The 234,236-nt window shown below is 50.8% G+C and overlaps 1 protein-coding gene, 4 long non-coding RNA genes and 1 other non-coding gene across 26 annotated transcripts, besides 53 other annotated features; 3 read left to right on the forward strand and 3 right to left on the reverse strand.

The window, feature by feature from the left end:
- Nucleotides 16,790–17,598: an enhancer, noted in NCBI's record as "H3K27ac-H3K4me1 hESC enhancer chr6:41374298-41375106 (GRCh37/hg19 assembly coordinates)". NCBI's record gives its function as "activates a minimal SCP1, AML or CMV promoter by ChIP-STARR-seq in primed H9 embryonic stem cells {active_cell/tissue: H9 hESC(primed)}" and the evidence as "EXISTENCE:reporter gene assay evidence [ECO:0000049][PMID:30033119]".
- Nucleotides 18,406–19,213: an enhancer, noted in NCBI's record as "H3K27ac-H3K4me1 hESC enhancer chr6:41375914-41376721 (GRCh37/hg19 assembly coordinates)". NCBI's record gives its function as "activates a minimal SCP1, AML or CMV promoter by ChIP-STARR-seq in primed H9 embryonic stem cells {active_cell/tissue: H9 hESC(primed)}" and the evidence as "EXISTENCE:reporter gene assay evidence [ECO:0000049][PMID:30033119]".
- Nucleotides 19,214–20,020: an enhancer, noted in NCBI's record as "H3K27ac-H3K4me1 hESC enhancer chr6:41376722-41377528 (GRCh37/hg19 assembly coordinates)". NCBI's record gives its function as "activates a minimal SCP1, AML or CMV promoter by ChIP-STARR-seq in primed H9 embryonic stem cells {active_cell/tissue: H9 hESC(primed)}" and the evidence as "EXISTENCE:reporter gene assay evidence [ECO:0000049][PMID:30033119]".
- Nucleotides 34,585–34,804: an enhancer, noted in NCBI's record as "active region_24506". NCBI's record gives its function as "activates an Ori minimal core promoter by ATAC-STARR-seq in GM12878 lymphoblastoid cells {active_cell/tissue: GM12878}" and the evidence as "EXISTENCE:reporter gene assay evidence [ECO:0000049][PMID:35858748]".
- Nucleotides 36,827–36,906: an enhancer, noted in NCBI's record as "active region_24507". NCBI's record gives its function as "activates an Ori minimal core promoter by ATAC-STARR-seq in GM12878 lymphoblastoid cells {active_cell/tissue: GM12878}" and the evidence as "EXISTENCE:reporter gene assay evidence [ECO:0000049][PMID:35858748]".
- Nucleotides 37,826–38,525: a silencer, noted in NCBI's record as "silent region_17178". NCBI's record gives its function as "represses an Ori minimal core promoter by ATAC-STARR-seq in GM12878 lymphoblastoid cells {active_cell/tissue: GM12878}" and the evidence as "EXISTENCE:reporter gene assay evidence [ECO:0000049][PMID:35858748]".
- Nucleotides 38,556–38,625: a silencer, noted in NCBI's record as "silent region_17179". NCBI's record gives its function as "represses an Ori minimal core promoter by ATAC-STARR-seq in GM12878 lymphoblastoid cells {active_cell/tissue: GM12878}" and the evidence as "EXISTENCE:reporter gene assay evidence [ECO:0000049][PMID:35858748]".
- Nucleotides 39,367–39,866: an enhancer, noted in NCBI's record as "H3K4me1 hESC enhancer chr6:41396875-41397374 (GRCh37/hg19 assembly coordinates)". NCBI's record gives its function as "activates a minimal SCP1, AML or CMV promoter by ChIP-STARR-seq in primed H9 embryonic stem cells {active_cell/tissue: H9 hESC(primed)}" and the evidence as "EXISTENCE:reporter gene assay evidence [ECO:0000049][PMID:30033119]".
- Nucleotides 39,526–39,585: a silencer, noted in NCBI's record as "silent region_17180". NCBI's record gives its function as "represses an Ori minimal core promoter by ATAC-STARR-seq in GM12878 lymphoblastoid cells {active_cell/tissue: GM12878}" and the evidence as "EXISTENCE:reporter gene assay evidence [ECO:0000049][PMID:35858748]".
- Nucleotides 47,856–54,640, reverse strand: LOC107986538 (uncharacterized). Its single transcript, XR_001743878.2, has 3 exons — nt 53,817–54,640; nt 52,992–53,203; nt 47,856–48,339 (listed from the first exon to the last, which is right to left on the reverse strand). It is a non-coding gene; the product is annotated as an uncharacterized LOC107986538 (long non-coding RNA).
- Nucleotides 60,245–63,123: an enhancer, noted in NCBI's record as "VISTA enhancer hs2104". NCBI's record gives its function as "enhancer in: heart[4/8]" and the evidence as "EXISTENCE:transgenic organism evidence [ECO:0001131][PMID:17130149]".
- LOC112267957 (uncharacterized) lies at nt 63,119–115,231 on the reverse strand. 2 transcript variants are annotated; one of them, XR_002956346.2, is made up of 3 exons: nt 114,477–115,231; nt 97,295–97,359; nt 63,119–63,550 (listed from the first exon to the last, which is right to left on the reverse strand). It is a non-coding gene; the product is annotated as an uncharacterized LOC112267957 (long non-coding RNA). The 2 variants fall into 2 exon arrangements; XR_007059573.1 differs by lacking the exon at nt 63,119–63,550 and having other exon boundaries at nt 97,225–97,359; nt 114,477–114,786; nt 114,908–115,231.
- Nucleotides 66,081–66,375: a silencer, noted in NCBI's record as "tiled region #8968; HepG2 Repressive non-DNase unmatched - State 4:PromP". NCBI's record gives its function as "represses a minimal TATA promoter and a strong SV40 promoter by Sharpr-MPRA in HepG2 cells {active_cell/tissue: HepG2}" and the evidence as "EXISTENCE:reporter gene assay evidence [ECO:0000049][PMID:27701403]".
- Nucleotides 66,817–67,604: an enhancer, noted in NCBI's record as "H3K27ac-H3K4me1 hESC enhancer chr6:41424325-41425112 (GRCh37/hg19 assembly coordinates)". NCBI's record gives its function as "activates a minimal SCP1, AML or CMV promoter by ChIP-STARR-seq in primed H9 embryonic stem cells {active_cell/tissue: H9 hESC(primed)}" and the evidence as "EXISTENCE:reporter gene assay evidence [ECO:0000049][PMID:30033119]".
- Nucleotides 80,504–81,155: an enhancer, noted in NCBI's record as "H3K4me1 hESC enhancer chr6:41438012-41438663 (GRCh37/hg19 assembly coordinates)". NCBI's record gives its function as "activates a minimal SCP1, AML or CMV promoter by ChIP-STARR-seq in primed H9 embryonic stem cells {active_cell/tissue: H9 hESC(primed)}" and the evidence as "EXISTENCE:reporter gene assay evidence [ECO:0000049][PMID:30033119]".
- Nucleotides 99,235–99,324: an enhancer, noted in NCBI's record as "active region_24508". NCBI's record gives its function as "activates an Ori minimal core promoter by ATAC-STARR-seq in GM12878 lymphoblastoid cells {active_cell/tissue: GM12878}" and the evidence as "EXISTENCE:reporter gene assay evidence [ECO:0000049][PMID:35858748]".
- Nucleotides 102,136–102,780: an enhancer, noted in NCBI's record as "H3K4me1 hESC enhancer chr6:41459644-41460288 (GRCh37/hg19 assembly coordinates)". NCBI's record gives its function as "activates a minimal SCP1, AML or CMV promoter by ChIP-STARR-seq in primed H9 embryonic stem cells {active_cell/tissue: H9 hESC(primed)}" and the evidence as "EXISTENCE:reporter gene assay evidence [ECO:0000049][PMID:30033119]".
- Nucleotides 104,127–104,343: a transcriptional cis regulatory region, noted in NCBI's record as "silencer region targeted for CRISPR/Cas9 deletion". NCBI's record gives its function as "negatively regulates FOXP4 gene expression in K562 erythroleukemia cells {active_cell/tissue: K562}" and the evidence as "EXISTENCE:knockout evidence [ECO:0001091][PMID:32094911]".
- Nucleotides 104,160–104,320: a silencer, noted in NCBI's record as "fragment chr6:41461668-41461828 (GRCh37/hg19 assembly coordinates)". NCBI's record gives its function as "represses an EF-1alpha promoter that drives an FKBP-Casp9 reporter gene in an ReSE screen in K562 erythroleukemia cells {active_cell/tissue: K562}" and the evidence as "EXISTENCE:reporter gene assay evidence [ECO:0000049][PMID:32094911]".
- On the forward strand, nt 109,309–130,082 carry LINC01276 (long intergenic non-protein coding RNA 1276). 3 transcript variants are annotated; one of them, NR_175974.1, is made up of 6 exons: nt 109,309–109,523; nt 110,122–110,261; nt 112,709–112,841; nt 113,033–113,203; nt 116,455–116,601; nt 118,437–118,957. It is a non-coding gene; the product is annotated as a long intergenic non-protein coding RNA 1276 (long non-coding RNA). The 3 variants fall into 3 exon arrangements; NR_175975.1 differs by lacking the exons at nt 110,122–110,261; nt 116,455–116,601 and having other exon boundaries at nt 112,750–112,841; NR_120347.1 differs by lacking the exons at nt 109,309–109,523; nt 110,122–110,261; nt 116,455–116,601; nt 118,437–118,957 and adding an exon at nt 129,606–130,082 and having other exon boundaries at nt 112,674–112,841.
- Nucleotides 112,879–113,626: an enhancer, noted in NCBI's record as "OCT4-NANOG-H3K27ac-H3K4me1 hESC enhancer chr6:41470387-41471134 (GRCh37/hg19 assembly coordinates)". NCBI's record gives its function as "activates a minimal SCP1, AML or CMV promoter by ChIP-STARR-seq in naive and primed H9 embryonic stem cells {active_cell/tissue: H9 hESC(naive and primed)}" and the evidence as "EXISTENCE:reporter gene assay evidence [ECO:0000049][PMID:30033119]".
- Nucleotides 113,627–114,374: an enhancer, noted in NCBI's record as "OCT4-NANOG-H3K27ac-H3K4me1 hESC enhancer chr6:41471135-41471882 (GRCh37/hg19 assembly coordinates)". NCBI's record gives its function as "activates a minimal SCP1, AML or CMV promoter by ChIP-STARR-seq in naive H9 embryonic stem cells {active_cell/tissue: H9 hESC(naive)}" and the evidence as "EXISTENCE:reporter gene assay evidence [ECO:0000049][PMID:30033119]".
- Nucleotides 115,078–115,177: an enhancer, noted in NCBI's record as "active region_24509". NCBI's record gives its function as "activates an Ori minimal core promoter by ATAC-STARR-seq in GM12878 lymphoblastoid cells {active_cell/tissue: GM12878}" and the evidence as "EXISTENCE:reporter gene assay evidence [ECO:0000049][PMID:35858748]".
- Nucleotides 115,358–115,517: a silencer, noted in NCBI's record as "silent region_17181". NCBI's record gives its function as "represses an Ori minimal core promoter by ATAC-STARR-seq in GM12878 lymphoblastoid cells {active_cell/tissue: GM12878}" and the evidence as "EXISTENCE:reporter gene assay evidence [ECO:0000049][PMID:35858748]".
- Nucleotides 115,548–115,627: a silencer, noted in NCBI's record as "silent region_17182". NCBI's record gives its function as "represses an Ori minimal core promoter by ATAC-STARR-seq in GM12878 lymphoblastoid cells {active_cell/tissue: GM12878}" and the evidence as "EXISTENCE:reporter gene assay evidence [ECO:0000049][PMID:35858748]".
- Nucleotides 115,655–116,154: an enhancer, noted in NCBI's record as "H3K4me1 hESC enhancer chr6:41473163-41473662 (GRCh37/hg19 assembly coordinates)". NCBI's record gives its function as "activates a minimal SCP1, AML or CMV promoter by ChIP-STARR-seq in naive H9 embryonic stem cells {active_cell/tissue: H9 hESC(naive)}" and the evidence as "EXISTENCE:reporter gene assay evidence [ECO:0000049][PMID:30033119]".
- Nucleotides 130,083–134,124: 4,042 nt separating the features above from the next.
- FOXP4-AS1 (FOXP4 antisense RNA 1) lies at nt 134,125–158,851 on the reverse strand. 3 transcript variants are annotated; one of them, NR_126415.1, is made up of 2 exons: nt 158,608–158,851; nt 134,125–134,455 (listed from the first exon to the last, which is right to left on the reverse strand). It is a non-coding gene; the product is annotated as an FOXP4 antisense RNA 1 (long non-coding RNA). The 3 variants fall into 3 exon arrangements; NR_126416.1 differs by lacking the exon at nt 158,608–158,851 and adding an exon at nt 157,691–157,775; NR_126417.1 differs by lacking the exon at nt 158,608–158,851 and adding an exon at nt 156,319–156,473.
- Nucleotides 141,882–142,452: an enhancer, noted in NCBI's record as "H3K4me1 hESC enhancer chr6:41499390-41499960 (GRCh37/hg19 assembly coordinates)". NCBI's record gives its function as "activates a minimal SCP1, AML or CMV promoter by ChIP-STARR-seq in naive H9 embryonic stem cells {active_cell/tissue: H9 hESC(naive)}" and the evidence as "EXISTENCE:reporter gene assay evidence [ECO:0000049][PMID:30033119]".
- Nucleotides 141,882–143,021: a biological region, named in NCBI's record as "H3K4me1 hESC enhancers GRCh37_chr6:41499390-41499960 and GRCh37_chr6:41499961-41500529".
- Nucleotides 142,207–142,566: an enhancer, noted in NCBI's record as "active region_24510". NCBI's record gives its function as "activates an Ori minimal core promoter by ATAC-STARR-seq in GM12878 lymphoblastoid cells {active_cell/tissue: GM12878}" and the evidence as "EXISTENCE:reporter gene assay evidence [ECO:0000049][PMID:35858748]".
- Nucleotides 142,453–143,021: an enhancer, noted in NCBI's record as "H3K4me1 hESC enhancer chr6:41499961-41500529 (GRCh37/hg19 assembly coordinates)". NCBI's record gives its function as "activates a minimal SCP1, AML or CMV promoter by ChIP-STARR-seq in naive H9 embryonic stem cells {active_cell/tissue: H9 hESC(naive)}" and the evidence as "EXISTENCE:reporter gene assay evidence [ECO:0000049][PMID:30033119]".
- Nucleotides 148,881–149,175: an enhancer, noted in NCBI's record as "tiled region #11601; K562 Activating DNase unmatched - State 5:Enh, and HepG2 Activating DNase matched - State 14:Gen5'". NCBI's record gives its function as "activates a minimal TATA promoter and a strong SV40 promoter by Sharpr-MPRA in K562 cells, with weaker activation in HepG2 cells {active_cell/tissue: HepG2 | K562}" and the evidence as "EXISTENCE:reporter gene assay evidence [ECO:0000049][PMID:27701403]".
- Nucleotides 149,188–149,257: an enhancer, noted in NCBI's record as "active region_24511". NCBI's record gives its function as "activates an Ori minimal core promoter by ATAC-STARR-seq in GM12878 lymphoblastoid cells {active_cell/tissue: GM12878}" and the evidence as "EXISTENCE:reporter gene assay evidence [ECO:0000049][PMID:35858748]".
- Nucleotides 154,621–154,915: a silencer, noted in NCBI's record as "tiled region #4049; K562 Repressive DNase matched - State 2:TssF". NCBI's record gives its function as "represses a minimal TATA promoter and a strong SV40 promoter by Sharpr-MPRA in K562 cells {active_cell/tissue: K562}" and the evidence as "EXISTENCE:reporter gene assay evidence [ECO:0000049][PMID:27701403]".
- Nucleotides 155,958–156,227: a silencer, noted in NCBI's record as "silent region_17183". NCBI's record gives its function as "represses an Ori minimal core promoter by ATAC-STARR-seq in GM12878 lymphoblastoid cells {active_cell/tissue: GM12878}" and the evidence as "EXISTENCE:reporter gene assay evidence [ECO:0000049][PMID:35858748]".
- Nucleotides 156,298–156,407: an enhancer, noted in NCBI's record as "active region_24512". NCBI's record gives its function as "activates an Ori minimal core promoter by ATAC-STARR-seq in GM12878 lymphoblastoid cells {active_cell/tissue: GM12878}" and the evidence as "EXISTENCE:reporter gene assay evidence [ECO:0000049][PMID:35858748]".
- Nucleotides 156,558–157,237: a silencer, noted in NCBI's record as "silent region_17184". NCBI's record gives its function as "represses an Ori minimal core promoter by ATAC-STARR-seq in GM12878 lymphoblastoid cells {active_cell/tissue: GM12878}" and the evidence as "EXISTENCE:reporter gene assay evidence [ECO:0000049][PMID:35858748]".
- FOXP4 (forkhead box P4) lies at nt 156,611–212,614 on the forward strand. 16 transcript variants are annotated; one of them, XM_011514289.3, is made up of 17 exons: nt 156,611–157,097; nt 175,975–176,194; nt 188,216–188,311; nt 194,999–195,121; nt 195,661–195,747; nt 197,239–197,386; nt 197,508–197,742; nt 198,023–198,127; nt 198,874–198,961; nt 200,001–200,084; nt 200,193–200,400; nt 200,501–200,577; nt 201,451–201,552; nt 205,100–205,221; nt 207,406–207,472; nt 208,011–208,180; nt 209,019–212,614. In XM_011514289.3, exons 2-17 carry the CDS (start codon nt 175,991–175,993, stop codon nt 209,164–209,166), a joined length of 2,064 nt encoding a protein of 687 aa, XP_011512591.1. In that variant the 5' UTR covers nt 156,611–157,097; nt 175,975–175,990; the 3' UTR covers nt 209,167–212,614. The 16 variants fall into 16 exon arrangements, 14 of the variants coding, with proteins under 14 accessions (XP_011512591.1, XP_011512593.1, NP_001012426.1 ...); XM_011514291.4 differs by having other exon boundaries at nt 200,229–200,400; NM_001012426.2 differs by having other exon boundaries at nt 197,529–197,742.
- Nucleotides 157,308–157,487: a silencer, noted in NCBI's record as "silent region_17185". NCBI's record gives its function as "represses an Ori minimal core promoter by ATAC-STARR-seq in GM12878 lymphoblastoid cells {active_cell/tissue: GM12878}" and the evidence as "EXISTENCE:reporter gene assay evidence [ECO:0000049][PMID:35858748]".
- Nucleotides 157,778–157,927: a silencer, noted in NCBI's record as "silent region_17186". NCBI's record gives its function as "represses an Ori minimal core promoter by ATAC-STARR-seq in GM12878 lymphoblastoid cells {active_cell/tissue: GM12878}" and the evidence as "EXISTENCE:reporter gene assay evidence [ECO:0000049][PMID:35858748]".
- Nucleotides 165,361–166,361: an enhancer, noted in NCBI's record as "OCT4-NANOG-H3K4me1 hESC enhancer chr6:41522869-41523869 (GRCh37/hg19 assembly coordinates)". NCBI's record gives its function as "activates a minimal SCP1, AML or CMV promoter by ChIP-STARR-seq in naive H9 embryonic stem cells {active_cell/tissue: H9 hESC(naive)}" and the evidence as "EXISTENCE:reporter gene assay evidence [ECO:0000049][PMID:30033119]".
- Nucleotides 165,716–166,169: an enhancer, noted in NCBI's record as "VISTA enhancer hs281". NCBI's record gives its function as "enhancer in: midbrain (mesencephalon)[4/11] | forebrain[7/11]" and the evidence as "EXISTENCE:transgenic organism evidence [ECO:0001131][PMID:17130149]".
- Nucleotides 170,251–171,193: an enhancer, noted in NCBI's record as "H3K4me1 hESC enhancer chr6:41527759-41528701 (GRCh37/hg19 assembly coordinates)". NCBI's record gives its function as "activates a minimal SCP1, AML or CMV promoter by ChIP-STARR-seq in naive H9 embryonic stem cells {active_cell/tissue: H9 hESC(naive)}" and the evidence as "EXISTENCE:reporter gene assay evidence [ECO:0000049][PMID:30033119]".
- Nucleotides 170,926–170,975: an enhancer, noted in NCBI's record as "active region_24513". NCBI's record gives its function as "activates an Ori minimal core promoter by ATAC-STARR-seq in GM12878 lymphoblastoid cells {active_cell/tissue: GM12878}" and the evidence as "EXISTENCE:reporter gene assay evidence [ECO:0000049][PMID:35858748]".
- Nucleotides 172,136–173,078: an enhancer, noted in NCBI's record as "NANOG-H3K27ac-H3K4me1 hESC enhancer chr6:41529644-41530586 (GRCh37/hg19 assembly coordinates)". NCBI's record gives its function as "activates a minimal SCP1, AML or CMV promoter by ChIP-STARR-seq in naive H9 embryonic stem cells {active_cell/tissue: H9 hESC(naive)}" and the evidence as "EXISTENCE:reporter gene assay evidence [ECO:0000049][PMID:30033119]".
- Nucleotides 173,079–174,019: an enhancer, noted in NCBI's record as "NANOG-H3K27ac-H3K4me1 hESC enhancer chr6:41530587-41531527 (GRCh37/hg19 assembly coordinates)". NCBI's record gives its function as "activates a minimal SCP1, AML or CMV promoter by ChIP-STARR-seq in primed H9 embryonic stem cells {active_cell/tissue: H9 hESC(primed)}" and the evidence as "EXISTENCE:reporter gene assay evidence [ECO:0000049][PMID:30033119]".
- Nucleotides 179,020–179,920: an enhancer, noted in NCBI's record as "H3K27ac-H3K4me1 hESC enhancer chr6:41536528-41537428 (GRCh37/hg19 assembly coordinates)". NCBI's record gives its function as "activates a minimal SCP1, AML or CMV promoter by ChIP-STARR-seq in naive H9 embryonic stem cells {active_cell/tissue: H9 hESC(naive)}" and the evidence as "EXISTENCE:reporter gene assay evidence [ECO:0000049][PMID:30033119]".
- Nucleotides 179,921–180,819: an enhancer, noted in NCBI's record as "H3K27ac-H3K4me1 hESC enhancer chr6:41537429-41538327 (GRCh37/hg19 assembly coordinates)". NCBI's record gives its function as "activates a minimal SCP1, AML or CMV promoter by ChIP-STARR-seq in naive H9 embryonic stem cells {active_cell/tissue: H9 hESC(naive)}" and the evidence as "EXISTENCE:reporter gene assay evidence [ECO:0000049][PMID:30033119]".
- Nucleotides 188,607–189,230: an enhancer, noted in NCBI's record as "H3K27ac-H3K4me1 hESC enhancer chr6:41546115-41546738 (GRCh37/hg19 assembly coordinates)". NCBI's record gives its function as "activates a minimal SCP1, AML or CMV promoter by ChIP-STARR-seq in primed H9 embryonic stem cells {active_cell/tissue: H9 hESC(primed)}" and the evidence as "EXISTENCE:reporter gene assay evidence [ECO:0000049][PMID:30033119]".
- Nucleotides 189,231–189,853: an enhancer, noted in NCBI's record as "H3K27ac hESC enhancer chr6:41546739-41547361 (GRCh37/hg19 assembly coordinates)". NCBI's record gives its function as "activates a minimal SCP1, AML or CMV promoter by ChIP-STARR-seq in primed H9 embryonic stem cells {active_cell/tissue: H9 hESC(primed)}" and the evidence as "EXISTENCE:reporter gene assay evidence [ECO:0000049][PMID:30033119]".
- Nucleotides 191,767–192,268: an enhancer, noted in NCBI's record as "H3K4me1 hESC enhancer chr6:41549275-41549776 (GRCh37/hg19 assembly coordinates)". NCBI's record gives its function as "activates a minimal SCP1, AML or CMV promoter by ChIP-STARR-seq in naive H9 embryonic stem cells {active_cell/tissue: H9 hESC(naive)}" and the evidence as "EXISTENCE:reporter gene assay evidence [ECO:0000049][PMID:30033119]".
- Nucleotides 193,915–194,494: an enhancer, noted in NCBI's record as "H3K4me1 hESC enhancer chr6:41551423-41552002 (GRCh37/hg19 assembly coordinates)". NCBI's record gives its function as "activates a minimal SCP1, AML or CMV promoter by ChIP-STARR-seq in naive H9 embryonic stem cells {active_cell/tissue: H9 hESC(naive)}" and the evidence as "EXISTENCE:reporter gene assay evidence [ECO:0000049][PMID:30033119]".
- Nucleotides 194,495–195,074: an enhancer, noted in NCBI's record as "H3K4me1 hESC enhancer chr6:41552003-41552582 (GRCh37/hg19 assembly coordinates)". NCBI's record gives its function as "activates a minimal SCP1, AML or CMV promoter by ChIP-STARR-seq in naive H9 embryonic stem cells {active_cell/tissue: H9 hESC(naive)}" and the evidence as "EXISTENCE:reporter gene assay evidence [ECO:0000049][PMID:30033119]".
- Nucleotides 195,075–195,654: an enhancer, noted in NCBI's record as "H3K4me1 hESC enhancer chr6:41552583-41553162 (GRCh37/hg19 assembly coordinates)". NCBI's record gives its function as "activates a minimal SCP1, AML or CMV promoter by ChIP-STARR-seq in primed H9 embryonic stem cells {active_cell/tissue: H9 hESC(primed)}" and the evidence as "EXISTENCE:reporter gene assay evidence [ECO:0000049][PMID:30033119]".
- Nucleotides 203,209–204,567: an enhancer, noted in NCBI's record as "VISTA enhancer hs1100". NCBI's record gives its function as "enhancer in: hindbrain (rhombencephalon)[7/8] | midbrain (mesencephalon)[8/8] | forebrain[7/8] | other[6/8]" and the evidence as "EXISTENCE:transgenic organism evidence [ECO:0001131][PMID:17130149]".
- Nucleotides 208,470–209,054: an enhancer, noted in NCBI's record as "H3K27ac-H3K4me1 hESC enhancer chr6:41565978-41566562 (GRCh37/hg19 assembly coordinates)". NCBI's record gives its function as "activates a minimal SCP1, AML or CMV promoter by ChIP-STARR-seq in primed H9 embryonic stem cells {active_cell/tissue: H9 hESC(primed)}" and the evidence as "EXISTENCE:reporter gene assay evidence [ECO:0000049][PMID:30033119]".
- On the forward strand, nt 208,953–209,018 carry MIR4641 (microRNA 4641). The gene has a single exon (NR_039784.2). It is a non-coding gene; the product is annotated as a microRNA 4641 (primary transcript).
- Nucleotides 209,055–209,638: an enhancer, noted in NCBI's record as "H3K27ac-H3K4me1 hESC enhancer chr6:41566563-41567146 (GRCh37/hg19 assembly coordinates)". NCBI's record gives its function as "activates a minimal SCP1, AML or CMV promoter by ChIP-STARR-seq in primed H9 embryonic stem cells {active_cell/tissue: H9 hESC(primed)}" and the evidence as "EXISTENCE:reporter gene assay evidence [ECO:0000049][PMID:30033119]".
- Nucleotides 213,301–213,595: an enhancer, noted in NCBI's record as "tiled region #5412; HepG2 Activating DNase unmatched - State 4:PromP, and K562 Activating DNase matched - State 12:CtcfO". NCBI's record gives its function as "activates a minimal TATA promoter and a strong SV40 promoter by Sharpr-MPRA in HepG2 and K562 cells {active_cell/tissue: HepG2 | K562}" and the evidence as "EXISTENCE:reporter gene assay evidence [ECO:0000049][PMID:27701403]".

Genomic DNA, 234,236 nt, shown 5'->3' on the forward strand with positions numbered 1-234,236 from the left:
CTGAAGTCAATGAAATCTCCTAGAAAGTAAAACAAAAGGATAAAGTGAGGGATAATAACAGAGAATAGATAAGAAAATTAGAGGATTAGTCCAGAGGATCAAAACTGACTATTAGGAGAAATATAAAGAAAGAACTGAAAGGAAGAGGAAATTGTAGCAAATTGTATTTTCCAAAGATGGCTGTCACAATATCCCCTATCCCACATACTTTTCTAGAATCTTGCCATGCCCCCATCAAGAGGTGGTTGTAATGGATAGTAGGACAATACATTTAAAACATAGGTGAGTTGCAGGGTTCAGTGGCTCACGCCCGTAATCCCAGCACTTTGGGAGGCCGAGGCGGGCAGATCACCTGAGGTCAGGAGTTTGAGACCAGCCTGACCAACATGGAGAAACTCCATCTCTACTAAAAATACAAACTTAGCAGGGCGTGGTGGAGCATGTCTATAATCCCAGCTACTCAGGAGGCTGAGGCAGGAGAATTGCTTGAAGCCAGGAGGCAGAGGTTGCAGTGAGTCGAGATCACACCATTGCTCTCTAGCCTGGGCAATAAGAGCAAAACTCTGTCTCAAAAAAAAAAAAAAAAAATAGGTGAGTTAAAGCTACATTACTTTTTAAAGTCATATCAGTATGAAGACTGACTACATTTGTGGCCTGCACACCTCTTAATATTAAGGAGAATTAAGAATTCTTATCTGAATCATCCAGTTTTGCAATTCCTTTGCCCTTGAATCCTCAGAGGCTTTTGTGACTGTATATTCACCAGCACGGTAGAAGGGAGACTGTATGATAGGAAGGTAGCCATCAAAGGCAACATTTTTTCTGCCGTGCTTGCAGGAAGAATTGCCCTAGAGTCCTGAGTCACTACGGAAGCTGGCTGTCACTATGGAAAAAGGCCGCCATACTGTGAGGAAGCCCAAAAGAGGCCTTGTGGAGAGATCACATAGGATGCCCTGAGAAGAGAGAGATGTCCAATAAGACCCCAGCTGCTCCAGTCCCCACGGTTCCAGATCCAGATGTCATCTCACTATGATCTCATGACAGAGAACCACCTAGCAAAGATTTTCCAACATCCATGAGAGGTTATAAAGTGACGGTTATAGTTTTAAGTCACTTAAGTTGGGGGTGATTTGCTACAATGTTAGCAATAGCTAACCAGAATATTGCCTAAGAGATAACAGAACTTCCCAGATTGAAAGATATGAGTCCCCAGACTAAAAAGACCCACTGAGAGAGCCTGGCATAATTCGTGGAGAAAAGACCTACTCTAGAGCACATGTGAAATTTCAGAACAAAGGGAGAAAGTAAAAATCCAAAAGAAAGAAAAAGAAAGAGAGAGAGAGAGAGGGAGAGAGGGAGGGAGGGAGGGAAGGAAGGAAGGAAGGGAGGGAGGGAGGGAGGGAGGGAAATAAAGGAAGGAAAAGAAAAGAAAAGACATTGGTGAGAGGGTGAGAGTTACAGAAAGCAGGGAAATGATACAGAAGATTAATAATTAGTATGGCACTGGACTTCTCAAAACTAACAGTAGGGGCTGGGCACAGTGGCTCATGCCTGCAATCCCAGCGCTTTGGGAAGCTGATAACTGGCGGCCAGGAGTTCAAAATCAGCATGGGCAACATAGTGAGTCACCATCACCACAAAAAAAAAAAAAGAAAAAAAATTCAATGGATCAATCTTTGCATTCGGGAGGATATGCTCCCAAGTTAACACAACAGAAGTTTATTTCTGCTCACATAGTAGTCCTGGATGGATGTTCATGTAATAGGCAGGCACTCCTCTGTGAGACCCAAGCTTCTTCCACCTTGAGGCGCAGCCATACCACAGGCCCCCTCCTAACCTTTTTGGGGCCCTGGACCCCTTTAACTATCTGGCAGACCCTTTCTGATAACATTTTTAAATCCATAAAACAAAACACATAGTAGTATAAAGCAAAACAATTATATGGACATATAACTATCAAAATAAATAAAAACCATTGTGATATAGTAATAAATGTGTTTCTGTATTAATTGAATAAATAGTAAGACAAAACATTTAAAACATAAGTGCGTTTAAGCTACGTTTATTTTTTAAAGATATATCATTGTGAAGACTGACTACACTTGTGGCCTGCACACCTCTCAGTATTGAAGAGGGCTAAGAATTCTTATCTGACGGCCTGGTACGGTGGCTCATGCCTGTAATCTTAGCACTGTAGGAGGCCAAGGCAGGTGGATCATGAGGTCAGGAGTTCGAGACCAGCCTGGCCAACATGGCAAAACCCCATCTCTACTAAAAATACAAAAATTAGCCAGGCATGGTGGCGCATACCTGTAATCTCAGCTACTCGGGAGGCTGAGGCAGGAGAATTGCGTGAACCCAGGAGGCAGAGGTTGCAGTGAGCCAAGATCGCACCATTGCACTCCAGCCTGGGTGACAGAGCAAGATTCCATCTCCGAAAATAAATAAATAAATAATTCTTATTTGAATCATCCAGTTTTGCAAACCTCTAACAAACAATGCATCTACCTCCACATATTAATTGACCAACAATTGGAGGCAAGGACTATGGAAAGCAACATAGATTGCGAGCAAATGTGACTTCCACATTTGGTGGTGGAATGCCTCCCCTGCTCAGCATCGGCCAGTTGTGTGGCACAGCTGTCTATCAACAGGAAGACTGCAATTATGTGCAGTCTAGTGGCAGGTCTAATAACTGCCGCGGTTTCTAAGTAGTGATGAATGTAATGATATTTTGAGCTATCTGCAACAACTGTAATGTGATATGAAAATATCTGTGATTTCTACTGGTGACAAAGTCACAGATACTGCTAACACCACTGTGGTTTATTGTCTACATTTATAATAGAAAGAAATGCTCAACTAGTTTAAGGTCAGGAAAAATAAAGATGTACTTTTCCCATCCAAGTTCATAGATTTCCCTGAATTTAGGGTCTGTGGACCACAGGTTATGATGTTTCCTCTGGAGTCTTCTTGTCATATCTGCAGCCAGCCAGTAAAACAGGAAAGAGCACAGAAAACTGCACAGATGAAGTCTTTATGGACCTGTCCTGAAATTGACACATATCATTTCCACTCACATTCCACTGGGGAAAGTTTAGCCCTGTGGCTACACCTCCCTGCAAGGAAAGCTGAGAAATATAACCTTACTTTCATGCTGAGGAAGAAGAAATAACAGATTTGGATGCCCAGCCAGCAGTCTCTCTTCCACGGTCAGTGGTGTGTGTAGCCTTCTTGCCACATGTAGAAGACATCCAGTCCCTTTCCAAGGGAGTCAAAGCAAAACCCCATCTAGCCTCTGCATTCAGCTCAGTGTCCAGAACTTCTAGGTGATGTACAGTCCTTTCCAACAAGTCTGATGGAATTTCTCTTGGTCCACAGACTTACGAACTGTGCTCTACTCCCCACCCCTGCACACACCCAAAATATAGGATAATTGCAATTAAGATTGGGAGACACAGGCAGTGCCTTGTCCATAACAATGATGGAACCCTGCCAGACAAGCATTGTGAAGACCCTCTGCCCTGGCAATAGAGGGGGTTACTGCATTAGACCCTGTATCCTTTCTCTGGGAGGAGTCTCCTTGCCTTCCATGGCCCCTGCTCTGCCCTCTGGGAAATTCTCCCTTGTCTATTATCTCCTGTGGCCAGATCTGAAGGAGTTATTAGTAGTATCCCCCTTTTGGGAGTTCCCACTGCTTTTGTAGCACTTTTGGTTCATGGAAGCTTGAGGGTCCACGTGTTTTTCTGAACTTTTTAAAGACCATCTTTGTGATTTCTTGAGAAATGCAATTTCTTCCTGCAAAAAGATTTCTGATCTATTTGCTTCCCATTGGTTACATGCACCACTTACCACTTCCAAAATTCCCTATACATGGTTCTTAAATCTGTTTGAGTTCTTTTTTGCTTTTTTAGCTCCATGCCAATCCCCATTTGTTAAATATCAGCTACTGTAAGGCCATCTGTAGCAAGAGGATTATTAGAGAGACAATATCCTTAACCTGATCTTTGCTGCAGGAATAAGTCCTTTGGTTTAACTGAGAAGACTTCGTTGGTCTTTATGGCTCAAATACTTATTCAGTGTTACCACCTCCTCTGTGGGGTCTGGAAACTGTTTCTTCAACCCTTGATCTCTGCTTACAAATAGCCCAGTTCTTTCTTGAGCTCTTTTTTTCCTACTGACAACCTGCTAAGTGAATTAAATAACTGGCAACAAACCCCACCCACCTTTCTCCAACCTCTTTCACTATAGGTAGAGACCCAGTAGGAGATTAAATGTTCTCAGGTATCTAAATGCTTTCCTCCTAGCTCATCAGGCCTATCTGTTTATATCTGTTTTCTCACCACCTTTTCCCAGCCAATGCCATTTATTTTAATTTTTGTAATGGCATCACCCTACTTCTAGAATCAATTTCTGTGCTAGAGTACAGTTAGGCTGCTAACAAATAGACCTCAAAATTTCAGTGGCTTAAAACAACAGTTGCTTATTTTTAGCCCACATAAATTACTGGGTGGGCTGTTCCATGTGTGATCATTCAAGAACTGATGCTCCTTGCATCTCATGGCTCTACAAATCCCTAGAACTTCATTTTTATTGTCTCCATTTGTATTGCCAGAAGGGGGAAAGCATGGAGGAAAAACTCAGGAAGTTTTGAATGGGCTAAGTCTGGAGTTTTAAAATTTCCATTAAACGAAACTTGATCACATGGCTAAGTTTTATTGCAAAGGAAGCTGGGAAGTATAGTCTGACTGTGTGCCCAAGATTTTGGTGGACAGCTGGTACCATCTGCATGGTTATTTTCAACCTAGAATTTTATACCCAGCCAATTTATCAATCACATATAAGCATGGTCAAAAGACATTTTCAGACATGTAAAATCTAAAAAATATATCTTCCATTAACCCTTTCTCAGAAAGCTATTAGAGGATGGGCTACACCCAAAAGAGGAATTGAGGCAAAAAAGAAGACAACATGCAGAACAGAAAACAGGGAACAACAATCGTGTAGGCCCAGAGAGCCTTCAGTCCATATTAGGGCAGAAGTTTGGAGAGAAGTTTGGAGCTTTCTCCGGGAAAAAAAGAAAAGTAGAACTGATAACTTACATGACAATATAACAGAGTGGAAAATTGTAATAAGGTGTGTTTTGTATAAAGTTGTTGAAGAATGAGAAGATTTTAGTCAGAATATCAAAGAAAACTAATTTAGTCATAAAATGAGATAATTACTAAATCTAGCAAAATAAATAATTTTATAATAAACGAGATTTAATCATAAAATACTGTGTAGCTCAGCAGTGAACAATCTTTACATGATCATTAAATTGAAAACAGTGATGATGGGCTTAACCAAAAATTGAGATGTAATTAAAAGAGGTTTAGATAAGGAGTGTAAATAGCTAAACTCTTCATAATAAGATATATATTAGTCAGGATGGGCTAAGTTATTCAATAGTAAGAAGTCCAAAATCTAAATGGCAAAATATGCTTTTGTCTTACACAACACTGCTCACATGGATGCTCAGGGGCTTTGCTCCATGTGATCATTCAGGGATTCAGTCAGCAGCTCCACCAGCTTGTAGCAATACCCTCTGGAACACATGGCATCCTTGGTCCCATGGCAGGACACAGAGAATGGAGAAGGATGCATGAGTTTTTACCATCTCTCCTCTTATAATTTCACTTGCCAAAAACAGTCATATGTTCCTGTTGAACAGGCAGGGGCTTGACAGTACAGTCTTCCATGTGCTCTGAAGGGGAGGAAGACTGGTAATATTTGCCAAGGGAAGTTTATAAAATCACCTAAAATGAATAAATCAAGAGACAGCATTATATACACATTCTTTTAAAATATGGAAGTAAGTACCAGAACATGTTGAAAAGCTAAAAGAAAAAAGTGAAAAATGTTGAAAATGTTTCTGGTGAGCCTGGCAAGTAACCAGCATGGGGAGTGAAGCAGGCCAGGGAACAGGAGACCACTGGGTTTTGCTGTAAACTCTTTTAGCATCATTTCACTTTTGAAACTATCTGCATGTATTGTTTTTATTAAGTTTTATATAACTTATTTTTTAAGTTACTTGAAAAATAAAAACTGGAAGTAGGAAGACTATCACAAACATACCCCCAGTAACCCCATCTGGGATCATAATTGAGGTCAACCTTAGACGACCAGTCAGCAGTTTCCAGAATTCCCACCCTCCCTGGGCTACTTGGTCAAGCTCTTTCCCAGGGTCTCTCACTGCTCATTATTCCAGAGACTTGAATTTGCTTAGAGCAACTAGGCGTTGTCTTACAGCCTCTTGCCCTTCTCGATTCTCTCATACTAATGTTTACCTTACATGCCTCAATGCAAAGAGTCTTCTCCTTGTGAAGACAAATGCAAAACACCAGTTGAAAACTTCCGTTCTCCCTATTAGCTATTCGTAAAACCCCATCGGTCTGAGGCTTTTCAACTCGTTCTGACACTTTCTTCTCTTTAACTTTTTTTTGAAAACTTTAGTTAAGGTAGGGATCTGACCTGCGGGCACTTGGTTTCCTCCTTTGTGTCCTTGTTACGCACTCTTCTCACCAAGGTTTATAAATGTCCTTTGAACATCAGAGAATTCTGGGAATCTTGCTATGCCAGTCTTCCTCCTGCCCCTCTTCCACACACAATGGCCAGAGAGAGTTTCAATGATGTGCCTGTCATCATGGTGTCCTTGATAACTCTCCTTTGTCTCCTTAGCAAAATAAGCTAGGCCCTTTACAACCCCTCCCTACCCACTTTCCACCCACCTGGCTGCCTGCCCCAGGCTCCCTGTGCGCCAGCCACCAGGAATCTCGGGCCTCTATTTTGGCTCCTGCGGGGCTCCCTGCCTGGAATGCCCGTCCTCTCCCTGCTGGATGCGTCTCTCAGATCCAGAAGCCTCCCCAAACTCCCAGCAGCTGTGGGGTAAGGGAAAGGGGTCCATTAAAATGGACAGTGAGTTCAACACTCTCTTAGTGATTCTAACATTGGGAAATTTACTCCGCTTCTCAGAACCTCAATTTTTCAGCTGATGCATTAGGATTGGTCTGAATTATCTTTAACATCTCTTTCAGGTCTCATACTGCTCCCTCCCACCCCCACCACAAAATTACACTGAATTGGAATGAATGTTTGTTTGTTTGTTTGAGACAGGGACTTACTCTGTCACCCAGGCTGGAGTCCAGTGATGCGATCATGGCTCATTGCAGCCCCAACCTCCTGGGCTCAATCAATCCCCCCATGTCAGCCTCCCAAGTAGCTGGGACTACAGGCATGCACCACCACACTCAGCTAATTTTTGTATTTTTTTGTAGAGACGGGGTTTCACAGTATTGCCCAAGCTGGTCTTGAACTCCTGGGCTCAAGTGATCCACTCACCTTAGCCTCCCAAAGTGCTGGGATTACAGGTGTGAGCCACTACACCCAGCTGGAATTTAATTTTTAAGAGCACAGATTCTGAAGCTAGAGCTGAATTGCCTGGGTTCAAATCCCATCTCAACCGCTTACTAGCTACCTGACCTTGAGCAAGTTACTAAGCCTCCCTATTTAATGGGAAATAGTAATGGTCATTGTCTCATAAGATTATTGTGAGAATTAAGTGATATCTACACATATGTTGTGATGCATATGAAGTGCTTAGAGTAGCTCTGATAAGCTGTTATTATTATCATTATTCTACACTGCCAAACTGAGCAATTGGAGGAACAAGGCCATATCCCCTTTCTTTCTAAACCCCCAGTGCCTAGGACTTTGCCCAGCATGGAAAACAAAAATCTCCACTTTTTCCCTAGTGAAAGAAGGAGAGAACTGGGAGAAGCCTGCATTGCATCCTATGAGTCAGGCTTCAAGAGCTCTGCCCAGCCTCCTAGACTGTCTTCCCTTTCAGAATGTCACTCCATCAAGTCATATCTGGCCTTCTGCTCAACATTTAGAAGACTTGAGGGTAGAGCTGAGAGGGACTGCATTGGTGGGGGGTAGGGGACAGAGCTTGTTTTAAGCTTGCTCAGGCCTAGTCCTTAGCTCTGAAACCTCTACAGGCATAAAAATCTGTGAATTTAAGAGACCGAAAAAAGACATCTCTGGGGCTGGGAGTGGTAGCACACCGAGGAGCTCTCGGAAGGCCAAGCCATGTACCCCTCTTTGGGGAGACTCGGGGAGGACTGCTCCTCCCCATAAAATATACAAAAAGCTGGTGGCTTCTTCACTCCAGGTCTTCCTCAGAGATGAAGGACACCAGGATGGGCGAGGTGGGGAGGAGAGAGTCCCTGCACCCACCATGGTCAGCCTGAAAAGCATTACCCACTCATGGGGTGATAAAAGCTGCAGCTGCTAAGAACCACAGAAGTCTGGGTTAGAACCAAGGAGAAGGAGCAATAAGGGGAAAAATAGTAGGGCTGGGGAATTGGTTAGCAAAGACCCCAAAGACAGGAGAAGGGACAGGTCTCGGGAAAAGCTGGGTCAGGAGAGCACTCCAAACTAAGACACTGCTGCCCATTTGTATCTATCACAGATTATTTAATAAAGAGCTGCCAAAGTTACTGCAATTTCATTGCTAATGTACTGATGCCTCGCAGTTCTGCATCTTAACCTCATTGCTGGGGCTCCAGAGGCCCCCTACCCACCCCGCCTCCCAGCCCAATGTCCCCCTGCAGCCACTGGGGCGGAGCGTCTCATTTTGCTAGAATGTCATCCATTTATCAAAGGACAGGATTAGCCCCCTCCTCCACATTCAGCAGGCAGAGCCTTCCTCTTTCTAATTTCAACTTGGCAACAGCTTAGGTTATTAACCTACTGAAATATCCTCCAGGGTCTCCCTCTCACACCACACTGCTTCCCCCCATGTTTTCCCAGCATTCACTCCCTGACTCTTTTTCTCTAGGGCTATGGTACTTAAACTTTTTCCATCTTTAGATCTTTGTATATGGATAAAAGATATCTCTCTCCTCACTCATGTCTGATGCTAGAGGGGCTAGAGGGGGATGTCATTAATGGTATTAATGGTGAGCTGAGCTGAGGGGATGCTCTCCAGGACAAGGGGGAAGACTGTGATGCCACTTTTGACAAGAGGTCGGAAGGCAAGCTGATAAGGTGAAAGGAGCTTTGAACTAGGATCAGGAGACCTGGGTTCAGGACCCAACTCTGTCACTCACTCAACTTTCGACCTTGGGCAAGTCAACTTCTCTTCTGTGGGCCTCAGTTTCCCTATGTCTGAAATGAGAGCAAGGATAAGAACCAGGGGTTCGAGGACTCAGGAACCCCCAGGGGTCAGGTGGATCACTCAAACGAGCAAATTGGCCAGTATAAGACAATAGGGAGTGATAGGGAAATTGGAGCGTACGTGTCCAAACTGAAAGCAATCAAATTTTTTAAATTAAGATTTCACCAAACAAAAGAGATCTGCTGGACAAATTAAACCCATGATCACCAGTTTGTGGCCCCTGGAAAGCCCTCTGAGGTCCCTTTCCATTGTAGCGTTCTACAATATAATCATTTATGTGAACAGGGCCCATCTTAAAAGTACTATAAGTAGATATGGTGTGAATTCAGGACATAGGTCTCTTGCCCACCCCACCCCCAGCCCCTAACCTATGCCTGATTTACTATCTGAAATGTCTTTAAAAGGTGTGGTAGTGTTCAGATATGTCCAGGAATTATTCAGTACTCCTTTCTTCAAAACATAAGACCTGATTCCCCTCCCCTTGTGTGTGGGTTGGACTTAGTGACTTGCCTTTAACAGATAAATTATGTTGGAAGTCACAAGTATGTGACTTGTAAGACCAAGTCATAAAAGGCATTGTGGCTGCCTCCACCGCCTCCTCCTCCTCCTCCTCCTCCTCCTCCTCCTCTTCTTCTTCCTCCTCCTCCTCCTCTTCCTCCTCTCTCTTTCTCTCTTTCTCACTCACTCGCTCGCTCACAGAAACCAGCTGCCACGAGGTGAGGACTTAAAGTAACCCTGTGGAAAGGCCCACATGGGAGAAACGGAGGCCTCCTGCCAACACTCCCTGTGAGGGAGCCATCTTGGAAATGGATCCTCCAGCCTCTACCAAGCCTATAGCCCTAACCAACATCTTGCTTGCAACCTAGTGAGAAACTCTCAACCAGAATGACCCAGCTAAGTCATTCTCAAATTCCTGACCCACTGAAACTGTGATATAATAACTATTTGTTATTTTAAGCTGCTAAATTTGGGAGTAATTTGTTACACAGCAATAGATAATAAATACATTAAGAAACAAACTTCCCATTCCACAATAACAGATAAGACTTAAATCCACATTCCCCAGGGAAAGAAAAAGATCTCAAGTGGGCACCGAAAGTTAGGAGAAACTGGGAAGGAGGTGGTTGTTACATGGGCTGAAGACAAGCTTTGCTGGCTTTATAATTTGCAACAAACCAACACTGAAATTATAATAAGTAAATTAATTGTTAGAAACTAGGTGCTGAGCTATATTAAAAATCATAACTCAGGTGCACCTAATTCAGCCTTTCTGCTGGACACCTTAACTCAGATGCTCCAATGTCGCTGCAACCTTAATCCATCCAATTCTCAGCCCAGCTTTTCCCCCAAAAGTCTCCATGCCTCAGAAAGACACCACCATCCACCTAGGGCATACACAACCTCCATCTCCAACTTCAAAAACTGCAGATTTGGAGCGTACGTGTCCAAACTGAAAGCAATCAAATTTTTTAAATTTGATTTAAAAAATCAGACAAGAACTGAACTGCAGATTTCACTCCCCAATTTTTTTTTTCTTTTTTGAGATGGAGTCTTGCTCTGTTGCCCAGGCTGGAGTGCAATGGTGCGATCTCACTCACTGCAACCTCCGCCTCCCAGGTTCAAGCAATTCTCCTGTCTCAGCCCCTCAAGTAGCTGCAATTACAGGCACATGCCGCCACACCCAGATTTTTTTTTTTTTTTTTTTTGTATTTTAGTAGAGACAGGGGTTTCACCATGTTGCCCAGGCTAGTCTCGAACTTCTGAGCTCAGTCAATCCACCCGCCTCGGCCTCCCAAAATTCTAGGATTACAGGCGTGAGCCACCACACCCAGCCCACCTCAAATATTTTACCAGTTCAATGGCAGCAAAGAAAACAGGGAGAGAAATGGTTCTCTAAATTTTCAAGAGTACTTCTATTTCTTTCTTTTTGAGACAGGGTCTCATTCTGTCACCCAGGCTGTAGTGAAATGGCACAATCATGGCTCACTGCAACCTTGACCTCCCAGGCCCAAGCAATCCTCCCACCTCAGCCCCCCAAGTAGCTGGGACCACAGGCACGTGCAGCCACACCTGGATAATTCTGTTTATTTTTTGTGGAGATGGGGTCTCACTATATTGCTCAGGCTGGTCTGGAACTCCTAGGCTCAAGCAATCCTCCCACCTTGGCCTCCCAAATTGATGGGATTATAGGCATGAGCCACCACACCTTGCCAAGAGTACTTTCATTTCTTCAAGGACGTTCATACCTGTCTTTCCACATCCTATAGCTAGCTATTGCTGAGTAACAAACTACCCTAAAACTTAGCAGCTTAAAACAACAATAATCATCTGTTTTGCTCATGACCCTGCAATTTAGGTGAGGTTCAACAAGAACAACTCCTCTCTGCTTCACAATATCTGGGGTTTCAGCTAGGATGTTTCATATGGCTGGACACTGGGAAGCCATGGTGCATTAAGCTGGCTTGTACCAGCTTGCAAAAGCCAATTGTTAAATATTCAGAAATTTTTTACAAGCAGTTGTTATACTATTGGTAACTTTAAATTGGCCCTGGTGAGACTAATTACAGTCAGAAATCAACAAACACTATAAATCAGGGCAGTTTTCATTCACAGAGTAGGTTTACCAGCACACCACTGTTGGCCAGGCATCTCTCTCTCTCTCCATCACATGGCTAACTTGGGCTTCCTTACAACATGGCAGTTTCAGGGTAGTTAGGCTTCTTACAGGGTGGCTGGAACTTTCCCAGACCGAGTGTCCCAAAGAATCTAATCAGAAACTACTTCACTTATTACCTATTCCCAGATGTCCCAGAATGTCACTTCTCTCACATTCTATTGGCTAAGCAAATCACTAAAACCAACCCGATTCAAAGAAAATGATTAGACTTCACCTTTCGATGGGAGGAGGGGCAGAGAACATGTGGCCATCTTTAATCGACCATAGCATAGGACAAGAGTCTAGGGTGTAGCAGACGGTTACTGGTCTAGATAGCAGAAGACTCAAGTCATATCCCTCCTCTACTTCTTACTAGATGTGTGCCTTCAGCATGTCATTTAACTTACTTAAATGTCCTTTTCTTCATTGTTAAACAAACAGACAAACAAAGTAAAAGAAAGAAAAGAGGAGTGCCAAGAACCTTCATTTTGCCTATTTCTCAGGATTATCGTTTGGAGCAAGTAAGATCATTTTAATGTACCTAGATGTAATTTGGCACCATATAGAGTCAAGGCTCTGCTGCAATAGTTTTTCATATATGTGCTGTAATTACGTTGACCATATAATTCATCATTCAAACCAGGACACTTTGTAGAGTGAAAGGGGATGCTATTAATAATTACATAACAGGTATAATCAGGACTGAACCCAGTAAATCTGCTTGCATGGTCACCAGCTATAATAAATATGCCAGTTTTCAGAAAAGAAACTGAGTGATGTGAACTGGGTTATGTTTCCCAATGGTGAGCATCTAGTGGGGAAAAAATAAGTAAACATTCAAGGAAGAATTCAGCAAGTCAAAGAGATCCAGCTGAAAATTTCCAATGGAATAAGGCAGACTACAAATAGACATACAAAGTAAAAATGAAAAACAATCTCTTTTTTGTCTAATTCAAATCATTTCTTCTTTCCCAACATCAAGTAACCCACTCAGGTTCCCCATTTAGCTCACGACCGGTGTGCTTGCCTCTCCTCTGACCTCTATCCAGTCATTTCTCCACTGTGCTCCCCTCCCACAGAGAATTCTATCCACAATGCAAAATGTCTTGGATCATTCCCTGGCATAAACCCCTTTAATGGCCCTTCATCACTTGCAGGAGATACCTTCAGCCCCAAGCATGGTACAGGCACACTATGGTCTGGCCCTCCCCCTACCTTTCCCCAGCCTCCTCTCCTACCCCCTCTGACCTCACACTTTATTTATATTCTAGAAATTCCCAAACACTTGTATCTCCTGATGTGCAGTGCTAAGGTCTGTATGGTGACACCTTGCTCTGAGCCATTGTCTCAGCCTGCAATGTTCTCCCCCATTGCCTCTGCCTCTCCAGGTCTCACTCGTGATTGTAGTCGCCACTCAGGGGTCATCCCTGAAGGAACGACTAGACATCCCAGGCCAGGGACAATGCCCTCCCCGATGCTCACCGAGCATCCTGAATACTGGAATGGTTAAGGGCACAGACTTGGGGCACAGAATGCCTAGGTTCAGATCCCAGCTGAACTTGGGCAAGTTGCTTAATCAAGCTATGCCTCAGTTTCCCCACCTGTAAAATATATTAAATAGGACTCATCTAGTGAGGTTGTAGTGAGGATTAACTGTGTTAACATTAATATAATACATATATAATTTGATACGGTGCCTGGCACACAGACCATTCCCCGTAAGTAGTAGTTGTCGTCCTCAGATGTCGTCTGTATCTGGCTCTTGCAAGGGCAAAGGCTGGATCTAATTCACATGGGTATCCCTGGAGGCTCCTAATAAGTGTTGGTTGAAATGAACTGAGTTGGCCAGGCACAGGGGCTGACGCTTGTAGTCCCAGCACTTTGGGAGGCCGAGGCAGGTGGATCACCAGAGGTCGGGAGTTCGACACCAGCCTGGCCAACATGGTGAAACCCCATCTCTACTAAAAATGCAAAAATTAGCTGAGTGTGGTGGCACACGTCTATAATCCCAGCTACTTGGGAGGCTGAGGCAGGAGAATTGCTTCAACCCGGGAGGTAGAGGTTGCAGTGAGCCGATATCATGCCACTGTACTCCAGCCTGGGCGACAGAGCGAGACTACATCTCAAAAAAAAGAGAAAAAGAAAAAGAAAAAAGAAATGAACTGAGTTTAGGAGTTCTTGGGCAACTTCAGGGAGACTCTCCGTTCCCCTGTTACATTAGGGGACTCATTAATGTAATAAGGAGGCACTGAAACTTTGATTTCAGCTGCTGATGGGATGACTTTGCCATGAGGAAAATGGCCTACCCATTATACCAGCCGTGCTCCTGCTCCTTCCAAATCCCTAGGGAAACTCACCTCGCTGGCTCTGCCTGCCCTTGGTGTTTCTTTCAGTTTGTTTCTCCCACTCCCTGCCCTGATCCCCAGGCAGCTCCTTTCCTAGAGGAGGGCAGCTTCTGACACCCAAACTCCAGAATCACGCATGTGCCTAACCACATGAGGAGACCAAAAAAATAAATAAATACATACGTAATAAATACAGCACCTTGTATTTGTTTTCTCGCTCTAAGTCCAGGGGTTGGAGATTTTCCCTCAAATTTCAACTTCCCTTTCTCTGGCCTCACATTTCTAAATATACTCAAATGAGGATTTTATGAGCAAACCAAGTTATACATAAAACATTTTTACATTCCTACACTGACAAAGTGATTTAACTGTGTAAAGGGCACTTGAAGTCTAAGTATGACACATGCTTCAAAATTTCCTTAAATTTCCACTTTTAAAAAAAGGGATTTTGAAGAACTCCAGAATTCCCAGACATTTTCCTACTCTAGCCTGACTCTCAAGTGGCAATGTGTGACCATGCAGCAGCCTGTTCCATGAAAAGCACTCCTGAGTGGAGAAGGCTAGGGCCTCACCGAGTCTTTTGTGTCCAGGCACAAGCCCTTCCATCACCATCACCGCCTCCCACACCACACTGAACTTCCCAAGAAGAAGATGCCATAAACAGCTGGAGTTGCCTCTGCAGAGCAAAGCTCCCAGGAGGCCAAACATCTGGGCAGCTGCCAAGAGCTCCAGTTCCTCCAGCCCTTCTCCGTTTTAGGGACCTTAACATCCCTTTTTCCCCAGATCTCTTAGCAAATGCCTAACTGCATTCTGGGGTGATCACACCCACTAAAGTGCTTCGTTGGGTCAAGGAAGCACAGGAGAGAAGCCAGTTGCCCTACCAGTGTCCTAGCATAACAGCTGTTAAATCCAGAGGGGTGCATCCTGCCCAAGACAGGGTGAAGCACTGGTCTTTGTCTCAGAACAGAAAACAGAAAAGGGTCAGAACTACGTCAGCAGGAATTTGGGCTTAAAGTTTCTGATAATCAGTTAGTGGGCATCTTAGTTCATCCTGGCTGCTATAACAAAATACTTTAGACTGGGTAATTTATGAACAAAAATGTATTGCTCGCAGTTCTGGAAGCTGGAAAGTCTAAGATCAAGGCACCAGCAGATTCGGTATCTATGGGGAGGGGGGACTTGTTCTCTCCTCCAAAGATGCTGCCTTCTTGCTGCATTCTCACATGGCTGAAGGAGTGGGAGGGGCAGGCAGTCTCCCACAAGTCACTTTATAAGGGCACTAATCTCATTTAGGAGAGCCCCACCCTCATGACCCTAATCACCTCCTAAAGGCCCCAATTGTGGATTAAATTCCAACATACAAATTTGGGGGGCACTCCCACATTCACACCATAGCACTGGGTGAAATGAGGACCAAGAGCTTAGGGACAGATGTTTATAGAGTGGGCACCTGCTGCAGTCTTGGCAGGAGAGGCAGTATGACCTGGAGGCACAGAGCCCTAGAGCCCCTCAGCCCTAGTTTGAATTCCGGCTCTCCTAGTTGCCAGCTGCATCTTTGGGTAAGATATCTACACTCTCTAAGCCTTGGCATCCTCATTTGTAAAATGAGATGATGGTAACAATAGTGCCCATGCCATGGTTTTTCTATGGGGATTAAATATAAAAGGGCTCAATATAGAGTGTTACATACGAGGCTGCTCAGTAAGTGCTACAATTGTTATTTTTATTCCTAAGGTTTGGGATTTCCCTGGACTCATAAGAAGACCAATTTCTAAACCAGCACCTGCCTCTCCACCACATGACCTCATCTTCACCATAGAGGTAGATGTCCAGTTCACACCACCTGAAAAACTGAGGGCCTCAGAGAAACTGAGGCCTCAGAGAAACAGAGAAACTGAGGGCCTCAGAGAACTCCTGCAGGCCCTCCAGCTGGCCACTGCCAGCCCTGCCCAGGACCCCATATCTCACCAGTTACTTGTGTCCACCCTGTCTCCTTGCTCCATCCTACCCCAGTTTAGAGAGTGAGAATGCTGGCTGGGACCCCAAAGACCTATCTGCAACTCCCCAACTCCAAGAAAGGGGGGGCTCCAACAAGGCAGGGCTGTAATGAGATGGAAGATTTGGGCTAATCCGGAGCCAAATGAGGGCCTAATTCCTGCTGTAAAAATCTGTCAGCTGCTAGTTAACAGTTCCTCTGGCCCTGGGCTTGAGGGTGGGGGTGGGGGGTGGCCTCTGTTTGCAGGAGCAGTTGGGCTTGTACCTAGGGTGTTGTTTTTCTCCCTTTTCCTTGTTTTTACGTTTTTGGAATGTGAATATAAACTTTATGGAGGGGCCTGGTCTCTGTTCACACCGGGTGCTAATAACCCACAGCTGAAAGCAGAGGCTCAGAGGAAACCCGGGAGGTGCAGCGCGCAGAAGGCTACAGGAACCGGAGGGGCGGGCACGCGGCTGGAGGAGGGGGCCGGGACGATATTTAATATTTAATTTGCTGGGTTTTTTTTTTTTTTAATGTGGAAACTTTTAGACACAAACTGGCCCCTGTGTTTAAGTCATTAAAACATCTTTAAGCATTTTCTGGTTTGAGTTTGCTCTGCAGCCGTCCTGGTTCCTGGAATGTATTTTATTTTTCTTTTAAGTCGGTGAAAGCAGAAGCAGAAGGAGGTTGGGGGTAGGGGGCTGGTATGGGGGAAAAGTGCGTTTCCAACAGATTTTTCTTTTTCTTGTTCCTGGGGTGGGGAAGAGGGCGGAGAAGGAGAGAACAGGGCTCCCTGTGTCTGATCTTTAATCCCCAGGAATCCCGCTCGGCCTTTTAGGGCCCATGCACTTGCTGACACGACATACATTCGCCGCCTATGTCGGGGGCGTCTCTCGCCCTCTAGGCCGAGCAGGGAATCGTTACAAACTGGGTTAAAGTCGCCCTAGGCTTGGGGGCGGGCGAGGAGCGGCGCTGGGACGTGGCGCGCCAACCGAGCGCACCAGAGCGCGGCGCGGCGCGGCGGGAAACAGGCTTGGGCCTCGGTTGTCCCGCGGCCCAACCAAGGGGCCCGGGCCTCCTCTCTGCCAGGGCTCACAGCGACGCCCTCACGGCGGAATCTCAAGCACTTCCGCTTGGCACCCAGGTCCAGTGTCTGCCTCGGCCGTCTTGGCCGGGCGCCACACGTGGCAAGGACAGTGCCTAACGCAGTTGCTCCAGGGGGACAGGGACGGAACGCGCACGTGGCAACCCAGGGCCTAAGGGGACGCCTGCAACGCTTCTGCCCCCAGCGCTTCGTGCCCGCTTTCTTGACCTCAGGACGAAGCCCTAATAAACCAGCAGCACAGCCCTGGCGTCTTAAAGAAGGAGGCCTAGAATTCGGATTCCTGGGCCGCAAGGTCTGAACCCAGACTCAGAAGAGCCGCGGTCAGAGATAGGAGCCGGATATCCGCGCAGAAACTGTGCTTTCTTTGCGGTGGAGACGCCCAGGCCAGGAGTGGGGCTGAAAGTTAAATGGGATCCCCAGGCCACCTCTCGAAAGTGGGGTAGTTACCCCGGTACTGCTCTGACTAGGCGGGAGGATTGGCATCCCCAGGACGGAGCCCTACCAGGCAGGCAGAGTTGGAGTTATCCCATCAGTGGCGCAGAACTTTATGGCCTCAGCGAATCCCAGCCCCAGTTTCAGCTCCTCTGGGAACTCCCTCCCCTACTGAGTCTGTCTTTTCATTTGAATAATGGGGAGGCCTGAACACCTTTTAGGGGAGGGAGGGAGGAATGAGCAGTTTTCCAAAAAGCGTTCTTTTTCACAAGCTTGGAAAATAGGATGGAGGCGCGTCTGAGAGATGAGGATTTGGCGGGCCGTCTGGAGTGGGTAATGGGAAGCTCAAGGCGTGTGTGTGTGTGTGTGTGTGTGTGTGTGTGTGTGTGTGTGTGCAGAGACACAGTCGAGTTAGGGAAACTCTTCGTCTAGGAGAGCCTCTTGTAAGGTGATCCGTCTCCTCCTTCCTGCCAGGCTCAGAGGCCACCAGCACAGATGGCTAGTCTACCAGCTCCCCAGGGGAGCCTCCTCACTGCAGTCCTCTGCGACTCCACACTGCACCAGTGTCAGGGACTGTCTAGGAGCAAAGAGGAGGCCTGAGAGGCCGCCAGGCGAGGAGGTCTCACAGAGCCCAGGGCACGGCCACTTCAGAGCCTTTTGGCCTTGCTCCTCTCAAACGCCCTGGGACTTGGGGTGGAGGTGGTGGGTAGGTCATGGTAAACCAAGGACTTGGTGGTTGCATGAAAGCAAGGGACTTGAACCAGTTCCTGAGCTGGTTCCATTCCTCCTTCACCCACCCAGCAGGCTTTCAGGGTGCCTGGCATTATGCTAGGGGTAGAAGGACAAACTGGATCCTCCGGGAGTTTGCAGCCTTGGCAGAGGAGCTGGGCTGAAGTTTAGTGAAGGGAGCGGCCAAGCACCTGGTTATCTCACTGCCTAAAGACCTTGGTTCCAATCCTGCCTATGCCGGACCTGGACTTACTCATGACCTTATCAGGACTGCTTTAGTGATTTTTGCCCTAAAATTAGAAGGCCTTGCAGGTCAGGAAGCTACGGCTCCATGGGTCCCTGAGCTGTCCTGTGCCATATCATGAAGGTAGGCCCAGTCCATCCTCACACTTCCACCCTTCAGGCTCGGTGTCTTGGCGGCCGCCGCCTCCAGCCCGAGAGTCTCTAGCTGAGTGAATAACTAGCGCTCCTGCGCGCAGCAAACACACATTGCTGAATTCCCAAAGAGAAGAAAGCGTCCAGAGAGGGCTGTCTTTCATTTGGAGAGAGCTTTTCATCTGGCAAGATCCCTCCTGCTGGCCTCTCACGCTACTGGGGTTGGAGGAGGAAGAGTGAGACCTCGCACGTGCTGAGCGGATGGAGTGAACCTGGGCTTCCCAGCAGCAATGCGCCATGGGTCCCCCGAGCGGGGCCCGGGGACCCGCTGGGCGCCTTCCACAGATCCACAGAGCCTGGCCCGCTGTGCACCCTCAGCCCTCCCGGGAAGGACCTTTCCAGCCGTCCCTGCGCGCTCTTCGCTGCAGATTCCGGGAACTCTGGAGGCGCAAACGGCTCTGCCTTTGGGACGCAGTTCCATTCTGCAAACAAGCAGGCCCTGGCAGTAATTTGGCTCTGAAAATTGGTGCCACAGGAACAGCTGAGAGCTGGCAAGGCCGGCGCCCCCGTGGGTCAGCGTCTGTCAGTCCGCATTAAGATATGCAAAGCCGAGGCGCCCGCGCAGCCGCCTTCGCCTCTCGGCCCGGCGCGTAATTGGTGTCAACTGTTTGATTGCGATAATTGCTACTGTCTGGGGAGGTGGCTTCCAGGCCCCGGTGGGACAGGGCCCGCCACTCGCCCCCGAGGGCCTCCTAGACCCTGCCCTCTCCTGCCGACTGCTCGCGGAGACCCACAGGCCCGGGACTCCGGTGGGACTCCCCGTTCCTCCCTCCCTTTCCCTGCGAGCAAGGGTGGAGTGGGGAGGAGAGAGAGGGTCTATCCGCCCCAATCCCCACCCCCCACACCAACACAAACTACATCTTCTTTTGGAGGGAAGAGGAACGGGAGTGTTTAGGCCTGCATGCTTCAACCCGAGTCCCACATTTCTGATCCCATAATAGTCAAGACCACAATTACCCTCGTGGCCATTACCTTGGCTGGACCTCACTAGAGCCTGTGGAATCAGTATTATTACCTCCTCCCTTAGAGATAGGAAACTGAGCTGCAGGGAGTTAGAGCATGGACCTGGTGAGAAGCAAGGCCAGGCAGGAAAGATAAGCTCTCCCTAGAACCCTACCCTCTTTCCCATTCCACAGAAGAGGAGGCCTGGCAGCCAGCTTCATTTGGGGATTTGTAGTGAATTCACTAATCACCCTGATTTTGGGGTGCTTGGGCCCGTGGAGGCAGGACCATTTGGGGGTAGCCATGCAATGCCTCCTGTCATGTCTTAAGGACTTGGAAAAGCAAAGTGGGCATCCAGGGTATCTCATGACCAAGCTGGCTTCTAGAGCAGGATTTCTCAAGCTTGGCCTGGATACATCTTTATTGTAGGGGCCGTCCTGTGCGTTATAGGATGTTTAGCAGCATTCTTGGCCTCTACCCATTATATACTGGTGGCACACCCACCCACCCCTTCCCCAGTTGTTATAACCAAAAATGCCTCCAGAAATTGCCAAGTGTCCCTGGTGAGGAGGGAAACAAACTGCTCCCAGTTGAGAACTGCTGGTCTCAACTGGGTCCCTGTAAGATCCAGAGCCAGGTGTCTCCAGTCTGGCAAGTAAGTCTAATTCAAAGAAAAATTTCCATATCAACTCGTATGCTAGACACAGAAATAAGTAAGTCAGGGCCACTGCCTTCAAAAGAAAACAATGACAGGCTTAGAGACAGAGATGTAGATGCCATGTCAGAAGCAGCACAGAATGTTAGGGGAGCTCTGAGCAGAACTCCTAAAGCAGGCTGGGAGTAGTCTAGGAGAGCTTCTCAGAGGAGGCAGTGCTTGAACTAGAAGGATGACTAATAGATGTCCTTTACATTTAGTAAGTAACAACAACAATCCTGACTAGAATGCATTGCTATTTGCCTCTGTTCTGTTTTCTTAACTTGCCTGGAATAGGAAGGGCTTGGAATGAAAGTTTCTGGAATATGGGGCTGCAAATACGCAAACCCCAGTGGAGAACAGGGGTGTAGGGGGGGTGTCTGCAGGAGCAGGCAATGAAAAAGTTTGTTGTCTGTAGGGAATTTTAAAACAATAATAAAATCTACTAAAAGTCATGTGCTTTTTCTGTTATCACCATGCGCCAGCCATTTTGTGTCAGTAATAAAATACTCCTCCCTGAAGTAAAAAAAAAAAAAAAACTCGTCTGTTGTGCTATGTTCTAAGCAATTACTGTGGTGACTGTTGAGTTTCAAATTAGCACATTTCTATTACTTATCCTTTAGTAAAGATTGTACACTACCTGATAGTTAATTTGAAGGACTCTCATGTATATAGTCAGCCCAGAATACACAGGACTCAGCTACACTCTTCATTTTGAGATTAAGTTTAAATTCAAATTCATTAGAGCTGGCTTCAGCCACAGTTTGTGTCTCAAATCCTATAGTTCTGCACATCCCTGCCTTTAAACAGTAGATTCAAAATCAACAATGATGCACAGTGATTGCAAAGACAAAGTAACAGACTCAAGCTACTTCAATTCTGTTATTCTCCATGCAAATCATTCTCTGAAACTTGCAGTTTACTCTTTTGGGAGGCTTTCCTTTTTGTTGTTATTCTTTTGTTTTGTTTTGTTTTTGTTTTTGTTTTTGAGACAGGGTCTGGCTCTGTCACCCAGGCTGGAATGCAGTGACACAATCTTGGCTCACGGCAAACTTGGGAGTCTTTCTTCATGTGTTTCTTCCCCCTACTCCCCACCCCCCAAAATTAATATAATTTTCAAGTATCAGTTGCTTTTGTCTTTTTGTACTGTAGTATTTGTTTATTTCCTGATACAATTATACAGAGTTGAATAAAAGAACAGTTACACTGTCTGACTTTTCTGGCCATTATTATTTACTTGTTATTCATCATCATGGTGATAATTTGATAATATGGGAGGTGTTAAAAATGATTTACTAAGGGTGCCTAACACATTAGGTACCCCACTGGTCTGGAAAAAAATGCCAGATCCAGTGAGTGCCCCACAAGGCCACCACTCCCTGGACCCTCGTGGCTGCCTGCTGGGGGCTGGCAGGCGGCCCGATGGGCAATGTGGACCAATGTTTCCCTCTCACCTGCCTTCCCTAGGCTCTTTCCCTGCTAAGTCCCTCCACAGCAGCCCTACCCCATCCACCCCTCATCCTTCTCTTCCCTGTCCTCTCAGCCCAGTCTCAGTTGTGACTGGGTAGGGAAGTCTCTCAGAGGAGCTAAGGTATGACCTCAGGGCTGGCACAGTTCAATGTAGGCCACAGCCTCAGCAGGACCTGAGAATGCATCCTGTTCAAGAGCCTCAGCATATTGGGGAAACTGAGGCCAAAGAGAGGCAATACCCAGCCTAAGATCCCCTAGCCGGTTAGTGGGTCAGGGCAGAGCTGGAACTCATTACTTCTGGCCTGCCTGTCTGTGTCCTTTCATGACACCACTCAGCCGTAACCTAACAAGATGGGCTAATGGGAGAACTTTAGTCATCAGCGGCAGGCCTCCCTGGGTGTTCTTTCTGGCCAGGAGGGCTGTCCTCGCGCCCTTTTCTGGCTCCAGAGTAGCCAAACTCCCAGCCTTGGGCTGCTAATGGTGCTCCTCTTGGCACAAAGGAAGAGGCTGATGGCAATTGACTCATCAAAGACATTTTGGCCCCTACTATTGCCTAGACTTGTGCTATACCCCAGAGACACAGAAATAAATAAGTCACTGCCACTGACTTCAAGAGAATAATCAAGGCATAAAGACTGGGTTTTCGATGTCACATCAGACTCAGCACAGAATGTTCAGGGTGCCCAGAACAGAACTCCTAAAGCAGGCTGGGGGCAGTATGAGAGGGCTTCCCAGAGGAGGCAGTGCTTGGGCTTGAAGGATGCCTAATAAAAGGCTGGCAAAAAGAGGTGGGAGTGTGGGTAGCTTCAGAAGAGGACACTACTCAGGGTGCCAGCTCCCCCTGGAACCTGTGGAGACCTAATCATGCAAGGCACCTTCTGCCAAGCCCTACCCCCTGTCTCAGTCCACCTCAGAACTCACCTCCAAGCAACCCATTCGGGCTTCTCTGATGCCATTGGCCTCCTTGTGCATCCGTCAGTAGGACTGGGCTCCTCTGCAGCTGGCTGTCCTCTGTTCCCTCTCTTAAGCCCCTGGGGTCCCGACCCTTGTGTCTCTTCCTGCCCATCCCCCAGCTTGGTGCAGGTTGGAGCCTTGAGCTCAGGTGGCCTTTCCCTCTTTCCATTCTCTCTTTCCTCTTCCTCTTTTTCTTCTCATTCCTTCATCCTCGGCTTTGTCATTTTCTCTCTCTCCTTGTTCCCCTGTGTAAACTGAGGGCAGGGCCAGGTGTGTGATGGAATTCTCTAGACTAGGTTCCAGGTGACCTATACCCACAGGCATCGGCCTTTCCCTGGGGAGCTGGGGTTAGCACCCAGCCAGACTCTTGGCCTAGAGCTGAGGTTGGAGGCAGGGAGTTGGGGGAGAAAGACAGTGTGACCCAGCATGGTAGGGCTGCCCCTTTTTTTCAAGAAAAGGAGATCCGAGGACTCTTCAAGGCAAAGACCTCGGCTCTCAGCACCTGTGAGTTCTACTTCCAGGAAGCCCCCTTCCCTCTCCACTCCCCCCTTCCCAGTTCTGCTGCTGCTGAGGTGGCTCCTGCTCCCATTTCAAACAGCACCAGATCCATTAATAGCATCAATTTTATTTGCACCAGCCCCAGCTCCCTCCCCGCTCCCCAGGGGCACCCGATCCAGAATGCCAGGCCCTGCTTCCTTTTCTCCTGGAACACGCTGACTCCCTCCCTTGGGCGCCGGGGGAGTTGGCAGGATAATAACCTGCGAGAGGAAAACTCTCTTCTCCCTGCCTTCTAATCTTCAGCGCTCACCAAATTAGAAAAGGCATCAGAAGCCCATCGGGCAGACTGCCGCAGGGATGTCATGCCATTAACCCCGGGCCGCCTCCTGCTGGTGTAGGCAGCTGGGGGAGGATGTTTCAGGCCCCCACAACCCTTTCCTGCCCCCTGCCTCTAAGCAGAAATGGAACCCACCCCCAGCTCAATTTCTCCATCACCCTACCCCTGCCCCCATCAATAGGCATGGACTCCCCTACCCCATCCTCCTAAGCTTCCCCATACCCCATCCCCAACCCTGTGAGTTGCAGGGATTTTGAGAATAGCCAGAAGGTCCCTGGACTCCTATCTAAGCCCTCATTTTATACATGAGAAGACTGAGACCCATGGAAGTGATGTTTGTCATCCTGTTCCTCCTTTAGGACCTCGCTCAGCTGGTTCATTTGTCCATTCAGCAAAAGTTGACTGAACTCCTACTCTGAACACCAGATCCCATTGTAGGCACTGGAAGTGCAGCTGGGAACAAAACAAATTCCCACCCTCATGAAGCCCACAAGCTGCTCCTTCCAGGAGGCTGTCCCTCATCCCCTGAAGGTGGGCTAGGTGTCTCCCACATGGGACCACAATTAGGAGCTTACTTGCCTCCCCCCTGGGCTGAGCACATACTGACAGCAGGGAGCCTGCCTTGTTCAACTCTGTATCCTCAGCCCCTGCTGCAGGGCCTGGGACATTTACATGTTCACTACATCTTTACTAAATAGTCATGACTTACACTCATGTAGCACTTACTATGTATCAGCTGCCAAGTGCTAAGAGACATTATTATTATTCCTATTTTAGAGGAGAAAATGGAATCACAGAAAGGTGAAGTGACTTGTCCACGGTGTCGTCACTCCCTGCCTCCAACCTCAGCTCTAGTCCAAGAGTCTGGCTGGGTGCTAACCCCAGCTCCCCAGGGAAAGGCCGATGCCTGTGGGTATAGGTCACCTCGAACCTAGTCTAGAGAATTCCATCACACACCTGGCCCTGCCCTCAGTTTACACAGGGGAACAAGGAGAGAGAGAAAATGACAAAGCCGAGGATGAAGGAATGAGAAGAAAAAGAGGAAAAGGAAAGAGGTGATTGGAACCCAGGTGGTCTGGCTCCAGAGCCGAAGACCTTATTGCCTCACTGTGAAGAAACGAATGTCACCAATGACCCAGATGCTGGGCTTCTCTGGTCATCTCTTCTCAGTCCTCAGGGTTAGAAACTTCTTCCCCCTACCTTTCATGACTCTCTGCAACTGCAAATACCACCTCATGCTTTGTTTTCCCAGTTCCAAGGAGATGGAGCCTACAGACAGTTCCTGGCCTCTGTCAGATCATCTCGCTCAGTCCAGGATATGCTGCATGCCCTCAAACCCAGAAATGGGGCTGGTGTCCCCGGTGGCCCTCAGACACTCACTTCTATCTCCCTGTCTAAGTGTCCTGCTAGCCCAAATCCCCCACTCCACCCACTTCAGAAAGCCTTGCTATGCCCACAGTACCATTTGGATCAGAAACAGGTCTCTGCCACCCTGGGTAACATCCAGTGTGGCATAGCCTGGTTGCTCTCTCTAATGGCTTAGGGCTGGGCACATAGTAATTGCTGAGTCCATGGCTGGCTTCTGGGCTGAATCTCCCTGGGTGATGCATGCAAAGCCAGGGCGGAATTCCACTTCCAGCCCTGCTATAACTTGCTGTGTGGCCCAGGGCAAGTCAGCCCCTCTCTGAGCCTTTCTCTCTTCATGTACTTTGAGGGTTTGGACTGGATGGCCCCTGGGTTACTTTCCTCTGTAAAATTCTAGCTTTAATTGCAAATTGTAAACTCCAACCTTCACAGGTCAGTGTCAAGCAGAATATCCTTCCCTGATCCTGGGTAAGGCTTGACTGCTGAGATAGGTAATAAAGTGAGAAGTGTCTGTAAAATGGCCCAGAGAGGGTACAGCATCTTGTGGGGGAGGAGGGACCGGGCAACCTCCAGAAAGGATCTTTCCATGGAGCGTGGGAGGTAGGAACAAGGAACCGGAATGACACTGAGTTGCCACCCTGTGCCAGGCCCTGCTGTGGGTAGCCTATATGTTGTCTTGTATTCAGTGCTCACAGCCTCCCTGAAGTGAGTGCTCTTATCCCATTTTACAGATGAGGAAAGTAAGACTTCTCTCCAAGGTCACAAAGCAAGCGAGTCTCTGAGAGAGAATCAGGGCACATGTGCCTGATCCCAAATATTAGACTCTGCCCATGGTACAGAGCTGTATCTCCTGGCTTCCCTGGACCACATGTGCCTGGGTGCCTGGACCTGTGTCCTGTGTCCTGTCCCTGTGCTGAACACCCGGGTGTGCACGTGGAGGTAGGGAAGGTGTGTGCAGGGGAATTGTATATACTCACACTATATCAATATCTGGACATATCTCACACTGGATCTGGAAAGCCACATCAGAGTGTGTGTGTGTGTGTGTGTGTGTGTGTGAGAGAGAGAGAGAGAGAGAGAGAATATACAAGTGAGATGAGGGGAAGACTGGGAAACCACGGGGGAGAAAAAAGAAAGAATAGTTGAAAGGGCAGAGAGGGACAGAGTTAATACGCAGAATAATGAGAGTGACAATCATAACAATAATAATAACAAGAATAACACAAACCTTGCCTTTTTTTTTTTTTCCAAGCTGAATGTGAGCTGGAGCAGGGCTGAGGGGATTAATCTCTTAAAAAATAAGTGCCGAGTGAGGAGACAGGCAGTGATTAAGGTTTTAACTGATCAGTCTGCATCTGACAGTGAACCAGCTATTATCTTAACGGAATCAAACGAACATTCAAAGCTGTGCTCAGCCCCAAACATGAAAGGAGATGTCATCTGCTGGCAGCTGGCAAGCCGCAGGGGGAGCTGAAGGGGAGAGAGGAATGGAGGGAGCGGAGGAGAGACAGAGGGGGAAAGAAGAGAGTCACGGTGAAGGACACAGGAAGGTGGAGGAAAGGAGGGCATGACAGGCTCCTGCGGCCCCGTTCCCTCCACCCACCAGACACACACACCATGTCCCAGTCCCCCCAGTACCCCACCCGACCAGATCATAGGTGCTAAAGCACAGGTCTGAGATTCAGTCACTCCCCTGCTCAGAAACCTTCATTGGCTCCCCACTTCCTGAAGGATAAAGACAGGACATGATGAAGGCAGGGGCCCAAGGGAGGAGGCTGTGAGGCTGTGAGGCTCAGGCTGGAGTCTTGTTTCCTGCGGTGCCTCAACCAGGACCCCTGCTCCTCTCCTCCGGCTCCAGCACAACGAAGCCTCCTTCATTAAGTAAGCAGTTCCTTAATGAATAAAGGAAATGGGATAAGGAAAAAGAAACAAGAAGAAAAACAGACAGAGGTGCTTTTGCCAGGCATTTAGACTGATTTTCCCGTTTAATTCTCCCAACCTCCAGAAATGAAGGTTATTCCAGTCTTTGTCAGAGAGGTGGAGCATCTTGCTGCAGATCCCACAGCTTGAAAGAGGCAGAACTGGGATTTGAACCCCGGCTTCTCTGACTCCAGTTTCTCTGCTCTTCTCACCTAAAAAAAAGTGGGACGGAAGAGCAGACAACAGGAAGAGAAGGGGCAAACCAGAAAAGAGCACCGAGGGAGCTCGTTCTTCTGGTACTTTATCCCTGAACATTAAGCCAAAGATGTCCCTTCCTGTCCCACTCTTCCAAAGCAAAGGCACTGGGTAAGGGGGACTCTAGAATAAGCTTGTCCCTGGGCCTGGACCAGCACCTAGAGCATTCAGTATTTGTTGGAAGAGGGAAGGAGGGGAGGGTGTGGTCCCAGGGCAAGTCCCAGCAGGGGTGGAACAGAGAAAGTTACCTGCTCTGTGGCCATCCCACCCCTCTCCAGGACCCTCAGACAGAGGAATACCCAGCCCTGAGGCTGTGTGTGAGTGTGTGAGCTCAGGGGAGAGAGAAAGGAAAAAGAAGTGGAAAAGGAAAGATTTAGAAAGGGAGGGAAAAAAAGGAACATATCTGGAAAATTAGAAAAGTTGACTCACATACAAGGGCCCTGTGACAATGTATTTGTGAATGTGGAGCTGACCCTCTAACCCCACTTCCCCTCTCTTACTGACTCTCTCACCCACTTGAGGAGACAGCTGTTCCTCAAAGAAAATAGGCATATGGTCCTCCGTCTTTCCTCTTTGTCACACACTCTCAGCCTCTCAGCCTCTCTCTCTCTTTCTCTCTCTCTCTCTCTCTCACTCACACACACACACACACACACACACACACACACACACAGAGTCAGTGCTGGGTCCCTGCTCACAATCTGCCACTCCAGGCCCATAGCCCGGCTTGGGCCACAGCCAAGCTTCCAGAATTGCTCCTTTTGGTCCAGGTAAGACCAGGCAGGATCCAGTCCAGGCTCTGGCTGTGGAGCTGGCCCTGTGCTTCCCTGGTGCCTTGCCCCTCCCTGAATACAGACTTCAAGGCTGGCCCAGAAGGGAGGAAGCCAGGGCAGAAGCCAGCAGCCAGCCATGGTGGGTCAGATGGGCAGGAGGCAAGGGCTCCCCTAGAGCTTGCGGTAATTCCCTCTCCAGGCTGCCAGTCCCTGTACTTTCCCTCTGCCTCCATTCTGGTTCAGGACATCCCCATTTCATGGCTGAATTGTGACAACAGCCTCCTAAACTGTCTCCCTCTCTTTAACCCACTTGCACACCACTACCAGGAGTCTCTTTCTAAGACATAGCCCAGATGGCATCCTTCCCTTGTCAGAAACCATCAATAGCTTCCCTTTGCCTGGAAGGATCAAGTCCAGATTGCTAAAGCTGGACTCAAAGTCTCCCGCAGTCTGCCCCTCACTCTCCTCTCTACCTTCGCTCCTGCTACCCCTACCATCCTCACCACCATCACCCCTGCCACCCTCTAGAAACATCTCCTCCTGTGCAAAGCGGCTCTCTGTCCCTGAGCATGACACGTCCGTCTTCCTACTTTACACATGCAGTCACTGTTTTTATCCATCTGGAGGCCTCTGTTTCTTCCCTCCACCTAATCTCTCCTCTCTTTAGGGGTTTTGAGGTTAACTCAACTTTGTTGAGTACTTAACACATGTCCAGCATTGTTCTAGTCCCTTTATAAGAAATAAATCATTTACTCTTCACTTGAGCCCTATAAGATGGATAGACTTTACAGAAAGGAAACTGAGGCAAAGAGATGCAAAGCGACTTGCTAAAATCACATAGGCACATCCAGAAAGTGGCAAAGCTAAGATGTGAAAACTTATCAAACCTTAGGAGGTTGGCTTCAGAATCTACACTTTTAACTATTACACTACTCTGCCTCTCAAGGGCACCCTCTTCCTCCTTAAAGCCTTCACTGGCCACCCAGCCCCCATATCCAATCTCTTTGTCCTCCACCTTCCTCAAGTATATGTTATCTGTACCTCTCATGGGTTCCTTAATTACACAATGCCTTGAATTAGTACTTTGATCTCTCTGTGTGTTAATTTTATCTCATGAACTAGATTATTTATTATCAAGAGTATAAACGTATAAACTGTGTTTGCCATTACTCTTGTAACCCCACCATCACCACCAGTTACCTAGCACACTGCTAGGCATACGGGTTAGAAATAAAAATAGCACCAGTTAACATGTGAGTGCTTACTAGGTGCCAGGTACTGTTCTAAGCACTTTCCATGGATTGATGTACTTATTCCTCATAGATGGGAAAATTAGAAAGGTTAAGTAATTTTCTTGTTCATGGTCACACAGACTGTGGTAAGTTAAAAATTACTACAAATTTTTGGTCATTCTCCCACTGAGAGGTAAAGTTTATTTCCTTTTCCCTTGACTACTTCACTAATAGAATGTTGCAGATGTGAGGCTATGCCACTTTGGGCCTAAGCCCTAAGTCAACCTGGAAGCTTCCACTTTTGTGCATCTTGGAGCTCTGAGATGCTATGTACAAAGTCTGGTTAGCCAACTGGAAAGACCATGTGGAGAAGAGAGGCCCTGAGGATGCCTGGAGAGCAACAGGTCCAGCCATCCCAGCATCTCAATCAGTCCTCCGCTGACTGCAGCCCCAGCCTCCATCAGGCTGAAACTCTAAGAAAGACCTGCAGAAGAATCACCCAGCTGAGCCCAGCCAGCCCACAGTCCTAGGAAAGATAGTACGATGGTTGTTTTAAGCCACTGTGTTTTGGGGTGTTTTTTTTTACATAGCAATAGAACACTAAAAACGGGCAGGTCCTGTTATTTTCCCCATTTTTCAGAGGAGGAGGAAATAGATGGAGGGCTATAAATGTTATGTGATTACTTTCCCAAGGTTGTGTAGCTTTTTAATTAGCAAGTGGCAGCTGAGGCTAGGGCCTAGGTCTGGGAAACTCAGAGCCTGAGGAAAATGAGTTGTTGCAACAGTTAACCCTCAGTTAGTTGCTGAAGGCAACAGGTTGTCATCGACTAGGTGTCTGGAAATAGCCCTTGACCAGTAGCGCAACTCATTTTATTCCTGAACCTCAGTGCCCTGCTGTACACTATGAGAGGAAGCGGAGAGCAGCTGCTTCCCAATTGTACACTGGGAGTCCAGGGCAGGGGGGTTGCAGTGGATGAGGTGGGACCAAGAAGGCAGGAGTCTAGTAGCTGCCTCCCACCCCCCACAACACCCGCCACCACCACTGTTGATCTGATTTCTCTATGGAACATTTACAGAAGATTTTCTTTGAAAAATGCATTGTGGTTGCAAAACTACTGGACCAGATAATTTCTAAGGCCCCTGCTAGCCCTGACATTTCAGGATTCCATGAATGAATGATGGGAATGAATGGATGGGTGGATGATCAAACTGCTATGGTTCCCGTCTCTGGATGAATAATGTGGAAGTACAGAGAGAGGGAATGAATCCATGAAGCACGGAGTGGCTTGGAATGTGGGGGAGTTCTGGAACTTGGCAACAGAAGGGCCGGGAGGAGGCTGCTAGCAATGGCTACGGGGATGAGAAGGGATGGAGAAGGGTAGGCTTGGGAGGTAGAGCTGGGGAGGCAGCCTGGGGTGCCTGCACTCACCATGAGAAGCCAGTGTGGCATCAAGGGTTAAGCACACATGCTTTGGGGCTAGCAGGCATGTGTTTAAATGTCAGCTCTATTGGCCGGGCACAGTGGCTCATGCCTGTAATCCCAGCATTTTGGGAGGCCAAGGCGGGCAGATCACGAGGTCAGGAGATAGAGACCATCCTGGCCAAAATGGTGAAACCCCGTCTCTACTAAAACTACAAAAATTAGCTGGGTGTGGTGGCGCATGCCCATAATCCCAGCTACTCAGGAGGCTGAGGCAGGAGAATCGCTTGAACCAGGGAGTTGGAGGTTGCAGTGAGCTGAGACTGCGCCACTGCACTCCAGCCTGGTGACAGAGCAAGACTCCATCTCAAAAAAAAAAAAAAAAAAAAATTCAGCTCTGCCCTTTACTAGGTATTGACCTGTGAACCGTATTAAACCTCTCTGAGCCTCAGCTTTCTCACCTGTAAGATAGAAATCATGAAACACCTAGCTCATAAGACTGGCATGGGATAAATGAGATAGATCAGGTGAAAAGCATAACCCAGTGCTTGGCACCTAGTGAGTACTTCATAAATGGTAGCTGTGCCTCCTTTTGGAAGATCTTGATGGCCTGGGTTAGCCGAAGCCCCAGTAGCATAGCTAACCTCAAGAAGCCCAGAAAGGTGCCCTCCACTTGTCTCCTGGTAAAGGTGCAACATGGTATGTGTTTGGGGAAGGCAGGTGGGAGGGATAAAGCAGAGCCTGAGGCAGGTGGGGTTTAGGGTGTCATGCAGAGAGATACTAGGAACATATGGCAGGTACCCAGATACTGCCAGGCCTCCCAAGAGCTGGAAACTGAGCAATCGGCTGGAAGTGGGAGAGAGCTGACCAAGCTAATTGGGCAATGTGAATGAGCTCTCTCAGTGGGCTGTTTCTCTTGAAAAGGCTGAGGATAAATCTGGGAGGCTTGGGTGCCATCCCACCCTAAGCTATACCATGAGAGAGTCATCCCTTTGGCTTGTGATGTTTCCCAATGCAAGGCAAATACAGTCTAGGAAGGATTTAACAGCTCATAGAAATTGCGATTAGACCTACAAATGACACAGGACAGGGCTCTCGGGTCAGAGAGACAGTGTTCTGCAGTAGCTGCAAACTTTGAAGCCAGTCAACTGGGGTTCAAACCCTGATTCTGCCATTAACCAGTTGCATGGCTATTGAGCCTGTCTGTGCTAAGTGCTGCGGAAGTAGTCATGGTTCCTGATTTCACGGCATCAGCAGTCTAGCTGGAGAGTCAGAGACTCAGAAAAGGTTGGCAGACCCCTTGGGTGGCGGGTAACACACCCATTCACATCAGAGAGTCAGTACTTGAGCTGGAGCCAAGGAGGATGTTAGTGCAGGTTCTCAGAGAGGTCTCCATTGACCAGGACATGCCAGGCTGGGTTTGGAGAGATTAAGGGGAAAGCATTTAGAGAGAGGAGAGTCTGGAGACAGGAACACAAATAGCCTGTCTCACCAGAGCAGGGAGTGGGGTTATGGGGTGGGAGTTAAGGTAGAGGGGCCTTAGGGAGCCAAGAACCTTGAATAAAGATGGAGAAGTTTGAAGCTCCCAGCTACATCCACTCCCTCTGGGCAGAGGCAGGAGTAAAGGACACAAAGATCACTAAGGAGGACAATGGGACTCACAGGTGCCTCTGCTGAGGCTGCGTCCACTCTGATAACCCCTGCCAGCTGCCCCAGCATCCCTGGGTCCCCAGGGTCAGGCCATTACAGGGCGAGATTTATCACAGGCAGGTGTGCTCCAAGACGGTATATTATCCAGGATTATGAACTGTAACAGGATAATCTCTCTAATGTAATTCAAGCTCTCGACATGGCTTATGGCTCCTTAATGTACCTCAGACTGAAGAATTACAAGAACATTCTCCCCCCCAGCTCCCCATGTCCCCTCCCTCCCTTCCCTGTCAACCCCTAAATGATTTAGGCAATTGCCTGAAGCCAGATCTTGGCATTTAGTCATAATTCAGTGCAGTTCAGTAAACATGACCGGCAAGGAGCTTTGCCTGCCTGTCCCTCTCCTACAAAGGCCTCTCCTTCCTCTTCCACCCAAATCCAGCCCCCAGGGACAGGCTGAGTGCAGGACAATCCATGACACTCAGTACCCTGGGACCCCCCCCCAAGAGACACTCTAGGTACCAAGGCTTGAGCTGCCAGGTTTGGCCTTGGCTTTCCCAATAATCCAGCACGATACTGCCCTGATGGCATCACCGTCTAGATGGAGAGGATAACCCCAGAGCAACAGAATAATGTCACAGCCCTGAGCATCTGAGGCTCCTAAGATCCTAAGATGCTCCAATTCTGTGAATCCATCTTGTAAACTCATGCCCCTTTGGGAAAACAGTGAAATCTTCTGCAAGCTGCACCAACAGAATGTTTTACCAAGTTTTACTTTCTATAGTTTTTCCCTTCCTGCAAAACAAAACAAAATCTTCTCCAGGGAGCTGTGCCCCTGCAACTAAAAAACTGATCTAACCCAATCTCTTTCACCATACAGGTAATGATCTTGTAACCCAGACAGAAGGGTCTTTCCTAACAATAACATTTACTGAGCAGTTACTATGTGCCAGGCATTTTCCTACATACTTTATGTGATTCATTCATTTAATGCATCCAAAAATCCTTTGAGTAGGTACTATGATTCCCCATTTTACTGATAAGAAAACTGAGGCTCCAAGAGGTGCAGTCAAGGTCACAGATATATTAAGTGGGAAGCTGGCACATGAGCCCAGGTAGCCTGGCTCCAGAGCCTGTGTTCCCAACCACTGCTCTACAACAACTGCAGGGTCACACTTGAAGTTAAGCACTTGAACCTAAGCACCAGAACCCAGTTCCAGGATTTCCTCCACCTACTGAGCACCCTGCTGATATATCAAGGGGATAGGACAATAAGATTTACTCCTGGCTCCTAGACAACATCAGCGTATTTTCATAGTGGTCCCAAGCTCCCCAGGGTGATCAGAAGACCAGGCCTCCCATCAGCCAGCCAGTGGAGGCTATTTGGAAGCCCCTCAGCTCAACTGAGGCAAGTAGTCTCTTCCCCTGCCCACCCCATCATTGCACCCTCTTCTGCTGCTACATTCTTTGTGGTCATGCCCGACTTCCCCGCTTGCCTTAAATAGAGAGCCAGAGGCCCCTCCAGGCTGCCAGGATCCAAGGAAGGCAGGATGAATCTCCCGCACAGTGGGAAGCAACCTCAGATTGGGAAGAGTTCCTCCCAAAGTCAACTCAATAAAACAAAGAAGTCTTATGGATAGGTGATTGAGTACATATTGAGTGCCTTCTGTATGCACTACATTGGTCTTTCCCTAATATTCTTTCTGATCTTGAGCAAATCACTTGGTCCTTTGGTAGCTCATTGTTGTCATCTCTGAAATGGCTAATACTAGCAGTGAGGAGTAAATTATAAGATGCAGGTGAAAAAAAGAAACTTTATAAGGCACTCTTACTTGCAATTGTAACACCACATACACACACACACACACACACACACACACACACACGCATCCCTCTGATTGAGTTGGTCATTTTGGATCTCTAAGTAGGACTGGATTTAGTTGTGTGCCCACCCTCACCCCTGCACCCATACCCCAGTAAGAAGAGAAAAATCCAGGTGAATTGTCTATCTTTAACCTCTGCCTCTGAAATAGGTTAGATCTGAAGTTATACCAGCCTCTCCGGATGCTGTCTTTGACATTTGGGAATCTTCGTCCTGGGAGAAAATACTGCATAGTCAGAGGCCCTCAGGGGATGCTGCCAGATGTAGAGGGAATTTGTCATCTATACTGTTTGCTCATTGACTTGTATAAATGCCTATGGTACTTGGGGTAAAGAAACCAGCACAGGAGTGTGTAGATTCCTGAGTTACAGTCCTGCCTCTAACCTCCCTTTCCCTGAACCTCAGCTTCTCATCTGTAAAACGGGGTGTGAGGAGGCAGTCCCAGGTCCCTCCCAGTCTAGCATTTCTTTGCAGGTTTGCTCTGCCCCTTTCCTAAGTCTTCAGACTCTCTCTCTTCTGGCCTCTTCCTGCTTCCTTTCTGTGCTGTTTAGCTGACCATCTCTAGGCTCAGTAGGTGCAGAGACCTGTTATTCCAGGAAATGCCACGAGGGGGAGCCTTCATTTGGATGCCTGGGGTCAGAAAGGAAGCCAATTTCAAGTATAAGGCTGGGGAAAAATAAAATTCAGTCAGTCCCAAGGGACCCCATCAACAGCCAGGCGAAAATAGGAGGGAGAGGGCTCTAAGCTACAAAGACCATACTCTAAGTTCTCAAAGGACTGTGATCTTGATGTATATGTTCATTCTTGTTTCTCAGTCATACACTTTAAGTATGTATGGTGGGATTATCTCATTTGACACTCAGTCTAATTCGTGAGTCCTGTAGGGCAGGTGAAATTATCTATGACCTTTACAGGTGAGACAGCCTAGTCTCTGAGAGATCCTAGGCTCACCTAGGGACACACAGCCAACATGGGGCAGAGCTGTTGATGGCCCAGGTCTTACTCTACATGTCCCCGCCCCCCGCCCCCCATGGATTTGCCCCAGGCTGAGCACACCAGGGATCTTGAGGGACACTTCTTGAATGAGTGAAGAATGAATGAATGTATGAATGAATGAACGAATGAATATGTGGGCCCTCTGGGCCTCCCTGGAGTAAGCCTTCTCTGCCATGCATTGCTCCACTCCAACACAGAGCTAACTGACAGCTTTGTGCCATTGTCTACCTCTCCCTCTCACCTTCTCACAATGTTCATCCCTTACCATGAGACTCAAAGCTGAGGGGGACTTTCAATGGGTCCAATTCACTTGCACAGGTGAGGAAAGTAAGGCTCAGGAAGGGAAAGTGACTAGCTCATTCCTACAACAAATACTTACTGAGTGCCTATTTGTGTGAAGCCCTGTTCTAAGGGCTGAGACTTTTTGTAAGCCTCTGTCTTCACAGCACCTCCAATCTAACAGAAGGAGATACACAAATCATCAGGTAAATATGCAGCAGGTTAGATGATGACAAGCGCAACTAAGAAAAACAGAGCAGGGCAAGGGAGGTGGAGAGCCTGGTGTGTGCATTGGGGTGGGACATTGGTCAGAGAAAGCCTCAGCAGAGAGGAGACCATTGTAGGAATCTGGAGGGAACAGCAAGTGCAAAGGTCCTGAGGCAGGAGTGTGCTGTCCTGCCCAGGGAACATCTAGGAGGCAGGTATGGCTGGAGTAGAGTGATGAGGAGGAGGTGAAGGGTGACAAGAAGGGGCAGAGGGGTGATCAGATCACTAGGGTTTTGTAAGGAACATTTTCTCTGAGTGAGATATACTGCTATTGGAGGTTTTGAGCAGAATAGGGACATGATCTGACTTTAGTTTTAAAGGGACAACCCTGGCTACTCTGTTGAGAACAGACTAAGAGGGAGAAGGGAGGCAGAGAGACAAGCTAGGAGGTGTTGCACTACTCTAGCAGGAGACGATGGTGGCTTGGAACAGTGAGCTCAGTGAGGAGGTGGTGAAGAGTAGCAAATTCTGGACATATTTTGAAGACAAAATAAACAAGATTTGCTAAGGCATTTGGATGAATGATGACAGAAAAAGAGAGGAGTTGAGAATAACTCCAAGATTTTCTTCCCCAGCAACTGGGAAGATGAAGCTGCCCTTTTCTGAGATGGAGAAGACTGACAGGTGGGGGACCGGGGTGGAGATCAGGATTTCCAAGTAGAACAAGTTGAGTTTGAGATGCCTGCTAGATATCCAGGTGAAGTAGGAAACTGGATTTATGGATCTGCAGGTCAGGAGCAAGATTAATAGTAGAGCTAAGAGAACAAAACCAAAATCTCACATCTCTCGACTCCCAACAGAGTTCTTTTCACAGTACGTAGAGTACTCTCCCGTGGGCTGGAGAATTTAAATACCTGCGCTCAAAACCTAAAACGCAAAGAGGAAATACGGTAACCCTGAGCGCACTACCCTAGCCCTAGCTCTAGCTCTAGCTCTAGCTCTACCAGCGCCAGAGCTGGAGGAGGTCAGAGGAGAGGGGCCGTACTGGAGGGGGCTGGCTATCTTGGGGAAGTTGGGTGAGGCCCGAGGGGGCCAAGGGCTCAGCATGCAACTGGGCCGGAGTGGGGGCTGCTGGGCTTAGGAGCGGATCTCCACCGAGGTCTGGGTTTCTTCTCTCGCAACGGTCTTGACTGTTTCCTTGAGCCACCGTCAGATATTTATTTAACCTCGCAGTTCAGCCTCCTGGGGGCCTGCAGGGAAGGGATGGAGGCAGGGCGGAGAAAGCTGGGGGAGAAGGGGAGCGAAAGAGGAAACATTTTCCTTTCCATGCGCAGGCCGAGCTCACGCATAGAGTCCCACCCAGGGCCCCCAGTCTTCTGGGGGCCAGCAGCCCCTTGGATTCCAAGTGTCAACGTGAGAATTCAGGAACCACGACAGTCTACCCATCTCTATTTAAGAACGGAGAAACCGAGGGGAGAGGTAACTCGCCCAAGGTCCCACGGCGAGTCCAGGGCGGCGCTAGACTCCCAGTCTCTGGGGTCTCTCCTCCATTCTAGCCCGTCAGATGAGCACCGGAGACCCTGTAGTGTCGGGGCTGGAGTCAGAGGACCTGAATTTTGTGCGAAGCCACAACATTTACCAGGCTTGTCATTGGGCTAGACACTTTGCCTCTCTGTGCCTCAGTTTCCTTGTCTGTAAAGGGCATCGCTCTTGCCCCTACCTTCCTTGGCTTGTTGCTGGACAAATAATGTTTTTTAAAAAAGCAATACCACCTGCCAATTGCTGAGCCCCAGTGAGCCTGGCACTGTCCTGGGCGCATCGTCCAAGACCTCCGTGTTCTCCCGGCTTTGTAAATCCCGCCGCTTCTCCAGCCAGTGAGAATGGGGGCTAAAGGGAGGGGTGGGGGGTGAGGCCAGAACCTGGCTGTCTAGCCAGAAAGAAGCCCCTCAGCGCAAAGCGGGGGCGCCTACCCCCAGGCCTAGGGGTCGGTGTCGGGGGCACTGGGAGAGGGGAAGCTGGGGGGTACGGGAGCGGAAGTCCCTGCTGGGAGGCCCAACTTCCCCTTCGCCCCTCCCCCCGGCCTGCCCCGGGGCAGGTGAAGAGGGGACCGGGCTCCGCTCCAGGTGGCGGGGCAGCGACGGGGGTGGGGAAAGGCCCGGCAACAATAGCACTTTTATTTGGGACTGTTTGGTTCTGAGCGGGTGGGCGGAGGAGGAGGCGGCCGACCCGGCTGCCAGGGAGGGGGCTGGTCAGCGGCATCTGGCTACACACCTGCTCCCGCTTAACCCTGTGCGCGCTGGGGCAGGGTGCGCAGCGCAGGGGCAGGGGGAGCGGGGGCGTTGGCAGCCAGCGCCGGGAGCGACGCAGGCTGCGTGCGGCCAGCCTCGGGGGCCCCGGGCCAGGTCTGGCGGTCTCGGAGAGAGCAAGAATGGGGCTCCCTAGTGGAGATCTGTCGAGGGGCACCACCAGGGCTAGCACTGTACCGCTACCGCTGGTGGTGGCTCTCGACCTGCGCTGGCCCCTTAGGGCTCCCTGGTCGGCCTCCAGCGCGCCAGGGCGGCTCGGGCGGGAGAGGGAAGGCGAGGGGTGGCTCCGGGGCCTCGGCGCTGACTCCCCGCCGCCTTCGGGGCGTTCCGGGAAGCCGGCCTTCCGGAGGCGGCGCGGCGGCCACGGCCATGCCAAGGGCGCGGGGCGCGGGCCAGGCCCAGCGGGCGGCCGCCAGGCGGGGGAGCTAACGCTGGGCGCGCCCTCGCGCACTAAACGCTTCCTGGCTGGCCCTGCAGGTGAGCCGGGATGCCCAGCACACCGGACCCTGGGCCTGGGCCTCGCCGACGCTCCTTGCCAGTCCGGCGCCCGGGAGGCCTAGCCCTCAGCTGCACCTGCCCGCGGAGGGACCCCCGCCCCCTCTACCCCACACCCCCACCCCAGGGCTGGCGCGCTTGCCTGCCGCACAATCGGAGCTTGTTTGTGGGCGGAGGAGCCGCGCCGGGTGCGGCGGCCCCGCGCCAGCCCACTGATCCCATAAAATATTATTTGTGTTTAAAAATTCCAGTAATTGGCTATGCAGCCGCTTTTTCCGAGCCCTGTGCCAAGCGCAGTAAAATCGCAGTCCGGCTGGGGTTATTTTCATCATGCAAATTCCCATTTCTGTAAACAGGGTTAAAGCCCCTGGAAGGGGCCGGGCTAGAACCAGAGGAGGAAAGCAGAGGGACAGATGTGTTCTCAGACTCTGGGAGTTGCTCAAACCCGGCCTCCGCTCCTGTGATCACCCGGCTGATTAGGGAGTGTTATTCAGATAATTCACCCAAACGCTTTCCCTTGCAGACCAGTGCCTGGACTCTACTGGTAAAATCTTTCCTTTCCTTAACTTTCTTCTCTTTCCCCATCCGATTATCTTACACCATTAAATCATGGAAATAAAATTCTTATCGCCTCCGTTATCACAGGAGCAAACTGAGGCCCAGAGAGGGGAAGAGACTTGCCTTAGGTCACACAGCAACTTTGTGCTGGAGCCCAGGCTAGGTTGCCTAACTGCGCAGCCATCGGCACTGGTGCAGGGCTTGGAAGAGGAGGATGCTGGAGCAGGTCCCAGTGCAGCTAGGGCAGCAGAAGGTCCCAGCTCTGGGCTCTGGGATGCTGTGGACACCCACCATAAGTCTTCCCCTGGGGGAAGACTCCCTCCCCCTCCAAACATACCCACTTCCTGTCCCTGCAGCCGCCTGGAAAGGAGGAGGAGGGAGTCCCTGCCAGAGCCTTGGAAACCCTGAGTAATGGACAGGGGAGCCTCTGCCCTGCTCCACCCAGTGATGGCTGCTGTCTGCGGCAGGGAGCCACTAAGAAGAGGAACCACACACGTGGGAGGCACAGATTTTTTAAATAGAGGCAGAACTGGAGCCCAGATTCTGAAGCTGAAAGGAGAGCTGGGGCTCCCAAAAGAGTAAATAATAATATATTATTTGTAACATAATATAGTACTACAAATAATATATTATTTCTGAATTGTATTGAGTACCTAGTATGTGCCAGACACTACTTCACAATTTGTCTCATTTGACTCCCACAAGCCTAGGAAGTTGGGCATAATATTATAAATATTATACCCACTTTCCAGATTGACGATACTGAGGCTCCAGGAGATTACGTTCCTTGCCCAAGATTGAATTTCTCCAGGGATTTCTGTGAATGAAAGACCACTAGGTTTCCTTCTGTCCCTCAACGACCTCAGGTTTTCCTACCAGCCAAGCCTCCTTCCTCCCTCCACGTCCCCCTGCAGTCCTGTGTGCAGGCCACTTTCTTGCCCTTGTTCCTCCTCCCTCCTATACTCAATCTTCCCTCTCCCCTCTCCCTCTTCAAACCACAGGCTCTCCAGCCCCTGCGGCTGAGGGATCTCTTGCTAGACAAGCCTCTTGTGATGCTGCACTCCACCACCCACAACGGTGGCGAGAAGGAAAGCAGCAGCAACAATAACAAAAACAGCTTCTTTTTCTCAATGAGGTTGTGTGCTTAGTAGTGCCTCCTCCGTGCCCATCCAAAGACACACACACACCCCGAAAACAGAGTCCAGGTTGTGCTTCAGTAGAAGGAAGGCATCTCCAGGGGCCTGGGATTCTTTCACAGCCAAGTGGGCGGCTGTGTGGGGCACTGAGTTTCCCGTCACTGCCAGTGTCCCAGCACAGCCTGGAGACTCCCAGCCCATGGTGCTGCCAATGAAATTCCTGTAGCCTCTTGCTCAGAAATCCATTTCAATCCTAAGACTCCAGGATTCCAGCTACACTACCGTATAAATACAGGGCCTCATTGTAATCAAATTGAATTCGGTTATTGTGTAAGTTTCGTGTCAATCTCTAAATAGAAATGCCTTCAAGGTGGCTGGTATCAAGGGGAGAAGGAGAAAGCACCCTCAACTGGGCCCAGTAGGAGGACAGCTTCCTGGGAGGGGGAAAAATACACCATGGGAATGGGGAGTGGGAGGAAGGGGGCTACTTATTGAGAAAGAGAAAATGGCAGTGTCTGGTGAATTCTAAAGGGCACTTGCTGCCAAAGACTCTAGTGTGAATTGTAAGAGAAAGCCAGTACCCAGAGTCCCAAAGCAAGCAACCCTAGAGGTCTCACCTCTCCTTTAGGGCTTCTCTCAGCCATCTGGATTTCCTACCTTCAGTCTTCCTTACTGCTTACTGCTTAAGTGGGGCCCTGAGTGTGTCATGCTCAGGTGAGAGGCCCTCCCCTTAAAGCACTGCAGAGAGTCACTGCCAGGGCCTGGACATAGGTTTTGGGGCCCCGGGGTATATGCCAGATGCCCCTTCCTGCCCATTCCCTGACTAACTCCAGATCCCAACACCTTTCCAGAGTCCGTCATAAGGATTTTAAAGTGGGCAACCGCCTCATCCCTCAGGGAAGGAAAGAGCCCCCCAGACGAGCTGAGGGCTCTGTCTGCAAGACCATCTGTGGCACAGAGGATCTAGGGGACAGTTGGGTGCAGAAACTTCCAGAGAGTTCACCCAGGGTGAAGCCACAATGGCTCCCTGGGGTGTGTGACTCACATGTATGATGTTACAGTGGGATTGGGAGGTGTGGCCAGCACCCTTGAGCTCATATTCTTTTGGACTTTGAAGGATGTAGATGGGTACTTCTTCCCTCACAGCTGTCTTTCCCGTGCTATCACCCCAGAGAGGGTAGGATGAAATGGGGTGGGTCCCATGACCTTTTGTCCATTTGGAAAGTGAATTTAGAGATCCTTCTCAAGGACAGGCACAATCAGAGATGACCGCAAGTCCCAACCTGTAAGGAAATACCAGTTAGAGAGAAAGATATACAGTAAAAAACCCACTGTGGTACATTAAAGATTTCAGGGCCGGGCATGGTGGCTCACGCCTGTAATCCCAGCACTTTGGGAGGCCAAGTCGGGCGGATCACCTGAGGTCAGGAGTTCGAGACCAGCCTCAACATGGAGAAACCCCGTCTCTACTAAAAATACAAAAATTAGCCAGGCATGGTGGTGCATGCCTATAATCCCAGCTACTCAGGAGGTTGAGGCAGGAGAATTGCTTGAACCTGGGAGGCAGAGGTTGCAGTGAGCTGAGATCGTGCCATTGCACTCCAGCCTGGGCAACAAGAGCGAAACTCCATCTCAAAAATAAATAAATAAATAAATAAGATTTCAATCAGCATACTTTACATGCCAGGTACAAATATGAGCTCACGACCATCAGAAAGGAGCGAGGGGCTAGGAGGACCTAAGCAAGGAATGTTTCAAGGTGAAGAACGGTTAAGGCTTTGAGAGGGCTTTGCATAACTGGCAGAATTTTTATCAGGCAGAGAGGGGGCTGGCAAAGTATTCTGGATGGTGGGAACAGCATTCAAACAGCCTGGAATACACAGACCTAAAACAGGAACCTGGGACGAGAGGACTAACTGGGAGAGGTGAGAGGAGATGGGGGGTTTCTGACATCTTCCCCAAACCCAGGAGCTTCTCTCAATCCTGGTTCCCCTTCCTGGTCTGAGGGTCCCCTCTCTTCTCTCCATTTTTTTTTCTTTAAGAGGAACGTTGGGTGAGCTCCACCTCCAAACCTGTGTGTGAGACCCCATCAGCAGAGGACATCTGTGGCAAAGAGGAGGTGGAGGAGGAAGCAGGGTGTATGTTCTTGCCTTCGGCCTCCTTTGCTGTCTCTCCATCTCTGATCCCCACCCTGGTGTCCCTGTCTCCTCTCTGCCTCTCTCTCTCTCTCTCTCTCTCTCTCTCTCTCTCCAGATTCCTCTGTCATTGCCTCTTCTCTCTCCCAGTCCACTCTGATCCAAATATCCCTTCACCTTTGCTCAGGAACAAGGCACTCCTCCAAGTGCCCAGGCAGGAGTCGGTATGGGGGGCTGGTGGCCTGGCCCAAGTCCTCCAGGGAGCAGGCCCCGAGGTGGGAAGAATATTTCTCCCTTCCCCCCATCTCTGGGCCCTCCCTCTGTGAGTACAGCCTGAGGACAAAGGTGATGCTCCACCCCCCTGGCCCACCCCAGCCTCCTGCCCCACCCCAGCCTCCTGCTCCACCCCTCAAGACTTCCCCTCCTTGTCATCCAAAGAAAAGCCCACCACTTTGGGGGACCAGCCTCGGAGGAAGCCTCAGTCAGCTTCCTGTGTGAAGATCCCCAAGGTAGAGCAGAAGCTTCCTCCCAAGGCCAGGACCCAGGCCTCCCCTAAAGGATCCAGCACCTTCCAGGCCCAGCAACAGCTGGCCCCAATGACAATTTGGCCTCCGATTATTATCAAAACCCCCTCCGAGAGCTCACCTCTCAAAGAGCGACATGCACCCTCTGCCAAGGAGGCCTCCTGCTCCCCAGGTGCATGTGACCACCCCTTACCCCACTTTTCTTCAAAATAAATATTTTTGTTAGATCAGCAATAGTCTACCTTTTTCTTCTGCCCTGAGAAAGAGAGAGGAAAGACACAATCTCAGGCACTTTCAGCTGTACTATTGCATTTAATCTTCACAATAGCCCTAAAAGATTGAAAATATGTCAAGTTTTGTAGATGAGGAAACTGAAGTTCAGAGGAGTTAAGTTACTTGCCGAGGTGGCAGAGCAATGATTTGATCTCAGAGCTGAGTCTAAAGCTCACGTCCCCTTTGCTGAGCCCTATAATGATATCATCCTGCAGGCAGATCAATGACAATACAGTGGACAAGAGACAGGGCACTTACAAGACCTTGAATCTATCACTCAAGGCGCCCGTTATATCTGTCAGTTTTCCTTTTTTTTTTTTTTTTTTTTTTTGAGGTGGACTATGGCTCTTGTCACCCAGGCTGGAGTGCAGTGGCACAATCTCAGCTCACTGCAGCCTCCGCCTCCCATGTTCAAGTGATTCTCCTGCCTCAGCCTCCCAAGTAACTGGGATTACAGGCACCCGCCACCACGCCCAGCTAATTTTTGTATTTTTAGCAGAGACAGGGTTTCACCATGTTGGCCAGGCTGGTCTCGAACTCCTGACCTCAGGTGATCCGCCCAGTTCGGCCTCCCAAAGCGCTGGGATTACAAGCATGAGCCACCGCACCCAGACAACTTTCCTTTGATTGAAGACTTGGGGCCACTTCTCCCCATGTCTCCACCCTGAGACTTTATTCTGCCCCCTCTTCCCCTTACCATGCTGCTCAAGCCAAGACTACCAAATCCACACGCACCTCCTGCCCCGAATTCTCCTGCCCAAGTTATGTATCATGCAATTTAGATGTTTTTCTCCCCTAATAATTTATATCACCTCATTCAAAATTTGGTCCATAACCAATATCAAGGCAGAGACTTAATTTGAATCCTATGTTTTATGACACAATGGAAAAGTTGGGCCCGGCGTGGTGGCTCACGCCTGTAATCCCAGCACTTTGGGAAGCTGAGATGGGTCGATCACCTGAGGTCAAGAGTTTGAGACCAGCCTGGGCAACATGGTGAAACCCCATCTCTACGAAAAATACAAAAATTAGCTGGGCGTGATGCTGCATGCCTGTAATCCCAGCTACTCGGGAGGCTGAGGCAGGAGAATCACTTGAACCTAGGAGGTAGAAGTTGCAGTGAGCCGAGATGGTGCCACTGCACTCCAACCTGGGCAATAGAGCGAGACTCGGTCTCAAAAAAGAAAGAAAGAAAGACAGAAAATGTGAACACTGACTGGATATTTGTGGATATTAAACACTTAATTTTTTTTTTTTTTTTTGAGACCAACTCCTGCTCTGTCACTAGGCTGGAGTGCAGTGGCGCCATCTCAGCTCACCGCAATCTCCACCTACTGGGTTCGAGCGATTCTCCTGCCTCAGCCTCCCGAGTAGTTGGGATTATAGGCATGCGCCACCACGCCCAGCTAATTTTTGTATTTTTAGTAGAAATGGGGTCTCACCGTGTTGGCCAGGATGGTCTTGATCTCCTGACCTCGTGATCCACCCGCCTTGGCCTCCCAAAGTGCTGAGATTACAGGTGTGAGCCACCACGCCTGGCCAAGACTTAATTTTTTAATAATAAACCTTTTCTTAGAAGAGTTTTTGGTTTACAAAAAAAATTGAGAAAATAGTACAGAGAGTTCCCATATACCCCCTGTACCTAGTGTCCTCTATTATTAACATCTTATATTGGGATAGTACATTCATTAGAATTAATAAACCAGTATTGATACATTACTATTGTTACTATTATTATTAAAGTAAAGATGTGGGAGTCTCGCCATGTTGCCCAGGCTGGTCTTGAACTCCTGGCCTCAAGCCATCTTCTGACCTCAGCCTACCAAAGTGCTGGGATTACAGGCATGAGCCACCATGGTTGGCCTGATACATTAACTAAAACCCCCCAGTGAATTCATATTTCCTTAGTTTTCACCTAATGTTCTTTTCTAATTCCAGGACCTCCTTCAGGATGCCACATTTAATCGTCATGTCTCCTTATGCCCCTCCCCCCTCCGCTTCCTGTGACAGTTTCTTAGGCCTCCGTTGTTTTTGATGACCTTGACAGTTTCAAGGAGTACTGATCAGGTATTTTGAGGAATGTTTCTCTCTTGGAATTTGATGTTTTTCTCATGACTAGACTAGGGTTAAAAAAATGGGGAGGAAGGTCACAGAGATAAAGTGCCATTTGTATCACATTGTATATAGCAAGTTTTGTGACTGTTATGTTGCCCTTCATTACCTGGCTGGGGTAGTGCTTCGGCAAGTAACTTACCAGATTACTTCATTGCAAAGTTAGGCTTTCCCACCACGCTTCTCCTACTGTGCTCTTTGGAGGGAAGTCACTATGCGCAGCCCACACAGAAGCCATGGGGAGTTAACGCTCCTCCTCCATGAGGACAAAGTGTCTCCATAAAAGATTTGGATTTCTTCTGCATGCGAGAGTTCTCTCTTCTCCTCCATTTATTTATTTATTCAATTATTTATATCAGCAGGGACTCGGGGATATTTATTTTATACTTTGGGTAATAATCCAATACTAGTATATTTATTTTTTTCGCTCAGATTGTTCCAGTTTTGGCCATTGGGAGCTATTTCAGTTGGCTCCTGTGTTCCTTTGACATACCCCCATCAATGTGGGAGTTTTGTTTTGGCTTTTTTGTTTTCCTTTGTTTTGTTTTAAGCATTTCCATACTTTCTGGAACTATAAGACCTCCAAATTCCTCTTGTATATTTTCCTGCCCTAGTCTCAGATTCAGCCATTTCTCCAAGGAGCCGTTTCATTTCCTTGGAACCTAGCTCTGGGTGCTAGGTGTGCAGTTACAGACTTAATTTTTGTATGTAATAAAGGTATTTAAGATATTTTGAAAAGCTCTTATCTTTTCCAGATTTATATAAAATGTTTATGGCTGAAATAATATAATGTCTGTGATTTGCTTCAAAAGAATACAGGGAGAGACAGAATATAGAAGACACAAAGGCTGGGCGCAGTGGCTCACACCTGTAATCCCAGCACTTGGGGAGGCTGAGGCAGGCGGATCATGAGGTCAGGAGTTCAAGACCAGCCTGGCCAACATGGCAAAACCCCATCTGTACTAGAAATACAAAAAAAATTAGCTGGGCGTGGTGTCACACGCCTGTAATCCCACCTACTTGGGAGGCTGAGGCAGGAGAATCGCTTGAACCCAAGAGGCAGAAGTTGCGGTGAGCCCACATCGCGCCATTGTACTCCAGCCTGGGCAACAGAGCGAGACTCTGTCTCAAAAAAAAAAAAAGAAGAAGAAGAAGAAACAAGATTGACCATGAATTGCTCTATGTTGAGGCTGGGTGATGGGATGCATAGGGACTGTGTATACTGTTCTGTCTACTTTAGTATATGCTTGAAATTTCTTTTTTTTTTTTTTTTTTTTTTTTTTTTGAGACGGAGTCTCGCTGTCGCCCAGGCTGGAGTGCAGTGGCGCAATCTCGGCTCACTGCAGGCTCCGCCCCCTGGGGTTCACGCCATTCTCCTGCCTCAGCCTCCCGAGTAGCTGGGACTACAGGCGCCCGCCACCTCGCCCGGCTAATTTTTTGTATTTTTAGTAGAGACGGGGTTTCACCGTGTTAGCCAGGATGGTCTCGATCTCCTGACCTCGTGATCCGCCCGCCTCGGCCTCCCAAAGTGCTGGGATTACAGGCGTGAGCCACCGCGCCCGGCCTATGCTTGAAATTTCTAGAGTAAAAATGTTAAAACATTAAAATAAAACTTGGTCCCACTTACCTCCTCTAAAGGTGTTCTTGGTTGCTCACATGTTCTGGCAACTGCTCCTCACTCCTGCCGGACTCTTTCGTTCTTTCTTGGTCACACTGCTGCACTGAGGTTTCCCAGGCCTCTGCTTGCTGCCAGCCTGAAGACCAGGTATCTCCTCACAGTGGCACCACCGACCCTCCCCAAGCACCCACTCCATGCAGGGTGTTATAACAAGCGTTCATGATGCTGAGCCAAACAGCGCAGGTTTTGTCAGCTATTATGGTTATCGGTTTCTTTTTTTTTTTTTTGAGACGGAGTTTCACTCTTGTTGCCCAGGCTGCAGTGCAATGGCGCTATCTCAGCTCACCGCAACCTCTGCCTCCCAGGTTCAAGCGATTCTCCTGCCTCAGCCTCCCGAGTAGCTGGGATTAACAGGCATGTGCCACCACACCCGGCTAATTTTGTATTTTTAGTAGAGATGGGGTTTCTCCATGTTGGTCAGTCTGGTCTCAAACTCCCAACCTCAGGTGATCTGCCCACCTCGGCCTCCCAAAGTGCTGGTATTACAGGCATGAGCCACTGCGCCCAGCCCTGGTTATTGGTTTCTTTAGGCACAAATTCTTCCTGACATTTTCTCTTTTGAGATTTTTTTTTTCAGTGTTCTGTGAAACCTACTCTTTCTAAGGCTAGGCTAAATGTGTAAGAAAATGTTCCTCAAAATGCACCCCAGTGGTCCCAGCATTAGAATCCCCTCTAGTTCCTATTGAAAATGCAGACTCTGGGTCCCTGATTCTCTAGTTACTGAACCTGCAGGTGTAAAGTGGGGCTCTGGGCTCTGGTTTGTAATGAGCTCCATATCTCCCTTCCTGGGGAGGAGGAGGTCCTTAAAGTTCATCTCTCGAAGCTGAGGGTTCTTGGCTATGAAGAAAGATGATGGTCATTGTCTTATATATTTATCTATTTATTTATTTTTAGAGACAGGATCTGGCTCTGTTGCCCAGGCCAGAGTACAATGGTGCAATCGCAGCTCACTGCAGCCTGGAACTTAAGCAATCAGGCAATCAGAGGGGTGAACCATCATGCCTAGCTAAATTTTTTAATTTTTTTTTGCAGAGACGGGGTCTTGCTATGTTGCCCAGGCTGATCTCAAACTCTTGGGCTCAAGTGATCCACCTCCTTCAGGCCTCCCAAAATGTTGAGATTACAGGCATGAGCCACAGCGCCCGGCCAGCCTTTGCCTTTTTAATCTCTCCCTGTTTCTGCTTCTCTGCCCCATTTTGTCCTGTGTGTTTCTGCCCTCTGGCAATCTCTCTCTTGTCCCTTGGCCTCCCGCTGGCCATGGCTTGTTTTGTGGCCTGGGCAGAAGGTGCTGTATCAGGCAGGGTCACGACGGGAAACGAAGTTTACCCCCAACTGGTTCAAGTGAAGAGACCTAAAGACATAAAGACATATTTCTAGAGTTAAGGGGAGGAACTAGGGATATTGAGGCACCAGAGACTAACAACACTGGATGCCATGATCACCCTGAGAGGCAAAGGAAGCAAAAGTACTGTATGCGACCAGTGAGGGCTGGGGCCTGGGAAAGGGGCTGCCTGCAGCAGCTGCAGTCTTGGAGAGACCTAGGGCTGAGCCTCTCCTCCCTCTCTCCCACCCCAGTTGCTTATTCACATTGGCCAAACCCAAAAACAAGCCAGAGGGCTCAGCCTCCCTCGGCTTACAGCAGAGTGGAGATGGGTAAGGAGCAGACTGGGCTGGAGGTAAGGGGCAAATGGGATAATGGGCACATTGGGTGCGCTTCTCAAGTCCTGACTGACCAGACCCTTTGGTCACCAACCTCCAGGGCAGGCTCCCAGGCTGCTCCTGAGCCCTCCAGAGAACCAGTGTCTGAGGAGCTGAGTACGGTCTTGGCCCTGTTCTTTACGGTCAGGGCTATACACTTCTTAAAGCCCAAGTGAGAGGGTGCCGTGACTCCCTGTTCTCCCTCTGCTCCCAGGAAATCTCTGCTTTGCTAGTATTTCAGTGAGGATTAGGTTTTTCCAAGTGTCCGAAAATCTAAGATAACAATTACTTATAAAAGATGAAAGTTTATTTCTCTGACACATGCAGAAATTTCATATATGGGAAGCTCAAAGAAGGGTGGGCAGATTCACAAAGTCATCAGAATTCCAGGCTCCTTCTGTTACTTTGCCCTGTCTTCCTCAGTACATAGCTTCCACCTTATGATTCAACAGGGCTGCTAACGCTCCAGCTATCAGATCTACATTCCAGTCAGCAGCAAAAAGGAACCTTGAAGGATTCTCCTTCCATTTAAGATTCCCTGGAAGCCCTACATACTTCCATTGACATGTCATGAGCCAAAACCCTGTCTCATAGCCATGCCTAGCTACAGAGGAGGCCAGAGAATACAGTCTTTATTCTGAGTGGGCACATGCACAGCAGAATTAGTGATTCTATTACTAAGGAAGATGAAGAGAATGGATACTGGGGTTGGCTAGCAGTTGCTGCTGCAACTGGAATGGTTGGTACTGCAGGATTTGGGGTGTTGAGGAAGCAGGGGGAGAGGGTGCATGTAGCAAAGGGTTTAAGGCAGAGGAAGAAACACAACTCAACCTCTCACCCTCTACTCCCTCGGGGAGCCTCTCCCAGGAATTCTTCCCCATAGCTGCAGCTAGAGAGAGCTTTCCTTCCTGCCATTGAACTTGCAGCCACAGCACTCAATCATGACATGCTCTGCAGAAACCACCTCCATATGGTCAAGACCTACAGTCATTTTCCTGTCCTTGACTTTCTGCCCTTCCCAGCAGCCTTAGCCATGTTTGGAGGTGCCCCCTGAAACCATCTCCTCTCCTAGCTCCCATGGCCTTCTGCCAGCCCCTCCTACCTCCCAGCCCCACACACTCCTCACTTGTTGTTGCTGGCCTCTCCTTGCTATAGTTCTAGGTCTTCCTCCTGGCCCAGGCTGAACCCTTTGTTTCTCTCTCTCTCTCTCTCTCTTTTTACTTTTTGTAGAGATAGGGGTCTCACTATGTTGCCCAGGCTGGTCCCAAACTCCTGGCCTGTGGTGATCCTCCCACCTCGGCCTTCCAAAGTGCTGGGATTACAGAAGTGAGCCACCTTGCCAGTCTGTTCCCAATACACACCTTCCCCAGGTGGTCTCATCCATGACCACGGATTTAAAGACTCCATATGGCTCCAGACACTAAGATTTTATCTCCAGCCCTAATCTTCTCGCCCAATTCATTTCTCCAGCTGTTCACCTCCCACCAAAGCAGCGTTCTGGTGTTCCTCCCTCATGCTTCCCCCTCGGGAAATGGCACCACATTTGCCAAAACACTCCAGCCCAAAGCAAACGTGTCCTCTTCAATTCCTCCCTTCTCCTCGCCCCACATCTCCAACCCACTAGCCAGTCCTGCTTGGTCAAATCCATATATATATATAATTTTTTTTTTTTAGACTGGGCTGACAGCACACAACATGGCCTCTAGTCTCCTGCCACCTCTCCCACTTCCTGACTTGCCACTCTCCCCTCATTTCCTGCAATCATTGCCTCACCAGGGTTTGGGGGTTTTTTGGTTTTGTTTTTTTTTTTTTTTTCAGTTCTGCAAACCGGCCAAGATCTCTCCTGCCTCACTGGCTCTAGCCCTACATCTTCTGCCCCTCTGCCTGTCAGGCTGCTCCCAACCCTTTATCTTTTTTTTGAGATAGAATCTCACTCTGTCACCCAGGCTAGAGTGCAGTGGCATGATCTTGGCTCACTGCAACCTCCGCCTCCTGGGTTCAAGGGATTCTCATACCTCAGCCACCCAAGTTGCTGGGATTATAGGCGCATGCCTCCATACCTGGCTAATTTTTGTATTTTTGGTAAAGATGGAGTTTCCCCATGTTAGCTAGGCTGGTCTTAAACTCCTGACCTCAGGTGATTCGCCCGCCTCAGCCTCCCAAATTGCTGGGATTACAGGTGTGAGCCACTGCACCTGGCCTATTCCCAGCCCTTTCTCATCCTGTAGAGCTCACATCTACATGGCATCCTCCTGGGTGGCCACCCAGCTCAGTCAGCCCTTTGTTAATTTTCTTCCTTTTGCTTAGAGTTACTTGCCATTATTTTTGCAGTGTTCTTTCACGTCCACTGACTTTCTTTCTGTCTGTGTCACTTTATTAGAACATAAACATGATGAAGACAGGCCATCTCCCCTGGCACAATTGGTCCAACATAGGCCTTGACCCATAGAAGGTGTTTAAAAAATCTATTGGATCAGTGATGAACCTTTCTCTATCTTCCATCACGCCTAACTGATTGCCAGGGAAACCACTGGAACTCAGTGAAGATGCTGCTGACTATTTAATTAGCATCTCCAGCCATGCCCTGCACAAACCCAGAGTTCTTCAGAGCCCCTAGCATCAGGAGTGCTGGGTGCTATCCCACCCAGAAACTCTGCCTCCTCTCTTCCTTCTGCGTTCCCCAGTGCCCACACGAGCTCTCACTAGCCAACAAGCCTGGGATACAGCGTCATTTCTAAAGCACCTACTACGTACCGGGTGCAGCTTGCCCTCACAACCAACTGCAAGGATAGATTAGCAAAAGACAAGATTCTTTTCCAAATGAGAAACCATGCCCCAGAGAGGCTAAATAATTTGCCCAGGACCACAGTAGTGAGTGGTAAGGTGGGATTCAAATCCAGGGCTGTCTGATCCAGTTAAATTACACCAAGCCACCAAGAGGGGCTGTGAGAAGGGCTTTGAACCCTCCCCCGCTGTAGTGTGCCCACCCCTTCCTTGATACCCTTCTTGCCCTTCTACCCTGGGGTTCTGCCAGGAGCAAGAGGTAAGGAACAGGGCCTCAAAAGTCAGAAAGTCTGGGAGGGTAAGGGCAAGGTGTGTGTTGGGGAGAGGACGCGGGGTTTGGTCTTGGGCAGGGACTGAGCCCTGGCTTCCAGTCGGCGGTGGTGAAGGGAGAAGATGGACAGACAGGTTGATGGGAAGATGTGACCACCCCAAATTCTGAATGCCTGTCTTCTTTCCTTGTCTATTACAGGTCTATGCTCAGAAGGTTGGAAATTTGGGGCAAGGAAGGGAGGTAACCATTTCCTGTCCCTGACCTGCCTGCCCACATCCCCTCACCTGACAGGGCTCTTAAGGGCTGAGGCATGTGCGGTAAGAGGGAAAGAGGAGGGGCAGTATGGGAAGGGGGTGCATCAGTGCCCCCCACAGACAAATAGGGGCTTGCCTGGGGATGTGGTTCTATCAGTCTTTGGAAGAGAAGGAAAGGTGAGAGGGGCCTCAGCCAGGAAGGAGGGAAGGAGGGGGGTGAGCAAGCGTCAGGGTGAGAAGCCTGGAGGTGGAGAGGGCACAGGCCCTTGTCTGACTGGTCAAGGCAGAGCGGGCCTGAGAGGGAGAACCGTCAGCAGAAATGGCTCCCCTCCCTCCTCCCTCTCATAGTCCAGCCCTGGCCTCCTACCCGCACCCCTACCCAGCCCAGGAAGAGGAGTGGGAAAAGGCCCTGTCACTAGGAGACCCTTTGTACTGCCAGCTTTTGGCTTTTTGCAGGGGAACAAGCCCCTCTCTAATCCGCAGCCTTCGACTCCTAGGCCTAATTAATAGGAATTTGCCCCCCTACTTGGGCCTCAGGCCTGCAGGGCAGGGACTGTAGGAGGAGAGGAAGTAGGGAGGTATGGGCATCCCCACAGGGGCCACCCTGAGGGTTAGCTGGGGCTGGGGGTAGACCCTACCCCAAACCTCAGGTCCTGGCCCCAGCCCAGCCTGGGAGGGGAGCAATGAACACCGAGTACGCAGGTCAAAGGGCAAGGCCAGGCTGGTCCCTGGTATTCCTCAGAGCCTTCCAGGCTGCTGGGCACCTCCCCTGCCCATGGGTGAGTTTGCCACCCCACCCCAACACCCACTCTGTGCTCCCCTCTCCTTCCAGCATGCACCAGGGGAAAGATCATGGAGCTCAGAAAACCTAGTTCATATCCCAACCTTGCTTCTCAGTAGTTGTGTGGACTTGGGCAAGCTGCCGAGCCTCTCAGAGCCTGTTTCCCACTCTAAAATGTGGTCTCTAAAAGTCATAGACCTAGAAGCCAAACTGACCTCGTGATGTATTAGTGAGGACCCAAGGACAAAATGTCTGGGAGGCCAAAAGCATCTCTCAGACAGTCTCTACAGGACTCTTCCAGGTCCCGGAAGCCCGAGCGAGCTTCCTGGAGGAGGTGGCTGGGGAGAGTGGAGGAGCCGGTAGGGGTCGCTGTGCTTGCGCGCGCCCGTCCAGGAACTCGCCGGGGCTGTGGGGAGGGGGCGCCGGCCTGGAGAGGACAATGTACAGTCTGTTCTAACACCCACCCACTCCAAACGCACACTTCCCACCCCGTCTCTTGTCCCTCCCAGCCCCGGGGCTAGACCCTGAGGGCTCGGGCCGCACCTCACGCGTCTCTCCACCCCCAAGGCCCCTCCTGACCCACCCCAGGGCGGGCTGGTCTCCCCTTGGGGGGCCGGGGGCCAAGAATGGGCGCGTCAACTGGGGCAAATTAACACGTAGGAAAACACCCCAGCACCTGGAGAAACAGGAGCTGGGGCTGGGGGAGGGCGGCCAGAGCCTTCGAAGTCAGAACCCGAAAGGAGCGATAATTCACCCTAGTGTCCCGCGGCCTCCCGCCTGCCCCCTACCCCCGCCTCGCAGCCTCTGGTTTCAAAGGCGGACAAACAGCGCACTGTGCTTGGCCGCGGCTCCCTCGCTAAATCTTCCTGTCTTCAAGTTCTTGTAACTTGAGCCGGCAGAGCTGACCCTCCCTCGGAGGCCTGAAGGGTACGAGAAGGGGAGGGGTGGGGGGGGGAGGGGAAGCGGGAGGGTGGGGGTAAAAGCAGGAGGGAGGTGCGGGGAGAGGGTTCTGACCATCCCGTTGGGACCTCAGCCCTCACCCATTCCTCCTGATCTGGGCAGCCTCCGGGCCCCAACTCCAGCCAGCCGACCCCTTTCCTCCACTTTCGGGGGTCTCTCTGGGACAGATGTGGCTTTAGAGGAAGCCTTTGCAAAGTGGCAGCTTTGGGGCGGGTTTGGGATTCTGGAAGCTTCTGAGCATAGTGTGAGTGTGTGCGAGGGGATGGGGGAAGGCCCAGCATGTGGAAAAGTCATTTTCATGCTTGAGTTGGGAGCAGACAGAGATCAGGGGAGACGAGGGAGTCCTCGCTTTCGGAGGGGGTGTAAAGTAAACTAACCAGGGAGGAGCCTCCCACAGCCACTCTGGTCTGAGACAGCGCCTGCCCAGAATCCCTCTCCACAGCTCTTCTAACAACTGAGGATCCCTGGGGCCAGCGTGAGTGGGAGTGGAGGAAGGAGTCCAGGAAATCCCTGGAGATCCGCAGCCTGGGATGGCCCCTGTTGAGATTTTCAATGGGGGAGCCCTCCTCCCTCCCTGGGCTGCTTCCAGGCCTAGGATGGAAGCAGAATCTCAAAGCACATGGGAGCTCAAGGCTTCCAGGGAGGGCAGAGGACATTTAATTAAGAAGGAGCCAACTGCACAGGGGAAGAGGTCAAGATTTTATTGGTGGGGGCACGGGCAACGGCAGAGGTGAAGGGCAGGGCTAGAGCTGGTTGAATCCGGGGTAAGAGAGTGAGTGAGATTTGAGGGTAAAGAAAGAGTCATGGGAGGTGGGGTTAGGGTGGATGTGGAGTTGGAGTTAGGATTCAAGGTAGGGAAATGTGTTGGTACAAGGCATAATGGTAAGTCCGGAGTTCATTCTGTTAGCAATCAACAAATATTAATCGAGGACCTCCCATATACCAGGCTCTGTTCTACTTGCTGGAAATAACATATAACAGTGAGTACAACACAAAACTCTGCCCCCTCAGAGGTGACATGCCAGTGGTGGAAGCAGATAATAAAGTAAATGGGAGAATAAATTGTATGTCAATGCTATAGAGACAAAGCTGGGAAGGGGGTTAGGGAGTAATAGGGCACGCATTGCAATTTTAAACATGGGCTCACTGAGAAGGTGACATCTGAGTCAAAACCTCAAGGGGTTAGGGAAGCCAGCCGAGTAAATATCTTGGTGAAGAGCATTCTAAGCAGAGGGAACAGCAAATGCAAAATCCCTGGCGTGTGTAAGTACGCCCAGCTCGTTCAAGGAACAGCTAAAAGATTAGTGTAGCTGGGAAGAAGGTGAGGAGAGTAGGGAGGAGAGAAGAGGCCAGAGTGGTGATGGGCTGAGAGCAGGGTTGGATTAGAATCAGAGCAGAGGTCTGCACTAGCTCTGTCTCCCGTCTCTGAGTGTTGGGGAAACTGAAGGCATGTAGGCAGAGGCCTGCGTGGAGGACTTGGATAGAGGTGGGAGATCAGGGTGGAGACAACTGAAAACAGGTCCACCTGGAGAACTCCTGGCAAGGAGGTGCCCTCGAGGCCTCCTATTGGGCCAGGGCACCTGACCTCAAGACTTTTCCCTGTCTCATCAATGTCTCCCCCTCCAAAGCATGAGACACCACTTCACTTGGAGCTCATCTTCAAAACTTTGTCACCCATCCCCCCCAATTTGTTTGCTAGTAAAAAGATTGGGGGGGTGGGCTGTCTCTTTTCCTCTCCATCGCCTCCTCCCAATCATCGCCAGTGTTCTCCTTCCCTTCTCTCTCCTGCCCGCTCCCTCTCCCTTTCTCTCCCTGAGAGCTGATGCAGTTAATTGGAGCGTCTTGAAAGTGCACATTAACACACAGAGAGCCAAGGAGACGTCTTGGCAGCGAAATATCATTATCACTTCTTGAGCTCCAGCCAAAATCCCCTCGCGGTCAAAACACAATTCTTTAAACTAAACAATTAAAGATTTGTGCAAGTGTGGCTGCCATGAGGTATCAGGCTGGGAGCGGCTGCCCCTGCCAGTGTCAGCAGAAGTTAGCAACCTGCTCCATGCTCCGAGCCAGGTGATGGGCCCAGAAGGAGGAAAAACAGCAGGTCCACAGCGGCGGCCTGGAGACCAGAACAGTCTGCCCCTGTCTCCAAACCAGGACAGCCACGGGTTTGAGATCCTGGGGGGAAAAAACATGGCAGGCCCATCCAAGCTCACCCAACCTCCTCAACCCCCATGGAGAGCTGGGGTTCAACATCGATCTTATAGTCACTCTGGACTTAGTCAGTATGGGACCCAGTCCCTTGCAGAAGCCCATGGATTTGGAAATGGCAGACCCAACCCTTTTCATTCCCTGCTCCTACCAGCATATTTTCAGAAACCCCATGCCTGGAATAAGAATCATGGGGTGCCACTGCACCCCAAGCTCATGCCTGCCTTCTCCAGCTCAGAGCTCTGACGCAGTTGCACACGCTTAGGCGCAGGGCCATGCACACCACGTGGCCTGAGTTTGGAGCAGAGAGGTGCTGGGGCTACCACTCCAGCCCTGCCCTGTACTGGAGTTTCCACCCGCACAGACCTCAGTGAGGACCCCACCCACGTATGGTCATGGGGCAAATCCTACTGATGCACTGCCAAGTTAATGTGGTGACCCTGAGCAAGTCCCTGGCACTGCCAAGTTAATGTGGTGACCCTGAGCAAGTCCCTGACTCTCTCAATTTCGGTTCTCATGTCCATACCATACAATTTGGGCTTTTTTTTTTTCTTTTTTCGTCTTGAGACAGGATCTCACTATGTTGCCCAGTCTGGTCTTGAACTCCTGGGCTCAAGCAAGCCTCTCACCTCAGCATCCAGAGTAGCTGGGGCTACTCTGAACTAGCCCCCGTAGTGGGCATGCACTATAGGTTCATGCCACCACACCTGGCTTGATTTTGAAGATTCCTTTCCATTCAAAAGTGTTGCTGGGCATAGTGGCTCACATCTGTAATCCCAGCACTTTGGGAGGCTGAGGCGGGTGGATCACCTGAAGGTCAGGAGTTCAAGACCAGCCTGGCCAACATAGTGAAACTCTGTTTCTACTAAAAATACAAAAAATTAGCCAGGCGTAGTGGTGGGTGCTTGTAATCCCAGCTACTCAGGAGGCCGAGGCGGGCAAATCGCTTGAACCCGGGAGGCAGAGGTTGCAGTGAGCCAAGATCGCGCCATTGCACTCCAGCCTGGGCAACAAGAGCAAAACTCCATCTCAAAAACAAAAAAAGAAGAAGAAATAAGAAATAAAGAAAAAAAAGTGTCATGGACCTGTGATTGTACGTACCAAGTTCAAGGGCTGTGGATGTATTTTGGGCAACGGGCTCAGAAAGCCTTCTCCTTTCACACCTGGAAAAATTCCCTTAGGCTGTGCATTTCAGCAAACCAATTCAATCAAAGACACCCACTATGCCCTGATGAGGGAAGTTGGGGATACCAGGGAAGGGTCCCTCTGTCTCCAGCTGTTTTGGAGTGTCTCTCTTGGAGCAGCCAAGGAAACTTGAGTCTGGTGGAGCAAAGACTCTGGAGCCAGACAGCGTGGGTTCAATCTCAGCTCCCACTCACTAGCTGTGTGACTTTTGGCAAGATGCTTACCTCTCTGTGCCTCAGACGTCCCATCTGTAAAGTGGGGCTAACAATAGTACCCACCTCATGAGGTTGATATGAAGATTAAATGAATTAAAATATGGAAACCAGAACAGTGCCCAGCCCATAGTAGGCTCTCAATGAATAGTCGCTATTATTATTTATCTGGCTTTTCTAGTGGGTATCTATAGCAGCTTGTCTCCAACGATGACCTCAACATGAATCACACCTCCTCAAATATATACTCTTGTGTAGGACTGACCCCTCTCATGTCAAATCTGGGACAGCCCAGGGTAACCAATAGAATGTGGCAAAAGTGGCACTGTGTGATTTTTTTTTTTTTTTTTTGAGACGGAATCTCACTCTGTCGCCCAAGCTGGAGTGCAGTGGCGCAATCTCAGCTCAGTGCAACCTCCGCCTCCCAGGTTCAAGCGATTCTCTTGCCTCAGCCTCCCGAATAGCTGGGACTACAGACGCATGCCACCACACCCAGCTAATGTTTTGTATTTTTAGTAGAGACGGGGTTTCACCCCATTAGCCAGGATGGTCTCGATCTCCTGACCTCGTGATCTGCCCGCCTTGGTCTCCCAAAGTGCTGGGATTACAGGCATGAGCCATCGTGCCCGGCCAGACACTGTGTGACTTCTAATGCTAGACCTTGCAGCTTCTGCCTGGGTCTCTTGATAGGGTCCCTGTCACACACCATATAGGAAGTCCAACTCGCCATAGCCCAGCATGCCGTGAGGAAGCTCAAGCTAGCCATGTGGAGGGGCCAGGAAGAAAGAGAAAGTGATGCTTGGCCAAGCACCCAGCTGTTCCATCTACCCCAGCTAAAATGCTAGGTATGTTAGTGAAGAAGAGCCTGGACATCCCACCCAATCCAGCCTTCAAGCAACTCCATTCCAGCTACTACCTGGGAACCAGGTGAGATACCCCAAGCAAGAACTGCCTAGCTGGAACAAGTCAACCCACAGAACTGTGAGAGTTAATAATAAATTTTTTGTTTTAAGCAACTAAGTTTTGAGGTGGTTTGTTCCTCAGCAATGGGCATTAGAGTCAGGGCAAGTCAGAGTTGGGAGGGGCTTTAGTGATCCTACTTTGAATCTAATCCTAATCAGATCATGATGTCACTCTCCTTCTCTTAACCTCACAGTGGCCTTCTATCACATTTTGAATAAAATCTAAAGTCCTCTCTAAGGCCTGCCAGGTCTTACATGCTCTGTGCTCCACTCCCCCCTCAGACCTCATCTTCTACCACTTTTTTCTTCCCTTCTCCTACTGCAAGCACTCTGGCCTCCTTGCCCTTTCTTGAACATGCTGAATGGGTTCTTGCCTCAGGGCCTTTGCACAGGCTCCTCCCTCTGCCTGGAGTGTTTTTCCTCCTTATTTTACCACAGCTAACTCCTTCACTTTCTTCAGATCCCTGCTTCATGTCACCTTTCATGTTCCTTTCCTGAAATAGTGCTCCTCACCCTTCCATTATCCCTTTCTCTCGCCTTACCCTGATTTATTTTTCCTCAGGTTACTCATTGCTACCTGACATTATATTACACATTTATTTATGCATGAATTGGTTGCCTTTAAGCTTCCATGAGATCAGGACTTTTTTTTTTTTTTTTTTTTTTTCCTTGAGACAGAGTCTGGCTCTGTTGGCCAGGCTGAAGTGCAATGATGCGATCTCGGCTTACTGCAACCTCTGCCTTCTGGGTTCAAGCAATTCTGTCTCAGCCTCCCCAGTAGCTGGGATTACAGGCATGCACCACCATGCCCAGCTAATGTTTTGTATTTTTAGTAGAGATGGGGTTTCACTATGTTGGCCAGGCTGGTCTCGAACTCCTGACCTCAGGTGATCCATCCGCCTCAGCCTCCCAAAGTGCTGGGATTACAGGCTTGAGCCACTGAGCCCAGCTGAAGTCAGGACTTTTATCTGCTTGGTTGGCCACCGAGCTCCAGGGCCTACAACAGTGCCTGACACATAGTAGCTCTCAGTCAATATCTGCAAGAGAAATGAAACCTCTCTACCCCAGGGAAGGGAACTGAGCCCTAGAGATGGGGCAGGGACTTGTCCAGTATCACATGGCAACCTAGTCTGACCTGGATCCAGGGTGCTGTCTTCCCAAATGCCCCATGCACACCTGTATCCCTCAGAGGGCTCCTTCTTTCCATTCCCACTGAGCAGCAGTGGCTCCACCTCTCTGTCACTCAGGCAGGCCAATAGCCCTCAGCTCTTCCAGTTGTTTCTGTCAAATAGAATTTACAATAAACTTTGTTTGAACTTTTGTCTAAGTGATAATTATACAGAGTATAACATACAGCCAGCTGTATTTAATTAAAGCTGTAATTTCACTAAGGGTTTCTGGAAACAGAGTAAACCGCAAGAGTTGTACCACCCATAACCCTGTGTGGGGGCTGCACCCACACGGGAGCAGGGTGGCTGAAACAGAGGCCCCAGAAGCCAGAGGTCGCCAACAGGGTCTTGCTGCTAGAATCTGGGGCACTCCTATCTTGGGGCCATGCAGAGAGGGCGGGGCTGGGTTGGCCTCAGGCCAAAGACTCAGTCTGGAACCTCTCAGAACACGTGCATGGGTTTCTTCTGAACTTTGTTGGCTCACAAGAAAGCAGATTCTTTCAAGACACTGGAATATAGGGCTAAGGAGCTGAGAAGATGCCAAACAGGAGCAAAGAAGATGGCTGAGAAGGGGCCCTCTAGATGACAGGCCCAGGGTATGGGACAAGGGAAAGGAATGAGTGCCAGCCGAGTGGAGGGCAGGCCAGGCATGGACCCAGTCAACAAAATTATGCTTAGTGCTTATCACACACCTGGCACTGTGCCAGGCACAGAGGTTAAGGACACATGGGACTTTGCCCTGCTGAGTTTGGTTGAGCAAGGAGACAGCCTTATGTACTAACCGCAACAGGCATTCTCTAAGAGAGGATCGGATAGCCTAGTGGCTAAGAGTGCTTCTCCTGGGACCCAAGCACTCAGGTTTAAATCCTGCCTCTCCCCTTCTCAGCTAGGTGTGCTGTCTTACTTCTTTCTATCTATCTCCCTTTTATCATCTGTAAAATGGGTCAACAGTGTCCACCTCAAAGTGTTATTGAGATAATTAAATGAATGAATCTGTGTTAAGGGCTTAGAACAGCAGTGCTTAACATGTAGAGAGGGTCAGCAAATGTTAGGCATTATCATTGAATATTTCTGGGAGCCCATGAAGAGGAGTCATCCTTTTGACCTGGAAATCGGGCGGTCAACCATCCTAGCTTCCGGTGCTGAGCTTCAGACTTGCAATACTGAAACCAGGGCAGTCACAGGAAAACCAGGACAGTTGTTCACCCTGCCTGGAAGTTAGAACTGGGTCTCAAAGAGAAGGGATGTCCAAGCTAGGCACACACTAAGGAGGATGGGGACTTAGCTCTGCAGAAGGGGAATAACACACGGGAAAGTACGGAAAAAGGGATTCAGGCCCAGATCAGCCGTGAACTCCCTGAGTGATCCTGGGCTAGTCACGCTCCTTCTCTGAGACTCAGTTGTCCCATCTGTCATTTTATCGGAGACTGATTGCTCTCTGAGGATCCTTGCAGGTCCGCAACCAAAGGGGAATAGAGCCGCAGGAAGGGCCTGGTGGGAGGGCCCAGGGATCGCCCCACCTGTCCGCAGCATGCGCACATGCACACGGCAGCGCGCGCACACACACACACACACACACACATGCACTCACACAAAATGGTAGGCAAGGGAGAGGGGTCAGCCACACAGGATAAAGGAGACACTTGCCCACGTATAAAATCCCCTCTTTGGGGCCTACACAGGGCTAGATCATTAGGATTAACCAGAGAGAGCTGGGTTTAATTGTCAAAAGAGGCTTGCTGCTGGGGTGGGGGCCGAGCAAGATCTCTGAAGAGATGCAGAAATATTCCTGGGTAATAAAACATCCCCTTTTCAGTGTCGAAGTTAATGTTCCAAGCCTCGGGTAAAATGTGGCTTCTTATCAGCCAGTGCTTTCCCTAGAGAGGGCCGGGCAGCAGGCAGGGAAGCAGGGGAGCAGCTTGGGCTCCCCTCGCCCTTAGAGAGTGTGAGTGTGGGTGGCTTGGTGGTCAGAAGGCTAAGGCTCTTTCGAGAGGCTGAGCTCCCCTTGAGACCCCACCCCCACGCCATCTCCTGGACAGCCCAAGTGTGGGGCATACCACCTGCGTGTCAAGCTGTCTTTGAATCTGTTTCCCTCCCTCCTGCCTTTTCCACAGATGCTTATTCGTTCTGCCCTCTCCCCTCTCTCCATCGCTGTCTTCTTTCTCCTCCCTTTTCTCCCAGAGTGTTCTTTACACCTGTCTGCCCTGTCCCTTCTGCATGTGGCTGTATCGGTACCTGTGTTTGTGTCCGTCTGTCCTGCTGGGGCTCTGCCCCTGGAGCGGGGACAAGAGGCAGGAGGCCTCACATACTGTCTGGGAGCAACACTTACGCCCGCCCACTCATGCACCCCCGGGTGACTCTCCACAAGCAGGCGTGGGTAGGCAGAGGGCGGCTCGCTCAGGCCCTGGGATGCTGCCTGCACCCCTGCTTCGGCACCGGGCCCCAAACCCGCAGGCGTGTGCTGGCGGCACAACACAGTGACTCTGACAGGCCGCTGGTTTAAATATAGAGTTGCGTATGCAAGCTGGGGCTAATTTTAGCAGGAATGTGCTGGAAACTTTCTGAGGGCTCTGTTCTCTAGCTGTCTCCCTTGTGCTCATCGCTTGCGGCGGGAAGTAAACCTGCTGGTCCCCGCCGTTCCTCACCTTCCCACTTCTCCCTGCCAGTCACCCAGATGCTGGCCCTAGCCTTGTCTTCACAGGAGCCAAGCCCATGACTGAGGTTTTAAGTCCCCCCGCTCTCCTCTCTCCTGCCTTCCAGACCCACCCCTACCTACCCCAGTCTCTTCCACAAAGCCAAGGCCAGCCAGCCCTGGGGAAAAGGATCAGTCAAGCAGATTCTTCCTTCATCCGGTATCACCTCAGTGACACGTCCTGTCAGAGGACACACTTGCCTGCCTCACATATTGACATGATCCACCATTCACTGAGCAGCCCCTAGGATGGGGACTTAGCTCCGCAGAGGGAGGTAATACATGGAAAAGTATGGAACCAGGGCAGCAACCCTGGGGTAGGTCTGAGTCATGTCCCCACTAGACAGACCAGGCCACTGAGGCCCAGGAGAGTTCAAGGACTTGCCTCAGGTCATTTCACACCACACCACAGATCACCAAATACATTATGGAGTACATTTGTCTTTTAAATGAGAGCCCTGGGAGGAAGAGGTCATCATTAGCACAAAGGAAAGATTCTATAATGGTGGAACTCCAAGGACTATGATTCCAGATGAGCTCAGCTGCTTGAGGGAGGGATGGGGAAGCTCCTGTCTCTCTCTCACCCTTCCTGGGTCCCACTGCACCACCTGTGGGCCTCAGGCAATAGGCCACACTTCTGCACTATCAAACTCTTTTTTCTTTTCTTTTTTTTTTTGAGACAGAGTTTTACTCTTGTTGCCCAGGCTGGAGTGCAATGGTGCAGTCTGGCTCACTGAAACCTCCGTCTCCCGGGTTCAAGCGATTCTCCTGCCTCAGCCTCCTAAATAGCTGGGATTACAGGTGCCCACCACACCCGCTAACTTTTGCATTTTTAGTAGAGTGGGGGGTTCACCATGTTGGCCAGGCTGGTCTCAAACTCCTGACCTCAGGCGATCTGCCTGCCTTGGCCTCCCAAAGTGCTGAGATTACAGGCGTGAGCCACTGCGCCCAACCTTGAACTACCAAACTCTGCATTTATTTATCCTACTTATCCATTTGAGTAGCATTTATGGAGCACCTACTGTGTGCCCAGCACTCTTGCAGGTGTCCAGTTACAAAGAATGAGGCAAAGGGCAGGGCTTGGCTCTGAGGGCCTCCTGGGTTAGTTGGTGACAGGCACAAGCCTGGAGTAAACAATTAGCTGAATTCTCATTGGTAAGGATGAAAACAGGAGCTGGGGGAAGAGAGGAAAGAAAAAGTTGACACCCGGAAAGGGCTCCCCCCACCACCCACCACCCGCCACAAGAAACTCCAGAAGGCATCAACTCTTCCTCCCCAGGCTTCTCTGACTGTTCTCTCCAGCAGCTCCAGAAAAATGTCCTGTCTCTCCGCGGGGCTATGGAACTGCGCTGCGTGGTGGTTGTGTTTGAGTGCGAGGACATTTCCCTGTAATGAGGATGAGAATAGTTAACGAGGAGGGTGACACACTGTAGTTAGAGAGCAACAGATCTCTGGGGGGTGCCTGCCCGCCCCGCTGCAGGGACGCCAGCTCCTGGGGACCCTGACAGAAGCTGCAGGAGCCAGTCCAGCAGGCACCAGGCAAATGTCCAACTCTGGCTGCTGTCCCCAGCCCATCCCACTCAGAGGAGAGTGGCTTAGACTGGGGCCTGCGGGCCTTCAGCTCACATCTTGGCCTTGGGTTGTCGGAAAAGGGGACCCTAGGAAGGCGTGAAGGATGCATTTTAAATTACAGCCTCCCGACAATCCCTTTTCCTCCTTCACTTTTCTCCATAGCACTAAATTCCCTGTAATGTACAATATAATTTGCTTATTCATTTTTCTTACATCTGTCCCCCTGACGAAAATGAAATCTTCATGTTTCGTCTCCGGCCATTCCTCCAACAGCGCCTAGCCCAGAGTAGGTGTTCAAGAAAGATTGGCGCATGAACAAATACGTTTGAGCTTTGCTGTGCTGTGTGGACTCTTGGGACCCATCGGGCTAGAGATGGGTTCTTACGTGGCTGAAGTCTGCATCTGTGCGTATGTGTGGTGGGCGGGGAATGTCTGTGAGGTGTGTGTGTGTGTCTGTGTGTGAAATGTGTGTGTGTGAGGTGCGTGTGTATGTGAAGGGTATGTGTGAGTTGTACGACATGTCTGTGAGGTCTGTGTGTGAGGTGTGTGTGTGTGAAGTGTGTGAGGTGTGTACATGTCTGTGATGGGTATGTGCATAAGATGTGTGTGTCTGTGATGTGTGTCTGTGAGACGTGTGTGTGAGGTGTGTGTGTGAAATGTATATGTGTGAGGTATGTGTGTATCCATGAGGTGTGTGTCTGTGAGCCGTGTGTGTGAGGTATGTGTGAGGTGTGTGTCTATAAAGTATGTGTGTCTGTGAGGTATGCGTGTCTGTGAACTGTGTGTGCATCTGTGAGCTGTGTGTCCATGAGGTACGTGTATCCATGAGGTGTGTGTCTATGAGCTGTGTGCGTGAGGTGTGTGTCTATAAAGTGTGTGTGTGTGTATTCATGAGGTGTATGTCTGTGAGCTGTGTGTGAGAGTTGTGCGTCTATAAAGTCTGTGTGTGTGTATCCATGAGGTGTGTGTCTGTGAGCTGTGTGTGTGAGGTGTGTGTCTATAAAGTATGTGTGTGTGTGAGATATGCCTGTGTGTGCATCTGTGAGCTGTGTGTCTATGAGGTACGTGTACCCATGAGGTGTGTGTCTGTGAGCCGTGTGTGTGTCTGTGAGCTGTGTGTATAAGGTGTGTGTCTATAAGGTATGTGTGTCTGTGAGGTGTGTGTATTTCTGTGAAGTGTGCAAGCATCTATATCTGTGAGTTGTATGTATGCAAGTGTGTACGTGTGTGTGTGCTTTCAATCTGGTCGCTGACTCCCTTCACACACTCAGCTGCTGAGTCTCGGGGTTGAGCACACTGGGTGAGTTGGAGTGGGGTGCCGGTGTGCATCTGCCTGCTTGGGCAGGAGTGCCCTGCTTCCAGCTTGAAGATCTCCCACTGATGTCCTCACCCACACCAGGTCTCTGGGACAGACTCCTCCGCCAGGGCCATGCCCACATCAAATCATGCCCATCTTGGTGCCTGGGTCACTGCTTTCCGCAGGAATGGGCAGCACCCTGGTGTGGCATTCCTAACTGGGTTTCCATGCACTCCCAGTGGAAAAACCAAGGCTTGTGGAAAATACTGAGAATGGCCATACTTCGGGTGGTGCCTGCTATGTATCAGAATCGTTCCAAGGGCTTCACAATTCTGACAACTCTGTGGGGCGGGTATCATTGGTACAGATGAGGACACAGCGGCACTGAGGGAAGGAGTAACTTGTCCAAAGTCACACAACTAGTTAGTAAGACATGGACACGGGCACCAGGTTCCCGAAGTCACCTGCAACTCACTCCTTATGCCTCAAGTCCTCCTTTCCCCGCTGCCTGAGGACTTCACCTAGATGAGACAGTGGGGTGGGGCCCCCTTCTTCACCCCAGAACCACCGCCTTCTTTTGCAAGAGAAGGAATGGCAAGAGCATGAAGAAGCTGTCTGCTGAGAGGCTTGCAAGCAGGTTCATTATCCCAGCCTTACAGAGAGCTGTCCCTCCCCTCATGTCAACTCCGCCAGTAGTGGGTACGACTGTGTCCTCCAAAAAGATGCCAAGTCCTAACCTTTGGTACCTATGAATGTGACCTTATTTGGAAATAGGCTCTTTGCAGATGTAATCCAGTTAAGATGAGGTCATACTGGATTGGAGTGGACTCTAAATGCAGTAACTGGTGTTCTTACAACAAGAGGGAAATTTAGCCACAGAGACACATAGGGAAAATGCTATGTGATGATGGGAGCAGAGATTGGGGTGAGGTGTCTTCAAGCCAAGGTTCAGCAAGTATTGCAGCAGTCCAGAAGCCAGGAACAGAGGCATAGTCCCCTCAGAGCCGACAGAAGGGACTGACTTTGCCACATCTTAATCTCAGACTTCTGTCCTCCAGAACTGTGAGACAACTGTGAAAGTTATTAGAATCGAAATACAGTCACTGTCAAACCCTAAGAAAATGGAGCCAGGGGGCCATGAAGAAGGGGCCCTCATCCATACATGTCTATGATGGGAACTATGCAAGGAATTCCTCAGAATCGCAGCATTCCAGATAAGCCACTTGCCCCAGGACACTTGCCTGACAATGGGTGTCTTCACCAAAGAGCTTATGCCAATTCCTATGAGACCCTGTAACCCATGGTCTTTGTTTCAAAACTGCTTACACGATTTCTCCTTTTTGTCTTTAAAAGCTTCCTCCTGGCCCCAACCCCCTTGGACCTACTATGGGCCTATGACCCGTTATAGCACACATATCCCAGATTGCAATCCCCTGCTATTCCCAAATAAACCTTTGTTTTGGAGAGTTGGTCTCCCTGCTGCTCATTTTAGTTGGCACAATACATTTCTGTTGCTTTAAGACACCAAGACTGTGTGCTCCTACAGCAGTCTTAGAAAACGAAAACCTCCCTCCCAGGGCAGAATGGACACACACACACACACACACACACACACACACACACACACACACACACAGTAGACAATGACTTAGACTAACACTCTGACCAGGCCACACAGGCTTGTGCTGAGCAGGTGCCCCCTGGCTCCTATGCAAGGTACTCCCGCTCAGAGTTACCCCAGCCTAGCCGGGCACGCACTTCTCACACATCACCTGACAGCCTTCCCTCCTCTGGGCCCACCAGGAACTCTCAGTGGAAGCTTCCTGAGGACAGAAACTCTCCAAACTCCATCTTCTGGAGCTTCCTCCCTGGACCCTCCTGTTCACTCCCAAGCCCACAGTCTCCTGGTCTGCCTCCCTCTCTCCTCCCTTCCTGTCTCCCTTCCTTCCTTCCTCCCTTCTTTCCTCCCCTCCTTCCTTCCATCTCCCTCTGCCCCTTTTTCTTTCCCCTTGGGTAAACACAGCCCTGCGGCGAGGCCCTGCCATGTTCCCCGAGAGCTGCACATTGCCACCTGTTGCTATGGAGAAGCCTCTTTATCGCAAACACTGGGTAAACAGCTGCTGCTGGGAGCCCCTTTCTGCTGGGCAGGGGTTTATTTGGAGAAAGTCAATAAGGAAAAATAAACATTCCCGGCCCTATGTATATACAGCCTTGGGACCTGCAGTGCTCTGCAGCATCTCAGGCCTGCCAGCTCCCCAGAGGGTCAGGCAGGCTGAGCCCCACCCCTCCCTCTGATCCCAGCATCTTCCAGTTAAAGCAGGAGTGTGGGGGGTAAGGCAGCCACCTCACTCTGGACTCAGCCAGGTCACCCTGCAGGCTGCACCTACCTTGCCCTAGGCTGGGCCCAGGTCAAAGTTTCAAGGCTCAGACTTCCATATTCCCCTTCTATGAAAGGGTGTGCTGAAACAGCTGCCCACCCACCTGCCCAGCCCAGCAGCCCCGCCCGCTGTCTTCTAGGGAAGTCCACTCTGTCTGTGCTCCCACAAGCGCTGGGGGTCCTGGGGAGAACCATGGCCAATTTGGATTGATTAAAATTCTCTCTTCTTTAGCAGCTGAGTTTCAGTTGAATTAAACGTGTTAAGTGTTTAGTAATACAGCAATCCACTCAGTCAGCACAATTATTTAACAACTGTGACTATGTTGAGGAATCATGCTAGGCTATGCTGGCTCCTGTCCTCGTGGTGCTTACAGTCTAGTGGGGAAGAAAGCCAGCCGTAAAGATGCAGTTAATTTAGTATTTACAGGCGTGGGAAGTGCAGCGCAGGAGTACAGGATGCTCTGAGAGTTTATAAGAGCACTTTACATCTCGCTAATATCTATTACATGCATTAGCTCAGTTAATCCTCAGAGCAATCCTGGGCCGGGCATGGTGGCGTGTGACTGTAATCCCAGCTACTCCAGAGGCTGAGGCAGGAGAATCGCTTGAACCCGGGAGGCAGAGAGAGGTTGCAGTGAGCCAAGATCGTGCCATTGCACTCCAGCCTGGGTGACAGAGAGAGACTGTCAAACAAACAAACAAAAAAACAGTAAAAATCAAAATTAAAAAACTTGTATTCCCATTTCACAGATGGGGACATAACTGAAAGTCAATTAGGTACTAAGTGGGAGACTCAGAATTTAAATCCAAGATTGCCCAAGACAAAAGTCCTAGGCTCTAAACCACTGTGCAATTCTGTCAGGTCTGGAACAGAAACACCACAGTCCCTGCCCTCAAGAAGTTCACAAGAAACACCCTAATGAAATGTTTCATGACAGGTGGGGACAAGCAATGGCAGGAGTGGCTACTGAGGGATGCTGTGGTCATTCAGAGGACCTCCGTGTGACACAGAGGGATGGGAGCCAGAGAAAGGGATTGGGTGGAGTGTTGAAGGGAAGGGTTTCCCAGGCTCGGAATGGGTGTCAGCCTGGCTGGGAGTGGGGTTCCGCTGGGGAGCAGGATGACCTGTTTTGGAGAAGGGGGAAGAGGCCTGGCACCTTGCTTCTCACTGCAGACCCCCTATGCCTCTTAGAAACCCACCTCTGTCCATGCCTGCCCTGCTTTGGACAGGGGCCTCATCCTCTCCCCTGAATGCCTACACAGCTTCCTTCCTGGTCTTTCTGCCTCCAGCTTTCCTCAGCTCTAACCCACTCTCAACAGCCCATGGAATCTTCCAGAAACACAAATATAACCATGTCACTGCTCTCCTCTGCCTTTTCCATAGAAAAATGCCACACTGGCCTTGGTCTCATCCTGTTCCTCTTTTCCACCAGCATCTTATGCACCAGGCATATGGAACTCAAGTTTCCCAAATGCATGGGGCCCTTCCATGTCACTGCACTTTGCATTTACTCTGCCCTGTATTTGGAAATCCTTCCTGAAGGGTCTCATTCATTCACAAACACTTAATGAACACCTACTGTGTGCCTGACACTGTTCTGAACCCTGGGAACAAAACAGACAAAAATCCTTGTCCTCATGGAGTTTTATATCATGGTGAGGGATAGAGACTAAAACAAAACAAAGAAGTCACCCCTCATATCCACATCTGCATCGTGGATTCAACCAAACATAGACAGAAAATGTAGTTAAGCTTCCAATGGTTGCACCTGTACTGAACATGTATAGACTTTTTTCTTGTTATTATTCCCTAAACAATACAACAACTATTTACATAGCATTTATATTGTATTAGTTATCATAAGTAATCTAAAGATGATTTAAAGTATATGGGAGGATGTGCACAGGTTATGTAGAAATACTATGCCATTTTATATAGGGGACCTGAGGTGCCTGGATTTTGGTATCAGCGAGGAGTCCTGCCCCATGGATGACTATAATACACAACAGTAGGTGCTACCGAGCGCTATGGCCGAAACTGCAGCACGGAAGGCAGGATGAATAGGGCCTTGAGGCCACTGTGATAATTCTGAGTGAAATGGGGAACCATTAGAGGATGCTAAGCAGAGAATGACATGATCTCTCTTAGGTTTTAGGATAATCCCTCTGGCTATCATGTGTGGATAAACTGAAGGGGGACAGATGGGGGCAAGGAGACTAGCAAGCCACACCCTGCTTGTCCTTCAAAGCTCAAGAATGGGCTGGGCATGGTGACTCACACCTGTAATCCCAGCACTTTGGGAGGCTGAGGCAGGCGGATCACCTGAGGTCAAGAGTTCGAGACCAGCCTGGCCCAACATGGTGAAACCCCATCTTTACTAAAGATACAGAAATTAGCCAGGCATGGTGGAGGGCACCTGTAATCCCAGCTACTCAGGAGGCTGAGGCAAGACAATGGCTTGAACCCGGGAAGGGGAGGTTGCAGTGAGCTGAGATCACGCCATTGCACTCCAGCCTGGGTGACAGAGTGAGATCTGTTTCAAGAAAAAATAAATTCATCTAAAAAAAAGCTCAAGAATGATCCCTTGTCTGAGTGAGGCTGCTCCGTCCTGGTCCCTGGATCACCCTTTGCTTACTTATGGACAGCCCTGGCCACACCCTACCATGACTATCTTCATCTCCTCCCTATCTGCACTGTGATCTCTGTTACCCTGGCCCACTACCTGCCCCAGAGCAAACACTCAAGCCCACTGGGAGAATGCATTAGGAATGACTGTCTATGTGACCTATAGGTCCTCTCTGCATTCCCAAAGCGGTGTCACTTCACTGTGACCTGGAGGGGAAAACAGTACAACTAGCTCATTTGAAAAAAAGGGTAAGTGAGTTCTGGGGAGCATTGATAAAGCTCAGTTTCACTGATCTGAAACAGGTGCCTTAGAGTTCCCACTTCCCCACATCTGTCTCTAGCTCAGTGTCCACCTTCTCCAGCCCCAGCCGCCTGGGAGATTCCTGGGGGTAGCCAGGTATGAGAAGGCACCTCCTCCACTGCTTCCTGTTCTCATTTAGGGTGGTCCCTGCTGGCCTTCAGGCCTGGCATTGCCTCCCACTCTGACTCCCTCCCACAGCCTGCCCATCTCCCCTCCCAGGGCTCTGAGGAGGACAGGAGCCCTGCAGAGCAACGATCCACATATCAGGAGCAAGGGAATTAACATTTCCAGGCTGTAATTATACCTTCTGCTGGTGACACCTAAGGAAGCATCTTTTTATAAAAGCAGGTAAATTGAAGGCTTATGGGACTGTGGAAAATGGGTGTATTTTTAGCTCCCTCCCCTCACCACCCTTGATTGCCAGAACCCTGGTAATTGCTCTGGCACCAGTGGTTGGAACCAAGGTGGAGGTCTCAGAGTGGGGTCAAGGGGTCATTGAGAAGGGGATCCAGGAGGCACTGAGAACCTTGCTAAGCCAAGTGGGAACCTAGGAAAGGGGCCTGGGGAAATGCTCTCTGATAGGGAATTACGGGGAAGAGTCGTTCGTGAGCAGGTGGAGAGTACATTTTAAAAATTATATATAGCAATAGTAATAATAGTAACAATAACAATAATAGTAATGATATCTGACCCTTACATCATACTTGTTAAGTGCTAGGCAGTGTTCTAAATGCTTTTTGTAAATTAACTCATTAATCCTCACAACAATCATGTGAAGTAGGCACAGCTATTATCCCCATTTTGCAGATGAGAAAACCAAGGCATACAAAATTTAAGTGTAATTTTGAGTTAGACATTGGAGTTACATATGTGCATCTCTACACACACACAAGTTTGCTGATTTTAATGGGTGAATGAATGAATTCCCTCACTTTGTATTCCCCAGATATTTACAAAGAGGTCTAAAGCTTAGCCAATCAAAAAGCTCTGAACAGTTAGGAAGTCCCTCCCTTTTAAGGTGGGGTCTGATCCCACTTCCTGTTCTCCTCTTAAGATCTTGACATCCCACTGGTGCAAAGTCAACCATCTTGGTTAGTGGGCAGCCCCACCATGTTCTTAAGCACAGAACAGTGGAGCAAGAGGCTGTGATGAGATGCTTTAGGAGCTGACAGCAGGAGCCCTGGAGCTTGCAGGATCTCTGGCCATTTAGGGAACTAGCTGGAAAAGTGGATCTGCTGATATCAGAGAAAATGTGTGGGGAGAGGAGAAGAAGGATGAAATAGGGTCTCCCTAGATGTTGTCCAGTGGTAGCTGCTATCTAGGGACACCCCTTCTTCAAGCAAGGACATCAGCGTAGAAAAGGCTCCAGAGAGGGAGAGGCGGGGAGAAAATGTGATTTTTAATGCAAGCCTCAGTAATCAGCTATTTGTGATGGAATTTTATCTGTCCTGGTCTCTAAGGGACAAGAAGCGGGAGTGAGGGAAGAGGGGTCAGAAATTAGTATGCAGAAATATCTGATCAGCCAAAGTAATTTTCTTTAATAATCGTATTCATACTGCCTGCTCTCTGCTCACAAGAAGAATTAAGTATTTAATAGTAATATATTTCATCTGGCAGTGGTTCCGTTTCGTTAGGAACTGTGATGCCTCGTTGGGGTATGTGGTGGGTGGAGGTCTGTGTGAGGGACAGGTAGGAGATGGCAAAGCAAAAAGAATAGATAAGCAAGCAGGAGGGAAATGGGCATGGGAGGGCAGAAAAGGAACTAGAGGGAAGCCATGTGCCAGGGCGAGCCCAGCACCCCTCTGAGATGCCACTCAAGTGCTTTCATTGCCTGAGCTGGGCTGTGAACTCTGTCCTCTGGCTTTAGTTGATATGCCCCAAAGGCCCCTACTTCTGACCCAATTCCTCAAGCTTTATCCCCAACCTCCAAAGATAGGTTCTCTTTTCTAACCTCTGGTCTTCCAGCCCTGACACCCTCTCCCAAAGACTCATAGAGGAGCTGGTTGGCTAGTCCTTCTGTGGTAGCATTACACGGTGAACTGTGGACCATGCTCTAACCCCTATAGCTAAGCTGCCAGAGCTCTGTGGGCAGATTCCTGGGGCTGCTTCCATGTATTTCCCAGGCCAGAGGTGAGCACGCAGTTCCTGGCTCATACCGGAGCAGGGTGGATACAGAAAGAAGCAGCAGCTTGCACCGGCTGGAGAAGCTGACAGCTGCCTCTCTGCCCCAGGGCTGCAGAAGCAGTGTGTTTTAGCTATGGCATGACTTAATAGTTAAAAAGCAGGCCCAGCACATGCCAAGGACATAGCTGGTCACACTGGGCACTCAGGCATTCAACCTCCACTGGAGGCACTTGGAGAGGCTCTTTGCCTTCTCTGCTTCCCAGAGCTCAGGTGCCTCAATGGAAAACAGCAAGAAAGGTGCAACCACATTTGCCAATGAGATGGAGACAGAGAGAGGGCTCAGCTGCAGATAGCAGAGTTCAGTTTCTTGCCACTCTTTTAAAAGCAAACTCCACCAACTGATGTGCAGTGAGGCTGGCATTTCCAGGCGCCTGACAGGCTGGAATTAAACACCTGTCCGTTAAACTGACAGCCCCTGGAAGGAAAGTGAGGGAAAGAGAAGGTAGAGGGGGAGAGCTGGAAACCCAACAGCAGGCCGGCTCCTTCCTTGTAGGAGGCATTGTGTGTGCCCAAGAGAGAGTCCAGGATCAGAGTAAGCGGCACCTCTGGGTCCCTGCCCTCTGGTTTCTGAGGGAGCGTGTAGGCAGGCCCACAACAAACTAATACTCAGACCTGGACATTAGGGATAGAGAAGGAGGCCGGGCCAAGGAGAAGCTGAGAGGCTTACCATCATTTGCTCAAAGCTCCAGCTCAAAGGCTAGTTGCACCCTGACAGCCTCCCTGCTCTCTCCTTCCTCACCCACATACACAACATCTTAACTGCTCTGAACCCTTCAGGCACATGCCAGGCACTAGGCAACCCGTCCTGAACTTCCCTGAGACACCTCTTGGGCTGTTGTTTAACATTTGAATGGGTCGGTCCTGGCTCCCCAACTCCCCAGCGTAAGCTCCTAGGGAGAAGGAAGCTTGTCTTTGACTTCAAAGATGCTCCCCTACAGTCTTCAGTGCATCCTAGTGGGTGGGGCCAGTGTGGGGTGATAGGTTTACAGATGGATGGGAATCATGGGTAAATGAACAGATGGATGAGTGGATGGATGCAACACTGATCACTAGGTGCTGTATGTCACTGTGCCGAGGCTGGTTGTTAAAGTTAGTAAGTAGTCGTTGCCCCTAACCAGGGAAGGCCAACCTCCAACCATCTGGGACTTGCTGGACCTCATACCATTCAGCAAGTAAACATTAGCACCCCGCCCAGCAGGGGGCCTCAGGCCCCTGCTCCATTGCTATGACCAGCGTCCATTCTTATTGGTCAGTATACGGGATTATTATTTTAACCAACACTCCTGAGTGGGCAGATGAACAGAGGCCAGGACTGAATGTGAAATTAGATGATTTTAGGGAAGGAAGAACTGGAAGGAAGTAGGTAGGAACTTGTGACAAGCCAACTCGCTTGTCAGGTGAGTGGGTTTTTGTTTCTCACACTCAACCATGACCTTGGGCTATTTAGTAGAACTCTGAGCCTCAGTCTGCTCACCTCTCAAGTGAGAACAGTATCTGCCTTGCCCACTTTAGAGGGTGGTCGTGCCTGGTTGGAATCTGTCCCTCGCTCCTCTAGGCATTATTCTTTGCTCTGCACGTGCCCGTTTCTCTAATAGATAATGAGCTCTTTGCAAACAAGGATGCAGTATAAAACATCTTTATATCCCAGAGCGTGCTTGGTAAATGTTGGTTGAATGGATGAATGCAGGAGTAATGAATGAGTGAATGAAAAAAAGAGCAGACTCTGAAAAGTATAGCAGGAGAGAGTAGGGTGCACATGGGGGAAGTTGTTGTAAGATGGATGGGAGGTGGAGAGGGGGAAGACCAGGGAGGGGCACTGCCCAGTATCAGAAGGGATCTTCTCGCACCCTTGATCAACTCCTCATGTGCCTCCTTCACTACCCTGGTGATGCCCAAGTTTTGGGAGCATGAGGCCAGCATATGTCCTCGTGGGAGAGTGGGCCCCTGAAGGCAGATCCTAGTGTGGGTAGCGCTGCTTCATCCAGCTTCCCAGGGTGCACCACTGCAGTCTCTGTGAGCTCCAGGTATGAAACTCAGGGTTGTCCAATGAAGGGAGAGGGGAAGCACCAGAAGACAAGACAGGGAACCAGAAAGGCTAGAGGAGAAGACCAAGGCTGGAGGAGCTGAGGAGCACACCGACCTTGACTTCAAACCTTGCCCTCCCTCCCCTCACTCTAGTGGTACCATCAACGCATCCCTTCTCAGATCCCCAGCCTGGCTGGCTGCCCCTTCCCAAGTCTCTCTCTGGGCTCCCCTCTTTCTCATATCCAGGGCCTATTTGGAAGGCCAGGGCTCTGTCTCCAAATCCTGCCCCACACTCTGGAATCATCCCTGGGTGATCTCAGCCTCCTCCCAGCTCAGTACACATGATTCAGCGCTTAATTATTTCCTATGGAATAGGATTCGCCGTTTGCTCATGTGCGCATGTGCTGTACGTGAGGGTGCTCTTCCATGTACCCACCACCCACCCATGGCCACAGGAGTTACAGCTGGTCTCTCTGGCAAGGCCACTATTCTTTTTCTTCTCTCTTAGAAAGGAGGTCTTGGCCGGGCACAGTGGCTCATGCCTGTAATTCCAACACTTTGGGAGGCTGAGGCAGGCGGATCATGAGGTCAAGAGATCGAGACCATCCTGGCCAATGTGGTGAAACCCTGTCTCTATTAAAAATACAAAAAATTAGCTGGGCATGGTGGCGCACGCCTGTAGTCCCAGCTACTCAGGAGGCTGAGGCAGGAGGATCGCTTGAACCCCAGAGGTGGAGGTTGCAGTGAGCCGAGATGGTGCCACTGCACCCTAGCCTGGCGACAGAACAAGACTCCGTCTCAAAAAAAAGGTGGGGGGGTCTCACTCTATCACCCAGGCTGGAGTGCAGTGCTGCAATCATAGAATTATATCTCACTGTAGCCTCGAACTCCTGGGTTCAAGTGATCCTTCTGCCTCAGCCTCCCAAGTAGCTGGGACTACAGTGCCACCACAGGCCAGAATTCTTTTGTTTAGGGCTTCCAGTAAGAAGAAAGCTGCCACAAGTAGGGGCTGGGGAGTAGCTTGCTGGGCAAGCTGCCCCCCTTTAAAGGGTTATTTTGAGAATTTGAGGACAGGGGTGTGAAAGCACGTTATAAACTTAAGTGATCTGAAAATCCACAGGAGCATTAGAATTATTCTTGGTATCATGATCATGATCATTATTGGTTTAGGTGTAGCTGACAAAGCAGGAAGGGGCAACAGCCAGATCTTATTAAGGTTCTGCTATAGATCAGAGTGATAATGTGCAGACTTCTAGGGAAGAAAAATTCTTTGCCATCTGTTTGTGTTACAACAGATCTTTCTGGGGATTTGCCACCCCACCCCCTCCCTGCCCCTTGGAACCCATCCTGAGCCCCTTCAGAACTCAGCGTGGGCACCACTCTTCACATTCAGCCATCCACTGTCTCCAACTCTTCTCAGCCCCCTTTTCTATATCTCATCTCCTCAGCCAGACTGTACATTTCCCCAGACTGTACATTTCCCCAGACTGTACATTTCCCAGACTGTACATTTCCGCAAACTGTATGTTTCCCAGACTGCACATTTCCCCGACTGCACATTTCCCCAGACTGTACATTTCCCAGACTGTACATTTCCCCAGACTGTACATTTCCCTAGACTGTACATTTCCCAGACCGTACATTTCCCCAGACTGTACATTTCCCAGACTGTACATTTCCCTAGACTGTACATTCCCCAGACTGTACATTTCCCCAGGCTGTACATTTCCCAGACTGTACATTTCCCTAGACTATACATTTCCCAGACTGTACATTTCCCAGACTGTACATTTCCAGACTGTACATTTCTCTCTAGAGCACTTAGCACTGTGGGGGAACACAAAATGTGAAGGAAAAGAAAAGGAGAAGGGGGCCGGGTGTGGTGGCTCACACCTGTAATTCCAGTACTTTGGAAGGCCGAGGTGGGCGGATCATCTGAGGTCGGGAGTTCGAGACCAGCCTGACCAACATGAAGAAACCCCGTCTCTACTAAAACTACAAACATTAGCCAGGCATGGTGGCGCATGCCTGTAATCCCAGCTACTCGGGAGGCTGAGGCAGGAGAATCGCTTGAGCTTGGGAAACAAGAGTAAAACTCCGTCTCAAAAAAAAAAAAAGAAGAAGGGAAAGGAGAGGCAGATGGGGATGAAGAGAGGGAGATAGGAATGGAGAGATGGAGAGAGGAGAAAGAAAGAAAAAAAGGGGAAGAAAGGAAGGAAGGAAGAGAGGGAAGAAGGAGGAAGGGAGGAAAGGGAGGAGGGAAAGGAGAAGGAGATAGGGATAGAAGGAAGGCAGAAGGAAGGAGAGAGGAAGGAAGGATGAAGGAAAAGGGGGAAGGAAGGAAGGAAGAGAAGGGGGGAGGAAGGAGGAAGGGAGGGAAGGAAAGGATAGCACTGGATTTGCATCCAGTCTTGGATCTACCACTCTCACAAATTTGAGTGTCCTTCACCAAGTTGCCCAACCTCTTATTACTCAACAACCTCAAGCTGCTTCAGTTTCCCCATCTACTAATGAATCTTCCGGTACCTTCTGCCAAGAGTCAGAGAACCAGAGACTCCCAGACCCCATTTCTAGCCAACCACTTTCTCCAACCAGACCTGCCTACACAGGGAGCCGGCTCCCTAATGTTCAATTTCTGGACCCCTGGGTCCTCCCCTCCCCTCCCCACTGGCCCCCACCCATATCCTCACAGGGGCGCCCAGCTCCAAGCCTGTGTTTGTGAGCTCACAAGGAACCACGGGACACGGGCCTTTCTCTCTGCCGTAATGAAACCCTTTAATCATATTCAAATAGGTTACTGTTCAGGGGGAAAATAGAAATATGGATTTGATAGCAATAAATTTCCCTGGCTGGCTAAGCCCAGTTCTTAATTGTCCTGTCCCAGGGCTCGCACATTTCATTGTTCGTTAGGTGCTTAAGTCCCCACTCTCATTTTGTGGCGGTGACATTACCGTTGATGGCTCTAATACTCTCATAATTTGAAAGGGGATTTGCATGATAGAACGCAGAGTATTAAAAGAAAAAGAAAAAAGGGAGAGAGAAAAATGGTGGGGGCAAGATGGGAGGAGGAGCTCGGAAGGGAAGGGGGGCAGCATGCGGGGGAGGGGGCGGATGAGGAACTCAATCCAGCTTTCACTTTAAAAAAGTCACTTTCTTCAAAGTCAAATCATTGTTTTCATTAAAGTAAAAAAAAAAAAAAAAAAAGGAAGAAAGAAAAAAGCCAAGGCTGCACATTGGGCTGACTGGGCACTGGTCTTCTCCGTATTGTTCCTAATGGTTATTAATTATTATTATCCGGCTGTGCAGGGCTCTGTGGACGTGATGTCCCCAATGTCCTTGGGGTGGAGCTGGGGGGGGCGGGCGTCAGGGGAGGGGCTGACTCTGGATGGGGAGGTTTGCTTCTGGGCCACAAGAGGATGCAGATGCCCACCTTGTGGCAGGAGCCAGTCGGAGCCCAGCTCTAGGGAGGTGGAGGCGACAGGGGACGCTTTCCTAGAAAGCAGGCCTCTGTGGGAGGAATCGAAGGCTCCTGGGTCCTGGCCAACTCTTCTTGGGCTTCCTAGAAGTTTCTTCTTTTAACAACCAGTGATTTAGGCATAACCAGCCTTGCTAGATACAAGACAGTTCAGGTCACTGATGGGGTTTTCCGAGTCCCTTTTGCAAACCGGCTTCCTCACCTTCCCTGCTGCCCCAGTCCAGAACCGAATAGGGCCTCACACAAGTTTTGTGGATTCCCAAAAGGGCTTCACTTCACTCTGTCACTGGGCACAATGGGTCAGTGAATGCTGTGGCCGAGCTGCCCTTTCTTCCTGGCTGGTTGGGGCTGGGGGTGTGTCTCAGGGTCCCAGTGACATTTTGCCTTCTACTTAGCATCTTTCTATATAGTGCCAGAAGTTCTAGAAATCACAGCAGCCCTGGGTTTCTGGGGCGTGGCGGAGGGCCAATGCAGCTTTCCTTGAGGTGATGGGTCTGTGCTCCAAGTAAGGCCGCTCCAGGGGAGTCATGAGTTCCCTCAGCCTGGAGAGGATAGGTAGCTTGGCCTGTGTGGACAAAGTAGCATGGATGTGCGGGGAGCGCTGCAGAGAGCAGGGCATGGCATGCAGCATGTGTGTTCTGGACTGTGAGTTGGTGCAGAGTATCGCCTGTCTGCATGGGCTCCTACCCTCCATGCAGCTCCCACCATACCCCCTGGTGTGGTCACTTTCTAATCATCACCCTACTGGCCTGCACCCTTGAACCGTCTTCCCTGGGACAGGGCTGGGCCCCACAGAGAGCAGTGGCCAGAGCCACCCTGTATCGTCAGGATGTCCCCCACCTGCACGGCACCCCTTGTGCTTCTGCCAGGTTGATGCCCCTTCTGGCCGCTCCCTTACCCCCTCCACTTCCTGGGGACTCTGTTCTGGATTAGAATTTTAAAGCGAATAAATTCTGGGGTTGAAATAAAAGCTGTCTACAGAGAGCCTGCTCACATTTCTCCTTCTCCCTCTCTTTTGCCTGCTTCGGGAAGTGGGAATGCTGGAAAGGCGTGGTCTCAGGTCCTCCACAGTCTGCATGCACGCATGTGCCCCTCGGCCCTCACAGGCAGTCTTTTTCTATCTGCTGCCCCTCCCTACTGACCACTCCTCACTCTGAGCCCAGGACCACCACCAGGATGCCCAGTTCCTAGGCATGGGTCTGGAATTGGCTTCCCCGGAGAGTTGCCATTGCTCAGCCCCCCACAACTGCAGAAATCTAGATTATCGCCCATTTAATGAAGCTGAAGTTGCAGGGTAAGGGAGAAAGGAATAAAGAAAAAGTGGGAGGTTATGGAGAAGAAACCTAGGCCTGCGCAGGAAAACAAATGGTCTTTCTTAGATGCTGAAGCCCTAGGTGCCAACACAGTGCTTTTTTCTGTAGGGATCCAGGTGGAGGGTGGACAAGTGGCAGCCCTGTCCTCATCTCTGCCTCCACACAAGGGTGGCAGGCCCTGCCTCTTCCCCAACCTGGGAGTGATGGAAGGCCACAGACCCAGCCCCTCCGCTCCCCAGCCTGACTGCTGGATTCATAACATTTCCGACATGAGCAGTCTTCAGAGGTGCTGTCTGAAGCCACCGGGAAACAAACTTGGCGGCCCCCCCACTACCCCACCCCAGAGACCCCCAAGGAGAAGCTGTCTCTAGGAAAGGGGGTGGGGGGGAAAGCAGAGAGACAAAGTGATTCTTAAACATTTTCCTTCTCTGCAGTCACTCAGGGAGGAGGGGGTGAGGGGTGAGGGAGGCTGGAAGGGGGGCCAAAGGGGGCTTAATAGGCTCCGGTGACAGCACAGTGTCCACATTGGGAAAAGATTAATGACGAAAATTAATCGCCTGACCTTTCTTTCCAGGAGCTGGAGGTGAGGCGGGCCATTAAAGCCTCTTATGTTGTAATTAACGTTGGAGGGGAGAAGAGAGCTGCCTTCAGAATGGATGTGATCATTTAATTAGGCTTAGGCGTAGGTGCCACAACAGGTCCGGAGAAGTCATAATTTAACTACAGCTTTAAATTACACAGGCAGAGTGGGGATGGCAGAGTTTGACGGCAGGAGAGCCTGCCTCGGAGCTCGGGGAAACAATTAGATAAACATCCCGAGTGAGTGAGAGAGCCGGTCAGAGACAGACAGACAGACAAAGCGGTAGGCGCTGACAGTGAGAAAGGTGGGGAAGAGGCAAGGAAGGGGGTGGTGCGAAGGGCGGCGAAGAGGGGCAACCGTAGGAGTCCCTGAGCGAGAAGAAAAGTGAGATCCCCAAGAGTGAGCGGCGGCCTGAGGAAGAGGGGTGTGTGTGTGTGTGTGTGCGCGCGCGCGCGCGCGCGTGTGTGTGTGTGTGAGCGCGCGCACGTTTCTGGGGCGAGTGCCTCTGGGCACCCTCAACAGCCCCAGCCGGAGGTGCAGACTGCATTCTTCAAACATTCTTCAAACACACCCGACCTTCCAGAACGTGCAAAGACACTGAGCTGAGAAGGCGGTGAGGGCCAGGCATTGCATTGGTCCTCGCCTTCTCGGGGCGCCGCTCCCCACGCAGTCTCCCTGCTCGAGCTCGGGAAGAGGAGACACCTTCCTTTCCCACCCTGGAGAGTCTGGTGGTCCCCGAGCGCCCCGCCCCACCCGCGCCCTCAGGGACGGCCAGGGCCGGGCCGCGCGTCCTAGGCACCCGGAGCGAGCTGCTAAGCCGGACTGGACGGCGGGAGCCATCTGGGCCAGCGCGGGGGCCGGGGAAGTTCAAGGCCCGGGCACTGCGCAGCGCCGAGGGGGATGACCCGCCGTCTCCGGGGCGCCAGCGCCGGCTAGTTGCTCAACCTGCTGGATTAGTCACTCGGCGGGACCCGCGGGACCGTCGGAAAAACGCGAAGGGAGCGCTAACGCGCAGTGGGAGGGAAGGAGAGGACTGAAGAGAGACGGGGGAGGGGAGAGGAGGGGTCGGCTGCCAGGCCTAGGTGGGGTGAATCCGCAGCTGGGCTGACTCAAGCGGAGGAGCCGGAAGGACACCCCGCGAGGCTTCGGGGCGCGCTTTTAGGGAGGCGCCGCCTCCAGCTTTGTGCCAGAAAGTGGGGGTTGCGGCTCAGGCTTGAATCCAAGAAAGGCTCCGGGTGGAACTCCTGGGCACCCTGGGTCCTTACTCTGCCTTCAGGCGCTGGCCACCGTTGGGACTTCCTGGGCCCCAAGGGACTTTGATGATCTCACCGTCCCCTCCTACTCTAGCCCATGCCAAAGCCACTGTGAGCTGGAGGGACGCTGGGAGAATAGAGGGAAGAGAGAGAGGCCAAGGGATGGAGTTGTGGAGGTGGGGTAGGAAGCGCCGGGCAGACCCCTGCTGCTGTCAACACTGAGGCCTAACCTGTGGACGGCACCCACCATTTGGGTTGGAAGAAACCCAACCCAAATGTGGATTGGATTGGAGTTATGGATGCGGGGGAAGACAGAGACCCCGCACCCCCAACTTCCCACTCATTTACTAGCCCCCACCCACAGATAATCAAGTAAGAGCCTGCCTCCTGCCCCTCCCCCACAGAAAAAACACAAAAGCCACCAAACGGTCGCTGGAAGGACACTCTTTTCTTCTGAAGCAGGGCAGTTTCTTCATTTTGATTAAACATCCACACATTTCCAAATTAGTGAATCTCTTCTCAGTTGGAGCTTGGTCCCTGCCTTGCTGGTTGATTGACTGATTGACTGCTTGATTGATTGCCTAATGAGTCTCTTTGGTCTCTCCTAGGGCTCAGACGTCTGTCCTAAGAATGTCCAGCCTGCACTGGGGATAAAGGAGGAGCTGTAGCCTCAAGAGAGACAGATAGGGGTGGGACTGGGTGGAGGTGCTGGGTGCCAGATAGGGGATAGGGCTCTGCTCCTTGACCAGGGCTCAGGCTGGCCCAGAAGGCTTGGGGTCACGTCTGGATTGTGCCCCCGGGCTGCCTTTGCCGTGTTGACTGTCCACAGAGCCCAAACACCCAGACCCAGAACTCCTGAGACCCTGACCTAAGTCAGATGGGGACGCAAAGGCCACTTAGCACCTGGAAGGCCAGATGGGGAGTACGGAGAAAAAGTGGGAAGCAGGGGGTGGGGTGAGGAGGCAGGGAGTGGGGAGGGGGGAGTTGGTGAATAGAGATGAATGGGAGCGGGAAGCCTGGACCAGTCTACGGCTCCCTTAGTTGAGATTAGCAGGGAGAACCCCTGCCTCTCACCTCACTAAGTGGGACTGTGCATCCCTCACAGAGAATCCCAGCTCCTAGGAGACTGCTTTCATCGTTTAGATGTTCCCTTTCTCTCTCAACAAACATGTGCACTCAGGGACCTGCCTTGGGAGGGACCCTGGGACCCCTGCCTTTGCCATTTCATTTGCAATAAAATCTGAACTGGTAAGAGCCTGCCAAACTGCCCTGGGCCCCACCTCTCCAACTCAGTCTCATTTCCCTCTTCCCCTCTTCATTGGCTCCAGACACATCCCTGGCCTTCTTTCTTCCCCCCACCTACAATTTAAGCTCCAAGAGTGCCAGCCTAGGCTGTCAGGTTCACCAGCTACTCTGCAGTGCCTAGAATGGTGCTGGCCCATAGTAACCACCCAGCAAACATTTGCTGACTAAATGAGTGTCTTATAGTTCTCTTTCTGTAAGTCCCCCCTCCACCCCAACAGGGCTTGGCACACAAAGAAGCCCCTCACCGTATGGCCCTCTGATATCCTGCTTTAGCTTTTCCTTCTGTTTATAAAGCTTCCTTCTCTGCAGAGACAGGAGTTGAGTATTTTGCGGGGACGGTCTCATACAGAGGTCACAAATTACCCTACAGCAAAAACCAACAGTCCACTTGGGATCTCCAACCCATAACGGCCAAGATAGTGGGCTCAGCCAGGAAGTGCAGGGGCTCACCTGGCCAGCAAGAGCCCTATCCCATCCTATCCAAGGCCCTGCCAGTGAATTCCTAGGAAATAGAGGAGGAAAAAGCAATTAGAGGAATCAGCTTTTCAGAATGGACAGCAGGGTTAGCCCCCTCAGAAGAGATGAATGAGGTATCGCCTCATTCCAGGGGCCCTGCCTGGAGGAATTTGGTTGGGAGGAGTCCGAGAGTGGAGGAGGGATGGAGGGGTCCGCCTCTCCGTGTGAACAGCCTAGGCCTCCGCTGGCCTGTTTGTTTTTGTCTGACTGTTTGTTGGATGGGGGCAGGGGAGATAAAGATGTGGAAACAACCTTAAAATAACCTCCACAATTCCCTAGGCGCTGTCAGGACTAGGCGCTTGGGTCTATCTTGGGGCTTGCAGACTTGTATTGTGGCTGTGGGGGATGGGGTTGTGGGCCGATTCTGGCGTGTGTGTGTGTGTGTGTGTGTGTGTGTGTGTGTGTCTGTCTGTCTGTCTGTCTGCATGGATACACTGCTCTTGCCCTGATCCTTCTCCCCTACTTGCTCCCCTGTGTGCTCTGGGTGAGCTGGCATTGATTTCAGTCCCCTCAGCTGACACTAGCAGGAATGAATAATCTGGTGACTTGAGTTAGGAGGCAGGGCCTCAAGAAGACATGGCAACTGCATAAATCCTGAAGATGCGGGGCTCAGGTGGGCCCCACAGAGCACTGGGGTCACTCCCTAGGAGTTATGACTCTTTAATTCACTTACCTCCTTCTCCTCTTTCACCCCTGGCCAGTTGCATCAGCTGCAGAAGGCTTAACCCTACCTCTGTGCCCTGGGGAAGGGTGGGCACTGGGCCTTACCTGCAGAGTGGGATGGAGGCAGTGTGATCCCAAGACTCTTTTTCTCAGGCCCCAACTCTCCTGCCCTCCTCTCCTGCACTCCCATCCAGGTGCCTCCTTCCTCCTCCCCACCCAAGTAGGCATTCATGGCCAAGCCATAAAAACAGGTTTCTGGCCAGCCACCTTGGTGCACACCTGTAACCCTAGCACTTTGGGAGGCCAAGGCGGGAGGATCGCTTGAGCTCAGGAGTTTGAGACAAGCCTGGCAACATAGCGAAACCCCATCTCTACAAATAATACAAAAAATTAGTCAGGCATGGTGGCACATGCCTGTACTCCCACTATTGGGAGGCTGAGGTTGGAGGATCATCTGAGCCCAGGAGGTTGAGAAGGCTGCAGTGAGCCATGTTTGTGCCACTGCACTCCAGCCTGGGCAACAAAGTGAGACCCTGTCTCAAAAAAAAAAAAAAAAAAAAAAAAAAAGGTTTCTCTCTCACTTATGATTACCCCAGCTTGGGTACTTCTTCTACTTCTTCACACTGTTTAGGGGAATAAGAACCCAGGCATAGGAATCCACAAGGAGGCTTAAGTTAATCCACCCCTCCATATCTAGGCCTATGTCCCACGGACCTAGATAAAAGTGCAGGGTGAGGAACATTTGTCTTAAAATCTACTCCCTCCCCTTTTGTGTTTTTTGAGATGGGGGGTCTCACTCTGTCGCCCAAGCTAAAATGCAGTGGCTCAATCATGATCGAGCCTCCATGGCTCACATGATCTTCCTGCCTCAGCCTCCAGAGTACCTGGGACTATGGGAACATACCGCCACGCCCGGCTAATTTTAAATTTTTTTTGTAGAAATGGGATCTTGCTGTGTTGCCCAGGCTGGTCTCAAACTCCTTGGTTCAAGCGATCCTCCTGCTCCACCTCCAAAACTGCTGGGATTACAGGAGTGAGCCACTGTGCCCAGCCCCACCCGCTTTAATTTCCCTTCTCTGGCTCTTGCTCAACCTGGTTTTAAGCCCCCACTCTGCCACCAGCCTAGCTCTGCCAGCCTGACCTTGAGCAAAACCTTCCCTTCTGCCTGTTGCCTGTAACACCACCCAGCCAAGGTCTTTAACTTTTGGTCGGGTGGTAGCATCTCCCTAAAGGAGTGTCTGAGTTTTAAGAGGGACTTTTTAACCCCCATGTTTTAGTCATTAGATAGATGTGTGAGTGTGGGGGGAATTTCTGAAGAGGGACTTTCTAATGGATGCCCCCTTGCCCACTCAGAAGGCTCCTTTAAGCAACAGAGATGCCCTTTAACTTTCAGAAGGATGTTAGTCTCTGCCATCATCACCCCAAACCCAAAATAGTTGATGTTGGAATTTTTAGATGTTTCTGAACTCAGGGAGACTGGGCCCCAAACTGCCAAATATAAAATAATTTTCCAGTCAAACTTTAAAAGAGCATATTATTCATTCCTTTAGACATTAAACATTCATTGAGCACCTGCTGTATGCAAAGCACTGGGCACCCACACTAAGATGAAAACCAAGATAAGTAAGACAGCATGTAGATTCTAGCTGCCTGGTTGAGAGGTTACAGTCAGAAAGTCCTTATAGCCATTCAGTGACATACAGATAGGGATAGGAGAGGAAATGGGGTGAGCACAGGGAAGGGATAAGTATAGGGTCAGGGCTACCACCCTTCTTTTCCCCATGACCCCATGGGGGCAAATATGTCCTGTCTCTTCCTGGGTGGGTGATGTTCACTGCCCCTTTCTCCATTCCAATTGGAACTTCTAGATTGAGCCCGAAGCTAGACTTGCAGATCACAATTTTAAGAAAGTTGGATGTTCTGCAACAGGTTACACAGGAGCTATCATTGAGTCATCTTTTCGTTCACCCAATCATTTATTCATTCATTCATTCAACAAGTATTTCCCAAGCACCAATTCCATCCTCAACAAAAGACTCCTAAATCACAGGCCAGATGAAAGACGTCACTATTCACTTGGAAAAATTCAGCTGATTATGATCCTGGTCGGAGTGTACTCAGCGTCCCATGAGAGACACGGACCTATAGGGCTGCAGGAGCTCAGCAGAGGGAGCTGGCACCACAGTGGGGGGCATCGAGGAAAGCTTCCTTGGGGAGGTGGTACTTCAGTTACCTTTCGAAGGATAGGTATGACTGATATAGACTGAGTAAAGGGGGAAAACTTTGGCTTTCAATAAGAAGAAGGATAGGAAGGGAAAACTGCACATTAAGTTAGGCAAGTGGGAGTGAGAGGGAATGCTACATTTTGTGGGATGCTGAATGGACTGGTTTGACTGGAATCGAATTGTTGGAATGGGGCTGGAGAGGTAGGTGGATAGAGACCTGCTTGGAGATGGTGATGACCTTGAGGCTGTATTAGTCAGTTCTTACCACAGTAGTGCTGCTTAGCAAATCAAATGAACACTACTATGGCTTACAACAAGCCTTTGTCTTCTCACTCACGGACTTTGGGTTGGGCTCCAGACTGCTCCACGTTCTCCTTGAGCCAGCATGGCAATCACAGAAACTCTAGAGACAAGAGACCAAGCCAAAGAGCACAGACATTTTTAATCCTGTATTCTGGTCAAATCCATTGATTGACATGGCATTGGCCAAAGCAAGTCTACCATGACCAAGCCTACCGCCAGTGTGGCGGGAAAGTAGAGTCACATGACAAAGGGAGTGATGGTATAGGACGTAGAAAGTAAGAGTGAATAACTGGGACCAATGATCCATTGGAAAGTTCCACAAAACTTCCTAAGCAATTGGGTGGTATGAACCCCACCCTATGGTTGCTGGCTTCTTGTTTCTAAAGCCCTTTCACAGACAAAATCCCATTTTCATCCTCCCAACAAGTCCTCTGAAGGAGGTGTTGTGTTCCCATTTTTCAGATGAAGAAAGGTGACTCAGAGAAGCAGTGTGGCTCACCCAAGTGACATAGCTGGAAAGAGATGGAGCTGAGATTTGAACCGGAATCCTTAAGCTCCAAGCCCAGAGCTCCTTGCTCTCCCCTGCAGCTGCTTCAGAAAGATGGATCTGCTGTTGTGTGCAGGATGTGGGAGAGCCATGGGGGCCTGCTGCAGATGGCTGACAGCTGAGAGATGAAACAGCAGTCCCGGTCCTGCACGGAGGCCCAAGCTAGGCTGATGGCAGAAGGGGAGACAGAGGTCTAAGTCTTTTTTGTTGGTTTTTGCATTTGCTTCCTTTATTGAGGTGTAGTTTGTATAAAGTAAAATGCACAGATCTGAAGTGGACAGTTAGATGAGTTTTGTCAAACGTGTCTGCGTTATCAACACCCAGATGAATGTAGGGAACATTTCCATAATCCCAGAAAGGTTCCATTGTGTCCCTTCCCAGTCAGTCCTCCTTCCTCCAGGCAACCATTTTTTGGACCCCTTGTCACCACAGGTTAGTTTTGCATCTTTGGATATAAGTGGAGTCACACAATATGTTCTCTTTTTTGTCTGGCGTATTTCACTCAGCATGTCTTGGGATTCATTCACATCATTGCATGTAGCAGTAATCAGTTTATTTTTATTGTAATACCTATTCCGCTGTATGAATGTGCCATAATATTTAATCCATTTTCCTATTGGTGGACATTTGACGTTGTTTCTAGTTTCTTGGCTTCACTGACATTGTTGGTATGAATGTTCTTGTACAAGTCTTTTTCCGGACCTATGTTCTCATTCCTCTTTGGGTATATCCTTAGGAGTAGAATTGCTGGGTCATAGGTTAGGTGTGCATTCAACTTTACTAGCAAACGCCAAACAGTTTTCTTTTCTTTTCTTTTCTTTTTTTTTTTTAGACCAGGTCTCTCTCCATCATCCATGCTGGAACATAGTGGTACAATTACAGCTCACTGCAGCCTCGAACTCCTAGGCTCACATGATCTTCCTTTCTCAGCCTCCTGAGTAGCTGGGACTACAGGCATAAGTCACAATGCCTGGCTAATTTTTTGATTTTTTTGTAGAGATGGAGTCTTGCTATGTTGCCCAGGCTGCTGCCAAACAGTTTTCTAACATGATTTTACTATCTTACACATAAGCCAGCAATGGAAGAGAGTTCCAGTTTCTCTCTCTTCTTGCCAACATTTGGTAGGATCAGTCTTTTTTATTTTAGCCATGCTAGTGAGTATGAGAAGATATCTCATTGTTGAAAGGTCCATTTTCTAATCCAGTTTTCCTCTCTCCTGCTCTGGTCTGTATCTCAGGAGGCTGCCCTGGTAGGCTGCTTTTACCTGCGCTTGTTAGAGACTGGCTGCTAGCCAGGTTTAGCCAGTAGGAGGCTCTGGCAGGAGACTGGAGAGAGGGAGCAAGATAAAAGTCAGGGTAGGGTGGGTGCGGTGGTTCATGCCTGTAATCCCAGCACTTTGGGAGGTCAAGGTGAGCAGATCACTTGAGGTCAGGAGTTCAAGACCAGCTTGGCCAACACACCGAAACCCCATCTCTACTAAAAATACAAAAATTAGCCGGCATGGTGGCACACGCATGTAATCCCACTACTCGGGAGGCTGAGGCAGGAGAATTGCTTGAACTGGAGAGGTGGAGGTTGCAGTGAGCCAAGATCCTGCCACTGCACTCCAGCTTGGGGGACAGACGAGACTCTGTCTCCAAAAAAAATCCTCAAGACACTACCCAGGTAGTATCTGCAGCCACATTTCCTCCATGGCTCCAGCTCTTGGCCCCTGTGGGCCCTGCAACCTACCATGGTTGCAGCTTCCGCTGGTTGACCCCATCCTTGGGTTCCCAAAACACTGCTTTCTTCTTTTTTCTCTCTAGCCTAGGAGCGGTAGTGGCTTCTACTAAATAGCTTCACCAGTACCTCTTTGGCTTCTCAGCTCTTCCAGCACCTGTGTAACCATTTCCTGCCTCTGGGATCTTGTATTTGCTGCTCCTGTTACTAAGACTGCTCTTCCCCCGGTTATCTGCAGGGCTCTTTGGTCTTTGCACAAATGTTACCTTCTCAGTGATGCCTCCCTGCCCGGACCACCCAACTTAAAATTAACCACCCAGCACTCGTTATTTCTCTTTCCTGTTTTATTTTTCTCCATAGCAGCTATCATCTTTTTTCATACTTTCCTTTCTACATTTTACTTGTTTATACAGACATCCTGCGTTTTGTTGTGCTTCACTTTATGGTGCTTCACAGATACTACATTTTTTACAAATTGAAGGTCCGTGGCAACCCTGCATCAAGCAAGCCTATTGGTGCCACTTTCCCAACAGCATGTGCACAGTTCATGTCTGTGTGTTACATTTTAGTAATTCTTGAAATATTTCAAACTTTTTCATTTTGAGGTCAGAAGTTTGAGACCAGCCTGGGCAACATGGCGAAACCCCATCTGTACTAAAAATACAAAAATTAGCTGGGCATGGTGGTGCGTGCCTGTAATCCCAGCTATTCCAGAGGCTGAGGCAGGAGAATGACTTAGAACCTGGGAGGCGGAGGTTGCAGTGAGCCAAGATAGCGCCATTGTACTCCAGCCTGGGTGACAGAGCGAGACTCTGTCAAAAAAAAAAAAAGAGAGAGAGACAGAGTCTTGCTATGTTGCCCAGGCTGGATTCAAATTCCTGGGCTCAAGCAATGCTTCCACCTCAGCCTCTCAAGTAGCTGGGATTTGCAGGTGTCTGCCACTGCAATGGGCTTTCAAATTTTATTATTATTATTATATCTATTATAGTGATCTGTGATTAGCCATCTTTGATGTTACTACTATAATTGCTTGGGGCACCGTGTGTATTCTGACCACTCCATTCACTGCCCATTTCCCCATCTCTGTTCCTCTCCTAGGGCCTCCCTATTCCCTGAGACAAAATAATACTGAAATCAAGCCAATTAATAGCCCTTCATTAGCCAATAAGCATTCAAGTGAAAGGAAGAGTCACACATTTCTCACTTTAAATCAAAAGCTAGAAGTGATTAAACTTAGTGAAGAAGATACGTTGAAAGGCAAGATAAGCCAAAAGCTAGGCCTCTAATGCCAGTTAGTCAAGTTGTGAATGCAAAGGCAAAGTTCTTGGAGGAAATTAAAAGTGCTACTCCAGGGAACACACCAATAATAAGAAAGTGAGGCCAGGTGCGGTGGCTCACGCCTGTAATCTCAGCACTTTGGGAAGCCGAGGCGGGTGGATCACGAGGTCAGGCGTTGGATACCAGCCTGGCCAACACAGTGAAACCCCGTCTCTACTAAAAATACAAAAAAATTAAGCAGGCGTGGTGGCGCACACCTGTAATCCCGGCTACTCAGGAGGTTGAGGCAGGAGAATCGCTTGAACCCGGGAGGTGGAGGTTGCAGTGAGCCAAGATTGTGCCACTGCACTCCAGCCTGGGCAACAGTGTGAGACCCTGTCTCAAAAAAAAAGAAAAAAAAAAGAAAGTGAAATAGACTTATTGCTGATACGGAGAAAGTTTGAGTGGTCTGGATGGAAGATAAAACCAGCCACAACATTCCCTTATGCCAAAGCCTAACCCAGAGCAAGAGCCTAACTCTTCAATTCTGTGAAGGCTGAGAGAGGTGAGGAAGCTGCAGAGGAAAAATCTGGGGCCGGGCGTGGAGGCTCACGCCTGTAATCCCAGCACTTTGGGAAGCAGAGGCGGGCAGATCATGAGGTCAGGAGATTGAGACCATCCTGGCTAACACAGTGAAACCCCGTCTCTACTAAAAATACAAAAAATTAGCCGGGCGTGGTGGTGGGCGCCTGTAGTCCCAGCTACTCGGGAGGCTGAGGCAGGAGAATGGCGTGAACCCCGGAAGCAGAGCTTGCAGTGAGCCGAGATCGCACCACTGCACTCCAGCCTGGGCAACAGAGCAAGACTCCATCTCAAAAACAAAAAAAAAAAAAAAAAGAAGAAGAAGAAGAAAAATCTGAAGCTAGCAGAGATGGGTTCATGAGATTTAAGGAAAGAAGCCATCTCCATAACATAAAAGTGCAAGGTGAAGCAGCAAGTGCTGATGGAGAGGCTGCACCAAGTTATCCAGAAGAGCTGGCTAAGATCACTGATGAAGGTGGCTACACTAAACAACATATTTTCTTTTCTTTTTCTTTTTTTTTTTTTTTTTTTGAGATGGAGTCTCGCTCTGTCGCCCAGGCTCGAGTGCAGTGGTGCAATCTCCACTCACTGCAAGCTCTGCCTCCCAGGTTCTCCCCGTTCTCCTGCCTCAGCCTCCCCAGTAGCTGAGACTACAGGCACCCGCCACCACGCCCAGCTAATTTTTTTTTGTATTTTTTAGTAGAGACAGGGTTTCACCATGTTAGCCAGAATGGTCTCGATCTCCTGACTTCATGATCCACTCGCCTTGGCTTCCCAAAGTGCTGGGATTACAGGCGTGAGCCACGGTGCCTGGCCAACAACAGATTTTCAATGTAAATGAAACAGCCTTCTATTGTAAGAAGATGACATCTAGGACTTTCACAGCTGGAGAGGAGAAGTCAATGCCAGGCTTCAAAGCCTCAAGGGACAGGATGACTCTCTTGTTAGGGGCTAATGACTTTAAGTTGAAGCCAATGCTGAATTATATTCTGAAAATCCTGGGTCCTTTAAGAATTATGCTAAATCTACTCTGCCTATGTTCTATAAGTGGAACAACAAATCCTGGATGATAGCACATCTGTTTACAGCATACTTTACTGAGTTTTTTGAACCCACGATTGAGACCTACTGCTCAGAAGAAAAGATTCCTTTCAAAATATTACTGGTCACTGACAACGCACCTAGCCACCCAAGAGCCCTGATGGAGGTGTACAAGGTGATGGATGTTGTTTTTGTGCCTGCTAACACAATGACCATTCTCCAGTCCACGGACCAAGGAATAATTTTGACTTTCAAGTCTTATTATTTAAGTCTTATTTTGCAAGGACATACATTTTGTAAAGACATACATTTTGTGATCCACCCACCTCAGCCTCCCAAAGTGCTGGAGTTACAGGCATGAGAAAAAAAAAAAAAAAAAGGACATACATTTTGTAAGGCTATCACTGCTATAGACTGTGATTTCTCTGATGGATCTGGGCAAAGTAAATTGAAAACCTACTGGAAAAGATTCACCATTCTAGGCCCAGCACAGTGGCTCATGCCTGTAATCCCAGCACTTTGGGAGGCCAAGGCGGGCAGATCATGAGGTCAGGAGATCAAGACCATCCTGGCTAACATGGTGAAACCCTGTCTCTACTAAAAATACAAAAAATTAGCCAGGCGTGGTGGCGGGTGCCTGTAGTCCCAGCTACTCAGGAGGCTGAGGCAGGAGAATGACATGAACCCGGGAGGTGGAGCTTGCAGTGAGCCGAGATCACGCCACTGCACTCCAGTCTGGGCGACAGAGCAAGACTCCATCCCAGAAAAAAAGAAAGAAAGAAAAAGAAAAGATTCACCATTCTAGATGCTATTAAGAACATTCATGATCATGAGAGGAGGTCAAAATATCAACATTAACAGGAGTTTGGAAGAAATTGATTCCAACTCTCACGAATGACTTTGAGGGGTTCAAGACTTCAGTGAGGAAGTAGCTGCAGATGTGGTGCAAATAGCAAGAGAACTAGAATCAGAAGTGAATCTCATAACAAAATTTTAGTGTGTGAGGAATTGCTTTTATGGATGAGCAAAGGAAGTGGTTTCTTGAGAATCTACTCTGGTGAAGATGCTGTGAGCACTATTTAAATGACAACAAAGGATTTTGAATATTACATAAACTTAGTTGATAAAGCAGCAGCAAAATTTGAGAGGATTCACTCTAATTTTGAAAGAAGTTCTACTGTAGTAAAATGGTATCAAACAACATTGCATACTAGAGAAATATTTTATGAAAGGAAGAGTTCATCAATTACGCAAACTTCATTGTCATATTTTAAGACATTGTCACAGCCACCCCAACCTTCAGCAACCGCCACCCTGATCAGTCAACGGCCATCAACACTAAAGCAAGACCCTCCACTAGCAAAAACATTACAACTCACTGAAGGCTTAAATGATCATTAACATTTTTAACAATATTTTAAAATTAAAGCAGCTACATTTTTTTAGACATAATGCTATTGCACACTCAATAGATTACAGTACAGTGTATACATAATTTCTATATGCAATAGGAAACTAAAAAATTCATGTGACTTGCTTTATTGTAATATTTGCTTTACTTTGGTGGCCTGGAACTGAGCCTGCAACATCTTTGAGGTATGCCTGTATTCTAATTGCCTCTCTACCCCGACCAGAATGTTAGATTCATGAGGGTGGGATTTGTTGTCCATTTGGTTCATTGTTGTATCATCAGTGACCAGTGGCCAATATAGAGTAGGCAATTGAACATTTTTTGAGTGAATAAATATGGGCAGAGTATGAAAGCAGGCAGTCCCAAGGTTCTGAATTGGAATCCTTGAGTTAGGACTCCATGGGCATCTTTAAGTCCCATCACAGGAGTTCAGTGGGTGAAAGAGTCCCAGCTGAAAGATGGAGAAGGTGCTTCATCCCTCTGTCCCTGCTTTTCTCATCTGCCAGGCCACTTCCCCGGGAGAGGTGGGCCAAGCACACTTTGGGACCTCCCATGTTGAGCTCAGCTCTGGCCCCTACTCAGAGGCCCAGAGGGCTGCTCTTGAATTCAGCTGTCAAAGGACACATTTGGACACAAAAGCCCTTCTTGATTAAAGTAGGGCTTTCGTTGGGAGTGGATGGGGTCAGAGGTCAAGATGGTGCCAAGCTGTATTTTTTAAATGAATCTTGACCCCTACCTCACGGCATACACAAAAATCAACTCCAGATGGATTGTAGATCCAAATGGAAACAATACGACAATAAAGTTTCTAGAAGAAACATAAGATATCTTCATGACTTTAAGGTTGGCAAAGTATTCTTAAAAAGAGAACACAAAAAGCACTTAGCCATGAAGGATAAATTGATACACTGGCCAACATTACAATTAAGATGTTATGCTCATCAAAAGACACTTTGAAGGGAGTGAAAAGACAAGTTGCAGGATGAGAAAATATATATGTAAAATATATATTCACCAAAAGATGCACATCCAGGAGATAGAAATTAAAATACAGATATATAGATATAGATAGAACTCTTGAAAATCAATAAGAAAAAGAAAACCAGTCCAGCACAGTGCCTCATGCCTGTAATTCTAGCAATTTGGGAGGCCGAGGCAGGAGGATCACTTGAGGCCAGGAGTTCGAGGCTGCAATGAGCTATGATTGCGCCACTGCACTCCAGCCTGGGTGACAGAGCAAGTTCCTATCTCTAACAAACCAACCAACAAACAAATCGATAATAATACATGTTTTTTTAAAAAGCAAGAAAAAAAATAAAAAATTGGCAAAAAAATTGAATGAGCATTCACAAAAAAGGACACTCAAATATCTAATACACAAGAGAAAATGGATTTCATTTCATTAGTCATTAGAGAAATACAAAAATTAAACTCACAATGCAATACCACCATTCATCCAGCAAAGTGGTTAAAATAATAAGACAGAGAATACCAAGTGTTGATGAGGATGTGGAGCAAATGGAACTCTGATGTATTGCTGGTGAGAGTATATATTGGTTCAACAACTATTGAGAACTGTTTGGCATTACCTACTAAAACTGAACACATGCATTCTTTATGACCCAGAAATTCTATTCATCAGCAAATTTTCATAGCAGCACTATATATAATAGCAAAAATCGGGAAAAGCTCAACAGTAGAATGCAGAAATAGATTGAGGTAAATTCAGACAGTGGAACACTAGAAAGTAATGAGAAAGAATGTACTATTTCTCCATGCAACAATGTAAGTGAATCTTACAAACATAATATTGAGCAAAGAAAGCCAGACACAAAAAGTTTACATATTAGGAAACCAGGTGGGTGGTATGTGCCTGTAATCCCATCTATTCGGGAGGCTGAGGCAGGAGGATCACGAGCCCAGGAGTTCAAGACAAGCCTGGGCAACATAGTGAGACCCTGTCTCTTAAAAAAAAAAAAAACTTGTTTTAATTTTTAAAAAGCTTACATACTATATCATTCCATTTATATGAAGTTCAAAAACAGGCAAAATAAATCTATTGCATTAGAAGCTAGTATAGGCCAGGAGTGGTGGCTCACCCCTGTAATCCCAACATTTTGGGAGGCCAAGGTGGAAGGATCCCTTGAGCCCAGGAGTTCAAGACCAGCCTAGGCAACACAAGGAGACCCGGTCTCTATTAAAAATGAAAATAAAATAAAATAAAATAAAACAAAATAAAGAAGTTAGTATAATGGCTACTTTGGGGGAGGAGTAGGTGAACAGGTACTGGCAGGAGACGTGAGGTCATATTCCAAGGTGCTAATAAATGTTCTTTTTCTTCATCTGAATGTTGCTTACATGGGTGTGTTCACTTAGTGAAAATTCATCAAGCTGTGCACTTACAATTTATGTTCATGTCTATACATATATTCTACATCAATAAGAATACTATTTTTAAAAGCAGTGTTATTAGGCTTGGAGGCAAACTGGAGCAATAGAAGCAAGTGACTCGGAGTGGGCAGATGGCCCAGGGTAGAGAGACTGGGGGTGGACTTCCGAGCTTGTCTCTCCTGTAAAGCCTGGTCCTTTCTCCTCTGGCATTGCAGCTTCCCTTTGGGTCCTGGGACTGAGTTGCCAGCACCTCTATGGCAAATACAAGGAGGGCAGGCAAGGAACCGGGCATGAAGGCAGAAGCCCTGGAATGAAGCCCCAGCTCTGCCACTGACCCCAAACTCACATGACCTTTCTGAAGCTCAGTAAAATAAAGGGAGACTGCACTGGTTGGTTGCAGGGATATCGCTCCAACAGCACAGGCAAAGGAGCCACGCTAGCTGGTGAGGGCTGCGTAAAAGGGGCTGAAGGGGAGTCACAGCACGTGAGCATTTACTCAACAGCATCCAAACAGCAGAAAACGAGAGAGACACTATTAAACCCGGTGATAAGAGTGTGCACCCAGTGAGCTGGCTATGGGGACATCATTTGGCGTCTATCTGCCCTTCACTGTCATCCCAACAAGACTTGAACATGATTCTCAGTTTCAACAAGGCAGTCCCCTATACAAAGCCAGATGCTTTGTCCGATCTTAGCAGCAGACATCCCAGTCTATTCCAGGATGAAGAAAACACTGGCAAGGCCACAAAAGTAGGACAGCGAAGCTTCCAGAAAACCTCTGAGTAGGTGCAGCTTGTTTTCCACATAGCTGCGCCCCACCTCCCTGCCCCCTTCCCCACCCCAACATTGCCTGGTCTGCAAAATCAGTGTCCCTTCCCGCCCTCCAGCCTGGAGTGCCGTCTGTCACCTCCTTCCAGTGAACCTGAGCACTCATTTCCCCCAGATCACATTCCCAGGCTTGGTCCCCTCCATCTTAGGGACTCTGTTCTGCCTCCCCCTCAACCCCTGAGCTCATCTCCATCATAGATTTTCTCACTGACTGCCATGGTATGTTTCCCTCTCTAGACAGGGGTTTCTGGGGAGCAGGTTCTGTATCTCATTCACCTTTTTGTCTTTGGCACTCAGCACATAGGAAGTGATCAGTAAATATTTCCTGAAGAATTGAAGGGAGGAACATTCCCCTAACTAGAGTCAAATTGTAAGGGATCTGCTTAACTCATTCACGTGAAGATGAAAAGCTATTGAATTCCAGGGATAGCTAAATAAGGGATAAATACATTCACCTAAAGGACTGATAGTGACATTGATCAGAGACTGATGAGGGGAAATATATTTCACTGGGATCCCTCACAGTGATGCTGCATTGTCTGTGCAGGAGGCCAGTCCTGCACGTCTGTCATCATATCTTCAACACCATCGCCAATGGCAGACCAGACACAGTGACAGGTGTGTTGTCTTGTTTAATCCTGACAACGCCCCTGTGAGGTGACTACTTTCATCATCCTCATTTTACAGATAAGGAAGCTGAAGCACAGAAAGGTTAAGTAACTTGTCCAGGACCACTGCCTAGCAGAGCAGGAACTCAAACTGGGCTGGCTGACTCCTACACCCATATGCGAATCATGCAGCTCAGTGCCTTTCTATGACCCCTCAGAACCATGATCTTCAGGGTGACTTATAAAATCAAGGTGTCCGCCTGCTTAGAGGCTTGGATTTGAAGGTGAACTCACCCAAGATAACAGCAAAACATATACAAAGGCTGAGGGAGGCAGGAGAGAGCAAGCAGCAGCCGTGTGTGTCTGTGTGTGTGTGTGTGTGTGTGCACGCACATGCACCCATGTACATACACATGTGTGCATATGTGCCAGTGCTTATATTTGCATGCCAGGAGGTGGATGGGGTGTGCGTGCATGTATGCGGGAGTATATGAGCAAGTGCATGTGTGTGCTGGGGCCAAGGGGAGGGGTTTGACAATTAGGAAAAGGTAATCGGGGTCGACACATAGTAAATATTTGTAGAATTGAATTGAAATGCTAAAGAGAGCACTTTACAAATGTGAGGTGTTGTTATTACTATTACCTCCAAATCACAGGCCTTAGGAAAAGAGAAGAGAGAGTTGGTGACAGTTAGTTGGCCTCTTTTCATCTGCAGACTGCATTGCACTGACCTCTTTACATGGCCTCTCTCTGGATCACTTTCCTCCTGAGCTGGCTGAAGCAGGGCTCCTGCAACCTGTAAGGATGGCAGTGACAGTGACAGTAGGAACTAACATGCAAGGAGCCCACCATATGGGCTGGTTCTGTGCTAAGTGCTCTGCACGTCTGCTGTTCATTACAAAGCCACCAATGAGGTGGGGACCTTTGGTATTCCCCAAGTGCAGAGGGGGAAAACGAGATTCAGAGGGGTTGACTGAGAGAACATGTACACGAGTACTGAGAACTCCTAGAGGACCAGGCTGTGTCTTTTCCACCACACTATCCTGAGTCCTCCTGCACAATGCTAGCACATAGCAGGTTAATAGGTGGTCGGGGCCATGCAATGGACTGAAAATTGCAAAGCAATACTCTCTAGAGCCAGTCAGCCCTGAGCAGGACACTTCATCTCCCTATACCTCCATTTCCTCTGGTAAAAGTGGGGGTGAATAATTGTCACATCAGAGGGGTGCTGTCATGAGAGAATGTATGTAAAATGCCCAGTCCATTGTGAGTGCCCAAATACGTTAGCCATTACTATAAATGTGCTGCAGTTTTACTTGAACATAATATTCCCTCCTTCTCTCACAAAGTAGTGAAATTAGACTCAGAGAGTTGGTGCAAGTTAAGGGATTATCCAGTCCAACTCCCTCAGATAGCAGCTAAAAAAAAAACATGAAGCCCAAAGAACAAGCCTCATCAGTGGCAGAGCCTGGGTTGCACACAGATTTTCTTCTCCTGGGCAGGGCCTCTCCACCTGCCCAGAGTGCCTCTGATGGGGCCTTGACTGCTCTCGTAGAGCTGGCCTAAAGGTGCAGAAGGGCACGGGAGAGGTGGGGAGGGCACCAACCCAAAGCCCCAGTCTCTAGATGTGGGTGGCATTAAGGCCTGGGGGGGAGAGCAGCTGACACATACCCCACTGTAAACACCTGGCAAGGAGGCCAGAGAATGGGGCCCTCTTGAGGGGGCACCGGCTGGCCAGGGATTATGGGAGACAGCATGGCTCCTGAAGGCCCAGAGTCCCTCAGCGCTCCCAGGCTCATGGGGAAGAGCCCCTTCTTCTCCCGGCTCTCCTGTGCCCACACCAGTGATGGCCAGTCCCACAGTCTTCAAAAATGTGAGAGCCAACCCATCAGGACACACAGACAGCTCTTGGGCCCTGGGCTGGCCCCAAGCCTCTCCCCTGCCCCTGCAGCCTCTCCAAGGCCCTGGCCCCTCCTCAGTCTCCTTCTGGCTGCCATGCAACCAGGAGCCCACAAAACACCCACGTCAACTTGCCTCCTCCCCGGAGGCCGAAGGCCTTAAAATTTAATAGTCTCTCAAATGCTGTAACGCCAGAGGGGGCTTTTATGGACTCAACAGGGATAATATTATGAAGGGTGTTAGCCGCCTAAAGTGGGCTGCTCACGGTGGGGGGCCCGCCCCCAGCCCCTCCTACACACTTCAGGGGCCTCCAAGGGGCCCCTCCACCATAAGGGCCAAGTCCCTCAGCAGTGGCTCCGCTGCCTGTGACAAGCTTATTACAGAATAGTCCGCTGCAAACAGGAGCCTGATGGGAGGCTGGGACCCCGCTGGCCTTGGCTGGATTGGAGCAGAGGAGTTGGAGAGGAGGGCGGTCCAGGGGAAATATCTTGGTGACTAATGAGCGGGCAATTGAAAGCTGCAGTGTGTCAGTGGGGAGCAGATGGGGAAGGAGGGGAATTCCTGCAGCCTGGCCTCAGAGGTGGTGGCGGGGGCTGGGAGGGAGAAAGTGGGAGGAGGAGGGAGGGACGAGGGGAGCAGTGTGGGGTCAGCAGGTGGGGGAGGAGAGGGAGGGAGAGAGGCCTGGCCTGGCTGTCACCCACAGATGGACACAGCTTCTGGGGCCCGGGTCCAGCAGGAGCAGGGACCAGGTGGTGGGCTGAGGGCAAGGCCACTGGTGTTTTCTGGGTCACTCGGCTTGTTTTCTTCTCCTTTTCTGAGGTCTGTATTTTTCTGCTGTTCCCCTTCTGCCACTTCCTTTCCCTTCTTGCCCTCTTGGTATCTCCTTGCTCATTCTTGCCTGCTTTCTTCCCTGTCTTCCTCCAGGTTCCCCTTCCTCAACCCCCTTTCCCCTTTTTCCTCCAGCTTGGTGTGTCCTGGGAGACCAGAAATAGGCATTCTGCCCAGTCTTCAGTAGGTGTGGGCGGTCCCCAAAATAAACAAAATACTAAACAACACTAAATAAAAGACCCTGGCTGATTTGCTAACAAACACACATGTCCGCTTATCCTAGACACATGAGTGTACACGCACATAGGTGCACACACTCACACGTACCCCAGACACACGCACACACATTCACACTTGCCCAGACACACTTCTATGTGCAAACACAGGCACACTCACACACACACATATTTTCTTCATTACCTCCTCTAATACTGTCTTTTTTCCATCTTGAGTTCAATGTTGTTTTTTGTCTCTTTTCGACCCTCCCCCTCCACTTCCCGTCAATTTATTCCAGCTGTGAAAACCTCTTTCCCATCTCCTCTGTCACCCCAGCAGATAGGTGAGTGGCAGGCAGAGGAGTCCACTCCGCAGCCACCGTTGGTAATCGATCCCAGATGTTGCGCTGGCCCCCAGCCCAGCCCCAGGCAGGGCTCCCGCGCCCGCTCCTACATCTGGGTGTGAAAGGCGAGCTGCAGCCAGGCCTGGGTCTCTGTGGGATCAGGAGCCCGGGCTCAGGGGACACTGGTGGAGAGGGCTGGGTCCAGGTGCTGCAGGAGGGAGGAGGCTGGGGTGCAGAGGATAAGGATGTGGGAGTCCTTGGAGGGAGGCCTAGAGGCATCCGACAGATTGTCTGGGATATTAGACCAGACTGAGAGGGACCAGGGCAGCCCAGAGCCGAGACGCTGAGAGACAGGCCTTCCCTTGGCCCCTTGTCAGCCATTTTATAAAATTATTTTTATAGAGATGGGGTCTTCCTATGTTGCCCAGGCTGGTCTCAAACTCCTGAGTTCAGGCAATCCTCCCATTTCAGCCTCCCAAAGTGCTGGGATTGTAGGCATGAGCCACCATGACCAGCCCACCATTTTATTTTCTTGGAAAAAAAGGTTTCCTGCTGCTGTTTATAAATATATGTATTTGGTAAAATACAAAAAGCCAATTATACCACTCTGGAATTCTCCACATCTATCACTAATGGCAATGAAACCAGCTACAGTTATTGAGTCTTTTAGGTACTTTCTGAGCCATCGTACGTCAATGCATTCTGTCAAGTAATTTTCACAACAATATTATGACATAAGGACTACAGTTGTCACCATTTTACAGATGCCACCACAGAGGTCTAGAGCATCTATTTGGCCCATCTAAAAATGGTGGTACTAGGATTTGAGCCCAGATAATCTGACTCCACTGATGACCACATTAGGCTCTCAGTTTCGGAAGACTTTAAAATCTGAAAAGGTCAGAGCTTGAAGGAACCTGGTTCAAACACTTTCTTTTCTAAAGGAGGAATTAAAGACCAGAGAGAAGTGACTTGCCCAAGGACACACAACAAGCTGGACCCACAGCAGGACTGAATCCTAGGGCTCTTGATTCCTGTTCAGAGCCCTTCACAGCACCACACTTCTGCCTCTGGTTCCCACAACCTTGTCCAAGAGCTGGGCTTCCTGGAGGAGCTGTCTTTTGCAGGGCTTGGAACAAGATGAGAATCATAGGCTAGCACACAGGCAGGAGGAAGTGCTTGTATTGTATTGTATTGTATTGTATTGTATTGTATTGTATTGTATTTTTTTGAGATGGAGTTTTGCTCTTGTTGTCCAGGCTGGAGTGCAGTGGCACGATCTCGGCTCACTGCAACCTCTGCTTCCTGGGTTCAAGTGATTCTCCTGCCTCAGCCTCCTGAGTAGCTGGGATTGCAGGCACGTGCCACCATGCCTGGCTAATTTTTGTATTTTTAGCAGAGACAGGGTTTCACCATGTTGGTCAGGCTGGTCTCGAACTTCTGACCTCATGATCCACCCACCTCGGCCTCCCAAAGTGCTGGGATTACAGGTGTGAGCCACCATGCCCGGCCAGGAAGTGCTTTTAATGATGAGACTTCTATTCAAAGACCAGTGTGTGGGGAAGGCTACGCCACAGTGGGGCTGGCAGACAGCATGGACTGCGTCTCTACTGAGTGCCCAGCCCTGGAATCCCAAAGGGGATAAACTCTGTCCTCAAGGAGCAAACTAACAAAAAAGTGAAAAACAGCACAGGGGAATAGTGGGCGTCATGGGGGTGGGGCGGGGGGGTAGGTGCAGTATGAGCATCTGGGGTAAGAGTGTCAGCAGAGGGAATAGTGAGTGCAAAGGCCCTGAGACAGGAGTGTGCTTAGCCTGCCAATTGTGTCCAGGGAACTGATGGCAAGAGAAAGAAAAATAGGAGGCATGTTAGAGAAGGTAGGCGCAGATCATGTGGGACCCTGCGGCTGCTGTAAGAGCCTGGCTCTTCCTCCCAGTGCAATGGGGAAGCAGGGGTAGGGGTGCAGTTTAAGTAGAAGACTGGCACCGTCTGAATTCTACAGTATCTTCCTGCCACTCTGTGGAAAGAGTACCCCATGGGGGAAGGGGATGCAGGAAGACCAGGGAGGAGGGCCCCACAGTCCTCCCAGGGAGAGGAGGTGAAGACAGGAACCAGGGGCCCACCATAGAGGGGGTGAGAAGTGGTCAGATTCTGGACATATTTTGAAAGTAGAGCCAACGAGATGGCTTAAGAGTTGCATGTGGGGTATGGGAAAAAGAGAGCAGTCAGGTATGACTCCGGTTTTTTTGGTCAGGAATCGCCTTTCCTGAAGTGGGAAGACTACAGAAGGAACAGGCTTGGGAACAGACCAGGTTCATCTGAACATCGAACCTGCTGAATTTGAGGGGGCCGTTATCAATGCCTGATGAGTGATATTAGAGGAACAATCCAGGAGACTGATCCTGTGTCTGTTTAAAATTATAAGGTTTTGCTCATCATGAATTTTTTGTTGCATTGTTTGATTTCTTAAAATATTGCATTAACATATGATTTATCTTGGTTACTGAAGTTTTGTTCCTGCCTCCCTTTAAATTTTGCACCCGAGTTGCAGTCCTGCCTGCTGCAGACAACCATGTGGAATGCGGGGGTTGGGCTGACCTCCCGATTCCTGGCCATTCTCTGTCCACCATGGGCCAGTGATCTTCTGATCAGGATCTGTGACAGGGAGGTGAGCTGAAGAGTGGTTACAGCCAGGAGGTCCTGGACAAGGAGAAGGGCCTGTGTGGATGTGTGGCTGGCTGACCTAGAAGCAGCCAGAAGGGTGTGAGCCCATCAGCCCGCTTCGCCCCACCCGGCCCCGTGATGGATGGCATCTGTCTTCTGCTTTATTAAACTCACGCCGCGGTTCAGCCCTGGATTTGCAAACGGCTTAATAAGCATTTGGAAGGGATCGGGGGAGGGAGGCCGGGATTTCAGGGGGTTACCAAGACCCAGACAGGAAACGGCTTTCACCCTGAGTGGGCCTCAGGAGGGAGTCAGGTGTCCGGGTGGGCGACTAGGGGGAGTATTTGGTTTCACAGAAGGCACTTGGGGCCCCAAAGAAGAAGGGGGTACAGGTCTTTGGTGCCACGCCTCCCCCAGCACTGTTGTTACCACACACTGGGAGCTCACAGCACCTAGAGGGGTGTTCTGGGCATTGCGGAGGGCAAGGGAGTGCAAGGACTGGCCAAGGCTGGGGAGAAACGATGGGGTCAGGGGAGAAGAGGCCACTCCTGTGTCTAGGAGTTCCCAACTGCAGAGGACACAGGGTTACACAAAACAGACACCAATCCCACCAGCCAGCCCCCAGCACTCTCTCCCACCTCTGAATTTCTACGGACTCCATAGCATGTGACATTGGTCTGGAACCTTCTGTGCAGCCCCTGGCATTGGCACAAAATGCAGGTACCAGGTGCCCCTTCTCTCTTGAATGAGGTTTGAAGCTCCCAGCAGCCAGGAAAGATGGGCACACTGAAGTCATCTCTTCACACAGGCAACTTGGGCCCCGCTTACTCAGGGCCGTGCGGGAGCCAGTTCACATGGGCTCGCCAGGGCAGACTGCAGGCATCTTTTCCCAATTCCTGGCCCAGTGAATGCCACGTTAGTAGCTTGAAGTTGGCCATGGTGGAGTATTTACAGGACAGAAATTGGCAAATGCTTTTTTTTCCTCCTGAAGAGCCAACTGTTGAACATTTACCAGCACGTCACTGCCTCACCTGCTCTTCCACCCATAAGAACTGCAAGTCCCTTCAGGTATATAAAACTCCATTTTTCCTCCCAAAAAGGCTGGGGAGCTCCTTCTGAATGGTGAAGACTGGGACTGTCTGTCTCTTATTAATAAGGGTAGTATCCAGTGTGAGAGGCAGTGGTGATTAAGCTTCAACTGTCCACATTCAAATCATATCTCCACCATTTAACAGTTTATGATTTACATTGTTCTTTAGTCTATGATTGGAGGGATTGTTCTGAAATTTAAAAGAAATAATACCTGAAAGATGCTTTGGAACAGGGTCTGCAAACATAAGTAGCCAATAGATGTTCATCCTTACTCTGGGTCTCTGATAGCGCTAAATACTTTATTGTAATTTGAGTCTTACAGCCACCCATATGGAAAACACTTATGTTATTCCCATTTTATAGATAGGGAAAGTGGGATTAACATGTGTTAGGTCCCTTACCTGAAGTCACATAGTGGCAGAGCAGGGATTTGAACCCAGGAGTGTCTGGGTCTAACAGCCCAGCTCCCTCATGCCAATGGTCCATGCCATTGGATCTCTCCACCAGGAGGATAGTGTTGGAAGTCATAGTGATAGCGGAAGTGGCCTTTGGTTTTCCTCCTCTCTCCATCTGGCCACCAGCAGAAGTGATGAGCCTTCTTTCTATATGGCCCCCAAAAGAACCCTGTTCCCCAACACATCCCCTCCACACCTGCTCATGCCCATCAGACAGTCCCTTCAGAGGCTGGGGCTATCTTATCAAGGAAATCCACATTTCCTGTGGGCATTTTCTACTCACCTCTTGTCTTAACACACTACCTTTATCTCCGTGTCAGTCTCTCAGTCTGGAGACTGGGAGACTCCCAGTCTCTTTCCTTCTCTCACCCCAAGCTCCATATCCACCCCTAGTCCTCCAAAGCTATGCAAATGCCCACTCTAGGGTGGCCTAACTCCTCAGGGTCCAAGGCCAGGGTCAGTAGGGGCAGACTCAGGAAGGTCAAGGGCTCAGCAGCCTTCTTACAACTTTCCTTCTGGGTCTCCTTTTTTTCCCCTGCCTCTTGACAATTTCACTTTCTCACTTCCTTCTTCTTGCATTTCCTTTCTTCTCATCCTATTTGTCTCTTTGGTGTCTCCTTCTTTATGTCTTCTATCCCCTCAACTCTCTCTCTGCCTTTGCCTCTTTCTCTCTGGGTCAGACTATTTGGTGGCAAGAGTCCATGTATGTGTGTTTCTCTGTCCCTTTGTTCTTTGTGGATGTCTGTGTGTCTGTCTGTCTCTCCGTGTGTGTCTCTCCCTGTCTCTCCCTGCTTATTCCAACATCCTGAAGAATGTGCATGTGTGTGTGTGTGTGTGTGTGTGTGTGTGTCCCTGTATCTAAGAATCTAACTCTACCTCGATGCCTCCTGCTCTGTGTCTGTCTGTCTGCCTGCTGCTGACTCCGTGCGTCTGTCTTCGTGGCTGTCTCTCGGGGTCTCTCTCCGGCAGCATTCGTTCTTCAGGGCTGCACTCCAGAGGCTCCCGGAGGAGACCCCCACTCACCCCTCCCAAAGTTCACTGCCTTGTCAAACGGAGCTAATCTCCTGCGGGAGGAAAAAGCCTCATTCAAACTGGGCGGGGGGAGGCAGAGGGGGAAGGGGAGGTCTCCTTGGCTGCAGCCTGAAAACACCCCGGCCCATAATACCCCTTTTGTTCTAGGCTGGTGGGAGGGGGTGGGCGGTGGAATGAAAGAAGGGGGATATTAAAGGAGCAGGTGAAAGACATGTGTCTTCGGCAGCCATAGATAAGCGCTTACCCCCTTCTCATCTGACTGAGGCCTATTATCTTCCCACCACAGTCATTACTATTAATATTAAACACCCCCAATCCCGCTTGAAAACAACCTGAAGGGGCTGCTTCTGTCTCCAGCCAGTTCCAAGGGGAAGCCACTGCCCTGACACCTCCCCCTACAGTATTTGACCACCAACCCAGTTTCCCCAAACCCAAAGTCCCCTTGAACTTCCCCATGACCTTCAGCCCCAAGAGTCCCCCTCCATTTCCCCCCCAAGCCCCACCCTGAATCATCTCTGATCACCAAGCCTTTCTGTCTCTAGTGGACCCCCCATTTCAGCTTTATTCCTAAGAATTTCTCTATACCCTAGCTCTCTTCTCTCCACCCCTCCGTATAACCTGAAATGGAAGACAGAAGCACATAGACGTTTGGTTCCCTGGCTTTGACATCTAACAGAAGTGGACTCGCATTCTGATGCTGCCACGTTCAGGCCAGGTGACCATGGTCAATTTCCTTAACGCTTTTTGGGCCTCAGGTTCTCACCTCTAAAATGAGGGCAGGGCAGGGCCTGGCGCAGTAGCTCACGCCTATAATCCCAGCACTTTGGGAGGCCTAGGAGAGTGGATCATCTGAGGTCAGGAGTTCAAGACCAGCCTGGCCAACATGGTGAAACCTTGTCTCTACTAACAATACAAAAATTAGCCGGGCGTACTGGTGCATGCCTGTAATCCCAGCTACTTGGGAGGCAGAAGTAGGAGCATCGCTTGAACCTGGGAAGCAGAGGTTGCAGTGAGCCGAGATCCGCACCACTGCACTCCAGCCTGGGTGACAGAGAGAGACTCTGTCTTAAATAAATAAGTGAATAAATAAATAAAATGGAGGCAAATTATAGTTCCTAAGACATAGGGTTGTTTTAAGGGTTATTGTTTAAAAATGAAAGAGTTCTCAGGACATACCTGATATATTGTAATGGCTCAATAAACAGTGGTAGTAACCGTTGTTACCTGGACAAAAAGCACCTCAGTGCAGCAGGTGTGCCCACTCATTCCTTCTTCAGTCCATCACTGGGCCCCTACTCCGTGCCAACTTCTGTGTGGAGCGCCAGAGAAACAGAGGTATAGAAAACAATTCCTGCCTCCAAGAATTCACAAACGGGTGGCAGCAAGAGACTTATAAACAGGTAAACGCATCACTGTGGTGCTGGGTAATATATACCACAAAAGAAGTTATTACAGGAGCTCTGGGGAAATGGGACAATGAACTGCTCCTCAGTGGCTAATGTTACACCAGTAAAGCACTAATTGCCTATTCAGTATCTACAAGGTGGCAAGGCCAGCTATCGCCATGCCCATATCTACAGTTATAGCTCGCAAGAGGAGCAACTCATAAGTCTTCTTCCAAGACTGGTAGAGGTTTAGCTGGGGCCATGTGAGGGGTCCCCTTCCTCAGGTCCTAGGGCTCTGGACTGCCAGGGCTGGCCTGCAGAACCTGCAGACACAAGAAGGAGGGAAATGAGAGCTCACATTTACAAAGTGTCTCCCTCAAGCCAGGCACCGGGCTGTGTGTTTCAGCATTAGGTCACATACTCCTTCTCACCACTTCTCTACCAACCAAGCATCATTGTACCCATTTCACAGGGGAGCAAACAGGCTCAGAGAGAGGATGTGACTCTCCTAAGATCACACTGCTAGAAAATGGTAGGCAAGATTCTAAGCTTCATCTGTCTGGCACCAAAATCCATGTTATTTCCATTTCTAGTGCATCTCCAACTTTCCAGCCCCAAATCCATCGCTGCCCAGGTATCCTTAACATCAGGGGAGCTTGAACAAATATAGAGGGAGGAGGAAGGGGAGATTCTATAAGAAAAACAGCCTCCTACAAGTCCAAAACTTTTTTGACATCTTGCATCTTATCTTAAAAGCCTATGAGCTTTGAATTTTACTCCATAGTATAACTATGTGTATTATAAATTAAAATAATGTTTTAAATGTCATTTTAAAATGTTCCCCCAAAATCTTGAGATAAAATGGAAGCTCCAAGAAGGTGTGCTAAGTTTATTCTACTGCTTCCTCTGTCCTCTGCGGTAGGGGCCAGGGAGGGAGAGAGAGGGTGTTGTTGTGGACAGCCTTGTCTACTTTTGATAACTACAACCCTTTCTTCATTGAACCCCTGCTCCTCTCTTCCATGCAATTCTGTGGGGCTGCCAATTACAACTCCCCAGCTCCTCTGGCCTCAGGGTGGGCCCATGAGCCAGGTCTAGCCAATTGTCAAACATAACTTTCTTGGACACCTGATTTGTCCAAAAGGTGGGCACATGACCCAATCTAGGCCAAAAGGAGCTCTTCGCTAAAATGTTATAGATGGAGGGTGCTGGGAATAGCAAATCCTCTCTTTCTTCTGAGATGTGAGCATGAAATTGCTGCCAGGCTCTTCTACCCACCTCTCTCTGCCCTCCAGCAGATGAGAGAAGTCTTGACCTCCCTCTCCCTCTCCACGCCCCAACTGCAGTTAGAGAGGAAGATCAATTGCAACAGGAAAAACAAAACAAAACAAAAAGATGAGGCTATCACACACCAAAAAGCATAGCCACCATATGAATGAGATCAAGAAAGAATGCAAGAGAGAAAGCTGAACATATCTTTTGAGGCATGGCAGTCCCTAAACTTTGCCCCCTGCCCCAATGCATGTGCATGCACGTGCATGCACACGCACACACACACACACTCCTATCCTTCCTGGTTATTTGAGCCAATAAATCCCTTCCTTTTGCTTAAACTAGTTGGAGGTGAATTTCCATCACTTGCTCCCTGAGCAATATCTCCTGGCACACTCAGTCCTACTTAATAACTCCCAGCTCCCAGCACACTACAGCCCAGAGAAGGAGCAAGGGCCCAATGGAGTTTGGAATTGGGAAACTCAAGTTATATGTGGAGAAGGTGTCACACTCTCCTACCAGGAACCTTCCAAAGTTCTCCCTCACAGAGCTTTGGGCTGGAAAGGACCTCAAGCAGAGGGCTGGCAGGGAATCTATCCCAACTAGCTCTCTGCCGCCTTCAAAGAAGCCTGACTCAGCCTCCTGCCTTGGAAACCCATCCCAGGACCTCCTGTCTGAGACATCGCAAATCTGTCCAGCTTAGTCAAGCCTGTTTCACCTTCTCCTGCCCTAGTGGAAGCTGGACTATAGCCAATCCCTCCTCTCCTTTTCCATTTCTTCAGAGGCTCAGCCCACTCTTCTCTTTACTATTCTTTTGCCCTTGTTAGTGTAGGTTCATGCATGTTGTGTGTACTAGTTACTGGCTAAGAACACAGGCTCTAGACAGACTGCCTGGGGTCAATCCTGGTTCTGTTCCTTCCTAGCTGTGAGACTTTTGGCAAGTTGCTTACCTTCTCTGTGCTTTGGTTTCCTCATCTTCAAAATGAAAATGATTATATGAATTAATGTATATAGAGTACTTAGAACCATTCCTGGCACATAGTAAGTGCTCAATAAATACTCGTTATTATTGTATGTTAATGCTGTGTGTGTGTGTGTTCAGCCCCTTTCCCAGCTGATTGGGAGTTCCCTGAGGACAAGAAACATACTTTATTCATCTTCAAAGGCCCAGGGCATCAAAGTGCTTGACATAAGAGAGGCAGCTCAAAAAAAATGTATGTTGACTGAATGAATGATGAATGAATGAAGATTGGTTGGCTGAACACTTAGAGAATTTAAGTCCTGATTCCTGTCCTTAGGTCTCTCAATAGTCCCACATGGGTACCCATCAATTCTGCCTACATCTGAACCCAGAGGGGAGGTTTGTCAGGCAAAAAGGATCTTGCAGCAGAGTAACAACAGAAGCAAGAACAACCAGCTCTGCCCTGTGTACACCCCTTAACAACAACCAAGGCTCTGTCACAATGCCACACATCACTGTGAGGTAGACAGAGCAAGGGTAATCCTTATCCCATCTTACAGATGAGTAAACTGAGGGTTAGAGCAGTAATGTGACTTTCCTAAAGACAGACACAGCTAGCTAGTGGCCCAGCTGAGGCCACAGCCCCGTCACCAGACTTGATTAGATCTCTGTCAACCACATCCCAGCAGCCAAATGCTCCCTCCTTTTGCCCTCCTGCGGGGCCACGCAGCACACACCACAACCCCTTGGTCCACTGTGGTCTAGGCAAGAGCAGAAGAGTCCAAAAGCAGATGACTATCATCTTCCATTTGTCTTGGTATCTATGACCACATCTTCCATATGTCTCAATATTTGTACAGCCTAGTGGGAGGGTTGTAGAGAGTCCAGAAGTGAAGGCAACTCCAGAGCACACAATGGTCCATTGTGCCCCTGTATCCCCCTTCCCTTCACCACACCCAGCACACAGCGTCCTGTTTACCTGCCTCCAAGGCCTGGCTCCATCTCAGGTGCCACTCCAACTGGGCCCACGCACAGGCATTGCCAAACCCTCTGCCCACGAGCCCTAGGCTTGGCAGTGATGCCCTTCTTGGGGATTCCCCCCAGCTTTTGTCCCACCCCCAGTCCCTTCTACCCCAACACAGACCCCTCCTCTTGGCTCATAGCACAGTACCTGGCACACAGTAGTTCTCTGGAAATGGTTCCTGACAGTAAGTGGTTCCTTAGTGACGATCATAACCTCAGGCCCATCTGTCAAGGGGTTCTCCCAGCTTCAGAGGTGGGCGATGGCATTGTGAAGGAGGTGGGTTCCAGGGCTGAGTGTCAGCTAGACTTAGAAAAAGTTTCCTGTCCCCTTCCCTGAGCCTGGGACTTTGGGGGGAGGGCGGCGAGGGAATATAAAGCCTGTCCATCTCTAGGGACAGAAGACCCATATTAGGCACTGTCTTGGTCCAGCTGGGATGCCATTCTCCCATTCTCTCAGAAGTCAGAAGTCAAGGGTCAGGGCACCACCAAGGTCTTCAGGGACAGAAGCCCAGGCAAGAGGACAGATGGAGAGGTCTGCTCCTCAGGCCCAGATTGTGTTTGGGGGTCAAGAAGCCGGGTAGAGGTGGGAGGGGAAAGCTGCCCAGGAGAAAGTTAAGCATCATCAGTTCATCCACATACTATTCACACGCTGGGACAGAATAAGAGAGAGAAAGAGAGGAAGATAGCTGAGGGGAGCAAGAAGGGAAAAAGACAGGGACACCACAGTGAAAAGCCAAGAGGCAAGGCCAGGCACGGTGGCTCAAGCCTGTAATCCCAGCACTTTGGGAGGCCAAGGTGGGCGGATCACTGGAGGTCAGCAGTTCAAGACCAGCCTGGCCAACATGGTGAAACCTCATTTCTACTAAAAATACAAAAAATTAGCTGGGCGTGGTGGCATGTGCCTGTAATCCCAGCTACTCGGGAGGCTGACACAGGAGAATCACTTGAACTCAGGAAGCGGAGGTTGCAGTGAGCTGAGATCGCTCAACTGCACTCCAGCCTGGGTGAGAGTGAGACTCCATCTCAAAAAAAAAAAAAAAAAAAGAAAAGAAAAGAAAAGAAAAGAAAAGAAAAGCCAAGAAGCAGATGGGAAATGGGAGAGCACAAAACCACACCTCCAGGTAAGCAGGCTCTGGCAAGGACGATGAGGTTCCCCCAGCTGAAAGAAGAAGCAGACATCAAACACAAAGGCTGCAGAGGAGCATGGAAAGCATCCAGTCCAACCTACTCATTTCACCTATAAGGAGTCCAAGGCCCAGAGAGGGACATGTCTTGCCCGGGGTTACACAGCAAGTCAAGACTCAGCCCAAACCAGAGTCACAGAATGATGGCTCCAGGCTAGAAGACATTTCTTGACTTTCTACTGAGCAGAGAAAAGGGGGCTTCAGAGGGTCATACTCTGCCTGACTTCTGGAAATGTGGGAGCAAGAAGAACAGCCATCGTGGCCCACCCAGCCTATGGCCAGGTATCAGAACAAAGAAATGGAACATTCAGGCCCACTGCTTGTCTACCTAGCAGCACTTGAGCCAAGGTTTGATGGGCTTTCTATTGTACCCATTGATTTATTCCACCACTTACTCTATGTGCCTAGCACTGTGCCAGGCCCTCAAGTTGAGGAGGAGGACAAGAAGAGGGTGGCAAGGAGGCTACAAGCTAGTTTATTCGAATACTTTGAAAGAAGGCTAATTAAGTGGACATTCAGTCAGAGGTTGCTGTATGCCAGCTGCTTGCCCCATGTTACTGTGTCAGAGACTCACAAGGCAGTTCCTACTGTTAGTCCCATTTTTTCAGATGTTGACACTGAGGCTCAGAGAGACTAAGAGGCCCTAGGTCCTACAACTGATGTGGCAGAGCAGGAAGTTAAACCACACCATTTGCTCTTAACCATTAGGCTGTACGGTCCCCCAGGATGGGCTTTAAGAGCTACAGTGATGAGGTTACCCCCACCACACTGTGATCCATCACAGCCCCCCTCTTTTTTTTTTTTTTTTTTGAGACAGAGTCTCACTCTGTCACCCAGGCTGGAGTGCAGTGGCGCAATCTCAGCTCACTGCAACCTCCTCCTCCTGGGTTCAAGCAATTCTCTGCCTCAGCCTCCCGAGTAGCTGGGATTACAGGCACCCGCCACCACACCTGGCTAATTTTTGTATTTTTAGTAGAGATGGGGGTTTCACCATCTTGGCCAGGCTGGTCTTGAACTTCTGACCTCGTGATCTGCCCACCTCGGCCTCCCAGAGTGTTGGGATTACAGGTATGAGCCACTGCACTCGGCCAACACCCCTCCTTCTATCCCAGCCAAGGTGAGTCAGTCCCTCCTCTGAGGCTTTTATAAATGCCTCCCATGGCCCCTTATTTTTGGCCTAGTCTTGGAATTAATTGTCAGCATGTCTGTCTCCCTGGCAAGTTGGAGGGCAGAAATGGCCTTTGCTCAGCTCTGAACCCCCAGTGCCTAGAACAGTGTCTGGCATATGGCAGGTGCTCAATAACTGGTTATGGAAGGAGTATAGCTGGGTAATATGGTATCCCCATATGAACAGAAAATAAAACCCAGTAGAGGCTTAGGTCCAAGGGAGGGGCAGGAAGAGAGTTTCATTAGTCTCCAAATGTCCTGAGTCTAGCACACTGCCTGGAATATACTAAATGCCCTCATAAGTGCCCTTTGGAGTGAGTATGGAGGGTGCTCCAGATACGAGGCTTCCATGGGCCTAGAGGATGGACTCAGGAGGTTTGAGACTGCATTTGGATTGCGGCCAGAACTCAGGGCCCCATCCCAAGAAGTTTGAGGCCCAGCCAGACCACCATGAGAGCCTGCAGAGGACTGGGGTTCAGGGTACTGGGGGCCTCTTTTAGGAGTGCAGGCTGTTCCTGTGGACTCTGCCAGGGCTCAAAGCTGCGGACTGGGGGGTGGGCTGGATCAGAGTGAACAGGAGCGGGCAGGCTGGAGTTGGGACACATTCTCCAGCCTCTTCTGTTTGCAGGTGCCTGAGGACACCTTCAAACCTTCTCTGCTCCGTTGTAGAACTTTTTCCAGCAAGGGGGAGAGGAAGGACAAAAGGCTATGCCTTGGGCTCCAAAGTTTAGGAGAGGAGCCATGGAGATGGACAGAGAGAGGTGAGGAGAGAGAGACCCAGGAGGCCTCTGGGAAGGGAAGGGAAGGTTGCTGAGGAAGGAAGTCTGCACTTGGGGCCAGCCCTGCCTCTGGCACCAGCCCCACTGGGCCAGGGTCCCAGGGATTTATTGACTAATCCTCAAATGATACACTTTCCCTGATTTATTCTCTCTCCCGCTTGCAATCTCACAAGATCCCATTGTCTCTGGACACTGCTGGCCAAGGGCCTCCACCTCAGGAGCTGCTGCCTCTCATCCACTTCCGGGGCGAGGGTAATGGAAGCTCCCTACCGCCAAGCACCACGACCCTCCCCTGCCTTCTCCAGGCCTAAGGGTCAAGCTGCCAGGCCACCAGGCAGTGCCAGGTACGAGGATGACAACACCTAGCCAACCCGCGGAGAAGGCGGTGAGCTGGGTGACCTCCTGGAGCTGCAAGAGTTTGTGCCTGCTGAGGCCTTGCTCCACCGAGTCTTGGGGGGAGGCAGCTGGCGGGTGGGGGCGTGGCTGCCAAGGAAGTGGGTGTCGGGTACTGGGCGGGGGACAGAGCTAGGTCACAGTCGAGGTTTTCACTGACCCGAGTGGGCGGGGGTAAAGGGAATTCGTAAAAAGTTTCTTTCTTCATTAATGGCCTTTTTTCCCTATCCGAGAGCCTGGGCGCGGGAGGGAGCGAAGACGGCCGGGGGCAGGGCAGGCCCTCCGCAAGTGACACTTAATTCCCGGTCTGGACTGGGCCGGCGCTTGAAAGCAACTAAATTAGCAAAACAGAAGTCAACTGTCGATTGCTTCATTGGAGGATTAAGTGTGATAAATGGGGGGTTTGTTCGCTCTCCGGTCCAGATGTTGTGTCTAAGTAAGGGTTTTTTCAAAAAAAAGTTTTTTTACATTCTTGGCCCAGGGCCCATATATATTTTGGATACTGCTGGGAGTATATAATATCATTGGAAAATGATGCGGTCTGCTAACCTTTTAAATAACATTTCCTCCCTCCTCTATTTTCTAATAGTTTGTTTTTCTTTCCATGTTTGCCTTTTATTGGGGGAAATTTTTTTTGGAAATTAATGAGGCTCAAGTTTGGAGACCAAAATAAAAAAGGGGTGGGGGAGTGTGAGAGGTGGATGGGGTGTGGAATGAAGCTGGGTGGAGGGAGGGCTACTCTTTGTGTGTTTTAAAGCGCTCCTGGTTTGATTTTTTTTTTCTTGTAATTTTCTCTGCCGAGGCTGCCCGCGGCCCTCCGGCGGGGCTGCGCGGTGGCGCGCGCGGGAAGGGCGCCCGGGACTCTCCGCCGCGCCGGGCACCCGCTCGCCCTGCCCGGGCCGTGGGGCTGCGCGCCGCTGGCCTCCGGGAAGAACCTGCCATTCCCCCTGCAGCCGAGTCCGACGTGAGAGGGGGTGGGGGTGGGGGCGCCTCCTTCCTGAGTGAAACCTACGGAATCCGGCAGGAATTCGGGCCTCCCAGATTTAAGAAAACAAACAAAGGAAAGATTGTCAGAGAGGGGCCGCCAAGAGCCGCCGGGCCGCCGCACTGCCCTCCGCCCTCACCCCCGGGGCGCCCGGGCCTCCCAGCGGGGGCAGAACGCGAGGCTGGGGGGCTCCCCCGGGTGGTCCCCGGTGGGCTTCCCTGCCCTGGGTCTTGACTAACCTGTGTTGAGTCATCCTCCTGTCTCTAGAGCTGAAGAGGCCCCAGGGCGCATAGGAAAGGAGGGTGCTGCCGAGGTGGCTGCCTGGGGGCGGGCCCTACAGGGGTCATTTGGGGCATCCCCTGCCTCTAGGCAAATCCCCACGGAGCCCCATCCCGCACCCTCCCGCAGTGTCCAGGGCGAACCCCTGTCCCCAAGCCCAGGCTTAGGAGTGAAATCTCGACGGCTCAGGTTCCTTCTCTACGCAGTCCCCCAGCCAGACTAGGAATGGATCACCGCGCGGGTGGGCTCAGTTCCCGGCTTCGCCCGGGTCTAGGAAGAATGATAAAAAGTGAGAATGTAAAGGGAGGAGGTACTATAAAACAAAAGGGGTTAGACACCCATCAGGCAGCTGCGACCCGGTGGTAAACATGAGCGTCTCCTGTGCTCCCACCGCCTGCGTTCTTCCCGGCCGCGTCCACGTTGGTTTCCTTCTCGTTGTCTTGGTCTCTCCTGATTCTGTTCTCGTGTCAGTCTGCCCTGCCTCTGTTACTCCAAATCTCTGTGGTCTCTCTCCCTCTCTACCTTCTCTGTCTCCTTCTGAATCTGAATATGGCTCAGTGCTTCTGGCTTTCTCTTTGTCTCTGAAGCTATCTCTCTGAGAATGTCTCTGTCCCTTTCTGTCTGCCCCTCTTCGTGTTTCTCTGTCTCAAGCTGACGCTGTCTCGTGGCCTGTCTCACTGTGTCTTCTTCTGTCCTCCTCCTCGTCTTCCTCCTCCTCTCCTCCCTCCTCTCTCTCCCTCCTTCGTACCCCCCCCCGCCCCACTATTCCCCTCCATCTCTCCACCCTGCCCCCGCCTTAGGTAGCCCAGCGGGCGGGCGCCCGGCCAAGGCCGCCCTGGGCAGGGCCTTACTGGCGCTGACAGAGCCTCGCGCCCGCGGCCCAATTAGCGCGCGGCGCGAGGGACGCGGCATCTGGAATTGCGCTGCGCTCACGGCCAAGGCCGATTGTTTAGTCTGCGCGGCGGGGCGGGCGGCCCGCGCGGTGGCCCCACATCTGGAGCCTCGGCCAGACGGCCCTGCTGGCGGCTGGCCGGGGTGCGTGTGCATTTTTAACTCTGGGATTTGCTGACAAGTTAAGAAGTCAGAAAGTCAGTGACGGCGGGAACTGGCGAGGCGCTCAAGGAAGGGAGGGGCAGGCGGAGGCTCGGGCGCATCAGCCGCGGCGGAGACATGCTTGGGGGAGCGCACAGCAGCTCCGTGCTTTGGCCCAGCGCGGCCTTCCCCCAATCTACCCCCACCCGTAGCTGCCCAGCGCCGCAGCCACGCGTTGACTTTTCTTCCTTCCCGGTCTTTATCCTCTCCCACTTCTCCTTTCTCTTCATTTAGTCCCTGAATTATCCCGAAATCCCACACTTCCCAGCTGGCCAGAGCTCCTTGGAGGTCAGCCTCTAAGAGGGAAGCCCTGGAGTCTTAGGGCTCCCACGCTCTGGAGGAAACACAAAGAGGGCCAGAGAAGGCCAACAAATTGCCCGGAGGTGGCTCAGCAGTTGAGCGGCAGAGCTAGGACCAGAGGCCAACTCTCTTGACCCCTAATAGGGTTCTTGGCACAGCTCCGGGTCCCCCTTGGGGCTGATCCAATGTGAGCATTCTCACATTGTCAGAGTTCCTTCCCATCCTTTAAAAACGTGCTTTTGCACTTCCACTCATTCATTTCACAAATATCTGTAGCACACTGTGTGCCCAGCCTGGGAAACACAGCGGTAAACAAGACAGGCACGTCCTTGTGCTGCAGAGCTTACATTTTAGTGGAGAAGAGAGACAGAAACTACGCAGCAAACAAACTATCCAAAGTTAGAAACTGTTGAGGAACAGGAAAAAAATTGCTAATGTTTATTGAGTAACTATTGTGTGCCAGTCACCATTATAGATATTTTCATTTTTACCAACTCATCAAATCATTATGACCTTATGAGGTAGGCATGTGTCCCTGTTTTGCAGATGGACAATTCGAGGCTGAGAGAGTTACATGATTTATCCAAAGTCACACACGTGCACAGGTGGTGGAGCTGAGGTGCAGATTCAGGCTTGACTTCAAAACCAGGGCTCTCGCTCCAACAGTAGGCTGCAACGGCTTGAAGGACAATGGTATAGTTGTCCGGAATTGGGTAATGACATCTAGGTGATATACAATTTATTCCCAGCAGCAAAACAAGTATTTACCAGGCCGCTGCTGTAAAGATCATTACTAGCATTTGTGTACTGCTTTCCTATTTATAAGCCATTTTCACTTGCATCATCTTCTTTAATCTTCACAACTTAGAGGGGTAAGTATGATTATCATTTCCATCTCTGCCTCTGGAAACTAAGGCCTGCCAGTGTGCCCAAGCTTCACTTGAGTTTTAAGAGCGCTCCCTGCCCCAGCCCTCTTTCTCGGTAACAGAGGGCTCCATTTCTTTCCGCATTTGGTCTAGTTTTTCCTTGTTCTGTTTTCCATGGAAATACAGCTCAGTGCTCAACCTCATCCCCAGAAAATAGTGACTATATCATGCCTTTGAGATGTTTCCCCCCAGGAGCAAGTAGAGACTTTGTAATGTGCCATGGACTCTCAGCACAGTGTCCTGGTGAACCAGCCTGCTTTTCTGGTTGTGCAGCCAGGCAGACCTAACTGTTTAGGTCTGCCTAGCAGACCCACAAAGCCACACAGGGTTAGAGACCTTGGTTTCTATCCAGCCTCTACTGTGTGACCCAGCAGGTCGCTTACCCTCTCTGGACTTCAGTGTCCTCCTCTTTGAGATGGGAGATTTGGGATAGAGCAAATCTACTTTTCTTGGGTCACAAACTCCTTTGAGAATTTGCTGGAAGCTTTAGGTCACCAATTTAGAGTGGCTTATGTGTACACGTATCCTCAAGCACTCCATTTTTACATATAAATATATATATATATATATATATATATATATATATATATATATATATATATATATATATTGAGATGGTGTCTTGCTCTATCTCCCAGACGAGAGTGCAGTGGCGCCATCTTGGCTCACTGCACCCTCCGCCTCCCGGGTTCAAGCCATTCTTGTGCCTTAGCCTCCCGAGTAGCTGGGATTACAGGTGCCCACCACCACACCAGGCTAATTTTTGTATTTTTAGTAGAAACAGAGTTTCACCATGTTGGCCAGGCTGGTCTCAAACTCCTGACCTCAGGTGATCGCCCCACCTCGGCCTCCCAAAGTCTGGGATTACAGGTGTGAGCCACCATGCCTGGCCATTTTTTACTTATAATTTTTAGGGACTTAGGGACTCTTAAGGGTTATTCATGGGCTCCCTAGGGATTCCAAGACCCCCCCCACCCCCATTCCTCCCACCGCCAAGTTTGGGATTGCTGTACAAAATGGTTTCTACACTCATCAGACATCCGAAAAAACCCACTACTGACCCAGGTAAAAGGAACCACAGGCTATCCCTGGTAGGCAGGGAAACGTGGGATCCTTTTCACTGAGGAGTCAGCAGATCTTAACCCCATGGCCTTTTCTTTTTCCATCTTTTACCTTTGGGGTTGTCTTGGAATAGGAAGAGGCAGGAGTCATCCCACCAGGGCCAGGGGAACACACCTTTGTGTTTTGACCACAGAGTGAATAACATAACTAGGTACCTCAAGCTTGGATCATGCCTAGATCCTGCTTGGATCATCCCCTACACACATCATCATCATCATCATCATCATCATCACCATCATCACCATCATCATCATCACAGCCACTTCTTACCTGTTCTGAGCACTCCCCAAACATCATTCTAGCTTGTTCCAACCCATCTATGGCATAAGCAGAGAAGGTAGAAAGGTCTTAATTTTATAGACGATGTGGCCCAGAGTCATCCTATGTGTTGCTTAGCATCACACAATGAATTAAAAACTGAGCAATGGGGAGAGTCCAGGTTTTCCCAGCTCTAATGTCAAACCTCCTTTTGGTCCACAGATACTTACAGCATGCCTACTGTGTGCAAAATGCCATGCTGAAGGCTGTCAGGGCTTGAAAGGTGATGATTCAGCAGAGGATGCTGTTTGTGCCTCACCCCGTGTCCTCTAGCCCACTTCTCCACTCATCTGCCACCGTGATGGGAAGGTGTCAGCAAGCCCAGGAATTGTCCACCCTAAGCAGCCTTTCTGCTTCTCACCTGCAGAGTTTCTCCAGTGCAGGGACCAAGAGAGCTTTACTCAGCCCACAGGACAGCTGGGATTTAGCACTGCAGGGGCAACCCTCAAGTTATTAATAAGAGATAAGAATGGGTGGATAAGCAACCTGGCTGCCTTGGAACTCCGTGGGACAATTCCATGGTGTGTTCTCACAGTTCCTCAGTGGGCCCCCATTGCCCACAATGAAACTCGATCATTAACCACTCTTCACTGGCTTTTCTCCTAACCCATCCCTATCTCACTTCCCCTTTCCCTCCCTCCAGCCTCCAGGGATCACCTCCTCAGTAAACTACCTGCACCCAAGTTCTTGTCTCAGGGTCTGATTTCAGGAGAAACCAAACTAGGACATGCAGAGACACGCGTGCACACATACACATACACACACACACACACACACACGCGCACATCTCTGTGAAAAGATGAGGCACAGAGAAGAATCATTCCCAGTCATGACTGGATGGCACCAATAATAAAGGCTGACACGTCCAAAGCTCTAAGACTGTGCTCCTCACTTTGCTAAGCACGTTCGACACTTGCTTCATTTATTTATTTTTATTTGGCAGGTGAGAAGTAGGCATCATAATTATACCTATTACATAGAGTAAGAAACTGAGGCTGAGAGATTAACCTGTCAAGGTCCCTTAGCTAAGTGGTAAAGCCTGGCTGTGTGCCCAGACCTGTCCACCTCCAAAGCAGTTGTCTTGTAAAGACTGCCTAGGCTGTCCGTGGCTGATGCTACAGGAATGGAGCCCAGAGAGGACTAGGGATGGGGAGACTTCCTGGAGGAGGTGGGGTTTGGCTTGGCCTTGAAAGACCAGGTAGGCTTCCACTTCTACCCATCCAGGGCAGGCCGTATGGAAAACAGGGAAAGCTTCTAGGCAAAACATGAAGAACTTTAAAAACAACAGTGAGGAGTTGGGTCCAGCTAGCCAGGAGTGTGTGTTGGAGCAGGTTGAGGCCAGGCTGTGGAGACCAGAATGTCAGCCAGCAAGGTAGCCTCTTCCCCACTCCAGCCCAATGACCTATGTCAGAGAGAGCTCACCAGGAACAGGAATGGTGAAGGCTGGGGACTAGACAGCAGTCCTGCTCAGGCAGGGAGGGCAGAGAACTCACACCTGGTCTGCACCCCATTTCCTGGCCAGGCACCCCTGGTCTCAGTCATTCCCCATTTCCAAGTAGTAAATAGATGTATAAAGCAACCATTTCCATTTAAAGCTCTGCAGACCGTAGGGAGGAGGGCCTGCAGGCCATCTGGGCCCTTGTTTGGCAATGTTTGTGCTCACAACAAACCTGATAGACAGAGATTTATCGCCGTTTTCATTAGCTGGGGTTGGTTTGGTTTGCTGCTTTTCCACCCCCTCCCCGCTACACACACACTCCCGAGTTACAGATTTATGGTGGGTGGGAGGACCAGGGACTCAGAGAGAGGGGAGGAAGAAGGCTGAGCAAGGTATGGACTTGAAGCAAAGGGGATGGGGTGGGGATATGGAGGATGAAGGGGTGGGGGTGGTGAGGAGTGCACCAGCTCCAGAGAAAAGACTAAGAGAGGGTGTGTGTGTGTGTGTGTGTGTGCACTAGCATGCATGTTAGAAGGTGGCTGAAAGACACCTGCAGCCACATGCCCCCAACACACACGTACACACACATCTCATAATCACTGTAACTGTTGAGCATAGAAGCTGCTGAAATTCTAAGCTATCACCACCAGCACTGGGCCCAAGGCCAGGAGGGATGCAGACCTTTGGCAACCTCAGGGTCCACTCTGGTATGACCGTATTTAACAAATGCCTATGTAGCATTCCTTCTGTCCTGAGGCTTTAGCTAGCTTCACTAATTTCACCATTAAAGCAACCTCCAAAGTGGACACTGTATCGTTTCCTTGATGCTGGTTCTTTCCCTCCCCTCACAGCAGAGTATACACCCCACCCATCTCTGTAGGAAGGGGGCCTGGACTTGAGTTCCCAGTTGAAGATATCATTTTTCCCCTTGGTGAAGTTCCCATGGGCATCCCCTTAGGGCTCTTTCTTGGGTTCTTTGCACTCCCTCTCCTCCAGCACTTCCCACCCCCAGCCAGGCTGGCTCTTCCCTGTCTGCATCTTTTCTCAAACAGCACCTCCTGCCCGGTGTGCCCTCCCCACACCTTCACTCATCAAAATCCTTCTAGCCTTCAAGCCCTCGGGGACTGCCTCGTGAGGCCATTCCTGAGCTGCTCCATGAGGGTCATGCCTTCAGTGAAAGACACTGAGAGCCGCCCTTGGGGATCATCCTGAAGGAAGAGGAAGAAACCAGAGAAGGTTGGCTCCCGCCTCTCACAAGCAGAGTGGCTCTACTTTTTATAGCAGAGTTCTGTGTTGGATTTCATTACAGCTAATTTTAAGAGGAAAAACAAGGTTTAACCCAGTGATCAATTCTAACTTTCTCATTTCACAGGTGAGAAACCAAGATCAGAGAGGGTGAGTGACTTGTCCAAGTCACACAGAGTTCTCGTCAGGGCCACAGGGCCAGGCTCCCCGATGCTCTTTCCATGGGATAGTTTCCCCAGTGTATATGCCCATCCTGCTAGGAGACTGGAAGCTCTAGAGAGCAAGGACCAGGACGTGGCATCTCTGTCTCCACTCAACAAACATGTGATGCCTGCGTGTTATTTCACAGGCATTTGATCCCCAAGGCTGGCAGCTTTCGGAGGGTCCATGTTATCAACTTGCCTCCACAGCACCCAGGTAGGGACAGGCTGTAGGGTTGAGACAGGGCTGGAGTGTGGAAGGGGGAGTTCCTTGTCTCTATAGAATCTCCTCTGTCTGGAACACTCACTGCCAAACAGAGCTCTCTGCCTCAGGATTTTCAACACACAAAGCACCTGTCTTTTCAGACCCACCCATAGTCATGTCCCTTGAAAAGAAAGGGTTGATGGGTTGGTTGGTTGGTTGGTTGGTTGGTTGCCTGGAAGGCCCTTAGCAATAATCTGAAGGAAACCAAAAGAACTTCCTCTCCCCAACAAACCAGAACATCAACCCACCATCAGCCTGCCTCAGTGTCTACCGTCCCATCAGAGTGCCTCCTGTGGGACACGGCCTTGGCTCCAGAAAGTCCCACCTCTTTCCTAAGCAGGAGTATCCCACTAGTTCTGACTAAGGCAGGACTTATCGAAGTCAAGAGTGGGCTCTGGAGCCACACAGTCTTGGATTCTAGTCCAAGCTCTGCGGCTGAGAAATACTGAAATACTTAACCTCTCTCTGCTCTGGTCTCCTCTGGGAAATAGGGATAAGAATATCTGGAACAGTGCTCAGAGGATTATTAAAAGAAGTGAACAATTTGTCTCAACTTCCCTGACGGAAAAAAAAAAGGATTGAATGAGATAACCAGTTGGGACACTCAACACAGCACTGGGCCCACTATCTTCCTGTGAATGAGGTCCTCCAGGATTAGCAAGTGCGTTGCTTGGCAAAGTCCCCAGGGAACAAGAGGATGGAGCTGGTGGAGCTTGAAGACACAGAGAATAGAGGGAGTTACCCCAGGCCACAGACAGCCCTGGTAGAGGAGGGGGAACAGCCTAGTCACTGAGCCCCCATCTGCTATGGGGAATCTTGAAAGTGGGAGGAGAAAAGTCTGGCACCAAAACCAACGTCTCCTTCTCTGATTTGCCAGGAGCTGCCCCTTAGCTGGGCTTAAGAGTTCCTTCCAAGGGGTCATTTCACATGATAACAAACTTTCATAGAACTCACTACATGCCAAACACTACATCTTCCCCCGGTAAACTAGACGGTTGGGGCCATTAGGGATTATTATCGTTACCCTGTCTTAGAAGAAGGCGGCTGATGCACCAGGAGCTAGCAACCTGCTGGGGCCACACAGTCCTAAAGAGCAGAACTGGGCTTTGAACCCAGGTGGTCTGCCTGCTCTTAACCCCCTGGACACTGGGTCAGCTTCCTCGCCAGCCACTGGCCACACCTCCAAAGCCCTCTGCAGTCAGTTGCCTGACCAACCTTTCTTTTGCCTACTGGGGTCTTGTCAAATCTGTATGTCTCACTATCAGGCTGGGATCTCATTCTTTTTCCAGTTCGATGGAAATTACCAAGGTCCAGGGGTCCAAGGTTGGGGGGATGGGGGAGGGTGAACAAGACAAATAAGACATAATCCTGGCCCTTGGGAGTTTTCCACTCACCCCTCTTAGACCAAGCAAAAGTACAAATGGAGACCCACATTCCATATGTCTAAATATTTAAAAGTTAAAAATCAAGTTAACAAACTGTTTAATAAAATATGTTCTATTCATACACCTTCTAAAGATCTGGAAGGCTGGATTTGAATTTAGAGTTCTCAGGTTTCTTGGAGTTCTACACAGGGACACGGAGTGGGGAGAAACTCCCTCTGCTCTCCCCCAGCCCTGCCCTCAGCCTGCCTCTTCCCTTCCCATCCCCACCTTCACCTTAAACTAGGGCTTCGAGCATGTGTGTAGATACTCCAATCCGCACACACAGCTGCTGACTGCATGCCCCACACTCAACTCACAGCCAAGACACAGGCTACCCTCTGGAGGTTGAACCTGGGGAGGTGGCCTGCAGAGGTCTTGGATGCAGGGTACAGGCCCTTAGGGCAGGGATTTCTAGGGCCCTGGGCATCTGGAGCATGGTTCAGGAGTGGGGGTGGCTCCCTCCTTCTGAACAGACTCCTACCCTGTGAGGAGGGCCAAAGGAGGGCCCTAAGTTTAGGGCCCCTTGTCTACAGGCACTGGAGCTGGAGGTGGGTCACTCTTTCTTCCTTCTGCTTTCTAATCTCTTTGCCTGATCAGCCAACATCTGAACATCCTGGCAACTTTCCTTTCTAAACAGTTCTCCAAGCCCCATCACAGCCCCTGTAGTCCAGGCCACTCTCATCTATCACCAGGTCACCACAACAGCTTCCTAACTGGTCCTCCAGGCCCCAGTCCTTTGCCCACCCCTCCACAGCCAGTGATCTTTGTTGAACACAAACTGGATCATGATGCAGCCATGCTTAACACTCTTCCGTGGCTCCCTGCTGCACACAGAAGACCCAAATTCAACTTGGCCATTGACGTTGGTGTCCAGCCCCTCTCAAGCCCTCCAGCCTCAGCCTGCCCTACTCCCTGCCCCTAAATGATGCTCTGGCCTATCTACACTGCCCCCAGGTCCCTGCAAGACATGAAGTACACACTGCAGTGTGTGCTGCTCCTCTGCCCCACTTTCTCACCTCCTGTCTCTACGAATTCCTTCTTCTTGAAGATTTGGCTTCATGGTCAAACCTGCAGCAATCCTTTCTTGTCAACAGCCCACTCCCGCCTCCAGGTCTGGCAGGGAGTCCCCGGCTTGTGCTCTCATACTAGTATCTACACTCTATTATAACTATCACTAATTTAACCACTTCTTAATACCCTGACCATTGCCATCTCTTGCTTGAACTATTGCAGTGGCTCCCTAACTACTCTCCCTGCTTCCACTCTTGCCCCTTCCTCTAGGCTGTCCTCCACCAGCAGCCAAAGTGAGCCTTTTAAGACATGTGTTTGGGCTGGGCGCAGTGGCTCACGCTTGTAATCCCAGCACTTTGGGAGGCCGAGGCGGGCAGATCACCTGAGGTCAGGAGTTCCAGATGAGCCTGACCAACATGGCGAAACCCCGTCTCTACTAAAGATACAAAATTAGCCGGGTGTGGTGGCACGTGTCTGTAATCCCAGCTACTCAGGAGGCTGAGGAAGGAGAATCGCTTGAACCCGGGAGGCGGAGGTTGCAGTGAGCCAAGATTGCGCCATTGCACTCCAGCCTGGGCAACAAGAGCAAAACTCCTTCTCAAAAAAAAAAAGACATGTGTTTACTGACCTCACCCCCTGCTCAATATCCCCAGTGGCTCTCATCTCACTATAGGATCCGAAGGCCTGGCGGGGCTATAGTATCATTCATGATTTGCCCCCTGCTCCCTCTACTCTTCTCCCTTCTTCCTTCCCTCACTCACTCTTCCCCAGACACACTGGTCTCTTTCCTTGCTCCTCGTTAAACCCAAAGGCACTGCTGCCTCAGGACCATTGCACAAGCAGTTCCTTCCCTTTACTCAGATTTCTGCTCAAATATCCTCACCTCCAAGGTCCTTCTCTTCCCCCCTACTTTGTTTTACTTCACACATTCATCTCCCCATGACAGACTGCATATCTCTTTGCTTATGTGTTTCTGTCTGTTTCTCCTTCAACCATCTAAGCTCCACAAGAGTGGGGACTTTATCTGTTTTGTCCACCTCAGTGTCCTCAGGTCTGGCACATAGAGGTGCTCAAGAAGAATTTGGCAAAGGAATCATCTGTTTATGTTTTCATGTCCCAGCTAGAATGTGTCCCCCCAAGAGCAGGGACCGTGGCTCATTTATCTCAGTATCCCCTCTGCTTGGCCTGTTGCTGGGCACATAAACAGATGACTTCATTCAGATGGTGAAGGAATGGAGGCCAAGAGCATGGCCTGTGAAAAGGCACCACAGTGGGCTGGAGCCAAGGGCACGCAGGGCAGATGGAGCTGGAAAGGTGAGGTGGGAGCAAATTACAGAGGGGCTGGAAGGCTGGGGGAGCTTCTCTGTAACTTAACATTGAAATGGCTCCTATCTAACATGGAGCCATTGCAAGGTCTTAAGCCAAAGAGAAGAATTTTACGCTGCAACTGTATTTAAAGCTGGGCACGGTGGCTCATGCCTATAATCCCAGCACTTTGGGAAGCCAACACAGGAGAATCACTTGAGGCTAGGAGTTTGAGACCAGCCTGAGCAATACAGTGAGACCCCATCTCTATGAAAAATTTAAAAATTAGCTGGATGTGATGGCACACTCCTGTAGTCCCAGCTACTGGGGAGGCTCAGGCAGGAGGATCAATTGAACCTGGGAGGTCAAGGTTGCAGTGTGCCATAATCATGCCACTGCTCTCCAGCCTGGATGACAGAGCGAGACCCCGTCTCAAACAAAATAAAATATATATATATAATATATATATATATAATATATTTTATATATATATATATATATATATATATATAGATATAGATATATTTTTTAAAGAACTTGGGAGCCGGGTGCGGTGGCTCACACCTGTAATCCCAGCACTTTGGGAGGCCAAGACGGGCAGATCACAAGGTCAGGAGATCGAGACCATCCTGGCTAACATGGTGAAACCCCGTCTCTACTAAAAATACAAAAAAATTAGCTGGGCCTGGTGGCGGGTGCCTGTAGTCCCAGCTACTCGGGAGGCTGAGGCAGGAGAATGGTGTGAACCTGGGAGGCGGAGCTTGCAGTGAGCCGAGATCGCGCCACTGCACTCCAGCCTGGGTGACAGAGCAAGACTCTGTCTCAAAAAAAAAAAAAAAAGAACTTGGGAGAAGAGTAATCACGAAAGCATGGAGAGATGGAACTGACTTAGAGATTGCAAAATCCCCAATCTCAGAATATCCCAGAAGCAAAGCATCATCTTGAGTTGGACACACCAAGGCTTGTCTCCTGATACTTCTCGGCCTCTTTACACTGGCTCAGTCCACTTTTTGACACTGAAAATTGGTTCTGGACATAAGTGCTCCAATCACCCCTAGGAATGCTGGAATTTGCGTGAGAAGGTATCTTAGAGAAAGGTTAGATGTGAGCGGTTCCCTGGGGGCAAGGGCTGGGAAAGGGGCAGGAAGAGTATGGTGGCTCTGCCCCCCCGGGAAAAGTTGAAGGCCCTTATTTGGCATCACCACTCACCTAGGCCTTGGTTGTCCAGGAAGGCCTGGGAAACAGGGCGACAGAGTGTCTCGGGTCTCCCCTCCCCTCTACCCACCCCCCAGGCTTTACTCTGGGTCAGTTGAAGCCTGAAGTGGCTTTTAAGCAATTAGACCAAGCACTGGGCACTTTCAAATCTAATTGTTTCAAAAGCCCTTGAAGGGTTTGAGTCTGAGCTCTTAAAATGCCAGAGAAGAGGGAAATCAGTGATGGTGGGAAGTGTGCGGGGCCCAGCTCTCTTCCCCTGCCCCTGTTTCTGCTCTCCATCTTCTTGAGGATGGAGCGAGTGGACAATTTAGAGCAGAAGGGTCCCTCCTCCCCAGGCTCTGAAGGTTCTGTATCCCCTTCCCTGCCCTACTTCAGGTATCCAAGTAACTGTTTAATCAAACTCTATGCCCTCCCCACCAAATTGATGAGAACTAGGGCCGTCCAGTAGGGAGACCCTGACCCCAGTGGGCAAAGCATCTCACCATCACCCAAGAAAACATGTCAGCAGCCTCACTGTGATTGCACACCTACTCATGGGCTGGAGGCTTGGGATTTTTTAAAAACCTCCTGACCTCAAGGAGACCAACAGCCTGACAAGGGAGAAAAGAGCTGCTTCAAATGGGCAGAAATGAGAGGTTGAACTTAAGAGAGATGCAAAAGCAGTGAGCTCCAGGAACACCGAACTGGGTGGGAGTAGGGCCAGAACTGGAGGAGAGAATTGAGGAACGCTCCATGGTGGAGGGTGACATTTGAGCTGAGCCTGAAGAGTCCGTAGAATTGTGCAGGTCAAGTTAGAAAGAAGGGTACATTATGAGTCCAGGGAATGAACATGAGCCAGAAGTGATCATGGAAGGGTGGAGGCCCCTAAGGACTCACATCCATCCCATCATGCTCTGACTCAGTTTCTTTGTCTATAAAATGGATCACTAGACTGGCTCAGTGGATTCTATTCGTGTTCTCCTGAGCTTTGGAGGTCCACAGAGAAGCTTTGGACCACTTATGGGCCAAGTGGGAGAGCAGAGGAGGCAGGGTCTAGACCTTTGCCTTCAACTGGAGCTTTAACTCTTAGCTGTTTTATATTTTGGATTTCGGTATACTTTTGAGTCATTTTGTCCTCTGCAAACTACTGGGTGGATGGGTCCCTGGATATCTTCCAGCTCTGAGCTCAGGGTCTTCCTCATGATCAGCCACTTCCCTACCAAGAAGGACAGAGAGAGAAATCTATGCAGAGCCCTGAGGGCCAGTGGGGTGGAAATTCTACCCCAAGTTCTGATGTCCTGGAAGGGCTCCTGCCCAGCTGCCCTGGGGAGCTCAGCCCATGACCAAACTCAGATGGACTGATGGGTTTGATTCCTGGAGATATATCATTAAAGCACCTCCCTTTACATTTAGGTAAAGTCTCCCAAACTTTTTTCATGAGGAGAAATTGCCTTTCCTTCCATTGAAGGTGCAAAAAAGACAGCTTGGGTTGCTGCCAATATACCTACATGCTGTCAGAGGGTGTGGATGCCACTACCCACAAAGCCCAGAGTTTGGACAGCAGCCCACCAAACAGCTTAGAGGTGTCCCAGCTAAGCCTTCGAGATAGGATGGAGGGTCTCCAGGAATGCCAAAGGAAATTGTTGAGGAAATCAAAGAATGAATGAACAAATAAAGAGGCCACTGCCAAAATGCCCTTGAAAGGATCACTTTGGAAGCTGTTATTAGTCGTGTTTACCTTGGTGTGAATTAAGTATCTTAGGGTAAGAGTTGCTAGGAGGAAGGAAAGGTTTTGGAAACTGGATGTCACTATATAAGGAAAGAATAATACAAAAAGAAAGATGATGGGTGCAAGACAATCACTCACATAACTTCATCCTAGTCTCCACTACCCCCAGCTCCTCACCTTCCCTCAACCCACCCCCAGCCTCCTCCTCATACCCTCTCCCTTCTTTCCTCCCTGGAAATGCTCCCCAGCTCAGGGCCCAGGTGCTGAAAGGTGCTTTAACGTGAGTGAAAAAGTATTTGGCCTGGAGCAGGGGGACCGGAAGGGGGTGTCAGTCTGTGCCATCTGAAGGGGTGTGGCCCGCTGCATGTAAACATGGAGGAAGGGAGTGGCTTCCGGCCTGAGCTATGGGCCCAGGGAAGGACTGGAAATTCCTACCTGGCCTTCTGCTGCCTCCCCACCTGCCACTGCAGCAACTTCGCTTCACAAACAAAACAGAGACGGAAGTCAGTGGAGTCTTTGCAATGACATCTGCCCCTGCTCAAGTCCTCTGCCCTTGGGAGGTCCCACGACAGGCCTTGGCTCCAACCTTCAGCACCCAAGACCCCAGGATGGCCCATACTCTCAGGGGCCCCTGCCCTGGCCCTGGCCCACTTTCCTGGTCATGTTCTCTTAGGAGTGGCTTCTAGCTATAAAAGCCCAGGTAGGCTTAAGACAAGCAAACAACAATAATAACAACGAAACCCACTTCCCATGGTTCTCCCACAGTTATAGGTTGAGAAGTCAGATGTGTAACTTAGAGCAGGTCACTTAAACTTTCTGGATTTCAGCGTCTTCCTCAATGGACAAAACAGGTCGGAAGACAGTTTGAATCATATAAGGTGCTCTATAAGGGTTGGGGATAAATATTAGGCCATTTAACTGTGGGTTCAAATCCTGCCTCCACCTCCCACCAGCTGGGTGATCTTGGGCAGGTTATTGAATTCTTGGTGCCTCAGTTTTCTCATCAGAGGTGCTCCTGTGACCTATGTTGCAGCTTTGGGAGGTGGATTAAATGAGATAATGGATGCAAATCATCCAGCTCAGTCCCCACAGTTGGTAGAGGTTAGTTTTCTATTACTATATTTTGTTGAACCTAAGACTGTAAGATGCACCATTATTTTACGATCCACTAAGAAAAAAATACCACTGTCAATGAATTGTGAGACGCCTTGAAATGGAAGAGATACTGTATTATTGGAAGGACAAGTGGGGAGTGGGTGGGAAATGGGAATGTCAATCTTTTTCCACTTGGGATGCATCCTGGAATCCAATGCCCAGCCTGCATCCCAGTTAAACCAAAACCTCTGGAGTACAGCCAGTAATCTTTCTGTGACTTGGTTTCCCCATATGCAAAATTGGGATAATTATAGAATCTACTGGGGCCATTAAATGAGTTGATTCATGTAAGCGATTTAGAACAGTACCAGGCCCACAGAAATGCTAAAGTAATTGTTAACAACTATTCCTCTCTCCACCCCCAGGTCCTGGCACAGGCTAGGTGCCTTCTGACTGTTGGTTGATGCAGGAATAGACATGATCATGTGACTGCTGCCCTCCCTCCAACCCCCATCCAGCAGGGAGAGGCCCACTCTGGCCTCTGGAAGCCGGAGAAGAGGCTCACCTGCCCAAAGGCCTTCTGTCCAAAGTTCAAGGGAGCCCCACCCCTCCCAGATGCTCAGCTCACCCCACCCCCAACAGGCAGGGCTACAGTGTGGTGGGCACTGCCACACCCGGACCTGCCACAACCTCTTGGAGTCAGTGACAAGAACCAAACGCACCCCAGCCTCCACCCCTCCCCTTTCCTGCTTTTATTATTTTCTTTTCCATAAAGATTAGTCTGTGTTGCTCCTCTATCAAGGCCTGGAGGATAAACATGTGGTCCGGAGGCAGAGAAACCCCAGGCCTGAAGGCCCCACTGCCCCCACCCCAGCAGCATAAACCCAGGGCTTTTAAGCAAGGAATGGTTTTCAGTAAATCTCTCCTATCAGCAGAAACCTTTGAAAGAGTTTGTTTAAAGGCCAGGGAGATAAACAGCAAGGAGAAGTGTTTGTTTAAGATGTATGTTCTGTGTGGCCACTCTGGGGCCCGGATTTACATCTCTGGGGAGAGGAACCACTCGGAGGCCAGGGTGGGGGCCTTCCAGGGGCACCTTGGGCTCCCGGTGTGGACTTCAGCCCAGGCAGGGACCCATGAGCTCAGGGGAGGGAAGTTAGCTGGACTGCACTCACAGGCCTCTCCAGGCTTGGGGCAAGAAAGCAGGGGCTGAAAGGAGCTGCAGGAAGGGAAGAAGCCCTGTAAAGGAGGGGAGGGGTGCCTGGAAGGACCTGCTGGTTGGAATGCAGGCAGAAATCCCCTAGGAAGCCACCAAACACACACACACACACACACACACACACACACAAAGCTCAGAACAGGCTCAGGCTCAAGGCCCACCCCAAACAGCCTCATACTCAGCAGCCCAATACACAGCTGGGTATGGCCAGCTCTGTGACCTTGGACAAGCCACCTAACCCAGAACTAGAGCCCTAGTTCCTCTCTGCTGTGAAAACAACACACCTGCCTCAAAGGGTTTTGAGTTTTCCTCCTGTCATTTGACAGATATCGCTTGTACACCTACCGTATGTCAGGCACTGTTCTAGGTGCTTGGGATGCAACAGTAAACAAAATACAGCCTCTGTCCTTTTGGAACTTAAAGAGGAGGAAGATAGGCAATGAGCACAATAATCAGTAAATTAAATACTCTTCGGAAGGTGACATGAGCTATAGAAAGAAATAAAGCGGGTACAAAGACCTGGGAAAGGATGGTTAGGTTGGACCTCCCAGAGAAGGTGGTCCTTCAAGGAGATGCAGGTATCTGAGGGGAGAGAAGCTCAGGCAGAACCCTCAGCCAGGGCAAAAGCCTGGAGGATTGAATAAAATACCTTAGGGTAGGTGCTGAAGCATAGTCCTGTGGTCAGTAAATAACGTCCAATGTTGTCATTATACTGAAGCAGTTACTGAGGCCTGGGATGGGCAGGGAAGCCTTCAGGGAGGATGCAGGACTTAAGCTGGGTTTTCCCTGGAATTCCTTCTCCCTGCCAAGTGGAGAGAAAGGCCCTGCAGAAAAGCATCATGGAGGTAGAGAGACAGGAGAATGATGGCAGAGCTCATTCCCCAAACCCAGTGGTGGCCAAGGGGTGTAGGGACCAACGCAGCTGGATTCTCAAGGAAAGTCTTTGGCCTGGGTCAGGAGTCTGGGCTCCCAGTTCTGGCTCTGCCCCTTGCTGGCAGGTGATTTGGGGCAAGTGATTTGAAGCTTCTTGCGTCCTTCTTTTCTCTACGGTAAAATGGGAATAATATATCCTCCCTTCATTGAATTGGTTGAGAGGATGAAAAGAGATATGGGGCCAGGCGCAGTGGTGCACACCTGTAATCCCAGCACTTTGGGAGGCCGAGGCGGGCGGGTTGCCTAAGCTCAGGAGTTTGAGACCAGCCTGGGCAACACAGTGAAATCCCATCTCTACTAAAATACAAAAAATTAGCTGAGCATGGCGGCATGAGCCTGTAGTCCCAGCTATTTGGGAGGCTGAGGCAGGAGAATTGTTTGAACCTGGGAGGTGGAGGCTGCAGTGAGCTGAGATCGTGCCACTGCACTCCAGCCTGGGTGACAGAGCGAGACTCCGTCTCCAAAAAAAGAAAAAAAAGAAAAGAGATATGGTGGGTGTTTCTGCCTGGAACATAGCAGATGCTCAATAAACATTGGATTTGCATTTTGGGCTGTCCTGTGCCCTTTCAGACTCCTTTTGGGCACTTTCCTGAAAGGATGAGCCAGATGGTGATGAGTCTACTGGGTCCCAGACTTGGAGGAGAAGACGACTAATAGCTGAGCATGGTCCCCACGTAGCTGAAGGGCTGTCCCGCCAGAGAAAGCCTAGATTTGTTCCAAAGGGGCTCCAAAAGGAAGGAAGAAGTTTCACGGACACAGATTTTCATTTGCACTCAGGAGGAATTTGGCAATGGTCCGGGCTATTTAACAGCAGGATGGACCTCTATAGAGACAGCTAGCTCGTGCTATTAGGAATTGTGTGGGCAGAGGTGGCTGAGTTGTTTTTTGTTTTGTTTTGTTTTTTGTTTGTTTTTTGTTTTGAGACAGAATTTCACTCTTGTCACCCAGGCTGGAGTGCAATGGCACTATCTTGGCTCACTGCAACCTCCACCTCCCAGGTTCAAGTGATTCTTCTGTCTCAGCCTCTCAAGTAGCTGGGATTACAGGCGCGTGCCACCATGCCTGGCTAATTTTTGTATTTTTAGTAGAGACGGGGTTTTGCCATGTTGGCCAGGCTGGTCTCAAACTCCTAACCTCAGGTGATCTGCCTGCCTTGGCCTCCCAAAGTGCTGGGATTACAGGCGTGAGTCACCGCGCCCAGCCCTGAGTTTTGGGTAGAGGTAGAACAGAGAGGTGGGGACTCCTTCTCTGCGAAGTTTGGACCCGTTGGCTTCTGGGATCCCTTCCAGCTTTGAGATTTGGGGATTTACCTCCATTCCTTGCCAGGCTTCACAGTCCATCAAGATCTACCCATACAACAGATTTTTTCCAATCCTTCACGGAAATTTGCCTGACCCCTGTGTCCTTTGGCTTCAGTCATGTGATGGGCCAGCACATCTGAGAGATGCATCCATGCTAAATTTGGAGTGGTCACAGATTAACACATTAGTCCTTCCAGGTAACCCAGATGCAGGTTTACAGGGTCTTGGATCTGTCAACTTAAAGGTAAAAGGAACAGTGGAACTTCTAGCACCGGGGAGGGACCGAGGACAGATATGTTTGGGAAAACATGCCTGAGAAGTTCATCAAATAGTGCCTAGTACCCTCCAAATCCTTCTTACAATAAGATTAACTTTAGCTAAGATCACAAACCAGAGCTCAAAGATCTGAAGGGCTGGAGTGCCTACCTTGGCCCCTCTTCATGAGCCAGGTGAAGTTCCAGGGGATCTCTGGACACCTTCTCCTTGCCCTGTAGACGCCTTGCCAAGGAGAACCCGCTTGCCTGGCAGCTGTAAGCCAGCACTTTTCTTTTCAAAGCCTCTGAGTCTCCTTTCCCTCCTCCTCCTTCCTTCCCGCCTCCCCCCTCAACACCCAAAAAAGGAGGATGCCCCTTCTGTTGAGTACACAGCCTGCAATTTTGCTGTCAAATCTCAGCCAGGAGGTCAGTGTTGTGACTGACTGTGTAAGGATCGCTCCCTTAAGGGTAATTACACTAAATTCCCCTCTGAAGGACAGCTCTCTCTGGATAGAATACAAGAAAACTCCGCATCCCCCATTCACGGAAACTCATGATTTCTGTGGCTGTCACTGGTACTCTGGCAGCGAGACACTTCGAGGTTCTCCAACCACTCGGAGGTGAGTATGAAGGCGGTGGCCGTGGCAGCACCCAGGCCATGGAGGTGGGTGGCCAAGCGGCAAGATTAGGGGCGTGGGGTCCAGAGGGACCCCTCTGGGGAGCTGGGGTCCTGGGTGGCCAAGCAGGAACTGGGCCACAGACAGGAGCATCTCCACCTGAGCTGGCCACGCCCTGAACAGGGAATGCAATGTCTCTCCACTGACATTCACCCCGGGAGAACACCCCTACACATGCACTCATTCCTTTGTTTAACACATTGCCTTAGAGCACTCATCACCTGCCCTGCACTGTACTAGGCACTAAAGGGGGACCCGCGATGGGGCAGCAGCCCCCTCTGCAAAGAGCTGGAGCACTCGTTGGCAAAACAAAGCACTTACATGTGAAAGGTGAATAAATATCCAAGCCTCCTCCATCCCCTGCATCATCCCCAGACCCTATCAGAGGGGCAACACGCTGACCCTTGTCCCCACCTGCCCTGAAGGAGGCTGGCAGCTAGACCTTTCAGGTCTAGCAGCCACACTTCCACTCTCCCCACCCTGGGGAGACCCTGGCAAGAGTTGGGGAGTCACTCACCCACAACAAACAGTTAAAAGGAAGAAAGCAGGTCTGGCGATATCAATGCACTTTGATAACAATAAACTCTGCTTTTAATTTATGCTAATGTGTAGGGCTGTGGTGACAGTAAGAACTAAATTACAGAGTGGCTTTCGAGCTGGTAATTATCCCTCCATTTTTCGCTGCTCTGGAAGATGGACACACAATTATGCTCTCTTGCTGTATATTAATACAGATTCTTGACATCTTCAGCAGACCTGGAGCTGTCATCGAGCTTTTTGTCTCCTTTAATTGAAAATTAATGGTTACTAGGTTGCCACGGAAACAGAGGCCACGGACGCCAATGGCGCTCACGTCTCACCGCGGGACTGGCGGCGTCAGGAGTCCGGAATGACCTTGAAAGTTAAAAGAAAAAAAAAAAAACTTAAAAAAGAAGGGGAGAGGAGGGGAGAGGAGGAGAGGAGGGGAGGGGGACAGGAGGGTGGGGGGGGTGTTCATGTCAGAACTGAGAGAGAGACAGAGAAAGAGGAGAAGGAAAGGAGTGAAAAGGGGGAAGAGGGAGAGAAAAGAGAGGAAAAGAAGAGATTAAAAATTGAAAAGAAGAGAAGAAATTCCAGGAGGTTGGGAGTGTGGATGCTGGTGAGGGGAAATTAAGTTAGTAAGTTTTACCTCTCAGCTTTTGCCTCTTACCTCTCGTGCTGTTGCTCACTTTCTCTCTCTCTCTCTCCATCTCTCTCTCCCTTTCTCTCTTTTTTAAAGACCCACTGAAACACTGGGACCTGGGTCCCCACTTCAAAATCCATGATTCTACAAATCTGTTTCAGTCAGAACGTCAGCATCTGCTGAGAGCCCCCATGAGGAAGGGACAAAGGCTCCTTTGGTGCCATGAGAGGTGGCAGGCAGAGCAGGGGCAGGGGTGAGGTGTGCCACGTGGGCACTTCTCAGGAGCCAAGCAGGCTGTGCTGTCAAAAGTGGGGGCCACGGAGGAGGCCACTGTATGGGGAGCTGGGAGCTGCCGCAACATTGTCCAGCAGACACGGGCAGGTGAGAGGGCTCTGTCTGCTGGGCCTTCAGCTTGAAAACACAACAAAAGAACTCAAGAGTCAGAGATCGGGGGCGGAGGGGGGAAGGGGATGAGGGGGGAGGGTCCAGGCAAGGAAGATAAGAGATACAGGAGGGCCATTCAGTGAGCCTCTGGGATGGCCAGTGGCTCTGTGCTTGGGAAGGTGTTTTCCTAGGAGAAGTTAGCAGGTCCAGCATAGAGGCACTGGGGACCCCTGAGTGTTCTAGCAGGAAAGGTGGGCTCTTTCCTCATCTATCCACCTTCCCAATTCCTCAGCCGAGGGCACATGCTCTAGAAAAGCAACTCAATTCAACCATTATTGGATGCCTACAGTGAACCAGCAGCCAAGCTAGACTTTGGGGTCACAACAAACCAGACACAGATCCTGCCTAGAAAGCCTCAAAATCGAAGCCGGGAGTAGACAGACATGAATAGACAATTGGAAAGTTAGCGACCCCCTCGAAGATTTCTCTGCAAGGATGTTCACCTCAGTATTATTTATAATGGCAAAAATCTAGAAATGGATGGATGACCAACAGGTGATGACTGATAAAATGATATGCCTTATGCCCAAAGACAGAGCACTATACAGTCATTTTAAATTATGTTGGAGAAGAATATGTCATGACCTGGGGAAAAAGTTATCAATATTTTATTTAATAAAAATATTAGTTGACAAAATGGTGATGTATTCATGATTCCATGATCTTGTTTCTGAACTTTTAAAGACATGTGTACATTAAACATGTAACAAAAAGTTACATATATGTGTATGTAAATGTGTGAGTGCGTGTGAGTGTATATTTGTGAATATGTGTGTGTGAATGTGTGTGTCCATGTGAGTGTGTGTAAATGTGTGTTTGAGAGTCAGCTTAAAAAAAACTAGGAGATACACTAAAGTCGTACCATGGTTATCTCTGGGTGGGAAGATTATGGCTGATCTTTATTTCCTTTTTTATGCTTTTCTGTATTTTCCTTTTTTTTTTTTTTTTTTTTTTTTGAGATGGAGTCTCACTCTGTCACCTAGGCTGGAGTGCAGTGGCTGGATCTTGGCTCACTGCAACCTCTGCCACCCAGGTTCAAGCGATTCTCCTGCTCAGCCTCCCGAGTAGCTGGGATTACAGGCACCTGCCACCACGCCTGGCTAATTTTTATAGCTTTAGCAAAGACGGGGTTTCACCATCTTGGCCAGGCTAGTTTTGAACTCCTGACCTCATGATCCACGCGCCTCAGCCTCCCAAAGTGCTGGGATTACAGGCATGAGCCACCATGCCTGGCCTGTATTTTCCATTTTTTTAAACAATAAATATACATAACTTCTATTAACAGAACAAAAAGAAAAGAAAAGGTGTTTTTAAAATTCTAGAACCAGGCCCCTAGAGATAAAATCCCCAATAAGGTGCTCCTCACACACTTCTGCAGGGACTGGGCCTCCTTGCCTAAGGCTTTCCCCCACAAATCAGACCCAGCAAAGCTTTTCCCCAATTACCAGAACCCCATCCTAGGTTCTCATTCCCCTCCCCCTACAACACTCTCCCCATCCCCAGCCTGCTGGCCAGGGTGTCCAGAGATAGGGACACCCAAGCAGGGCTGCAGGGTGGGCCAGGGGAGCAGGCCCTGCAGCCTGGGATGTGGATGCCAGGAACTCCTTCTCTTTGGTTCCCAGGTGGACCTTTAAGGTAGCACCACTGCCTTCAGCATCATATTTGGACTCACATGCAGGCCACCAGCTATCAAGGGCTAGGAAAGGGTCTCTCATTCACTGGGGCCCCAGTAGCTGGCTGGACCTCAGCAACTCTTTGCTAAGCTGAATATCAACAGTGGATAGTTATGGAGTAACTGCTCATCATTACAACTCTAAGGTACATATTACTATCTCATTTCACAGACCCTGCAGCTAAGGTCCAGAGAGGCTAATTGACTGGCTCCAAGGCACATAGATGATCAGTCACAGAGCTGGAACCCAACCCCAGGGATGATCTGCCTCCAGGTTTGTACTCTCTGTGCCTGTTTCTTCCCTTGCCAGGTCCAGAAAACCCAGGTACAAGTGGAGTCTCCCTGAATGGCTAGGGTTTCTAGAATAGACTCCATTCTGGGAAGGTCACCATGAAAAACTGCATCTTTTCATGGTCTTGGCACCCCTGGCTTGCCCTTGGCAGGGCTGGAAGAGTTACCCCTAGTTAAAGTGGGAACTTTGGAGAAAGCCTGGCTGGGATGAGGGCTTCTAGAAAATGCATCCTCTCTGCCTCTCACCAGATACATCCTTAACTCACTCACCTGGCAAATGGGAGCTCTGTTCCATACCCCTAATTCACTTCTCTACCCCTGCCCAGTCTCAGCTTCCAAAATCAGATTTCCACACCCCTTCCCCCAGGAAGCTTTCAGCCAAGTCACTTCAAATTGCCACACTTATTCCTGTACTCTGCCTCAATAATAAATAAAGCTACCCTATGGCGTATGTCTTCTGTCCTCCATGGCAGGCCCTATGCCAAGCACTTCGCACGTGTCCACTCCCTCTATCTTCCTGACAAGTTTATGAGGAGGTGCTATGATTTTATCCCACTGAGGCATAGAAAGTTAGCCAGCTTGCCCAATGTGACATAGCAAATCAGTGGCAGAGCCAAAAGGTGACCCCTTGCAGTCTGAAACCAGAAGCCACGTTCTTCACTACCACACCAATGGCAATGCAAGGATATGAGGTTTCACTAGAATTGTGGTGCACTGGATGACCTGGAAATCAGTAGCCCATTTGGCTGGACTCTTGTGACATGTCAATGATGAGGCAGGTTGGGGTAATGGTCTTTCCCCAGAACAGGGGATCTTGCATGTGTAGACAGGTGGAAACAGGCTCACCTCCTCTCTGGAGGTAGACTGCATCTGCTTCATTGAGCTGGGAGCCTCTCAGGGCAAGGTCAATTGTGTTCTCACTGGTCCTGCCACCCACACTCAGGACATGAGGGAGGGTTCCGGGGTGGGGGTCGGGGGGCGACTGGCTGCTCCACTGGCTGGCAGACCAGCTATAGGGACAGGTATAGGGGAAGGGTCCCAGGTAAGGGCCATCTGTGCCTCTGCCCCATCCCTGGCTGAGCCCCAAGACCCAGAGGAGGCCTGACTTTCTCTTCCCTCCACCTCCCTCCACCCCCATACCAGCCCTTCTCCACCTCCCCCCTGTCCTTCCCTCCACCTCCCCACCTCATCCCTGCCCACTTCCCTCCCCGCCCAGTTTCCCAGAGCCAGAACAAACAAGAAGACAAACCCAGCCGCAGCGGCAGCGGTGGCAGCGAGGGGAGCAGGGAACTTGCCTTCATTTCCCTGGCTTCCCTGATCCCGACCTTAATCCCCGCTCAGCATCCTGTCAGCCGGGTTGTTCTCAAGCTGACATTGCTGCAGGCGCCTTCTTGGCAGCCTTTCCTCAGATCTGCCTCCTCCGGGGACTTCTAAAGAGGAGCCTGAGGTTTCTCTGTTACAGCCGGCTTCACTTGCTGCCCTCAAGCAAAGCCTGGGCTCCCAGGGGGCCGTAGGGAGCGGGGGCTGAGCGGGGGCAGTGCCAGGCCTGACGTTTGGGAAGAAGAGAGGAGAATGGAGGTGGCTGGACCCCAGAGGCTTCCACAGTGGGGGTCAGGCCTGGAGCAGGAGCCCAACCAGTGCTGTGGGTCTGCTCAAAGCAGGGAGGGACTTGCTCAGGTGTGCAGGCCTAAGAAACTCAGGGGAAACTGAGGCTGGAGCCCAGAGAATTCAGGCTGGCGCTAGTTCTGGCTGTAGAGGAAGCCAAGTGGTCTGCAAGTTTCTGAGCCTGCAGGGAGATCACAGCTCAGAGTGGGTTTGGAGAGAGGGGCAGCTGGAGCCTGCACTGTGTGTGAAAGAAAACACAGACATACACATTCATCAGTGGACGTGCTGAACACCTGCTGGGTCCTGGGAGCCAGACGGGAAAAGCAGCCTGGTGAGAGGGATGCGGGTGAGCTCCCCAACAGACAGACCCCAGTCCCCACTCTGCCGTGGGGTCGCTGTGTGGCCTCAGACCGGTCACTTGGCTTTTCTGAAGCCCATTTTTCTCATCTATAAGGTGTGTGGTGGGTAGGGGGAGGTCATCAGGGAAAGCATCCTTGCAGGATCGATGTGAAGTTTAGAGTCAGCGTGTGCAGAGCACCTGGGGTTGAGGATGATTTTTACCATTCATGTCACTGTCCACAGGGACATTAGTCTGGAGCTTTGTCTGGGTTTTCACAAGTGGAACTCTGTGTGGAGGGGAGTCGCATGAGGGCACGCGTGTGTGCAAGTAAGCAAGTGAGTGTCCATGTGGGAGTCTGGGCAGGACTCCCATGAAGCTGCCACACATCTGAAATCAGGCTCAGCCCACAGCCTGAACAAACATCTGGGACCATAGGTCTGGCCAGCTCTGCCGTCCCCATACACCCCCACCCTCCAGTTGTGATACACCCATTCTGCCAAGGGGATAGGGATGTAAGAGGCTCCTGGAAGCCCAGGAAAGGTGCTCCTTAAGCTCCCCCACCTCTTTCAGCCCCCCTCCGGGGACTCCCTCAGAGCCATAAGTGCTCCAGGGACTGAATTGGAAGGGAGTGCCTGAGACCCCAGGTGCTCAGCTTCTTGGGAGAGAGCTCAGGGTGCAAGCTGGGTGGGCTGTATGAGAGTCCATAGGGTCCCAAAGGCAGAGGGGTTGAGTGAGTGGCAGAGAGGGTGCCTCTCCATCCACCTCTCCATTCCAGAGTGGGAGGGAGGGAGTCCTGGAGAGGGGGCTATAAAGCAGGATCTGGATTCAGTCCCTCTACCTCCCTAATAGGGCCTCTCCCTGGATCAGTAAAAAAACAAAAGCACCAGCTCTTCCTGTTGCCAGGGTTGATGTAGCCGGGTGGCCTTAGGCAAGTGACTAAACCTCTCTGACCCTTGCTGTCCTCATCAGTAAAATGGGAATAGTATTGCCTGTCGGTGTTGCGGTGCAGTGAAAAACAAAGCAGTACATGCAAAGCACAATGCCTGGCATGTGGTAGATGCTCCAAGGTGTGCACAACATCCCAGCTGACACAAAGTTTTGACTCGGGCTGTGGCGGGTATGTCTGTATGAGCATTACTTGGTAATAAGAAATAGAATGTTGACAGCGTTTTAGGTTCCAAAAATGGATATGAATGTCAAAAAGTCAAAGCAGCCAGGTAAAAATGTCGTGTAACAGCCAGGCATGGTGGCATGCACCTGTAGTCCCAGCTACTCGGAAGGCTGAGGCAGGAGAATCGCTTGAGCCCAGGAATTCGAGGCTGCAGTGCGCTATGATTTGATTGTGCCACTGCACTCCAGCCTGGGCCACATAGCAAGACCCTGTCTCTGAAAAACAAAAGCACAAAGCAAAACGAAAAGCATCATGTAACAGCTTGGCACATATAGGTATTGGTAAATTATATTTTCCTTCCTCTCTTCCTCCCTCCCTTCCTTTGGACCAAATAAATTTTATCATTCTCCAACCAAATCATTCTCACTCTTTGGGGGAAGTCAAATTCCCTCCTGACCTAACCATGATGCTTGCATCTCATCTTTATGCGTTGGGCAGGGGGGTTGCCTCCAGGGCCCACATAGGGCACTGTTGTCTCCCAGTCTTTGGGAAACCACCAGTCCAAGAACTCTCAGGAACTTGCTAACCATGCTGATTCCTGCCCCCCACCCCCCCGACCTGCTGAATCAACGCCAGGAAAGGAGCCTGGGGATCCGCATTTAATAAGCTCCCCTGTGAATCTGACACCCACTAAATTAGAAAACCGCCTCCTTAGCACTTTTTCTCTTTTGCCCTTGGCCCATATGTGCTCTTGTTTGTCAGACCGTGTTTAAAGTCCTTGTCTTGGGAAGGTGGCTGCTTCACCCCGCAGCCAGGAGATTCCTGTGGGATGCTCCCTGCAAGAACCCCGAGGTCACTGGGCAGGATTCTGCCCTGCACCTTAATCCCATGGCACCTGTATATATTCATCCCCCACAGTCTGCAGGAGTTGGGGGCTTCTGGGCCCATTTTCCATAGTGGATGCTATATTCCTCAAAGGTCAGAACCTCTGGGTCCCCCCAGCAGGTGGCCTGGGATACAACCAGGGCTCCATGTCAAACAAAGACATTGTCTCCCTGCCCTGGCACTCAAAAAGACAGGCTCAGGTGGGGGCAGGTGCCCTTCCAGCTTCCCAAGAGCCTCCCTGCACTGGGGGTTGGGGAGCAGGGCAGCCTTCTGCTGCTTCTTCCTTCCCTGGCTTGTCACCCAAAGGAGGCTCACCTTAATGTTTAGGAAAGGGTGGAGAAGGGGACACTTCTCAGACCTCTGATGACTCACCATTCCCCAAATTCCAACCCCCACACCCTTATAACTACTCCCATCACCTTAGAATGAGTGAGGGCAACCAGAACTTTACCAAGGGAGGCATCCTTGGGAGGAGGAGGCAGTGGGGTGTGTGAGGCTCTTCTGGACTCAGAGGCCTGAGTGTGAAGTTCTGGCTCCTCATCAGCCAGTTGCACAGACCATGGCAAGCCCTCCTCCAGTTCTCTCACCTGGGAAGCAGCCATTAAAAGTTGTGAGGCCTCAGAGAGACCACGGGGATGAAAGTGCTAAGTGAACATGAGGTATGGATCTTTTTTTTTCTTATTTTATAGAATTAATCCTTTTGCATCCTCCCCCAACAACAGGTGCAGGCTACCTAGGAAGACCCTGTCCAACTGCCTCCTTTCTGGGAGTCCAGCCTCAAGCTGTCTGGCTCTTAAAACAAGCCCATCTGTCTGGGAGGTTTCAGAGGCAGCTGGGAGGGGCCCCCAACCACCCCAGCCCATTCCAAATAGGTGGAGTGGGAGAACCTGGTTCTGAGGCAGCCTCTAGCCATGATGCCCACCCCGGGGATGTCAGGGGAGGCGAGGAGAGGAGGCACCAGGGGAAGAGGACTCTGGGAGCCAGATTCCGAAACTCCTATGGGCGTGAGATCAGAAACCCAAACCCTGCCCCCCACCTCCCCACCCCTTAAGCCACCGTCCGGAAAAAATAAACTATTTCCTGCAACCAGCTCCGAAACAAAGTCTGTGAATGCACAGTGACACATATTACATAAATAGAAGCCACAGAGGGGAAAAGCCTGTTTTCTCTTTCATTATTTATCACTCTCTAACCATCTCCAGCTGGGTGAGTAAACAGGCGCATTGGCCCATAATGAGGAACAGACTGCTGCCGTGGGGCTGCCGGAGGGGCGCGTGTGTGAGCATGAGAGTGTGTGGATGTTTCTGTCTGTCTGTCCCTGAGAGGGAAGCGTGGGAGCCTGAAAAGGCAGGCTTGTGGGGGCATCAGATTCCAGAGGACAAGGGGGGAGCCACCTGGTGCCCCCGCTGGAGTGGAACAGAGCCAGTCTGTTGCCTCCTTGCCATGAGGGTTGGTGCGGGAACTGGTGAGCTGGGCGGAGGAGTCAGAGGGGAGAGACTGTGTGGGTGGGAGAGGATGTGAGATGTATGAGCCAAGTGCGAGGCTGCAAATGTGCCGGGTCTCTGAGCATGACCTCCACAGGGTGGCCTCTGGGAGTGAGGCGGGGGCAGGAGGGTGTGCGAAGGGGTGTGACTGGAGGGGGTGTGTAGGGCTGTAAGACTGGGAAACTAAAGGAGTGTGTATGTGATGACCTCGCCATGTGTGTGTATGCGTGCATGTGGGGGGACCATGGGAGTGTCTGATCCTGAAAGTGTATATGGGAGTGTGTGATTTTTGTGACTATGGGATTGTGTGTTTTATATCTGTGTCACTATGGCAGTATGGCCTATGTATGTGAGATTTTATGGCTGTAGGTGGTATTTTGGGTTGAATTGTGCTCCTCCCCAAAAAAGATATATTGAAGTCCTAACCCCAGAACCTCCGAATATGATTTTATTTGGAACCAGTATCATTGCAGATGTAATCAGTTAGGATGAGTCCCTACTGGAATAGAGTGGCCCTCATGCATTATGACTAGTGTCCTTATAAGATGTCCATGTGAAGACACAGAGACAGATGGAGGCAGAGGCTGGAGTGATGCACCTCCAAACCGAAGAATACCTGGGGCTACCAGAAGCCAGCAAAGGCAAGGAAAGGCCCTTCCCCACAAGTCTCAGAAGGAACCTTGCTTTTGGACTTCTGGCCTCCAAAACTGATACAATAAATTCCTGTTGTTTTAAGCTACCCAGTGTGTGATACTTTGTTGTGGCAGTCCCAGGAAACTAATAGAGGTATGTATGAACATGTTGTGCATATGAATATGTTGTGCAAGCTTGAGAGTGCATGAAAAAATGTGAGAAGCCAGCTGGACGCGGTGGCTAACACCTGTAATCCTAGCACTTTGGGAGGCCAAGGCGGGCAGATCACCTGAGGTCAGGAGTTCGAGACTAGCCTGGCCAACATGGTGAAACCCTGTCTCTACTAAAAAAGTACAAAAATTAGCTGGGTGTGGTGGTGCATGGTTGTAATCCCAGCTACTTGGGAGGCTGAGGCAGGAGAATCACCAGAACCAGGGAGGCAGAGGTTGCAGTGAGCTGAGATCGTGCCACTGCACTCCAGCCTGGGTGACAGAGCCAGACTCCATCTCAAAAAAAAAAAGAAAAAAAAGTGAGAAACCACGAGACTGTGCATGTATGTGAGTATGAGATGGTGGTAGTGAAGATGGAGGTGACTATGGGAGTGTGAAAACGTGTGTGAGACAGGGAATGTGTGAAGTGTCTGTGTATTTGTATGTACCAGAACACACATGCTCAGTACCCACAAATCATCATCCTGGAAAGGAACTCAGCATCTGTCCTTCACATCTGATTGCCTCCACCCACCCTCCCTGACCTTGGGCAGCCCTACCTGAGGCAAGGTAAGCCTGGAGGAGGGCTGCCCACAGCCTGCCCACAGGACACAGGATGCAGGCTTGCTCCTCAGGAACCCAGATGAGGCCAGGCATTGAAGGCTGCAGGCAGTGAGGTAGAGGGTCAAAATCTTTGTTTGTGGGGCTGGGCATTATTGCCTGAAGTCTGATTTCTATTTTTTTGTTTGTTTTTTGAGACAGAGTCTTGCTCTGTTGCCCACGCTGAAATGCAGTGGTGAGATCTTGGTTCATGACAACCTCCGCCTCCTGAGCTCAAGAGATTTTCCTACCTCAGCCTCCTGAGTATCTGGGACTATAAGCGCACGCCATCATGCCTGGCTAATTACTGTATTTTTTGTAGAGAAGGGGTCTCATGGCCAGACATGGTGGCTCACACCTGTAATCCCAGCACTCTGGGAAGCCGAAGCGGGCAGATCACCTGCGGTAAGGAGTTCAAGACCAGCCTGGCCAATATGAAACATCTATCTCTACAAAACACCTGTCTCTACAAAAATACAAAAATTAGCCGGGCATGATGGTGGGTGCCTGTAATCCCAGCTACTTGGAAGGCTGAGGAAGGAGAATCGCTTGAGCCTAGGAGGTAGAGGTTGCAGTGAGCCATGATCGCGCCATTGCACTCCAGCCTGGGCAACACAGAGAGACTCCATCTCAAAAAAAAAAAAGAAAAAGAGAAGGGGTCTGGTTATGTTGCCCAGGCTGGTCTCAACCAATCCTCCTGCCTTGGCCTCCCAAAGTGCTGGGATTACAGATGTGAGCCACCACGCCCAGCCCTGATTTCTTTCTAGCTGCTATGCTGGTATCCCCAGTCCTGCATAGGGAGACAGGCCTATGCTCAGAGAACCTTGAAGCCACACTGGGTTCCTAGGCACCATGCTGACCAGCCCCATTCCTGGAGACCACTGGATGTCACAGAGCCAGCTGGAAACTTAGCCTTCCAGACCATGTTCAGACCAGCCTGTCCCTCTGCAGGCTCAGCCTGTCTTCCAACCAGGAGACACCATAATTGTTCAATTACTCAACAAAGCACATGTTCCAAGGCCCATGTCTTAGCATCCTCAAAGGTGTCCCAGAGAGGCTTTGCTATGAAACTTCAGACAAGCCACTTCTCTCTGAGCCTCAGTCTCCTCTCTGAAGAGTGTACAACCATCCTTACCCTGCCTACCCTCATGGAATTGTTGTCAAGATTAAGGAGCTCAATGGACATGAACTTGCCTTATAAAGAAATGCCTTATAAGATGCCTCCCACAGACCTATGGGGTCAGTATCATCTCCAGCATCAGCTTCCCACTGTCTCTTCCCTTAGCTCTGTAATGCTTTGATTTAATTCAGGAGTCTGCAAACTGTGGCTCACAGACAAAATCCTGCCTGGTTTTGTATGGTCTGTTAGCTAAGTGGTTTTCACAGATGAACATTGGTGGTCACTTTGATAATAGGGAGCGTTAACTTTGAACCCCAACCAAGCAAAATGTTATCCCCTTTCCCCAAATTTCATTCTTCTTATTAGTAAACCTGTAGTACAAACAAAAGTTCTCAATTATTATTGTCATTCTAATTTCATCAATAAAAGTTTTGTGGAAATTTGTTTTCTCTCTTGTTATGTAAATCCCTGCATCATATTCTCAATTTTGCCTCATAGCCTGTAGAGGTTAAAATACAGCAAAATTTGCTGGTCTTTGCCTCCACTGCCCAACTCTGCCCCGGTCACACAAAAACAGCCACAGATGATACGTAAGCAAATGAGTATGACTGTGCTCCAATACAACTTTATTTCCAGAAACAAGTGGTAAGCAGGATTTGGCCATAATCCACCAACCCCTGAAGTAGAACACTGTAAGCCCTTGGCCATTTTGATGGGTTTGGAGAAGGGCAAGTCAATCCCTAGTCAAGTCCAAATAAGCTAAGTGTTGGCTTGAACAATTCACTGGACTGAAGTGGGCTGGATGTGAGTCTGAAGCTGATGGGACTCCCTCCAAGGACTCTAAGAATAAAGCCCACCCAGGAAAAGGCAGAGTTAAGCAATGGGAGCACCCAAGGGCATCATTTTAAGCCCCTGGATCACACATCATCTGCAGCGAGTCCTGCTCCCTTGACTTTCAGTTACAAGAGTCAGTCAATTTTCATTGTTATTTAAGCCCATTTGAAGTGGATTTTCTGATGTTTGCACTGATACAAGAACACAAAAGAAGAGTGTCTAATCCAGCCTGGGGCATTCAGGGAAGACTTCCAAGAAGAGGTGCCATCTGAGCTGGGTCTTAGTCAGCAGTGAAAGCATATGGGAGAAAAGATATTCCAAACAGAGGACACAGTCTGAGAGGAAGCCTAGCTACATGGAAGAGCATAGCACATGCCACAAGTCCCAGGTGGCAGAGCTGGGAGTGGCCAGGGATAGAACCAGAGGTTCAAGAAAGGATACCTTGTACCCTGTGCACCCAACCAAGGTGCTTGAATTTTGAATGCATCTTAAGCAGGGCATGACAAGTTCAGGCTGGAATTGTATTTATTTAATTTTTATTAAAGATGGGGTTTTGCCATGTCGTCCAGGCTGGTCTTGAACTCCTGGCCTCAAGCAATCCATCTGCCTCAGCCTCCCAAAGTGCTGAGATTACAGGCATGAGCTACCACACCCAGCCTGGGCTGGCATGTTAGATAGAACTTTTTCACCACTGTGGAGGATGCACTGAAAGGAGGCTCCGGAAGAGGACAAGGCTGGAAGTGGGGAGGCCAGGTAGGAAGCTATTGGAATACTCCAGATGGGGGATGATGAAGGTCCTGCCCTGACCAATAGTAGGAGAAGTGGAGGTAAAGAGGAGGGAATGACTCTGAGAAATGCCTTGGAAGCCACAGGACTTGGTGACTGGATGTGAAGAGGAAGGGATAAGGAGAACCAAGGGATGATTCTAGTTTCTAGAGTGACTGGGTAGATTATGGTGCCACCAATGGGGAGAAAATGCAGAGGTGGAGCATGTTATGGATACAGAAGATGGCTTGGGCTGGGGACATGTTGAGTGTGCCATCCCTGGAGGCCCACAAACACGCACATGGGATCCAGGTCCCACACAGGATAGTAGTGGGAGCCACCATCTCAAAAGTGGAAGGTAAAACCATGAGAGTAGATGGGCTTGTCCGAGAGCACAGATGACGAGGACAGAGTGGGGCAACGCCCAGTGCTTCAGACAGGACAGAGGGAGATGAGATGAGCCCACAAAGACTCATGAAAAGGAAAAGTTAAGCAGGAGAACAGACCGGCAGAGTGTGGCAGGCACTGGCGCCCTGCCCATCTCTCTCAGTGTTCGCCTCTAAAGGTAGAAGCCTGCTTACTGCCAACACCTGCTGTTTGCCTGAGGCTTTTTTCCTGGCCGTGGAAACACCCTTGGCTCCAGCCCAGAGCAGGCCGGAAGTGCTGGAGAGTGAATGCGCCTAGAAGGAGGACGCAGCCCACGATGAAGGGGAAGTTGGTGGATGAGTACCCTAAGGCCTGCGTCCGTGGGCTGGCTTGTGTGCGGTGTGTGTTACGCACGCTCAAGTCCTCAGTGGGACTGCACTCCTCTTGCTGACAGTGGGATAACACTCCCTTTATTGGCTGCCTTCCCTTCATTCTCCCTGCCCTGCTCCCCCACTGGTATTTCTGGGACCACCTCCCAAATAAACCACTTATGCTTGAATCACTGTCAGAGTCTGCTTCAGGGAGAACCTAAACTAAGACAAACATGTCATGAAAACCAAACAAATAGAAAACATGAAGGTGTTCTCACCAGGTAACTTTTGTCTCTGGAGGGATCAGGTCTTTCCTGTCCCAAGGGGCCCACCTCCACTCTCATAAAAGAGGCCAATTTCTTGTCTGGTCCGAAGGTTCTCAGCAGGGGACTTTCCACATTCCCTGGCTGAGCAAACTCTAACATCAAGAAATCCTTTTGTAGTCCCAGCTACTCAGAGGCTAAGGCAGGAGGATCTCTTGAGCCCAGGAATTCAAGGCTGCAGCGAGCTATGGTCATGTCACTGCACTCTAGCCTGGGTGTCAAAGTGAGATCCTGACTCTAAAATAAGACAGAAAAAAATAAATACTTTCCTGTCTCTCATCTCATTCCTTCTGTTTTTGCAGGAGCTGCTGTGTACTGCAAATGCTCAGAAAGATTCCTCAGCCCCGAGCCCGCCCTCGCCTTGTACCCCTGATTCAGTACTCTTCTTTTCCAGCACTCCAGGTGGCTTTCACTTCTTTCTATTCATCATATCTCCAGCCCCGTAGGTGTTCTCTGCTTCTCTGTCTGCCTGCAATCCAGAGACTGGCTATGACTGCTTGCCAGTGTCCCACAGGGAGACGGGGGGCTAGGTGGGCTGGAAATACTCCCAGTGTACCCCTGACCCACCCTGCTCCCCACCTCCTACCTCTCAAGGCAGGAGGCCAAGGGGAATCGCCTTGAACCAGTCTTCTTGAGAGGGAAAGGGCCCTCAAGAAGCCGTATACTAGAGCAATGAGGTGATCACTCTGGTGTGTAACAAGCCAGGGTATGAAGACAGGTGCTGTACTTACATAATTGTGGAACCGTGTATGAATTTCAACCTTTCTGAGCTTTAGTCTTGTCATTTATAGAATGAAGATAATAATACTATCAACCTGATTTAGGCTGGGTTCCCACATAAGCAGCCCCTGAGACACTATTCCATTGCGAATGGTTGATTTAGGAGGTGAAGGAAATACCAGTAGAAAAGTGGGGAAGTAAGACAAGGAAAGGAGGCAACAAAGTATATGTTACCAAGCCAGCTACAGGATGGGCTCAGTCCCACAGAGGAAACCCTGGGAGTATGCATGGCACACATGACTCGGAGTTATCCCACAAGGGGAGTAAGGGAGTAGGGGTATTTATATACCAGTTCCCATCAGTTATGGGTGGAGGGCTCCCCCAGGAAGTGTTAGTTCCCTGGCACTTCTGGTCTCCCACACAGTGGAAAAGTGGGCTCTAATTCCCAAAGGAAACCCTTAGGCTAGGAAAGTCAGGCACTAGTGATTGGAAGCCTTAGGGGTGAAAAGTCACAGTGCACCAGACAGGGCACCAACAAGTATCTGTTGCATCATCTTAGAGGACTGTTGGGAGGTGAAATGAGGTCATGTGTGGAGCGTGCTTAGCACAGTGTCTGATGCATGGGTGGTTCTTCTTTAAGCAAGACCCAGCTTCAGTTTGCCTTCAGCTGCCTGGCTCCAGGGACTTCCTGCTGCCTAACAACCTTGAGAGAGGTCCTGGGGGCTGGAGAGCCATGGCTCAAGAGCAGAGGGGACTGGAGGAGAGAAGACCCTAGGGCACATGGTGAAGACCAGAAAGAAGAGGGGGTGCAGGAGAACCAGGAAGGAGCTGGGGCCTGGGGCCCAGGCCTGGCATAGAATTACAAGGATGAGGAAGTGTGTGAGCCCCACTCCATGGACCCAGCCAGATGCCACACACAATAAGGGATGTATAAAGACACTCTTATCTTCACTTATTTCTACTCTACATTCATTGCCTCTGACATTTGGAGCACTGCTTTCTCTCAAAAACAAAATAGGACTGTTGTGGGAATCAGAGATACATATTAAAAGTGCCTGGTGAACAGTTGATGCTCAACAGGTGGCAGCTATTTTCAATGTGAGTCTACCTGGGCTTTAACTTCCCTCCTTCATATCCCACCTCACCCTCCAGTGCCAGCAGCTGAGACTCCAAGCCCCAGGTCTTCCAGGTTCCATGGGGAAGGAATACATCCTCTGCTAAGCACAGAGTTCTGAAGACATCCTAAGTCAACAAGCAGAAAGGGAGCCAGAGTAGAGATGAGAAGAATGGGGAGCACAGCCCTCTGAGAGAAGGGGATGGCTCTGAGGGAATGAGAGTCTTCCTTGTCCCATTTTCTACCCAGGTTTCCCCCTTGACCCTAGCTAGCTCTTTCCTTGCGATCACTGAAGACACAGTTATTACATATGTCCTACAACATGCAGCTGATACCTGCAGGACACCAACTTGCCCTAAAGCGTTAGGCTATTTTTTGTTTTTTAAACTTTGCTCTAAAGTATCAAATCATAATCAAATCAATATGCATGTACTGTGCAGCTACCTTGCAAAAGAAATTAAGCTGGATGCAATGAGAAATCCCCAAATGACTGAAATTGTGGGTCCCTAAATTAAGGAGTTTATTATCTAGTTGGAGAAATGAGGCATAAAATGGCTAAACAGTTAACAAACAATAGGGTTTGTTAAAAGTTACTGGGAGCTTATTAAATAAGTTAGCTAACAACACATTATAACATCAATGACATAGGAGTGCTAAAGAGCACCTGGAAAGAGGCAGAAGTGGGCTGGGTTAATCAAGAAAGAATAACAGTAGCTATAGTCTATCCAATGCCTAAACTGAGAAGAATCCTACATGAGCCATACTTGTCCTCACGACCTCTCTGCCAGAGTCTCATTTTTCTTCCCATCTTGCAGTTGAGTAAACTAAGGTTAAGCCCCTTGCTTCAGGATTTGGGGCTAGAAAAGTGACAGAATTGAGACTTAAATCCAAAAGTCTTCAAGTGGATGGAAAATGTGGGATAGCTCTTAAAAGATAAGGAAGGGCCGGACGAGGTGGCTTGCACCTGCAATCCCAGCACTTTGGGAGGCTGAGGCAGGAGAATTATTTGAGTCCAGGAGTTTGAGACGAACCTGCGCAACACAGAGACCCCTTCTCTACCCGGGCATGGTAGCTCACACCTGTGGTCACAGTTAATCGGAAGGCTGAAGTGGGAGGATCAGTTGAGCCCAGGAGGTTGATCACAGTGAGCTGTGATTGCACCTCTGCACGCCAGCCTGGGCAACAACGCGGAAGCTCCGTGTCCAAAAAAAAAAAAAAAAAAAAAGATGAGGAAGAACTAAATGAAGGAAAAAGGAATTCTTTTCTCTGTGCCCACTCCTGGGGCTTCTGCTACCCTCATGCATCCTCCACCCCATCCCCACCCCCATGGGTGGGGTGCATGGGGGAGGGATAAGGCACTGGGTCTGCTCTCTTGGCCCCTCTCTGTGTGTCCTGCTCTCTTCCTGCACAGAAATCCCTCCATGTAGGGATCTCATTTGACCTAAAGATGCTGTGTTCCAACTAGTGGGAAATTGCTCACTGCTTGTCAAGCTATCGCTTATTTCCTGATCTTTAATGACTGATTTTCCACCAATCAGCCCAAAGTCCCATGCCCACCACCTTTTGGACAAGGCCTGAGTCTCTGACTCCCTAAACGTCCCAGAAGGAACTCCAAATACCTCCAAGGGCCCAGGCACCCGGTCAGCCTGGCACCTAGAAGGACAAGCCAGCCTCGCCCCAGTCCTGGGGGCCCTCTCCTCCACAGCCCCTGGCACAGCTACCCACACTACCATGGTCATCTACTTGGGGCAATATGGTAAACTGATAAGCCTCCCCCAGAGGTAGGAGCCCCGCTTAAAACCGAGGAAGCCTAGAGAGTGCCTTGAAGGTTCCTGGCACGGTTCATTAAGATGTCAACCCCTAATGAAATATTTCTTTCTTTAAATCATCATTGATCTTGGGGAAGAGGAGCCTTTGTGGAAAAGGAAAAGGCTGTCCCTCTCCTATCCCTCCCTCACCTCCAATCGGCACAGATCCTAGGTCTTTCCCAGTCAGAAAGATTGGGAAGCAGGGAATGGAGGAACAGTGGGGAGATGGGAAAGGGAAAAGATTATGGAGCAGAAGAACCACAGGGGGAAGGAGAGGCACAGTGGGGAGGGAGGTCACAGAAGGAAGCCTACTGCAGCAAGGAGACCATAATACCCAAATATCCACTACAATCGAACTGCCCCATCAGTGGGAGGCTGGGTAACAAAACAAGATGGGACACACTGATATGGTAGAATCCTCTCCAGCAGCCTCTTAAGTAAGTGACCTAGAGACACACACAACACATGCAACAAACATGTAGACATTCATCTCGGCAGCATGAAGTTCAGCAAAACACAAGTAAAAACAAGGAGCAGGCTACCTTTCATTTAAAATTTTAATTGCTTCATACTTTACTATGCCCCAAAAGTGAATAAAAATAAATAACTAAAACAAAAGAAAATTTTGAGATACCCAAGCAATACCAAAGGAGTAAGAGTAGAAAACTTACTTGGGAAGGCCAACTTCAGAAAACCACAAGGGAAGGATGGAGAATGGGAAAGAAGGAGAGTCACAGAAAGGCCTATATTAGCAATGATTTTTACATGTTTCACTTTTAAGCATAAAATGTATAGCTCAATTAATGTTTACAAAGTGAACACATGCATGTAACCAACTCCCAAATTCAAAAAGACCCCCAGAAATCCCCTTGTGCCCCTCCGTCACACCCCCACCTAAAACAGCCATGCTCCTGAGTTTTAATGCCATCAATTCATTGGATTGGGTTTTGAATTTCCTATCAATGGAATCAAACGGTGTTTTCTTTCGTGTCTGGCTTTTATGCTCAACGTTGGATTTGTGAGATTCCTCCATGTTGTTGCTCGTGGCAATGGTTTGCTCATTCTCATTGCCAAGGACTAGCCCACGGATGAGAAGACCGTGGTTTAGTCACCTATTCCATTGTTGACAGCTGTTGTGAATAGTGAGCACATGCGAGTAGATGGCCTAGCATTCTGGTGTATGCCTTTTGGTGAACATATGTACATATGCATTTTTATTGGCATATACTTAGGAGTGGAGTGGAGTGGAGTTACTGTATTATGCTGATAAAGTGGGTTTTATTTTTGTTTTTTGTTTTTTGAGACAGAGTTTCGCTCTTGTTGCCCAGGCTAGAGTGCAATGGCACGATCTCAGCTCACTGCAAGCTCCACCTCCCATGTTCAAGCGATTCTCCTGCCTCAGCCTCCTGAGTAGCTGGGATTACAGGCATGTGCCACCACACCTGGCTAATTTTGTATTTTTAGTAGAGATGGGGTTTCTCCATGTTGGTCAGGCTGGTCTCAAACTCCCAACCTCAGGTAATCCACCCACCTGCCTCGGCCTCCCAAAGTGCTGGGATTACAGGCGTGAGCCACCACACCTGGCCTATGCTGATGAAGTTTTATTCCTCAATAACTAAAAAATAGTTTTTGGCCAGGTGTAGTGGCTCATGCCTGTAATCCCAGTACTTTGGGAGGCCAAGGCGGGCAGATCACTTGAGGTCAGGAGTTCGAGACCAGCCTGGCCAATATGGCAAAACCCCATCTCTACTAAAAATACAAAAATTAGCAGGGCATGGTGGCATGAGCCTGTAGTCCCAGCTACTCGGGAGGCTGAGGCAGGAGAATTGCTTCAACTCAGAAGGCGGAGGTTGCAGTGAGCTGAGATTGTGCCATTGCACTCCAGCCTGGACAACAGAGTGAGACTCTGTCTCAATAATAATAATAATAATAGAAACATAAACTGTCTGGGCTTAGGTTTGTTGGGACCATGGGAATGAAGCAAATGTTTCTAGATGTACACACCACTACCACCCCAACCTACTCCTGAGTATCAGGCCTGCTGCTAGGAACAAGCTCATCCATCAGCCCACTTCACCTCCACAATAGGGTGGCGGCTGACCTTGGGAAAGGGCGTCTGCTTCAAAGCAGGAGACCTGGGAGCAAGTCCTCGCCACACTACTTCCTAGCTATGTGAACTGAGCAAGTCATTTGACCTCTCTTAGCTTCACCTGCAGAAGAGTCACCATTGCTGGGGTGATAAGCTGAACAGCACGTTATTCGACTGCCTGGCAAGCATTTAATAAGTGGCAACTCATGATTTGCAGTTTTGTGAGGTCAGCATTCGTCATTTTAAGTGAGGACCCTGGAGCTCATCAAGGGGAAAATAAGTAATTATGGAAAGCATGTGAGGAACACATTACCAGGCTAGAAGTTTTGCCCATCCTCCCTCCCAAACACCCAAGGAGGCCTCCCAACCTCCCAATTGATGAGTGAGGTGATGAGTGAGTTAACTGAGACTCAAACATCATGTAACTTGCCTGGGTCACACACTGGTTAAGTGACAGACGCTGAAGTTCAACCCAAGGCTGCCTGACTCTAGCCCCTGTGCTCTTAACTATGGCCCCCCTGGAGGGGCCAAGCCATGAGCCTTGGTTCCGGCCACCGCCAAAGCACCTGCACCTGCCCTGAGTCCTGTGAAGGAACAAGGACAGAAAGAGGACCCTCCTGCCTGCTCCCGGTCACTCCCACTTTGGAGCCAAGGGCTACTCTTTTCAACCTTCTTAACGAAGCTCTTGCACCAGGAAGAAGGGCTTTGGACTGGCTTCTTTGATTTCGGGGCATTTGTTCTGTATCTTTCTTTGGGGAGGCTTTGTCTTCCTCGCTAAAATGCCCTTTAGGTGAAGACAAGACAGGGTCTTTTGATGCCTTGAGCCCCCACTGTAGCTCACAGGGAGCTGGGAACTGAACTGGCCTGGAGATGAGGGGTAAACTGAACTGAAAGTGAAGCATTTCCCAGGGCAATCCCTCTGGGCAAGTGAGCCCATGTGTAAGGTACAAGGGCTGCTGCAGGAAGGGGATGGGAAAAACATTCAGTGAACCAGCCAGAAAAGGGCTGGAGAAGCCCCTCGGAGGTCACCTCATTCAATACCCCCCTACAGAAATTCTCTCTTTTGTCTCCAAAGCCCCTAGTTCTCACCCCACCCTCAGCCTTTGCTGCAAGAAGGATAGGAAGGAGAACTGAGGACATAGTCACTGGCCCAGCTGGTCTGACACAAGGACTTGCCACTCCAGGCTTGGCCTAGGGCTGTCCACACACCATGATTTCCACCAGAGCTGGGCCTCAACAGAAGGTAAATCAGATAGTACTACCAAGGGCTTTCTTTCTCCCAGAATATCCTTCCCCTCAGCTAACCCACAAGCAGGCAGTGTCGCTTCAGAGACCACCATGAGCTTCTTTCTTGTCCTCACTGAAGTGGCTCTAGTTGGAATCTGGCTCATCACTGACCAGCAGCTGTGTAAGCCTGGGCAAGTTACTTGATCTCTTTGTGCCTCAGTTTCCTCTTCTATAAAATGGAGATAATACAAATATCTCCCTCCTGGGGTTACTGTGAAGATTAAATGGCTGGTGGGTGGTACGACTCAGATGTTAGCTGTTATTTTATTCTTATGGCTATGGTTATCTCAGTTGCCACACTGGAAAGGACACTGAGATATCCACATAAATGGCACTTAGAGTCTTCCCTGCACAATTTCACACCTAGAAATCTAAAACGCTCCAGCAGGACCTAAGTATGCCTGTCCCACCTGCCCAAAAAGGCAAATACATAAAATGTGGACCTGTGCAGGTGTCACTAACATTGCAGAAAAGGGACAGAAGTGATGAAAAACAACCCAAGAGGGTGCCTCCTCTCTGAGGTCCCCTTTTCTTTCAAGGACCACTGGAACGGCCAAGAAATCCCCTCCCCCCAGGCAACTAAGCATCAATCCTTGCAGCTCCGACCCCACACCTCAGGCTTCCAGCTCCCACTCCACAGGGGCTCACATACTATGCCAGCCTCTTGTCCACCTGCCTGAGGATTTAGGGCCAGGAGAGGCTTCAAGAGCCACTGTCTTCTTGTCCTGATCCCACAACAGGATCCTCCCTTGGTCATGGGGACCCGGCATCACTGAGCTGGGTTGGGGTACTTCATGAGGACCCCTGAGGCCTCCTTCACTTCTCCCCACCCCCAACACATGCAGACAGATGGGAGATGTTTCCGGCGTGTGTGGGGCGGGGAGGGGGACGGGTATTGAGATTTCCACGGGACTCTGAGTGGTGCGTCTGCTAACAACACAGCCCTCCCCCTTGGGCCGTGGGCATTTCCTCACCCAGACCTCCCCCTCCCAACCCAAACACACCATCGCCGCCACCACCACAATCCCTCCAGTCCCCCTGGGCAAAAGCGATGTTCAGAGACGCGGGGTTTTGTTTACAATCTAATTTGTCCGGATAATTGCCTCAACTTTGCACTTCACTTTGCCCGCATGGCTCTGGCCTTGGGCCCCTTCTTCACTGGTTCGCAGAGCACTTTACGGGAAATTCCCTTTCCGCAGAGGGAGGCAGTGCGCGCCAGGGGGTGACCGTTCACAAAGCCCTGAAGGGGCCTCCCCACCTTCTACCCTCGGCTCAGGAAGCCCACCCCCAGCCCCCACGCAGTGGGGAGCAGGAGGGAGGCCAGACAGGGCCCGGGCCTGACACTGGCTCCGTCTCTGGGCCCCCGGCCACTCCCCGCGCCGAGCGCAGCCCGCCGGGAACCAGTGAACCGTGTGGGATCAGGACTTGGCCGTACCTTCAGACTCCAGGGGATGGCCGGGGTTTGCAAGCGCCCCATAGGATTAGTCCGAGGCCAGGGTGAATCCCTGGGGTCCCTCCACCTACCATCTTTTTCAGATCTGCCGCCTCACGTCTTCTCCCCACGTTCCCATTTTTCCTCCCCTAAAGTTTGGTGCACGTGGTTTTCTCTCGCTCTCAGCGGGCTGCCAGGCGGGGTGAAAGTTGCTGCACCTGCTTTAGGCGAATTATGGTAGCACTAGAAGTTGGTCTCCCCTCCCTCCGCCGCTTGCTCTCTCGCTCCCTCCTCCCTCGCTCTCCGCGCGCTCCCTCCTTCCCTCTCCACCCTCCTCCTCCCCCGCCCCCTCCCGCCCCGCCCGCGCGCCGCCCGCTCGCAGCCACTCGCAGCCCAGGCTCAGTCGCAGCCCCTCGGAGTCCGGAGCCCGCCGTCCCTGCGGACCGGACAGTGCGGCCGGCGGCCGGCGGCCGGGACGGAGCCCCCAGCCCGCGAGGAGGGCGCGGCGCAGGCGGCGGCGGCGCGGCGGGGAGGAGCCCGGGCCGGAACCAGGGCTGGGCCGGGGGCGGGGACGCCGGGGTCCGGGAGCCCGGGAGCCGGAGCGAGCTGACGAGCGTCGCGGAAGGACCGGGAAGGAAGAGCGGAGCCGGAGCGAGCCAAGCAGCCCACAAAGTGCCATGCCCCGGCGGGGTTGAGGCGCGCGGCGGTCGGCCCGGCGCGCTGGGAGGACGCCCGGGAGCTGCGCGACGCGGGGCGGCGCGGAAGGGCAGCCCCGGCGGGCGGCGGCGGGCCCGGGCTGCGACCGGAGCGAGCCCCATGCCCCGCGCGGGCTGACGGGCCGGAGCCCGCACGGAGCGGCCGGGCGGGACAGGTAGGTGGCGGGTCGGGCCCAGGGACGTGGGTGGGGGCTGGGCGGGCGACCAGACCAACTCCCTCGCTCGCGCACTCTCTCGCCCGCTCGCTGGCTCACTTTGTGTTTGCAAACTGCCCGCCCGAGACGCGCTGGGCGCCGGGCGCCAGGAGGAGCCGGGCCCGGGCCGGCGCACTTTGTTCCAGCCAGGGCCGGCCGTGGCGCACTGACCCCGCGCAGCCGCGACATTCCGCCCCTGGCCCGGGCCCCAGCGGGCCGGAGCTGCCTCGGGAACAGGTGGGGGCTGTGGCGCGGCGGGAGTGGGGGCAGCCGGAGGCCGGGGCGGGGAGGGGGGCGGCCGGAGAGGCCACCGAGGCCCGCCCTTCCCCAAGAATCTGGGCCCCGCCCCCTCCCCGCCGGGCCTCTGGGAATGGGGTGTACGGGGGCGCGACCCCCTCCCCGCCCCGAGTCAGACAAAGAATACTTCCCGGCCCAGACTTTCCAGAGCTGGGAAGGGAAGTGGCTCCCCCCAACTCTAGTCGGTACCGGACTCCCCAGGACGCGCCGGAGACAGATGAAAATGGGGGCAAGAGAGCGGGGGATCGCGGTCCTACCCGCCGTGTCGTCTCTGGTGAAGAGGGGACTTGTCTTGCTGAGGTCGCACCTCGGAAGTGCCAGGGCCAGTCAGCCCCTTTTCCATCGCTCGGTCAGCTCGGGGATAGAGCGGAAAACTTCTTGGGGACTTGAGAGCGTCTGGAAATGGCCCCTGTGATTTGTGCGCCGGAGGTGGAGGGTGGGGAAACGATCTGGCTGACACCTCTACTCACCCGCTGTGGAGAGAGCTCCCGCTTCACCACTTAAGGGGGGAAGAGAGGGCGGCCACGGGGGCCCGGAGGCCACCAGGGAAGGAGCCCGGAGTGACCGAGCAGGACCCCCCCCCGCCCCAACTGAGGAGTCTGGTATCTCCCCTGGACAACCCCAGCACCTCTCTGACCGGCGGCGCTTCAGCCTCGGGCTCCTCATCCACGCCAAACAAACTTCCTTGGGCTGCGTCAGAGCACAGCCAGTGGCGCTAGAATGCGACCTGGGGTCCCGGCCGCCCCCATAAAGGACCGGGTAATTTCGCGGAATGCGGATTTTGAGACAGGCCCAGACGGCGGCGGATTCCCTGTGTCCCCCAACTGGGGCGATCTCGTGAACACACCTGCGTCCCACCCCGATCCTAGGTTGGGGGGAAAGGGTATGGGAACCCTGAGCCCAGAGCGCGCCCCGCTCTTTCCTTTGCTCCCCGGCTTCCCTGGCCAGCCCCCTCCCGGCTGGTTTCCTCGCTCACTCGGCGCCTGGCGTTTCGGGCGTCTGGAGATCACCGCGTGTCTGGCACCCCAACGTCTAGTCTCCCCGCAGGTTGACCGCGGCGCCTGGAGCCGGGAATAGGGGTGGGGAGTCCGGAGAACCAAACCCGAGCCTGAAGTTGCCATTCGGGTGACTCCCGAGAAAGCCCGGGAGCATTTTGGCCAATGCGGGTTTTTACCTGAACTTCAGCATCTTCACCCCGGTTTCGGAGACCTGCCTAGATTCGTCCCAGCACGCACTGTTTCGGGTTCGGGATTGAGGGTTAGGGCAGCACACACAGCTTGAGGGGCAATTGTTAGGACTGGCCCGAGTGCCCGCAGAAAGAAAGAGCAGCGGGGTTGTCGTATGGCCTGTAGCTGCGGGAAGGTCTGTGCCGGTCCCACTGTCGAACCCAGAAGCTCACTTTCCACAGAAAACCAGGGCTGAAGGGCCCCCTGACCGCCATGCCCTGCGGGCACCGGGCATTTTGAGCTCTCCCCCACCCCCTCCCCCTGCTGCGAACCAGCCGGTAGGTGCAGGGGCCGAAGGCCAGGCCCAGTGGACCCAGCCGCCTGAAGGGGAGCCACGGCCTCAGAAAACCTCTGCCCGCCCCCGCGGAAAACCGCTGTGGGGAAGTCTGAAGGCCTTTTTTTTTTTTTTTTTTTTTCAACTTGAGAAACTTTTGCCTCGGGGTTTTGGGGCTCTGTTACCTGGTGGCTGGAGGGAGGATACTGGGGCTCTGCTCTTGGTACCTGGACAGCTTGTTGGCTCCCATGGTGCCCTTTCGATCTGAAACTCAAAAAACTGTGAGTTGGGGGAGTCACTCACACTCTAGTCAGTGGGGCAAGGTGGCAAGGGGAAGAGGTGGTTTTGTGGTTGCCCCCTCTCAGCCTCCACACCCAGGGCCAGGGTGAGCGCTGAATCTCTCCTGCGGGACGGGACCCTCAGGACCCACTTTATCCTGGCTCCAGCCTTGCTACTAAGTTTGGGAGACCATGGGAGCCTTCTCTCCTGGCACCAAGGGCTGGGCGCCTGGGTGGAGTTTTCTGTCCTTCTCCCTGTCCTGGACAGGTTTCCCAGGAGTTACGGAGTTGGGGAACCCCTGAGCCCTGGAGAGAGAAAGACCTGACCCCAGTGCTGGAGAACGCCAGGGCCAGAGCATTTGCAAAGGGTCCCACTTGCAAAGGGACCTGCTCCTGTCCCTTTCTGTGTAGGGATCTTCCTCACACCTAGACGCCCCCAGCCCCCTTCCTCTGCCTTTAGAGCCGAAAACTTCCGTTCTGGCTGTAGGCAGGTAGGTCCCTTCTTGCCAGGAATGTGCATATCCTGCTGGGCCCCTACCCCAAACATACCTCTTCCTTGGTGGGAGGGAAGCAGAGGGACTGGGAGAGGAAGGCTTGCTTTTGATCCAGTAATTCCCCCAAATGTTTGCTGAGCCCCTACTCTGCCTGGGCAGGTCCCAGGCTGAGTACTGGGGTACCCAAGCAGTGAAGGCTGGGGTCTGCTGTCTGGACCTCAGATTGTTGGGGTAGGAGAGACAGATATCACATGGTGGGGGGGAGGGTGGAGGGGAGAAGAATGGGAACAGGGTGTCTGTTTCAGAGGAGAGTTGTGAGGTGCAAGGGGAGGGAAGGGTTGTCTCCCCAGGAAGCCTTCCCTGCATCTTAACCCTTCCTACCCCACTGCCTTGGCGGTTTCCTGTCTCTCCAGCCACAGTGCAAGCCCCCCAGTCCCATCCTAAGCAGGCACAATGTCTTTATTTTTTGAATAGCCTAAACTGTGTGAAATAATAATTTCTTCCATCCAAGAAACTCCTCACAGTTTCCCTTCTCACAGATCTTACCACGCTCCAGCTTCCCTAGACCAAGGCAGGGCAGGTACTATTTTTGACAGGACTCTCAGGCTCCGTTGGCTGGAATGACCTCCTCAGATTTGGTTCCAGAACTCTGGAACCCAGAGCAAGGAACTGAGGCCTCCCCAGGGCAGAACATGTGTCAGAGTGGAAAAGGCTTTGGAACTTGGCATTAGAGATGGGACTCTGGAGAACTTAATTAAGCTCTTCGAACCTCAATTTTCTTACATTGTAAAGTAGGTCATAATACCCACCTTAGAGATTCTGTTTGGGAGTTAGATGAGAGAGCAGATGTCAAGTACCTTGCACGGTGCCGGGTGCATGGTAGTACTGATCAAGGGATGGCGTTTATTATTAATTTGCTAGCACTGCCAGGCCACATGTTGGTTGAATATGGAAATACTGAAGTATTAATCTTCATTTTATGGGTTGGGAAAACGAAGTCCAGAGAGAAGAGGCAACTTGTCCAAGGTTACACAGCTACATGGTAGCACAGCTGGAACTAAAATATGGGGCCCTCGACTCCCAGTATAACCAGTAGGGCTTGAGCGTGTGCTGTGGTGAAGGGAGAAAGGAAGGGATGGGAGGAGCTGCCATTCCTCCCTCCTTCCTCCATAAGCTTGGCCTAGGCCGCCTGCCTTCTAGTGTGAATACTTTCTCTTTTCCCTTTAAGTGGAGAGGGGGACTGTAGGTGCAGAATCTGGTGTTTCCACCTGCACACAACCCTGGAGCATTCCCCAGGCACTCCTAAGGTTCTTGTGAGACACACATAAATGGGAGAGAGAATTCCCCAGAATGCAGAGGAGGAAAAATGACTGATAACCCCTCTCTCCAGAAAGGGAGATTTCTAGGGTTTGGAAACCCTAGCCTACACGTCCTTATGGAAGATTTTGGCAGCAAGTCTCAGACCAGTTTGGGACCTATCACTGAATGGATCATCTCAAAGAAGCAAAAGGAAACTCCCCTTGAGCCTGAAGTTATTGGCTCCCTTCAGCGTTGCCTCCCAGGATTCTCTGTGGAAATACACACCTTCAGTCCACTGCCAGTTCCACCAAGCCGGGATCACAGCGGGAACCCTCTTTCCTCTGAATTCTGCCACTTTGGATGCTGTGGTCTTGTGAGATGTTGCTCCTGGGCCCTTGCAGAGCCTGGACGCAGGGCACACCTGCCTGATCTAGAAAACAAGAGCTCCTGGCACAAAAGGTACACATCTGGACAGGGCCGCAGGTGTTGGACCGTGGAGTCACTGTTGCTGTGGTGTGTCGCCCGGGCTGGACATGCCTGGGCCTGGCGAATGCCCTCCTTGCCTTGATCCTGGTCCCAGGATCCCTCTTGAGATCAGGGTCTTTTCCCGGCTGTCCCTCTGGCACAGCCCTGCACCTTCCTTCTCTCCTGTCTGGATGGTAGCCATACAGCCGCCTGTTCCCTGAATCCCAGCTGCTCTGCCCACCTCCCTGGGCCCCATGCTCTGGCCAACTGGAGCCTCCACAGCCAGGCCTGATGGTGGGTGGAGCCAGTTGATAGTGCAAGATAGAGGTAAATGGTGTTTCCTTTCCTGCTGCAGTTCTGATGGTCTGTGACCCAGGCTACCATGTAAATGGAAAATGGGGCGACATAGTGGGTTTTCCTCAGACTAACAGTATGTAGAATAGAGACCATCCGGCATTTGTTCAAGGTAGGCAGGACTGGTGGGAGCAGAAGTTACTCAAGTAGCAGCAAAGGGGTGGCAAAATGATGGCGACTTGAAGGTAGGGTGGCTTAGGGAATGGAGCCAGGGACTCAGTAGTTGTATCCATCCTACGAACACACTGTGGAGCGCCTACTGTGTGCTGGAGGCCAGGCTGGTGAAGGGCAGCAGGAGGGACCCGGAGAAGGGGTGGCTCACATGCAACTTGGAAAATCAGAAATAGAACAAGGGCCGGAGCACAGATCTGTGGGCACTGGCCACCTGAGCCAGCGTGGGTCCTGAAACCCCCAGCTGAGACAGGACATGTGTGCCACCCAGAGAGCCCTTAGGAGGGCCTCCCCGTGTGAAATGAAACCAGGGGGTGGGAGGTTGGGGTAGCTTCCGTTCTCATCTCCTCAGCGGGGCTTCCTTGGATTCCATTCCCGGCTGGCTTTACGTTTCTAGGAGAACATTTCTATGGAGACCCAGGCCTAAAGAAGTTGCTTCAAAAGAGGGTGGCGGTGTACTTCCTCCTTTCCTTTGGGGTTCCCCTGCAGATGCACATCCGCATCCTGGAAGGAAGGGGTACACTAGGGAGAGTTTTGGGGAGATATGAAACATCAGGATTTGTGGGAGACCCAGCGAGAGGCTGCGGCTGTAAGCACTCAGGGAGCAAAGCGCCAGGCTTTTTGAGGCTGCGTCTCTGGATGGGAGCTGGAGAAGCTGGATGGTCAGGCCATGCTGAGGGTGTAGAGTTGGTCCACTGAGAGAATCCCTCCTTCAGGAAGCCTCTGAGCTTTCTTTCCCAGAGAGCCAGAGCTACCTGTTTCCCCTCCCCAGCTGAGCGCTCGCTTTGGATTGTTCCCTCAGTGAGTTTTTACCTTTTTAACTGAGCGCATCAGTTCCAGTTGCTGGAAGCTCCTGCATGTCTGAGACCTGAGCACAGGGATATAACACAAGGGGTTTTCGGCACTCACCAGACGCAGAGAAAAGAACTGCAGCTGGGCTAGCTCGGGCCGGCAGCTGGGGATCCGGAAACACTGGAAGAGGGGACGGCTCAGGCAGCATGGCAGTGTTTAGCCACAGAGAAAGCTGCCCACCGATTGTGCTCAGAGATGATTTTGTGGGTCTAGGCCTAAACAGTCTGTACCCACACGGGTACATGATGAGGGTCCCCGGTAAGCCCACTGCTGCCAACTTCCTAACTCACTCTTCGGCCTTAGGCATGACCCGTCTTCTCTCTGGGCCTCAGTTTTCCTAACTGTACAGTGGGTGAAGAGGACACCTGCAGCCCCACATCCTCGGGCTCACCATCCTGAAGCTGTGGGTTGGGAGCCAGGCAAGAAGAGACCTGAAGGTCTCAACGTACACCCTCTTTGTTCCAAGGGCATCGGGAGCCTACTTCCATGGGTCCTTCTTGAAAGGGGTGCTGTGGAGCTCGGGGCAGAGGACACTATGACCCATGCAAGTCTCCTCCTTCCCAATTAGGCAGTGGAGCCTGATTAAAAGGGGTGCTGCCTGCCCCCTCCCACCCGATCCCCATCGACGAGATTTCCCTTCATCAGAATCTCACATTCTCCAGAAATTAATTTGATGCCTCATGTTATCAATTAATTGAATCTCGTTGGGAGAGAGAGCTCCGCGAGGTGAGGCGAGCTTCAGCTTGGCCCTTGTGTGCCGCCATCCCCCCTCCCCCTCACACCAGGGCAGCCTTCTCCTCCCCCATTCCTTTTTTTCTGCCTTTCTTTTAATTGCACTTATTTTCTAAAATAAAACCACTGCTCTGTGCCCCTTTGCCCAGTTTGGCTTGGATGGATACCCATGGACTGGGTACTGGCTGGGATTTGCCCTTTCAGAGGTGGGGGCAGGAGGACTTCCCCTCCCCTGGACCCTGTCTGATCTCTCCTTAAGTAAACAGAATCTCACCCTTTGGGAATTTGGCCGTGATCCTGTGTGCTCCAGGGGCTTCTGGTGAGAAACTTAGGAGGACTAGGGGAGGGAGGAAGAGCTGGGAACAGACTGCACCCTAGTTGGGGACAGAGGAGGTAGAGAAGGACCAAGCTAGGGACCTTTTAACCCTCAGGATTTTGTCATTCAGAAGCTGCTGCCCCTGCCAGAACTGATCCATTAAAACACAGGGCAGAGGGCATAGGTGTGTGGTACCTCCAAGCCTCCCAACAGTCAGGTCAGATATCTGCAGGAACAAGCCCTCAGCATTTTCAAGGACACTTGGAAGCCCTTGCTCTGCCCCCTGCATGGAAGATGGGGGAAGGAAGTTCTAATAGGACATCCCTATTAGGAAACCTGGGAGGTTGTTGTGGCAGGTAGAGCTAGGTAGTCACCAGGCCCTGACTGAGGAACTGTGCTTTGCCGTTTCACATACCTCCTTGTTCTTATCCCCACAACAACCCTGAAAGATTCTCCAGGCAGTGGTAATTATCACTCTCATTTGATAGGTGAAGTACCCAGGCCCAGAGAGGTTACCTGACTTGCCCCGAGTCACAGTTAACTGGAACTTGCCTTTCTGAAATGCTGGCCATAAGGGCTGAGGTCACAAGTGGACTAACTTCATCCCTGCTGAGTTTTGTTGACCCACACACAGTTCATTACAATGGTAAATTTCACATAAATATCCCCACTTCTGCTCCTTTTGAAAAACCCAAGCCCTGTCAACACTGAGCCTGCATTTCTGTGTGGAAAGGATGGACTGGGATTGAGTGGCAGCTGCCTCCTCGTGCCCTCCTCACCTGGCCTCCTAAGTGACCAGCCTAGCCCCTGAAGGCATTTTGGTTAGCAGCTTTGACATGGAGATTCACCTGTCCCCAGTATTCCTCAAGGAGAATCTAGTGTGGGACAGTGTCTGAAGGACTCTGCAGGGTCTAGCCAGGCACAGTGGCTCATGCCTGTAGTCCCAGCACTTTGGGAGGCCAAGGCAGGTGAATCACCTGAGGTCAGTGGTTCAAGACCATCCTGGCCAACATGGCGAAACCCCATCTCTACTAAAAATACAAAAGTTAGCCGGGCGTGGTGGCAGGCACCTGTAGTCCCAGCTACTCAGGAGGCTGAGGCAGGAGAATTGCTTGAACCCGGGAGGCGGAGGTTGCAGTGAGCCGAGATTGTGCCACTGCACTCTAGCCTGGGCGACAGAATGAGACTCTGCCTCCAAAAAAAAAAAAGACTGCAGGGTCTGTACAAGAAGATCTCAGAGAGAGGACCTATAAGGACACCCTGACCCAAATCTAATTCCCACACAGCTACTTAATAACTGATGGTGGGATGGGCGCAGTGGCTCATGCCTGTAATCCCAGCACTTGGGAGGCCAAAGTGGGAGGATCAGTTGAGCTCAGTTTGAGACCAGCCTGGGCAATATGGTGAAACCCCCTCTCTACAAAAAATACAAAAATTAGGGTGTGGTGGCATGTGACTGTAGTCCCAGCTACTCGGGAGGCTGAGACCAGAGGATCACTTAAGCCAAGGAGGAAAGGTTGCAGTGAGTGAGCCGAGATCGCGCTACTGCACTCCAGTCTGAGCGACACAGAGTGAGACCCTGTCTCAAAAAAAAAAAGAACTGATGGTTGTGGGTGATTCTTTTTGCCTTCTTTCTACCACAGAGGTTAGGTCTTTGTACCATAAGGCCTTGTGTCTCCGGGGGCCTGTTTCAAGATGAAATCAGCGCATCCCTGCCAGGGTGAGCCCCTCTATGATAAAGTCATCACTTGCCCCCTACATCTGAGGAAATGAAGGGAGGGGCCAAGGCATGTCGGGGCAGGCTGGGCAGAACAGCCAGGGGCCCAGAAATGGCCATACTCAGTGGTTTGTCCCAGGCCCTCTAGAGCCCCTCCTGTGCCCAAAGGAAACCCTGGTGCCAAAGGCACCACCAGAACCAGGCTCCAGATGGCCATTCAGGCCCTGGGCGAATTGCCCCTACCCCTTAACCAGCAGGCCCCCCACATAAGACGTCACTATTTAATTAGCCGTCTCTGATTAACCAAACTTGGCATTCGGCTCCTCTTGCCCTCATCTTTCCCAGCTCCGAATCAATGGCTTTGATATGCTAATTAGGGAGTAATTTAATTTCAAAAGGCCGCAATTAACAAGGGTGTTGTGGACATGCTGTAGTTAAGCGGAGTAATCTAATTTGCATTAGTAACAAGCAGGGACTAATTAGAAGCTTAATTAGACACTTAGATGGCTCTTATGTTTACTTTCTTAATGAGATGGAGTGGGATCTTTGGTTCTCTTTCTTTTTTTCCCCCTGTATTGTTAATTCTTTTTTTTGGTCTGTGTAGTAGGAAGGGGTATTGAGGGAGGCCACCTTGCCAGGGCCTGTGGGAGCGTTTCAGGGATGGAGCCAGTAAAAGGTAAGGTGGAGGGTGGTGGTAGGGGTAAGGGAAGGCTTGGATTCCAGAGTGACTCGGGGAGTTAGGACGCGGGGAGGAGCACTGGTTTAGGAGTCAGGAGAGCCACCTGGTTTCAGTTTGGCTCAGTCACTTAGCAGTCAGGTAACCTTGTCAAGTCTTTGGCATCTTTGAAGTGTGGTTCCATCCTCTGTCAAAATGAGCGCAAAATTGCATGGGGGAGAGAGGAGGGAGGGGCTATAGGAAAGCACTCTTGGGGACTCTGTGAATGTTTTTTTTTTTTTTTTGAAATGGAGTCTCGCTCTGTTGCCCAGGCTGGAGTGCAGTGGCGTCATCTTGGCTCACTGCAAGCTCCACCTCCCAGGTTCACACCATTCTCCTGCCTCAGTCTCCTGAGTAGCTGGGACTTACAGGCGCCCGCCAACACGCCCAGCTAATTTTTTGTATTTTTAGTAGAGATAGGGTTTCACCATGTTAGCCAGGATGGTCTCGATCTCCTGACCTTGTGATCTGCCCGCCTTGGCCTCCCAGAGTGCTGGGATTACAGGTGTGAGCCACCGCGCCCGGCAAGCGAATGGTTTTTAACAATAAAATATATTCACAAATTGTGTGCCGAGGCCTTGCTGCGTCATGGCTCAGCTCAGAAGCCACCTCCTACAGAAAGCCTTCCCAGAGCACCCCTTACTCCCTCCAGGCTCCATGGTCCCCAGTGTCTAACATAACATTTGTAAAGCTGTGTGTGTTGTGTAAGACAGAAGTTCTCAATCCTGGCTGCACTGGGAATTTAGAATGCTTGGAAAGCTTTTTAAAATATCCACGCCTGGGTCCAGTTCCCTGAAGAGTGCGATTTAATTGACTTAGGGTGTGCCATAGGTATGGGTTGGTTGGTTTTTTAAAGCTCCCCAGATGATTCCGATGTTCAGAAGGAAAACTTACCTGCCCATTAGTCTTTCTCCTCTCTCCATTTCAAGCCCGGCAAAAGCAAGGATTACGTTTTGCTCACCTCCATTTGCCCCAACCCCAGTGCCCACTGTGCTCAGTATCAGCTGCAGGTGAAGGCTCCCTACCCCACTCTGACCTTAGGGAACTCACCCAGATTCGACAGGGCCTGTAGTGTTGAGTTGCAAATGCCTTATTCAGGCTCTGAGAATCTCCTGGAGAAGGAGCTGAGGAGAATTGAGGGAAATCACTAAAGAGGTTAGGGCCCGAGAGTCTTATGAGATGTGACTGCTTGCTAAAGAAGAACTGGGCAAAATTGGTATGAATTTTATGGGCATCAGTTTGGGAATGAATATATCAAGAACCTTAAAAATATGCAGTTCCACCTTCTAAACATGTATCCTATGCAACTAGTCAAAAATGTAGAGTATCCTGTTCCCATAGAGTATCCTGTTCCCATTTACTGCAGAGTCATAGTAAAACATAGCTAACAGCCTAGATGTCCAACTCTAGGGGATTGGCTCAATACATTCTGGAACATGCGGCCCATTCAAGCAACTGTGTGACCATTAGAAACTGTTGCTTAAAATATTTGACAGCATGTGGAAATGCTTATGATAGTAAGTGGTGAGTGGAAAAAGACGAAAATTGAAACCATGTATAGATTATGACCCAAATTTCACTTTTTAAATGTTTATATGCCAAAAGAGAGTGAGAATGGATTGACCAGAAAGGCTATATATCCCAAAGGGCTAGATCTCTGTAGGGTAGGATTATGAGTACTCTATTTTTTTTTCTTTTTTTCAAAATTTTCTACCAGGATGTCTCTTACTTTTAGGATTCAGAAATAAAGTTATTTGGAACTTGGGAGAGGACCTGGAACAGACAGCACAGGACGGCAGATTCACCTTACAAATCGAAGGCTTTGGTGGAGCCTTTCAGATAGGAATGTCTTTGCCCTGCCACTTGTACTGATCTCCTCCGAGCACCCAAGTGTTGTGCTAAGAAGCCTTGAATGGTCCCTAGAGTTGGGGTAGGCAGCTTCTAGGATGTCACAGTCATTGAGGGAGACTCCCAGGCCAGGAACTCAGGCAGAGATGGGGGTACAGAGGGAAGTCCAGCGTGCCAGCCTCTGACCCACACAATGAGGAGTGCCCAAGGAGGGCAGGGGCTTGGAGAGGGATTAAGCCTACTCTCGAACTCACAGAGCCCCATGTGTTTGGGGAGAGAAACTGCTGGCACGATCAGGGAGCCAAGCAGTGCGTGACTCACATCACCCACCTCTGGCTTCAGGACCTATTCTGGAGCTATAGCCACATTTTAACCCATGGGTCTTGACTCACTTTCTTCAAGTGCTGAACCAAGGGCTGGGAGAGGGGGGTGGGATCAATTTTTAAACCATAGCCCACTCAGGTGGGTTGTAGCAAGACTTTCTGGACTCCTGTAATTATAGTCACTACCCTTCTCTAAACATCTTCCTCATGCAGTGTGTCTTATTTGATACCACTGCAACCCTGGAAGGAAGGTGTACTGGCATTGGCCCCACATTACAGATAAGGAAACCAGGGCTCAGACTGGTGACCTCATTCCTCAATGTCACAAAGGTAGTAAGAGGCCAGGAAGGGTTAGCAGTTCATCTGGCAAATGAGTGGCTGGCTAAGTAAGCCAGAGGCCCAAAGTGGCCACTGCCCTGAAGCCCTCCCCTTACCTGGAGCCTGAAGCCAGAAGCCAGTGGGCCTCTGGGGCCAGGGCTGAATGGGGGAGGCTGGTCCCTGGGACTTTGGATTGGGAAGCATCCTGCAGTTACTTGTAGGGCCAGGGCTCGTTGCTCTGAAAAGCCCTCTGTTTTATATCTCTTGACACAAGTAAGATATAGCAGGATAGCTAGAAACAAACAAATAGAGAAAGAAGGAACTAGAAGACATCCTTGTGCTCTGGTATCCACATGTGTATCTTTTTATATAATCTAGAAATGTATGTATTTCAAAGGTTTTTCATTCTGGAAAAGTCTGAAACCGACGACCCTTCTTTTGTAAAATAAAGGCCTTTGCGTATGTTCTTTGCCCTGCATTCATTGTATACTTTGCCTGGCCAGTACCTACTCAGCCTTCATATCTAAGCATAAATGCCCTTTCCTGGCAAAAGGAGGCTTTCCCTGCCCCTCTCCACTTACCTTAGATCCCCATTTATTTCCTGTACTCACACTTGATAGAATGTATCTGACTTGGGCTTCTCCATTTACTTGTGTATTTAGTTAACATTTGTACACTCTTCATGGGAACATAAGCTTCACAAGAGCAAGCCTGTGTCCTGCTCTGCTGGAGTCTGCATACACAGAGCCTGGCACACTGTAGGTACTTAAACATTGGTCGCACCAATGAATGGATGAAGGGTCATTGCTGGTGAAACATGCTCCTGGCCAACCACTGGAGGAGAGAGAAGCATGACTTTGTTCATGGCTAAAGCCCCACTGGTTTTTAGGAAACTTGTTTTGAGGAAAAACAAGTGCCAGGTTTATCTAGAAAAAAAAGAGAAGGGGCTAGGACCTCCATTATTACCAGTCGCCCTTGCTGAGTCCTTTACCTGCAGCTCTCAGAGCATCTAAGGACACTGCTGCACTGCCTTGTTCAGTAGCGTCCACATTTCACTTTCCTTCAGGTAGATCCCCAGTGCTTAGCTTAATGGGGCCCTAAATACATGTTGAATGATTGAATGGCTTTTGCAGATATATCATCTAGTTTTGCCCAGCAGGAAACTCATAACTAAAGTTAGTGTTCATCATTGGAGCCCCATTGCCTGGGACAACCACCATCAGCATCACCTAGGAACTTCTTAGAAATACAGATTCCCAGGCCCACTCCAGACCTGTTGGGTTAGCAACTTCTGTTGGGGCCCAGTAATCTGTGTTTTAACAAACTCTCCAAGGTAACTTTGATGCACTCAGGTCTGCAACCCCCTGATTTAACGTTGTGGTCCGTCATTCTCATCTTCTACTCCGTGCTATTGTATTTTAAGAAATCTTACCTCTTATTGCAATCTGCTTCCTAATCTTTGTTGGAATTATAAATTATAAAAGAGATGGCTACATCTAGTCCAGTTCTCCCCATTATACAGAGAAGAAAAGAGGAGAATCAACTTGCTCCAAGTCACTCTAGTAGGCCAGGTGCAGTGTCTCAGGCCAGTAATCCCAGCACTTTGGGAGACTGAGGAGGGAGGATCACTTGAGCCCAGGAGTTGGAAACCAGCCTGGGCAACAAAGTGAGACTCTCCCCCGCACCACCACCACTCTGAAAAAAACAAGTCATTCAGTAGTAAATTGGTGTTAGCGCTGGGGCTAGACACCAACTTACAGGGTCAGGCTGTCAGCTGGGCCACGTCCTGCTGTCTCCCAGACTATATTATAGGTTTCTGGAGAACTGGAAACGATATCTTATTTAAATTCCAACCGCCACCATTGCTCTGGGTACGGGCTACCTGTGGTCGTTCCCCACCCGTGTCTCCCTTAAGAACTGGGGCCTCATCTCCACTCCAGCTGCGCGTGCACGTGTGCTCCCGGCAGGACGCGCGCCCAGGAGCGCGCTGGGGGCTGCCCCGCCCCTCTCTCCCTCCCCCGCGGGTAAACTCCGGGCATCCATCAGTCTGTTAATTGCACTAATTAGAGATCGCAGAGGTGTTAATTGGAAAACCCTGGTATTGTGCCTGTTTGGGGGAAGAAAACGTCAATAAAAATTAATTGATGAGTTGGCAGGGCGGGCGGTGCGGGTTCGCGGCGAGGCGCAGGGTGTCATGGCAAATGTTACGGCTCAGATTAAGCGATTGTTAATTAAAAAGCGACGGTAATTAATACTCGCTACGCCATATGGGCCCGTGAAAAGGCACAAAAGGTTTCTCCGCATGTGGGGTTCCCCTTCTCTTTTCTCCTTCCACAAAAGCACCCCAGCCCGTGGGTCCCCCCTTTGGCCCCAAGGTAGGTGGAACTCGTCACTTCCGGCCAGGGAGGGGATGGGGCGGTCTCCGGCGAGTTCCAAGGGCGTCCCTCGTTGCGCACTCGCCCGCCCAGGTTCTTTGAAGAGCCAGGAGCCTCCGGGGAAGTGGGAGCCCCCAGCGGCCCGCAGACTGCCTCAGAGCGGAAGAGGCAGCCGCGGCTTTGACCCAGCTTCCTTCCGACGGCATCTGCAGGAGCCTCTAGGCCTGACATAGGCTCCGAGGTGCCCTGGCTCCCCCACGGGGAATGCTGAGGGTTGGGCCACTAGGTCCTGCCTAAGTGCAGGACCTGAGCCTCAGACAAATCCTGGACCTGCCAAAATAACTCGGCCTCCGGTGCTATCTCCCATTTGCCCCCAACATGTGGTAGGAGAGGCATATGGAAAGTCTGGGGTGGGGGATAAGAGCCCAGTATTAGCGAACCTTAGACCCCTGGCCAATCCCTACCTTATTGTATGGAGGCAGAAAGAGCACCCCAGTGACTTGCCCAAGGTCACACAGCTGAGCCTAGAAACCAGATGGTCTAATTCTCAGAGCCTCTGCCTTCCTGTTCCGCAGGTGTTCAGCTGCTCCTTGCTGAGGACCTTGGTGGCTGGGGGAGGAGCATGGATTGGGAAGATAGGGGTGTGTAGAGAAGAAAGGAGGACCTCTTGGAGCTTGCCCCTCATTACCAGAGGAAGCAGCTCAGATCTACACTGGGTGGAGTCCACTGTGAAAGGGACCCGGCTGTGACTCCAGCAGACCGACCATCAGTGCCTACCAGTATTCACTTAAGTACTGTGGTTTCATGTCCACATGCCAGACTGAGAGTGAGAAGAGACCTTCAGGACCACCTATTTGTATAGAGACAGGGAAGTAGAGGCTCAGAGAAAAGGGAAGGCAGAGGATTCACAATGGTGTGTGGCTGAGCCCAGGCCCCTGCCTGCTCCCCTAGCCAGGGTTCAGGCTCCTGTGGACACTGACTTCTCCTCCATACCCCACACCCTTGTAGTTACAGGGGACTGATAATCAAGGCCTCCCGCCAGCACCCTTCCCCATCCTGTCTTTAGCTGACTGGGTCCCAGGCACCCAGAGCCTGCTCACCCACAGTGCAGGGAGCACACCGGTGCTGTCGCGGCGCCCTGTGGAGAGGTGGGCAGGAGACATGAGGCTGCTGGTGTGCTCATCCTTGGCGGGCAGGTATCCCAGGGCAGAGGTGAGAATTCAGAAAGCACTTCGGAGTGCCTGTCATGCAGGTTTGGGGGGTATGTTGTTAGGTGGGCGGGAGCATGGAAGGAGGTGTATGGGTGTGTGTCAGTGGGGTAAAGACCCTGGAGGGGGCAGAGCATGCCACATGGGAATTAATGCCATTCACACACCCTGCGGAAATGACTTTTCAAATGCATATAATCTCAAGCATGCAAATGAGAGGCTTGCTTCACCCTGTTTAATATGAATGATCGGCCCCTGAATAGCTATTATTATACACCACATTGCAGCAATTATGTTGTTCACTGGGTGTTACTCTGTATGCCCCCCCCATAAAAAGAAAAGAAAGGAGCACCTCTGTCTGCATCCTCCTCCTTCCTTCTTTCTCTTTTTCCAAACTTACTGTCTGATCTGCAACTTTATGATACTCCTTGAGTGTTGGAAGGGGGCCACTCTCCCTAACCCCAGGGAAGTAACTGCCAGATTCTCTTTCCTTTCTCCTTTGCATGCATACACCCCTGAGGCTCTGGTCTTTGTCCCTTGGGGCCCAGGAGTTCTCAGATCTCAGAGAAGCTAGACTTGGAATCAGAGCAGGCAGCTGCTTTCCACCACCAGCAGAGCCAGGGTTGGGGGAGAGGCCCCCCTCCCTCCTGTCTCCCCATCCCCCTCATGTAACTGAGGCCCAGGCCCAAGTGGGGGAAGGTGCTGCTGGCTGGGTGGTTTCAGGGGAGGGTGATGGAGCCCTGTGCTGTGGCAAGTGGAGGATGGTGCCCACCCCATCCATCATTTCACCGCCACTAGCCCTCAGGCTGACATGGCCATTAAGGCCTGAGACCGAGTGCTCAATCTCTTCCGAACCATCACTCCCATCCTGCCCTTACTCCAGCCCAGCTCCTCTCAGAACTTAGGAGTGGAGCAGTGGCTGGGTTGGGGGAAGAGCAAGCCCTTGGGAACATACAGAGAAATTCACAAATACAGGGCACCCAGGAGGCCACTCAGACTTACTGGGACAGTGACACCCAGAGTCACAGATGAAGAGGGGCCACAGGAACAGGGATGTGGCTTCTGTGGACCCCTTGCTGTTCTCTATCTCCTCCCGACTCTGCTTCCAGCCAGGATGAAAGCTGAGCAAATGGCTTGGTAGAGTGAGGGAGAAGAGTTCTTCTGGAGTGAAAGGAGAGAATTTGGGAGTGGGAGGGAAATGCTTTGGGGAGCTGCTGCCTTGGGGAAGGAACTAGAGAAATCACAGTCCAGTCTCTTTCCGCAGTTTCTCATTGTTACCTACAAGGCCCTCATCTGTCAGTCGGGTCAGGGAGACCGTGTGGTTATAGGGTGTGCCTAGGCCAAAAGAGATCGAATTGGGAGGAAAGAAACTGGCTGGCTTCCACGGGCCTTGCTAAATGCTCATGTGGCTTCTATCCCTCGATGATCTCTGTGCAATCTGGGCCAAGTCCTTGACCTCTTTGGGTCTCAATGTCCTCACCCTTACAATTATGGTGGGTGGAGAAGGCGCTGATCAATATTGGGGGCTTGCTCTGTCAGGTGCCATGTGCATGTTTATTTTCTCCTCAAAAGACTTGGAGGCTGGGATGAAATATACTTGGCTCTCTTTATCCGCAGGTTCCACATCCGTGGATTCAATCCACCACAGATGGAAAATACTGTACAGTATTTGCAGTGTGCAGGACCCACAGATAGGGAGGGCCAACTTTTGTATCCATAGGTCCTGCAGGACAAACTGGGAGGCTTGAGCATCTGGAAATTATGGTATCCACAGGGATCCTGGAACCAATCCCCCATAGGTGCCAAGAAACATTGTCCTACCACAGACAAGGAATCTGAGGGTTGGGGAGTTTAAGATGGATCAAAAATCAGTAGTGGATGCCAACCATGGTCTGACCTGTTTGACTGAAATCCATGTTCCTCTCAAGGGACTGTGACTCGGGGGTAGTTGGGGAGCCCCCAGAATTTTAGAACAGCTTTTCATACTAAAGATATTGGAACCTTGTCAGGTGCAGTGGTTCATGCCTATAATCCCAGCACTTTCGGAGGCCGAGGCAAGTGGATCAGTTGAGGCCAGGAGTTCGAGACCAGCCTGGCTAACATCTCTACTAATGGTGTTGCGTGCCTGTAGTACCAGCTACTTGGGAGGCTGAGACAGGATAATTGCTTGAACCCGGGAGACGGAGGTTGCAGGGAGCCGAGATTGTGCCACTGCACTCTGGCCTGGGTGACAGAGCGAGACTCTGTCTCAAAAAGATAAAATGAATAAATTAATTAAATTAAATTTTAAAAGCTATTGGAACCTCTATGAGTTATAAGAAGAAGCTTAGGCCTCCACCTCCTCCTTACTGTCCTGACCATCCCAAACACATACCCTCTCTTTCTAGGGGGATGTTTCAGCCACTCCTTGAGAGGCATTTCTGGGGTCAGGGGATCCAGACCTTGACTCTTTGCCTTGGGTATGTAACCTAACTCTCTGGACCTTCGGTTTTTCCATCTGTAAAATTGGCGTGATAACTCTCTCCCACAGTTCTCATGAGGAGAAATCATGGTTCCTATGGAGAGTGAGTTAACCTTACTGAGTGTCTACTTTTGACCAGGTGCTAGGCTGAGGGCTTTAAAATGGAAGATGGAAGGTGGAACCAGGGCTTCCTTCACTGCACACCTCCATGACGAAGCCCAGTGTCTGGCTCCCAGTAGGTGCTGGGCAAGTGGCAGCCTTTTTTATGGAAGAATAATTGTTGCTTTGGACCTTCTGTGGCCTGGGGAAGGTCATTTGCCCTGGGATGGGAGCAAACACAAAGTCCATTTCAGGTGGGGGTAGGAAGGCAATAATATGATAGGTTCCTAGTGAATAACTTTTGTCTTTGCTTTGTTGGTGTAGGTTTAAGACCCAGACGGGGGCTAGGCACTGTGGCTCATGCCTATAATCGCAGCATTTTGGGAGGCTGAGGCAGGCAGATCACCTGAGGTCAGGAGTTCGAGACCAGCCTGGCCGACATGGTGAAACCCCTTCTCTACTAAAAATACACACACAAAAATTTAGCTGGTCGTGGTGGCAGGCACCTGTAATCCTAGCTACTCAGGAGGCTGAGGTAGAAGAATCGCTCAAACTCGGGAGGCGGAGGCTGCAGTGAGCCGAGATCGCACCACTGCACTCTAGCCTGGGCAATAGAGCGAGACTGTGTCTCAAAAACAAACAAACAAACAAACAAAAAACCTAAAATAGCCCTTCTTCATGTCATTATTATAAACAGTGCAAAACCTCAACTGGGGCAAAAAATCCTCACCCAGAGGGGCAGTGCAAGGGCTTTGTCTCCTCCCTTCCCCACCCCAGCACGAGGTCTCCTAGAAGTCAAGAAAACATGGTTGGGGGTGTGGAGCCACCCCTCACCTGGGGGGACATCGGGAGGAGCCACATTCCATCAGGCATCCCAGGAGCAGCCTCTGGGAAGTTGAGGAGAAGTAGATGCCCAGCTACTCCTGTGGCGATGGTTATGTTTTTGGGGGTCAGCAGTCACTGCCCTTTCAGCCTTCAGCCTCAGCCTCTCCCCTGTGTCTCTCTTCCTCCTCCAGGTACCGCTAGAGCGACATGATGGTGGAATCTGCCTCGGAGACAATCAGGTCGGCTCCATCTGGTCAGAATGGCGTGGGCAGCCTCTCTGGGCAAGCCGATGGCAGCAGCGGCGGGGCCACAGGGACAACTGCAAGTGGCACGGGCAGGGAAGTGACCACGGGTGCAGACAGCAATGGTGAGATGAGTCCCGCAGAGCTGCTGCACTTCCAGCAGCAACAGGTAGGAACTGGTGCGCCTTGGGGTATCTGGGAGCGGGAGAGGGGCACTAGGCTGCATTCCACTTCATCCTGGCTGCTGGAGCACCACTCCCTGCCAGGCAGCCTCACTTTACCATTCTTAAGACAGTCCAGCCTCCAAGGACTCCCTGTCCACCCACCCATTCTGGTGGCCACCTTGAGCCTAGGCTACCACAGCATTTTCAAGAGATAGAAGTGGGACTCGGAGGTCTGAGATCATGAAGCTTGAAACTGTCCCAGAAATGCCAATAAGAAGAGACAGACACACAACTGGGCAGCAGGCTTGAGATTGGCATGTTGGATTGGTGGGCACTCCACTCTTCACCTGCACACTGGCTAGGAAACTGGCTAAATGAACAGGGTTAAGAGGGTGCTGTGCACACAGGGGGATCTTCACATTATTTCTGTTGCAAAACATTATCTGCCTCCGAGTCAGCTTGGGCCTCCATTTCCAGCAGTGAAGAGAGGCCCAGGCAGCTGGGTAAAGGCCAAGAGAGGTAAGCAAAGACAGGCCTCCATTTTTAGGGCTCAAACTGGGAATCCCTGTCTGTGTCTTATATTTCCTCTTCCACCCTAAAGTGCAGAGTTCGGGAGTTTAAGACCAACCTCTCTGAGGATCTAGAGGCACTAGGATGGGTCTAGATCTGGTTGGGTGATGACAGAGCAGGGGTCTCATGTCCTGGTCCCACCTGGGGAAAAAGGGAGAGTCATGCTCAACAAGTTGAGGAGAACCTTCCCAGCCAACAGCCCTGGCCTTGGGATTCTCTTTCTCTGATTTGACTCTGCTCCTGGAATCACTGCTGGTGGTGCCGGCCCTTGAGTGGGGCAGGGGGCGGGGTATGCTAGGAACATGGAGAAGCAGGGCTCTGTGTGTACCTCCCTGCTCAGTAGCCCACTCCTGCCTCATGCGTGCACACGTGTGTGTACCACAGTACCCTCATGTGCTCCTCCATGGCCCTGCTGTCTCTCCCAAGTTCACCCTGGGACTCTGCACTCCTTCTCCCACAGCCCAACTTCATAACCCTTAAGGGGCCTTTTCCCATCATATTCCTTGGAGCCAGAAGTCAGACTGGAAGCAACACCATCAGAAGCCTGACTCCCCTGCACAGAGCTGGTCAGCCAGCGCTAAAGCAGGAATGGAAGAAACCTGGTTTAAGTCCCAGCCAGCCCATTAACCAGTGGCATGACCTTGACCAAGTCATGAGCCTGCCTGAGCCCTGGCCTCCTTGGCACCTAAAGTACAGAGTTGTTAGGATCAGGTGCAATTTGGGTGTGCAACACATGCAGCTCATTTGTTGATGTGGATGTGAGTGGAACAGAGGACTTCAAAAATCACTTTCTCTTGCCAGCAGTGGAGACTGGAGCAGGGAAGGGCCTGACTCCCTTCCCTAGGGAGATATTCTTCAGGAGTTTGCTGGCATCTCCCAAGCCTTCCTAAGCACGTTCTCTGGGGAAGAGACCCACAGAGTCTGTGCCATTTGCTGGGGACAGAAGGTTAAAGGGCAATATCCTAACCTTTACCAACATAATAGCAAAACACACCCCACCAGAAATCTCCAAGGCCACCCATTTTATATGGCCAGCTCTTCCATCTCTGTGACTGTGCAGACAGAGTTATGAAGAATTTTAAATGTAGGGGTTGGGGAGTACTGAAACTGGAAAGTTTCTTTTAAAAAATTTCTGAAAATGAAGAACGGACACAGTTCTCTGGATAACTGGGGAAATGTTTAGGGTGGGGAAAGACAGAACTGTCTGTACTGATCAGGTTTCTTGGTTCTGCGTTGCACATGAGCCATGTTTTCCCATCTATATTCCACATTCCAGTTATTCCTGTTTGTTTTGGGGAATATCCCACAGTCCTGGAAAATCCTATATCTGTTTCACAAATAAACTGGGGTGGGGAGTTGGAGGCAGGCAGAGGGCTGTTTTATCCATTTGGGCTCACTATGGGCAGAGTGCCCAGGGCCAAGGAACATATTTGAGACTTAAAAAAGGTTTTGTTGGCTCCAAACTATGAAAAGAACCTTGCAAAATTAAAATTACAAGATTTCCAATTAAAATGAAATAGTCCATGGGCTATTCCTCTGCCCTGAATGTGTGAACGAGGCTTTTGGGGGAGCTTCAAGGGTAACATTTTCTGGTCCCCAACAACAAATGTTCCTACTTGTAGGATAAACAAGTATGGGAAAGAGAGCCTGGCCCTTTGGGTTCCTGCTCCTTCTCAACCTCAACCTGAAAGGACTTAGAGGACAAACCAATGCCTTTCGTCTCTGGTGCTTTGGGGTCTTCACATATGCTGTGTTGTTATCTCACCATCCCTGCAAGGTGGATATTATTATTCCAGTTTCACAGATGAGACAGCCAGAGGTAGGCACTGAGTTGTCAAGATGGCACAATAAAGGCTGCGTAGACCTCACTCTCCCAGTTCCTAGTTCAGGGCTCAGCACACCTGCCCCTTTGCTGCTTCTCCATCACACAGTCGCTGTGGGAAATGGAGGCAGCGAGGCCTCGAGCATAGTGGATGCTAAGGAAATGTCTGTTGATGAGTAAATTAGAGCATTTCATTTCCAACCTGAAAGGGTTCTGTGATAGAAAAGCAACGCTGCCCGCTGGCCCTAAGTAGCCACTCTAGTGCCATCTGCAAACTCGATAGGAAGTGGGGTAGGAGAGGGTCTGTGGACCACACGCTGGTCCCATTCTCCTCGTACTCTCTGTGGCTCTCCAAGCTCCTCTGCCTTTGTCTGTCTGTTGGTCCTTGTCCCTCTGCTCTCAGTAAACAAGCCCTGGAAATGCAATCCTGGCCTTTGGGAGTAATGAGTTGACAGAGAGGAGAGAGATAAACAGGGCGAGTCAGAAGTCAGGCCTGTTACAGGACTTTAGGCTGAAACAAACAGTGCTGAAGAGGGTGGCCACGTCACTTTGGAACAAGAGCAGGCACTTGTTTCCATGCAACGAGCAGGCTGGGAGCTTGTTTAAACAGAGGCTGGGGGGTGACCTGGCTTGGCTGCCAGGCCAGGTCTGACTAGAGGGAGAGGGTCCTTGGCTGGCTGCCCCATTTCAGCCCTCAAGGCCCAGCTTCCACCTCCTTCATCCCAGCCTGGTCATTGGTGAGTGACAGAGCCATATCACCTCCACGCTGTCTTTGGGGCTTTCACCAAGTCTGCAGTCTTATGCCCTATGGGGAATCTGTCTACCCTGAGGAGAAGGTGCAGGAAGTACAGTAGGCTCTGGAGCAGTCAGTCAAGCTGCAAACACACCTTCAGTCTTACTTTGCACTGGGCTCCGTGCCGGCCAGCTGGCATTGGTGATCCCCAGCTGCTGTTAAAGAATACCCTAGACCATAGACACACCCGTGGCCCATCCGTCCCCTCCCTCGCCAAGGCAAATGCTTCTACCACAGTGCCCCTCCCTGCATTTTACCCTATGGGATGGCTCTTTTCTTCGAAAGTTGCCCTTGTGTTTTATTCTAATCTGATTTCACTTGTATGAAAATGTTCCCAGTGTGGGGATTTTCTCAGGGACCCCACAAATACCCTTAGGACTCTCTCTGATAGGGGCCATGAAGCCTAGGAGAAGTGTGTGCCAGATTTTGGGAGGGGAGGTCTTGGGGGCTGGTCTGGGTGCGCTGGCCAAGTTGGGGCCAGGAGGGCCGAGCTGGTGGGGTGGAGGCAGGCAGAGCCGCTGGCGGCGGTGCTGAGGCCACGCTGAAAGGCGTCCTGGGCCTCTGGAGTGCGCACTCCCATTGTCCATGGGTTGCGGGGGTGACAGGTCAGCGAGGGTCACGGGAGGGTTGCCTAGCGTCTGGGAACTCCCACTGCAGTTGCCGTGGCAACTGGGCCAAATCCCATCCCGTTCACATCCTGTGAGGAGATTCAAAAGGGTTGGGGGGCTTTGCACATTAATGGGCTTTTACCTCACCCCCCCTTCAAAGAGATGGGGGGAATGTCAGGCAGTTGGGGGAGGGGAGAAGAAGAATGGGAGAGATTTTTCTTTCCTTTTCCTCCCCCATCTGGGCCTCCTCTGCCCAAGCTACTTAGAGGGATGACAGCAGGGGAAGGGGAGGATTCAGAGGGTGAATTTGCCCCCCACCACCCCCTGACACACACACACACACACACACACACACACACACACACGCAGTCAACAGTTGTCTTTGGTCTGCAGGTCCAGGGCCCATTTCTCTTCAGGACTGCTGGCTGTGTGCCCCAGATTCTACTGTTTCCTGTCTGATCCCACACCTTCTGCATTCTCCTTTTTCTTCTGGAGAATGAGCCCCTCCCGTGGAGGAGCCATGGCATGGAGGGAGAGTTGGGGCCCGCACTCTCCAGAGGGGAGGCTTACGGACATCACACCAGTTCATACCAGCTGCTGGGGAATGCTCAGAAACTGCCCTTTCCTCCTTGGCCTGACACAGTGAGAGAAGGACAGGTGGGAGGTGGGAGGAGCTGGGGAGTGCTGTGGCTGGGAGAGGGCCTTAACCATCCCCCTTGTTGTACCCCTCCCAGGTCCCTGAGAGCCAAAGACCGCCCTGTTTCCTATGTTGGAAAATTCCCCTAGGAGGGCAGAGGGCGGGGCTGGGGCCTGGAGGAGGGATCTGCAGACCCCTGCTTTCTTGGGACTAAAAGGAGCCAGCCCACTCTACCAGCAGGAGAGCCCCCAGCTTCCCTCCTAATATGGAATTCTGAAATCCCTCTTCTTCCCTCCCTCACCTCCCCTTCATGGCAGAATTCTTTTCCCTGCTGATTAGAACTGGGGATACAGAGGAGAATTTGGGGAAGGGAGATGAATGTTCCTTCTGAGAAAGGATTTATCTTGAGGATTGAAGTGGGGAAGGCTGCATCCTAGGGTCACCTCATCAGGGCAGAACTTGGCCTGGAACCCTCAGTGGGAGAGCTGGCTTTTCCCCTGGGGGAGCACCTTTATTCTGAGAAGGCCCAGTAGGAATCTTCAGGACGAGAACTGCATCCCCCACCACCACTGCCCCCACTCCAACCCTACATTGCAGAGGTGGCTAGAGTGAAGCGGCTCAGAACCCAAACCCCAGCACAGACCCACTTCCAGAGAACTCCACAGATACTGGTGGGAGGGATGTATGTCTGGTAGCCACCTCCAAATGCCACCAAGAATGAGGAAAGTGATCACGGGAACTTTTGCATCACTGCCACTCGGTCACCCACCACCACCTTGGTGATTTCACCTCCTTGCTGGAGGTCAGAGAGTTCCTTCCAGGCACTGAGGACTCTCCCCCTCATGACACCCTGCAGAGCTGGTTTTGGCTGCAGGAGCTGGATGAGCCCTGGGCTGCATCATTGCTAGAAGCAGGCAGAGGCCGGGCACTGCTGGTGCGAAGCCTGCCTGAGTTTGAGAGCAGTGGTTCAGGGAATGGAGAGAATGAAGGAGCCTTTTGAAGGATCGCAGTTCCTCATCCACGCTGTTGAGTTCAGCTGTAAATTCTCATCTCTCTGAGGCCAGAAACTAGTTCCTTATAGAGAGGAGGCATTTTCAAGGCACTTGGTAGGGAAGGCGTCCTGAAATCGGGGCTGTACACCCAGGATGTGAGTCGTCTCCCACCCACGTGGGCCTGTCTGTGTCTGTGCGTTGCTGGTTTTCATTTTAATGGTTCTAATTTGAGAATGCGCCGATGTCATTTTTACGAGGTTGGTGTAAAAAAATTTACAGCCTTTTCCAAAAAGCTTTTTTTTCCCAAGGGAAAAAAGTGCGGAATAACTTCAGGGGTTTTATGGTCTCCTCTCCCCACCTTCCTTGTCCCCCCTCTCTGTGTAATTTCATTTTTATGTCTCTTTGCTGGAGGACAAAGCCTGGCTGGTCAAGAACTTTCCTCCCCCCAGGTCAGTTCCCTCAGTGGTCAGGACCACTAATCTCTAACTCCTCCTTCTTGTACCCCTTTCTTCCACCCTCTGGTCCCTGAGGAGTTGCATTTTGAGGGGTAGATGAAGCGATATTCCTTCTTTACTTTGAACCAGTGAGTGCTTATTAGGCATCCATTGTTTACCAGCAGTAAGTATCTACCCCGAAAGACTGTATCACTTCCTACTCAAAATCCTTCAGCGATTTTTCAAGTGTATAATGAAATAAAAAATCATTGTCCCTGTGTAATCTGGCACCTGCACACCTCTGGGACTTCTTCTCAGGCCACTCTTCTCTTGGCCACACTGGCTTTTCAATTCATAATGCACCCAGCTTTTCCCACGGCAGGGCCTCGCACCATGTGTTCCCTCCACCTCAGATACTCTCCCTTGGAAGAGTTGCCTCCTCCTGATGTTGTGTCTCCTCAGAGAGGCCTTCCCTGGCCACACACCCTAGAGCCAGCCAGCCAGCCAGCCTCCATGGGACACTCGCCACCAGCTCAGAGTTTGCATGTCTCTTTGTGTAGTGTCTGTCTCGGCCCATTAGAACGTGAGCCCCGTTAAAGATGCTGAGTCCCCAGTACTGAGGACACTGTGAGTGCCCTGTGGGGCTTAATAACCACTCATTAAATTGTTAAATTAATAGTCATGCTGTGGTTCTGGAGGTAAAGGTAATAGGCTTTCCTGGGGATGCTTTTCTGGCTCAGAATGGGGCGAGGTGGGCCAGCACCCTCAAATACCCTTCTAGTCCCTTCTTTTCCTAAATCCAGCCAGTTCCCAGTGAAAATTAATTATGGAGACAATTTAGATAAGATTGAATCCCAGTTTTGCCAAAACCAGCCAGAGGCAGACAAAGGAAGTTTGGAGTTTGTTTGTTTTGGCTGCCCCTCACCACAATCCAAATTAAACCAGAATTTGCTAGTACCTCCTCCATCCTGCCCAGCCAGCGCTTGGTTTCTCTTCCCTGTGCAGAGCCCAGTTTCAGGTCTGGTACATTCAGGTTCTGCTTTTGCCACTGTGTCCCGTTGGGCAAATCATTGCCCATCTCTGGATCTCTGTTTCTCCATCTATCAGTGAACTAGAAAATACCTATTTTTTGACCCACTAAATTGATATTATGACCCACTACTGGGCCATGAGCAGCAATTTGAAAAATACTGGACTAGATACCCTCTAACACTTGCAGCTCTCCAGGGGTTGTGGCCCAAGCTCTTCGACTTCTCATTCTCAACAGCCTTTCAAGCTTGTCTCCCTGATTATCACGTCCCTGCCCTCCTGCACACACAGAGAATAAGGCTGGCACCCCAACACAGATCTGGGATCCTCCAGCCTGCTGAAAGGACTGGTAAATAGCCCCGCACCTGGCTTCCTGAGAGAGAATGACCCCTCTCCCACCCCCCACTCCACCAACCCCGAATTCCCAGAACCAGAAATGGGAGTGTGGTCCTATCCTGGAGGGGAGAGAGAGACCCCATAGCACCGAGACTTGTTTTTCTATTCATAGCAGCTCCCTGTTGCCCTCAAAGCTACAGCTTCATTCTCCACCATCCCAACCGCCCTCCCTGGATGCCATCCGTTATAAGCCATTTGTTCCTAATTGCGGAGATCCTGCTAATGACTTCTGAATGGGGGATGGGGGGAGGAGAGTTCAGCTTCATTAGCGAGACTGAGTTCTTAAGCTTGAGGGGGAATGGGGGCTGGGCTGGAAGAGGGTTTGGTTAGCAAGGCCTTCTGGGTGGCACCAGGCAAGTGACCAGGAGCTGCTGGTGAAAGATCAATCATCATAATAGCGTTCGTCCAGGACCTACTGGGTGCCTGGCAGTGTGCTAAGTACTCCATGTGCACAGTCCCACATGCTGTTCCCAGGAACCCCATGAAGAAAGTATGGGGTTGTTCCAGTTTTGCAGAGGAAGAAACGGAGGCTCAAAGAGATGGTGACTTGCCCAAGGTTACCCAGCATACGGTGGAGCCAGAACTTGGATCCAGATCTCTCTTGACGTCCATGCATGAATGGACAGTACACCTCCCTTAGAGGAAAACTGGACATCATCCCCAAACCACAGAGCTGGACATTTGGTTTTCAGTCCAAGGGGTAGAAGGAGGAAAAAAATGAGGTTCAAGAGGCCAAATGGCTCCCAGTTTTCCACTCTGCCTAAGCCCCCTCTTCCTCCTCCCCTAGGTTTTCCATAATGGCTTCTTCCTGGTGTGGGTATCTGAACACCTTTCTCACCCAGGGCTGTGTTTGGGTATCTCTTGCCCTTAGGGAAGGGAAACTGAGCCCAGTTTTCCCCTGGAGTTTCCTTTCTTGGTCTTCTTCCTCCACCTCCACCATCTTCACTTCCCCTTCTCACTGGAGGGCTGAACACATGCAGATTAGGGGGAAGGCAGATTTGAAGGCCTCGCTGGACTGTGCATGGGATCATGGAGACCCCTCAGTGGAGTAAGCCCTGAGCAGTCAGAGGTGTTTGGACTCTGCCACTTCCTAGCTGTGGAACTTCAGGCCTCAGTTTCCTTGTCTGTAAAATAGGGATATCAATACCTGCTCCACCTAGCTCAATGTTGTGAAGCTTCAATTAAATGTTTGAAAAAGTGCTTTGAAAACTGCAAGGCAAATGTTAGCTGTTAAGTTTAGTGTCAGCCTGTGCCAGCCTCCCGTATTCAGCCTAGACTAAAATGAGTTTTGTGAGTGGGTATCACATGTCTGCTGTGTGCTGGTGGTTGGAGATGGGGGTTCACAGCTACAGTTGACAACATCTGTGCTTTCAAGGAGGCCCCAGTCTGGTTGGCATATTCAAAGAAAGTGGGGCTGGGGATCTGCCGGAGTTAGGACCCATTATTTCCCACGTCTCTCTGAGGTGGGCAGTCCAGTGATCTCCAGGCCGCAGTGCCAGCAGGCAGTGTGAACACATCTGGTGCAGCAGCGTGGTCGATGTGACCCTCCTCGTTCACCGTGTTAACTCGCCCTTCAGATGGCGAGACTCCAGTTAGTGCTGCCACCACCTCTGGGAAGCCTTCCGAGACTTCCCCAGGTAGAAGAAAGCCTTCTCTGACCCCTGGCACTCACCCCCACTTCAGGCTGACTAGTTTCTTATCATTCGTGTTTTGTTTTGTTTTGTGTTTTGTTTTGTTTTGTTTTTTGAGATGGAGTCTTGCTCTGTTGCTCAGGCTGGAGTGCAGTGGTGCCACCTCGGCTCACTGCAAGCTCCACCTCCCGGGTTCACGCCATCATTCTGCCTCAGCCTCTGGAGTAGCTGGCACTGCGGGCTCCCACCACCACGCCTGGCTAATTTTTTGTATTTTTAGTAGAGACGGGGTTTCACCATGTTAGCCAGGATTGTCTTGATCTCCTGACCTCATGATCCGCCTGCCTTGGCTTCCCAAAGTGCTAGGATTACAGGCATGAGCCACTGCGCCTGGCTATCATTCTTTATATTAGAGGCTATCATCACAGAACCTGAGCTGTGAGCCCTGGGGGGGCAGAGGCCACATTCTGTTTCTGTGTATCCCCAGCCCCTAGCCTGGTCCCTGGCACGCAGCAGGTACTTCATAGATGTGAGAAGAGTGGTGAGTGAGGACCCATGTATGAGAAGGAATGGTGGGAAGCTGAGGGAGGGGAGCCTTGGCCAGACCTAAGGTCTTACCTGGCTCTCATCTGGCCTGGTCTTGGCAGGAAGAAGGAAAGGGGTTGTGGGTAGGGGGTGTAGGGGGAGGAAGGGCCTGTCACAGGGAGGGGGAGGTCTCAGGAATGAGACTGCAAGGCCTTGCCATTTTTTTCCTGTAAATCATGTAATTTCATGCTCCAGGGGACCACAAAGTAAGAGAGTCAGTGGGGAGTCAACTCCCCTGGCCACCCCCCACCCCACCCCAGGAGACTGAGCAGGGCTCTGCCCCCAACTGCCCCCAGGAGCCCCTCCCTGCTGTTCCCTCCTGTCCCCCGGGGATCTGGAGTGTGTCATCTCCCCACCCCAACCAGTGTCCCTTTTGGGTCGCCTGGGCTGGCCAGCCTCTCTGAGCCATCTTCTTCCCCTACCCTTGTGCCCTGGCCTCTGACCCCTGTACCCCCTCAACCCTACTCTACCTCCACCTTTGGAGGACAAAGAGCACTTGTCAGTAGACCTGGAGGAGTTTGTAAAAGCAAGGTAGTAGAGGCAGGGGCTCCTTCCTAATGACCACCTGACTCCCTGCCCTTCCTCACCCGCAACCCCCCCCCCCACCCTTCCTCCTCTTTCCGCAGAGCCTTTTGACTTAGAAAGGTCAGATTTCTGCTTTCTGAAGTGAATCTGGAAGAGGAGAAACATCCTGTCCCCCTCTGGAAGCCCAGGGCACTTCTCTGGGTGTGACATCCAGGGAAGGAGGTGGGGTGGGGGTGGCCTGTGAGGAGCACACCAATCTGAGCTCCAGGTTTGCTGCAGGACACCTTCCCGTCAATAGGCCAGTGCATATTTAGTTGCCCTCCTAGGGTAAACTAGATTTAAAGCCTCAGGAGGCTCGGCTGTTTGCACTGATGATGAACGGACGCGAAGGTGGTTGTGTGTATATGCTTGGTACACAGTGGTCACTCTCTTTGCTTGTTGAGCGATGATGGGTGGTGCAGCCATATCCCACCTTAAAAGGTTTTGCCTTGAAGGTGCTTGTGGTGGGGTAGGAGAATAGGGGCCCATACAGAAAAAACAAGTGTATGTGTGGACAGATGTGAGAGAGAGCCACAGGCGGGCGCATTTCGTCTAATAAGTGCGCAGGGCACGAGGCTATGTTGGGGAGAGGCTGGAGGAGGTGAAGTGGAGAATTGTGGAGAGATTAATGAGAGCCGAAGGGAGTGAATACTTCCCGAATGCCAACTGGATGCCAAACATTGGTCCTTTAATCCCCCTAGTAATTTGGAGATGGGTAGTTTCCCAGTTTTGCAGATAAGGAGACTGAAGTGCAGAGAACTGGAATAACTTGCCCAAGGTCGCAGCTGGCAGGCCGCACAGCTGGGATTCAGACCCAGGACTGCCTAAGGTTGGAGCCCTGTGTCAAGGGCTTAGACACACCTGCACTGGCTCCCAAGGGGGTCTTGAGCAATCTGGAAGCAGATAAATTTTGTGCTGCTGAAATGTGGATTCAGAACTTGCCTTCAAACCTCCCACTGAAGCATAGTGAGGACATAGAGGGCTTGACTGGCCTCATAGATAATTTCCTGGGCCCTCCTGACCCCTCACTCCTACCAGACGTCTCACTGCCCATCAGTTTACCTTCCGGGCCCCTCCTACTCCTTGACTGTCACACTGACCCACTGGAGTGATTCCTCCAGCAATCTCCATATGCCTCCCACTCGTATGACCCCTCTGGCTCAGTTCAGTCTAAGCCACTGTGGCCACCAAGCCCACAGCACGATGGTCCATGCATCTCTGCTGATAGTATACCTTTCAGAACTTAATCTAATTCCTCCAGCAGCATGCATGTACAATCCTTGAACTCAGAAAGTCACACGGTACTCAGACCTTGTGCCACTGACCCCAGGGCTCTTCCCTCATCCTCCCAACTGTGTGCTCTGGCTCCACAGTGAATGCTACTTTTTAGCCCCCAGACTGACCACCCAGTAAGGCAGTTGGCCTTGGAGCCAGGCTTCCTGGGCTCAAATCTTGGCTCTGATGCCGCCTAGCTGTATGATCCTGGGTAAGTTACTTAACCTCCTGGAGACTCCGTTTCCTCATCTGCAAAATGGGGCAATAATCCCTACCTTACAGCCTTACAGAGGAAGATTAAATAAGCTCTTGCCTGTACAGTGCCTGACCCATAGTAGATGCTCAACAAATAGTACTGATTTACTAATGCCCTGAGTCAACCCCCTTTATTTTCCTCTAAGAGTCCCTTTTTGACCATGGGCCCTTCCATTTGCTGTCCCCATTGAGTCCTAACAAAACTTCACTGGGTCCCAGGCTGAGTCTGTAGAGGCTCTGATCCCTGAACCCCAACAGCTCTTCTCAGTGACTTCTACTACCCTTACCCCAAGCCCTTATGGACCCATGACCCTCTCACCCCCAAGACCTTCCACCTTACCCTGATCTCCTTCTCCTTACTGCCCCAAACACTCCCTAATCCCTGGATCCCACCCAGCCTCCCAGGCCATTGCTGACTCAGCCCCTGTCTTGCAGGCTCTCCAAGTGGCCCGGCAGTTCCTGCTGCAGCAGGCCTCAGGCCTGAGCTCCCCAGGGAACAATGACAGCAAACAGTCTGCCTCTGCTGTGCAGGTGAGGAAGAGAGCACCCCGCTGGCTCTGGGTTGGGCTGGAGTGTGGGCCTGGCACAGAGGGAGGGCAAGGACCCGTTGGAGAACTGCTCTTGCCAGTTCCAACACCAAAAAGTGGGCAACTTTTCAAAGGAAATACAGTCACTGCAGGGGTGGGGCAAAAAGGCTTCCCACTTTCTCTCGTCTCCACCTGATCAGCCAGACCTTCCGCTAGCTTAGCCTCTTTGTCCCTGTCACTCAAAGTTTGTCTGCAGCTCTCCCTGTCTCTTTGTACCTCTCTCACTGTTTGTTCTCCCCTGCCTCTTCCCTTCAGGGTCTCTCTTGGTCACTTCTCATGTTTCTGCGTCCCTGTCGGTCACTCCCTCTGTCCCTCTGTGTTCCTGTGTCTGGGGCTCAGCCCCTCCCAGGCCATCTCTGTTGCTGCAGTCACGTCACCAAGTCCCCCCTTCTCTTATCCTCCCCCCTTATCCCTCATCCACCAGCTCTCTCGCAGTCTCTCCATGCTTCCTGTCTCTTGATGTCTCTCTGTCTCTTTTGTTTTCCTTTGCACAATCTGCCCTTTTTTCCCCTTCTCCCTTCCCTCCAGCTTGCCAGCCCATCTGGCTGGCTGGGGGAGGGGAGATCTGTGGGGGGTGGGCGGGGGGTGGGGGAGCCAGGCCTTCTGTTTACCTTTTGTGTCACAAAGAACTTGGGAGAATTGCAGTCTGAGTCCGGGTTGGGTCACTACTCGGGCAGCCACTCCCCTCCCCCTCTGCCCAGCAGCCCGGGATCCATGCTCCCCCCACCCCTCCCCCAGCAGAGGGAGGCTCAGAATTGGGGAAGGGATTAAGCCAGGCTTTGAAAGGAAGTTTATCTAAGGGAAGAAGGGTGAGTATGGTTGGTTCTGAGCTGGAGGTGCTCTGGAGTCTGGGGCTGGGTGCTGAGGGAAGTGAAGAGGAGGGTGGGGTGGGTGCAGGGTGCTCAGAGAAGGACCCAGGACCAGGCTTTGTCCTGGGTGGAGATTCCAGTGCTCTGACAAAGTCTGAGTTTTATGTAAAACAAGTTTATGTTTGGAAAAAGTTCAAGGTGCCCAACAGATGTGCAGCCTTAACAGTAACCCTCTTAAAATTCTTGACCCTAAGGAGACAACCCTCAAAGGGGAGGAGCTGGGCAAAGATCAGGGCGTGGCCTGGGGTGGAGGAGGGGAAGACACAATCTGGAAAGTCAATAAAGAGAGGAAGAGAAAGATCTCATCAGAATGAGATCTAAAAGGTTCTCATACCCATGCTGGTCAGGATTGGGCCTCTTTAAATTAATGATCCCCACATACAATCCCAGGGTTTGAAGTGGTCCTTGGGCTTCCACTCTGAATCCTGCCCGCCCTGGACCCAGCTTAGAACAGGAAGGAGTAGGCTGGACAACAGCAAACGTTCCCCCAAACCAGAAAGGGGCTGCTGACCCAGGGGTAGGAGGGTAGGAGCTTGATGGTAGTGGGAGGGACTGGGGTAAGACATCTAGAAGGACTGCTCAGCTGGGGATTAAGGGTCACAGATCTGAAATAATTGAGAGCTGAAGGGAGACTATGGAATCTTCCTTAGGAAACTCCCTCCCTCCAAAATAAGAGAGGCCTAGAGGTTTCAGAGTCAGAAAGACAGATAAAATGATGTTTTTCTCAGGCCTTCTCTCTCCTTGTCTCATTACTTCCAAAAATTCATTGATTGATTCATTCATTCATTCAACAAATACTTACTGAGTACATCCCAAACTAACAACTGACATATACAGAGTGCTTACCATGAAGTGTAGACACTAAGCGCTTTACAGCTATCTCATTTATCCTCACAGTCCTATGGGAGAGGTGCTATTCTAGCCCCATCTTGCAGATGAGGAAACTGAGGCCCAGAGAGGTTAAGAAAGTTGTCCAAAGTTATACAACAAATAAAAGACAGAGTGAGGATTTGAACCCAATAGCTCCAGAACTCACACTTTTTTTTTTTTTTTTTTGAGATGGAGTCTCTTGTTGCCCAGGCTGGAGTGCAATGCCGTGATTTCAGCTCACCACAACCTCTGCCTCCCGGGTTCAAGCAGTTTTCCTGCCTCAGTCTCCCAAGTAGCTGGGATTACAGGCATGCACCACCAAGCCCAGCTAATTTTGTATTTTTAGTAGGGTTGTATTTTTAGTAGGTTTTAGTAGCGTTGTGTTTTTAGGTTTTCTCCATGTTGGTCAGGCTGGTCTCAAACCCCCAACCTCAGGTGATCTGCGCGCCTCTGCCTCCCAAAGTGCTGGGATTACAGGCGTGAGCCATCGTGCCCGGCCAGTAGAACTCACACTTTTAATCTCTGCATTGTGACGATCCCTTGTGCTTGGCACAATATTGGTAATAATGCCAATATTTCCCTGGTGTAGAAGCCTAGGCCAGATGGTTCTCAGGGTCTCAGGGATATGGGGGTTCTTGGGGCCATGGAGCCATGCTTCCCCAGGAGCCTGGATTCCCTACCTATATTGATCCCTCTATTTCTTCTCCAACCCTGAATACCTTCCTTGCCTTCTGCCCCTATTCCTAAGTTTATTATCTCCAAGGAGGTCAGATCCTTGTCCTGAAGTAGGGCCCAGGGCCTTGAAATGTTCTTCTATGAGCTCAAGATTGGTGAGGGGATAGGGGAGAGCAAGGACTGGGCTCCCCACCCGAGCAGAAGAGTGCATCTTGAGCCTGAGTGCAGTGGATAATGAAGGGAGATCAAGCGCAGCTCCTTTCCCAGGGCTCCCCACAGAACGCTGCTCTGCTCCCCAGCAGGATTTTCTGCCCACGCACCTCCCAGCCACGTTCACCATCCCTCTCCTCCAGAGCCAGCTTCAGAAGAGTTTCCAAAACTATTGTCAGGTCTCCAGCTCCAGCCTAGTGAGGGGCCCTCCTTCCAGGCCTGGACCCCACCAGGGAGAGACCTATCATAGAAGGCAGCACAGGTGGCCGAGAGTTGAGGACATGATGGGGGCAAAGGTGGCTGGGGCCTTGGCTTCGTCCATCCCCATCTGGCATTTTCAGAAGTTCTTCTTTATATCTCACTGCTATCTTTCCTTGCTGCAGCTGCAGCCCAGGATTAGTTTGAGGACTTCTGGTCATTTGCAGGAGAGTTTAAGCCAAACCAAACTCTGGCCTGATCTCCCCACATTGCCCCCCACTCACAGGGACCCCATACTCAAGAGACAATTTGGGTTCTTGACCCTGGCACCAAATTGCATTCGTTCCCACTCTCAGCCCTCAAATAAGCTTCCTGTGTGTCAGGCACTGTCCCTGTTCCTTCCAGTCAGACCGTCCAGCCGAGCACGCTGTATTCATGGGTGGGTGCAGGGTCCCTGAGGGAGGGGCTGGAGGCAGCTGCCGGCGTTTGGCCCAGGGCTCACACTGCCAGGGCTTAAGTTAGCACTTAGCTGCCCAGCTACTCTCCAGATGGTGACTCATGGGCCCTGCTGAGCCTGCTAGCTGCAGAGCGCCCATCCTGAGGCATCTGAGCCTGGCAAGGGGCCAGCGGGACACCAGAGGAGCTCCAGCTCAGTTCTCAGACCCCCAAGGGGCACAAGGAGAGGTGGATGAGGTCAACCAACTCAGGAGATCAGCATGCGGCAGCCACTTCCCAGACCCTTTGTGACCCCAGTGGGCCACCTCGAGACGAGTGCACACCATGTAATCCATCCAGATCTCTGTAGCAGCCTCCATAGGCAGCTGCTCAGCCAAGTGGCAGGAAAAGCAAGTGCCAAGGAGGCCTTCCAAGGTCATCTCTTCCATTCCCCTGCTTCCAAGGAAGAAAGGCCCGAGGAAGGAAAGGCCACATCCTTTTTTCACATGCTCCTGTCAGTGACTCACAGTCCTGGTGCCTGGAAAGATCTTCTGAGTGTCTGGTCTCAGTCTTTCCTGTTGCGGGCCACGTTCGTCTCTAGTTCAGCTCTCACAGCAGTGAGAATGAGTGGCCTAGTGCCTTGGTCCTCAGTGACCTTTGTCAGGCAGCACCCTAAGGCACACCAGGGGAGGAGACAGAGAAGGAGGGGAAAGGGAAAATCCAGAATGTTTTAAAAAGTGATTTTCTTCACGTTTACATAGAATTTAATGGCGTACAAGTCACTTTCACCCCTGCTCCCACTGTCCCTTCCGGGTCAGGGTCAGGGCAGGTTATTTAACCTCTCTGGGCCTCAGTTTTCCCATCTCATCTGTGAGATGTTAATGATGATGGCACCATCCTCACAGGGTTGCCGTGAAGATTCCATGAGATACACGTGTAAAGGGCTTAGCCAAGTGCCGTGCTGGGCACATAATAAGCAGTCAGCAACGTCTGCTAATGATGCAGGGAGGGCAGGTGCCCCAAATCCCAGTTAGCCGACCGGGAAAGTGAGGCTTGGTGATTTCAAGGCTAGTAAATATCAGGGACAAAAACCAAGGTCACCTGACCCAGAAATCTAGGGCTCTGAGCTCACCTGCACCAAGATGCCTCTCTTTGTTGGGCACCCCCTTGGGAGGAGGAAAGAAAGGACAGTGGTACTTGTTCCATGTCTTTGGATGGCAAAACCCACCTTCTTTGAGCAGCCTCCCCAGCTGCCTCTGGAACACCCAACAACAGACTTAGGGGCTGGCTCTGGAGTTGGGTCTATGCCGTTGTCTGCCTCCAACCCCAGGCCCACCACATCCACCCCTGCAGCCTGGCTTTCAGAGAGTCCTTCTAGGATACAACCGTAGAGTAGGAAGTTAGCCTTTGGGATCTCAGCCTCATCAGCCCCCTCAGCCTCCGGACGTCCCACCTCCACATTCTCTCCCTAACCCTTCCCAAGACCTGCCCTGCGGTGGGGCAGGCAGCATAGGATGTGAAAACCCTGGGAGCTATGGAGTATGCAGACCTCAGCTTACATCCCAACCCTGCCACTTAAGGCCACCAGACTTTCCTGGTCTCCTCATTGGTAAAAATGAGGTTAAAAAACAACAACAACAACAAAGAACAAAAAACACTCCTAAGGGCATATCCCCCACTGGCTTAGAGGTCTCTTGGAGCCTTCATTCACATGGTATGCCCATGACTAAAGAGCTAGGTGTTACCCCTCCCAGGCCCATGTGGATAGAGATGGGCTGGGATAGGGGAGTAAAGCCCAGGGGCAGGGACAGCCGCCAGTGATGGGGTGAGCGAGAGGTGTTGGGAGCCATGGGATTCCCCAATGTCCTTGGATTCACTGTACCTCCCTGGTTGCTTCTCTGCCTGGGGATTTCCTAATCCATGGCTTAAGGGGTGGTTCAAGGCTGAGTCCTGCCTCTGCCAGGCATTGAAAAGAGATCCAACTCCTCCTCCCCTACCCCACAGGTGAGGCTGAGGCTTGGGAGAGGGTCCCCTGAGGACCTAGCCTGTCACAGCCTAGGACAAGTCCCTACACAGCACTCCTCTCTGACTGGGCTAGCCCTGTAACCTTCCCTTCCTGCTTCCGGGCTGGCAGAGGGGCCTCTGAGGTGCCAGGGAAGGCATTTCAGCTCAGGGGGGCTAACACTTAGTGTACCTACCATGTGCCAGGCACTCTGCCACAACTTGGGAGTGAGAGAGGAAATTAGAGAAGAGTCCTGTATGCATGGGGTCACAGAGTGGAGGGGGCGGCAGACAGCCCCATCAGAGCACCTGTCCTGCTAATACAGGAACAAGACAAAATAGCAGCTGAGACCTGCCTGTCCATGACTGCACAAGCCTGGGGGGTTCAGGGGAGGTGGGGCTGGGAAGAGAATGATGTCATTGCTTTTCTCTGAATCTTTTCCCTGTAGCTGGATTCTTTGGGCCTTCTATAGAGGCCTGACCCAGGGCAGGGGGTAGAAAGCTGTTCTACTTTGAGAATCCTGAATGTTCCAGCCTAGAAGGAATCATCTCTTACAGCATAGTCTCTTATGTTTTATGTTTGAGGAAACCGAAACATAAGAGAGGGCAAGTGACTTGCTAGAGTCACACAGCCAGCTCAGTGCAGAGTTAGGAGCGGAAGCCTGCCCTGCTAACTCCCTGCCTGCCATTCTTCCCACCCCACCCTAGACATAGCTACACACATGCACACACATTAGGACCAGGATGGCACCAAGAGCGCTCTGTGGGCTTCACCTCTGGCCACTGTGTGTGCCGTCCAGGCAGGTGTGCCGGGGTGTGTGAGAGGAGACAAAGTGCAGGTCCTCGTGCAAGGTGGGCCACGTTTTGAATCCTTCCCATGCTGTAGACTGCCCTCCCAGCCAGGCCTACCTTGCAGGAAGTGGTCTCAAAATAGACTGCGTGAGACTATGGGTGGCCTGGTATGCTGTCCCTCCCCATTACTGGGGGGAACCAGCCAAAGCATGGGTTCTACTGACCAGTGTCACTACAGCCTAATCTTCCTGCTCTAAGGACAGCCCGTCCTATGATAATAGCCAACCCTTATGTGCACTTGCTGTGTGCCAGGCCTTGTTTTAAGTATTCACTGATTAGTCCTTATGGTGACCTTAATAGGTAGGTACTATCACTGTTTTCGTTTTAGAGATAAAGAAAACAGACAACAGGAAGGTAAGTCACTGTCCAAAGAGAGAGACAGCCAGCAGGCAGCAGAGCCAGAATTGGAACCCAGGCAGCCTCCCTGGGAGCCACTCTGCCACGCTGAGAGTGGGGCCCTGGGTGGTGCCTCCTCCTGGGTTGGGGTCCAGGGGACAGGGCTAACGGGCCGAATCCTGCAGGTGCCTGTGTCGGTGGCCATGATGTCGCCGCAGATGCTTACCCCGCAACAGATGCAGCAGATCCTGTCGCCCCCGCAGCTGCAGGCCTTGCTCCAGCAGCAGCAAGCCCTCATGCTCCAGCAGGTGAGTCTGGCCCCAGGGCAGCTGGTCCCTCCTCCTCTGCCTGGCCTGGCTCCTCCCACCCTGTTTACACCTCACCAAGGGCCCAAGCTGTCCCAGAAACCAGAGAGACTGCTCAGGCCAGACTGATCTGCATTCCTCTAGGGTAGTGGGGAGAGGTCAAAGGTCAGGCATCTCTTATGGTGGCCCTGCCCCCACAATACTCCCCGGTCCTCCCTCCCTGCATGCTGGCCCCACTTCTATCTCCTGAACAGGGAAGGGCAAAGTACTGGAACATTCTGGCACGTTGTCCCCTGTGACCTGCTCAGGAGATCCACCAAAAGCAGGGAGGGTTCAGAGCTGTGGGAATGAAACTCCTCCATCCCTTGCTCCCTCCCTCCGCACCCAGACCCTGCTCAGGGCCCCTCCAGGCTGACTGGGGAAAGCCAGACCATGTTTTAGGGAAACTCCCTTCTCCTGCCCCCAGGAGCCCAGATGGGACAGGGCTGGGGTTGTGGGGATAGCAGTACCCTGCCAGTGGTAACCCTCCTCCACCCCCCCAGCTACAGGAGTACTACAAGAAGCAGCAGGAGCAGCTCCACCTGCAGCTCCTCACCCAGCAGCAGGCTGGGAAACCGCAGCCCAAAGAGGTAAGGGGCTGTACCAGGGCCCACCACCGCCCTCACCCCCTGCCCAGAGCTGGGTGTCCAGAGCTGGTCAGGAGGGAATTGCCTTGCAGGAATAGTAGAAAAATCTAGAAAAGGCTGAGGAAGGGGACCAAGGATCAGTGTGGGGGAAATGGGGATGGTGGTTCTTACGTGTCTCCATCTCCCCTCATCCCCATTCATTCTTTCTCTCCTTGCCTCGTGTTGTTGTCTCTGTGCACATGGGTGTAGACAGGTGTGTACGTGTCACCCCCGTGTGTGGTGTCTGCCGGGCCACGCTCATGTGCCTTGTGGTCGCACCATCTTCCTGCCCCCTTGTCTCTTTGTGACCCAGCACCTCAGCCCTCCCCTCCTTGTCCTGCGAATCTCTGAGTCCCTCAGCAAACCACCTCCCCTTACCTCAGCCTGCCCCCAGCTTCTTCCCCTTCTTCTTATGACTTGCCCAGCCACCCCTCGGTCTCCTCTCAGAGCTCCCCAGCCTACATCCCCTACCCCATCGGAGCTTCTATACCAGGCCCTGGAGGCCCTTCTCCCCTGGGTCCCAGACCTGTGCATCTCTCCTGCTGCCCAACCGCAGCCCCAAGCTCTAAGTTTCCTCTTCCCAGAAGGCTGCCCTGACACCCAGGAATTCTCCAGCACCCCCAGTCTCCCCCTCAGCAGTCTTGTAATTGCTGTGTTATCAGCAGGTAAATCTCTAGGCTAAGTTTATCCTGTGTCTCTCTATTGAATAGCCAGCCCCCACCCTACCCCATGCTTCCCACCCCCAGCAGGCAGGCAGAGACATCTCTGCCTCTCAACCCACCCAGGACATGCTTGGCTCATGGGGCTCAAGAGAGACTTGCTGACAGCCTGACTTGTCAGTGCCTGTGTGAAGAACTGAATGGGTGGGGGTAGGTAGAGTGGGTGAGCCAACGAGTACAGGGCGCCTGGGCAGTGGTGATGTGACTGTTCTCCGAGCCTGGGTCCCAGTGAGTCCCGTCAGACTCCTTGATTCTCTGTATCTAAAAAGCAAGAGAGGAAAAGAGCTGGGGGAGAGAAAACTCCCTCCCCAGAGCAGAAGGGGGCACCCCGGGCATGTGGGAAGGGTGCCCTCCAGGCAGGAGTGGCCCCCAGAATCTGACAGGCTCATCGATCATTGTGATGAGGCACCCCCAGGCGTGCACAGCTGCGGTGCAGGGAGCTGAAGCAGCGGAAGGAGGGAGGCGGGAGGAGGGAGGGCGTCGTGCTGCGTGTCTGGGTCTGGCTGTGTGTGTTTGCGCGCGTGCGTGCGTGCGTGCATGCGTGTGTTTACTGCGAGGAGGCATGCAGCCTTATGGAAGCTGGGCCGGGAGCAGAGACACTGCAGCTGCAGACGCCACAACGACAGCTCCAGGGGCTGACAGGCCCTGGGAGGGGGTGGCCGCGGGGTGGGGGCCAGATGGCATGCCTGAAGCTGATGGCACCCCTCTCTGCCCGCCCCCTCGGGCCCCTCACCAGGCACTGGGGAACAAGCAGCTGGCCTTCCAGCAGCAGCTCCTGCAAATGCAACAGTTGCAGCAGCAGCACCTGCTCAACCTGCAGAGGCAGGGGCTGGTCAGCCTGCAGCCCAACCAAGCCTCGGGGCCCCTCCAGACCCTTCCGCAAGGTGAGCACCCGCCACTCCTCCCCTCCCAGCCCCAACCCCACAGCCCTGCCTGTACGCAACAGCTGGCAGCCCCTGTTCTTGGGGCCAGGTAGAAAGCCGAGTGTTCGTGGGGCCCTGCCAGCCTCCCCTGTCTCTCCCACAGCAGCTGTTTGCCCAACAGACCTGCCCCAGCTGTGGAAGGGCGAGGGTGCCCCCGGGCAGCCTGCCGAGGACAGCGTCAAGCAGGAGGGGCTGGACCTCACTGGCACGGCCGCCACCGCTACCTCGTTTGCCGCTCCCCCCAAGGTCTCACCCCCCCTCTCCCACCATACCCTGCCCAACGGACAGCCTACTGTGCTCACATCTCGGAGAGACAGGTACAGGGGTCCAGGCTGGGAGGGGCATCAAAGGCCTGCCTGGGGGTAGACCTGGCCCCCCACCCATGAGGGCTGACTGTGAGGGAGGGGGTGGAGCCCACGGACCGGAGGTTCACTCCCTCTCCACTCCCTCTCCCGGGGTGTACAGATGGTGCTTGGCCGCTGGGAAACCTGTATTGGGGCAGAAATGTCACCAGCAGGGGAGCTGGTGCTCAGCTGACTACAGGGCCGCTGGGGTCTTCAGGGTCCCTGATCGGCCACCTCCCTGCTGTCCTCCCAGCTCTTCCCACGAGGAGACCCCCGGCTCCCACCCCCTGTACGGACACGGAGAGTGCAAGTGGCCAGGCTGTGAGACCCTGTGTGAAGACCTGGGCCAGTTTATCAAGTAGGTGTCACCCCCAGCCCCTCCCCCAGCAGCCTTTCCCCACAGGGCCTCTCCCCCAACCCTGCCCACTAGCTTGCCCCTTCTGGGAGCCCTCCTCACTAGCTGTACTACTGTCCTCACTCCAGAGGGTTCTAGTTCTTTCTCTGCCCCCCACGGACTCCCTGATCACCCACTCCCTACCCTGTCTATATTTCTGGGCCTGCATTCCCCTGACTCCATCCCCAGCGCAGGGTGCGGGTAGGAGAAGGAGAGGACAAACATAAGCATTACTCCTCCCCCCACCCTCCCCTGCTCCCCTCCAGCCTCAGCCCCGGGGAGTGATGGCGAGTGACAGGCTGAGGGCCGCAGACAGGCAGGGCGGGAGGTGGACGGGCGGCTGGCAGCAGGCGGCCAGCTGCCACAGCCGTGCCAGGCTCTGTCACTGACTGATTAACTCCGCTGTCTCCCAGACCCTTGCAGCATCAGGGTCAAACAAATTGTTTTCACGCTTCGTCAGAGGTTTACTTAATTAGTTCATTTGCAATTAGATCTCTCTGTAGCTGGGATTTTAGCAAAGACATCAAAGGAGGCTGACGAGAAGGGAGAAGCCTTCCTCCATTGCCCCGTTTTTCCACCTCTTTCTCTTCTTTGTATCTCTTGGTCTGTCTGCTTTTCAGGCCATGGGTGGGATTAGAGGATAGGATGGGAGGATGGTGGCAGCAGGGAAACCGGAGCCAACTTTCTCTCCTCCTCTCTTCCCCTTGAAGACACCTCAACACAGAGCACGCCCTGGATGACCGGAGTACAGCCCAGTGCCGGGTACAGATGCAGGTGGTGCAGCAGCTGGAGATCCAGGTGTGGCCCGGAAGATGCTGGGGAGGGACATGGTGGGCTCCAGCCCCTGCCCACCCACAGCACTGACTTGCTAGGTGGGCTCTGTTGGGAGGGTCTCATGGAAGGGTCCTATGGTCAAAGCCACCATCTTATGCTTTCTAGGTCCTAATGACCATGGTTGTGAGGTGAGGACAGCTGGATTCTGAGGGGTAAACCAAGGTTGGGGGCGTCTCTGCTGGGAGGTCCAGAAGAGACTCACGCTACATAGAAACATCAAAAATAATTATTAGCAGCTAACATATGGAGCACTTACTTTGTGCTGTGCTAAATACTTTATATAGCTCAAGGAATCCTCTCAACAACCTTATGTGGTGGGTACCATTATTCTCCCCATTTTCCAGATGGAGAAAACAGGCACACAGAGCTAAAGTAACTTGCCTGTGAGTGGCAGAGCTGGGATTAGAACCCAGGCAGCCTGGCTTTCCCAAGGGAGTATCCCAGCTACTTGAGAGGGGACACTCAGCAGCACAGGGTTCCCAGGAAGCAACTCAGGGCAGCTCCTCTGTGCTTACCCATCTCCCTCCAGCACCTAGCAGAGCATCCTGCTGTGAGAGGGTGGTCATGAGAGACCCATTGAGTTTATGAATGGGGTGTCTGAGCCATTCATCAGTTCCTGCATCTGCATTCAGTATGCAAGGCCCTCACACACAAGTGCCACTGCACAAGGCACAGTGGCCGCCCCCCCGTGGGTGGGTAGGAAGAAGCCTCCCAACATGTAGAGGCAGGGATAAGCTCCAGCCAGGACGCACTGGGAGGGCTCAAATGGTCACCATCCAGGGGAGAAAGGGAGAGGCTTCATGGAGCTGGCAGCCCTTGAGGGGTAGAGCATTGCTGAGGCCTCCCTGGAGCGGGTCACAGAGGGAGCATGGATGCTGAGGCAAGGAGGCGAATGGGGGTGGGAATCGGCGGCCTTCTGAAGAGCCTGGCGGTGGAGGGGTGGGACAACACTGCCTCCAGGGTTCAGCCTCCCGCTCACCTCCTGCTTTGCCACCCTCCACAGCTCGCCAAGGAGAGCGAGCGGCTGCAGGCCATGATGGCCCACCTGCACATGCGGCCCTCGGAGCCCAAGCCCTTCAGCCAGCCAGTGAGTGCTGCTCCCCTCCCCGCCCCTCCCAGAGCCTTCCACAGACCCTGGAGCCTCGGGACCCCCACCCTCGGGCACTGGTCTCAGTACCCTCCCCGTTGCTCACAGCTGAACCCGGTCCCCGGCTCCTCCTCATTCTCCAAGGTGACCGTCTCTGCAGCAGACTCATTCCCAGATGGTCTCGTGCACCCCCCGACCTCGGCCGCAGCCCCTGTCACCCCTCTACGGCCCCCTGGCCTGGGCTCTGCCTCCCTGCATGGTGGGGGCCCAGCCCGTCGGAGAAGCAGTGACAAGTTCTGCTCCCCCATCTCCTCAGGTGAGGGTGGGCTGGGGGCTGCAGGGCGACAGCAGCGTGAGGCTGTTTTTCCCATCTGAGCCCCATATCTGGCTACCTCATCCTCTGCCTGTCTCCCCAGAGCTGGCCCAGAATCATGAGTTCTACAAGAACGCCGACGTCCGGCCCCCCTTCACCTACGCCTCCCTCATCCGCCAGGTGAGCAGGGCAGGTAGGAGGAGGGTGGGGAATGGCACACAGGCTGCTCCCCCAGCCCCCGCCACACCCCTGCCTCCAGGAAGGTCCTGGGGCCAAGCAATGGAGCTGTCCCGCTCCCTCTCACGTGGCGGTCTTCCCTCTCTGCTGTGCGGGGCTCTCCTGCAGGCTGGGCCCTGTCAGCCTGCTGCATAGGGTTATGTGTCTCTGGGGGTGCACACACTGTTCTTCTTACTGACACCCACCGTGGCATTCATGTGCTCATTTCCACGTACACAGCCCGCCATGATAGACTCAGGGTCACTCTTCGTCTCTCTCCTTTGTCTTTCCTCCCTCAAGCCCATGATCTTCATGTCACCAATGTTCACATAGTATTCACACTCAAGCATGAACTTACATCGACACATATGTCCTCCCTGATACCCACACAGGCATGTACACCTTCACACACATTCTTTCTGTCACACACACACTGTGCTTAGGGTACCTTTTGCCAAAATCAGGATAAATTCCAAACAGCCTCCACCCCGTGGACATCTCTCCCAAGAAAGACAGGACTGACTGCTTTCACCCTCGGTGCAGGGCCAGGTACTAAAGGCATTTTCTCTCCAGAAGCAGCTCCAATCCTTCTTGTACAAATACATAGCCCTTGGAGGCTCCTGCCCTCTTTATCCTTGGCCAAGCTATAACCAGCCTGTCCCTCTGAGGGGACCCACCAGCCACCACCCATCTTGTTATCCACACATTTCTGAGCAGGTCTTCTCACAAAGTGAACTCGGGGCTAGGCAGAAGGGAGAGGTACTGGGGGAGGGAACCCAGGGCTGTGACCCTTCGAGGCCCAGGCTGACGGTCCCTTTGCTTGTTCCTTCCCCGCAGGCCATCCTGGAAACCCCTGACAGGCAGCTGACCCTGAATGAGATCTATAACTGGTTCACCAGGATGTTCGCCTATTTCCGCAGAAACACTGCCACCTGGAAGGTGAAGCAGGCCCCTTCCACCTTCTGGGCCCCAGTCACCCTTGGACCTGCCATATCCCATGGAGACCAAGGCTGCCTAACAATTAGTTCCCTAAACCATTAGTCCTGCAGAAACAGCCACCCAAGGGCCCAGCCAGGGCTGCATGCCCACGCCCACCTCAGCAGGGGCTGTGGATTGTTCCATAACCTTTTAATGATCCCTTCCTTCCAGCCTGGTGCTGCCTCCTTTCTGGGAAGCAATCCTTCTCTAGGGTACACCCCCAAGGGCCCCAAAGACGCCAGCCCCACGAGGTAGGGCCTCTAGGAATTGCTAATGCCCAAGCTTGATACAGAAGCCTGGGCCGAATTTCACAGAGACCCTAAGGGTCTGGATACCTTGGCTTAAGGTACATGTTCTGAAGCCTGAGGTGGGGCTAGGAAAGCGCAGGTATAGACACACGGATGGACCAAGAGCCGTGGACCACACATTGGGGCACTGACGGCACTCACAGCCCTCCCCAGCTCTGCCATCCCTGGCAGGAAGATAATTGTCTCCATCCAATTAGTCATTTCAACACCTTCAGCCATAAGTTTTCCTGGGAGAGCAGAAGCAGGCAAGAGGGGGACTCTAGAAAAATGGGAGACAGATGCTGGGGTACTAGGCCATTTATTTTTCTATAGCCAAAAGGGGGGTGTGTGTGTGTGTCTGTCTGTCTGTCTCAAGGTGGGAAGGTGATATCTAAATTGGGAGAGTGGGCGGGGCGGGGGGAAGAAGGAGAGAGTGTTCGCCCCTGCAGGGAAGGTTAGACGCGGGGAAGGACTCCCTCTCAGAACCTTAATTGGATCCCTGGCTCTTGAGTCCCCCTGCTGGCCACTGAAGAAACTGCAGTTAAACGGGCTACCTCCCCCAATCCCACTAGGTTTCAACAAGTGTTACTGAACCCCTCCTCCCCACCAGCGCCCAGGACTTGGTGGGGTCTGCACAGTGCCTGCCTACCCTTTGCCCTGGGATTATGCTAAGTGCAGCAGAAGGGACTGCATCATGACTTTCATATGCTCATACCCAATTCCCAAAGCTTGGGAGAGAAGCTGGGAGGCTGTTGGGACAGCTGCTGTAATTGGCTGTGAGTGATGTCATTTTCTGCCAACCACATTCCTGCCCTCTTTCTGAGCCAGCAGGGCTTGCTTGGGACCACCTGGTCCAGTCTCCAACCTCCAAGTCAGTTCAGATACCAGGTTTTTATAAATGATAGAGTCCTACAAACATAAGGGATGATTATAATTATTACCTAATGTTTAATAAAGCATATTAATCTTTTGCCTTTAGGGGTAGTAATATAGAGCCTCCTTTCCATAAGACAGCCTCCTTTTTGGGGGCAAAGTACTGCTAAGCCACCTACCTTCCTTCCTTCCTTCTGTCTTACCTGTAATGCCCTGCTGCAATTTTCTAATTCTCTCTTCTCTTGAGGTCAGGTTAGGTGACCTGGTTTAGGTGACTTCCTTAAACTACTCAGTGACCATCCTGAAGCCACCCCCCTGATATTCTAACCCTGCCGCCCTTGCCCAGCCCAGCCTTTCACATCTCTGTGGTGTGTTCCTCCTAGTTCTTCACCCCCATCTCCCCTCACCTAGTCTAGGGTCCAGTAAGAAGCATCTGGGCTGGGGAAAGTGAACGACTAAGTGGGTGACTTTGCCAGTTAGCAGTGTTCTGCTGCTGCCTCTGTGCCTGAGGCCACTGCCTGAGCCTTCCTCATGGCACAGCAGAATCCATCCAGCTTGAGGTCCACTTTGACCTTCTGGTTTTTTTCAGCCAAATGCATTCATGTTACTTGGGAAATACACCATCTACACCCAACTCTGCTTCCCTTCCACCTCTACTTTCCACTCATTTCTCAGCCCCTCAGGTCATCTCTGCTCCTCTCCCGAATTATTTGTGCTTTCTTCTTTCCCTTCTTCACCTTTGCTGGCTCCCACCCTGAGATACTTTCCACCTCAGACCAGGGCAGAAGGGTTGGGAGCGGGCATGGTGTGGGCCCAGCCAGCTGCCGTTCATCCAGGGACAGAGCTGCCATCTGCCAAGCTGATGGTCCTTGCTGGCCCTCCCCGTGTCCATCCCCTCCCAAGGCCCGTGTTGTGGGCCCGTCCTTTTGTTTACGAAGCCCCTGCCAGACCCCTTAAATTGCCGTTAATGTTTCAGCGTAACGAATTAGTCTCTCATCACGAATCAGGCTTCGAAATGAGGGAAAAAAGCCCCGGTGAGGCCATCCTCGGAAATTGGGGTCATTCTCATTTGCAAAGCGGAGGATCGGAGCCCCGTAATGCGGGCAAATTTATTCCGAGGCAGGAGCCCCGGCGTGATTAGGCCCTTTGTAATTATCGCTCCAAGAGATTCCACTCCAGCCGCCCGCCTCCCTCGTGGATTAGCAAGCGAGTCGGAAAAATACACAGGATTTAATTAGAGGCAAATTAAAATTGGTAATGAAATCGGGCCAGTTGCAAGTGGCAAGAGTTGGAAGGGAGAGAGGGAGAGGGATCTCCAGGGGCACGGGCTGCCTGCCCTACCCGCTTTCTTCCCCGTTTAGAAATGTAAAGAGGAGACAAGGATGGGGACGAGGCGGGGGAGGCTAAGGGAGGACAGGTAACAGGGTCCAGGGATGCAGGCAGGGATGGTGATAACTGGGAGCTGGCCGTGGGGGCAGCACAGCTGAGAGAGGAGGGTGCAGGGACAGGACTGAGGGACACGATGAGGTGGGGCAGACTAGGGCCCTAGTCCGGGCTCCCATGGTGGTGAGGGGGGAATTGGGCCAAGCACCCCGCCCTCGCCCAAGCGTCCTACAAACCAGATGACCTCAATTCTTGAAGTTATCCTGCCAGGAGGAGGTGGGACAGACAAGGTGACTTATCTTCTTTCTCTCCTCTTTCTGCCTCTGGGTTGTCAACCCACACTCTCCTCTCTCCCTGTTTATTTCAACAAGTATGTATGAGGCCTTTACTGTATACCTTGTGCTCTCAAAATATAAGCTGCCTGTTCTGAGCCACAGCCAAAGCATGGCTCCCAGACTCCTGTGGGTCAGTGGAGGTGGCAGTGAGGGTTTATGAGCTCTTTCCCAAACTTTTAAAAGCTTTGTGGAAATTCTGCATGCAGCTGAGATGAAGCATCCTGGGCTCGCAGAGATGCCGGGGCCCGAATGTGATCTGCTGCTGATCCAAAGCCCTGAGTAACAATTACATGTGTCTTTGATTAACGAAGATGATGAAACAGATTATTACTAACTGGATAGCATTTAGTTAGTAGACAGAACTTTCCAAGATGTGGCAGGGAGAGAGGAGGCAGCTAATAAAATGGGTCATCCATGGTGAAGAGGCTGGGAACCCCTGGCTCTATGGAAAGGGTAGGGGCCCGCCTTCCCTTTGGCTGGGTCTCCTCCCAGCCCACCCCCCTCCCCTGCTCATCCCTGAGCTGGGGAAGGTGGGCCGCTGCTGCGTGGGACATGGGATGGGATGAGGACTATCATGTTTGTGCTTGGCCAAGCAAGCCGCCTCTGAGCTCCTCTTCACTGCACCCACAGAACGCCGTGCGCCACAACCTCAGCCTGCACAAGTGCTTCGTCCGCGTGGAGAACGTCAAGGGTGCCGTGTGGACTGTGGACGAGCGGGAGTATCAGAAGCGGAGACCGCCAAAGATGACAGGGTATGTGGGTCCAGAGCTGGATGGGCTGTACCTGCCCAGGGGGCAGGAGCCAACTCACCCCCACCCCCTACCTCTCCAGGGTACACATGTGCACCAGATCCTTCCTGGCTGGGGGAAGGGGTGTGGGGAGAAAGGAGCAGAGGAGACTAGTGCTTGGGGACAGGGGGCTGGAATCCGGAAGTGATGGATAATCAGAAGGCAGACATTTATGTCCTCTTCTGTCCTCACTCTGACTGAGGGAAGGGGCCAAGAAGGAGGCCTGGTAGCAAAGAGAGACAGGGGCCCCAAGTAGCCCTGGCCAGAGCTGGCACACAGGCAGATGCCAGCCAACGGGCCATGGGTGAGGGGCTGCCACCCCCAGGGCACCCGCTCTCTCAGCTCATCAGGATGACTAGACCTCTGAGGTCCCGCGACCCCACCAATTCATCTTACGGCAGAGGAGAGCCAGTGAGGGCCAGGGGCTGGCAGGAGGCCCCAGAGCAGATTTGTGGCAGAGCTGGTTCCAGGACCAGGTCTCTGCCCTCCTGGTCTTTTGTGCTCAGCTTCACTTCACCACCTGGCATTTTATTTATTTACTTATTTATTTATTATTTTTTTAATTTTATTATTTTATTCATTTATTTTTTTTGAGAAGGAGTTTTGTTCTTGTTGCCCAGGCTAGAGTGCAATGGCACGATCTCAGCTCACTGGAACCTCCACTTCCCGGGTTCAAGCAATTCTCCTGCCCCAGCCTTTCGGGTAGCTAGAATTACAGGTGCCCACGACCACGCCCGGCTAATTTTTTTTGTATTTAGTAGAAATGTGGTTTCACCACGTTGGTCAGGCTGGTCTCGAATTCCCAACTTCAGGTGATCCACCTGCCTTGGCCTCCCAAAGTGCTAGGATTATAGGCGTGCACCAGCGCACCTGGCCTATTATTTTTTTGAGACAGAGTCTTGCTCTGTTGCCCAGGCTGGAGTGCAGTGGCACGATTTTGGCTCACTGCAACCTCCACCTTGTGGGTTCAAGCGATTCTCCTGCCTTAGCCTCCCGAGAAGCTGAAATTACAGGCGCCCACCACCACACCCAGCTAATTATTTTACTTTTGGTAGAGACGGGGTTTCACCCTGTTGACCAGGCTGATCTCGAACTCCTGACCTCAGGTGATCTGCCCGCATCGGCCTCCCAAAATGCTGGGATTACAGGCGTGAGCTACCGCACCTAGCCTCCACCTGGCAGTTTAAACAGAAACTGAGGAGCCTGGGACAGGGTCAGGACCTCCCTTTGGCTTCCACGTAGCAGCAGTGGCCTTCTCCCGACCTCAAACAGCCCCACCCCAGCCACCTGCTTGCTGTGCCCCTTGGGCCAGAGCCCCTGGGTAAGGAGAGGAGAGCAAGTTAGATGGATGTCTCTGAGGTGTGGGGTGTCTGCTCCCCTCAAAGATGCCTGCTTACCAGGCAGGAGCCTTTGCACCCCAGGCAGTGTGCAGCCTGGAGAATGGAGGGAAGCCATCCCCTGGTGAATGCCTAGGGGCCAGTCTCCAGGCCTGGCTGCGCTTGCACCTCTGCTTCTCACCAGTTTGGTGACCTTTGGCTGTTTCCTTAAGCTCTGTGAGAGCTCTGTGATGGTGTCATCACTGGAAGAGGGACAGCCCCCAGCCACTGCTTTTCCTGTCCCAACTCCCGAACACCTTCCCGTGCAGAGAAGCCTTCTGTATGGAGGCTTCCATACAGAAGCCTCCATGTGGGACAGGCTGAGCATATGTCTGACATGTCCCAAAATCTAGGATGGCAAGACAGTGTGGGCAGACCAGGTGTGTAACTACTGAGACTATAGATTAGACCTTGCCAAACATTGGAAAATCTAGACCGGAGAGAAAACGGGTGGGGGGGCAGCATGCTGTGAAGGCAGACACTGGGGGGATGCCAGTTCCCACTTCCCAGCTCCGAGACCTGGACAGGTCCCTGAACCAAGCCCATCGCACCCACCTGTGAAGGGGCTGCTCCTGCAGGGCCAGTTGAGCGTGAAGACCGAATCAGACCAAGTACACACACAGCTCCAAGACAGCGGCTGATCCGCCCTGGCCTCCCGGAATAGGGAATGGGACCCATTCCCAGCACAGGCCGTTACTTAGTGAGAGTAAAGAGATGCGAATGAAGAGCTAAGTGAATGAGTGAGCCAAAGATGGCCTTCTCTGTCCTCCAGGAGCCCCACCCTGGTGAAGAACATGATCTCTGGCCTCAGCTATGGAGCACTTAATGCCAGCTACCAGGTGACCTGCCCAGAGCCCACCCACTCACCTCTACCTCCCGCCCCCTTGCTTTCTCATACAAGAGACCCCCATCCTCCCCTGCAGAGGACTCACCAGAGGAGGGAAGGAGGGTGAAGACCCAAACTCTCCGAGACCCCACCTCTCTGCCCCACCCCAACTCGGGGCCAGCCTCCACCTCTGCTTTCAAGGCTGGGTTCAGACAAGGCAGGCAGCTGGGAGGATGGCATACCTATAGCATCCCCTTTCCTGGTTTGTCAGTCTGGGGGTTCTCTGTTCCCTGGGAGAGGGGATAAGCCAGGCCCAGGTTCCAGGAAAGCTAGGAGGTAGGAGGTCGGGGGGTCAGAGTTCCAGCCATGGGGGAGGGGTGCTACATTCAAAGGCTGAGTTGGGGCTTGGGGGTTGCCCAGACAGATCCGCCCGTGGGGCCAGTAGGCAGACACACAGGCAGCTCTCTAGTGGGCGGGGAAGGCACAGCACTTGACTGAGTGTGCCCCATCCTGTGGAGCCACTGACGAGGCCCAACCCTGTGCCCCTGCAGGCCGCCCTGGCCGAGAGCAGCTTCCCCCTCCTCAACAGCCCTGGCATGCTGAACCCTGGCTCCGCCAGCAGCCTGCTGCCCCTCAGCCACGATGACGTGGGTGCCCCCGTGGAGCCGCTGCCCAGCAACGGCAGCAGCAGCCCTCCTCGCCTCTCCCCGCCCCAGTACAGGTGAGCACACAGCACGGACCCCCACCCACCCCAGCACCCCTCAACCACCAGGGAGGAGGCGTCATCCCCCACCCTGGGTGGGGTTCCCCATCCCACCCCCACCACGCCTCTCCCCAGGACAAGTGGCTTCTCTCTTCCTTCCCTCAGCCCTCTCAGCCCTCCCTTGTCCCACCTGCCTGTTCTTATCCCCTCTCCCCACCTCCCCACCTTCCCACCTTCTCCTCCCCATTTTCCCCCTTTCTTATTTTTCCTCCTCCTCTCTTCTCTTTTTTTTTTTTTTTTTTAAGACGGAGTCTCGCTCTGTCACCCAGGCTGGAGTGTAATGGCAAGATCTTGGCTCACTGCAACCTCTGCCTCCTGGGTTCAAGTGATTCTCCTGCCTCAGCCTCCCAAGTAGCTGGAATTATAGGTGCCTGCCACCATGCCCAGCTAATTATTTTGTATTTAGTAGAGAATGGGGTTTCACCGTGCTGGCCAGGCTGGTCTCGACCTCCTGATTTCAGGTGATCCACTGGCCTCGCCCTCCCAAAATGCTGGGATTACATGTGTGAGCCACCTCGCCTGGCCTCTCTTCTATCTTTCTTCTCCTTCCTCCGTTCGCTCATCTCCCCTCTGCTCCCCTCTTCTCTCCTCCCCAACCCAGAGCAGTCTCTGCCCCAGGACCAGCTTTTCTTTGAAGAGAGCCCTAGGGGAGATCAGCCCTCAGGTCTGATGGGATCCTGGGGAGGGGGCTGTGGGCACCCCACTGTGCCCCAGAGTTCTGGGTGAGTTTGGGGGGCAGGGGGCAGAGGGCATCAGAGGACAGCCGCCTGGTGCCCATGCCATACTTTTGCCTCAGCCACCAGGTGCAGGTGAAGGAGGAGCCAGCAGAGGCAGAGGAAGACAGGCAGCCCGGGCCTCCCCTGGGCGCCCCTAACCCCAGCGCCTCGGGGCCTCCGGAAGACAGGGACCTGGAGGAGGAGCTGCCGGGAGAAGAACTGTCCTAAGGGCCTGTAGTGACCGGCAGGGCTGGGGTGAGACCCCTCCCTTCCAGAATCCAGGCCCCATCTCCCCCAACTCCACAGCCCCTCCCGAGCCTCAAGGCAAGTCCAGGACTCAGACCGGGGAGGCCCGGGCCAGCAGCTCCCAGTGTGACCTGACAAAAACACGTAGGGGCAGGGACGGTCCCCACCCCCAGGGACACAACCCCTGGTCTTGGACCAGTAGAGGACACGGAGGGTTCAGACCCCTCCTCAGACCCTCCCCACATCTGAAACTGCCTCCCCCCAACCACCAGCAGCAGCAGGGCCCTCCTCCCCCACCAGCTCTCCCCACAGGGCCCCTCAGCATCATGGAGACCCGCAGGCGGGGCTTAGCCACCCCTCAAACCCAGGGCCCCCTGGCACCTGGCTCTGGCCGTGTTTTCTGGCCAGAGGCCCCCACTTTCCTAACTCGTGCTCCCTTCCGCCTTCTTTTCCGTACTGTGAAGAAAGAACTCTCCACCCCAGCTCCCACCCTGCCCTGGCCTGGGTGGAGGAACTGTGCCTCCATCCCCAGAAGAAACAGCCCCCTCTGCTGCTGGGGTGGGACTGTCTGTGTGCCCTGTGGGGGTCCGTGTGAGCAGGCCCACCTGGCTCCAGACCCGCCCCCAACCTGAGACAGAACCAGGCTGAGCCAGGCCTCCACCCCCACCCCCGTTTGCTGGGGGCTCCTCCAGCCGCCCCCATGGGAAGAGGCCTGGTACCGCCTCACCCACAGAGGTCTGTGCCAGGTGCGCTTCTGCAGGTGGAGCCAAGCTCTCCCTGAGGCCAGAGGCGGGGCCTGGGCCGGGAGCCCAGGGGAAGGCCAGGCTGGACCCCGGCTCCACACCCACATCCAGCCTGCAGGCCTCTCTGCAGTCCTCTCACCCTCCCTCAGCTCCCCTTCCTCTGCAGTCACCCTCAGCTCCCCTTCCTTGCCCGCCTCTCCCCCCGCCGCCCCACCAGTTAAACGGATGACCAAAGACCTTTCTTATGCCGGAAGCAAAAACCAAAACTTTTTGTTGGCTTTTTCCTTTGTCGCCTCCCCAGCACCTGCCCTCCCAGTCTCCCACCCCGGCCCCAGGCTGGAAGCCCTCCCTCCACTTAAGTTATTGTTTTAAACCAAAGTTTACAGTGTCTGTTGGTGGCCAAGACCTTCTCTCTCCACCCCTCCTCCATCCACCCTGAGGACCCTGGGGCTCAGTGGAGGCAGGGCCCTGCCCCCCTCCCTTCCGCTCCTGCCCAGCCTGGGGGAAGGAGAAAGGAGGGGAGAAAGCGGGCTCTCACCCCCTCAGGAGTGGGCACGGGAGCCCTTCTCCCTGACCCTGGGCTGCTTCCTGGGGGCTCTCCAGACCCCTCTCTAGGACCAAGTCACCCGTCGTGCTGGGAGTGTGGATTCTAGCAAAAGAGCTGGAAAAAAGTCAGACTCTCCACAGACCCCCTATGGGGGACCCCCAACTCAAGGCCAAGGACTGGGCGTATCGGATGCTCATAACACCCCTGGCCTGGCCCCTTTACTGAGAAGACTCCTTGGATATTTCCCAAGAACCCCCCACATACACCCCTCACAAGCCACCCCTCCTGAGAGGCAGGGGGCCCTCCGCCCCCTCCCCATGTATTCCCCACCTGTGTTCCGTTTGACCAGCACAGAAATATTAAACGTCCTCTATTCACCGGGCCCTGTGTGTGTCACCGAGGTGCGGGAGGGGAGGAGCATTAAAGCTGAAAGATCGCTCTGCTCGGGGAGCCTGGGCAGAGCAGCAGCAACGTGAGGGTCGCTGTGGTGGTGGTTTCTGTGAGTGGATGGAATGAGCAGCCCTGCAGGGGCGCTGGGCATGTGCCCTCACTGTGGACAGGGCCCACCCACCTCCGGTTCCCCTGTGCCTCCTGTCCCTTCCACGCTTAAACAGGGTTCTCTGTCATTTTCCTGTTTTCTTCCAGAGTCCCAATCCTTTGCCCTAGTTCTTTCACTAGTTTGAAATCCAAGTTCTTGCCAGAGTGTTGGAGCAAGGCAGCTGATTTGCTGCAGGGATGGAGAGGACCACCGCCGCAGGGTTCTTTTACCTGTGCCACCAGCTCTGGAGACATCCACACCCATTCCCAGGTGTCCTTCCAGGCCCATTGTCCACGTCTTCAAGGGGGCTGCCTGGATAGGCGTGTGTGTGTGTAGTGCCCAGGTGTGGTGGTGGCATCCTGAAGCAGTAGGACCATTAGTGTGCGTGCACACCCACGTGGCACACTGTGTGGTGACCATGGTCATCATAGTGGGCTCACGGCGGAAACGGGATCATTCAACCTATACAAAGGGGACCCTGGATAGGCTGCAAGGAAAGAGGCCAAGGGCCAAGCTGCTAAGCCAAAGATGGCCCCTGACACCTCCCCCAGCCCCAGCACACCAGCCTGCACCTCTTATCCCGTGTTAAGTCCTGGTTCCCCACCTGCTGCCCCTCCTCAACACAGAGCCCCTCCCGCCGCCTCAGACCCCTGTGCACATCCCCAGGGCCTCAGCCGTCTCATTGGTCTTTATTTTTTATTTTTTTTAAGATGGAGTTTCGCTCTTATTGCCCAGACTGGAGTGCAGTGATGCTATCTCGGCTCACTGCAACCTTTGCCTCCCAGGTTCAAGTGATTCTCCTGCCTCAGCCTCCCAAGTAGCTGGGATTACAGGCGTGCACCACCACGCCGGGCTAAATTTTTTTGTATTTTTAGTAGAGACGGGGTTTCTCTATGTTGGTCAGGCTGATCTCGAACTCCCGACCTCAGGTGATCCGCCAGCCTCAGCCTCCCAAAGTGCTGGGATTACAGGCGTGAGCCACTGCACCCGGCTCTCACTGGTCTTACGCCACCTTCTGGACACTCCCTCCTTGAGGGCAGAAAGGAGTCCCAGGCCTGTCCCTAGGGACAAGGCCCAGGGAAGAGTGTATTTGGGGAGCAGGGGAGGGGAGGGTGTTGAGAAAGCTGAACTGGAGTCAATCACCCTTCCCACAAATCACCAAACTGCTGGAACTCTCCAGCCAAATGCTGGGAGAAGGACCTGGAGGGTGAGTCTTTGCTGACCTCTCTCTACTCTCAGGCATGTCTTTTGTCCTTTTCGTCCATCTATTTCTGTCTGTCGCTCACTCGCCCCGCTTTCTCTGTCTCACCTTCATCCACTCTGCAGGCCTGCTCCACCACAGCCCTAATCCTCTGGACGCTTGTGTAGGGCCTGGGGTGAATTCCCTGTCCCCCATGGTACCTCGAGAGGGGCTGGGGAGCTCAGCTTGGTCTCAGAGTCTCCCCACCAGATACTGTTTAAAAAAGTAGCACTGATGTGTTTTGTAATCTGCCCCTCCCAGCCCTCCGTGGAGGCTGCCAGGGCCTTGTACGGTAAACCTAGCTGCATGTAATCTGTGGACAATGGCATTCTCTACAATGCAATAAAAACAATTACCCATGATTTTGCTGCGGCCGCTTCCCCTTTCCCCTTCTTCCCCTCCCAGCTGGGACCTACCAGAATGCCCCAGAGAATCCTTAGGTGTTGGCTGCCAGTCTCCCAGCCCCCTTACTCTGCCCCCTTGAAGAAGTAGTCAGTTCTGTGGACCAGCCCCGGGGGCATTCTTCCTATGCCAGACTCTGGAGGGACAAGACTGCACCTAGCTTTATTCTCAGGACCGTCCTTCCCGCGGTCTAACTTCAGTTTCTCCTGCTTCAACTAGAGTCCTCTTTTTATTCCTCTCACAGGGATATAGTGAATGGTCAGTGCATTTGCAGGTGGGGTGATGATCTATTTTGGACACTGGTACAGGAGAGGGTCTTGCAATATAAGAAACAAGAGCTGTTATGAACCACCACCTTCTGGGTGCATTGGGCTTATAGACTCAGTAATTTATTTTCTTCCTGATCTGACATCCTACATGGGGCAGCCCTCCCACAATTATTACCTTATTCGAAGTATGAACCAACATGTCCACCCCACCCCCAACCCCCATCACGCTTTGCCTCAGGAAGCGCTGCATGCTGGGTATGTAGCTTCTCTCCTTTCTACTGTTAACTCACAGCCAGGGAGTAGGCTGTTAACTGCAGCTGGCAGCTTGTCCTGGTCTTAGCATTGCTGAGCCCTGTTGGGGAAGCTATCTTTGGAACCTGGGGAAAAAAAAAAGAGAAATACTCCAAGCCGGACGTTTTAGGGGTGGGATAAGTAGCGCTCTGCGCTCTGCATCCGACAGAAGTCCCCCTTCCCCTTGGCACTCAGCACTTCGCTCCCCCACCATGAACTCGCCACCTTGCCCAAGGCCTTCTTGCCGATGGTCAGCAGAGGGCGCTTTAAACAAAGCAGACCGGCTCCTCTGGACAAACTTGCCTGTTTCCGGGGCACAGAACAACTTCCCTGAGAATGCCAGCCGCCGTACAGCGGAGGGCTCAGTACCTGTTTTTAATAGTAATAATTATTAACAGTTAATGAGCCCTCATTATGTGCCAGGCACTATCCTAGAAGCTTTATATTTCATTTCATCCCCAAAACGACTCTGAGTTAGGTATTATTATCCCCATTTTATAGATGAAGAGACTGAGGCAGAGTCAAAGAGATGAGCAGATAAAGCATTAAGAATAAAGAATCTTTGCAGATGAGCAATCCGGGTTCTGGGTTTAAAAAAAAAAATGAACCTGTGGCTGACGGTGGGGAAAGAGAAGAGGGAGACCCTGTGGTTTGCCCCTGCTTTCTAGTGACACGATTTACTTTGGTGATCGCTGCTTCCCTCCTTCTCTGGAGGCTCCGAGTGGGGAAATGAGGCTCCGAGCGCCTCGAAGCTGGGAATTAGGCCCTGGCTTCTGAGTTCCCCAGCTGCCATTCTACTCTAAGCAGAATAAGGTAAATTGATCTTGAAACAGTCACTGAAGGACAGAGTGAGGCAGAGAAGTCTGAATTACCCTATAAAAATAATCAGACAGGGGCCCTTCTGATGGGACGGTGAGGCAGAGCAGTGCAGACAAAGATCCCCCTGTCTGTGGTGGGGACTTTAAAATGACACCCCTCATGCACAGCACACACCTTCACACACACATGCACATGCTACTACCCGATATACTGACACCAGAGGTCCCTTCCATCTGCAGTCATCTCTAGGTGACCAGAAATGGACCCCCAGGGTGGGACATCCCACCACACAGAACCCCCGACACCTCACTGGCCTGCAGTCTGCATCCGCCTCAGGATCAAAAGTTTAGAAAAACAGCCCCTCCTGAGAAGGCAGTCATGGTGGCAGCCCAGGCTGAAAGGCCCTCTGTCCTAGCCAGGAGGGGCCAGGGACAGGGCGTGGGGGCTGGCAACCTTCAGAAGACTGGCTGAATTAACAGGGACAGTGCAGTGGTGGGCTGGGTAACCAAGCTGGCACTCTGGGCTTCTGGCCCTGGCCCTCCCACGAGGGCCTCTCCTGCTCTGGGACCTGGAATGCAGGCCTGTCTATACAAGGCCACCATGCTTGGGCTCCAGGAGTGGGCCAGGTACAGGGGGTAAGGGTGGGTGGTCACCAGAGAAACACAGGGTGGGTCTCTGTTCTCTGAGAGCTGCTTCTCTGGCTGGGAAACAGATGGAGATCAGCCGACTGTCATGTGCTGTGAGGGAGTAAACACAAGGGTTCAAATCCTGGCTCTGCTGCTTGCCAGGTCTGTGGCATTGGGAAAGCCACTGGACCTCTCTGGGCCTCAGAGTTCTCATTTGTAGAATGGGGTGGAGTAATAATCTCTACATCACTGGCTTGTTGAGAAGATTAATGATATATAAAAAGATGTCTGGGCCGGGTGCGGTGGCTCACGCCTGTAATCCCAGCACTTTGGGAGGCCAAGGTGGGTGGATCACGAGGTCAGGAGATCAAGACCATCCTGGCTAACAAGGTGAAACCCCGTCTCTACTAAAAATACAAAAAATTAGCCGGGCGCGGTGGCGGGCGCCTGTAGTCCCAGCTACTCGGGAGGCTGAGGCAGGAGAATGGCGTGAACCCGGGAAGCGGAGCTTGCAGTGAGCCGAGATTGCACCACTGCAGTCCGCAGTCCGGCCTGGGCGACAGAGCGAGACTCCGTCTCAAAAAAAAAAAAAAAAAAAAAAAGATGTCTGGTGCATAATATGCCCTCAATACATAATGGCTGTTAATAAAATGGAGTCCTGGGTGCCAGTCACCATAGGGGCTCAGAGGGACCTAAGTGCTTACTGGGGACCAGTGTATCCTGGAAGACTCCCTGGAAGAGTTCTGGAGCTGAGGAGGGGAAATTTGGGTAGAAAGAGGGGAGAAGAAAGAACATTCTAGGCCTGCAGGGGAACTGAGATGGAGCTTAGGGAAGGTTAATGTGGAAGAAAACAAAAAATTAAATGGAGGCAGCAGAGACAGAGGCCGAGGCAAGGAGGTCAACAGGGTCTTAGAAACCTGGCCCCGGGGCCGGGCGCGGTGGCTCACGCCTGTAATCCCAGCACTTTGGGAGGCCAAGGTGGGCGGATCACAAGGTCAGGAGATGGAGACCATCCTGGCTAACACGGTGAAACCCCGTCTCTACTAAAAATACAAAAAATTAGCCAGGCGTGGTCGCGGGCGCCTGTAGTCCCAGCTACTCAGGAGGCTGAGGCAGGAGAATGGCGTGAACCCGGGAGGTGGAGCTTGCAGTGAGCCGAGATTGTGCCACTGCAGTCCAGCCTGGGCAACAGAGCGAGACTCCGTCTAAAAAAAAAAAAAAAGAAACCTGGCCCCATCCCTGTCATTACCAACTGACTGGCCCTGGGCTTTGGGCAGGTGAATTGGGGTGTGGTTTCCTATAAAGTGGCCCTAGGACTCCCTGACTACTCAGAAGGTTAAGGGGAGAATTACCCGACTTGGTGGCATGAGCATGCCCACACCTGCTAATGCCAGTAAGTGGCGATGCTGCTGCTGCTGTTGATGCCACTGGGGAGTTTCCATCCACAGAGGGACTGTCTTGGACTTAAATAGGTACTTCACAGGTGTGGCAGGGGCCAGTGAGTGGTGCTGTGACCTTCAGAGGTGTGCAGAGCAGAGCCATAGAGATTCGACTTAGCAGGAAAGTTTGCAAGGCAGGGGATAGCTGAAAACACACAGGTGGACTGGGCAGGACACCTGGGGACAGCCAGGAAGGCTGGACAGGGAGACTGGGTTACTGGGAGGTGATAGTGGAAAGGCAGGCACCAGACAGGGGAGGACCCCGGAGGTCAAGCTGGGGACCAAGCTGGGGCTTGGGGGAGCTGTGCCCACAGGGGCATTTAGAGCAGAGAAGTAACAGGATTGACCTGAGATTGGGGGAATAGGCCAAGTGGAACCATATAGGGTGACAGGAGCCAATTAGGTGACTCTTGGGATTGTCCAGGTGACAGATGATGAAGGCCTAAGTAGGGTGGGGGGTTGCTTTGGAAAATAGTGTCAGGAGGCTTTTTGCAAAACAACAGAGTAAAAGAGGGGCTGTTGGCTACCTGAGAGAAAGGAGGTCAGGAACGAGCTCAACGGGGTCTTCCTAAATGTCTATTCGCAGGAGAGAGGGAAATCAAGTGTGGCACATTTGACAATGGAATATTATATTGCAAAGAGAATAAATAAAGAGCTCCCATCAGCAGGGTAAATTTGAGCAAAAAAAAAAAAAGTAAGTTGAAGAAAGATACATAGAGACTGTTCTCATTTGTATAATGTTTGAAAACATGTAATAATTCTATATATCATGTATGGGCACACATGTAGCAAACATTTAAATAATTTGTAGGAATGATAAATAACAAATTCAAGATGGTGGCTGTCACTCTGGGGAGGGGGATGCAATGGGGAGGAGTATTCAAGGGGCTTCAAGTCTGTTGGTAATGGTTAGTATTGGAGCTGGGTGGTGGGAACACAGAGGTTAAATCTGTTCTTCTCTGTACCTTTTTGTGGCTGGAATATTTCACTTAAAAATAAAAAAAGAATGGGCCAGGTGCAGTGGCTCATGCCTGTAATCCCAGCACTTTGGGAGGCTGAGGTGGGCAGATCACCTGAGGTCGGAGTTCGGGACCACCCAGACTAACATGGTGAAACCCGTCTCTACTAAAAATGCAAAAATTTGCCGGGCGCACCTGTAATCCCAGCTACTCGGGAGGTTGAGGTGGGAGAATTGCTTGAACCCGGGAGGCGGAGGCTCCAGTGAGCTGAGATCGTGCCACTGCACTCCAGCCTGGGCAAGAGAGTGAGACCCTGCCTTTAAATAAATAAATATATAAATAAATAAATAAATAAATAAATAAATAAATAAATAAAGGGGGGATTTAATAAATAAATCAATAAATAAAAGAAGAATGGCCCCAAGATTTGGGGTCCGTGCCACAGGAATAATTCTTATCCTCTCAGCCCCTGTGGGCTCAAGACAAGCAAGGGAAAAGATAAAATGTTAAAGGGGTTTGCAGGGGTGGCAGGACATCAAGTGGCTCCCATGCCCAGGACTGGACAGATGGAAATTGGCAAAGCACATCTGGGCCCACATCTGGTGGTGGGGCAGGAGATGTGGCCACAAAGGAAGGTGGGGATAGTCCGGGGATGGCAAGGAAGGAGAACCACAAGAGAGGGCAGTCCTGAGGGTTCACTGTGACAGAGGCCAAAGGGTTCCCAAAATTCGAGGCCTGGGAGCTGCTTCCATGGACTTGGCAACTGGAAGCTTCTGATGCCCTAGGACAGAATAGTTTCTAAGAAGAGTGAGGGCAGAATGGTGGGTTAGGGCAGCGGTCCCCAACCTTTTTGGCACCAGGGACTGGTTTCGTGGAAGACAATTTTTCCATGGACCAGGGTGGGGGTGAGGGGATAGTTTCGGGATGAAACTGTTCCACTTCAGATCATCAGCCATTAGATTCTCATAAGGAGCACACAGTCTAGATCCCTTGCATGCACAGGTCACAATAGACTTCACACTCCTGTGAGAATCTAGTGCCACCGCTGAGCTGACAGAGGCGGAGCTCGGGTGGTTATGCTCCCTTGTCAGCCGCTCCCCTCCTGCTGTGCGGCCCAGTTCCTAGCAGGCCACGGAGCAGGTCCACGGCCTGGGGGTTGGGGACTCCTGGGTTAGGGAGTCTGTATGTGGAGGGCAAGTAGAGGCACAGGTGTACGTCTCTCTTTCAGTGAGTTTAGTAAGCAGCAAAGGGAGAGAGAGAGGAGACCCCCAGAGGTTGAGAGGAGGTGGGACATAGCCAAGGAATGTCAAGAAAATGTTTTATTATTAATTTTCTCAGCAGTGATGGTTATATGTGCCTCAGTGTATTTTTAAGGAGCATGGGGCCGGGTATGATGGCTCATGCCTGTAATCCCAGCACTTTGGGAGGCTGAGGCGGGTGGATCACTTGAGGTCAGGAGTTCGAGACCAGTCTGGCCAACATGGCGAAACCCTGTCTCTACTAAAAATACAAAAAAAAAAAAAAAAGCCTGGCATGGTGGTGTGCGCCTCTAGTCCCAGCTACTCGGGAGGCTGAGGCATGAGAATAACTTGAACTCAGGCAGCATAGGTTGCAGACAGAGCGAGACTCTGTCTCAATTAAAAAAAAAAAAAAAGCAAGGGAAAAGGCAGAATGGGCTCAGATTATATACCTCTTTATGAGTGCATACATGAGCCAGCCCTTCTCCAGCAGACTCAGCAGTTCCCCTGGTTCTGATGTCTCCTTCCTTGTTATCTCCCCGAGAACTCAGGAACAGGGGACCCCTTCTGGGAAGGGCAGCCTAGAAACAGTCATGGGACTCACAGCTGGCAGTGGGAAGTCAAGAGCGGGTGGGAATCCCATCCCCAAGCAGAGGCCTGGGCTTGGTGACACTGAAGGAGGGTATGAGGCGGTTCAGGGGCTCCTCAATAGTTAAGACAAAGGCGGCTCTGGCAGATGGGCCGCAGTGTGGAGCACCTGTGTGAACAGGAGGCAAGGGAGGTGGCAGGGAACACAGGGCTGGCCTGCCTGTTAGACCTGCTAAGGCCTTCACCCCAGGAGCCTTCTCACCTCCCTGCACCCCTCCTCTATTGCAGTCGCCACCCCCACCCAACCACTACACCATTCACACAAGTTTCTCTCCTACTTCTTCCGTGGAATTCCTTCCTCATCCTTCTCTTGCTTCCTGCTTTGCAAAGACTGCTCAGCTGTCATTGGCTGTCCCCGGGTGCCCTCTCCCACAACCCGCTCTGGTCCTCAGCTGTCACACCTTTGCCACGACCCACCCCCAGCTTCCTGACTTTGCTTCCGCATTGGAGAATCACCCCAAACTGACGTGTGTATCTTTCCCTATCCCAGAGCGCACCCAGTCAATCCACAAACCTTTATTGAGCATCGATTCTACACCCAGCCTGGGGCTGGGTGTTACAGGTAATATGGAAAGCAATGAGTAGGCACAGGCCCTACCCTGAGGGGCTAACAGAGCAGCTGGAAAAAGAACACTGATAGGTTGTCCGGGCGCAGTGGCTCACACATGTAATCCTAGCACATTGGGAGGCCGAGGCAGGCGGATCACTTGAGGTCAGGAGTTCAAAACCAGCCTGACCAACATGGCCAAACCCTATCTCTACTAAAAAAAAAATATTTAAAAAAATTAGATGTGGTGGCAGGCACCTGTAATCCCAGCTACTGGGGAGGCTGAGGCAGGAGAATCAGCTGGCCGACAGAGCAAGACTCCGTCTAAAAAAATTTAAAAATTAAAAAAAAAAAGAAAGAAAGAAAATAACACCGATATGTAAAGAAGTAAAATAAGTCAAGATAAGGCCCCATACAAAAGAATATGCTTGACTCCCTTCTGCTGTAAGCACTCCCCATATAGAAAAGGGTCTTCTTATGACACTCCCAAGGAGTTTAATTTTACAAAAGTCTTTCCCATAAAAATTGTTATTAATATGGTGACAGAGAAGGCAGCTGCATAGAAAAGAATAGAAAGCAACAAATTATGAAGTATAACCGAGGTTAATCATTCATACATTCAAAATTTATTGAGAACTTTCTGCATACAAGGCACCAAGCTGAGCTCTGAAAGTACAAGATGAATAAGACACAGTCTGTCTCCTCAAAGAACTCCAAACAGATACATATATAAGCAGAAGAATGACATATATATATATGAAGCTTATAGATATAGACAGATATATAAGCAGAAGAATGACAATACAACATTCAGTTTGGGGATGGGAACCCAGAAAAGGATGTGTGCAACTTCCCTGGGGTAACCTGGGAAACTTCACACCAGGGAAGCACTTGAGCTGGATGTTGAGAGGTGCCTGAGCAGAGAGGACAGCACGTGAAGGGCACAGCGTCTGAAAGGAGCTGATCTGTTCAGAGTGCCCGTGTCCAGCAGTCATGGTAGGAGAATTAGGCCCAGAGACATAGATTGGAGTCAGATTATGGAAAATCACTGGCCTGACTCAGAACTTTGGACTTTTTACTCTAGACGAAATATTTTGTCTAGTATTTGGCCGGGCACAGTGGCTCACGCCTGTAATCCCAACGTTTTGAGAGACCAAGGTGGGCGGATTGCCCGAGGTCAAGAGTTCAAAACCAGCCTGGCCAACGTGGTGAAGCCCCCGTCTCTACTAAAAATGCAAAAACTAGCCGGGCGTGGTGGCGGGTGCCTGTAATCCCAGTTACTTGGGAGGCTGAGGTAGGAGAATTGCTTGAACCCAGGAGACAGAGGTTGCAGTGAGCTGAGATCACGCCACTGCACTCCAGCCTGGGCGACAGAGCGAGACTCTGTCTCAAAATAAATAAATAAATAAATAAATAAATAAATAAATAAATAAAAATAAAAACTATATTTTTGAGTGGAGGAATGATATGATCATGATTTTTTTTTTATAAGAGGCATTTGTAGATTAGATGTGAGGGGGACAAGCTTGAAAATCAACAGGCCATTCATTCAGGCCTGGGTGTGAGAAGCTGGATGGGGGTGGTGGCTGTGAACAGAGAGGAAGGGAAATGGAAGGGATGCCCCACCCACAAAGGAAGAGAAGAGGTGAGACTGGTTCCACAGGTGGGAGGCAAAAAAAACAAAGATATACAGGGAAACTATGGCTTTCAGCCTTAGGTAACGGAGTGGCAGAAGCCACTGGCGGAAGTCAGGATATACGGAGCAGAAACTCGATTTGTAGTACACGATGAGAGGATTGGTCTGGGTCAAGTTGAATTTGAGGTGACATCAGAAAACCCAATGGGAGCAGCCTCTAATAAACATGGCAGATTGAGCTCATGCACTTTCCTTCATGCCGTCCTGGAGCCCTACTGAGCTACAGTAGAGGGATTTTTCTTTTAAGGAATAGCCTCAGAGAGACAAATAGAACCAGACTGGAGACAACAGCAACACATTCTGGAACCCTTGGAGAGGATAGGCAGAGACAGCTGAGTCCTAAGGCAGCATGAGAAGAGCTGAGAGGCAGCCCACCCTGCATGTGGCCCTCCCCACCAAGGCTCAGGGACTGTTGGCTGGCACTGGGTACTTCTAGAAGTGGAGGTAATGGCCAGGCACAGTGGCTCACACCTGTAATCCCAGCACTTTGGGAGGCCAAGGCAGGCAGATCACTTAAGGTCAGGAGTTCAAGACCAGCCTGTCCAACATGGTGAGACCCCATCTCTACTAAAACTACAAACATTAGTTGGGTGTGGTGGTGCACGCCTGTAGTCCCAGCTACTTGGGAGGCTGAAGCAAGAGAATCGCTTGAACCTGAGAGGCGGAGGTTGCAGTGAGCCAAAATCGTGCCACTGCACTCCAGCCTGGGTGACAGAGCAAGACTCTGTCTCAAAAAGGAAAAAAAGGAAAAGAAGTGGGAGTAATGGCAAATCTTTAACCAAGTAAATGACAAGTGGTTGCCAGGGACTGGAGGGGAGGGAAGGATGAATGGGCAGAGCACAGAGGATTATAGGACAGGGAAAATACCCTGGGTGATACTATAATGGTGGGTACATGCCATTATACATTTGTCCACACCCACAGAATGTACACCAAGAATGAACTGCTGTGGACTTTGGGTGACAACGATGGTCAGTGTAGGTCCAGAGATTGTAACAAACGTACCACTCCAGCGGGGACGTTAATCATGGAAGAGGCTGTGCATGTGTGGGGTAGGGGGTGTATGGGAATTCTCTGTACTTTCCACTCAATTTTGCTGTGAAGCTAAAACTGCTCTAAAAAAAAAAAGCCTTTTTTTTGAGACAGAATCTCACTCTGTCACCCAAGATGGAGTGCAGTGATGCAATCTTGGCTCACTGCAACCTCCGCTTCCTGGGTTCAAGCGATTCTCCTGCCTCAGCCTCCCAAGTAGCTGGGATTACAGGCATGCACCACCGCGCCCAGCTGATGTTTGTATTTTTGGTAGAGACGGGGTTTCACCATGTTGGTCAGGCTGGTCTCAAACTCCTGACCTCAGGTGATCCACCTGCCTCGGCCTGCCAAAGTGCTGGGATTACAGGCGTGAGCCACCATGCTCTGACAAGCCTATTTTTTTTTAAAAGAAAAAAAGAAAAATCAGGCAAACTGGTTGAAAGTCAGTTTAGGGAGTAGTGAGTCCTCCAGACCCCCTACCCCACTCTGCCACTCCGTACAGGCAGGCCTCTTCTCCTCCCCATACCATGGCAGATGATGGGAGATGAATATTCTGGAGGGGTAGAGGGTCTTTGGGCTGGGAGATACTGATGTGGTTGAAGCAGGGACACTCCAGGGGGATTGAGAGCCATAGACATCAAGGGTTCCCAAAGGTCAGGTCAGCAAGGCCCACTCGCAGACACAGAGCTTTTAGAATCCTATTCTTCAATAAAAATGCAAGGACCAACAGAGATATGAGTAGAACACCTAATATGAAAAACAGAAATAAAAACAGACAAAAAGCAACACAGAGGATATTACTAAGCAGATAGAGGAAAACTTAAAAATCACTTATTCTTAAGGAGATGTGATATCGCATTCATGAAATAAGATGAAGTTACAAAAATGAACATTCCAAGAACAAAATGAGGTCTTAGAAATTAAAAATATGGGCCGGGCGCGGTGGCTCACGCCTGTAATCCCAGCACTTTGGGAGGCCGAGGCGGGTGGATCATGAGGTCAGGAGATCGAGACCTTCCTGGCTAACAAGGTGAAACCCCGTCTCTACTAAAAATACAAAAAATTAGCCGGGCGCGGTGGCGGGCGCCTGTAGTCCCAGCTACTCGGGAGGCTGAGGCAGGAGAATGGCGTGAACCCGGGAAGCGGAGCTTGCAGTGAGCCGAGATTGCGCCACTGCAGTCCGCAGTCCGACCTGGGCGACAGAGCGAGACTCCGTCTCAAAAAAAAAAAAAAAAAAAAAAAAAGAAATTAAAAATATGATAGCAGAAATGAAAACTACAGCAGGAAGGCTGGAAGTCAAAGAGATTTTCCACAAAGTACAGCAAATAAAACAGCAGCAAACGGAAACAGAAGAGAAAAAATAAAATTAGAGGACCAGTTCAGGAGGTCCAACATCTAAATAATAGGAGGCCTATAAAGAGAGAATCAGGAAAGAGAAAACTCCTAAGTAACTTAAAACCATGCCCCAGAATTGATCAACATGAGTTTCTATCTTGTCTAACTGAATGGGTCAAAGTGTGTGTAAAAATGTACCTTCACCAAAGCACATCATCAAGGAATTCAGAACATGGCAGACAAGAGACGATCCTACAAACACCTGGAGCACATTAAAAACAGTATTGGAATGTACAACACTGTCATAGAAAATAATGGAACATTGCCTTTGAAGCTCTAAGAGAAAATTGTTTCCAAGCTAAAATGCCATGCTCTGCCAAACTATTAATTAAGTGCAGGATAAAAACATGTTGAGACATGCAAATTCCCAAAATGCAGCTCCACTCACCACTTCTCACAATAGGGGGGTGAAGGATGTGTTCCACCAAAAACAAGAAAAGGGAAGCAGAGGATGGGCATAAGGAAGAGGTTAGAGGACCCCAACCCGGGAGGAAAGAGCTACGAGGCCAGAACAAAGAAGGCAAAGGCTCTGGAAGGGAGTTCCCGCAGAAGATGAAACTCACAGAATGCCTGACATGTGAACACACTGGTGAGATCTAGTGTACTATGGGGACGATTTGGGGTTGAATCCCTAATATGATAATAAAGAGAACTAAGCAAAATGTTGAAGGAAAAGTAATAATAACATACTATGTGGTTTAGCTGTACATGACAGTTAGTCTTAATAATGAAAACACAGAATCCTAATTTAACCAAAAGGATGGTGTAACCGTATTGGGAGTAGGGGAGACAGGCAGGGATTGCTGGGGGAAGGTTACAAGGGGGTGAGCGGGTGAAAGGGATTGAATCCACGTCTCATGGAGTGTGGGCTTAATGAGTACCTGAAACTGAAAAATCAAAAAGTAGCAATGCAAGTCTCTTTTCAACCCATATGATGCTGAAAATCAAAAGAATCCTCTAGAAGAACTGAAAGTGGCTGTGTCTAGGGAGCAGGCAGGAGAGGCAGGGGCAGTCAGGATGCTCCTGCCTTTCTTAGTAAGCTCAGTGGAACCAACTGATGATGCTCTCAACCCGGTCCGGAGCTCTCTGGGTTGTCATTCCGTGCTTACTCATCTGTGTGTCCTCCAGAAGGTGAGAGCCACTAGGACAGGGACCAGACCCCTTCATCCTGTGGCCCACCACCTAGCCCAGAACCTGGCGGACTGCAATTACACATTTGTGGAATGAATCATTGCAGGTTCAAGCTAGAAGAGAACTTTCATTGCAACCCTATCATTTTACAGGTTAGAAAACTGAGGCCCACAGAGTAGAAATGACATGTTCCCCAATGCTCAGGTGGTGAGTTAGACAAGCAGCTCTCTTGGGGAGAGGACTTAAAGAGAGAGAACAGAGAGAACAAGAGGAGGGAAGATGAAGCCATCCAGAAGGAGGAGGTATTAGAGAGGCTCAGGTGGCTCCTAACGGAATTGTGTAACATCGCCCAAGCCTCTCAAGAGAACAGCATTCCACAGAAGAGGAGGTAGCCACCTGGGGCCCACCAGGGGACTCCTCCCTCTGAGGCCCCACTGGAGCTAAAAGTTTAAGAACACACCCCATGGCTGCAATCCAGGGCTCAGGAAGCTGCTACTGCTGCCCCAAACCCTCCTGTCAACACCCAGCAAACTCCAGAATGGATCCTGGAATGTTGTTGCAGAAACACTTCACATCTCCACCACCTCACCTGGGAACAAAAGCTGCGAAAGGGGCAAGAAAGTGGCCTCTGCTTTGCTTCTGCCTTCCAAACACCACCAAAGGTATGACATTATCTACCTAAATCCTTATGGAAAGGAAGTTTTGAACAATGCTGCTTTCAGTGTTCCAACATTTCCGGGGAAGTATGGACCAGAGATTGAACGACACTTCAGATTCTACCACACCCTCTGTTGTATTCATGCCTTCCCTTCCATCTGAACCTCTGTCCCAGGCAACTGCTCCAGAAACTTCCCTTTTCTTCTGAGGCCTCCGAAGGAATGCCCGCCAGCACACTGGTAAATTCATGCAAAAAGATGCCCAGAGGGGCCCCTAGTCAACCAGTTCTGCATATAGCTCAACTCGGAGTCCCAGTGTGGCTTAGCGAGGACACCCTGCTTGACTTGCTTGGGGACATATTAGCATGCTGAACAGTCAAACTTATCCCTCCCCTCTCACCCACCAGAGAGCGTCCAGCTAATCCAGAGGGAGGAGGGATTTCAGGGTCAGCTTGGTGACCCAAGAAGCATGTTGGGCGGGATGCCTGAGTCTGAGACAGAAAAGGCTGAGGGGAGCCGAGAGTTCAAGAGAAAGGAAGCAGATGACGCTTTCCCCAAAGGGAGTCTGACGTGATCCCTCAGCTCATGGAATCCAGCGGTTACCCTTCTGAGCCTTGGTTTTCTCATCTGTAAAGTGGAGCTGGAGATAACACTCTCATAACACAAATAAATGATAAATGATTGAGATGATGGATATGCTAATTATTCTGATTTGATCACTACACATCATATGCATGTATCAAAATATCACTCTGTATCCAGTAAATATGTACAATTATTACATGTCAACTAAAATTTAAAAACTACAACAAAGAAATGTTTATTTGTGCAGTTTCTACGCCAAAAACTCCTCAAACTTCAAACAAGAACGTGACCAATTTTATATGATCATATCAAACAGTCTCCCTTATTTTTAGAGCAGAATGAGTCAATGGATTTAATTTAGCAAATGGCCGGGGCGGGGGATGTTTAAAATAATTTTATTATAAAATTTTCATATTAAAAAAAGATAACACTCTCATAGGAATGTTGTGGGGAACATTGTGTTGTAAAAAAATAACACTTGGAAAGCTCTACAAAGTGCAAAAATCACTTTCAAATGTGGTGACTTAAAACAGCAGCTAGAGCCGACCTGTCCGGGAGGTGAGGGGCGCCTCTGCCCGGCCGCCCCTACCGGGAAGTGAGGAGCCCCTCTGCCCAGCCAGCCGCCTCGTCCGGGAAGGAGGTGGGGGGGTCAGCCCCGGCCAGCCGCCCCGTCTGGGAGGGAGGTGGGGGGGTCAGCCCCCGGCCCGGCCAGCCGCCCCGTCCGGGAGGTGAGGGGCGCCTCTGCCCGGCCGCCCCTACTGGGAAGTGAGGAGCCCCTCTGCCCGGCCAGCCGCCCCGTCCGGGAGGGAGGTGGGGGGGACAGCCCCCCGCCCGGCCAGCCGCCCCACCCGGGGAGGTGAGGGGCGCCTCTGCCCGGCCGCCCCTACTGGGAAGTGAGGAGCCCCTCTGCCCGGCCACCACCCCGTCTGGGAGGTGTACCCAGCAGCTCATTGAGAACGGGCCATGATGACAATGGCGGTTTTGTGGAGTAGAAAGGGGGGAAAGGTGGGGAAAAGATTGAGAAATCGGATGGTTGCCGTGTCTGTGTAGAGAGAGGTAGACATGGGAGACTTTTCATTTTGCTCTGTACTAAGAAAAATTCTTATCCTGTTGATCTGTGACCTTAACCCCAACCCTGTGCTCTCTGAAACATGTGCTGTGTCCACTCAGGGTTAAATGGATTAAGGGCGGTGCAAGATGTGCTTTGTTAAACAGATGCTTGAAGGCAGCATGCTCGTCAAGAGTCATCACCACTCCCTAATCTCAAGTACCCAGGGACACAAACACTGCGGAAGGCTGCAGGGTCCTCTGCCTAGGAAAACCAGAGACCTTTGTTCACTTGTTTATCTGCTGACCTTCCCTCCACTATTGTCCTATGACCCTGCCAAATCCCCCTCTGCGAGAAACACCCAAGAATGAACAATAAAAAAAAAAAAAAAAAATTCAGGCCAGGTGCAGTGGCTCATGCCTGTAATCCCAGCACTTTGGAGGACTGAGGTGGGCAGATCACCTGAGGTCAGGAGTTCGAGACCAGCCTGGCCAACATGGTGAAACCCTGTCTTTACTAAAAATACAAAAAAAATTGGCTGAGTATGGCGCACACCTATATTCCCAGCTACTCAGGAGGCTGAAGCACGAGAATTGCTTGAAGCTGGGAGGTGGAGGTTGCAGTGAGCTAAGATCACCCCACTGCACTCCAGCCTGGGTGACAGAGTGAGGTTCCATCTCTAAATAAATAAATAAATAAAATAAAAATTTCAGCCCAATATATTAGGAACCCCATTTTAAATGCCACTGTAAACACAATTTATTTTATATCAACTTTAAATATGAAAGCTACACTCAAGTAAACCAAACAGCATATTACCTATGAATCTTTACATGTTCATTTAAAAATTTCAGCCCAATATATTAGGAACCCCATTTAAAATGCCATTGTAGTAAATGACAAGTTAGTAGAAAAAAAAAAAAACAGCAGCTAGGCTGGGCGTGGTGGCTCACGCTTGTAATCCCAGCACTTTGGGAGGACAAGTTGAGAGGATCACCTGAGGCCAGGAGTTCGAGACCAGCCTGGCCAACATGATGAAACCCCGTCTCTACTAAAAATACAAAAATTAGCCGGGCGTGGTGGCGGGTGCCTGTAATCCCAGCTACTCAGTAGGCTGAAGCAGGAGAATCCCTTGAACCCGGGAGGCGGAGGCTGCAGTAAGCCGAGATAGCGCCACTGCACTCCAGCCTGGATGACAGAGCGAGACTCCATCTAAAAAAACAAAAACAAAAACAAAAAAACAGCAGCTACCCATTATGTTTTGGCTGGCATTGCTCATTTGTTTGCATTCAGCTGGCCATTCAGCTGGGGTGGCTGGAAGGGGTGGAGGCTGGCTGACCTTCTTTCTCGAGCAGGGTGGACTGACTTCTTGTATGGTGGCCCAAGGCTCCAAGAGAATACAGGCAGAAGCAGCCAGGCCTCTTAAAGCCCAGGCTGGAACTGACACTGCAACACTTTTGGTGCGTTCTGTTGGTCAAAGCCAGTTCCAAGGCCAGCCCAGAATCAAGGGGAGGGGAAACAGCCTCTACCTCCTGGTAGGAGGAGTGACACGACCTAGGGAGAGGAGAAATTGTGGCTGTCTTTGAAAACAGCATACCCGGCATGTAAGTTTGGACAAGTGGTGGAAGCCTGGCTTGCCCAACTGGACTAGCACCCTCTCCCAGACTTTCCCAGACCACGCTGACTGTACCACTGGGGTCCTGAAGATGATTTGGTGGACCTTGGGAAGCAGCAAATTTGCATTTTGAATTCTCTTTCAATTCTTCTGACACCATCAAAGAGAATCATCTCAGCCTAGTGCAGCCTATCTGCAACGGCTCTCAAGCACCAGTGAATCGCTGGGTCAGAATTTAGCAGCATCTGGCAGCAAAAGTATTAAAATGTAGCACCTTGCTTTGTTTCCCCAGCATGCATTTTTAAGATTGCCAAGTGACACTGGCTTTCCATTCCTGAAGGCAGTAGGGAGTTAGCTAAATAAAGAGAGCCACTTCAACACAGGCATCAGAGCCCAAGGGCTGCTCAGCTCCAGGCTACAAGCTGTCTTCTGATAACACCCCTTTGTCCCCAGAGAAATAGTCAATACCCGCAGACCTCACACCCTTAATCTGTCCTCTTTACCACCCTCACCCATCAAACATTTCCTCCTCAATATTAAATTCCAGCCCCACAGAGCTTTTGTGGCATATTTGCAAGCCTCTTCCAGAAACTTCTCCATGCTGTACTCTCCCCAAACACTCTCCCCACTCTCTCTTCCCATGGAGGGTGGTGCAGTGGGTCCTGGGGCCAGAACACATGGGTAAAGTCCTGGGTCTATCACCTGCCGGGCACACCCCACCCCTCACATTTGCAGCCCAGGGCAAGAGTGCAAAGGAGCCTCCCAAAGGAGGCGTCTTGATAGTTAAGGGTTACAAATAAAGCTGTCCACCCATTACATAAACTATGTCCCAGCTTCCTAGCTGGCAAACATATCTTCCTAGTAACCAAAAAATACGTGTGTGTGTGCACATGCACCTGCAGAGCTAGGTTTTCATATGATAAAAGATAGCAAAATATAACAGTAATTGAATTTATTTATTTATTTATTTATTTATTTATTTATTTATTTATTTATTTATCGAGACAGGGTCTCACTCTGTTGTGCCAGGCTGGAGTACAGTGGTGTGATCTCAGCTCACTGCAACCTCTGCCTCCCCGGTTCAAGAGATTCTCGTGCCTCAGCCTCCCAAGTAGCTGGGACTATAGGCATGTGCCCCAACACCTGGCTAATTTTTGTATTTTTAACAGAGATGGGATTTTATCATGTTGGCCAGGCTGGTCTCAAACACCTGGCCTCAAGTGATCTTCCTGCCTTGGTCTCCCAAAGTGCTGGGATTACAGGTATAAGCCACGGCTCCGAGACTAAAATCACCGAATTTAATTAATACTGCATGTCTGTGGGTCCTCTTGTTGGGCTGTCAATGTTTGGATGAAAAATCAATAAAACATCTGTGATTCATGAGGTATAATATTGTCTTCTGTAACATTTCTTTTTCATGCTTTCATTTCAGTAAAATCAGGTATGTTTTTATAATCAAGATTTTCACGTAATTTATTAATAGTAATAATATAAAGATTAAAAATAAAATAATTGTGTTCAAAATATACATTTAAATGTATTATTATGAATGCATTTAAAGTAAATGTAATAAAATCAAAAATTAGAATCATTTACTTTAAAATATAAATTTTTTATTTTAAAATATTCAGCATTATCTATTACAATTGAAAAGGAAAAAATACAAATTATAATTGGTGAATACCAGTTAATTATTTGTCTGTACATGAATATCACACTGTAATTTTATGGTAAGTCTTGAAATCAGTTAGTGTTAGTCCTCCTATATATATTTAATAGAAACAGGGCCTCACTATGTTGCCTTATCTCAAAGTCCTGGGTTCAAGTGATCCTCCCACCTCCACCTTCCGAAGTGCTGGGATTAGCATCAGCCACCGTGCCCAGCCCATTTTTGAAAGGTGTTTTCACTGAGTATAGAAACCTAGCTTGACAATTTATTTTTTCTTTTGGTACTTTAAAGATATCTTCCCATTGTCCTATGGCTTCTTGCCATATATGTCCTATAGTTTCTTGCGAGAAATATATTGTCATTCTTTTTCTTTGTTTCTCTGTGTGAAATGCTTCTTTTCTCTTTGGCTCCTTATGCAAGTTGAAATACACAGGTTTTCCAAATACAATTCAATACCAAATACACTGGCTTTCAGAATTTTTTTTTCTTTGTAGAGACGGGGTTTCACTATGTAGCCCAGGCTGCTCTGGAACTCCTGAACTCAAGGGATCTGCCCACCTTGGCCTCCCAAAGTGCTGGAATTACAGGCCACTGTGCCCAGCCAGGTTTTCAGCAACTTGATTATGATGTATCTTTGTCTTTGTGTGGCTTTCTTCATGTTTCTTCTGCCTGGGTTCGTGAGCCTCTTGAATCTGCTGTTTTTAGTTTCCAACAAATTTGCATTTTTTGGGGGGTGGCAGGGGGAGGACCGGGTTTCACTCTGTCATCCAGGCTAGAGTGCAGTGGCAAAATCTCGGCTCACTGCAACCTCTGCCTCCCAGGTTCAAGCATCCTCCTGCCTCAGCCTCCCAAGTAGCTGGGAATATAGGTGCATGCCACCACACCCAGCTAATGTATGTATTTTTGGTGGAGACAGGGTTTTGCCATGTTGGCCAGCCTGGCCTTGAACTCCTGGCCTCAAGAGATCTGTCCACCTCTGCCTTCCAAAGCACTGGGATTATGGGCACGAGCCACTGTGCCTGGCAAATTTAGAAAATTCTTAACCATTATTTCTTCAAATATCATTTTTTATCTCCTCACCCTATCTGGGTCTCCAATTACACGTGTTAGATTGTCTGATATTACCTCCAATGTTACTGATGCTCTGTTTATTCCCCCCACCCTCATTTTCTCTCTGTATTTTATTTAGATTTTTTTATTGCTATATCTTCAAAATAATTTATTTTATAGTATCTAACCTGCTTTTTATCCACTCCAGTGTATTTTTTATTTAATATACTGTATTTTTTTATTTATTTGAGATGCTATATTTTTGTTCCTGGAAATCACATTTTCATTATTATATTCATGATTTTCTCTACCTTCTTGAATATATGAGTCATATTTATGTCATCTCTTTCAATGTCCTTTTCTGCTAATTTCTTCATCTCTTCATTTCAGGGTCTGTTTCTACTGATTGATTTTTCCATTGGTTGTGGTCACACTTTCTATTTCTTTGTATGCCTTTTGTTGTGTTTGTTTGTTTCTTTGTTTGTTTTTAGATGCTCTTTATCAGATTGAGGAACTTTCTTTCTATTCCTAGTTTTCTGAGAGTGTTTATCAGGAATAAATACTGGATTTACCAAATGTTTTTTCTGCATATATTGCAATGATCACATGGTTTTCACTTTTTAGTTTGTTAATATAGTGAATTAAATTTGATTGATTTTCAAACATTAAACCAACTTTGTGTTCCTGAGATAAACCCCACTTAGCCATGGTGTTTTATACTTTTTATATGTTGTTGGACTTGATTTGCAAAAATTTTGTTTAGAATTTTTGCATTTATGTTTATGAGGTAATTGATCTGTAGTTTGACAGGACTCTGAACATTGTGAACTTTACATTGTTTGAGGCTGCATTTTGTTGCATTCCTTTAAGTAGTGTCAGACTTGGTTCTGGCCACACACTTAACACATTTGGAATCAGATTTTTACTTCTGATGCTTACTTTTAAGATTTGTTAGGACAGATACAGAGGAGCTGTTAGTCTAAGGTTAATTTAGACCTCTACTAAGGCAATACCCGTTTGAGAATTGTACCTGATATCCCATGTATTACAAGGTCTTTTCGTTCTGCCTTTTGGGAACAGAAACTAATCTCAACCCTGTGTGAGCCCCAGGCACTGCTCTGCCTTCTGTGGTTCTTTCCCAGGCCTTGCCTTTCATGCATGTGCAAATCAGTACTCAGCCAAAGAGTTAAGAAGACATCTCTGCAGATCTTTGGATATATGCTCAGCTCCCTGCTCTCTGGTGTTCTGCCCTGCAAATTCCAGCCCGTTGGCCTCTTGAACTCTGTTTTCTCAATCAGCAAGACTCCAAACTCTGTTTGGATTCCCTGTCCCTGTACTGAAGCCTGCAAACTGCCTCAGGCCGTGAGCTGGAGGTAATTATAGGGCTCACCTTTTTTGTTTCCCTTTTCTCAGAGATCATAGTCCTGAGTTGCCTTTGTTCAAAGTCTGAAAAATCATTGTTTCATCTACTTTATCTGGAGCCCTAGTTTTTCAAGGCAGGACAGTAAATCTCATCTCTGTAACTTCACTATGGCCAGTAGCTGAAGTCTTCCTTTGTTAGTAAGTTTGTTTTCTGGGTGGCTATGACGTGCAGAGCCTTCAAACATTCAGACCTCAGGTCAGAGGCCTCTCTGCCTATGTCTAAGAGCATTGCTAACTCAATGCATTACTTTGGGCCAGTTACCAGTCCTCTCTGTGCCTGAGTTTTCCCTACTGTCAAATGAAGGGAACAATGATTGTATTGACCTTGAGGGTGGTTGTGAGAAATGAGCAAGATATGACATGCTTAACACTTAAAACAGTGCCTGGCACACAGTGAGTGAATGTTCAATACATGTAATTATTTCAGGGACAGTCAAGACCGTCCAGGTAGGGCTCCCTCAATCTACCCCCTACCTTGCCTCAGAGAAAGAGAGGTCCTGCTTTTTTCATAAGGCTGTCAAATCCCCTGGCTGATGAGGTAAAAAGATACTTTTTGGGGGCCGGGCAGGGTGGCTCACACCTATAATCCCAGCAGTTTGGGAGGCTGAGGCAGGCAGATCACCTGAGGTCAGGAGTTAGAAACCAGCCTGACCAACATGGTGAAACCCCGTCTCTACTAAAAATACAAAATTAGCCGGGCGTGGTGGCGCATGCCTGTAATCCCAGCTGAGGCAGGAGAATCGCTTGAACCTGGGAAGTGGAGGTTGCGGGAAGGCGAGAACGCACCATTGCACTCCAGCCTGGGCAACAAGAGCGAAACTCCATCTGAAAAAAAAAAAAAAAAGATCCTTTTTGGTCATATTTCCTTTTCATTCCCTTCCCTCTACCTCTGATTTTTCAGTCCCTCTCTCTCTCCACACTCCTTTTCCCTCAGACGAAAACATACTCCTGTCTACTGCCCTCTAAATGCAAACAAACAAAAACATTCCCTCTGTCCTCCCTCCCTCTCCAGCTCTTTTCCTCTTGCTATATTTCCTCTCACTGCCAAATTTCTTGAAAGAGTGCTCTGTGCCTTCCACCTTCCATTCCCCACCTAATGCCCTGGGACGTCTCCACAAGCCCCTGCAACACAGACACTGCTCTCTCACCAAGCCCCGGGCACCTTGTGGCCTCTCTTTCTTCTTTCTTTTTTTTTTGAGACGGAGTTTCAGTCTTGTTGCCTAGGCTGGAGTGCAGTGGCATGATCTCGGCTCACCGCAACCGCCACCTCCCGGGTTCAAACGATTCTCCTGCCTCAGCCTCCCTAGTAGCTGGGATTACAGGCATGCGCCATCACGCCCGGCTAATTTTCTATTTTTAGTAGAGACTGGGTTTCACCATGTTGGTCAGGCTGGTTTCGAACTCCTGATCTCAGGTGATCCACCCGCCTTGGCCTCCCAAAGTGATG

This window comes from Homo sapiens, chromosome 6, assembly GCF_000001405.40.
Source record: "Homo sapiens chromosome 6, GRCh38.p14 Primary Assembly".
In the NCBI taxonomy this organism is placed as follows: domain Eukaryota; kingdom Metazoa; phylum Chordata; class Mammalia; order Primates; family Hominidae; genus Homo; species Homo sapiens.

Excerpts from the sequence above, each read along its gene's own strand:
- FOXP4 (XM_011514289.3), top strand. The coding sequence starts at position 175,991 with ATGATGGTGGAATCTGCCTCGGAGACAATCAGGTCGGCTCCATCTGGT. Across the intron at positions 197,743-198,022 it reads CTCACATCTCGGAGAGACAG|CTCTTCCCACGAGGAGACCC; the intron begins GTACAGGGGTCC and ends CTGTCCTCCCAG. Across the intron at positions 201,553-205,099 it reads GAAACACTGCCACCTGGAAG|AACGCCGTGCGCCACAACCT; the intron begins GTGAAGCAGGCC and ends CTGCACCCACAG.